The sequence below is a fragment of the Telmatherina bonti genome, assembly GCF_933228915.1.
Source record: "Telmatherina bonti genome assembly, chromosome: 13".
Lineage (NCBI taxonomy): Eukaryota > Metazoa > Chordata > Actinopteri > Atheriniformes > Telmatherinidae > Telmatherina > Telmatherina bonti.
Window position 1 is genome coordinate 20,800,281 of NC_136611.1, and position 288,358 is coordinate 21,088,638.

Sequence of the window (288,358 nt, forward strand, 5' to 3'; positions counted from 1 at the left end):
TAGCATTACCCTGAAGCTAAGATGTTACATATCTTCTATAAGTCTGCTGTGTACAGTGCAATCAGCTTTTCAGCAATCTTTTGGGGTGGCAGCATCATAGTCAGACACTAAAAGAGACCAATCAAACTGATCAAGATTGCAGGTTCTTTGCTGGGAATATCTCTGGAGCCACTGGAGCTCCATGAAAGAGTGCTGCATGAGATGATGAAGATAATGTATGGTTCTGTCATCCTCAACAGTGTTCAGTGTGAGGCTTCATCAAGTCCAATACAAGACAGAAGGTCTGGAAACCTTTCTAGCCTCTGGAACAAGACATTATCCTTCTCTTAATTATTATTGTTTTTCTTATTGTTTTTATTTAAAAAAAAAAAAAAAAAAAACTACTGCAAAATGATTATTTCCTTCTGGGATTAATAAATGATTTTTCATTTATTTGTATTTCAGTTATTGTATGATCATATGGTGTCACTGACTCGCCACAACTCTGTACCCTGGACATAAAACTTACCTCGTCAATAAAATCTTATCTTAATAAAAGTCTTATCTCAATAAAATCCTAGCTTGAGATGTAAAGTTACCTTCAGACAGAAACTACTTCCCCCACCGTACAAAACACAGCATGTCGTGTTCACAGTGGAGTACAGTGAGGAGTACTAAGAATCCATCTGAATCAGAGACAATGTAGCTTGAATGTCCCTTAACATGTGAACATATCTTTTACACCCAAAAGCTAGCCAAAAACTCTACTTTTTATTAGAATTGAAAAGCTTTACAGTAAGAGGTGTAACATCTTAAGTTAAAGGGGTTTAGTCGCCTTTATCCAAACTCTTATACTTCCTAATAGGGCTTCATATGGCTGATCCCTGTTGGCACTCCATGAAGTCACCTTCTAGTTAGTATTATAACATTTGTTGTGGAATCATGTCTGCAAATGTTATCTATTAAATAAAAAAGACTCGGCAGATTTTGTTTTTTTTCTGAAAAAAAAAAAAAGACTGTTTTTCCCCTTTATTCAAATTATTGATCTTTCAGTGTCTGTGAAATCCAGTCAAAAGATTCCAAGTTATATGGGAAAAGAGTAAGTTTGTTATTATGCACATTTCTGTGTTGAAATAGGACAGCAATGTTCACAACTGATAGCTGTAAAATGATTTTCTCTGATACTTAAACGGTCCATGGACCATTTAAATGACCATGGACCAAAAAAAAAAAAAAAAAGGTCCATTGACCGAGCTTCCACAAGTTCTTCTACTGTAAATCCTTTCAAGCTAATCTAGGCTCCTATTCATGCAGCTTAAGCTTCTGCGTCTTTGAGCCTCATGGATTATCGCTTGACAGAATCATCTCAAACAATTTACAGTGTGTAGAACACACCCACAATATAAAGAGACCATCATGTAATGACACTTAATCTTTCAGACTGTAACTGCGAGTGACTGTATTCATTCCTCATGGTATTTATACTCTCCGCAGGAGACAAGGCAAATCCCAAGATGTGGCATAGTGAATTAACATTGCACAAGTTGACTCTTCACTTTCACAGCCATATGAGCAGTTATCATAATCACACAAGAGAGTCTTATTATGCATGGTAGTAAATGACTAATCTTTAATGAGACCTACATTTAACCTTCTAATGGCTCTTTATTAGACTAACGAGCTATGCCCCAGTGTGATGTGCATGTGCGAAAAAGAGAAAATGTGTGCGTGTGCAGATTGTATGTGAGTGCAGCAGTGAAACACTAATTAAGCTGTCGGATGGTGGAGCAGATCAGGCAGGCCCCCTGCAGAGTGTTCGGCCTCAGTAGGCAAACTGGCTTCATCTCTCAGCCAGCCAACCCAAATATATCTGAGCACAAACTTCACCAGAGCAGATTTTTGATACTTGACCCAAAAATTTTGAGCCTAGGGAAGCCAGATTAGATTCTCAACCAAAGGCCCAGACTACTGGGTGACTCAGTTGGAAGATGGACAGAGATTTTACCATTGTTCAAGGTGGTGCTTACCAGCAAAGTTTACAGTAAAATGCAATATTCTTGTTCTCTTTGAGCATATAACTATGCATGCTAAATGAAGTCAAAGATAAAGATCGCTGAACAGAAAAAACTATTTCCTCTCGAGCTGAAGAAACCACAAGGTTTCAAACCTCTTCTTTAAAGTGCATAAGAGTGCTTGAAGATACAGCGTCTATTCCAGAAATGGAATCAAATAGTAATTTTGGTTTCAAACTAACAACTGAAGCGAATTAGGCATGACTTGGTGTAGATTTAGAAAACTAGATAATAGTTCTGTGGCCCTGCAATGGACTGGTACCCTGCCTTTCGCCCGAAGACTACTGGCTAAGAAAAAGAAAAAGAACAGGCAATTCAAATTAAACATAAATGGAGCCATTAAAAGGCACATCACCCTAAATGATAGCTGAGACACAAAATATAACACAAAGAATGAAAAAGTCCACCCAAAAACAGTTTAACACAAATGAGAAATTAACAAGGAGTTTGTTTACAGGGCAGAATATTTTAAATAATTTAGTCCAGAAAATCTCCACAGGTTTCTTTTCTCTGATGTTTAATGCAGCTGAAGAGTTTTATTTGTGTGTTTTCACAACTGAAAATGTTCCAGTGTAGCAAGGAGCTAGAGCACACAGGAAAAATATCACACTGTGAGGATCACTGTTTGATTTACAGCTCATTGAGGAAAGTGAATGTGACTATACCTTTATCCAAAATCGCGACAGTGTAGGCTGCAATGTCTTGTTTACATTTTTATTCATGTGTAATACTGACAAAGAGGAGGGTGGCAATAAATATTTATGCATAAAAGTATGTAGTATGGCAACAAGTAGGATCACTTAGACTTATTTAATTAGAATTAAACCGAGAATTGCATGCTCTGTGCATACTTGGGCTTTATATGAACATATTTTGAACTTGATACTGACAAAGTCTGGTCAATCTGATGCAGACTTTTATGCAGCCAGGAAGGGCTGTAGATTATCTCTCAAAATGGTTTGAAGAAGCAAAAGGGTACATAATGGTGTTAAGTTTTTACAAGATGTGCAGTTGAAGATGCAAAACAAAAATATTATACTTTGTGCTGCTTTGTTGTTTTAATCATCCATTTCTTTAACCTGTATCGAGGCCCAGCTTTTGGGGCCAGCAGTTTGAAAAAAGATCTCCAGATCTCATCACTTCCTCCAGATCTTCCACACACAGAGGGGATCCACAAAGAGGTGAAGGGATACAATCTTTTCAACAAGTCCATAGCTTGCCCCAAGACCTCTGTCTGCTGGGACATGCTCAAAACATCTCCTATAGAGGACATCCAGAAGGTATCCTGATCAGATAACAGACGCCCACATCATTGGAAAAAAGCTCTTTTCAGTGCAGAAGAGCAAGAACTCTTTTCCGAGGCTCTAACAGATGGCTGAAGTCCTCAACCCATCACAAAGGGTGAGCCAAGCCACCGTCTGGAAAAAAATCATTTTGCCAGCTTTCAGCTGCACGACTCCCAGTTCATAAGCATAGGTGAGGGCTGGAACAAAGTTTGACTGGTAAATCCCTGGCCTTGTCTTTGAACTCAGCTCTCCCTTCCTGATGGCAGCATGGCACAGTGTTTGCATCACTGCTGCTGCTCCAATTACACTGTCGATCTAAAGTGGTGGTTTGTCTTGTGCTAATTCACTGTACCCTAGTCCTTGGTAAAATCTGTTGGGGATTGTTTTTTTTTTACACATCTGTGGCCAGAGGTTTGTTGTTTCATAATCCTTTCATGGCAGCACATCCTGATTTGGATTTAAATAAATCACTGAAAAAAATTGTGCATATTTCTCACCATATGAATCAGATATGTGTCTCAGTGGAGTTGATGTGTTGTTCACACTGAGTGGCCACAAATTCTCATATGTTTTGTTGCTTTAGTTTTTCATACAACATCTTGTTTAAAGCTTCCAGAGTCATTCAAAAACAAAAAAAAAAATGTCACATCCACCTTTCTGCTTTCTAACATAAAAATATAAACATACTTTTATGTTCGATTGTAATAATTTAAGTTTAAAGTGCTGGGCTACAATGTGACAAACAGCCTGCCTATGACTACCATTCATCCTGGAGGATGCAAAGCTGCTCTCCCAGACTGTTAAAATGGCTGCTTGGAAGCACAGGGATCCTTTTATTGATGCTACACCTTTGATTAATATCCTCAAATCTGTTCCCCATCCAATGGCTGACAGCTTTGGGTCCAAGGCAGGGACACCATTACATCCACAGAAACATACACACACAGAAACACACATACACACAAGCACTGTCAGAGAGTGTTGACACAGTCCAGATGTTGGCAGCCCAGTTCCAAATGAAAGCAGGGCAGGCAGCCAACAACCTGAACCAGTCGCCCCATCAAATAATATGTTTACAATAATACTGTTCTGAGACTCAGGAGACACATGCACATGTGCACATATACATACACAACAGACACCGTTGCACACAAGGAGCATGCAAGCACATCCTGAGTGGAAGGGAAATTAACTAATAGTAAGCCAGTGTACTACATTTGGTGAAGAGCAAGCTTGTTCTGGAACAGAAGAAGGAAAGAATAGAAAAAGAAGGCAGAAAGATGGCAGAGAATAGTGTGCCATGGTGGGACAAATGATCTAATTGAAATGGAAGAAAAAGTCCTAATCATTCTCTTGTTTGGATCTGCATTTTCCTTGCTTATGTCAGTTAGAAAGATTCAGGGGATGGAAAAATTATAGCATACTTGCATAATGTGCCCCGGAGTTGTGGAAGTGACAAAGACAGACAGAAAAGAAAAAGAAAGGACGCCTCTGTCTACATGGAAGGGGCAGCACAGGTCAGATTGCACCTACTGTTTTTCTATTTCAAAAAAAAAAAAAAAAAGTTTTCAAGAATTATCTTCTTTTGGGCTCCAAAAACTTTGTAGACTATGTTTGAAAGTTATATAACCAAACACTGACTCCAGATGCTAAATTCTAAACTTTCCTGTTGCTTTTCTTTTATTTACAAGTAATACGAAGAATTAATCCATCACAAGTTTTATTTTTATTTTCAAGCTGCATATTCTGGATGCCAGCACCATGCTGAGAGTTGATTCTATCTTTTCTCACTCTTTCTATATCACACTCACACTTCTGTTGACACACTGAAAGTGTCTGTACAGGTGTTTTCATCTAATGATTCCTGCATGTAGATACACAACCAAACGTTGTCATGCGGTGTATTTAATGAGCAGCCTCACAGTTCCAGTCCAGCGACTTCAATCAGTTGTTCTTCTCAGCATGTAACTCCTGACTGCCGTGCAACTTTCCGTGCATTTGACATCTTGCAGCTTCACTATCCTTATTATGTACTTCCATGTAAGATCATGTAAGATTTATAAATATTTTTGGTAAAAAAAAAAAAAAAAAAGACTTGTCAGTGGGATGCTATGATATATTGCTAGAATAGGTTGCCTTTTTCCTGAACAATCAAATATATTTTCTTATCTTTAGATTCTTTGGATCAATAAAGATAAGCCGCAACAGTTATTAATGCAAATAATGGACGAATACAATAGTCTGATCTGAACTGAGTCTGTTAATCTAATCCAACAAAACCATGCAAGTGCAGGACTTTTTATCCGGACTTGTTAGAAGGCAGATATTTAGACTGTACAGATGATAATGATGTTCTCAGAGGCAGGTGTCTAAGCCATATCTCCTAATATATTTGAAGCACTGAAATTTTGCTTGGTGACATTTGAGTGGAATTTGAGTATTCCTCTTTCATTTTTGGAGAACAGAGAAACCCCCAAAGTTGGCCAAAAGTGTGTGTGTGAGAAATTAAAATTTTTAGCATCAAAGAATAACTATCAATAGTTAAATTAATATCAACCAATGCAATCTTGCAAAATTCAAACCTACAGGTAACACATGCATGCTTACTGTATTACTGTCATTTGCTTTGTCTCTGCAACAGCATTACCAGGCCTGTAGGGATGGCATCATCTGTCTGTCTGTCTGTCCAGCTTGAGTTATTGCAGGTTAATGGAGGGATTATCGTGCAACTGTGCCATCCCAAGAGAATGAATCCTAATTAGTTTGATGATCCTCGGACTTCTTCTCTTTTGATGCCATGAAGCTTTTGCGTTTGTAGCTTTGACTTGGATATCTTAACAACAGTTTGATAGGTTTCCATGAACGCTGGTACATTCATGTCTCCACAGCATGAAAACCAATAAATCATTATCATGCCAAAAAATTTCATTTCACCATACTGTGGTGTATGACTTTCAGCTTGAATTAATGTCACTCAGATATCCTCTGTATGCACCGTTGGCTCTAAATCTTGTTGCTTTGAAAGATTGCCTATACATAAATGCCACAAAGAAAATTACATTCATAACATTTCCTATGACTGGAAATATGTGAAAACAATACAAAATTTGTAGGGAAATATATCACTGAAGCAAAATACTATTTGAGAAAATTAGTTTTGGAAGAGCTAACTTCACCACAGTTGCATGAAATGCCTGGCACTGTTGAAACATATGGTATGAATTATCTGCACAGCCCTGCAGAGGAGAGAGGCACGAAGAAAGAAAGAGACACAAAGAACATTTCCACGAAATGTTAAACTATAATTGAACGCTTGCTTCTATTTAGATGTTTTTGGTCTTTTGAAGCTGCACTTTTCCACGGGATCACAGAGCTGATGGAAGCATAATGAAGTGTGGAGGAACGGTGCCAACTTCAGCAGAAATGCCTGTGGTTCAGCCCTCCAGCCCCACTGCTAACAATGCTGCAGACGAATGATGCAGATGAGAACCAACCTAGGAGATGAAATAATTTTTAACACGGAAACACGCTCCCTATGCGTCACATAATGTCATTCACTAAGGCCTGTGTGTGCGTTCACCTTGGGGGTCCATTAATAAAATATGACTGCATCATATAATAGACTCATCTGCCAAATTACAGGAGACAGAGAGGCAGCTTATTAGGAGGACTGAGAGGGAGGTGTGTGTGTGTGTGTGTGTTAGACAGTGTGTGTGAGAGAGATGGAGCCTAAATAGAGAGATTAAGTGGCCTACTCTCATCAAAAAGGCACATTACCTAAGTATTGGCATCATTAATAAGACAGAGACAGAGCCAATCCAATGACAAAGTTACCTGCTTCTGTTTATTGTTACCACCAGCACACACAGAAATATAAGAAAATATTTGTAGGCAGGTACATGCTTACACACACACACACACACACACACAAAAAAAAACATCTCGCACACTAAACCCAAATCAAACTGCTATGAGTCACACTGTCACCGTGGCAACAGTGGCCGGCTCCATGCAGAACACATTCTGTCATATCTCTGGATTTTCTTTTTTTTTTTTTTTTTCCCTTTTTCCCCTTCCATGCTCTTCACACAGTTGTAACCATTGTTCAGCTACAATAATTTCTGCACTGATCCCTCAAGTGGATCAATGAATAAAGCACTGTAGGTGTGCACATTTGACTCCTGGAGGTCACGGTGTAGATTTTTATCCCTGAAATCTGTAAGAGGCATTTCATCTTCTTTTTTCTTAAACTGCATGTGAGTTGCTGTCATCTTTCCATCTTTAACCACAGTCAGATAGGTGATACTGTGTGTCCTGTTGATGTGACATGAAGGTTTTCTGTGGGATGAAGTCGCACTGTAACATTTCACCACCAGATGGTGTCTCCCATCAGAGAAGAATGAGCAAGGAGGAGGAAAGGAGGAGGCGCTGTAGTTGTTGCCTGCTCGATCCATCTTCATAAACACAAGCAATAGTGATCCTCTGAAAACACCAACAGAGATAAATTGAGGGGATGCTTTGTTACGGCAGGCTTCCTGGTTAGTTGGCCAAGACTGCAGGAGTATCTATTGTGAATTTATGGCTCTGTTTGGATCTGCATGAAACAATCTCTGGTATCCATTGGCATTCACTCATGGTTCTTTACTCAGAATATTATTATTGATGGCAAAGAGGTTAGCTGAAACACTGCAGGTGCATTTTTAAAGTAGAATTGCAACAAGGCTATATTGTATCATGCATTTTTGCCGCAGTGCATTGGACATTTAGGTATGTGGAGAAAAATACAATCAATGTTTGGGAAATTCTTGTACTACATTGCAGAAAATTAGTTGGATAGGATTAAAAATATTCTCATCATTTTCTGGTAAACATGAAGCTGAATCCAAAAAGTATTTAGTGTAGTTTAGTATAATGACTAAATTAGTTATGTAAAATAATTGGGAAATATCTAAAATGTCTTTTTTGTGTATTGTGTTTTTTTCAATATTTAGATGAAATGAACTGACATCGATTTTGCACTTCAATTTCAAATTTTTTTTTTTTTACTGTGAATAGTTAAGTAAATGGAAAGTAAAATGAACTCCAAAAACCATTAAGGCAGAGTTAAAACATCCTTGTTTATATAAAAGTGGTGTAAAACTTGACTTGCAATACAACAGAGATGGTCAGCAAACTGTAAACAAAAGCAAAAGAAGATAATGTGCAAAACTTTGTAAAATCAAGGTTTTATCAATAGAAAAAAAAGAGAGTATATATATATATATATATATATATATATATATATATATATATATATATATATATATATATATATATATATATATATATATACACACTGTTCAAAAAAATAAAGGGGACACTTAAGTAACACGTTGTAGATCTGAATGATTGAAATATCTTTATTAAATACTTTATTCTTTCCATAGTTGAATGTGCTGACAACAAATTCACACAATAATTATCAATGAAAATCAAATGTATCAACCCATGGAGGTCTGGATTTGGAGTTATACTCCAAATGAAAGTGTAAAAACACACTACAGGCTGATCCAACTTTGATGTAATGTCCTTTAAACAAGTCAAAATGAGACTCAGTAGTGTGTGTGGCCTCCGAGTGCCCGTACGACCACCCTACAACGCCTGGGCATGCTACTGATGAGGCAGCGGATGTTGTCCTGAGGGATCTCCTCCCAGACCTGGACTACAGCATCTGCCAAAACCTGGACAGTCTGTGATACAACTTGGCGTTGGTGGATGGAGCGAGACATGACATCTCAGATGTGCTCAATTGGATTCAGGTCTGGGGAACGGGCGGGCCAGTCCATAACATCAATGCCTTTGTGTTGCAGGAACTGCTGACACACTCCAGTCACATGAGGTCTAGCATTGTCTTGCATTAGGAGGAACCCAGAGCTAACCGCTCCAGCATACGGTCCCACAAGGGGTCTGAGGATCTCATCTCGGTACCTAATGGCAGTCAGGCTACCTCTGGTGAGCACATGGAGGGCTGTGCTGCCCTCCAAAGAAATGCCACCCCACACCATTACTGACCCACTGCCAAACTAGTCATGCTGGAAGATGTTGCAGGCAGCAGAACGTTCTCCACGGCGTCTCCAAACTCTGTCATGTCTATCACATGTGCTCAGTGTGAACCTGCTTTCATCTGTGAAGAGCACAGGGCACCAGTGGCAAATTTGCCAATCTTGGCGTTCTCTGGCAAATGCCAAATGTCCTGCACGGTGTTGGGCTATAAGCACAACGTCGGGCCCTCACACCACCCTCATGGAGTCTGTTTCTGACTGTTTGAGCAGACACATGCACATTTGTGGCCTTCTGGAGCTCGTTTTGCAGGGCTCTGGCAGTGCTCCCCTGTTCCTCTTTGCACAGAGAAGGAGGTAGCAGTCCTGCTGCTGGGTTGTTGCCCTCCACAGCCTCCTCCACATCTCCTGATGTACTGGCCTGTCTCCTGGTAGTGCCTCCATACTGTGGACACGACGCTGACAGACACAGCAAACCTTCTTGCCACAGCTCGCATTGATGTGCCATCCTGGATGAGCTGCACTACCTGAGCCACTTTTGTAGGTGGTAGACTTTGTCTCATGCTACCACTAGAGTGAAAACACCGCCAGCATTCAAAAGTGACCAAAACATCAGCCAGAAAGCATCGGAACTGAGAAGTGGTCTGTGGTCACCACCTGCAGAACCACTCCATTATTAGGTGTGTCTTGCCAATTGCCTATAATTTACACCAGTTTATTGTTAAAGAATATTGAAAATCGAATTGGATTGGGCTTGAAGTCAGGTCCCTGTGTGACAGACTGCAGTTTAATGTGATCTTCTACTCCCTGCTATCTCCATTTGGGGTGTGTAATATCGTTGGGTAATATTACCTTCATAATAGCGTCTTTAATGCAAAATGCAAGCATGCAATATTTATCAGAGGAAACTAGGTATGCTTTTAGAATGTCTAGTTTTGATCAAACAGAGACATTCAACCATTTTAAAACCCAGGAAGTTTAGTAAGTTTACATTTTTAAGGATTTCATTCTGAAATGCCTGTTTTTATGCTGCAGACCACAATTACACTTTTGGGAGTGAGAACTGGTCTCATATCCACATTTATCTGTAGACTGGTTTATGCCAGTGTTTTTGTAGTTTCACATCTAATCTACACAAACATTGTCCCAGCATCTGGCAGACATGGACTCCTCCAAGCAGCTGCAGAACTGTCTGACAATAAAAATAAATCATACCCACAAGACAGGAGAAGGCTAAAAACAATAGTTAACTCTTTTTAGCTAACTTGCTGTTTTCATCGTTCATAATAAAGTTGATTATCAGCCGTAAACTGGAATCATGGAGGTCATAGTGAGGTGTGAACGGCTGTGTGATCTCAAAACTTCCTGGATTATAAGAAAAGGCAACACAAAAAAAAAAGATACAGTTCATGAAAGTGATGGTTTTGGCTCTAACTGCCCCCTACATGAACATTTTTAAAAATCCTATGGATAGATTAATAGATAGTTGTGAACATAGTGGTTACAATGTGTCTCATTAAAATGAGAAAAAGTCACCAAACATAAGCTGGATGATTATTAGCTCATTACAGTTTTTAAAAGTATTGGTGACGTTGGTGCATGCATCTTCAACTTTTTTCAAACTCATTTTGGCATGTCATGCTGCACTATCTTTGCAAGGCATGTAGACTCATGTGTTCACCACCTCACAGTGTAAGACACTTAAAATAGATCTTTACTAACCACAGAACTGCGATGCAGATGCTGTTGTGTTTGTAAAGACATTGTTATTTAAATTCCAGACTTACATTTCCAACCCTTTTTCATTTAGAATTTAATACCCAATCTTCAAACATTATTGTTCTAATTTCTCTTAGGGTGCAGTCTAAAAAAAAAAAGCTAAACGCCTTTGTCTTCTGTACTCCACATGTGAAATAAGCTTCAAATTACCTTAATCGGTTCACAAACATTTTTCCCTTTACATACTTATTTTGTGGTTGGATTTCACTTTTTCCTTGTATTTGCTGTGTTTGCTCTTTGAGGACGCTTCCATCATCTGTCTATAAAATGACTAGGATACATGAAAAACATGTCAGTGTGACAACTATCAGTCCAGAATATGATTGATGATGGACAACAACATACCAATGACTGAGTCTACACATAGACAAAGCAGACCAACCAACACAAGCAATGGTGGGTTAGAGACTTAGAATTTGTTAAAAACATCAGAGCTCTGTTACGGTTTGTATCTAATGCATGTGAACACAGTAAGGAAAGGATAGATGCAAACATCACCATAATCCTGTGGCATCTGCAAGGATCTTTTTGGCCTCGAAGAAAAGACAAGAGCTTATCCTGAAAAAAAAACAATTAACCTTAAAGGGCCCATATGTGGAAAATTAGTCATTTCTGGACTGGAGGAATTAAATCGCTATGTGAATCCTGGAGAAGTGTAATGCCATCTGCAGTATAGCTCGATGTCAAACACCTTCTCTGTGTTGATCTCCAGCCTTGTGTTATACAGCGGATTCAGACATGTTCATGGACGCCATTGTTTCCCAATCCTGGTTTCTCCAGTACCACTGTCCTGCTTTAACACACCTTAGTTAAATTAATCGGTCGTTAACTAGCTTGCGGAGATCTTCTTGAGGAAGTTCATTAATCTGAATCAGGTGTGTTTGAGCAGGAACACGAGTGAAACGTGCAAAACAGTGGTACTTGAGGACCAGGAGTTAGAAACATAGATGCACATCTATCACCGCCTCCTCTTGTAGCCCTCAGACCTCGGGCCTCCCTCCCTATAAAAGCTCACAATGGCAACATGGCAAGAGGCTGCAGTGAGACTCGGATCTAGCTCCTCTTCAACTACATCCATAAAGTGCTGACATTGTTTTGCTCAGTGTTTTTGCCCTTTGCACATTTGTTTGCAGATAAAGTGAGTGGGTGTGGGTATGGGTGTGTGTGTGTGTGTGTGTGTGGGGATGGACTACAGGAAGTGCGTAACGTTTCACGTACAGCGTAGTTGGAGCTTTATATAGCATGATCAGCCATGTCTGATCCATGATCAAACCAAGGTGAGTGAAAGAATAATATGAAAAGAAGTTAAAGGCTTGTTTTGTTATTTTTGTTTCCAACAACTGTATTTAAATGTGCAGCAGATAAAGCACTCTGTCAGAAACTTGTATAAAATCTATAAATGGGGACTCTCTTTCTACTACAACCTATCATTTTGTCTTCAAGGAAATACAACTTTGACGTGTTGAGAAATTATTCATTCTTGTTAAACAGTCCATAACCTTGAGGCTGGCTGGTTTATTAGGGATGTAGGTGACCAATTTTGGGGCATTGTTGGGTCATGAAATTATAATGAATTAAATTTTGATGTAAATATGTTGTCACCTTTGACACTAAATCCTACACAGATCTCCACAGAAGGGAAGGTCTACAAAGGGCTGGGAGGAAGATCCTTCCAGATTTTGTTCTCATTTTTTTAAAGTTTGAGAGCAAACTTACAGGCCGCAGCTATAACAGCTACAATAAATAAACCATGTTTTCCTCCTACATTTTCTGAGAGCAAGCAATGTTCAAATAAAACAGTACTGATCTTATTCTGCAAATATTTGCTTTTGTCCAAATGTGATGATTTTATTGTTCTGAAATATTTCTACCATGTACAGACGTCATAAAAGAAACATTTAAAAACCTAAAGAAAACTGGCTGAGCTAAAGGGTCTGGGAAATTATTTACACACCAGTGAGGGGAAAAAAAAGTATAAGCGTTTTGGAGGGCCTAACGAATGGTGGGCAACATGCTGGACAGGTTGCCAGTCAATTAAAGGGTCTGTGACAAAGTTATTTTGCAAAAATAAAATCCTAGTTTTATAGACTATTCATAAGTCATAAAACTCAACTGCATGCAGGGGTGAGCTTGAGAACGCTGTGGCTCCAGAAAGTTCTTTGAGTCACAATATCCTATATATCAAGACTCATGTTATAATGTAATGTCATGTTATGTAATCTTTGTAACTGGGGTTTCACAGTTGACAACATATTGGATGTAACCATATCAGGAATTTAACTTCTTGGGAATCAAAATCCACATATTGACCATCAGATTGATTATTCTATTTTTCTCTCTAGATGAAGAGGACATCAATCATGCAGGAAGCATTTTCAAGTGCTTTTTCACTGTCATTTATCCGTCCTCTCCCATGTGTAGAGGGTGGAGAGATGTTATGTGGGCTCATTTGCAGGAATCAGTTTAGAGTGATTTGGGTACAGCCTCACTGCAGCTCTGACTTCTATTATAGGGCTTTTTATTTTTTTTGGGTCTTTTTTTGTAGCACAACACCAGTGGTGCAAACAGTTCCATCAGCACCACTAGACACACTGAGATACATTTGGGCAGCTCACCCTGCAACCATGGTAACAGAAGAATTTTACTAGTTGGCATCAGCCAATAGGGGCACTTCCCACTGAGCATAGGCCAATAACTGAACAGCCTGCAGCACAACCCACCTAGAACTGACACTGACGGGTTCGTGCAAGGAGGTTTAACAGATATAAACTTGGCTAATGAAGTAGAAGAGTAAGTGTGTTTGTATATTTGTATGTGTGTGACTGACTGAGGCTGTGGTGAAACCTGATGAGAGGATTCCCTCTCATCAGGTTTTACTGCAACCCAGGGACACATCATGAAGTAGCACTCAGTCAATAAGACTATCTAAAATTCAACACCTAGTGCAGCGAGCCCCTGCCTATCGTCTTACTCCATTATACCTTTACACAAATGATACACACACTCACAAACACAGGCAAATCTCAGCAATCAGATGTTTAACCTTAAACTGAAAGAAAAAAACACATGTCACTGTCAGCTGTCAATAAAGTAATTTATTATTTCACACAATGGATAACATGAACAACTTCAACTGTAGTTCTTCTTAATAAGTGCTCAACACTGCCAGCCAACATAAGTGTAGCGAGAGAATGAGCCTTTCTTCTTGAGGAAAGAGGAATAAAAAAAAAAAGAACCTACAAGATCATGAAAGATAAACATGACCAAAAGCATGCCAGCAGACATGGATATACATATATATTACATGTATATATGTGCTTAAGACATATATCTGTATGCCGGCAAATGCAAATACAAAATATATGTGTACATTTACACATATATACCGTGGAGAATATATGCATATGCATGCGCATCTAGTATTTACTCTATATGTCAAATATTTGCAGTTTTTAATATTCATACAATGTACAAAAATGCCTCATGAATTAAAAAATTCATTACAAAAAGAAACATATCAAACAATGTACAAGTCTTGCTTTAAATTCAATTGAAATTTAACTTTCAGCTTGTCTAAAATATTTATGCATACAATCAAATTGAGCATGCAAATAAAGGAAACCCACTCTAGAAAAAGGTTGAAATACACTATGTATACAAACTAAAATATACCCACACTGTTAGAAGAGCTCATTTTGTGCTCTACAGAAGTACATTTATTGGTTTTTTCAATACTTTATCTGCACTTTTAGCTTTGAACATTATAGCTTAGAATGGTAACATATGCTGTGGGGATGACTACATGTACATTTATGAGGCTCTGCTTCACATGACCCCTTCCCTCCATGTGTAACACTCATCACTTCATGCTACATAAGGATTGGAGGGTAATCAAAATTTAGATGCTGGAATCTTTCATAGTTGCTGTGTTTAAGTGGTGGATACGGCGTAATTGCACAGTAAATACACCACTACCACTAGTGTACGATCAAACACTGCTGTACCGCCTTTAGTGCTAGAACCAAAGACAAGGTCAAGGATCCTTACATCAGTGTTAAGTGGGACCCACTGGTCCAGAATAGCTGCTTAATACATCACAACAGCAGTGACTATGAACCCTATTCACAACCACATCCCCTCTGAAGTTTCTCCATGCAGAGTGAAAGCTCTGGATTAGGACAATACTTGTCAGTATTAGAAGGCACCGGAGCGTTGGCTGGTTGGAGAGACAGACAGGACATACATCACCTGGGGCTGTTAACTCTAACATCAGATACTGCGGCCTGACCACAGGAGTAAGTGGCCCACATGTCTAGATCTCATCTTCACCACAACAGACTGCAGACCCACCAAAAGTAATCTAGTAAAGAGAGGTTAAGCACATAACATTAGGATGAGAGTATTTTTGGCTATTTCTTCTGAGAACTCCCTCTACACACAACCCTCTTGCTCACTCCTCACACTACTGCACCGCCCCAACTGGCTGCAGGCAAAGGAGCTACTAGTCAGCTGGGATTCCTATTTTTGGTCAAGTACACTAAAATGGCACTCTTCGAAATTTTTAAAGTGTTGTCAGGCTGGTTGTTTCTTAATTTTTTTTGTAATTCAATAGACTGATAACGATGACTGTCAATGTGTCATAGATCGAAAACAAAACAAATCAGAAAAGGATGGAACGGTGAGGAAAATACCTTTTTTTTAATGCACTAATACCTATTTCATTACAGACATAAACCCCAAAATCTTTCATGATTCTCTTTGTCAATGCTTTTTACTTTATATGTAAATGTGTTTTGTAATTTAGACATATAGCAGGTTAAATAAAAAATTGGACAACATCAATATAGAGCTTGTAATTATGTAAATGATCAAAAAAATAAAATAAAATAAACCAAGTGTGGAAATAAGTTGATTTGGTCACAAAACAATTCCCAAAATTTTAAGGAGCATAGATGGTAGAAACTCCTGAGTTTGACAACAAATGGGGAAAAAAAAATCAACAAACCATTCATTATACCCACTTACTCTTATCCAGGGTCACCGGCGAGATAATCATTACAATGTTCCTCAAAAAAAATTGGAAGAGATTTACGGAGTTCTAATATAATATTGCCAAACTGTGTATCTAGAAAGATTTCAATGCAGAAAGGATCATTTAAAACTTTACACTGTAAAAAAGAAGCTTTATGTTAAACTTGTCCAGTCGTGGCAGGAATTTCTCTGGGCTTGGAGGCATCTGGAATAGACCATTACATTATGTTACATGACATTACATCACGGTCATGCTAAGCAGTACCAATTATCTTTTTTGAGAGAAATTGATGTCACTGTTATTAGCAACAGGTGCAAATGCTGGACAAAGCTCATCTTCCATTTGGTGATGGCAGCATCAATACAGAAAAATACACTGACCTTTTGTAATGCTAAATATGCTGACATCTTAAGACTTTTCTAGGGACGTACATACATTTTTTTAAACTTGACAAGGCATAATTGTTTGTATGTATCTATGGAAGAGTAACCGTCCTGGACTTGTCCACCTGCAATGCTGATCTGTCCAAACAGAATGTGTGGAGAATTTTGAAACAGAAAAAGCAATGATTATAATCCCATCCTTTTGTACACCTCAAGACATGTTTACCAGTTTAATGGGACAAAATAACACCTGAGGTGCTTCAGCACTATTTGATATTTCCATGACTTCTGTTAAGTGTATTAATAAATATCAATATTTAGATAAGTTTTATAGCTCCAATTTTTTTACACCATGGGCCTGAATGTAAATATGTATATTTTAAAAAATGAAAAAAGCTGACAACAGAAAACATGAAATGTTTTGGTCACTCTTTGCAGTGAAATAGGGTTTTTTTTTTTTTTTTTTTTTTTTTATTTGTCCATAATGTTCCAATTTGTCTCTTGTTTGGGGGTTGCACATTATTTCTTGGGTCTTGAGCAGTCTGGATGGACTTAGATGGTCTTGCTGTGGTCTTAGGAAAAAACCCCAGCACAGCTGAGCCCCACCAGTATCTATTCAGAATGAATACAATACTATTTACAACAAATACATCAGTACTGTAGTTTTTACATCTGTTTAAGGCTGTACTGCATAGAGCGGCAGTAACTATAGTTTTCATGAAATGATAGTCACTTTCTGCACAATTTATTACAAGTAATCACTGGTATTATTCACAATTCTTGTTACATGAATTAATTTTATTCAGTAAATAAGACCACTTATTTCTCTTTGTCGAAGGGTGTACCCAGAAAAGATATTCCTTTTCAGGTCATTGCCAGGTATGGCCTGATGCATAGCAATATAGAAGAATGTGGTTTCCATTACAGCCGCCTCTGTTCCTCCTTTACTATGTGTGTAATCAGTTATAAATTAAAAATAGCTTGCTAAGTATGCAGGAGAGTTGGTGATCTTCAATTGTATAGCTAAGATGGTGAGTACAATCAGTATAACCGGATAGATGCACATCTGGTACAGTGGGCCTTTTCTTTTTGCACTGCTGCTGTCCAGTGGTATCTAGGTCAATACATGATGTGTATTTAATACAGTAAGGCCAGCCCATCTAACTCTGTCATGACAATGTGGGTCAAAAAACTAGGAGGAAGCTGGGAAACAAACAGACTTAGTGTCTGGTAACGGAGGATACCGACAGCGGAAGCAATGACGGGACACAGGCAGTGTCGGGGCTCAAAAGACTAACACAGGCGTCATATGCACAATCATGAACCTTTTGGGTCACTCCCTGGGGCAACTTTCTAATTCTCAGGTCAAATGTAATCGGTGAGAGAAAGAAACATAAGGCACAAGTTAAACTGCTGCAACTGAGAATGCCACCCCACCCAAAGAAAACAGAATCTCCTGAACCAAGAAGTTGCTAGAGAAACACTGATCCATTGCTTATACTCTGAAACACTCATCTGAGAAAATTCCAACTACCCAAAGTCACAGATACCGTAGATAGAGTTTAACAAGGCTTGACATATTGACACAAAATCCAAAATGGCTACATTCTATAGTGCACGTAGGAATGCTTTACATTGTTGCCAACATGGTGGAGAGTTTGTCAAACTCTGATTTAGATCATTTATAAGTAATACATCCTTACACTGAATACTGAGACTTTGGTTTCTAAATCTAAATACTGGATTCACTTTCCAAAAATATTTTTCAAGGATATGAATTGAAAAATCACTTTAGCAGAAAGATAGGGGTTAACTTTTTAAAAACACTGAATGTGAGCCCTCTGTTTCTGAACTGTCCAATCATCATTCAGACTCAGGCTTCGGTTTTACGCTTTTGGCTGCGTGGCCTGCATATATGAATTGATTAAAACAATGCATGCTTTCTGGAATGGATACTCCAAACCAGCAAATGCCAAAACATAAGGCTAGAACAAGCATGTAAGTGCTGCATTTGATTGATGCAAGTGACTGAATTTTCATAGTGCATTAAACCAACTCTAAGGTATACCAAAAACACACCTGACATCCTTACTGAAAGAAGTGCCCTCCCCCGTATATAAACACAATAATGAGAGTATGAATGGATATATGTGTTTTGTGTTGTTTTGTTGTTTTTTTTTTGTCTGAAAACAAACTTGTCTTGAGTCACACCCATGTCTGTTTTTGGTTATAACACACTTTCATTGTCTATGGTACAACTTTTTTTTTTTAATATACTGTATGCCAGTACACATCAATGAGCTGGTTTCCCGTTGTACAAGGCAGGCAACAGTGGACTTTATATCTATGTACAGTCTTGGACAGTCTTACCCACAATATTGCCCTTATGTCACTGCCCTGGAGAGGCCTGAGCAGGGATGGAGAAATACATGACACAGGGGGTAAATCAAGAAATCTCAAGAAATTGGAGATGCAAAACATCAGATGAGGGTGACAAACGGGAACAGGAGTTGAGGGTGTAAAACTGGGAGGAGGAGCTGCCTGATAGTATAATTTTTCTTTTCAGAGAGGGAGAATATAGGGGAAGGTCCTACAGGGGTAACAACACAGAAATAGTAAGGTGGCTTAATTGCTGATGTATTATCCCACATATCTTTGACAAGCTTCCTCTGAAAGGCAAAAATAAGCACAGCTGCACAGTTTTATATTAACCATATCCCCTCCCCTTGCTGGTAAATGTATGGCTAAAGCCACATTCAGATACAGTATCATAAAGAACCATACACATCACTGTATCAGATACATAAAGAATCACATAAAATCCTACACTATCATAAGTACCACACAATTTTTATAGCATCAGATTCAGTATCAAATAGTACCATATAGTGCCATTGTAAATGAAGGTCCAATGAATCTTTGAAAGGCCCATGTCTGGTTGGGTTTAGCAAGCTGGGGGAAGTGTTCGCTCCTCCTGCTCCACCACTAACCCAGTGAGTTCCTCACAACAATTAGAGAGGAGAAGCAAGTCAAAGTGCACCAAAAAGTCCCAAAAATTAAGGGCACTGCATTTGACGGGCTTGAAACAGCAGTGACTACGTTAACTGCTCTCTGCTCAGTTCTAGAGTTGCATTACTCTGCAGCTCTATTGACTGGTTGGAGCCCATAACGTATCCCTGCTGTGCGCCCTGCCTCTGCGTTTCCCCCCTTTCGCTGGTGGAGGTACAGACCGCGCTTGATGAACCACGGTCTCAATGGTTGCTGAGATGGAATCGTGATTGGAGAACTCTAGCGGCTCGGGGGTCAAGCTTGGCCTGTTGCTCTGCCTACCAGGCAAGTTATCACACCTTTCCAGGACAGGCATCCCCACAGTCCTCCCATCACCTCTTCTACTGGCCAAAATGTCCAAACCCCGAGCATCAGCCCAATCTTCCTTCCTAACATTGATGGGCTCTGATTCCTCTAAGGGTTGTTTTCGGGGCCGTCCAGGCCGCCTTTTGATGACATTATTTCCTGTTTTGGCTTGTCGCTGCAGGCGCTTGGCACGGAGTATCTTCTGCACATGATCAAAGTTCAAAGAGTGCATCCTCCTAACATCTTTCTGGATCTGTTCCACCTCACGTCGTTTATATCTCCGCTTACTGGAAACACCTGGGAGGAGAAGAGAAAATGAGTGAGGTAAGATGTCTCAAGGTAACTAAATAGCAAAGCAATACCCATTAAGAGACAGGGATTTCATGATAGAAGAAAGAGTATAAAAGACATCATGCAATTTAGCTCATGAGCAGAATGTGTCTTTTTCTTTCCTTAAAGAGCTTCCTGCTAATTTTGAGATATTCATGTAAGCTTTTCAAAGCCCAGCTGAGCCAGGAGAGCAGATCCTATCCTGTAATTGTTTACTAGAGAGCAGAGAAGAGAGGGGGAGATCCTATTCTGCTAGCAGGAAACCCACAGAAATGTCTCCTTCAACCATTTAATATGTAGCCACACAATAAAAGCCCAGTGCATCTGGAGCACAGGCTGCCAAAAAGCCAAACACATTTACACATAGCAGTGCAAACACGCATCTGCAGTCTTATCCACAAACTGACACAGACACCAACACACATATGCATACACACACATGCCCAACATGCAGAAATAATGAATTCAGCAGTTCAGAATGGCTGAGCAGAGGAAACTGGAGCCATATTGTTTCCTTCACACTGATGAACTGGGCAGTATGCCCTTTACACGCTGTTCTATTCTTTCTCTTCTACTCCTTTCCCCATCACTCTTGTTCTCTCTTCCTCTCTGCTCTTCATGGGCACCACTATGCCACTCTCATTTACAATTAAAATGGTAACACTGTACCATTTCATTTCCGTTTTTATTTCAGAAACAGCTTCCTGATATTGGTCTGTCTCTGTCATTCTTTTTGTCAGTGCACCCCCCCCCCCCCCCCCCCCCCACCCCCACCACCCCAACCCCCTTCCCCCTTTTTGGGCACAATTCCCAAGGCTCAGAGTGAGCAACAACCAAAATGGAGGAAAAGCACAATCATCCACTGGTCCACAGACTGTGCAAGTGAGGAATACTTAATCTAATTTTTTTTCTAGGGGGTTAACTCTTATTCCTGGATCTCTATGCACATAAATCCTGCTTTCACAGTGTAACAGATTTGTGTGTTGCGCTATTACCTGATGACCGCTGTAATCCTCTCTCAGGATTGCAATATAATAAGCTCAAAGTGATGCACATGGCAGTCAAAATCAGCCTTTTTTAGTTGTACAACAGGGCATACAATGCCTCACAATTTCACATATAATTGTTGCAAAGGCTTAATTGAATAAACTCATGGAGAAGGCTACATCTTCACCAACACCAACATGTAGCCTGACCTTCATGCATTTATACTATTCAATAGGAATGAAACTCAAATCATTGTATGACCTGGATTACTACTTGTAAGTTCACTACATCATAAACAAAGTACCTACAGAGACCATTTATTCCAGCTGCTCCTTGCTGGAGGCTCTACTTTTCTTTTCAAAATACACCACATGTTCAGATGGATTCGAGACAGGTGACACGCTTGGTCACAGTATTTTAGAGGAACTTTTTTTTTTGTTAGAAGTTATATGTAGTTTTGTCAGTGTGCTTTGGAGCATTATTGTGCTGACATATGCTCATTCCAGGTTTTCTACAAACTGGAAATCTTTTTTTAGATTGACTACAATCTAAAACAAAACAAATATAACCACTGATATTAATCAAGGCAATTTGGACACACGCACCCCTAATATCATTCCACTCTGATCGATGTTCTTTCCTGTCAGAATTACGTACTTGCTCCGTTAGTCCTACTGATAGTCCTGATTGTCCTGAACAAGTTCGTGCTAACCAAGCTCGACCTTACCTGAACAAAATAAACAAATCTCAATAATGTCTAAACAAAGAAAGAAAAAAAACCCCAAACAACTAATGTCGCAACATTTTGGCTGATGTTATGCAGGGTTACTATTTTTAACACACTCTACATGACAATTTTCAAAACTTGATGCAATAATTGATTCTACTACCTTTTACCGCAATTACTCCTTTTACTCGATTCAAGCAGATTTATAGTTGGTTCTTTGTATTGCGCAATCTTTTTTTTTGTTATTATGTTTTTTTGGCCACCCTACCATCTGTAGAGCCATGTTTCAGATCCAAATATGAGAAAGTTCTGAAGTTCACCATGTCCATGCAGTTAGACAGATTAGAAATCAGAGATATGCTCATTTCTCTTTAGTGATCATAAAGTTAAAACATTGAGTATTTTTTCAGCATTTGATCCATGCAAGAAATGCTCTTTTAGTCAACTAAGACATGCAAGGACATGGAGAAGAAGAACATCATTTGATTTTCAATTGATATCAAACAAGCTGAGCTCACATTTGTTGAGTTGTCAAAAGACATCACTCTATTGTTGTCTAAGAATTCAGAGCAGGCAGTGAAATTAGTTAATGCAGAAAGCACTAAGTAGCAGAAGTTTATGAGTTGCCCAGAAGTGAGCACACAGACAGACACACACACACACACATGCTACAAAGTAGCAGAAATTTATGAGCACCATACACGGAACATAAAGCCGGTGACCTTGAGCCGTGTGAGGGGCCATATAGCACTGAGGACCTGTTTCTCAGTGGAATAGGAGGTCACATATGTACTGAGATTTGCGTGCACTTATACAAAGCATGTGTCATTGCTGACACGGTGTTTCTGATTCGATACATTCATCTTTAAGCACACTGTTTGATGAATCTTTATGCCTGTATTTCAGTAAGCCATGTGATTTGTCCTCTTTACAGCACACTGGCTGTCGCTGCACCGTTCCAGATGTTTCAGATCTTGATAATTTTCATCTAGATTTCTGCTTTCAGCACCTTGTCTCTCTGTTTAATGAATGCATGTTGTTTATATCTTCCTGTATTCCTGCATTATTCTTTCATTTTTTCCTATTTATGTCCTATGTGCTCTTCTTGCTCTTGCTCCATGTTTTCCTCATCAAATATTTTTTATATGATCTGAGCATCCGAGTCCAGTTTCTTCAAATTGTAAAACCTCTAGATATTGTATTATCTAAGAAATATGTACCTGACTTGAAATAATGAATGATAGGCAGTGACTGAATTGATAATGACATGCTTATATGCAAATATCCATGTAAAAATGTATAGAGAGACTTGATTAGAGACAGAAGACACACATAAAGACATGCTTGCCTAGTTAATAAAAAAAAAATTGATTTGCAAACTCGTACTTTAAATAATATAAATTTTGCATCTTCGTCAGGTTGTGTAAGTGGACATTTCTATCATGCCTGCATGTGCAAGAGTGCAAAACAAGCTTTCGTATGCACACGCCTGTGTTTTAATTGGACTAAAGCTGTGAAGCGAAGCAGTAAGTCATGCTAGAGGAGGGGCACGGAGATTGGGGAATAGCGAAGGTAATCAGGAAGCGAGGGGGTGGAGAAAGCAAAAAAGGGAAGTGGGAGAGAGAGCGAGAGAAACTAGGGTAAATTTAGTGTGGATGCGAGAGCTGTGTAAGACAGGTAAAGGAGGTATGCAAGGGCAAGAGCTGCAGAAGCAGCACAAGGGGAAAAGGATGGATACGCAAAGTAAAAGAAGAGCTATAACAATAATATGGATGTTTTGTGATTGAAGAGGGTGAGGATGGGGGTAGTAGTGGGGGGCATATATGAGTCATCCGTCCCTGGGGGGGTGGTGGTGGTGGTGGTGGTGGTGGGGGGGGTTATATTCCAACTGAGCCCCTAGCTCCTCCTCCCCAGCACTGGACTAGGCCCCAGTCATTAAACCCCTGGCTTCCAGCCAGCTCTTTTAACACAGGCAAGGGCCTTTTACGGCATGTCTGTAGAAAATAAATCACACTGTGTGAATAATATATCTCCGGCGAAGGCATTGGCAGTGGAGTAGGAAAGGAGGGAGTGTGGGGAGGAAGGGAGGGAGTGTGGGGAAAAAGGAGAGATTGGTGAATTATAGTCGTCTCCATCCATGCATTACGTTCTCTTTATCCCAAGCCAGATGTGCTCGAAGACAGCAGAATACAGAATGTTCCAAATTACACATTGCTGTGGTAGTGAGAATTTGGAATTAACCTGCCTCTTTGTCTGCCTTAAGTCTGGATAAGGTTGTGCATAGCATAATCATAAATAGGGATCACTATACAACTGCATTTAAAATTGGCGGTCCCGATTAACTCTGACTAAACACTATACAGTCAGCAGACAACAGAAGTCCATTTTCATTAAGTTAGAGTAATGTCATATTTTATAACAAATCATTGATGCACACATTTTCCCAGTCTGGCTATATTAACAGCAAATCAGATCAAGCACAACTTCCCCCATATGGATGACCCCAACAGCTCACATAATGGGTAGGTGGGTCAGTTAGTGCAGTGACATGCACAGCCGAATCAGGGCAGGATTAAAGTTTGACCTTGCCATTTAATTGTTTAATTGGACAACTGTCTTTTTCCCAGTCCACAGACGCACACACGTGTTATGGAAAATTTGACTGAGACTTTAAGGCTGTAGACTGTGTGAGAATATGGTCAAAAATTTTGCTGCTTCTAATTTTCTTTAAGGGACATCATAGCAGAAATAAGTGTAACTGAATCTTAGAACTTTACATTACAAGAAAAAGGATTTTTTTTCATAATGCATCCATAATCATAATGGGCTAGTTTTCTTCAGTAGCAATATCATATACATTAAAATACCTGACAAAAACAGAAAAACATGTAAATAAGGGCAGATTTCTTCGAAACTAAGATGTATTAACTTATCCATGCAAACAGATACGAAAAAAAAATCTAGAAGAAATCTGACAGGTCTCGATAATGTGCAGGGTAAAGCTAAATGTACACATGCAGGAGTGATTTGATCTCAAGTTGCAATATCTGGATGTGCCTCTTCACATTTAAGAACTTTAATGTTGTTGATTTTGGTCAGATTAACATATTTGCATGCATTTTAAAGTATAGTTATGGTAACACAAACAAATTAGCTTGGTTCTTTTCAGTGCCATATAAACAACCTGAATGCATATTGTACTGAGAATTATTTTTCCCTAGGTTAGTTTACCTACAGGCATCCATGACTGTAACTGGTTGAATGTGTGGGGATTCAGGTATAAACAAGAATATAATAAAAATTATCTATGCTGTGTATGAGAGGAAATTACCATGTAAATTTTGTTTCACAAATGGACTCTGAGTGCTTTATGTAAGGCGTGATGTAATATAATGAGAACACTTTCTGCTTATGATCCATATCAGAAGCTTACTACAACTGAGTTTATCAGGAGGCATCAAAAGCATGTTTAACTGAGTTAACTGGTTCCATAAAGAAAAGGAAGCACAATGATCGATGTTAATTTAAAAACAATTCTTGTTTGTAATTTTAAAATCACGACTTCCCTTAGAAATAAACAGTATAATTCAAAAAAGTATCTTCCTTACCAGTGAGGGATGGACTGGAACAATTGTTCATCTCCTCTGGTTCCTGCCCGGCCGTTTGGAATGACATTAAGCCCTGATCTCCAAACACAGCGAGCCTCGTCCTCCTGCTCCTCCCAATACACTCATCCTCTCGTGACCCTAAAAAGAGGTCAGCAGTTGACTCTGACTGCTGTGATTGGTTGCTGTAGCTGCTCGTGAAGCTCTTTACGGGCTGTGCAGTCTGACAGGAGAGAAACTGACTGTCAGCAAGAGAGTGTGCAGACAGCTGGTCCGACTCAAAAATCCCATGGCTGAATCCCAGGTTCGAGCCTCTACTATTGCCCCTCTGCTTGTCCAGATGCTTTGAAGAGCCCTGATTGGCCAAGTCCCTTCTCTCACTCAGCATGCTGAGGCGCACATTGGTCTTAGCGCCACTGAAAAGTCCACCCAACTCCTGTCGGTCACGGGGTGAGAGGAGGGGCTCGTCCTTGTGCTTATGCTTGTGCTTGTGCTTCCTCTTATGGAGACGGACCCCAGCTAGACCACCTGCATTGCCACTGTTCAAGGATCCCAGACCCTCTCCTCTTACAGCGGGCCCTTGAAGTGAACCACTTGCTGAGCGAATCTTGGCTGCCGCCTGCAATTTTGAGTGTCCACTAGAGTGGAAAGCCTTCGGAGGTGGGACAGCAGGTCTCATAAAGGGAGATGGAGGTGCAGGTCCAAGTGAGTGGTGGGGCAAGAAAAATGGGGGAGTAGGGGGAAAATAGCCCAAACTCAGAGGAGGAGCATAAGGCATTGCATATGGTGCTGCATAGAAATTACCCCCTCCCAGCTGATAACCATAGCCTTGAACGAAAGGCAGTTTTGACGTGATTGGCTCGCTGGCTTTGGCAGGACGACCACGTCTCCTCTTGGCCTTCAGATCAGCACTCCTACGGAGGTATGAGCTGGAGTCACAGGGGTAGGAGTCGTAGCTAACCGGATAGTAATGATGGAAGTTGAGTCGGAAAATGGAAGGATATGGATGTTGGGGGTAGCAGGTGTATCGTCTGTGAGACACTCGTAGTTGCTGGAGCTTTACCACAACCTAGAGATAATTTGAAACAAGGACATATTTAGATAAACACCCCACTAACAGGGCTCGATAAAATGATTAATCCAAAATTAAAGACATGATGTGTCATAACATATCTTACCTCCTCCAGTTCAGAGAGAAACTGAAGATGATCACGACTCTGTAGGCACTTCCTCTTCCGTCGATGATGCTTTTGCTTCTTTTCCTGCTGTGACAGAAAGTTATCCACAGCGGTAACTTGCCGTTCACAGCGTGTTCTGCTGCCTCTGTTGGATGTTTCCACTGCTGCAGCCTCCGCAGACTCAAACCCACACAGATCAAATGAGTACCTGCAGAAACACAACATATCATCAGGTTGAAATCACAAAATTTCATGAGTATATGTCAAGCTATAACCAATAAAAGTTCAACTGAGGATAAGTATTTGTTACAGTAAAGTACTGCACCTGCGACGAGAGGCGTGCCCCTTTTCTGTTTGATCTGAAGTGCTGTTGTTGTCTGTCCCAATCCCACTGTCACTAGGGATAGTCTCCTCGCTGTGGGACTCGCTGATAGGAGACAGGGTGACCTCCTTCACTGATGCTCCCTCTGACAGGTGGGAGGGTGAATTAGCCAGAAGGCGAGGAGGAGAAAGTTTCCAACCCCCTGAGAGAAAGCCCCTGCTCAGTGCTTTAGAGGGGAGGGCTGAGATGGGCTGCAGATTGGGCATAGAGGCATCTGAGTGGCTGGCTCTTAGAGATGGAGCACTAGAACTGGGAGATGAGACAATGGAAGGCACTACAGGGTTCTCATAGAGACTGGACATGGAGACAGATAACGTTGGCTTATCCCTAGTGGCTTTAGGAGGAATGGAGCCTTGGGTTTCTGTTCTAGGTTTCCGCCCCCTCTTCTTACCGATGTAGATGGTTCCTCTTTTGCTGACATTTATCTGTTTTCCCAGTCGAGCCTCAATGGTGGATGCCATGGCACTCATAGCTGTTGTAACAGGAGCAGAAGATGACTTCAGTCCCAGAGTGCCGTTTTGATTTGATCCTAAGAGGATCTCATTCAGGATGCTCTGCATTTTCCCAAACTTCACCTTACTCACTGGCCTGGAGTAGCCCCTGCCATGCTTTAGTTTCAGACTGTTAGAACTGTAGCTCGACGTTTGCACTAACGTGTTTAGTGAGTGCATTTTACTTCTACGGTTGAGCCCTGCATTGTTTTCCTGTGCTAGTGGGCTTGGAGGTGAAGTGGAGGTGCCTTCATGAATAGTCTCAACTGTTAGGAGTGGCTGTTTTTTGGGGCGTCCTCGTTTTCTCTTAATGGGAGTGTGGACTGTTAGACTGTCAGTGTTGGTGTAGAGTGGACTAGATGGGGTGATTGGGAAAGCAGAGGGTGGGTCTGCTAAGATGGAGGGGCTACCCAGGTTGTCTCTTTGTGGTGAAGTGAGACTGGCATGACTTTTCGCTTTCAGGTAGGACCATCTGTCATTAGCCTTGATTTGTCTGGAACTGGCTGCAGAGCTGGTGCTGTGACTAGGGCTAGGACTCAGGTCTATCCTGGGTCTAGGGCTTGGGCTTGGACTAATGTTAGCCCTAAATTTAGGACTGGGGTTAGGACTGATGCTACTTCTAGAGCTGGGGCTGGGGTTGGGGCTAGGGAGTCTGGAGTTAGTGCTAAGACTGGGTTTGTTGATGTGATTGTAAACAGGCTCTCTGAGTTTAAGGGTATCTGTGCCACTCTTAGGACGACCCACGGGGTTCTTTTTCACTCTGCTTGCACTCACATCGGACTCATGGTCATGCCCATTTATAACTGTCTCTCCTCTTTCTGCCCTCTCTCCTTTTTCTCTCTTTTCACCTCTCTCTGTTTTTTCCAGCCTTTCTCCAATGCCATCAGCCTGACTGGTGAGATGAGAATCTTTTTTGTGACTCTCTATCTTATGTGCTACTTTGGGTTCTGGAGGCCCATTCTGGACTTTCTCTGTAGTATCTAGAATCTGTTGCTGTGATTGGTCCTCCACAGAAAACGGCTCATCAAAAGAAGGCCTCCTTCGCCTCTTTCTTCCTTTCCCTTCCTCTGTCAGCATGGGCATCCCTCTCTCCTCTTCATCTTCTCTCCTCCCAGCAATAGTTTGCTGTTTTTCCTCCTTTCTTCTTTCCTCTCTCTCTTCATGGAACCACTCAGCCATCTCCTCTTGCCTGTACTTCTGCCTCTCCTCTGTACCACTCGGACTCTCCGATCCTTCCTCTGGCTGCCTTCCCCAATGTGCATCGGCACTGTGGGGATTACTGAGCATCCTCTGGGAGTCCTTCCTGCCGTACTTCCTCTTGATGTTTCCAAAAAGCTGCTCACTGACCTCTTGCAAACCCTTTCCCCTGGAGAGATGTACATAGAGAGATTACTACCATGAAAACGTTTTTTTTTTTTTTTTTTTCATAGCAATACACACAACCAGCACTACAACAAACAACTAGTATTTGTATAATATAGCATCAACAGTAGACTATACCTGCTCAGGGAGGTGAGGTTGAGAATACTGGCATCTGTAACCACTGGCAGCTGCAGGTCTGGAGTCAGGGATCTCTGGGGTGAGGGACTTTGTGTTGTTGTTCGTGAGAAAGGTTGAGTTGGGTTGAGCAAAGTACCTCTGCTGGCTCCTGCCAAGTCTCTGATTGGCTCAGAGTCTGCAGGCTGGGCTGGGGATGAAGAGGCTTCTGTAGATTCGATCCAATCTGGACTGATTTGGTGTTGATGTGCATGAGTGTGTTGAAATTTCTGTGTGAGGGTGTGGTGTGTTTGCTGTGTGTGTGAGAGCGAGTGTGTGGGTTGAAGGGAGCTACGGAGCTGGTGTTTGGGCAGCGTGTGATCTCCCAGTAGTTGCAGAAGGCCTCCCTCTCTCTGCTCTGGCATCCTGAACTGGCGCTCGTAAGTCTGGGGACAACAGACAAGACAATCATAAACTGGTTCCTACACATAGACGTTCATCGTGCGGTGACTTTAAATAGCTACAGGGACAGACAAATGATATGATAATGACAGTGTGATCAGAAAAAACTTTGACAACTCTGTTTCCTGTTTCCAGTGCATTAGAAAGATTTCACAGATATAAAACAAATGTAGGAGAACAGCCGGTTTAGCAAACATTTTCATTTTGTCAGCATTTATTGAATCGGTTGAATTGTTGTGCTCCATTATGACATTCATCTCTTTTCACTGCAGAGCTGAAGGCTTTAATACATCTTTTGAGCAAACAGTGTGCAACAAAACAAAAGGCTTGTTTACAGAGCAATTAAATTCCTGTGGCAAGGATGCAGCATGCTGTGAGAGCTGGAGTGGAGGGTGGGTAGTGGGGGGTGGGGGGGGGGGGGGTGGGATAGGATTGAATGCACACAGTATTATTCACAGTAGCTTACATGTCTCTGCCCTAGATGCAGAATTATTTGCTTCACATTGTCTTTATGCTGTTGACTTAAAACCCAACTCCGTTAAAATAAATGAACTTTTTTTCCAGTGAAGAGCGTAAATGTTAAGTCAGCCTTTACGGAGGACTCAGTTTATAGTTGTTGTGCATAACTGCATATACAAGAGTTTTATATACTGTATTAGGCTAGATAACCCTGATTAATGGATCATTGCTGCATATTCAGTGTACTGCTGGAAGATGAGAAATAGAGCAGCGGATGGCCTTTGTGGTTTAGCCTGTTATTAACAGACCCAGTGTGACGCAACAAGACACTGTTCTGCCGCGCTGCAGGGAGATGTAACCTAACCACAGGCCTGCGTCTCAGCATATACACTCTGGCGTACATGAGCACACAGACTCACTCACATTTCTATACAGTTGAAGTACATATTTCAAAAAGCTTCACAAAGTCCTGGCATCATGCACAGAAGCACAAAAGACCAATGCTTGAGCATCCCAGGGTCTTTGTGGGCTGTATATGAGTAGCATATTCTACACATATACTGTCTCATTTAAACAGATACACAATACATAATGTTCTCTTGGGACAGTGTACATGGTTGCAAACCATCTATCTTTTACTTTATAAATGTGTCATTCTGGCTTTGACTCCTCAAACCCTTCTCCATCACTTATTCAACCAGTAGCTCTTGGTAGTCAGGAACACAGTTGTTTCCATAGTTGCTGCAGAATTTGTTGGTCAAATGCAAACTGCTCAAACTCACAAATGCAGATACCCACATGAACTTCGAGAAGTACAACACTCAGAACACAACAGAAAAGACAAAGTGCACGCACAAGCAAACACTGAGGAGTATAAATGATTAACAAAGCCTGCAAATGCATGCACCTTTTTGTGTCCAAAACAGACTGCTATGGTTTGTGAAGTGTGTGACACCAGTGACACCAGAGCAGGGACACCATGAGTCTACAGAGGGATAAGATGACAGTCACTTGATACACCCTTGCTTTCTCATTTAACCCGCCATAGAATACCTGCTGTTTCAGGTTAAAGGAGGCCACAGAAGACGAAGACACAGGAAGATTGGGGATGCTTAGTGAGACAGACAGGCATGCACGCACATACACACACACACACACACACACACACAGGAATAAAATGCATCCTCCCCTTTGACCACAAAGAAACCACCGACAGATAATAAATGAGAGAGGCACGGACATTTTACCCACTAGACACAGTGAAGAAAAAGGGAAGAAAAAGAAAAAGAAACATGAAAAAATAGTCCCCCCCCCCCCCCTCCGATTTCCAGCTGAGGCTGAGTTACACTGGCACCAGTTCAGCTTTTTGTTCTTAGTTTCCTCTCTACTACCTCCCTATCTCCCCAATCATCCCTCCTCTATGCCTCTATGAGGCAATTCCAGGGAAAATGTACACACTGTCTGATACTCACACAAGAAAACGTAAAAAGTGGTGATAAAGACTGAACAACTAATGTCTGAGTTTCAGACAACATAGTGCTGAAATTAACCACTGCTGTCCCAGCCTTTTCCTGACTTTCAACCTTGACTGCTCGTTCAAGCTCAAAAGCTTTTCATGTGATAATCACCCGTACATTTCAAAACTCTGTATTGATAATTTTTCACAGTTACATCAGAGCAACAGAAAATATAATGCAGCAGAAGCTAAATTGGTTCTGATACACCTCTTATGTAGTTGTTGTGAATAAGCCATCATTTCCACGTGTTACTGCAGGAATACAGCAGGGGGCAGTGGTCAGAGAATAAGCGCAAGCATGGACTCTGACCTTTATACAGCACACTAGCACAAGACCTGTAAGACTTCACCCTTTTCCACAAATTCCCTCATCTACAACCCCTAGCCAACCAACAAAGAAGGAAAAGGTAAAAATCACTAACTCGTGTTTAGATCCCTCAACTAATCTCACACACTAGCTGGAGTTGTGGCTTCACAGCTAGAAAAACAACCATACAAGATTTCTTCCCCTGGGTCAGCAACACAGAAGCAAACTTGGATTCAGGCAAACAAATGTCCAACATGTGACCGCAGGCTAATACAGCTATACATTCCTTTCCAGTGGTGATGTAACCATCAGATAAGGTTGGAGCACAACAGCAGAGGAGATCATGGATAATATGTGACTAAAAGCTGCAGTCACCCAACTGAAAGGCACTTTGCAAATGAGTCAGCATATATTTATTAACAAAATATGTGTGTGTGTTTAACAGCCTTACACTCAGCAGGCAGCTGGAAATCAAGGTATGGATATAAAACAATGCACTTATTTTCCTGTTTGATGTGAGGGGAGTTGACGAGCTGAACCTCTTCCTTATGCACACATGCAGACCGAGCATCCTGGCTGCACCATGACTCTGGGAAAAGTACACACTAGCCAGGCACACCCAATTCAAGCAACCCACCACACACATATACCCGAGCAAGCATATACACAACCTCCATGCCCAGACGCACACAAACATGCTGCCCTTCAAATAGTTTTTCGCAGCCTTTTATTTGGCAGCACGCCCAGTGGTTAGAGTGTTTCATTTTTCCCTGTGTATGGAACTGGGCAGCTGTCCAGACAGACACACAAAGAGAAACAGAGGGAGAAAGGGGAGGGGGGTACTAAAAGAATGAGAACTGCAGAAAGGGAGGGAAAAGAGGAACAGCAGAAAAACAAGGAGAGGTGCCTGGACTCGTTTACTGCTAGCTCTCTCTGAGACCTTATGATTGATATGATCCTGTCTTTTTCCCTTGCTCTCACCTTGTCTCACACATACACACATACACACACACACACACACACACACACACTCCTGGTCTTGACACCATGTGACCCCCCCAACCCCACCTCACTGCCCCAACACTTCGTCCTTTTCTTCTTCTTTTCTGGAACTAACCATTCTCCTCCTGTGGGAACTACCACCCTCAACCCCCCACACCACCCCTCCATGCCCGCTCGTCTCCAGCTCCATTCAGAGCACTGCTTCCCTGTGATCTGTGCTTCTGACAGCTCTGTGAACACACACACACACACACAAACGGCTACTCTGCAAACAAACACCATGAATACTAACTGGGCTTTGTATCCACAGCACTTAAAACGGGGGAAAAGGGGCGGGTGGGGTGAGGATTTGGGGTGGGGGGGCATATAGAGGAGAAAAGAGGAGCCGTGGCACTGTGTTGATCTTGTGGCCACTCTCATAGACCCCCCCCCCCCCCCCCCCCCCCCCCCCCCCCCCCCCACACACACACACACACACACACACACACACACACATACACACACACCCCTCATCCCTGTTTCTCGTTCCCTCGTTCTTCCCACCAGTTCTCCCGGGAATAAAGACTTCCATTCATGCGCCTGAGGAGACCCACAGCGGGAGAGAGAAAAGAGGGAGGAGAAAGGGGTGGAAAAAGGAGGGGTTGTTCAAGGTGGGACAGTTTGTGGATAACTTGGATCAGACCCAGTCCCTGAAATTGTGTGTGTGTGTGTGTGTATGTGTGTGCTGTACTGTAAGTCTGTTTTCACTCAGCATGTTCTCCCTCAGCTGCATTACTATCTCAAATCTGGTGGCATCCGTGCCAGACAAAGCAGCTTCTGGGAAAGTTGGGTGGGAAAGTTTACAAACTGGGCATCGTTCAACTTACACTAATTCTGCAATTCACACCAACTTTAACCTAGAGCTACTGGAGTAAGAGAAGAGGTGATTAACCCTTCTACATGTTATATTGGGCACTGTAGAATAAGCATTTGATCTAAACTACATTAAATCTTTAGATTGCTATAACACACAAGCCAGATTCAAAGTGCAGCAGTAGGTCTTAAGTAAAATGCCCCCTCAATACATTCACAGCAGTAATCCTTCAGACAGGAGAGCTCCTAAAAATAGCAGCTAAACACCAAAGAGACTCCTTGCTACACTCTTTTTAAACATGCTCAGAAGTTGATGACTCAATTTGAACAAAAGGCTCTGATTGGCTGAACTAAAGCATATCATTACGGTGCAATGGGAGGTTTTCACCCACTCAGTCATGGCAGATATATTTACATACCACACAAAGTATACATCTAATCCCTACCATTAGCATTAATGTGTGCACAGGCATATGTGAGACCTGCCAGTGAATAATGCAATGAGCTGCATCAGATGTTTCACAGTGATTATAAGAGCAATTGTGTAGCAACTGCTGCTTTTATGAACTTCCACAAATAGTGTTACACAGATCAGCTTACTGGCTAAACACATAGAACAAGTTCCATGATGAGTGAAATGCATCTATTGGTGCGACTAAACTGCACACCAACACATGCATCACAATAAGAATGAAAACCTGTAGAACTTGTTGTTTACATAATCTGTGCACCACATGACCCAATCGCTGCACATCTGTACAACAGGAAACAATTAACAGCAAATGAGCTACTCTAAGGGATGACTTCCTGTGTGGAATGATGGGTAATTCAAGACAGAAGCTGTGCTACGATTAAATGCTTCCTCTTTGTGGTTGGAAAAGCCCTGCTTACTTAAAGAGCGTAATATCTATCTATCTATCTATCTATCTATCTATCTATCTATCTATCTATCTATCTATCTATCTATCTATCTATCTGTTTGTCTTTATGACTTCCTAGATAGATCATATTTACATATATGTATTTATGTTGCAACCTGCCCAAAATAAACAGGTCTACACATGTGAATGTAGAAGTCTTGGAATCATGATTGGTTGAAATGTTTTTGGACTGTGCAGTTAGGAAAAAGGAAATTTGGGCATTTGGATATTGTGACATTTTGTGGGTTTGTGGAATAAAACAACATTGTAAATAACCATTATTCAACATTGTTGAAGAGCAAAACTGTTTTCCAACAAGTGATGCCTGAATATAATGACACTAGTCTCTGCACTCCCATTTTAAAACTTGGGAAGTGACAGTTTCATTGCTTTGGTCTCCAAGTTTCTATGAATAACTCAAGTCCTCAAATGATCTCAGGCTTGGAAGAGATGGGAGGAGAGACAGAGTTAGAGAGCCACTGTAATGACATCCTGAGTAACAGGGACAATGGACAAAGTGAGACACAATAGTCTTAACCAATCAGACTGCTGCCTCCCCTCAGGCCCCTTTTTTTCCAACAATAATTCCTTTGTATGAGGCTGCACTCCACTCGTGTGTTCAGAGACATACACAGACCTAAGCTCAGCATCCTACACTTTCTGAGACCATCACAAAGAAAACTGGGTGAAGGAGAGCTGCACATTCAGAGCTGCATCAAGGGATTCAAAACTCAGCAAGAACCACAGTGTGTGTTTTAACTAACAACCTGGCTTTGTGTGCATGTGTGTGAGTTTCTTTGCAGGCCTGGGCACATGACTTCAGCTGCCCCCTCACTCCCTCATCTAAACTAGCACCCCCCTCTTGCTGTGGGTGAGAGGTCACACGGAGTGGCATTCCTCTTGGTCTGAGAGCGAACGAGCTTTCCACATAGCAGAGGGGCGAAAGGGAGAGACTGAGTGGGGCAGAAACACAAGGGGTCAATAATGCTACATAGCAGGACAGGTAGAAGATAAAAAGTGCAGGACATTCATAAGTATGTGTTGCTGTGTGGATGTGTATGTGTCTATGTGTGGTGAAATGAGGCAGTAAACAGAAAACCCTTGTGGCTTCTTCCTTGCTTCATAAACAGAACTGTTTGTTTAGTCTGAGCTGCCCCGAGGGACAGACAGACAGACAGAAGGACAGCCAGACTCATTTGTATCATTTATTCATGTTGGTATCCATACTTAAGAGACAGCAAGTGTAAATAAACAGCAAACTACAGAGATTATTTTACAGCGCCTGGAGCAGGGACACGAAGAGCAGCAAAGAACAGAGCTGGATGACAAGAAAAATCCCTTTCTGAATGAACTTGTTAGTTATTTTAAATTATTTTCATGGTCATGTTTTTTGGTTTTAAAACAATGGTTTTAAACAACAGTCATGATTATTTACCTGTTCAATAACATCAAGGAAAAAAAGCCTAAAAATTCCTATGGAGACGTAAACACTGAAGAAAGTCCCATATCTTTTTTTTTTTTCCTGTTTTCTGGCTCATCTCCAGTCTTAAAGTAATGCATGATGTCAATTAAAGCTAAAAGCGCACATGCAGATTTAATAAATTTAATGTACAAAGGAACTTGATTTATCAAGCAGCACAAAGCTGTGTACGGCTGGGCCGGTGCAGCTGGCGCTTGTAAAATGTGCTCCAGTACTTCTGCATGGGGTTACAGAGACATGTCACAGTTTCTCCTCCATGGTTACCACTGAAATTCAGTGAGAAACTCCATAAACCCGGAAAAACGCAATCACAATCCGACCAGTCACAAGGGAGTACTTCCACATAGACGCGCTGCAAGAAGGGGTGTACGTTGGGTTCTGGTAGAGGTGCGCCTCAAGCCTCTGTGGACCTACGGAGCCTATGGCGATGACACCGTAAGTAACCTTTAGCAGATGCTACAAGAGTTTAAATCCAGTTTAACACTGGATATGAGACTTTTTTTTTTTTTTAGAGACGACTCCAAGAACATGTGCTTTTGGTTGCAAAGGCAAGTTTACCCCCTTTCAGTTTCCTCATAGATCAAGTGATGTTAGATCAGAGAGGCCTTTTGGTTTACCTGGTAAGGAAAAAGTTAATAAAAATACTTTGTTCGCGACACTTCATGTTTGATATTTTTGTTTATGAATGAGACCCATACAGTGTTGGTTTTAAGGGGCGGGTGAAACTAACAGGATTTCCCAGCACTAAATGGACACAAAGTGGCATGTGAAACTGTTTCAGATGATATGAATAACCTTAGGTTAAAAAAAAATCCCAGGTACACTAAATGAAAACATAGCTAAGGTGTCTAAAAGATGCTTGTAATAATCTGCCTGTTCACTGGGTAAATGGAAATATTAACTTGCTTCTACAACTGATCGGAAACATGGAGTTACTTGTACAACAACCATGGTTTGCTTTTACTTCTTGAACTGTCTCTATCAAACCTAAATAAATGTCAAACAGGGCTTTTTGGTGCATCATTTCTGGTGTGAACTGATTAAATGAATAAATGACTTTTCCAGGTAGGGGTGGGAAAATCGAATTAAAAAATCGAATATCGAGATTTTTTGCTTCACAATTTTAAAATCGATTTTTAAAAAAAAAATTAATACAAATAATCCATTATAAAATTTTTGTCCTTTTTATTGTTTTTATTGATCTTTTTACTTGTCTTCTTGGGCTTTAAAGAAGCAGAATGATGGTTTGGCTACTGTGTTGTTTCTTCCTCTTTGAAATGAAGAAAAATTGACAAGCAAAATAAAGTTTTGTACTTTTTTTGTTTTTAATCTACAAAAATCAGAGAGATATGAGAATTGCAATTTAAATCGAATCGGGACGCAAAAAATCGGAATTGAATTGAATCGGGACAAAAGCGTATCGTCACAGCCCCAGTTCCCAGAGTCTCTTTTCTTTTGCAACTGGCAACAAGAGATGTACAAAAAAGCATCTGAAATGCTTTTGTCATAAAACATAATTCCAAAGGCTACAAGACAACCATTAAAGATCTGTTGTTGTTTTTTTTACTATCTGTAAGGTTATCATGAAACTCTTCATACATAGTGGTTCGAAGAAATTCTGTGACAGAAGTCAAAGCTTGGGATGGAATGTGAAAACAGACACTCACAGACACACACCCTGGAAGACATCTAAAGCACTTCAGGCTGACCTGGAGCAATCTGGAGTGCTGGTTTCACCCTGTACCATACACTGCGTTGAACCTGGTAAGGCTCCATGGCTGAATAAAAAGACAGAGCCAGCATTTTTTGTAAAGAAAAAAGCACAAAAGAGCAAGACCAATGTTTGTGAAAGTATTCGTAGCTTAGATGCGGTCTTAATGGTGTTTTTTTTTTAATTCTATGTGGAAACCAATGTAGAAGTCTTTGGGAATGCAGGACATTAAATTGTTTAAAGAATACAACACTAAAAGCCATAAGAACCTTTTTTGCTGTCTCTCATACTGGACATCTTGGCGGTATCAAAAGGAATAATTTAATATAGATATTGTTCAGACATTCAAAGTAAAATATGTAATTCAATGTCAGATAAGATCTGAGGTAAAGTTTTTGAGTATTTCAGCAGGACAAAGTGAAGCAAAGATTAAACAGCACATAAGAATAGTTGAAAGACACAGAGTTTTAGACGGGCAAGTGATCAGTCTAAAGCTAAATCCCATTAAAAACAGTTGGAGAGAGAGCAGCAATAGATGGGCTCCAGAATCTACCAGTAGGGAGGTGAAAGAAGCTTTTAGTTTTAAAAACAAGAGCACCTTAAAAAAAAACCAGTGTTGATTTACTTAGCTGGTATAAATTAGATGCTAAACTTCTTATCACTTGGTCCAGTACCACATTTTTTATTACTGGACAATGTCTTCTTTCGTTCTTTTTCTTTCAAACACAGAAAAATACACACACACACACACACACACACACACACACACACACACACACACACACACACACACACACACACACACACACAGCGTGTTCCAGACAGCTGATGGGGCCATCAGATTTCACTGACAAACGCACTTAGTAAGACATAGTGAAAGTCAATACTCTGCTCTTGCGTCTCCTTTTCTTTGACTCCTCAACCCTCTTCCTGCTCTCTCTGCACCAAACGCTGTCCTCTGTTCCAGCTGAACCTCCTCTTTAAACCACAGAATACATTGCTCCTCATACACACACACACACACAAGCACACTGACTAACCACATGAGCATGATGGAGATAAAGCAGTCACCAGAGGCATGATGATAACGATACTGTGACTCAACATCATCCATGACTCCACTGGACTTCAAATATGGCTGCCCTCCAGATCATCCCACCATGAAGTGAGTCAAGTCGACTGCTGTCCTAAAATTTCAGCTCATGATATACATTAATGTTCTCATATCTTCCATTCATTATATTTCTTTGATCAAATTTTGTACACATTTTTATATTAAACATTTATTAAGATGAAAATTATAATCATCTGTAAGCCAGCTTGAAATTTTTTGACTACACTGCATGAAACTGATTCACCAAAAGTATGGCATGTTCATTGCATACTGGTTCCTAATTGAGCCATTGGCATTTATTTATATGCAAGTGCCTCAGGTCTTTACTAAAATGCACCTTAAACCAGACTGGCTATTGTGGTCACCTTACATCTGCCTGGAGAGGAACAGCAACCCACTGGGACTGGACACAATAGTCAATGAATAGGGTTTGACCTTTGGGATGGATTGAGAAGATGGTATGTGTGTGTCTGATTGAGAAATTAGCTACAGTTCCAACCAAATGGTCAACTCAAGCACACACACTCACATGCACGCAGACACCAAATCCAGCCCTGAGGGTAAGAAAGCAAAGGCCAGACTCCAGTTGTCTCAACCCTGACCCACTCGCACAAACAAACAATACCCTAAACTTGCACATGCAGACACTGTGGCTTGCACAACTGCATTTCAGCTATCACCTCAGCTTTTGAATGTCCAGCGGGGTCAAAGTTCACCTCTTCTTCTGCTGCTGCTCTCCAGCTTTCCTTTGTGTGGCTGTGTGTGTCTGTGTGTGTGTGCATGTACATGTGCTCACCAGGAGTGACCTTGCAGAGACATTTATTGTGGGTACGCTGCAGCAAAAAGCACTACTGCATGGGTGATGAGTGAGGTCTTGCAAAAATGTGTTAATATTATTAACTCTCTAGAGACATGAATAGTTTTACAGGTACACACCTCACCTTTGGGGCGACAATAGCATGTCATTATTTTCTAAAACAAAACAGTTCAGTCAAAAGACTTAGTTTAATATTAGATTATGGTTTGGTTTCGGCATCACATCTTCATCCAGATGGGCATGTAACTGCTGCGTGTCAGTGTGTGTGTGTGTGTGTGTGTGTGTGTGTGTGTGTGTGTGTGTGTGTGTGTGTGTGTTTGGCAGGTGAAAGACATGTGAACAGATTGTGTTTTGACTGGACTTTCTTAAGATTTGTGAGATAGCACAAAGCAGATCAGAGGCTAGATGCTAAGAGGCACGTATGTGTGTGTGTGTCGGTGTGTGTTTCAAGTGTGCATGGGGGTCAGACACAGATGGACAGCTGGTGTTTCCGTGGTGCTAAATCACTCACCCCTCCCCAGCTTGCATGCACACAAACACATTCACATGTCCCATCCCCCATCTACGAGTGGGAAACGCCCCTTAAAGCATTTCAGTTCATACTCTCAAAGGCTACACACTGAGGGCACACCAGCAGACACCAAAATGAAAGTCTGGTTATTGTAACCACAATGACACCCACCAGAAAATGTCTAATAAGACAGTTTGGTCAGGCCATATCACAGGTGATCGTTTCATATTCATACATATTCATAAATCAGTCAAGGATTGCTCTATGTGGATAAGCATGATGCATCACACACAAGCTGACACACACGCTCCTATTTTATGAGCTCATCAAGTCCCTTAGGTCACCAACCGCCATCTCAGACAGGGATAAAAAAGCTTACATCAAAAGGCCTACCATTTCACACACACACATGTGCACGTATTGCATGCACAAACACTTGGCGTGGTGACTGTGGCAGCATTAATTTCCCTGTGAATGCACTTGACTAACACATAATAATCCCAAACACTGCTGGGAGACCACCAAGCAACAACACACACACAAATAGACAGGAGGACCACCAGGCAGAAGGGCTGTCAAGACAAGATAAGTGTGTATCCAGCGTCAGGCATTTGGATGCACCCGCTAATACACACACATGAAAGCACACACACACACACACACACACATGCAGCACAACAACACGCAGTCTGGCCTGGACTCCTGGAAAAGCTCTGGCTTATCTCTCCCCACAGATAGTGAAATGGATTAAGAGCCATATTTGGCACGTCCAGGGAACTGGACAGATAACCAGGAAAACGCACTCTCTAACTGCAATCACTGTTCGACGTGATTTGTGTGTGTTTTTGTATGTGTGTGAGTGGCAGAGATAGGGAGCACTTTTAGTTAGCTCATGCTCCCCCATGTGAAAGCATTGGACCAATAACCGCAGGTCTATCTGTTTGTGTGCACGCAGACACGAATGTCTGGAGGAGTGATGCAGCATTTGACCTGGGATCCAATCCATTAAAACACTCACATTCATCTTCCAAACACACACAGTATGCCGAGACAAAGAGCTGTGTGTGAGAAGACGTTCAGCATGTGTGTGATGTCAGCTGGAGACAGAAAAGGGGAGCCCATCATATCCTGTTAATGTGTGCATGTGGGTTTGTCCCCTGACACAACGCACTTGCTCAATGACTTCCCTGGTTATAAATGCCTTCTATGAAGATGATAAAAGACTGAAATTCCTTTAAAAAAAAAAGGAGATCACACCTTTTATTCCTCTCAATGCTGCTCTTCTTTCTCAATCATTGACAACTGTCTACATTATAAATACTCAGGAATTTCCCTCATGCTGGTAGTAAATAAAAAAGCATTTTAGTGTCAGTACTGACTGGTGCAGAATCAAAAGTCTTACTTCTGAATTTATTAAACGCAGTGCATTGCACTACGGGATACTCCACTGCTGCCAGAACTATGTGGCGCATCAGTTTTACACAGATTCAGATAACAGTGCATGAGGTAAATAGAGTGAACTGTACTAGCAAACACAGTGGGATTTTATGTTTACATTCAGTTCTTAGACAACGCGGACACCTACTGTAGTCTACTTCCACCAATGAATCAGTAAATTGCAAGCAATTATAAGCCCTCCATTTACATTTTCTCACATTCTGCAACTATGCAATACTGGAGCAGAGGATGAAAGGAGATTCACAAGACAGAATGACAAAAAAAAACCAAAACACTTTCACATCTTTGTACACGTTTGCCTTCTTATCGTCTGTCTGTCTCTCCCCTTCTCTGTCTATTAGAGTCAAATCTCTGTCCTAATGGGTTTCTATTGTATCCTGCCTCTCCCCCTCCTCCTATTCACCACACTACCACACGCACGTACACACTCCCTCAGAGGGGGCCCCTTAACCAGGCTCTCCATATGCCTGACCCCCACCTCCTTTCTCCTCCTCCTCTACCTCTCTCCACAACCCCCTTCTCCTTTCCCCTTCTCTTGCTCATACTCTGGCTTCTACTCTGCCACTGCTGCCCCATGCTGCCATCTGCTACAAGACAAGAGAAGCTGAAAGAGGAAGAAAAGAGTGATGAAGAAGAGTGACTGAAAAGAGGAAGACTTGAGGGGAGAAAAGATGGCAAGGACAAGTGTGGAAAGACAGAACAGATAAAAAGATAAAGAGGGAGAGCGGGAAAGAGTAGATGTGGACACAATAAAGCAGCGAGTGGAGAGGCTGTCCATCTGCTCCCCCCCCTCACATCCCCTCCCCTCCTGATACACAGCCTCACATCCACCACAAAGAGAGTATTTAACCTCAACACACACACAGGAACGCAGAAAGAGAGGGAGGCAGAGAGGCAGGCAGCCCGGCCTCTCTGTTTAACCCGTTCCTCTCCAGTGAGCCCGGGAGCCCGCCTGTATTACACCCTAGGGGTGGCAGGTGATGGGTGGATGGAGGAAGAGTTTGGGGGAGGGTGGCTGGGGGTGATTGAGGAATAGAGCTGAAGGGATGGGGGGCTGAAAGTGATCTGAAACAACATCAACACATTCTCCACTCCAGTTCCCTCCCTTCCATCAACCTCAAGTCTCAACAGACACCAGCTTTCCATCCTGTCACTATGACAACCTCTGTCAATCATCATCAAGCAGTGGGCTTCCCAATTAGGGGCTGATGGCACCAGATTAGGAATGGCTTCCCAAACATAAGAGTAAGCCTGAGCCCACTCAGCTAACTAATGGATATAAACACTGAACATTTTCTGTAGTAAACACACATTTCTATGCTTTATTTAGGAATACAGGCAGTTCAGACATTCTGCTTTGTCGTTAGAGTGCACATCCTGCAGACAACTAGCTGGAATTCTGGCTGGAGATGAAGCTAAACTCTGCCAGCTACATAACAGCACCGTGTTTTCTTTCCAAGCAAATTTTCCTACTGTTTGAAGGATGCTATAAACATAAACACAAAGACAAAACAAACAAAAAAAACAAATGGTTTTAACATGATTGGTTATGGATCTCCACTCTGTCATCAATTTAACATCTACAGTCAGCATCAATTATTCAGTAAATGAGAGGCAAAAATCTAGAAATAATTAGTAACAGTTTGTCAAAAAAAAAAAAAAAAAAAAGAAATGGCAAAAAATGTACGTGTGTGTATGTGTGTCTATATGTTCTTCTCAGTATTTCTTACTTCTACCACTGTTATCTTAACTGACTGTGTGGTCAGCCTGCAACCTCTGATTGGCTGAACATCGTATCATAACATATTACAAAAGGGATGGATTCATGTTTTAAATCTACCTCACACAATAATATCGACCAACATCCCACAATTGTTATCAGACCTCTGGGTCACACTGACCCAAATCAAACAGTGAGTAGAGATTAAGCTGATGACTGGTAAAAGCAAAAATCAAGAGACAATTACCGATAGGGCCCCTTGAAGTTGAGTATAAACCACTAGACTATAGAACGACACAGCAAAACACGACTCAGCGCCATGTTGACAACATGACGCCTTTGGTCCTGCTGAGCCTGTCGAGCTCAGTGCCATTGAAATGACTGTCAGGTTTGGACACACACACCGCTGTGTAGGTCAACACACCCGCAAACACTAGATTCCCCCAAGGACCTGTACATACACAGTGTCACACACTCCAAAAACCAGTATAGTGAGTGACGGGTGATGGAGGAGGGTGAAGGCTGTAGCCAACAATGACAGATTTCATTAAAAGAGAGGAGAGAAGAGGAGAGGAAACGAGAGATGAGGAGCGGGGAAAGGAAAGGTCTCTGTGTGTATGACCACAAATGGAGAGGGCAGACACCAGCTGTCACTTGCTTGTGTCAGCCCTATTCTCAGCTGCTATGTGTGGGTGTTGTGCATGTCTGTGTGAATCGGTGTGTGATCTCAGATTAAGAGGTTTCAATTACAGAGCAAACTTTGACTCTTTGTAACCAAACCGAAGAATGAAGAAGAGATGGATAGAAGCAGGTTTTCACACAAACTTACAAAAATTACTTTACATTTCATCTGATTACACTCATTCTAAACACAAGCGGCCGCAAGAATTGTGTCTTACCCTTTTTCTAGGGGGTCCTCGTTCCTCGTCCTTTGGGCCCCGCCCTGTTCCTGCTCCGCCTCCTGTTCTCCCTTGCCGCCCCCCTTTGCCCTCTCCAATTGGGGGTCTTATTGTCATTCTGATCTCTGGTGGGCAAATATAGTTCTCAAGACTCTTGGGGGGCTTTTTGGTGCGCTTGGTGGTCTGTATCTTCAACTTTAGACTTCCTTCCTGGAAACTTGCTTCCTTGATGGAAAACTCCTGCTCCTCCATAAGCCCCTCCCCTTGCTCCTCTAAGCCCTCCCCCTCACTGACGCCACCATTAATCACATCATCACCACGCACCAACCCAATGCCACCTGCTCCTAGCTGGTCCTCTTCATTTGGCCCTACCCTACCTCCCTGAAGGTCCGCCTCCTTGGGTTGGGCTGAGCCAACCAGATCCCTTGGCTCCATCCACGCTCCCACCAGAACCAATCAGAACCGGGGAAGCTGTGTCAGCCAGCCAATAGGAAAACAGAGAGCAGTAGTCCGGTGGACTAGCTGGGTGTTGTCAGTCAGCTACTGGGGTTGTGTTTGTTGTCCCACAGGAACACAGTAAAGCCAGGGACAGTCTGTGGAGAGAGGTGATTGACATGATTAGAGAATAACATGGGAAAGCATCATGTCATTTCTACATTTTCCAGTTAGTCACAACCTGCCAGCACAAGCATGCTCACTGTCAATATCATTGTCTGTCAGCTAAAAGTTAAGACAACCACATAGGATGCTTAGAGAGTTGCAAAGACATACTTTCTGACTCCTATTTGTATTTTCTACATCATATAAATTTACTTTTGACTCTTATTATCACTTGCCGTTTCTCTCAGTCCCCACAGTGATCAACAAAATAAGACATTCCTCTGCTCTGCTCTAAAGCCAGGTTGAAGTTAGCCTCAGGACACAAAGCTGGAGAAAAGAAAACTAACGAAGCTGAATTCTCTTTTTTTTTTCTTTCACCACAGCAGGGAAAGAGGGAGAGAATCACATCGGGGAGAGAAGGGGGGAGGGGGGGTGGCAGCAAAGAAAGATGGAGGGAAGGAATCTAAATTCTTTCCCCAGATGTGGTTTACGAGCTGGTCTGGAAAAAACAGTGTCTGAACTGTTTTACACGCGCATGCAACAGCATCGCTACACACATGCATAAAAAAACTCTTATGCCCATAAATACACATCCAAATGACAACGTTGCTGTCACGGAGAAGGCTACACGTCTGCAAGCCCTCTGCTATTTAAAGAAGAAATTGTGTAGCCATTCCTCACAGGATTCAAGTTTTCTGTTTTCGGATAATTGCACATGTTTATACCCCACTTTTACATATTTGCACATGTGAACTTACACAAGCCAGCTCACACACAGCAGTATAAACAGAAGCAACCAAAACAAACACTGTACTACACTTCTCACTACAACTCCAGGGAATTCCATCAGTCAATATGACATGAGGCATGACTGAGCTAGAAGTGGGGAATGCTGTCTCACATGCTGAGCTTAGTTTGACACCATTTACACCAATGTGAACCCAGACTGAATCACTGTCTGTGAACATGACTCAAGTAAGAGCTAATAGCTTTCCTGCAGACATATGAAGACTTCGGTATGTACAGCAAACAAAAACAACTGAATGTGATCTTAATTCAACCTTATAAACCCTCTGACAGGGTTACTTTCGGCATTTTTCTATTACCTGAATGTGTGTTCTCAACTTTGTCCTCCTGTACCAGCCACTGCTACTGTACAAACAGCTGATCCTCCTCAAAATACCCAAAAGGCCTCAGAGCACATGCTTTCAGTGTGATTGAACAATTATAATCCACAGTGGTATTTCCACACACTTGCTAGTATAAGCCTACACACAACAGCATCCAACCTTAAGATCTAAGCCAGTGGCTGGTCTTTTTTTCTGCACAGACCTGTTTTAATAAGAAAGAAAGACTTGTTATTTCAGTCTCTCACTTTAACTGTAGTATTTCCATTCTTAAACTATTTCTTGGATTTGTTGATAGTGCTGAATTGTTGATGAAGACAAGCATGGTTTTTAAGAGTATCAGAAGTGATAAAAACATGATAACTGGAAACACCACCGGGCAATTACACACAGATTATGAAATAACTGTTTCAACAGCTCATAATCTTATCAAGAAGCTGGTTCCCAGGACGTGATAGGCCACCTTGAGATGAAATGACATGCATCTTAGAAGGTATGCTCTAACTGAGAAAAAAACAGAGGTATCTAAAGAGGTTTTTTCTGATCTGGAATTATCTGGAGGGGTGATTTCAGACTATATGCTTCAAAATTAACCAAGCACGACTCCCGGTGAAAGAACATTTCTGCTGACAGGGTAAGATTTAAAGGTCCCATGTTGTGCAAAATTTACTTTCTAAATGTTTTCCAACAGTCATTTGTGTCCCCATGGCCTGTGTAGGAAAAATAATACCCCCTCAACCCAGTTGAGCAAGCCTTCTGGTGCCAGCCAAAGCCTCATCCTCTCCCCTAGAGGGGCGTGGAGTGGGTGTGGACAGGCACAGCTTATAAACATTTAAAGGTTAAGACACAAAAACAGCTCGTTCTTTGTAGAGCTGACATTTTTTGAATGGCTGAAATTAAAAACCCAGGCTGAATTTGGGGTAATACACTTTGAAAGCAATGTTGTTGGACCTCTAACGTTGATATGAAATTGTTGAAAAAAATGATAATATAGGACCTTTAGGTTAGCGAAAAGTTTGAAACATTTCTCCGATTACAGGTGCAAAATTAAACCCACTGGAAAAAAAAAACTAAAACAACATAATGTTGGTACTATGCCATGGTGTTGCTTTTTCTGCCTTTGACACTGGAGGCCTTTAATGCACCAAATAAATTACAAAATCCAAGCATTTTTCAAGGTATCATTCTGCAGAAAAGTAGATTTGAAGAGTGTTTAAAATCTTCTAAGACTTTAAGTGAAAACCTTTTGGCAGTTTGAAATCTCAGATGTCTCCTTTATTTCTGTCTTTCCACTAAAGAGTCATCAGAGCAGACTCTGTACACTGTGTAACCACACAATGGCAAGAGGTAAATCAATCAATAACACTTTTAGATAAATAAAGCTGGTAAGTGTTCAGTTTGATAGATTACTGATCTCAGGACTGATTTTCATAGCCTGCTAAAACAAACAGAAACCACCAGCTTCTAGGAAGTTTGGAAAAGATCAAAACGCACACACCGATGTGGTTGTTGATCATTTTTACAGAAAAAAATAGTTAAGGCTAGACCTAGTTAAGATCTGTTCTCACACAGAACCCACATGACCCCCCTTGGTCCTTCAGGAGTCTCCCAGTCTAAAGTCAGTGTGGTGACTCGCCTGAATGGCATGTGTGAAAGCCACCATTGCTTTCGTACATACCACACATAACATGTGACTGCGGACAATGACAGGAAAAAGAGACAGCTGCCAAACACAACGTGACACACAGGATCAAAAAGAAACTAAAATCTTTAGAGAAAACACCCCATTGTGTGATGCTCTTAATATTTTATCACTATCATGCAGTATGAGAGCAGAATGGCGTTCTGCATAAGTTCAGTCCTCATCCTGGGCTGTTACTGCTTAAACTGCTTCGCTGGGTTATGATTATTCCTCCTCCCTCCCTTCTTGATGCCCTAAGTGGTGTTAGAACTGTTACTGGCAGGCCGAGAGTTTATGTAAGACTGACCCCTCCTTGGGCCTCCCTCACTTACTTACCCTGAGCCTCACTGTCTCCTCTTTCCTCTCCCTCTCTCTCTCTTACACACGCAAACACACACATACACACCTCAACTAGCCTCAGACAGCAGGCTGATTGTGAGAGTCAAGACCCACTGCATAAATAGCTTTATTATGTTCTCAAAACTTCCAGCACTAACCAGCTTCTCTCTCAAATAGCATAAGCTTAGTCCCTGTGCTGGATGTGAAAGGCTGTGAATGAGACAGACATGCAACATTTTGTATTACCAATAATTGTTATAAAGCATCGGTAATGGAATACAGATGAACTGCAGAGAGATGGTGAATGATGCAGATACACAGGCAAAACTGAGTGGGAAACAAGTGTGAATGAGGAACACAGAAAGAAAGGGGGGAGAGAGGGATGGCAGCAGAAACACAACCTTTTAAGGCTGCATACCCAGCAGCTCAGGGCCTGAGGTGGACTCACAAATAGCTCATGCACACATGCAGGCAGATGCATGCACACGCACATTTTCAGAATCAAAAACACATCAATAATTTTGCCTCCTTTTTTGTAACGTTGGGATACTAGAGGCACCAGTCTGTGACTGTATGAGCATCTAAATTTCTTATTTTATCTATATATCTTTAGTTGTCTTTTATTCGGGCTTCTAGCAAAAGTCTGTCTCATAAAACAATGTTTCTAAAAGGATCTTTGGTGTGGAGACCAATCAAAAGGCACCGGCCCAGGACTCCTGGTACTCACAAGTCTTGCAAGCTCTGGATGAATTTCAGAAAAAAAGCTGTTTCTCTCTTCTGTCCTACATGGATCGCACAAGCATGCGTTCAGCTATAGGGTACCAAGAAGGACAATCATAAAACACCATGTGTTGGGCCACCATAATTGAAAATAATGGCCTTGAAGCTGCTTCATGCATGAGCCTGCGCACACATCCTCTGGATGAGCCATATGCTAGGTAGCACTAAAAACCATCCTTACCTAACTACCCCGCAACAAGCAGATGAATGTTAAAGCAGTTTAACTGCAGCAGAAGCCACAAAATGGCTGTCAGCAAAAACACCTCCCCTACTCCCCAACTGTCTTCCTCCTTCCCCTCATACCCCCCCAACCTCTGTTTTCTTTCTCTCTCTCCTCTCTCTGCTACCACTTTCCTTCATCTCGTAGCCCCCTCTCCCTCTTTCTGTGTGTGCTGCTAAAAGGTGCCCCAGCGCTGATATTCTGTTAAGAGAGCTTGCCAACAGTTAGATTTGTCCTTGGATCTTGTTCATACACCCCCCAAAACACACACACACACCACACACACACACACACACAATCACCCCCATGCCATCCACCCCGCCTCTCTGTGATCCTATTTCGACCTGAGGTATCCAGCTCAGAAGGGGACACACCAAATCGATTTCCCGTGCTTTAATTTAAAAGTGGCATGGGCATCTTGTTACCTAACAGGGAGCATAACAGCCTGCTTTCTACTTTTACACCACAAAACTGTTTCCAGGTTTGAGGGAAGCTGAAACTGTTAACAAGACAAGATCAATGAACCACATCTATTATCCATCTCTCAACCTCATCTCTTTTCCACCTGGTTTCATAACACCTCTCTCACAGCTGCCTCTCCTCCTTTGCCCTTTATCACCACGTGCTCATTTCCACATCGCTCCCACATATGCGAGAGATCTGACCATGTTTCCACACTTTTCTTAACTAACTCAGGTTTTTCTGTTTATCTTGACGTTCTTTGGTGGCAACTGAGGTTTCTGGGAGCTGCAGATAACAGCTGCACACTGCCACTTGCTTTCAGTCCTCACGTTCTTCAGCAAGACCACACATTTGACCACACTTTATCTGACCCCTAATGTGAAACTTATCAACTATTGATAAGTGCAGGTAACGATGAACACAACCTGAGTGGAATGGCACTGAATTTGCCCACCACAACATGCAAAGTGGAAGCCACATGTGTACACTCTGGCATTACTACACTAATGCTATGAGGGGATTTGTGGAGAGTAAGCCTATGTAAAGTTAAAAAATAACAAATAAACAGAGAAATCTTGACTTTAGCTGTGCTACTTGTCCCTCCGTGGTCTCTTTAACTACATCAGAACAAGAGGAAAATACAATTAAAGCAAAAGCATCCATAAATTACAGCTTGATGTAACATGGACAGCATGAAGATGTGACAACCATCTGCTTGCCTGCATGTCATAGGTTGTGGCGCACTCTCAAAAATGTAAAGATGGAGGTATTACCCCCCACCCACTCTCTTTTGACATGTGACTACCAAAAAAAAAGAAGAAGAAAAAAAAAAGAAAGACAAAAAGGGGGAAAGCAGTGATTGAGTTGGTCCTTGATTAGTGGTGGACGTCCTGTTGTCTTAATCGGCTGTTTAAGCTTAGAAACGGGTATTACATAGTAATAATGAAAGGTGAGTTCTGCTCGAGATACACAGCTATGTATGAGATATGTCTACGTGCCTGAATTTGCGCGTTGTGGCGCTGTGATAACGCGTGGTACTGCTTAGTCGAACCCCCACCCCCCTTTTGGCATGTGACTACAAGCTATTTCACATAGTTGATTTATGGAACATACAACAATCGCAGAGAAAAACAGGGTAGCCTGCATGACTGTTTGGTAAAGGTGGTATGTCATGTAAACAGCCCACATGAAAAGCAGACAGCAGCTTCTAACCTCAAGGCAAACGTGAATAGGTTTCCAGCAGAGGTGTGTTCAGGTGTGGAAAGAGGCCAGCCAGCCGGGTCTACTTACCCATGTCTAATGTTGTCACACACTCGTCTCTAACGTGTGAATTTTTCATCAAGATCATTTACAATCCATTTAGCCTAAACACGTTTTACACAGCGTCGGGGGGGGAAGACAGCCTCCTGGGGAGCTGTCAAACGATGCTGTAAAATATTTTTTTTTTCTCTTTCTTTTTTGTAGTTGTTGACAGAAAACCCCGGGGAAAATGGCGTCAGCAGTGCTTTGGGGGGGGGAAATAGGATTTGCTGTCGATCTGATGACAGAATCAAGGTAGCCACACAGGCGCAAAAAAAAAAAAAAAAAAAAAAAAAAAAAATCCAGGCGGAAACTTGCCGGTCGTGTCCAATTCCTCTCAGAAATAAGAGCTTCAGAGGCTCCAGCGGGTGGAATCGCCGCGGCGGTGCAGAGTGCGTGTCCGATGCCTTGCAGGATCGTTTGTTACTCGGGGAGCTGCAAAGCGCTGAGATCCCTCGCAAATCCGCTACTCGGCTGTAGGGGAGGAGGAGGGGGGAGCAGGACTAATACTGCAGTCAAAACAAGCAGCCCGCATCCGACTACAAGCTCAAATCCAGCGAAGAAATTTCAGCGGCAGGACCGCAGCTTTCAGCCGTCTGTGCAGAAGATCCAGGAGCCGAAGCAGGAGACTGTGGTCTGGGTCGCTTTTGGTCACAAGCTGCACGGGATCAGGGGTTTTCTTCTCTCTGTGCGTGTATGCCACTCTCCTTCTCTATGCTTTTCCGATCGGTGAATGTCAGGTCCCGGAGCCTGGTGTCTGGTAATGATCTCACCCAGCAGACTGGAAGCTCTGGCCAAGCTGAGCAGACCAGCGGAGAGGAGGAGCGACATCGCCTCCATCTGGCAGCAACAAGCTCGTCACGTCCCTTTTTCTTGCCTCCCCCTGTTTTCCCTACGCTGTTTTCTCCAGGGGACACCTTATACAGGCACGATGTTATTGTAAAGAAATGCTTAAAGGAAAATCAACATCTGGCAAAAGCTTGTTCTGTTAACTGAGACATTGCTGATAGCTTCTCCCTCGAGACACTTTTGCCCGTTTTTCTCAACCTGTTGTTTCGTTTCTTTTTTTGTTCTTTTTACTCGATCATTTTCATGCTGATAGTGGCGTGCATTTTTAAGACAAGTCTTCTGTTTTCATTTTAAGATATAGCCAGTGTCTTTTCCTATCAAGTCTTTTATAATGTGTTAATGAATTTAATACCATCTGATGACCTTTGAGGACAATTGCGTCAAAAACTGCTGTAAAATCGTTATATATCAATATTTTGCGTTTTTCATAAATCATTTAAACATCTTCTGTCCTCCTCAAAGATACCAAATGCACATTTATATCTGCAACACACAGCTATGCAGATACCAAAATAAATATTTGAATTTCCACCTCATTGCTTTAAAAAAAAAAAAAAAATTAAAAAAAAAAAAAAAAAATATATATATATATATATATATAACAAATACATTTTAAAAGGAAAGGTCTTTGATTGTGATTAGACAATTGCATATGTCAAATATCAGCAACAGATAAAGATTTGATTCCGTTTGTTTTTTGATGTCATGTCAGAAACTCCTGGTGATTGTCATTGCATACATATACATACGCACAATTGCCATGAAATCATCATACAACAGTTTTTTTCAGCTCCTTTTCACAAAAATCACTCAAACACTTTTAGAGTCACTCAAAACTCCCAAATATTTAGCTATTTTAAGACTTTTAGGACTTTAAATACTAATTTAATTATTATAGTGATAAATTATTCATTGAAAAAGGAAAATGAGAAATATTTTTTTCTGTGAAATAGATATTGGAAAGATGGGAGTTTAGTGATTAGAGTCGTTGATATGTTAAAGGAACAAAATTGATTCTACGTCATGAGTATTTTTATGTAGTTACCCTACTCCTATGCAAAGAAAAGGAACTATTGCAGTTTCCTTTTCACACTGAGCGTGAGGTTGAAGATGTTTTATCCACTTGCTTCCACTTGACTCAACTTTCACCTGCACAAAGCCAAAGACCCCCCCAAGCCATTTGGATTTATGCCTACCTAACAAACACACCACAGTTTGTGAGATTGACAGTTTGTGTGTCTGAGCACAGAAGGTGGTTGGTGGTCAGTAGCACAGGAGCACCACAAGGAACTATAGCCTTACTATTTCTTTTTACTTCTGTACACCTTTAGATTGCCAATACAATTCTAAGTCCCACCATCTGCAGAAATACTCTGAAGACTGCAGTTGTAAGGTGTATCAGTGATAGACAATAAGCTGAGTGCAGAGAACTGCTCAGTCAATTTGTTACATGGTAACAATCGTGTCATCTTGACGACCAGCAGAGCAACAGAGATGCTTTTTTACTTCAGGAGGAAAAACAACAAAAAACTCAAAAAACAAAAAAAACAACCCTTCCATAGCCGGGTTCTGCTAGAGGTTTTTTTTCCTGTTAAAAGGGAGTTTTTTCCTTCCCACTGCCGCCTCATGCGCTCAAGATGGGGGATTGGATCGAAGTCATGATTCAATGCAATCAGTTGGTTTCTATTATAGGCTATGTATGAATTGGCTTGAAATGATGTGTATGTAAAGTGCCCTGAGACAACATTGTGAAGTGGCGCTATACAAATAAAGCTGAATTGAATTCATTTCATGCTGGAAGGAGAGATGGAAGTTGTGGAGGAATATAAAGCCAAGAGATCAACTGTCACTTTATGTATTTATTTTTCTTAATTTAAGGAAAAAATAGCATTACCGTTTATCGCTAGGATAAATAAATTCTTTTTCATTTCATTTAAAAGAAATTTGCAGTTGTGGAAAAGTGGCTTCCTGCTCTAGCCTGACTTTATCTAATGAAGCAAACTGAAATTCCTACATTTTGTGTACTGCTTAGTTCAATTAAAGGTCACTGGGAAGCTGGAGCCTATCTCAGGATTCATCAGGCAAGTGGCAGTATACACCCTGGACAGGTTGCCAGTCCCTTACAAACTAAAAATCTTCTATTAAAAACTTGATTTCTTAAGGATAAAAAGAAGAGAAATCTTCTGGTTTGTTATCAGGGCATATGGGCATTTATAATGGTATGTGGGAGCATTAGTCCACATGGCATGTGTGACTCACACATCCATGAGGACACCTTTAATAATAAATGATGTAGACATGTTGTGGAGCAACATGTTCTGCATTTCTACCAGCATATTTTTCACTAAGGGACATTGGTTGTTTCAACGTTACAAAAACATATATTTTACAGCTACTGAAGCCAACTGAAATTTCCATAGTGGTATATGTCCTGCAGCATACATCCCAGACTAGATCATCACAGAATTCCTCAACAAATAGACTAAGAGAACCAAACAAAACGTTAATATATAAAGAAGATGCACAGTGGTTAAGCATCTTTATAGAGGATCATCACAGAGGAGTTTTACAAGTTAAAAAATCATTTAGATCATTTTTGTAAAATAGAAATTCACTGTTAACACTACTGAGTCATGACAAATGCTACTGATGTTTTAATGCATACACTTCGGGGTATTTTGTTATTAAATATTTTGCAAACTTCTGCGGTAACCTATACATAAAGCTTATCATTTTTTTCTCAAGTAGAAACGGCTTACACATAGCTTTACTCCTGAAATGACATGTGATGATGAGATCTGACAAGCAGGGCTTATTTTTCCTGTTCAGCTTGTATGCCCAGTATGTCAGAAGCTGACATACCACGCGTCACTGACACATTTTATTCAGGGTAAAACAACGTGGGTGTATGAGTGGGAGAATGAAGGCAGATTAAAGTGGCTCTGTTAATATGTGGGTGTGTACATGTGTGCTTGAGAGCCGGTGCTTTCCCCTTAATATGCCAAATTACAGGATGGAAAACTCACATCAACCAGCCTGTTGTGATCCTGTTCCCTGGTGGGCGTGTCTGGCATCCTGGCACCTGGATCAGCACCTGATCGGCATCTTGGCAATCAGCAGCAGCACTATTTAAGATCTGCCCAGCCTGCTGTTCATCGCCAGATAGTTGAACGCCTTTGGTACAACTCTCGGCCTGAAGGATTCTTCCCAGTGTGATTTTCTGATCGTTAACCTGTGTGTTTTTTCCCCGTCAGAGATCCTGCCTGCATGCCCGATTGCTGCCCTACCGCTTGCCTGCCTGCAACCTGCCTGCCCGCCTCTCTGTCCGCCAGGTTTACCTCCCCGCTTGTCTGCCTGCCGACTAACCTATCTTCCGCATCCACCTGGGAAAGAAACCGAAATCAGAAGGAAGCAAATAAAGCATTGTTTGAAACTCCAAGCCGAGTCCGCATATGAATCCCCCGCACTTGACGTCAACCTAACACAGCCAGGAACAAGCCACAGTTGTTTCAGCCATTCACCGCTGTCAGAAGTTAGGAAGGTCATGCAAAACCTGACCTGGAAAAAGTTCTTCAACATTAATAAGCTATGCAAATGATGTCAGATGACCTTTCTGCTCTCTCTGTCTTGTGTCCTACTGCTGATGGTTGCTACCCAATCCTGCCTTGTGCATGTGTTGATCTATGTGTGTAGCACCCACAGGGAGATATTTCATGAGTGGGGTTGGTCACCTACCAGTCATTTCCCAACTTGTGGTTGAACATTTTCATGGGCATCAGCCATATGCTAGTACTTCTAACTTTACATGCCAAGGAGCATCAGATTTACAAATACGTCATTTTTGTTTATTTTGTTGAGTTTGTATGATTTCTAGGAGTGTTTCAGGGCAATTTCACTTTGCCTATTGCATTTCTGCTTTTCTCTATATCAACATGTATGTGTTATTGTGGCTTTACTACAGTTTAATTTTTGATTCCAGGTAATATGTTTAATTTGAGATCTGCTAAAAAAAAAAAAGCCAAATAGCATTATGGATTTCAGCACATAATTCTGTTTTATTTCAGAACCTTGTGTGATAAACTGATTAGCTTTTTCAAATATAGTTATTAAATTAGGCTTAGGGGTGTTAAACCACTTTAATAAGATGCTTAATGTGACTTAAAAAGTATTTTTCTGGAAGAAAAATAGAAACTGACCTAAAACAAATTTAGAATAGCTATTCTGTGTGTGTATTTTTACATTCATTGATCTGGGATGTGTGCAAGAGCACAAAGAGACCCCTGAGATTGAGGGGTCAACAGCTGCTCCCTAACAACCAATCAATTCCAGTGTATCAGCAGAGATTACACTCAGACACACACATACTCACCAGCACATAAAGACAGCACTCTGTTCTCAAATCTGTTGCCATGGCTACCAGATGCAGGAGGCCAAGAGGGAGCAGTTTCCCAGCTTAAACTGTAAATATTGAATTATTGGGAGAAAAAAGACAGCAGTGCAGGGCAACGTTCCTGCCTGAATGATCTAAATATCTGGATAATCCTTTCATCTCTATTCTGCACTACAGGATATCATTCATTGTTCACCAGGTACAGCATTAAAATACCAATCGCTCTCAGTTATTCAACCATTTATCTCTATTACAGACTGAGAGCTGTCCCTTTCTTCCATCTCTCCTTTCTTGTGTGAAGGATCTTCATTTCCTCAAGTGGGATTTAAAGTAAACGCTTCCTTTTTCTTGATGTGCAATACATGTGAGTCATCTCAAACATTCAAGCCACTTTACCAAATGCTGAAGCTTTTATGTGGAAACATTTCCTCTGCCTTTTAGTTACTGGAGAGAAAGGAGAGTGGAAGACTGTGAGGAAAAAGTGAAGAAGAAATTAGTTAACAATTAATAAATGCTTTAAGTGGAGCCACTAATGCTGAGAGGAAAATCAAAGATGACTCTGAAGGTGAATGTCAATAATTGCTTTGCTGCCTTTATGAATTATATAAGAAGTGGAGTCAGCAGAGATGAAATAATACTAACACGCTGATATTAATAACAAAACTGCAGCACTTGACTGCGCTGAGGGAAGAGAGTCAACATGCCAACCTTGAGTTGACATTGCAAGTGGCAGAGACTCCCGTTCAATCAATGAGGGGGCTTTTCTCAGGGAGTCCACTAATCTCACAGGGCAGCTGAGGGTTCATCAGAGCTGAGAGACCCCTGGGACTGACAGAGGTAATGGGGTTAGCGGAGACAGACGGAGACGGAGTGTGTATATGTGCGTGTGCAGGACGAAAGGTCTTTGCTGTAAGCAAGACAATGAATTCTTACAAGGGAACACAGACATAGTTGTGTGTTGCAGATATAAATGTGCATAATAAAATTAGGTGTGTGTGTGTGTATAGATGTGTGTGTGTGTGTGTGTGTGTGTGTGTTCATCGGAAGGTGCAAGGGCCATACTGATAGAGTGGGAAGTTAATGGGACGTGTGACGAGGCTGATTACTGAGACCTCAGTGATCTGGCAGGGTTAATGAAGTAAATGGCTTCTTGGATAACACACCACTGGGCCCATCTCCAGTTCCTGATACACACAGACGAATCAGAATGGACTTCCTATATTACATATGCATTCCTAAAATGACTGTCTTGAACACCTAGCTTCCCTTAGTTGCATAAGAAAAAAATCGCTGTTCTCATGGCAACATGGTTTTCATATCAATCCTGAGGCACTCACATTTCCTCTGTCATTTCACATTACTGTGGCACCCTTCAGCTGGGATGTACCATACTCATAAGCCTACATAAGAAATAGGGCAACCAACAAGCTGCTTCCTGCTGTTCATTAAAACAGAGTTCCTCAGCACAGTTTATTAACTCTGAAGGACTCGGGTGTAGTTTTGCATGCAGTCAAATGGCCAGAAAAATACACAAACAAATTGGAGAAAAAAGGTATTGTACAAGTTTGGTTTCTGTTAGGGGCTGAGATGGAGATTCCTCTACTGAGAGTGGTAATGATGTCTGAGAGGAGATGTAGACAAGAACAAAACAACAATGAGAATTGAACAAAAACAACAACAAAGCCACCCTAAATGCAGTTGCCTATGGACTCCCTGCTGGCTCTGCCTATGTGAAGAGATGACACTGCACCCATCCTCCTGCTACCTATAAAAACATTATCATAATGTTGGCACTGTATGAGTCGAGCTATAGGATGGGCTCATCTTGAAGTCCCCCACAAACTCTGGTGTGTACTGATGCATCAAATGCTGGAGGAAGACAGTGGAGAGAAAAAAAACTTCCCTAATATGTATTCAGACTGACAGCTCTGGTATCTAACAATGCAATGCTGGACTGACAGTGACTTAATGAAGCTCTCCATTGGTCGTAAACACACTGCAGCACGGAAGATAATGCTTGCCCTTCTGTTGTCCCTCTGCTTTCTTATTGTCTCATCACTACAGACATCTGCAATGAAAGAAAAAAGCAAAGTGTTTTTACACTGCTGTGGACGATGCTGGGTAGATGTCTAGAAATAAATCAGGAGTCAGATTTCATCAATGTGGGCTTCAACCCTGGATTATTTGATATGCTGAAGCTGGAGACAAAGAGCCCATGAGCAACAGATTTAGAGTGTCAGCACTTATTAAACCCCTGAATGATGAATAATTAGTTCTGAGAATCAGATGTTTGTCACAGCTTGTGTGAACCTTCACACCTCAAACATCCACCCTACAACATCCTGTTGTCTTACAATCGAGCATGTGGTCAGATAGAGCTGCATCTGTGTGTGTATGTGTGTGTACGTCTATGTGAAATAGTCAGAAAGAGAAACAAAGAGGAAAACTCCCCAGATGAGAGAACACTGCCACTTCCCCTGAGACTATGTGAGTAAAATGAAAACAGAAATGTAAAGCAGGTGCATGAAACAGCACTGACTTCGATAGCGCTGAATCATTTCTGGCTTAAACACTTAATGAGAAGAATACTTTTTCAAACTTTAAAATGTAAATGAGTGAGTGTAAAAAAAAAGTGTATTTTTAAATAAAGCAAAGAAACAAATAAACAGAAAATTGTACAAAAAACAGTTGTCATCACTTTGCGACATGTTTGAAGTACACTTGACCTTTCGAACAGGTTTCTAAAAGAAAATTCATTTCCACTTAAGATTTCAGCATTTTGAGGCAATATGCTTGGTTTGTGGGTGGCAGTGGCTTAAAAGAGTGTCATTTATGAGCCTGCATTTCAGCACTCAAGAGTAATAGTAATGGTTTTGTGAAGCAGCAACATACAGAGGAAATTCTACAAAGCGGTGATTCATTTTTTTGAAAATCCTTTGTGGGGTTCCACTAGACAGCCTCCCTTTTAGTTTTTCATACCTTTGTACAGTATTTAAAGCAGTCATATGCCTAATCTATCCTTAAGCACACACACACACACACACACACAAAACACCTGGCCTGCATTTGTTGTTTACTGTACATTGTGTGAATACTGTCCCATCTAAAGCTGCTTCCCAGCAGCAGGATGTGGTGGTGCGGCATGTCCTCGCTCAACGACACCCACTTCCTATGAGTTTGATAAACAGCTTTGTGGTTTCACTCGCCTTCTGCCTGTCAAACAAGGGTGTATAGACACACACACAGATATACACATAGCTCAACAGCATCACCATCTGCTAATGTGACATATAACCAGAGTGAGTTACTGTATGTAGTGTTACTCGGCATGAGATTTACTGTGACAAACTATGAGCACTACCAGAATAATTTGTGTCTCTCATCATCTTCTGCCTCCCTGAGACACTGAGGGGAACAAGGATACCCTTAAATCATTTGCAAATTAAACAACATCAAAATGTCACAGTTGTTTTAGAGCTATGATGTAGGAGGATCTGAATTATTTCCACTGCCGGACAGTAATGTTCCACATTAAAACCCACCTTTCTAACCATAAAGGTAGATAACACATTTGCTGTTAAGGCTGGAGAGCTTCCCTTCGCTCATGGAGGGGGAATAGGTTGCCATTATGCATTGTACTTTAATTTGTTTGCAGTTGTGTGTTTTAATTAAAAGTAGATTTTTGAATTATTGAAGCACTATTTAAAAGTCTTCTCTTCTCTTCTCTTCTCTTCTCTTCTCTTCTCTTCTCCTCTCCTCTCCTCTCTTTTCTTCTCTCCTCTGTTAGTCTGTTAGTTTTTCCATTCCTCTCCTCTGCATGGTTGCATTGGCACATACTGTCAGTCACATCTGTGAGCTGTCAGACTGTAAATGTGCATACATGTGAGGGGGAATGAGGGGTGTATTATGCCTGCTGATCCTTCACACTGCTCTTGTCAAACTTAACATTAAAATGAAAGTCAGTGGTGAGTGTGCAGTATCCATGTGTATGTGTGTTTGTGTGTGTTTGTGTCATTTGGTGGGTGTGAATGTGGGCATGTGGTGCAGGAGACAAGGAGGGTCAAAGGAGAGGAGCCATGCCTAATCCTGTGGGATGTGAGGGTATCTTACTGTGAATGGAGATGGGATGTAGAGATGTGCTCAGTGGTGCATGGATCACAAAACCTTTCTAACTGACAGCAGAGACTCTCAGGGGACCAATGTCAAAACTGGTAGGAACGAAAATAAAGGAGAAAAGGCAAACTGTGAGGAAAATAATATGGGATATTGCCTCATTAAAGCAATGTGTTAGATAAGTCAGAGAAAGATAGAAATTTCAATCTATATTTCCTTCATTGATTAGAATATCTGCCTTGAAGGAACTTTTAAGATAAAAACTATGAAGTAATTCTTTGCAGAAACACATTCAGTCTTTTGAGCCATTAGTAGCAGTTTAACAGATTAAGTGCAATAATTGTTAATTAAAAATAACAATGTTGAATTTTGAACAAAAAATGCAGTGCATTAGTTACACCCTATAGTTATAGTGTAAAACAATTACTTGATTACATTTATGAAATGCAAGTATTTTAAAAACGCAAAATGCAAGTATTTTAAAACATGTTATAGTCCCTCATTAAAAGCTCCAGGTTTCAGGATTGCATGTGCTGCTATCAATTTGTGTATGTTTGGTCATATATCATATCCAAACTAAAAAACCTGACAAAAGTGCAAAATTGTATTATATTATTTATCTATTTTTTTTATCGATTAATTAATTAATGTATTTGTTTGTTTGTTTGCTTATTAGTTTATTTTTTATGTGAATGCTACTTCTGCTTTTGTTGCTGAAAAATTTAGTTCCCTGAGGGAGTCCTCCCAAAGGGATGAATAAAATTAAGTTTAAGTCTAAGTCAGTCTAATGTCAGCTAAGATTAGAACAAATAAACAATAATTTTTTTTTTTTTAAAACTATTAAAAGTATTATTTAAGATTAAGCTATAGCATCTCACAAGTTATAATTTTATTTTATTTTATTATATTTGATTTCATTTTATTAAAAGCACTTTGTGTGGTGTTTGTGCTTGAAAAAACACAGTAAATATAGCTGGGTGGATAACATCAGCACACATAAAAAAAAATAAAATTAAATTTTTTTTTTTTAAATCCATGTAATTATTTACATAATTTATGTCATAGTAATTTGATCCAAAGTGCACAAATATATATATATATATTTTAATTTAAATACAGTCTATTCCTATCTCCTTAACCTTTTGCTGTGCTTTCAGTACTGGTCAAATTACATCGATAGGTGGTGGTGTTGGTCAATTCAAAACCTGTTTTATAACCCGGAGACAGTTCCTGGGGGACCGGGGACCTTTAACAAAGCAGGAAGAGTGAAGCTGGCTGTTAGCAAACATGGCGCTGGATGTAAAAGCTAGAGCCAAACGATACGAGAAACTGGACTTCCTCGGAGAGGGTCAGGTAGGCTGAAGGATATTTAATTAATTTAAACTATGGCTTCGCTTTCGTGCAGGATTTTTCCTCAGTTTTTTGCATTGAATTATAGCTTGCTAAGCTTTTAGCTGGTTGCTAATGTCAACAAAGCGTCGCTACCGCTGCACGCGTTTTGTGTTCACAGCAGAAGTCATGAAGAAAAACATATACATTTCTGTCACACCGTATATAGACTTAATTATACACTTATTCCTTCTCTTACTCTGCTTTTTCAGTTTGCTACAGTGTACAAAGCCAGGGATAAAGTGACTGACACGATAGTTGCCATTAAAAAGGTACTAGTTTGTATACTTTTTTTCTTACTGTGAATTGAATATTATGACATAAAGCCTGAATCTTTTTATTTCTATCAGATTAAGGTTGGTCACAGAACTGAGGCTAAAGATGGTAAGTGCCTCTCGACTCTGCGGTACACATTTCCATCACATGTTACAGATTGTGTTTATGTTATTATTTATCTGTAGGTATAAATCGGACTGCTCTTAGAGAAATCAAACTGCTACAGGAGCTGCATCATCCAAACATCATTGGGGTACTTTTAATTTATATCAATATATTTTAGTACAATGGCTATATTTTTATATAACTGGTAATGTTTTTCATTGAACCACACTTCTTCGTGTTATGTGTTAAAGCTGTTGGATGCATTTGGACATAAATCAAACATCAGCCTGGTGTTTGATTTCATGGAAACAGACCTGGAGGTGAGGACTGACCCGTTGTATGATAATCGACTGATTTTATTTATTTATTTATTTTACCTCTTTTGCTCTGTTATCTGTTCACATTACACACCAAATTGACTTTTTAATGAATTTATATAATTCAACTGCAGTGTATGCACATGTCGGATATCTTTGTTTTGTTTTAGTTTGATGCTCTTATGGTTAAAAACAAAAAACAAAACAACAATTTAGAGAATTTTTCCCATTTGAACAACATTTAAACAGATCTTTGAATATTTAAGTAGCTCACTGTGTTTTTCAAGAATAAAGACACAGGTGTCCTTGACAGTCATCTTCATAATATCATTATTAACTTCTAATTATTACATGGTGTTGTACAGATTACTGTTTTATTTGGAAATTTTAACTGGATTAGAAACTGAAAATTTATGCCACATTAAATTTGTGGTATATTACTAGAAGTATTTGTGGCAGCTGTGGCTTTTAATTTATTTGCTGCGGTGTTCGGCTGCTGGGGCTGTGAATGGCTTTGCAGGAAAAAGAGTGAACCAAAAGGATGGACAACTGTGATTGTAAGATTAGAAGACGTATAAAAGAAGGAAATAAGAGTTCACTGAGTCATTTTATTTTTGTCCATCCTGTTTTGTCGTTATTGTCTATAGTACAAACCAGTCTCGAGATGGGCACCCTTCTAAAAATAAATTTAATATGAGCAGAACAATTGAAAATAAGATAAACATGCTTTTAAAAAAAATCAATATCACTGCTCTTTAGCTCTCAGAATGAATTTATACCATTAGCAGCTGAGAGACAACAGACATGCAAAAGTCATGAGGGAATACAGAGGTTCATGTTATTCACTTGTGCTGAAAGCCTATTTTAGACCCACATCATTACTTATGGTTGCATGGTATTATCAGCTACAGATGTTGGATGTTTGTTCTGCCTTTAACGTGACATTGCATAAGAGTGTAGCTGGTGTTTTCAGAGTTGGTGCAAATGTTTTAACTTCTCCACCTGCCTCTGTTCTGGCAGTTTCCACTCTCTCGAATATGCCCTTTCATTTAAGTCGTATTATTTGCTCAGATAAGTGCAAGTTATTTGTGAATGATTGGCTTGCACCTCTGTGATAGTATGAGGCAATAGATGATTATTATTTTTTACCAGATATCCCTTTTTCCTTAAGACTCTTGGTTTTTCTTTTCTTTTTGTAAAGGTCATAATCAAAGACACCAGCCTGGTTTTGACTCCAGCCAACATCAAAGCCTATATTCTCATGACCTTACAGGGATTAGAGTATATGCACAAACACTGGGTTCTACACAGGGTAAGAACACTATTACACCACATACACACTCTTCATATGTATACACATGCTTTAGAGTGCATATTTTGCTTTTCTTAATGTTCAGGATCTGAAACCCAATAATCTGCTGTTAGATGGAAATGGAGTGTTGAAGTTGGCTGACTTTGGTTTAGCCAAAGCTTTTGGCAGCCCCAACAGAGTCTACACACATCAAGTTGTTACCAGGTCTGAACTTTTGCAGTGATACACACTCAAACTAATGAAGAAAAACAATGGACATTAAAAGTTTCTTCACACTTTACATTTATCACTTTATGTAACTGAATGTGGGACAATGGAGAAGCAAGCTGTAAAAAGATGTTGATCCAGTGTTTTACATAAATACTTTTTTTTAGTAGAAGATAACCAAATTTATGACTCCAAAGCTTTCTATTTGTGGTTACAAAGTATTGATCTCTTTCCCAGGTGGTATCGCTCTCCTGAGCTCCTGTTTGGTGCCAGGATGTACGGTGTGGGCATTGACATGTGGGCAGTGGGATGTATCTTGGCAGAGTTGCTGCTCCGGGTAAATATTTCTCACCTAATCAGATATCCATGCTGTAACCACATTCTGGTGTTTTAATTTCAACAGGCTAATGTTTCCTTTGCTGCAGATACCTTTCCTTGCTGGAGACTCAGATCTCGACCAGCTGACAAAAATCTTTGAGGCTCTTGGAACACCTACAGAGGAGACATGGCCTGTAGGTATCTGCAGTATTTTCACCAATTAAGATTGTCTTTATTTAGATCGGATGTGAACAATGTTGTAAACATTTAAACGTCAAATGTCTTTACAGGGAATGACTAGTCTACCAGACTATGTGTCCTTCAAAATATTTCCGGGCACACCGCTGGAACACATCTTCAGTGCAGCTGGTGACGATTTACTCGAGCTACTGCAGGGCCTCTTTACCTTTAATCCCTTAACAAGGACCACAGCTACTCAGGTAATGAACATGTTGAAGCACAGGAGCTGCTCATACTTGCCTATTAGTGGGCTAATTCTTTTAAAGTTATTTTTAAAGGCAAGAAAGAAAAATATAATGTGAAATCTAGTTTCTCTTTTAACAATAAGGCTTTTTTTTTTATATACATATTTTGGTATCACATTTGATCTGTAGTCAACTGTAGATATCTATAAGCTAACTATACTTTTTATTATCATCAACATTCTTGTTATTTTATTAAAGAAAAAAAAACACAAGCAAACAACAGCAGCAAAACAAACCTAGCTGTATGCTCTTGTAAATTAGCAGCTTCAATATGTTGCAGCACATGGGTGTCTTTTTCTTTCTGCTGGTGCCATTTTAATTGTGTGTCCTTTTGTTCTCCAGGCTTTAAAGATGAAGTACTTCAGTAATCGGCCGGGTCCAACTCCAGGTCCGCAGCTTCCTCAGCCTAACTGCTCGACTGAGGCTTTGAAGGAAAAAGAAACCGTTGGGCTCAAGCGAAAAATAGAGCGCTTGGACACAAGTAATGAAAACTTACTGGCTCATATTCACATTATAAGTCCATAAGAGCTAAGCTTATCATTGATCACATTGATCTCAGTTTACTTTTGTGCCCTTAATTGAATAAAGCAAATCTGTAATATTTCTATATTAATTTGTTCATACCAAGAGTGTCAAACTCATTTTAGTTCAGCGACAACATGTAGCACAATTTCATTTCAAATGGGTTAGATAAGTAAAAGAATGACATAACCTATTAAACAAAAAAAACAACAAAACAAAACTTTCAAAACACTTTTTTTTTTTTTTTTTAAGTTAAAATTACAAAAATAAAGTCAAAATGTTAACAATTATTGAACTATTCGTGTAGACTGCAAATGACAAACATCCTGAATATTTTCAAGAAAATTATTGCAGTTTCAACATTTTTTTTGTCTTGGTTTATTGTTCACACATACAACGCACTTAACAAATCGTAATGAATCTATAAATCACAAAACATTTATTTACAAATATACAAATTAAAAGATACAATATTTCACATGATGATTAGAGTAACTTTTGAAGATCTGGGACTTATTTTGAAAATAAATGAAAACTTTCAGTCCACTTGAACTGAAATTCATCCTGAAACAAACCAAAGTGAGAGCATGATATAAAATGTATTAGTTACGTTATTCTTTATCCTCTTGCTTTTAAAAGTACTTAAAAGCAATCACACAAGGACAAATGGTGCATTTCAGTTAAAATAAATTGCAATTCACGTCTTCTATGTAATTTTCACATTTACCAAATTCATCCTCTTAGAGGATGGGTCAATTTTGGCACAATTTGGCCACATTTTTAGATTTTTAAAGGATGTGGAAATTTTAGGACATCCCAAATAGACCCAAAATTTCATTAAGCATTTTGTGAATTTTTGTTTAATAAACTGTTCCAGTTTTCACACACTCTAAGATTATAAATCTAATATACCGCTGAGTGAACCTAGCACTTCATCGGGTGTTGGCTATAACTAAAATAGAAACTCTGAATATAGTAAAGCAGAAACTGCACGCACAGTTTATGGTGGGAAGGTATGTTTTAGTAAAGTAGAGCCTTGGTGTTTCTGGGAGGTTCAAAGCCATCATAGCTTCTCCTGTGGTTTGGAAAATATCTGGGTTTGAGAGTTTGCTGTGTTCTGTGCTGCACTATGTTAAAGACACTTTCATTACACTTACATTAGATTAGGAAAATTTCTACAGAATGCCAATTTATAGACTTGTTTCATATTTATTACAGAAACCCCATGTGGATGCAGTATTCAGAACATTGAGGATGTAGTCTTTTTAAGCCTTTTTAAGAAACTTAAGCTAATTTTGTTTCTATGTTTACAGCTGTGACGAAGAAGAAACTCATTTTCTGACCAGATGGTACCCGATCAGAGCGCTGCATGGCTCAGCTTCTGCGTTTCTCAGGATTATCGACTGGAATAAAATAAAGCCAGAAACTTTCTGAGGTTGGCTCGGATTACTTTGAGACTTTTTAGAAGTTGTACCCATGGGGATTGTACCTAAAGGTTAGCTAGGAACATCCACAATGCTGCTTATGTCCAGCAACGGAGATCGTTTATGGTCAGTAGTGTTGACTCTGGTTCTTCACTGATGCCTCAACGATGGGAACCTGTTGGAATATTTCTATTTATGACACATAAGAAAAAAACAATAAGATACCAAGGCAGTTTTATTTTAAGTAGATGTATTTTTATTTTTTTGTATGTAAGACCAATAAATTGCAGAAGTGCACATGTGTTTTTGTGGTGATTTTTGTTTTCAGCTCTTCAACCTTTTTAAGATGAAACTGGTCATGTTTGTGAATGTCTGTGACAACTTGTCTCCCTGCCAGTTAAATTAATCCATACAGTAGCAGCCAGTCAGTCCACAGAATACAGATTTGTGTTTTTAGAACTTAGTAAAAGGTGACTTGGTTCCTGCTCAAGTAGACATGGTGACCCTACAGACACAGATGGTGACACACAACTCTGTCCCAATAGATACGTTTCCCTTCATGTCTTTTCTCTTCAACTTCACTGTGATCTGACACCATCTGACATATCAGAGTCTGGGTGCTGCAGCAGGCACTTTGCTGCCCTTTTGGTTATCTGTCAAACAGAATCAGATTGGAGATGGAAGGAAAGGGAAGAGATAGGCAAGTCTTTCACTAGAGAGAAAGTCTTTATGTTGAATCATGTCTTTTCTTATTCCAGTGCAGATTTATATTTTCTGAAAGGCATCTGCTTCAGCCTTTGCAGTGATGCATAAATAATTAGGTATGCTGCTAAAATAAAAATAAAGTAACACTAAATATCACAACTTAGATCTCGATTAGTGGAATAATCCAGTTGAAACTTTTTATTCATTACACTTGTGTTGAGAACATAATATAAGAATGATCAATGGCAATCAAAATGACTTAACTCATGGCGATGTGGATTCAGAGTAAAACTCCAAATAAAAGCGGAGAAATCAGTCAACAGGCTGACCCAGCTTCTATGGAAATTCCTTTAAAATAATCCAAAATGAAGTTCAGTAGTTTGTGGCCCCCACATGCCCTAAAATGTCTGGGCATGCTCTGTAGGAGATGACAGACGTGCTCCTCAGGGGATCTCCTTCAAGACCTGGATCAGAGCATCTGCGGTGTGATGTGCTGGTGCTGGATGGAACGAGACATGATGTCCCAGAGGTGCTCCATGGGATTCAACTCTGGTGAAACAGGGTGAAACAGGTAGACCAGTGCATAGCATCAGTGCCTTCATCATGTGGAAACAGCTGACACACTCCAGCCACATGACGACAAGCATCATCATGCATCAGAAGGAACCCAGGTCCCACCATAGCAGTAATGGGACCTTTACTATCATGGCAGGAGTCCACTGTAATTTGAAGTTCTTTTCCACTAATAGGGATCATAACATTAGCGCTATAGAGTGCTCCATGGTCACAGGGCTCTTGTGGATTTGCATTGCAATCCAAGACCCCTCTGAAATGAGAGGAGCTGCACAACAAATGGAAACCTTGGATGAATAGAAGGAATCATATAAGGTGGAATTATCTAGAATGTTTCTTGCTATGTCCAAACATTCAGCTAAAACTGATCTGAATCAAGTTGATCGTTTTCAGTAAATCATGATGGCCTTTAACTCCATCTGCGCTAAGATATTGATCAGCTGAAGAAAATAATGGAGGTAGTTGGGACTCCAACGGCAGACCTGTTAAAGAAAATCTGCTCTGAACATGTGAGCAACAATAGATTAGATCTGCGAAGGTGATTATAAATGCTTAATGCAAATCTTTTAGTGTTTCTGTCACCCACTGATTCCACTAATGTGTCTTTTGATTGAAAAGTCAGTTTGTGTGATTGATCAAAACTGTTTGGCATCATGTGATCTTCACTGTTGCATCCAAGCTGAATGTTGGTTAATATTTGCAGGCGCAGAAGTATATCCAGTCTCTTCCCTTCATCCCCCAACAAGACTTGGAAAAGATCTTCAGAGGAGCAAATCCCTGTAGATGCATCGTTTTTTCAGTTATCACATCTGAAAACCTGCAAAGAGTCAATCTAACCTGATTTCAGAAGTTAATTTACAGAAGCAACTTTTCAAGTTTGTATCCATCTTCCAATCACATCCAAGCGACTTCCTCTACCTGTTTGTGTCTTTTTGTTAGCTGTTGATCTACTAAAGCGCATGCTGGTTCTGGACTGTGATGGGAGGATCTCTGCCAGTGAGGCTCTGTCCCACCCATATTTCTCGCAGTACCACAGTCCAGATGATGAAACAGAGGCTCCACCTTCCAACCAAACCTGGAGAGTGAACACCGAACTCTAGAAGAATGGAAAGGTAGCAGCTAACGGCAGATATCCTTACATGCAAATCATCCTTGTAAGACCATTTGCTGTTCTATTATGACACTGTGCTCATGAACTAAACAAGATTATAATTGATCAAACATTAGCTTGTTATAGAGTGTGTGAAGTGTTGCACAATATAGCCTTTTACAGTTCCACCCCATGTCTGCTTGGGTCCGTACCTCGGCTTGTTGAAGGAAAAAGTGACACAGCACTTTTGTCTGTTTGGTTTGCCTCAAACTGCTACAAAAACAAGCAAGAAAGTGCTTCAGAAGGACAATGTTACTATGATCTTATATAAACTCACAAAATCACAGAAACAAAATGACATTTTTTTATTGTTAAAAGTAAAACAGAAAACAAATTAGATGTATTCATAACATCTTGTAAATTAATCAAATATAATCAAATAAATAAATAAATCAAATAAATAAATCAAATATAAACACACACATCCTTCAATTTGTGCTGTTTTTTAACTGCATGGACAAAAGAAACCTCCATTCAACTAAATTATAAAACAAAATTAAGGCCCGATCTTAAATGCATCGTGGAGAACCACTGCAGTTAGACACACATCTTGTAATTTACCACAAAAAAGCTTCATCTAATTAATACAAATATAGAGTATCTCAAAAACTATTTACAAAAACAGTCACGCGTAAACATAAGATATCAAAACATAATGAAAACAAGTGGTACTGAGTTGCATTGGTGCATCACTGTGGTGGTTGGTATTCAAAGGCAGTGTGGTAAGAGTCATGTTCAGAGGCAGTGTGGTAAGAGTCAGACCCGGTGCTGGTGGCGTGCATCTGGATCTCCTCCAGGCAAACCACCACGTCATTTTCAAACAGGCTTATTGAAAAAAAGAGAACAGCATAGTTAGGATGATCCAAGACAAGCTGTTAAAAAAGAAGCATGTTTAATTTCTCAATTACAAATGAACATGTACGTATAAGTATCCTTATTCTGGCTGTCAGAACATTGATATCAGATTAACATTACCTTAAGCTGACTATAAATCTTATATTTGAAAGCTAAAAATGCCACAAATATAATTAGTTTAGCATTTCCTCTTAGTACATTTTAGTAGCTCAGAGAGAATGTAATTGTTTGAGAAAATACAAAATGGCTAAAATGTTCCTCAAAAAACAAACAAATAAATAAATAATCCAGCAGCAGCCATTCATAGGTTCGGATTCTGCAACTCCCTTTCTGACAAGTGGTGAATGAGCGACACACCGATGCAGTCTCCTTGGACATTAATAACCGTGTTGCAGCGGTCTCTGATGGAGAACAAACTATATTAATATAATTTCCAGTGAATCTAAACAGATAAATACTGATGAGTATTATTTGTTTTCAAGAAATGTTTGATCCATCTTTTTATATTGCAATTTCCACTTCCAATTTCCTATTTCTGAGCAGCAGTGCAACTGTTGTAAAGCAGCAATTGATGTTGCAAAATGCTGCAAAAACCCCAGTAAGATCTTGAGCAATTCAGGCACATACATGTTGATACAATGCAACTAAGTGATTTTCAAACAAAACTTCATAAATTGTTGCTCCAACTGAAGAATATGATCCTTTTTAGGTGAAGGTGAATTGGAAAATGTTTACAAGGAAGTTCTCTATTCAGATTAATTCTCAAAAATCTAGGGATAACTTACAGGATCCACTCCACAACCACCAGAAGAGAGGCATCCTTCGCTGGAAGACCGGCCGCTGACAAAACAAGGAGGGTAGTCACAGGTCCAGTAGCGGGGACTCCTGCAGCTCCCAAGCTGGAGATGGCTGACATTAAACTACAAATCAAGCACACACACACACTCTATAAATGATTTGTTCCCATTTGTAAATACTTCTGGGATAACATTTTTTTCTTTAAGCTAGCCTTTTGTAGACTCTTGGCCATCCAAGGTTTCCCCTTATATTTTTCCTCAGTCTGACTTTATCTAACAGGGCAATGCTTCTTCTATGGCTTGGTGAATGTGAACAAAAATGCATCAAAAGCCAAATTCACATCCTCCACCAACCCATCTTCCCAAGTACAGTTTGCAAGATCCACTTTTAAAACATCTTTTTTTTTTTCGAGTTCCTATTCTCACTAGTTTGTAAGTTGGCTCCCTTTTCCCAGCTGAAAAATTAATATTCCAAATACAGGAAGATGATCCGTAATATCATTTAAGAAATCATTCATTCATTTTAGAGAAGGCTTCTTCATGCCCTTTGGTGGAGGTTGCCTCACAGTGAAGCTGTGCAGCAAAAATGTTCCCATAACAACAATCAAAAATGGAGATGATATAAGTGGAGAAGCTAATTACAACGAACAAAAATTTAGCTGACAACAAAACAATAAGGCAATAAAGACTCTTTCTCCTGATAAATTATGTTACTTGGAGAAATAAGTTTCATTGAGGAAGCAAATTCTCTGGAATAACATAAGCAGGGTGGTTTTTTCATCCTTAATGCTGTGTGAACAGCAAGAGTCATAGTAACTAATATTAGCTAATATTAGCTAATGTAAAAACCTTTCTGCAGATTTTTTGTTAAAATGATACTAAATCAGTCTGCTAACGATGTAACTCTGCTATATTCGTGTAACTTATGCAACAAGTTGGCTGTAAGCATCATTCTGTGAACAGGACCACAGCGACACAGCTTTGGAGCTCTTACACACATTGTGATGAGAAGACTTACAAGTAGAAAAACTGGGATCAGGTAAACGAAACACTGGTTTAAACCTCACAAAATTTTGTTTTTATAACATTGATAATTTAATGAAACAACGTGAGAAGTACCTGTGATCACACTTGTCACAACAAGAGGAATGTAAATCATTTGCAGCATGTTCATCAACAGATCGGCCAGAAAGTTGATGTACTGAAGTTGGCTTTCGGACAAAAGCAGGTAGTACTTGAGAATAAGACCCAGACCAAAACCTGCAGGACAGAACAGACACGTTATAAACTGATCCGAAATATGTTGAGTTAACTAAACTTTCAGTCAACCTGAGGTGAGTGTGAAGCCATAACCTGACCGTAAGTTTTTAGTTGGTTTTTTTTTCATAGCCAAAACTATGTATTTTATTTATTTAAAATTTAAAAAGAGATGAGAACAAGACTTGTGTGGAAACATGGTGATAACTAGGATTTAAAAACAATTTATACCAGCCGTGTAGTATCAGTCTTTGAAAAATTACAACTCTGTGTAGAGACAAAAAGTAAGTTCTGGAATAACTTAAATAATGCTTTTCGTTCTGGATGTCTAAAATTTCCTTGTTTAACCTGTGCAGAACTCCATTATGACACTCATAGCTGTATTTTTTTATTTTTTTATTTTTTTTTTTTACAACGTACAACACAGAAACCAAAACATTTCAGAGTTTTATTGCAACCTTTTTCATAATCTCGGCTCTGATCGTTTCCAAAATGCAAACAGAATGAAAACACTTACATTAAAGAGTATTTTCATCTGCAAGGTGCAGATTTACACACATTAACATCAAATGTTATCCTCATTTTAACACCTTGAAAATCCTTGTCAGTTATGCTTGTTAACAGAAACTATTCATGTTTTTAACGGTTAAGTCTTTGCATTAGTCTAATGTTTTGGTACCAACATCATTAGCAGATTTATATACAGTTTGTAAATTGAGTATAAAGTTATATCTCACCTAGGACGACAGCTAACAGGCTGAAAGCCTGAAATTTGTTCCTCACAAGTACTCCCCAGCACCGGTTCCTGCTGACTGGACAGCAACCGCCAGCGGTGGCGGCCTCGTTATTCTCTATGTCCGACGTTGCTGGCTGATATAGAGAAATTCCTGATTATCCGTCGTCAGTAATAGTTTGATTAAACAACCGAGGAAACTGTCAATAAACCAATCCTTGATCAATGGATCAAAATAAGTTGTTGCTTTAGCGGTCTTGTCACTTCAACTGTACGCATTCTGATTCAAATCTCTATTTATATCATGCGACCTCTTAAAGATAAACACGAGTCTCCTTAGCAACGTCCGCATCATACAAACACCATGGTCAGCGAGAGTTCTAATGACAACTGGCATGCATTATTTACTACATTAAATCACTAATATCACTCCGCCACGGGCGTCACCATGGCAGTGTAATTACACAGCTGGGCGACTGGCTACAATGTCGACTTTGCAGAGATTTGTTTTATAAATGAAGTCTGAGTTATGGTCTGCTAGGGCTCTGAGGATTTCATACAGGTACCTATTGGCAGTCTGTGTGACCCTCCAAGGATGTCTTTCATTATGATGAAAGCAGTCATTCTGGAGGATTTTGCAGGCTCACTCTCATGCTTGTTACATGTGCGAAGTGTGAACCTGCTCTCATTCATGAGGAGCACAGGCTGATCACTTCATGTTACTTATCGTGGTGATGGCACTGGCAAAATGTAAATGTGACCTAAAATCAACCAGAAAGGATGAAGACCTGGAATAGCAGGGCCATTCTTTTAGTCTGGACTTACTTATTGCCTGTAGTCTGTTGCAATTGTACAACAGTAGGTGAAACTTTTCACAATCACTTTTCACAATCTGTCCAATACTTTCTGATTGGACAGATTGATATCCCAGAAGTGTTACTGGCTTTCAGTTACATGTTAATGAAAATGTGTTCCCTTTACTATTATCATTTCTTAGCAAAAAAAAAAAAAAAAAAATCACAAACAAAACCTCATAAGCCACTTGTTTCACTGTTTTTGTTTAATTTTAGCAGAGTGAATCGAAGATTGTATTCTTAATGAATGGCCACAAAACAGGGCTGGGAAGACATACAGTGACTGGCTTCTAACTGGAATCAGTGGTGAGTCATGTGACAGCTTTGGTAAACAGATACAACCGCTACTGACAGAGAAAGAAGTGGCTATCTTATCAGGGCAGGCCTTGTCAAGGCCACTAAATTCATAGTTACCATCACACTGTTGCCAAGTGTGAGCTTTTGGGTAAAATGAAACTCATGTATGATTCAGCCAAATGCCCATGTGTATGGAAACCAAAATTGTCTGCAGCATTTAGGCAGAGTTTCCCTTTTTGTACAGAGGAAGTTTCAGGAAAATTTTTCATAATTTATTATTCATCTTATAATGATGGTCAAATACGATGGTAAAAATAAAAATCACTCAAATTATGAGTGACTGACATACATACTGATAAATATTCTTTTTAATATTTTTCGGATACCCAAGGATGAATCACTGAATGGGCTTCTTGGCACAGGCCCAACTGAATAGTCAGATGTTTCCTTTGAACAATGTCACTGTCAGAGCTATTGAAAAATGACAAAACAACAAAGAAAAAGCAACCCCAGAAAGAAGGATCAAACTAACATAAAGGGAAAGATTATTAACTCTTCACATGCAGTCTGTTTATTCTGTTTCTGGTGTGGTTTGGATTGGTGCCGAATATTTCTTTCTCTTCTGAATCAAGTTGACATGTTAAGCAAAAAGTGAACAATGTTTTTGTAAATATATCATGCTGGGACTTAAATAAAGCTGTATCTACATCCTGAAACGGACTTGCACAGTCTTGATGTCTCAACTAGCTTTTGATGGTCTGTGGGGAGTGCATGGCGCGACGTGCTGTGGGAGGAGGGACGGAAAGGGAGGAGGTACAGCCGCGGCGCGGACAGGCAACGCCGTCAGCAGGCGGGTGGACGACGGAGCTGTGGAAAGGGAGGAGCGCGTTGTTCACTGTGTGGTGGTGATCTTATGAAGAAGAGGAGAACATTTACACACAAAAAAAACCGAGTTAGTCTCCCTCCGAAGCGGATTGGACTCAGTTAATCCCAGCAGAATGTGTACTCCGTGCTGTATCTCGCAGGTGAGGAACAATAGCCGCTCACACTTTCAGCTTGTGTTCATTGTTGTCCAACAAACGTGAAGCGTCCGCTGCGTCCAGACGCTGACGGTTATGACAGTATTTGTTTTAACGGTTCACATCTATATTTGTCTCCGTTTTTTACATTCAATGTCGGTCTACAGTTATCCGTATCGAAATAATTTCCCTCCTCGGTTACCGTCATTAACTCTCAGCATGAAAAAAGACGATTCCTCCACTGAACCAGATAAATAACTTCAATGTAAGTAACGTCAAACGTAAGAGGACAAAGCGAGACGAGAGCACGGTCAGCAGAATACTGCGAGCAAACATCAGAAGTAACCTGACAAGCTTGATTAAAAAACCTTGTGGGTGGACTGCTTTATTGTGTGAGGATGAGAGATAAAAATGTATCCATCATAGTTGCTATTTCTGCCACGTCTTTCTACCTTTTAAAAGCATCTTCTAGTCTCTCCACGCTTCTTTCAACAACCATGTGTATACATATGAATAACTATGCGTCCTCCTACATTAATGATATATAATAATAATATGTGGTCATATGTTGTCGTTTCTCTCAGAATAATTATGGCCACAGTTTTTGTGGTTTAAGAAGGTTTATTTTAATTAATTAAAAAAACAAAACATGGATGGTGTATACTTGTTAAAGTTTGGGTAGTTTTGTTTGTTTGTTTGTTTTTTTTGTTTTTTGCAACTAACAGCTTATTTTCGACCTCAGGGTCGCCACTGCTGAGCTGGTCAAAGCAGGAATTTAATTACACATGCACATCCCTCATCAAAGGAGGGGATCACTTCCATTTCCTGTTCTTTTCAAGGCATGAGAATGATGAAAAAGGGGCAGGATTAAGGGGAAAAGAACTGCAAACAATGAGATCATTTGTGTGTTGCTTTGCTTGTGGTGTGTTAATCCCACTCACAGACACCATATTTAAATGGTCATAGTCTCTTAATTATTTGTATGCTTCTAATTAACTTTTTGCATGTGGATTTAAGGGGCACACTTGAGGTTTAGAGGCCCAAGCTGGTGTGTGGGCTGTTAATTTCCTCCTTGGCGTGAAGGTAGAAATTAGAAGAGGGTGGGCATTGTTTGGGTAGTTTAAGGCGAGGAGTGGGGGTGGTGTTGGAGCAGCTTGCTTGTAATTTCTTAGTAAAATCAGTGACGCATACAATGTTGACTTATTTAAAGCTGAATGTTGCCCAAAGTGTGTTAAGTGTTGACTAAGTGCTGGAAGGGGCTAGAACCATGTGGGCGCCTGAAAGAAGCTCAAATATGGTCTGACACTAATTGAGTCAGAGGGATGGTAGAAAGTATGGATCTCCAGACATCCTTCTTCATAAGGTGTCATTAAGCATTTCAGACTTTGAAAAACTTAGTTCTTGTGGATAATTGACATTGTTCTGTTTGTTTTGCACCTCCTTTTCAGAATGTATTTATCACCCATGTTTTGCCTTCTCTCTATCATTACCATCTCCTTAAATAACTAAAGCAGTCTGATGAAAAAAGGAATGGATTGGTCATATGTTATTGTTAATGTTGTCATGTAGTTATTCATTTCCATTCCATATTGAGTTTATTGGTGTAATGTGTTTAAAAAAGGAAGTGCCACCCAAAAAAAGAAGACTATCAAATGGCAGCTTGCAGACATTTAGCAAGGTCTGTAATATAACCGAATTGTCTTTATACAGTTGCTGATAATCTATTAGGCTATAGCCGATACTACTACACATTAGTGGAAGTCCATTTATAAAACAGAGAACACAAAAAGAAAAAAATGTCTGGGTTGGTCACATGATTAGAATTGCTTCCCAACATTATGGCATGTCGGCTATTTTCAACTCCCCTTTAGGAATTCTGCTTTGATCAGCAGGAGTTTGTTTTGTCATGGAGATATGGCTGGCCGTCCTTCATTCCTCTTGTCTCCCTCTGAACTATCATACAGCACTGATAATAGTTTTCTTGACCGTCGGCGGGGTGTGTAAGAGTTGAAGTGCTGATTTAACTGTGTGAAATTGCATCAATATATTATTTTAGTTTCATTTTGTGTTGCTGAAGCCTCATTCTCATAAAAAAAATCCACTTTGGGCAAGAGAAAAAGGCCTCCTACCCTGCGTGAAAGCTACATGATGATGGATTAGTTTGTATCTGTTGATCTGAAACAGTCTTGTATTCCGATGCTCTTTGTGTGTTTGTGCAGTCTGTTTCTTTTGTCTGCTGAAATTGTTAGATCACTGCCCACATTATGTCCTTGTAGTTCTCCCTTTTTTTTTGTTTTCTTTTCACTCCACTGAACTAAAGTTTTTAGCTGTTGGTTGTAGCCAGAGACTATATTTGCCCAGAGAGAAGCAAAGAACTTTTTTTGTTTAGGAAATAGAGCATTGATACATTTTTGCTGTGTGTGTGTGTGCGCGCGTGTCTAGCTGCCTAGCTATATACGCAGTTGTGCATCTGTCAGGTACAGTCTAAAGATGAATGGAGAATGCCTAACTTGAATTAAAAAAAGGGTGATTTTCTTTTTGTTCTGTTGTCAGTAATAAAAAACTTTGTTTTACTGGGCTCATGTTTTTTATTCCTTGTCTTTCATTTCCTCTTGTGCAGCTTCCTGTGACCGCCTCCAACACAGAGCATTGTTGTAATTTGAGATGAGGTGTGTCTGTAGTTTCATCTTAGATCTTGGTCTGCCATGATTCACTGAAGCCAATTCAATGTTGTGGTTGCTGGCTTTGTGTAAAAAGCCTAATTATCCTACGGGATGGAGGACAAGGAGTAATTAGATGTATTAATCTGTAGGCAGATCATGTTGTTTTTACAGATACTGAGTCTGCTCAGAGTTATGTTTTGTCTCATTTACTTTAGAGAAAAGGGTTAATTGTTGGGTGTGTCACCTGTGTAACCTACCATTAATAAAACCTTTTCAGCTAAGTAGTTTTCTCCTCCTGCTGTTGAAATTTCTCTTAGATTCTCATAATGTACTCACTCCCCAGCATGTATGTTTGTCGGTAGATTGACTTGCTGAAGGAGATAGTCTCTAATTACAGTAGCTATGTATGTGACCTCCTGATTATATGTGCGGAGCGTAATGTCATAGAGTGACCTATTTTTTGCAACAAGCCTGTTTGCATCGCCTAGACAGTTGTCTGTATGGCTGCATGGTGCTGCACAGTTTACCTCTGTGGCTTTGACTGAAACCTCCGTCTCCTGTCCACCTAATGTTTAAAATCCTTTTCATCACTACTGAGATGTTTTTGTGAGGGAATGGGGGGAGTAATAAGGGGTTGGAGATTTAAGTAGAGTTAAAACACGATCATTATCAGCAGTGCTCATGCAAAGCTCAAAGATATAGTTTTGAATTTACAAAGTGTAGGACTGTGCAGCAGTGTGGTTTTCTATTTCTTTGTGCTCTTAGTGCTGATTCTGAGTTCTGTATGTGCATGCTTTTCATAAGGAAGTGATGACATTGTATTTGTTACACCCCTCAAACCGCTGAAAGGTAACCAAGCATCGAAGAGTAAGTGGCAAAAGGGGTAAAGGGCAAGTAAAGAGAACAAAGAAGAGTGTGAAAGAGAAAAGAAGAGGAAAAAGGACAAAGAATGAAGACAATAAACCCCAAAGTAACAGGATGGGGGAGAATATGAGATGAAGAGTGAAACATAGCTTCAAGTTTTTGTCCTGTGAGAGTTTCTCTATCACTGTGTTGTGAGAATCCAGACTTTACGTAAGTCATGCACATAAAGGACTTGTCTGTGGATGGTGGTGAGAAAAGTATGACAAGCCGCCGGGGAGGCTGCGGTTGATATTTAGGTCGAGGTGTAAACTGCAGACTCGCCAACCACCTGTCGCTATGCTGGTGGGGCTCACAGGGCAGTGGTTGGCCTATCAAGTGGGTAGGTTTAGCGTAGGTTACTATGGATACCCTCTCTGTATCCATCTGCGTGCAGTGGAATTCCTAAAGGCATTCCCTTCTCCTAGATCCCCCCTCCCTCTGTTAGCTTCAGTCTGTGGCCACTCTCCCTGTGTGCGATCTGCTGGTGAAACACCCCTAACTAATGAAATCTAAACACACTCACAACTTAAATTGTTCTGTGTCTTTCCTACTTTCTTGCAGTCTGTTGTGGTTAATTAATCGGCCATTGGTTGAGACATGTGAGCACAGCAGAGACAAAGGGAACGGCTTATCCTGTTAAGTTGTATGGAGTCAGATGGAGACTACAAGGCACATGCATAAAATCAAGGTTACACGTTTAGGAAAGCATCAAATTAGATCTTGTACATTTTAGCCATTGGCCTCATAATGCACTTATGTAGTCTGAGGAGGAATTAGTGTCTTTGGAGAAACACTTATATGCTCTGATAGTGAACTGGTTAGAAACAGTGGTGCAGGTTTTACATGAGAATCTCTTGTAGAGTTGTTGAAAATATATCAGTCAGCTTTTAGCCCCAATGGGCAAGGCTACAAGTCTGCAGGCTTCAACCTGAGGGCAAAAAACTCACAGAAAAAGTTTATTTTCCAGGCAAGATACACACAGAAATGTTTGAACAGAGTCATTTATGAAGCAGTCATGTGAAAAGAGAAACATAATGATCCTAACCATGTGCTTGTGTGCCTAAATGATACGCTTTGTGGCATGTTGAGCACAACCAGGTTACAGTGGACATTGCTGTACTCTGAACAACGCACCCACACCAATTGGGCTAATAGAAAAGTATTGCCACTGAACTCAAAGTTAGTTGAATCCCCAACTTTACTATCAAATGTAAGTGTTCTTGGGAAATATGCTGAACCCTAAAGTCACCATATCAGTGTTTATGATTAAGATAAAAAAAAAAAAAAGACATGCTGTTAGAATGTGACATCCATTGATAAACATGGAAAAAGTACACATCCAAGGTGTCATGTATGAGATCAGCACATGGTAAAAAGATCTGGTCGTTACAGGAGTTAAGATTAGGTAATCACAACCATGCATTATATCCTGTCATTATTTATGAAACAAAAACTTAGCAAAAATGTGTGTGAAAATATGTATATGTATAATAATTAATTATTACACTAATTATTACCATTATTATATTAATAATTAATTATTATACTCCATAATATAATGTAGAACAACTGTTAACAGGAGTAACTGCATCCAGAAAACACTTTTTTTTAGTCTGATATGCACAGAAGTGGTTGGTCTACATTCCATTGCACTGGTACCAGTGTTCCCACAATTCAGTAACAGTTTTACCTCTTGCCACAGTAGTGTGTGTCTGCAGTATGTGGAGAAGGAGGGTTACACAAACAGGGTGGGGCGCCTACAGAAAGGCATTGTGAATAATTATAGAGCCTCTTCTTTCCTAAATGGAACACTGGGTATGCCTTTATGTATTATGTTCCTCCTATGTGACACCCTGGCGGAAGAAACAGTGTGGGCCTCTATGTTAAATGTGTGTGTGTGTTTAGACAATTGACTTCATTGTCTGCAAGGACCAAAAGTTGCTGCTGTGAAAGAGAGAGGTTTAGTGTTAATAAAACTTCACTTTAATAAAAGGCAGATTATAACTCATGAGGCTTTTTCCAGGGACTTTTGACTCGCAAAGGACAGAACATATATGCATGTGATTTCATTTTGACAACGTTTCTCTAATTATGTAATTTATGATTTTTTTTTTTACCTGTGTAATTTCATTTTTGTCTGAAACTTTCCTCCTGCTTGTTCACTAACCTTTCCTAAACTGTTGGAATTTTGATGCCCCTAAATTTTTGTTCAGTGCCTTCTCCTTCAGGAGAAATTCTCTAACTAGCTGTGTATGTGACCTCCTGATTATATGTGCGGAGCGTACTGTCACAGAATGACCTATTTTTTTTTTTTTTTTTTTTTTTTTGCAATGCATACATTGTCTGTATGGCTGCAGGGTGCACAGTTTACCCCTGTAGCTTTGTTTGAGGTAATCTCTGTTTCCTCTCCACCAAATGTTTAAAATCCTTTTTATCATTTCTCTGATAAGGGTGTGTGTGGGTTTGTGAGGGGGAATAATAAGGGTTTGCAGATTTAAGTAGGGTGAAAACATGGTCATTGTCAACAGCTTTTAACGGCCCTACATTTTTTTTCAAGGGATTTTTTCCCCCTTTCTGCACTTTTTTCTGTTCTATTAAAAAAATGCTTTTATTGTCTGATGTCCGTATCAGATGGTGTGGAAAGTTTTGTAACAGGAATGATAAAGTTTCTGATCTCTTTCTTCTTTTTTTTTTTTTTTGTCTATTTTTCTTTCCACTGTCTTCTGTGTAGCTGGCCTGCTGCTGTGGCTCAGAGGCCTGCTCATGCTGCTGCAACTGCTGCCCAAAGATCAAACAGTCAACTGGGACCAGAATTATGTACGCATTACATTTCCTGTTGGTCACCATCATCTGTGCCATTATGATGTCCCCTACTGTGGAGCAGAAAATGAGAGACAATGTGAGTATATAAATCACACACCATAACATACCAATGATGTTTAATTCCTTCAAACTACCTACAAGCATAAGTGTGCCAAAAAAATAAATAAATAAAGAAACAACTGAAATATTAAGAAGCAAAATGATATGCAGCACAAACTAATTTAGAGTGTATATGTGTGTGTGTGGGGGGGGCTGTCATCAGTCAGAGTCTGACCATTAAAGCTCTTAACTGTGCACTGAAGCTTCGGTATAAGTAGAAATTACATGGTTTGGTCGGGGGGCTTCAAAGATTCAACTCTAAAAGTATCTTATCATTTTTGCCACAGCTCAGTGATCATAGTATCTGATCAGATAAAATCAACTAAATAAAGTCTGAGGTCACTGTTATGTGCACGAGTGTAGGCTGCAGTCTGTCATGTGACCAGCGTTGGGTTACTGTAATGCCATTACTTAGGTCCATAACAAATACTGTAATGTATTACTCTTTAAATAAAGTAACTCGGTGGTCGTTACTCTATGGTGCATTTGTCCATGACTGGTAAAATTAATCATTTTTTGTCCAGTGGCTGTGTTCGTCTTACAGCAGTAATGCAGTACGAAAAGTGCTAGGGAGGCTGCTTGGTGGACATATTTTTCGGTGAAGTTCGTTGTAAATATTATCCGCTATGGATTTTTGGCTTGTTTTCTGAAGTGTAGATGCCTATTTGGGCTTCTTCTGCTCCCTTTGCGAAGCTGTCGTGACTCCCACAGCTAAGGCCATTCCCTGAACGGAGCACTTTTTACAGTGTCCTTTCTCTGTTCAAGAGTTGGGAGTCTGTTGGAAAAGATGAAGCGAGGCTATTCACAGAGAGAAAGCAGAGTAGAAAGAGACAACAATCTAATCTGTGTGGTCAGCATATGCGGTAAACAGCATAAGCGTTGGGAAAAACAAGCATCCCGCAATTATCTATGTGTAACAGCTTAACATGAGGAGTGTAGTGTGGATTTTGCGGAATGGCTGAATTTTATGCTGAATGTTTATATTCACCACAGCAACTGTGAGTAAGTTTGTTTTTGTTTTGCGAAACAGCGCCCATCTGGTAAGCACCATGAAATGGCCTTTTGTGTAATCTGTGGCTAATATGTCTCAATAAATAAAAACACAGAAGTTACCCAGCTGTAACTCCAGAATAATCACATCCAGTTGTTGGAATCAACTGGTCACTGATACGAAGTCAGTATGGCTATCAACAGATATTTTTACTGTGTATTCTGCAGAGCACAGATTCCATGACGCTTACCTCCTGTGGTAAAAGTTAGCACTTAGCCGAATATCTAGAAAGCAGCTGCAAGTACACACCGTCAACACCCAACGATGGACAAAGTTTAGAAAGTTATCCAAGTAACCTTGGTTAAGTAACCCTAATTACCTGTTTATATTGGGAGAAAATTTTATTACACTGAAAGTTTAAGACCACTTCTTCTTTATGTATGGTTTTGTTATTAATATCATTGACACATTCTTACCAAAAAAAAAAGGGGCAGATCACTGGGGCAGAAAAACTGAAATTGAGTTTTATCAAATTCTTTTCATTTTTTTGTGTTAAAAGGCACATGACGAGATGATGTGATACACACCTTCTATTCTTTTTGTAAATTTTTATGATGGCTGATTATCTTCAAATACAGAATGGTTTTCTTTCAAGTAACTCTGGTATATTAAACATACTCAACTCTGGAGTATATGTGGGAAGAGCATTTCCTTCCCACTATGTTGCTATAGCAATGGCCAAGCTTGCTGGGGGTGATATTTGTCCACCAGTCTTCCTCCTCTCTTAGTGTCCAGTATTTGGTCTACACTATTCAAACGATTCCCTACTGTATGTCTCCTTATGAGATGAGAACCTAGTAAAGGACCTATCCAGGCACAAAATGACCTCTGATGGCCTCTTACAAAGCCTACAGAGTTACACACATACACATTCATACAGACAAGCACACAGTGTCACATACACACTGAGCACAGTGGGAAGTCCCTGCTAAGAGAGCAGCCTTTGTGGACATGTGAGTGCTGGTCCTTTCTCAAGAGATTTACAGCAGTCTGAAACAGCCTGCCCCTTTTCCCCTTAATCACAACACTATGGACATGCTAATATGCTCTTCAGTATGAGAGAAAAGCTCCAACTAGGCTTTTGGCTTTATGTTGTGATCTGGCTCTGAACTATGCAGCTCAGCTCAAGTAATGACAACTCAATCAGTTGGTGTCTCACCTTTGGACAACTATAAGAAGTTATTCTGCCAGCAATTATATGAGCTAAGTTAAACCATAGAAAAACTTGAAGTTCTGATTTATAGATCTTATCAAGAGAAAGTGTTTTTATTTCTTTTTTTTCTTTTTTCAACGAAACTTTCCTTTTTGACTGACTCATATCTCCACCATTAGGGTGATGTGAATAAAGGCACCTGATGTTTTCATCGTCATTATTTGGTTAGAAAATTGAAACGCCATCTGCTCTTTTGGCTGTCAGCCACAAAAACACAGTTTTCGGTTGAAGGCCACAACAAATTCCTTGTCTCTGTTAATCAGTCCAAGTTTGCATCTCTTCCTTTTTAATGTAGCTCACTCTTTTCCTTGACAGTGTTTTTTTTTTTTGCAGAACTTAATGTTTAAAAAGAAACTCCAAATCTTTCTCCAGTATTGTTGTGGTGTATTTTCTCTCTTTGACTTGCTACAAAAGGCAATTAATTTATTCATCTGCATCCTTTGTTGTGTACACTGGCAGTCAGTTGTAAGGCCTCTCTAACAGGCTATAGAGAATGAAGGATTAAAGAGGGCTCCACGGACAGAAAGAGCATTTGTTGTTGCTGCCTGCTCTCTCTTTCTGCTCTTTTAAAAGCGTGACGTTGAGAATAGATACCATTAGAGCACTTTCATTGTGGCCACAATGAAATACATGGAATGAGGTGGGTTTCATAACACCACAATGATCTTATTATGGTATTTTTGGTTTTTGGTTTTGCTCACCAGATCCCCTTCTACAGCGAACTGTGTGAGAAGATCAATGCAGGGGAAAACTGCAAAACTCTAGTTGGATACTCCGCTGTTTACAAGATGTGCTTTGGAATGGCCTGCTTCTTCTTATTCTTCTCGATCATCACCATAGGAATCAAGAACAGCACAGGCTGCAGGGCAGCCATACATAACGGGTACGAGGAAGTTAATTTGTGTTCTGTTTTGCTCTGTCAGTCATCTAGATTTGGCAAAAACCCTGAATTTCAGGTATTTGCTCTGCAAAACAAGATGCTAATCTTAATTCAGTTAACTAAGGAAGACTAACATAAACACATACACATTATATATATATATATATATATGTGTATATATATATATATATGTATATATATATATGTATATATATATATATATATATATATATATATATATATATATATATATATATATATATATATATATATAAATATACATATACATATATATATAAATAAATATACATATATATATAAATAAATATACATATAAATATTTGCTTTTCTATTTGCCTCAAATGTCAGATTCTGGTTGCTGAAGTTTATAATGCTGGCGGCATGCTGTGCTGGGGCCTTCTTTCTTCCACAAGAGGAAACTTTTCTAGAGGGTAAGAAATGGACGTACACCTTCTTCAACACATCTAATATTATAGAATGTCTGCATCACTCTGCCACGAATGAAAAAGTATAAAAACATTACTGTAGTAACATTTCCCTGTAATATGTGACATACTTGGCTTGTGATTGAGTTTTTAAGGGCTTGTAAAACTGGGCGATGTATCAAATATAATAATGCATTCTGAGAAATTTTGCACAAGATATATAAAATGAACATATCATGAACATCAAGTTCAAACTGTTACACCAGGGTTTTAAGCTTCTACAAGTGATTTTGTCCATAGTATGACTTCTGTCCCTCACAGTAAACAAACAGCTCACGTTCCCGCCCATCCAGAAATCCCCAGCGCAAACACGAGTCGTTGTTTCAGGAGAGACAGGGAAGAGGCATGGAGACATAAGAATATGCACCTAGCTGGTTTGCAAGCTAGTTTAAGAGTGTTAAAAGATGGAAACTGAAAGTGAGACATCTATTTAAAGTAGAAATAATGGCAATAATGAGGTGACAGAAGTTTTCACTGCGTGTTTCCCAATGCAGTTTTAATATACCAAAGCAGGAAAACTCCACCTGCATCTCCTCCTCCAGCTGCTCTTACTCTTAAAAAAAACTACTCATCTGAAACCGTAAGATTTTCCTGTTTGACAGGTCGTTGAAATGACAATTTCCAATTACCATAAGGCAATTTTCTTTGTTTGATGGTGGGAATGTAGCTCACTTGTGTGTGCACATGGCATTGTATGTATGGACATGACATGACATATTTAGATAAAAGCATGAGAATAAGATAATAAGATCAGGCTGTTTAGTTAAATTAAAACATATGAACTTCTTCTAGAGGAAAGGAAATCTTAGATTATTTCTGTTGTGATCTGGTGCAAACAGAAATTATATAGATAATAAAATGATAAAATATTTGAATATAAAATAATTAAATGGAAAAAAAAATATAGAGTAGTGATAGAAAATGAAATAAAAAACCTGATCTTTTACTGGTAGCCAGAGTTGCTGTTGAGAGTTGGGATGCCTCCCTAAAATAAAGGTCAGGAAAGACTTTTATGAAAGGTTTTTTGAAAGAGAAAAATCACAATGAAGTTAAATTGATCAGTTTACTTAAATCTTACTAATGTCTTTTTGTTCATGGGACTGTTTAATTTAACATTTACAACGTTGTTTGGAGATTTCAACAGTTTCATTTGCTTCGGGGCTAATATTCAAAAGTGGTCCTTAAGGGCTATCCACTTTTAGACTGAAGTAAGAGGTATACACTGCATGCTCTGCACAGTTGCTGGTTTTGCTGCAAATGTCTCAAGCTTATCATCAAGTTTGATGTAAACTAAATCATGATCCAATAAGATTATTGTATCACCCAGCTCACAATAATACAATTACTGCTGATGTTTTAAGCTGTCATTTAATTGTTGAAGAAAGAGTCTCTCTCTCTCTCTCTCTCTCTCTGTCTCGAGCTCAATTACTATCTCTTCCTACCAACTTTTCCAAAATATCTCATATGCTTGGTATTTCTTTGAAGTCTGCAAGCCGGCACAACCTTCACAAATCACATGAATGAAGCATTCACATTTAACTTTTGGTAACTCCCAAACAAAAACCAGTTTAGCTCAGGTATGGTTCATTTCTCTGCTACATAGAATTTGTCCTGGATAGTATAAATCTGACTTTTGCAATCCTTTTTAAACCCCTGGCCTCAAAGTCAGTGTTGCAGGAAATGTAAGTTCATGTGCAGCTTTTGCCATCATTTCAACGTATGCACTGTCTCTTCCTCTGTTCATCACCAGTGTGGCGCTACATAGGCGCTGGGGGTGGATTCATTTTCCTATTGATCCAACTCATGCTGCTCGTTGAGTTTGCACACAGATGGAACACAAACTGGTGAGAACTAAATCTCTTATCTTTTTTCTTTCCTCTTACTGGCTTGTTTCAGTTTGATCATCACAGGGACGTCTTTGTTGTTCTAGACTCTGAGAGACTCAGATGGTGGGATGTATTCTTCAGTGGGATTATTTAGTTGTAAAAAAAAAACAAAACATGGAAAGAGAAAGTTGTCCAGTTTTTTGTTTATTTCTTTGTGTGGGGGTCAGGCTTCGCAGCAGAACTGTTCTTGACAGATTCACAAGATACATGTGGTTTAGGAGTTTCCCTTTTGTTAAAGGTTCAGTCACTGTGGGATTTAAAACATTTTTCTACACACTTCTCTGTGTGTATTGGTTTTGCACACAGTACCACTGTATTGAAGCTGAAACTTCCATTTCCAGCCAAAGTGAAATGAATGTGAAAGCACTTAAGCTGTAAACCTGTCTTCTTCTCCCCTCATGGGGAAACTATAACTTACCAAGCATGACTCTTTTTTTTATCTCTTCTTCTTTTGTATTTTTCTTTAGGACAATCTCTCTTCAGTCAGTGTTTTTTCCCCTGTTGACTGTATTTTGCCTGTCAAATTTGATTTTCCCTTGTTCACATTGTGTTCTTTTTTTCCCTTTCTCCCACCTGTTTTCTCTTTTCCCTTCCTGCTTTCTATCTGCAGGAGTTCAGGAGCGGAGTATAATCGTCTGTGGTACGCAGCCTTGGCCTTTGTGATTCTGTTTCTGTTCAGTGTTGCTCTGGGAGCTGTGGTCTTTATGGGTGTGTACTACACTCACCCTGAGGCCTGTTTACTGAACAAGATTTTCCTCGGCATCAATGGCAGCCTCTGCTTTATTATCTCCCTGCTGGCCATCTCCCCGTACATACAGAAACGTAAGGGACCCTTAACTACAAGCGCTTTATTTAATTTGACTGTATAATCACAAAGTTTTAAGAAGTAGTCTTCATAGTGATGTTGTGAATGAGATAAGTTAGCCAATGGCAACATGTGTGGTGTAATGTTGTCTATATATAAAATCTTGCTAAAGCAGGCAGTTTGATTGTAAAATTCTGTTTTGACTTTTGTGTCTGTGCAGTTCAACCCAAATCAGGTCTGTTACAACCAGGAGTCATCAGTGTGTATGTCATGTACCTCACCTTCTCAGCCTTCTCCAGCAAACCAAAAGAAAGTAAGAGCTGATTTGCATCTTCAGCCACAGCGTTCAAGTTGGTTTTAACTAACATTTGTAAAGCTTAACTTTGACCTTTTCTGACAGTCTGATGTTTAGAAATAATGATGATATTCGGCTAAAATACATATATCACAAATAAGTTTCTAGTTTATTAGTTCGTGTTTGGCAACACTTCGCCTTGGCAAAATAAGCTGTACGTTCGTCCACCATGCAAACAGTTGTTTTCAAGCCTACAAAAAAATGTGTAACAGTTAAGGAATAATAATGTCTAAAGACAGGTAAATGTTAATTCTATGCATTTAGACCATGTTTTAAATCAAGTTAAGCATTTCTAAGTCTTTAGTCTGTGTGTGTTCTGACATCTTAAAATGACTAGTAAAGCACTCGGAGAGCGCAAACCTCCGCCAAGCATAATCTTAAAGAATTCTTTAAAAAATTCTTGATCCAAACAGTGATCCGGATCCCCACCAAATTTATATTAGTTCTTCTCATATTTCCAACAGCTCCTGAAAAATTAATGAAAATCCATTCATAATGTTTGGAGTTATCTTGAACTTAAACAAACAGACTAACAAACGAACAGATAAACGCAGGTAAAAACATAACCTCCTTGACGGAGGTAAATATACAACTGGACAAACAGAGCTTAGTTCATTTGAACATAATCCAGCAGTTTTGATGGAAAATCGCTATTTCATACAGTAGATACAGAATACATACATACAGGCTTACAGTATCCACCGTTTTAACTACTTATAATGTATCTAATGCTCTTTATTTTCTTATTCCTCTCTACATTAATCAAGCCACTCAACTTGTTCTGCAAACATTGGTACAAAGGGAGGATGTACTTCTTTAATTATATTTATAACTGAAATATGAGAAAGTTGGTCAATTCAAGGTTAATACACTCTAGTAATTAGATTGTAATTAAGATGGCAGTGCCATCTTAATTACATACTCCACTTCATCATGTGGCAGTGTGGTTTTCTAACACACCCCATTTATAGTCAACATAAAGATGATCAGAAAGAGTTCATTATAACATGTAATTTCTTCCCAAATAAGCCTCTAAATTTGTTGTGCTCAGATTATAACTCAAAGCATTATGTATCAAAATGAATGAAATAGAGATTGGGGAAAAAAAAACATGACGGTGCTCTGTGCTAAAATAAAGTATGTTAAATTGTGTTTGTAAAATAAAAATTAATGCCAGCACATTACTTGACATAATACTCACCGTTGCAAAATCTGTTGCGTCAGGATTTATAGCATGTTGTACTAGCTGTATTTTCTCTTCTTCTTTCCTCACTGCAGAACTCCATGCCAAAATACACATACCAATATGCTGCATCTTTTTCAGTCCCTTCATATGTGCCTCACTTTGTATTCCATCTTTTTCATCCGTGTTTGCACATTCTTTCTGTCTAGTGGTGATGATAGATGGTGAGAACAAAACTGTCTGCGTGTTCCCCTTCAACTCTGGGACAGAAAGTGACAAGAAGATAGTCACCACTTTGGGAGCCATCATCTTGTTTGGCTGCATCCTTTACTCCTGGTAAGATTCACATGCTCGAACTGTGTTAAATTGGACTCCTCAGTATTTCATATGAACATAAACTTTAGAAAAGGTGCCCAGCTCTGGTCCTCAATGGTTTCCCACTTGTCCCAGTTCTAACACACCTGACTCAAACTAATCACTCATTGTGCAGAATTTCATTGACTGTTGGATCCATTTGTTGGAAGCCAGCTGTTTTAGAACAGGCATACATCGAAAACCTGCAGGACAGTGACCCTCGAGGACCGACTTTGGGCACCTCTGAACTATAGTAACTAAATGTATAACGACAGTCTTAGTTGTTATCAGTTATAAAACTTGAAACCACAACCTAACATTGAATCAGTCATTTGATATTGTGAGAACAGCAGCTGTTTTTAACAAAGATTTGACAACACAAATTAAAAATACCCGTGCTGATGAGGACATCCTTAAACCAGGTGCTTTCTGAATCCTCTCAGCCTATCTGCGGCCACCATGACTAAATGCTTGAAAGTTAAATATAAAAGTATAAAGTACCTTTAAAGTGGTAGAAAATAATTATTTGATGCATACATATATTTTTTTTTTCTATCAAACTGTCTTGTTGTGTTTTATATTATTGATATCATTAATCTGTTTAAATGATAACCTGAAATACTACCAGTTCACATTAATACTTTTAATGTTGAATGACTTCTAAGATACATATCTATCTGGGCAACTTGATGCTAAAACTTTCAAATAAGTCTTTAAGAATGAAGTGAAATGAAATGAAACATACTTTATTGATCCCCAAAAAGAACATTTAAAAGTTAAGTAATAATTAAGTATGAACAATATGAGATGGGCCATTTTGAGAATGAATACAGAACAATATAGCACAATAATTAATTGTCATATGAGGTCATAAGTTTGACACTCGAACCTTGTGTACATGTTAGTGAATGTAGATGCCTGCTTAAGTCAGAAGTGTTTTTGTTTTCTGACAGGCAGAACTACAACCTGCTTGAATGCCTCCAAGTTAGGTTTCACTTTTGGTTCACTTTTTACCTGAGATTCTGATACGCTTTTCATTACCCAATAACTTTCTAAAATCGCATATGAGACCATTTAAATATGGCCAAAAACCTAAATGCTAACATGAACATAGAGTTGGGACAGCATCAAAATGTGTCAACATGTCATCTCTCTGCCATGTACAGTTGTTCATGCACACATTTAGAAACATTGCTTCCCTTTTTTATTTTAAATTTAATTTCTGTAGCTATGTAAGCCGTAGTTCTCTACAGCTAATTTCTCTGAGTGTTATTTCACTGAGTCCATGAAGCGTAGAAGTATAACTACCATCCATACCCATTGGCAATAAAGGCAACCTGGAATAACATAGCGACACAGACAACTTAGTCTGGATTGGCTGTGACTCTGAGAAAGCAGTATTTGATTGGCTGTGGTTGCGCAAAAACTGTAAGAGACAAGAACTGTGGCTTTTTGCTTTTGCTCACATGTGTTTCCCATCAAATGGAGGCATCCTGTCTCCTGTGGTTGTTCCTTGAATAGAAGGAAATTAGACTCTGCAGCAGTCTAAAACTGCTAATTTTTTGTAGGAGGGTGGGGAGGGGTGGGTGACAGAATAACAACCTTTATCCTCTGTCTTCATTTATCTTATTTCTTCTTCTTTTTTTGCCCCCCTCCTGCAGTTGGACATCTACCAGTAGGCGAAGCTCTGCTGCACTCAGAGTATATAGAAACAGTGAGCCAGAGATTGAGGTAAACACACAAATATTCAGACCTCACAGTGTGTATTTGGGTTAGTGACATTTTCAGACTTGCTAAACACATTAACAGAAAGCCCCACTACTCTTGCTCTCCTGATTAGTTGTCGCAATCTGTTTGAAAAGAGACCAGAGAGAAATGAATTGAACATCTTTGTATTTTTTACAGTTCCAAGGTAACATTTATCTTTTCTTTACCTTGCAGAGAGCTCGCTGTTGCTTCTGCTTTGGCGATGACACAGGTGATTACAATGTATAATTTTCCCTCCCCAACGGCCTCATCTTACCTTTCTTCCAGATAGTATGTATCTGGAGGAAGGGTAATGCACTCAGGGACATTACTTATTGCTATTCCTCAGGCAGACTGAGGATGGTGAGAACACATTGGTCAGCAAACACAGCTGATGTCACTGTTACTAGGTGGTTGGCAACACACAGTAACAGGATCAGAGCCAAACAGAAATGTGTGTTGTAGCACACTGCCCCCTACTGGATAACAAAGATGGTTACATGTTGTTTTAGAAAACATATCTGGAAATTAAACATTATGTCTCATTTATTTTGGCACTGGCTCACACCCTTCTTTTTATGATGTATTTTGTGCTTTTCAGAGGATTATGATGAGAAGACTGGCTCGGGCCAGAATGTGGTATATGATGAGAGAGAAGGGACCATCTATAGTTATTCCTTCTTCCACTTTGTCTTCTTCCTGGGCTCTCTTTATGTCATGATGACCATCACCAACTGGTTTCAGTAAGTAATACTTTGAGGAAAAAACATGCGTATGTGATACAAGAAAAGTATTTTGAAATGCAGATTAATCATAATGGTATGACTGACTTAGTCGTAGCATTTCAATAGCTGTAAATACAAAATACACTGCATGGAAAATGAAAACGCTCTGCAAGGGTGAAACATCACTAATGAGCACATGTGTATAAAAAATTAGATCAAAAACAAATAAAAGCAACAAATTGAACACATTATTTGATTCCGAGTTTTCTCATATTTTTTTTATTTTGATGTAATTGTTTGTTTAGGCATTCTGCAATTAGTTTTTATATACGCATGTTTTCTTTTTTTTTTTTTTTATAGCGGCTTTCAAACATTGAGCTTCTATGTGTTTTAAAACACATCAGTGGCATGTTGTCTAGTATCAGTATCCGCCTTGCACTGCATCTCTGCTTAGTTCTTTAGTTGTGCACCTCTCTTGCAGCTATGATGACCACAAGATTGAGAAGCTGTTGGAGGGGAGCTGGTCGGTGTTTTGGATCAAGATGGCCTCCTGCTGGGTCTGTCTCTTCCTCTACACGATGACCCTCATTGCTCCTATGATCTGCCCAAAGCGATTTGAGGCTTAGATCATATGTAAGACGTAGGCAGGATGAGCTCTTATTCAGGGCAAAGGGACCACTAGACACCCCCCCCCCCCCCCCCCCCCCCCACCCCCCTTTACCTTGAAACACAACCCTACACTATCCTCAACAGTTGAAATAGAGGAGTATCTGTTGCCTTTTGTTGTTATACCAGTGTCTTTATTTTACAATGTTAAGCTGTTAATACCTTGATGGTAATTTCTTTTGTTATTATTTTACTACCACTGATTCCTGGAGTTTTGTACAGGCAAAATTGGATGACGAATTATAGGAGTTGAATAACTCTGAGAAGCATTCAGCCCCTGTAGATCCTCTGAAAATTTAGGACTTGAAAGTGTTTGTACTTTGTAAATATTTTTTCTGTGATTTTTCTTGGATCCTTGTTTATACTCTCACCCAGGAATTTCAGTTATGTGCAGTCAAACCATAAAATTGTAGCAAAGTCTTGGGAGAAATTCATTTCCAGAGATGTTACAAGAAAAAAAAAGTATTTATTTAAGTGTGAATCAAAGAAGGAATGTGGTGTAAATTGAGTTAGATTTGGCCCGGCTCTGTTTGCAAACTAATTTCTCAGGCTCACAATTAATCTGTATATGTTGACGCTTTGTTATATTACACCGTTTTGTAGAAGTTTTCTATGCAACAGAACCAGTTTTTCTCTATATCGGACCCACAGTGTTATTATGTTTTCCTTTAAATCACGAGATTAAAGTTTTAATAATACCAGTGCTCTCTTTGAGCCAAATTTGATAGAAAAATCCATATCATTTCTGTATGTTTTATTGTTGTGCTGCATGCAAATCAATCTGCCTTATGAGTGAAGGGACGACCTTGTGAACTGGCTGCACTGACTCAGTTGAAGAGCATTTGCCAAAGGTAAACATAATAAAAACAAACTAATCAGATTCTTCAGTTACAGAAAAGCACTCGACTGAGACCATTATGTCTTTTCATTTGTACGTGTGCACACACAGAAACCAGCTGTACAGCTATAACTCTTGCCTCGTCTGTTACATGTGTCAGCACATTGTGGTGGTTTGAATAAGGTAGCAAGATAGCTTTTGTAAGCAAGTTATTCAACACTGGATGTTGAGTTTGATACTGACTTAAGACCTTGAGCTTTGTCTCTCATTCAATCATTTCTTTTGTCTAATTATATTCTTAACATGTTTTATAATAACTTATGTGCAAGATTTTGCTACAGTGCTGCACTCTGTGGACATTGTAATTTGATTTTATTTGCTTTAAATACCAGATAAATCTGTTACCAATTTGTGTTTTTGGAAACATTTGTTTTTCTGTTACAGCCATGATTGTAAAAAAAAAAAAAAGGTCTTTGCATCAAATGTAAAAGATAAATAAGAAGAAAATCCGATAGCAGAATTAGAAGCTGTAGTCTACCATTACCCACAAGGCACTGACCAAATTTTGTTTCAAATACAAAGATGAAGCTGACATGCAGCTCATGTTCATTCAATAAAACATCCATAATGCACCAAGTTGTCTTTGTCCATCCAGTCTTCTTTCATACAAATGACATACAAGGAAAAAAAAAAAAAAGAGATGAAATGTTTCTATTTAGAAAAGCTGCTCAGGATTTTATTGTACTTAAGTAGCAAAGCAAATGTATCTTTATCTACTGTATCCTGTATAGATATATGCAAAAATGTTCTAAAGCATGTGGCTTTACTTACACTAAAATCAAGTATATAATGCCCAATGTACTAGTTCACCTAAACAAACCCCTTCATATTTTTCCTCACTCTCAATGCCTTTCCCCAACGTTTGCCCTGTTCCCCTTAGTGATGCTTTATTTTTGGAATCGCTGCCCTTCTGCTGCTTAACTCTGTGCCCCTTGCTGGTCCTGGTAATCAGCGGGAATAGTGTCTGTGGATGAGGAAGAACAAATCTCACTAGCATATTCACAACTTTCATGACTAAATGTACAGCTTGCAGAAACTCACCATTGCAGCGATATTTCAGATTTGACCAAATGATATTTTCCTGAGAGAAGCAGAACACGCCCAGTCGTCCACCTCGCATACTGGTGTCTATTATCACCCCAGTGTCTGCCACTAGTTTTGAACCCTCATAAAAGCGAGCCCTATGTTGCACATGAGGGAGAATTAGTGAGTTCATGCAGTATTTGTGTGTATAGTGCATTTGGGATGTTGCATGTCTGTTTGTACCTGATGTAACCAGCCTGTGGTCTGTGCTGGAGGAACCAGCGGTAGGAAACTTTGTCTTTCCAGCCAACGTTTCTAGGGTCTTTCCACAGGAGATGCACCTGATCGGTTGTGTTTCCTGTGTGCCACAGGGAGTTCCTCATATACTCACCGGGACCTGTCTTTGACTTCACCACCTGTTGATAAACAGCCACATAAGATCAGATGGAGAAGAATACTCAACAGGTGATGACAGCAAGCACACTTTCCCTCACACCTTGAGTTGTATTCCTGGCTCAGCGACAGCTCTGAAAGGTGCAGCCTGCCAGTAGGTTTGTTCTGTCTGTTTCCACATCACTACATAGAAGGAAGACGAGTCCTGGTAGCCAAAAATGAAGCCAGCATAGTCGTCATCTGTCACTGTGTTTACGTGGAACGTTCCCTCAAAGTCGACACCGCTGAATGCTTTATAGCCTGCACAAGGAATGCAGAAAAATCGCAGAGTAGAGTACCCATGGATGAAAATGGGACATGAGTTATTTGATAAAAGATAGAGATGTGGCAACAGAACTTTGGTTGTTCTTACCTACTGCAAGGCCGGGGTCAGAGTTCATGGTCTGGACTATTTCCATGCCCTATCCAAAGCAAATCCAGGGAATTTAATGAACCTAAACTTACAAGTTAAGCAATATGCTGCTGATCAACACAAAGTAATTAGTGTGAAGCCATTTCTAGTTGATTTAAGACAGACTGATCACAAAGAAAGACTTCCCAAGGATGTTAACTTTTCTTTCTTATGCTATTTACCTGGTTCAGCACCACCCAGTTGGGGTCGATCTGTGAGTCTCCCTCTGGGTCCAGCACTACAGTCTGATAGGCTCTGAAGTCAGTCAGGGTAACCTCAGCATTTTCTGGGCAGTGGTCAATCATGTCGATCACATTGTCTTGATCAAAGTCTCCTTCACACGCGTCTCCAACTTTGTCCACTGAAAGGTAGCTTTATGTTAAACAGCTAATACACACAATGCAGGGTACACATACACAGCAAAGGTCAAATAAGATACAGACTATCAGAGTCCTTTTGGTCTGAGTTGGGAACCAGTCTGCAATTGTCATCCTCATCCAGTATGCCATCATTATCATCATCATCATCACATTCATCTCCCTGCCAAAAAGAAAGTGTTATGTTGTAAACAGCAGGAGACAGAACAAAGATATGTTACATGAGTGACTATGAAACAACAGATAAAACCATTCCATCCTTGTCTGTGTCCAGCTGAGAGGAGTTGATAACTGTGGGACAGTTGTCTTTTGTGTTTTGGTGTCCGTCACCATCACTGGCAGAAAAGAAATGAGGCATGTAAAGCAAATGGCACGGTGTGATGCGTGTCTCAAAACAGTCATACAAACTGTGGTGAAGGTTATACCTGTCAATATTGTCATCACAGGTGTCTCCCACAAGGTCGTCATCAGAGTCAGACTGTTGGCAGATAAAATAAACACTGTTGGACAGAGTTATGCCAGCAGAGATTTAGTTATCAGGCTGTAGTTTGGTTTGTTACCTGGTTAGGGTTGGCCATATCAGGACAGCTGTCACAAGCGTCTCCAACCCCATCATTGTCTCTGTCTCTCTGGTCTGGGTTGGGGACTCGTTGGCAGTTATCCAGAATATTTTTCAAGCCTGGGAACATAAAGTTCTTTCATTTCTGTCTCATGTGTAAAATGTTAACAGAAAGACTAAAACCAGAACAAAATGCAGCCTCCAGCACAGTCGCAACATTTCACCAGATGGCAGTGTTTGTTTAAAACGAAGGTAAAATAGTTTCCAGTGGCCTTCATCGCCTGGCCGAGGCTTACCGTGGAAAAATGCTTTAATAGAGGAGACAGACATGACCAAGTGCATAGCAATCTGACCTCAGAGTCAAAAACATAACCAACCGATCAAGAGGTGGGAGCCCTGCCAAACTGAACAAATACTGGCCACCACAACAGAGTCTAAACATGCAACACATGAGGGCACGTGCAAAGGCAAGAACTTTCCATTGGAGCAAGTAAAAGGTTGCCCAAAAAAGTCAGCTAAGTTAGGTTTGTGGGAAAAGATGAAGACATTTACAACTGTTCTTTTTTTCTCCAATGATGCTTGAGTTGTTTTTCCTAAACGGCAGTGATCTAACAGGTACAGGATGTGAACTGCAAACAGACGCCATAAAAATGAAAAGAAAAAATGGAGCAAGAGGATGTTCAGGAAAGATAAAGCACTGCCAGCCCAATGGAAGCAGTGAAAATGTTCCTGTCTGCATACTCCGAACAGGACGGTTCTTGTCTCGGCAGTCCAGTCCAGGCTGTGGTTTGGATAAGCTCACAAAGACAGACCTTAATGCTTTTATCAGACATTTGGTTTCACATTTTTACTCCACTTAATTCATGCAATAAATCTGAAAAGCCATTTACCATGTCTCCTACTCAAACAAATGTGGCCATGTATAATCTTTAATTGCTCTCCGGAGCGCTTAATAGGAGCACATCAACAATTTCTCCATTGTTGTAAAATTTATTAACACACAGCACACTTACCATCCCCATCCATATCATCGTCACATTCATCGCCCAGACCGTCTTGGTCTGTATCCCTCTGTGATGGGTTTTCAGTTGTCTTACAGTTGTCACAGGCATCGCCGTGGAGATCCTTATCACTGTTCCTTTGGTCAACATTAGGTACCAACCAGCAGTTATCCTGGGGGAAGACGAAAATTGTTTATAGTGCCTAAACTCAGTGACAGAGGTACATAGCTTTCATTTAAGTGAGCACACTTCTATATGTACTTAGTCACCTACATCTATGTTAGTAATGCCATCACTGTCTGCATCATCATCACAGGCATCACCAATCCCATCCCTGTCAGCGTCTTCTTGGCCAGAGTTTGGCACAAAAATGCAGTTGTCCTGAAGACAATATGGGATAACACAGAGAGGGTTGTTTTCTTTTATTTGTTTTTTAAATACAAAGGCAGATTAAATGTAGAAATAATTACCTTTGTACAGATGTTGTCTCGGCATTGGAGTTTACTGTCAGGATATGCATCAATATCTGTATCCTTCCCACACACAAAGCCATTACCAGCCCAACCAACACCACACTAAGGTTCAAACAAAAGAGGAAAAGAGAAGGCGTTACATTTCATGCACACAATATTATTTAGTACAGTAAAGTATCAGTCTAATTTGTTCATTCTTACCACACAGCTAATGCTGCCATCTCTTTCGATGATGCATTCGCCATTGATGTCACATGGGTTAGGCTGACCATTGGGGCATAGCCTGGTGCCATGGCAACCTCTTACCTGGTCGCCTGTAAAGCCAGCTTTACACTCACCACAGCGGAAGGAGCCCTGTTTGGACAGGAGACAGTCAGAAAGCCAATTCTTTGACTATAGAGACAAATAATAAGAACCATGTACCATCATCTGGGGTCTTACTATAGTGTTGTAGCAGTGTGAGTTGACAGTGCAGCCTCCGTTGTCTGGTGGGCCCAGACACTCATCTAAATCCTCACACACCTGAAAGATAAAATGTATAAAAACAAAGATAAAAGGATAGTATTATACCATCATATCCTGTCAAATCAAATGGGATTAACTAATTTATATTTCTTATTTGTTGTACCTGTTTGTGTGACCTTGCGTAGGACACTCCAACTCCATTTATCTCTGGTCCTGTGTATCCCAGAGGACATCTCTCACAGCGAAAACCAGGAGCAGTGTTGACACAGTGGACTCCAGGAAAACATGGATTAAACTGGCACTAAAACAAAAATAAAAGAAAACAACCTCTGACCAGTGCTTCTTTTACGCTTGGTAGTTCCAGCACACTTTGAAATCATTATTCATACCTCGTCTACATCATCACAGTGAACACCATCCCCTGTATATCCGTCAGGACATGGGGCACATTTGAAACCCCCTAACTCTGAGCGGATACACATGTTCTGTCTGAAACAGGTTCCAGGTGGGCACTGGGTGAGATGCTGAGGCTGCAAGACAGATGGCCCAGGACCCGGAACAGAACCTGGGTTGGTAGGACTGCCCCCAAGTCCTTTGAGCCCATGCTTACATTTAGGAAAGCTCAGATGTTTATTTACACTTTGCAGTTTTAATACTATGATAACAATGCTTACCACAGGCCAGACACTCTGCAATGGTGTTCCTTAGAAAATTTGTCTCTTTAATCTGAATCAGAAATGGAGCACAGAAAACTAAGTCAGTGCTTTGCAATTAAATAAAGGCAGAACATGATTTTATCTTTCAATAAAGACAGAAAATTTGATTCAGGAGTTAAAAAGCTATCAAATTCTTGCACGAGAAATTTTGAGCTGTGTTTTCTTACATTACAGAGACTCAGTGAATCTTTAACACAGAACCTCTATTTCCACATAATCAACAGCTCGAAAGAAGTCATTTAATATTTTCAAAGTATGTTCTGTCACTTTTTGTGAACTTAGTTACAAATGCAAAAGTCCTCACCCAGGGGTGTTATTCCTTCCCACATCTAAAAAGATCAAAATATGCAGCATGTAGATGTAATCTAGTACATCCTCAGAGTTTTCTCTGACATCACATGTAGCACAGGCTTACATTCTCCAACAACTGCCCCATATTACCAGTTTCTTTTTATCTCATCATCAGTCTACATATATCACCACTGTGCCAATTCATCTTTTATTGTTTTTCTCCTTTTTCATACATTTGTGAGCAACATCCTGCATGTGAGACTACAACACTGAATATGTAACCTGCTGGTTAAGCAGCTCTCTCATCTCAGTCAACATGGTCTTCAGCTCCAGTGTGGTGGTCTGATCTTGCACCACTCTGCCTCCCTGAATACCTGAACACATTTCATTAATCAGGATTAAACAATTCATTCAATTACACAACACGCCTATCTGACAGATCAGAGTAAAATGACCTTGTGTTTGTGATGTGCTGCCAGGCAGTCAGTTGCAGCTGTTCTTACCCAGCACATGCAGAGATTCAGTCGGTTCAACACTGCAGTCCTGTAGAGTGGCCACATTATCGATAGAGTCTTCTATAACCAGCTTCAAGTCTGTCAGTTCATCCTTATAAAGAAATAAAATGCAAACAAAATGCTGGATTAAAGCGCGATGTTGGTGATGGTGCGTTCCTGTAAATATATTCATATTATCAGTATGATATTGAGAATGTTTTTATTTCTTTACATCATTGAACATCTTGCTTACCTGTCCACTTGACTGCAGGGTCCTCAATGCCACTTTGTTGGGACCAGATGGGAGTGATCCAAATGCAGCTGGCAGATCATTCACAGTGTGAGCCAGTCTGCAGTCTACATAGATGTTGAGGCGTGGTGGGCCACGCTGCAGACCACTGGCATGAAGCATGACATGGTGCTCTCGTCCATCTGCCAGGGATGCGTGGTTAAAACTGGTGGTCCCAAACCTACCATCAGTCTTCTGGTAACGAAAAATGACTAGAAATGGAGAGAGGCATGGAAAAAAATAAATAAATAATGGAGTCTGTGTAGCACATTAGTTTGTGTTGATATGACAACATACCTTTGCTCAGTTTGGCTTGTATAACGAGCTCCATATATTTGGTGTTGTCTTTGGGGTTGATAACACTGAACAGAGAAGTGGGGGCCTTATTCTGAAGCCTGAAGGACAAGAGCAGGAATGCTTCATCTCGCCCTTTGTTCTTCAGGCTTCCTTGGAGCAAGTCTGGGAGGCAGTCCGGGGAAACCAGCAAGTCGTAGACTAAAACAGTAGAGGATTGTTAGAAAACTGTAATTGTGCTGCTGATTTTATTTATCAGAGAAAATTATCTCCCACAGAGAGTAAGTGAAACATAGTACAGATGTAAGTCAACAGCAATGATGATAGGTCAGCATACATATTAAAAGGAATCCATCTGGTGGACTGTAAATGGTTCTTTCTGTCTTTCTTTCTTTCAGAAAGTTGCTGCTGAGTCACTGCACTTTGGCAATTTATTTTGTAAGACAGTTTATATTTGAGCCCATATGTATTTGTGTGTAAATGAATGTTCATGTTAGCATCCTGCTGTGTTTTATAGAGCAGTTGGTGGAGCAGCAGTAAACTTTCCACTGGAACAAACCTGCTACTTCACAGTTTCATGCACGGACACACGCAAAAAGTCATTCTGCCAAAAGCTGAATTTGTGACCAGACATTTTATGGAAAATTCTGCAGCATACACAATTGTATACACTTCTCAAATGGCAGTGTTGTCTTATTTTGCTCATCTTGTTGCTATAACTCAAACTTTAAACTATACAAACTATACATGTGTCATAAATGTAGATTGCTACAAATTAAATGAAAATAATTACCATTTTTTACAGCTTGCATGCACATAACGGATTATTAGAAACACGTTAGTGAGAAAAAAGTTTAACATCTGCAGGAAGACAGAGATTCCTCATAAACTGTCCAAAAGGGCATGGATAGAGAAGACCCAGTACTCACCAATACCCTGAGCTGTGACAGTGAGCACCAGCTGCTGCAGCACCAGAGACAGAGCTGCTGCTCTGACCCACATAGTCATCATCAGGACTTCAGAGAAAGAGACCCTTCTAAAAAAGCCCTATTTTTAATTAAATAGTTCTCCTCGTGGATATTAGAGTGTCAGTCTAATTTCCGACAGAGCGATGATGAAGCAAAATCACAGAAGAGGTGAGATGGCTTTGTGTCCACAGGCACAGCTTTTAAAGCAAAGGGGAGTGTCCTCATTCACTAGTGGCACACAGTGAGTGAGTAGTTTCTTAATATTTTGGGGGGGTTACAACTTTGTACTGTTATATGGTTTAACTATAAAAATATATCATTGCCTAAAATCTATTTATAAATTATATATCATATGCCAATATCTAAAACTAGTTTGAGTATTCACAAAAAAAAATGTTACACATTTTTGCTTCATATTATATAAATGTAAATATCTATGTAGAGTTATAAAATGAAAATATAATTTCTTGAGTCTAGTCCGTCTGCTATGTTTTCAATATTTGGGATAAACAGAACAAAAAGACTAAATCAATCCCAGCCAGCACTGAAAAATGCCTAAAATGCTCAGGGGAAGACAGCTGGTCAGTGTTTCCTCGCAGACATCATGAACCAGTGTCATAAATGTGGATTTGATCCCCCTAGCTAATCGTTAACAAGCCAGTTGACCTTCATAAATCTGTGGCATATGTTTTTAATCTCAATATGATTTAATTTAACTTGTTCTACACCATACTGCAACCCCCCCCCCCCCCCCCCCCCCCCCCCCCTACCCCTTTTATTTTTTTGTTAAATCCAATGCAGATTGTAGACAGGGTAGTACTAATAGGGCAAGACTTCAGGCAATTTTCAGTCTTGGAAAAGTTTAATGATCTACGTCTGGTACTTGTCTTAAACTTTTCTTAACTAACCTCAAGTACATTTCAACAGCTGCAGGTCCAAGCCAAAAAGAGACATTTACCATCCCTTGGTGTGTTTCCATTGTATATCCTCCTGTGTCTGGCGATCTGACATTTATAGAGACAGCTGGCACTCGTCAAGGGCCTATCAGTACTGATATAATTATAAAAAGCAAAAATATAATATGAAACAAAGAAACAAAACAATGACAGATGTTACATTATCATATTAAACCAAAACCTGTCATTACTGAGTAAATGTGAATAAGATTTGTTTTACCAGAAAACACTAAAGCATGTGACTTTTTGATCCTGTTATTTTTTTTGTTGTTCCTGTCATCATAATTATAGTATAAGTATAGCTTTGTTAGTTGGTTACTTTAGCTTATCTGTAGGAGTGAGTGTGAGCATGAGTGATTGTTTTTCTCTCTGTGTTAGCCCTGCGATGGACTGGTGCCCTGTCCAGTATGTACCCTGCTTGTAGCCTAGGAACTGCCTGGGTAGGCTCCTGCCCTTCTGCAACTCTACAATTAAATAAGTAGGTACATGAAATGAATGGATATAAGCATGTGAAACATCAGCTAGATAGTTTGGTTATTTTTTATATCTCTTTAACTTTTTCACAATTAGAGCAAACATTCCTAATAGTACCAGTATTGGTACTACTGCCTGGTACTAATAGGCAGCAGTGCCTGGTACTACTTCCTAGTAGTACCAGGCAGCAATAAAGAAAGTAATCACATCCTTGAGGGAAAAAAAAACAAACAACTTTATAATACTGCATGAAAAATCCACTGCCATAAAACAGTATTCAAAGAATTAAAACTTACTGCACTAATTTCATTAATAATTTTCCTTGTTGTCATAAAAACATGAAAAAAAAAGTGTTCGTAAGCACTGAAGAAGGACTGCTATTACCAGTCAAAGTGGTGCTTATTTTTAAGTACTTTTTAAGTACTACTATTTTTTATTTTTTTATTTTTTAAATTTATTTATTTTTTTAACACTCAGGAATTAATGTGAGTATGAGTTATTGATAGTCTTTCTGTGAAGGCCCAATAAAGAACTAATGCCTTGCCCCAGCATGTACCCTACCTCTTGCCTATTAGCAGCTGGGATGGTCTTATTATTAGGGTCCGAGCCATACGAAGTATGGCAGGGCCCTATTGTTATTGTAATGTTTATTATTATTCTCCTCGTTCTGAGCACAACTCGGCTATTTTTCACCCCCTTAGGCCCCGTGAAAAGTTGCGAAACTTGGCACACACCTCAGTCCCGGCGAAAATAGCGATATTCTGGGGTCCGCGTGCACGCCAATGCAAAAATGCCTCGACGGCGCCCCCTAGAAACGCCAAAAATGGCCTCTAGAATGGGGTCAAAAAAATTTAGTTTGACGTAGGACGACAAAATTCGGTACACATGTCTATCACATCAAGACAAGTAAAAAAGTCATTGAAACGCCTGTTGTCATGGCAACGGGCTTTCCGCCATCTTGGCGTTTGCGGCCATTTTTTGGCCCGTTTTTGTCAATTTGGGCGCATCGCATTTGAACGAACTAGTCTGAGGCGATTCATGCTATTGGCTCCACATTCGCCATGGAGCTTCGTGACAAGATGGGTACCAAAAGTTATTCAAATCTTTTTGATAGGAGAAAGCGTGTTACCGTGGCAACCCATGGAAAAAAGCGTTCTCGCCATGAAACACGGTTCACTCATATCTTCGCAGAAATACATCCGATCGGAACCAAAATTAAAATAATTCATGTTTGGTAGGTCCTTCACGCATTGTAATATGTATTGTGGGTGGGGCGCATTTTGGGGGGGGGGCCCTAGGGGCCCGATAGTCTACTTTGACCTATGGCTATGAAATTCGGTACACATGTATAAGTAACCAAGACGAGCAAAAAACTCTATTGAGAACCTGTTACCATGGCAACGGGGTGTCCGCCATCTTGGCGTTTATGCCCTTTTTATCACTTTAAGCGCATCGCATTTGAACGAACTAGTCTGAGGGGATTCAGGCTATTGGCTCCACATTCGCGATGGAGCTTCGTGACAAGATGGGGACCAAAAGCTATTCAAATCTTTCTGATAGGAGAAAGCGTGTTACCGTGGCAACCCATGGAAAAAAGCGTTCTCGCCATGAAACACGGTTCACTCATATCTTCGCAGAAATACATCCGATCGGAACCAAAATTCAGATAATTCATATTTGGTAGGTCCTTAACGCATTGTAATATGTATTGTGGGGGGGGGCACATTTTCGGGGGGGCCCCTAGGGGCCCGATTGTCTACTTTGACCTATGGCTACGAAATTCGGTACACATGTATAAGTAACCAAGACGAGCAAAAAAACTCTATTGAGAACCTGTTACCATGGCAACGGGGTGTCCGCCATCTTGGCGTTTATGCCCTTTTTATCACTTTAAGCGCATCGTATTTGAACGAACTAGTCTGAGGCGATTCATGCTATTGGCTCCACATTCGCCATGGAGCTTCGTGACAAGATGGGGACCAAAAGTTATTCAAATCTTTCTGATAGGAGAAAGCTTGTTACCGTGGCAACCCATGGAAAAAAGCGTTCTCGCCATGAAACACGGTTTGCTTATATCTCTGCAGAAATGCATCCGATCGGAACCAAAATTCCAATCATTCATATTTGGTAGGTCCTTAACGCATTGTAATATGTATTGTGGAGGGGGCACATTTTGGGGGCGGCCCCTAGGGGCCCGATCGTCTACTTTGACCTAGGGCTACGAAATTCGGTACACATGTATAAGTAACCAAGACGAGCAAAAAACTCTATTGAGAACCTGTTACCATGGCAACGGGGTGTCCGCCATCTTGAAAAAAATACTCCTCGCCATGAAACACGGTTCACTCATATCTTCGCAGAAATACATCCGATCGGAACCAAAATTCCAATACTTCATATTTGGTAGGTCCTTAACGCATTGTAATATGTATTGTAGGGGGGGGGGGCACATTTTGGGGGGGCCCCTAGGGGCCCGATCGTCTACTTTGAGCTAGGGCTACGAAATCCGGCACACATGTGTATCAACCCTAGACAAGCAAAAAACTCAATTAAGCACCTGTTACCATGGCAATGGAGTGTCCGCCATCTTGGAAAAAAACCTTCTCGCCATGAAACACGGTTTGCTTATATCTTTGCACAAATTCATGCGATGTGCACCAAAACTTTAACTATTCATATTTGGTAGGTCCTTAACACATTATAGAATGTATTGTGGGGGGGACACTTTTTGGGGGGGCCCCTAGGGGCCCGACCGTCTACTTTCATCTCGGCCTACGAAATTCGGCACACATGTGTATCATCCCAAGACAAGCTAAAAAGTCAATGAAACACATGTTGCCATGGTAACGGGCTGTCCGCCATCTTGGCCTTTACACACATTCTTTTCTCAATATGTGAATTGTATTTCTCTATTAAAATGAACTGGCTGTGTGGGTCCTTCACATGTAGCATTAGGAGAACCAGGACTCGGGTGGAGGGTTCGGCATGAGGCGAGGACCCGATGGATGCCGCTTGCGGCTTTAATTATTATTATTCTCGTTCTCGTTCTAAGCACAACTCGCTCAATTTTGACCCCCTTAGACCCCGTGAAAAGTTGCGAAACTTGGCACACACCTCAGTCCCGGCGAAAATAGCGATATTCTGGGGTCCGCGTGCACGCCAATGCAAAAATGCCTCAACAGCGCCCCTTAGAAACGCCAAAAATGGCCTCTAGAATGGGGAAAAAAAAATTTAGTTTGACGTAGGACGACGAAATTCGGTACACATGTCTATCACATCAAGACAAGTAAAAAAGTCATTGAAACGCCTGTTGTCATGGCAACGGGCTTTCCGCCATCTTGGCGTTTGCGGCCATTTTTTTGCCCGTTTTTGTCAATTTGGGCGCATCGCATTTGAACGAACTAGTCTGAGGGGATTCATGCTATTGGCTCCACATTCGCCATGGAGCTTCGTGACAAGATGGGGACCAAAAGTTATTCAAATCTTTTTGATAGGCGAAAGCGTGTTACCGTGGCAACCCATGGAAAAAAGCGATCTCGCCATGAAACACGGTTCACTCATATCTTCGCAGAAATACATCCGATCGGAACCAAAATTAAAATAATTCATGTTTGGTAGGTCCTTCACGCATTGTAATATGTATTGTGGGGGGGGCGCATTTTGGGGGGGGCCCCTAGGGGCCCGATAGTCTACTATGACCTAGGGCTACGAAATTCGGTACACATGTATAAGTAACCAAGACGAGCAAAAAACTCTATTGAGAACCTGTTACCATGGCAACGGGTTGGCCGCCATCTTGGCGTTTATGCTCTTTTTATCAATTTGGGCGCATCGCATTTGAACGAACTAGTCTGAGGGGATTCATGCTATTGGCTCCACGTTCGCCATGGAGCTTCGTGACAAGATGGGGACCAAAAGTTATTCAAATCTTTCCGATAGGAGAAAGCGTGTTACCGTGGCAACCCATGGAAAAAAGCGTTCTCGCCATGAAACACGGTTTGCTTATATCTCTGCAGAAATGCATCCGATCGGAACCAAAATTCCACTAATTCATATTTCGAGGGTCCTTAACGCATTGTAATATGTATTGTGGGGGGGACAAATTTTGGGGGGGGCCCCTAGGGGCCTGATCGTCTACTTTGAGCTAGGGCTACGAAATTCGGCACATATGTGTATCAACCCTAGACAAGCAAAAAACTCAATTTAGCACCTGTTACCGTGGCACTGGGGAGTCCGCCATCTTGGAAAAATACCTTCTCGCCATGAAACACGGTTTGCTTATATCTTTGCACAAATTCATACGATGTGCACCAAAACTGTAACTATTCATATTTGGTAGGTCCTTAACACATTATAGAATGTATTGTGGGGGGGACACTTTTTGGGGGGGCCCCTAGGGGCCTGATCGTCTACTTTCATCTCGGGCTACGAAATTCGGCACACATGTGTATCATCCCAAGACAAGCTAACAAGTCAATGAAACACATGTTGCCATGGTAACGGGCTGTCCGCCATCTTGGCCTTTACACACATTCTTTTCTCAATATGTGAATTGTATTTCTCTATTAAAATGAACTGGCTGTGCGGGTCCTTCACATGTAGCATTAGGAGAACCAGGACTCGGGTGGAGGGTTCGGTATGAGGCGAGGACCCGATGGATGCCGCTTGCGGCTTTAATTATTATTATTATTATTATTATTATTATTATTATTATTATTATTATTATCATTATTATTATTATTATTATTATTAATAATAATAATAATAATAATAATATTATTATTATCAAGGCAAAATGAGTTTTCATAGGAAGATGGAGGGCTCAAATGTCAGAGTTTTAAACCATTCGGAAGAAGAGCTCTTTTACAATAATATGAATGACATTACGAAATAATCAGGCTTTATTGAGTTTGTGTTTGTACCCCTTTCTCTGTCTTTCTTAAATGATTTAGTATTTTGACAGAATATGTGCTTGTAGGTGAGGGATTACCAGAGTTTAAAAGCAGAAAAGCATCTTTTTCTTCCTCCAAAGTCTCTGATATGAGAGCTATGACGTGACGTCACTGCGTCTCTGTATGAATCAAAATATGGCCGCCGCCATGGAGTTAAGATGCTGGGGAGGAGACTGGGGTTTACCTTCTGTACAAACCGAGTCCCTCATAGTTCTGGTAAGCTTGTCATCTGTTTAGAAAAACAACCAGTCAATGCCTCGTATGCGTATTGTAAGATACCGGGCTGTTGTCCGGTTATCTCTCCGTTTCTCCCCCTTTCCTCCTCCTCTTTAGCCTCTATGCTAAGTCTGCTGCAGCTCAGTTTGCTTGGTGAGTCAGCTGAGGTCCATGTGCAGCTCAGAAAATATCATCAGGAGTTAAATATCGTGTAGCTGCTGAATACACACTATGCAGACGGAAAGGGTTTGCCTTTTGTGTGTGTCTGCTTTTTCAAAGTCATCTCCCTTCCCCTTGAAAAAATATGGTCTGTCAAGGTCAGCTTGTCCAGGCTCTTCTTAAAAACTTTGTTTTGCATCTTTTGTGGCTCATTCTTTCTTAGCTGGCTTTGGATGGTGACCGATCTCTTAAACCTGCAGGAAAATGAACGCAAGGTGTTTTCTTACAGCTAAAAATCTCATCTATCAGCGAACACATGTAGTAATAACACGAGCCACAAGGTGTCATATATAACATCTTACAACAGTTTGTTGACAGCTTTGTGATGCGGTTACACAGATATAGATTATTTCCTTATGCTGATTATATAAAAGGTCAGTTCAGTATTCACTAAATGTATTTGAAGCTATACAACTAAAATCTTACGCATTTAAAAAAATATTTACTTCTCAAGAAACATTTATGATAGTATTTATTTTATAGAGGAGGTCTTTTTTTTTTTTTTTTTTTAAATAATCCCTTTATTCAGTTGTTATTTTGTCACTTGTGTATTATTTGTATTATTATGATTTACTCAATATCATGGTTTTATTTAACTGGATATGTCAAATGCTGGTCCTTGCGGGCCAGTGTCCTGCAGGCTTTTGATGTTTCCTTTCTTCAGCAGGCGTTTGCAGGACTTGACAAACTCTTAGACATTCATTTAATTGGAATCAGATGTGTTGGACCCGAGAAACACCTAGAACCTGCAGGATATTGGCCTTTGGGGATCAGTATTTTACAGAATTACTGTAAATGGACCACAGTGTGTTTGTAGACAAAATCGGAAATGAGTAAAATGTTGCTATTAAGTGGTATAATGAAAATAATCAGCTACAGTCCTGAAAATTTTAGTCACAGAATGACTTGTTTTTTTTTTATATGGCTGCATTTCAAGTCTCATTTTCTCTTGTTTTTTTTTTCTGTAAGAACATTTATGCCAAATCTGCATTTTGTAGCAGTGCCACATCTCTGCTTACTTTGATTCACTTTGATTTGCATCAAACCTTTAGCTACACTTTAAAGTTACAGAAACCTTGCCTTTGTGTGCTTACTAAAGTCTTTAGTTGGGACTTTGAACAGTTCTACGTATTTTCAATAAAAACTATTTGCCTCTGAGCTTTTGTTCTAACTTAGATTAGTGGTTGTGATGCATCAGTCTTTATGCTCAAGTTGTGTTCTGTTGTTACCATCTGTCCTGAGAACTATGTGGGTTTTCTTCCAGGCTTATACCAAGTTTTCTGGAGCAAAACTTACAATCTCTCCTGTAGACTGGACATGGAAAACTTTAACAGGTGGGCTGCAGTTTCTCATAAACTAGAGTTTAATAACATTTTTGTCAGGATACCCCAAAAGGAGAATTCTCTGATCCATGTAGAAACATGATTTGAATATATATACAGTGCACAGAGCTGTAAAGAACTGGGATATATTGACTTACCACAGTGTTGTAGGTTGTGTTGTTTTCACCTTGTGAGTCTCTCTGTTTGTTTCATTATGACAAACTGTTTCACTGGAGACAAAGATTGTATTTATATGTAAGTATTTATATGTCTGTCTGGTAGACATTTAGTAGCATCCCACCAATACAAGAAACAGACATGTAGTTGAGATTAAATGAAAAGCTCAGAAATGGCTGTGATGTGATCACAGACAGTGATGATATTGATGATCATCACAGCTATTTGATGCCATCACAAAATAGTCTGTAGTCCTATATATCTTTGTAGGTTTCAAAATGTTGTTGTTTATGAGAAGATTTTATTTGTTGAAACAGTCCCCCTCCTCCTCTGCATTATTTTCTTCCCCTTCTTGCTGCAGTACGTAACTTCTTTCTGTTGTCCACAGCAAATGTCCCAGAGTTGCTTTGTGGAGATTCTGTGGTTCAAGAACCCACACAGATTCTCAACTTTATGAGGAAACAGGTGAGAGTTGTCTGCTTTTTCATTATGTGCTCCAAACCACATAGCCAATTAATTTTCAGTAATCTGGTTTTTTTTTTTTCCTTTTTGTTTTTTTTTTTTTTTTTTTTTTTTCATTTCTCCAGAGTTATAATGCAGACTATGAGCTGACAGCCAGACAAGGAGCGGACACAATGGCTTTTATTGCTCTGCTAGAAGAAAAACTCCGACCAGCTCTGGTAACTGTGTTTAACTTCTGCTCTTTTTATAGCAAATAGTCATTTGGGTTTGTTATTAATATTTAGAGTGATGATTTATATCCCACAGCTGCACACATTCTGGGTCGATGCAGAAAATTATGCCAATCTGACTCGACCGTGGTTTGCTTCACACTCGCCATTCCCGCTCAACTTTCTCGTTCCATGTCGCCATGCCAATATCGCGCTTTCCCGCATCCTTCTGACCAAAGGAGAGGCACCGTTACACAGAATCTCTGAAGTTGAGGGAAGGGTAAATGCTGCTCTGTGTGAATAATCAGCTTGCAAACATCTTCAACGTGTTAACTGTAAGTGTTTTATGGTGCAATGTTATCTATTTGAATGCTGATAAGTTTTTCCACTCTCCTTCAGATCTACAATGATGCGAAAGAGTGCCTGAATCTCCTGTCGTACAGACTGGGAACTGACAACCACTTTTTTGGCAACTCGTGAGTTTCTAGTGTATGCTTATTCAATAAATAAAATAGAAAAGCTTTTTTTTAAATGATTCATTGTAATTCAGGGTTTAAGGTGGTGGCGTGTCACAGCCTTTCATTGCTTCATTTAATGTGTTTTTCTGAATTTAATTTTGGATTTTTGGTCATAGGCCAACCAGCCTGGATGCTTTTGTGTTTGGTTTTTTGGCTCCACTTTACAAAGCCAGCCTTCCCAGCAGCTCTTTGCAGAACCACCTCAGACTGCTGGATAACCTCACACACTTCTGTGACAACATCCTAACAGTCTACTTCAACCAGGACCGCTCCAGTAAGATCTCTGGCACAGATTAGAAATACTCACCTTTTGGGGCTTTAGACTGGCATGCATTTGGGGGATGTTTAATGTTTGCAATGACAGAAAAATAACATCATCAGCACAACACTTCTTCTCATACAGCAACTTTACAATAGCTCTTTACATCTGCATCTGCTTTAGTTTTGGGTGTTGTATCACCTAACACACACTGCTTCTGCTCCACTACCATTTTCTTTCTTCTCTCGGGGCATCTTTCGTTCATCTCTTTCCAGGTTCTCCCCCTCCTGTTCAGGAAACCATGGATGCCAACCTCCAGAAACTAACTCAGCTTGTAAACAAAGAGTCCAACTTGATAGAAAAGGTGCTCCTGCTTTCCTTTTCTCTTCTTTTGCATGGGTTCATGGTTGCTTTCAGCAAGTACCATCACAGTTGTACACTTAGTAGTCTGTCGTTTTTCTTACTTATTGTTTGTAAATAACATTTCTTCTCTTTGCAAATGGGAGCAAGCTAAATTTAACATCTTTTACTGTAGATGGATGACAACCTTCGCAGCAGCCCACAGCACAAACCACACAAGCTGGACCCCAAATCCAGTCTGTCCAGTTCGAAGAACTCTACCCCGGCGTAACACTTGACCTATAACCTCCGATCCCGCCTTATAAATCGCTAAGGAACACAAATCTGACTCAGCATCTTAAAAGAAAAAGAAGTGAAGCTGGACTATGATTCAAATGGAAAATAACTTAATAATTAATGGAGCATGACAATATATACATATACGAGAGTCTATTTTATAGTAATGATGATATATTTCTAAGATGTTGGTCTGAAAGAGAAGAAAAGTGCATGTGTAATGTATTTCTTTGGAAAAAAGAAGCATGATTGTGGTTGAGGATGGAATGCTGTGAAGTGGCACTCGATGAGAGAGAGAGAAAGTTCAAAGGGACAATAAAGGAAATGAGGAGTCCAGCAGAGAAAATAAGTGGTGCAGTTTAAACTCTAAATGGGCTACTTGGATTTTGGCTTTAACCTTTTACCGTTTTTGTTTAAGGGATACATACTTTCTGTTTTAGCTCTCACAGGATTGCAGGAAACATACAGTTGCTCCACCATTGTGAGTTAAACTGACCTTGTTCACTATAGCTGAGGCTGATTGAGCTATGATGCCATACGGCAAAATGTATCTAGAAACAATTTCATTATATTTCTGTATTTAACAATGGAAGCATCTCTTTTTCACTGTAAATGATAAGTTTTTTCCATTTATGTGATATAACGTGTGTATTATGCATTTAGGGCCAGAGTAATGTCCCGTTAAACTTGTTATTCTTTTTGGATTAACATCCACTGCTACGTAAATTGTATAGTTGTAACAAGTTTAATTATGATTACAGTAAGTTTACTTCACTAAGGGAACAACCATGCACTTTGTTTTAAATTGTTCATGTCCAATATTTGGGACTAGATTGTGTGTGTTTGCTCGTTTGTGCGTGTGGGTGGGTTTTCTCGTAAGGACTATCAGAAGCCAGTGCTTATTTTGATTATTATTTTGTTGTTGGAGACATTTTGACAATAACTATCTTGATTTCACACAATCATTTTTGCATTTTTTTTTTCATATAATGTATTTTCTGCAGTACCCATTTATAACTTCATGTAAAGTGTTTTAAGTTTAATTTGTGAATTTGTCTCATTACCTGGTATTCATTTTTCTGTATTTTATTGGTTAAAAAAATATTTATACCCGTGGAAACACTTTTGACACTTGAAACTTTGAAAAACTTTATTTAATTGAAACATTCCCTCAAAGCAGGGGTGGGAACTCCGCCGTCCTGTGAGTGTTTGGAGTTTCCCTGCTGCAACACATCCGATACGCATCAGACTTAGCAGACTGGTGCAGAACTTGACATTAAACTCAAATCTGCTAATTCACTATTGATTTGAGTCAGGTGTGTTGCAGCAGGGAAACGCAGACCACTTGCAGGACTGCCGCCCTCGAGAACCGAAGTTGCCCACCCCTGCCTATTGTATTGTTCACTGTGTTCATTTGGAGGGTCCTTATTGAAAGATGTTGAATTATAAATATGTGCCCTGTGCCTTCATGACTGCTGATATCTTTTTACAGGTGTCATAATTCTAACAGTCTCCTTCATATTTTTGATACATGTGTCACAAGTTCTCATGTGTTTTGCTTTTGTTCATAATCAGTTGATGGTTGGTAACAGCTATCTTTACATTATTCAAATGCAAATACTATACAATAACTATTGTAGTTTTTCTCTGTTATTTTTTCAAATCACACTTCTGATGACATTACCACACATCTGCAAGCTCCTGCTTACTGTTGAGCTTCCAAGTCCCTGCATCCAGGCATATTTTTAAGCGACTTGTGTTTCCCATAAAAATTGCAGAAGATTTCACTGTTATCCATTAAACTCCTGAGGTAGTTGAATCATTTGTTTGGATCTTGCAAAAATAAAAGACTCTTTGTCTGGTTCTGGCTTCAGACATGGAAAAAATTAAAGTAATGTGAGAGGAAATTGCGCATACTTGACATTAGAGTCATCCAAGTCGTTTAGACTTGAAATAGAGACTCCTGCTGAGATGTCTCTTGACTGGTTATTAAGTAATTGCAGTAATGAGCAATTTGGGTCTGTTTTCAATATTCTGATTACTAGATTTAAGTTACTTTTATGCCAGATGTGTCAATCCTTACATCCTTGTCTATTGTAAAGGTGTTGTGAAAAGATGGCTCTACAGTACCGTGTGAAGGTAGAAAATGTGGCCTGCAGTACCACAGTGGTATTCTTTAGTGTTTCCCAATAGGTCCTCAGGGGCCCCTGCTCTGCACGTTTTAGACATGTTCCTCCTTCAAAACACCTGTCAGATTCCTTAACTTTCCCATCAAGTTCTTTGCAGCCTGTTAATGAGACCTTTATTTCATTCAGATGTGTTATAGTAGGGTTACCTGTACAACACACAGGCTGGGGGGGGGTCCTGAGGACCTGGACTGGGAAACACTGCTTTAGTAAACTTTCACCCGTTCCCAGCAATCCAGCTGCAACAAAAGTCGGTTTTCACCACCCACTGAAATGCAGAAGAGTCGTTCCCAGAAAAATTAGGCTGCTACTTTTCAAAGAGCTTTTCTTCAGGCTGCAGCTGAGTGGAGCAACACGTCACATGGAGTCCAGCAACTGCTCCCTGATGGGTTGCATGTGTGTGCCCTGTCTCACACTCCCTCCCCTGTTGTTTTTCCCTAGAAATAAGAAAGTGTGTTGGATATGAGTGAGGAAAAGTACAAGTGCCCCGAAAACAATTCTGCCTGTAAATGGCACATTTTCTGGGAAGGTTTGTCGCTTGGATGATGACAGTGGATGGGTTACACAGCCAAGTTCACATTAAAAGGCTTAACCCATAACAGTGCTGTTATGACTATAGAAAAACCATGTTTGGTTATTTTATTTTATTCTAACATGTAAACTTGGGTATTTTTCCATTTGTTGAGAAATCATAAGATTTGAAATAATGTACATTGTTACATATTCCACAAAGTTTATTGGGTGATTTAAAAAAAAAAAAAAAAAAAAAAAGCAGTGAGCACTTCTAAGGTAAACAAAAACAACAAAGCCTCTCTGGAAATGTGTGTGAGCTCTGGTTTACTGGTTTGGAATAAATTCAGGTCTGGTTAGAATATTTATTTCTGTGCAGGTGATTTCCAATAAAAGCTGATCATTTTAAGAAAATATTGTTATGGCTGTCATAACCAATGGACTGCTGAGGCCCTCTGGTGGAAAATTGATGAACAAACTTGAGTCAAATCAGTCTATGTAAGGAAAAAGAATAGTAATGATATTCTTTCAGTACATATGATAAAATTTGTAAACTAGACAAGAACAAACTAACAGGCAGTAGAACATAAGAAAGACCGCATTAGTTTAAAAAAGGCTTTTTACACAAAAACAGGCCTTTTCACAATATGAACCAGCTCAAAAGGTGCTACAGTGTGTGTTTGGAGATATATACATAATGTTTAAACTTGAAAAGACGAGACTTATGGTGTTTAGCAGGTAATAACACAGTTTGTGTTGACTTAGATATATTCTCAGAGCATGTGCTAACATTTATCAGTCAAATCACAGCTGGAAATATGTAAATAATAAAACATTACAAAACAGTAAAAAACAAACAAAACAAAAAAAACCATCTCACATCAACATACCTTATGGTCACAATTGGAAAATGATCCACAAAAATCTCACCACTGGAACAACAAATAGAAAACTCACCTTTAGAATTCAAGGTATCAATTTTCACTTTTTCTAATTTTGCTATTTACAATTTAACTTTCGTTTCTATATCCAAAAATTAAAACACATCAAAAGTACTTTCTTTCATTTTAAAACAATCTAAATGTCTGTAGCTGTGCCTGTTCATGTCTTCTGCCTTATTAGTGGTCACTTTAATTCGTGTAAAGATCTAACAATTAAATCAACAAATGTCCAACTTAATCTGTAAACTTTCAGAGTGAGGTATGAGGCAGAGCTAGCTTTCCTTGGTAAACTCCGGCACCTCCTGCACCAGGCAGAGCTGCAGGCTGCCAGGTTTGTCCAGGGCCAGAACAGGGTGGCAGGGCCGGGTGAAGTGATGCCTGAAGGTACCTAATAACTGACCGCTTTGGGTGTTATAAAAACATAAAAGGCCAAGCTGGTAATCCAGGAGAGTGCCCACTTGCTCAGGTATCTCAGTCACACACAGACAGGACTGAATGCCATTGTGCAGCAACTGATACCTGCAACTGGACAGACAAGGAGAGAGAGGTTTGGGGTAAAAAGTGCTGTTAGGAAGTACTTATAAAAAGTGGGGGATTTTTTTTCTTATGCATACCCAAATTCTGTGGGAATGCACTGCAAACACCATGAAGAGCTGTTTTCTCCAAGTGAGCTGTTTTTATTGGCTGTGCTGTACACCACTCCGAGTCTATAAGCTGTACTTCCCGACACAATGGTCTCCCAGTAGTAAAGTCCTCGTGCTGGTAACAAGTCAGCCATGACAGAAGGACACCTAGAAAACACAAATACTGGCTTAAATCTGCTCAGAGGTTTTAATACAAGCTCCGAAGGAAGAGTTTCTGGATGAAATTTACACTTTATCTGTAGGTGCAATGTTATTGTGAGCATCTACAGAACGGTGCACAGTGGTCAGGTCCTCTGATAGCTCCAGAGCAGGATGAGCTGAGTCTTTCAGCAGGTGGAATCTCGTACCTCAAAGCAAAAGTAAGTGAAAAAAAAACATGAAAAAAAAGTGTTGTTAAGTCATTCAGAACTGAAAAGACTTGAGTTAGCCTGTAGTTTTTACCTTTTGTAGAAATGAGTGCAGCCTCGCTTTGTTCGCTGGCACCAGCCTCGTTCACACCTTTGATGTAGAACAGGTAATTCTCATTGGGCTGCAGGAGAACCCTCCATTCACAGACTTTGATTCCTGAGATGGATCTAGGAGCATGTCATAAATGAATGTAAACGGCAACAAACTGGTTTAAATTCAGTTAGATTTGACATCATTGTCAGTAAAATGTTCTTTTAAAAAGTTTTTATATTTGTTTTAATAACAATGATCGGCATCACAAGTGAATAACTTTCCATCATTTCCGCACTGCTGTCCAGGCAAATACTTACCTTAGTCCTTCTCCCTCTAGTTCATACTGGCGGCAGTACTCCAAAGTGTAAGTCTGTCCTGGACTCTGTTTTGTTGAGCTCCACGTCAGTGTAGCCGAGTCCCACATAACAGTGCAGCGCTTCGTGTCGATCACTGGTACTGATGGAGCTGCGACACAATGACGAGATGGCTTTTATGGGAAAATGTTTTGAGAAGTAAACAACACTAAGAAGGAGCAGTTATATACTGTGTATATGTATGTAATACTTTGACTCTGAACACTGACTGTTCATATCTGAACTCATTCCAGTATGCAACAGTATTTTGCATACTGAAGAAATTTGCTCTATTGTTGACACATAAACTTTTATTAGTCAACTAACCGGTTCTGAAGACACGTCTCTCGCTGGGTAGAGAGCAGCCAGTGTAGTTGACTGCCATCACCCACACCTTGTACATCTTGTCAGGCTCCAGTTCCTCCAAGATACAGTAACTCTCTTTCACTGTCACACGGTACTCTTCTGTCACTGCTGTGGGCCAAATCAATACAAGTATGTAATAGATTTTATAATAAAAATAATATTTATTTGATATCAACAGGAACCAATCTTATTAGAGGATGACACACATCTAAAAGGCTAATTCAAATATCTTATTTTCTCAAGAATAATTTAGGATATTTCTATTTCATCAATGCCTGCACCTTTAAGCCTGGTGTAAAAAGAAAAAGACACATGATGATGATGATGATGAAGAACTCATTTTGGGTTCAAGCAACATCCTGGAAATAGTTACCTCCTTGTGGATCCTCCATGCAGTAGACCTGAAAGCAGTCTATAATATCTCCAGGGTTGACTTTCCAGTAAACAGTAACACTGGTGCTGGTGGCTGAGCCTGACTCCTGGGGCTGCAGTGTGGGCCTCTGTGGCACTGAAACACAAACCAGCAGCAAGATTTATAGCTGCCACAAATGCAAACAAGAGGAGGAAATTCACTGAATGTTGACAGAAGTCTTACCAGGAATTCCTTTGCGCTGTGTGAGGTTTGAGCTTGAAGTGTTGGCCTTGGCATAGTCCTCGAACACCAGCAGTCCTTTGGGACCCAGTTCCAGAGATAACACCGAATCTAGAGCTCCTTTGAGTCTGACCACACAAATACAATATTAAGCTTCCTGCCACAAGTCAATGCCAGTAATTCAAAAGAATACAATTGGTCCATACTAGATATTAAAATTTGTTCATCCATCCTCAGATTTACAACATATGACACATAGCCTTTACTCTAAAGCTTAGGTTTGCAAAGTCACAACTGAATAAACCATGTGACTTCTGTGACAGGTGGGACTTTAGTGGCCATAATGCACTGCACCATGTCAATGAAAAACCAAACAGCACAACAACACAGACTCTTCAAACTAACTAAAAACTGTGGTGGAAGGCTGATAAGTTGGACAAGTTGCACTCACTGAGTCTGCCATGAATTCTCTGCATACAAAAGTCATTTAGCATCAACTGTGAAGCAACTGCCAACAGCTAAGTTTGGCCAAAAGGAGCTCATTGAACAGTACAATGGTCCAAAGCAGAGATACGAGAGAGAGAGCCGTGTGTAAATGAATCTCAACAAACCTAATTAAAGTAGGGCAATGCTGTGTGAAGTGCAAAAACAACTTCAGCTCAAGCAGCAAAAAATTCAAATTAAAGTACTGCTTCTGCACTTTAGCTTTGATTTTATTTGTCATGTGTCTGTCATTTGACCAGCATATGTTGTTACTGTTGTTAAATTATTTGGTGTATTTCAAGAGCAAAAAAAGATTTTTTGAGGGAATTTTTCATTTGTACAACTGTTCTTACAGTAAAATGTAAGATTCAGACATACTCTGTTGGTTACATTTCTGCAGGCCAAGCATCGTGCAGTTCTTGTTAATGCAATCATGTCATGATGCAGCTGTTTAGAAATCATACTAGCTCACACACTTGTTACTGACAGTAAATTACCTTGTGTGAATATCTGCAGGCGACTAGTGGAAAAGCAGATTGAAGATCATTTAATCAAATATTTGATGCATATCCTAATGACCAGATGCTGGTATAAAATAATAGTATATATCAACAACTCTTCATTACTTACTCGTGCATCAGTCTCAGCCTCTCTGACTGTGGTTTCCAGAGTGGTTTTTGCAGAGTCTATGTTCTCCTGGAAGGAGACGATCTTGTCATAGAGCTGCTCTAGCTTGACCTTCTTCTCTTCCTCCATGCTCATGGACATGGTATTGTATTGCTCCATGACCAGTGCCATCATCTCATCATTCTGCGCCTGCATGGCAGCTTCACTCTCCATGAACTGATCCTGAACAAAAGGACAAAGCAACCAAGAGAAGCACAGAACATCACCGAACATCAATGAACTGATTTCATGTCCATGCATTGCTCTACTTTGTACAGACAGTGTGTACCTCTACAGAATTGTAGGCCAACTCCAGCTCAGAAACCAAGTCCTCAATATTTTCTGATCGTTCTTGTAGTTCTGAGATCCAGCTGCTGAGCACATCCTATTGCATAAACAGATGAAGGGAAAATTTAACTTGATGATCTTGTCATTAAAATGTATAGCTACAATAATCAAAATACCACAATAAAGCAGACTTTAAATCTGCTGAACACAAAAGATGCTACAGTTTTAAATCAGCACAGCACTTTTGTACAGTGGTTGTCTGTTGTATTACATTTATTTCTTTACACACCAACACAGCATCAAAGACTCTCTTCATCTTAATTAACCAATATTATAGAGAAAAATATTTATTCACACAAATGAATCTAAATCCTTAACCTCCTCTCTACTCTGAGCTAACTACTTACTCTGAAGAGTCATTTCATATCTCCCACGAGACCTGCTGCAGCATCAAGGTAACATTTTAGTGCAGATAATCCAGGAAGAGGAGCAGCGGTGATCCCCTGTGACCACCCAAACACCAGCTGCTCACATTTAATAATGTCAAAACACTGGTTGTTGGTCACTCCCAGACCAGGTCTCGCTGCAGTAAGAGTCATACCTGGTGTGTTCATGTGGTGTGAGCATATTTGCACACACAACCAATTCAGAAATGCAGGGGGTGCATTTCCAGTTTGTGTTTAGAGTTGAACTGGATACCGTTTCGCTGAGCTGTTTTAGTGAACTTGTAAGGATCAATGTTGTACTCCATGAAGCATCTGAATAGACGGCACCTCTGTGTGCTGAAGTCAGACCTGCATCAGAGCTTGATCTTTGTCTTATTTACAGTCCAGCTGTCAGTGTTCACATAAACACAGCGTTACCCAGCCGCCAGACCTGGTTTTAATATCATCTGAATCTTTGGAAGTTTGTTGCTTTTTTTTTTACTAAATAGTTTCGATGGCAGACACATCATGGAGATAGTCTGCAATGCATGATTGAATATATCTCTATGCTCATGTTCCATCTACAAAAGCTGAAAAAATATCCACTGAAATCTGTGTATAATGTTTTTATAGCAGTAGAAAGGTCCTTATCAAGACAGTTTTGTGAATGAACTTGAAGGGTCATTCAATTTTTTAAGCAGAGGCCTGACCCTGAGCTGACAATGTTGAAAATGAAGGGAAATGTGTGTGTGAGCCTCTGCTTGGCTGAAGTCAGGCTGAACCTTTCCACTGATCAAAGCAGAACTTTGCATCATAGCAAGTCAATGTGTTGGCTGCAGCCTGCCAGCTGCATGAGGGCTGTGTGATGAATGGAAAAGTTATAGCTGACTAAATTAAGACTATTTGATAACCCCAAACTAATGGCAGTAAACACATCTAATGATCCCACTGTGGAGTGCATGAAAATGAGCTGCTATTAGATTTCCACATTTTCTGTCTTTTGTTTCAGCAACGTGCTGCTGAAAGCAAACATCTGGCAGACAGACAAAACATGTCTGATTCAATTCATCATATCACCCCAGTGAGTTCACACTGCACTCACATCACACTGGAGGACTTGCAAGAGATCATTTGTGATCTGAATACTTCCTGCCTGTTTCATGCCCTCATTTTTTCAACCTCCAGACCTCCTGTATTAAACTCAGCAGGCTTTCTGCTAAAAACATTAAACCCAAGCATAATTTCAAATGCACAAGTGTTTGTCCACAATCATTACCTTGATCTCCTCATAGGCTTTGTCCACAGACTTTACTTCATGATCATGATGTTCTGCAGACTTGTACTCCTCTAACAACAGACATCCACAGGTGACACAGAACCAGTTCATCCCTTCCAGCTCAGCAGCCAGCTGGGCTTGGTTTTCCTCCTCTGCATCAATTATTTCATAATCTTCCTCATTGAGCTCTTCTTCTATAAGAACATCTGCCTTCTGGTCTATTTCTACTTCTATTTCCATTTTTCCTTTCTGATTCTGATCAGATTCCTCTGCATCGCGCTGGGTTTCACATTCTGGCATATCTTTTGCATCCTGCTTAGAAATAATTTCATATCCGAGCTCATCATCAGGTACCTCTGGAGTTACCAAAACTTCCTCATCTTGCTTTTTCTTTTGCCCCACATCTTCACTGTCCAGATCAGTAAATGGAACTGTGTCCTCTGTGAAAATGCTAATCTCTGGTGCATCCTTTAGTTCATGCATTTCTGCCTTTGGTTCTGCATGTGTCTCCTCTGACTTGACATCGTCTCTGTGCAGCCCAGTTAAATCTTCCAGAGGAGTAAAGCTCCTGAGAGGAGACAAGGTGATTTTGTCTTCTTCCATCTTCTGCTCCTCAGTGCTGGCCTCCTCCACAGGTACAGGCGGTGGACACTCCCTGTCAAGACTATTTCTGGGAAGTTCTTCCTCTTTTACTGTAATTTCTGGTTCAACTTCAGTTTCAGGTTTAGATGCCTGAAAATAACACGAGTTATCAGGTTCAGCAACAGTGTCTTCTTCATTATTCTCCGACCACTTACTAATCTCTATGTCCATCTCAACTGCTTGTCCTTTAGGAACTAGAAGGATCAACTCATCACCTACAGTGACTATGTCCTGAACACTGGCCTTTGTGTCATCTGAATGCTTTTCTGAGTTGGATTCAGGGATCAGCTTTGCTCTGTTTGATTCAGACAGGGGTTTGTTGGTCAGCTCTTGTTGCTGTTGCTCAGGTTCAAGGACTTCTTGGTGTTTATTGATTGATTTGATCTCTTCTTGCATCACTGATTTGATAACTTCAGTTGAAATGTCTGTTTTAGCCTCTGACTCTTGATTGGCAGCCTCAGCTTTAGTTGGATATTTCAGGAGCATGGTCTCAGTTGCAGTTTCCTCTGTGTGGGACTTGGTCTCTCTTTCATCTGCAGGAACTTCTGTTTGGGCATCTGTTGCCTCCACACTTGTTACCTCCTGAAGATCAATCTTAATTTGGGTTTGAATCTCTTTTTCATTCACAGCTTTTTCAGTTACTTCCACCACAGTTTGCACAGCACAATCACAGTCAGTGAAAACCTCAACAGGTGCAACATCTTCAGGTGCTGCTTCTTTTACTTCACTCAGAGGTGCTTCAGCTGGTTTCTCCATTTCAGTGACAGGTTCAGGTACAGTCTCGGGTGCTTTCACTTGAGCTGATGCCTCTGTTATGGTTACTAGTTTCTCATCAGCAGCCATCGCCTTTGAGTCGGCAGCATCCTCTTTAGACAAAATCCTGCCAATGATTTTTGTTTCAGTACTTTCCAGAAGCCTTTCTGTACTCACAGGTACTGTCAAAGTCGTTGGGTCTGTAGTTACTACAGGCACCTCAGACATTTTTTCAGCCACTATTTGTGGCTCAGACGGCAGCCCTGTTTTAACACCGCTTTCCTCTCTAATGATTTTATCTCCTCTCTGGTGATCCATACTTTCATGTGCTTCCTCTACTTTAATGTCCATCTGTTGGGTTTCAGGTGGCTTTTCTGGGCTCGGCTCAACAGACTCCCTCTGGTCTGTTTCAACCTCATGTTTTACTTGTTGAACATCCGTCTGTTCCTCCTCCAACTTAGTCTTTTGGGTCAAATTTTTGGAAGCTTCTCTTGCAGCCTTTTCATCAGACAAGATTGAAAGCTGTATTTCTTTCTTCTCTTCTTCTGCTTCCGTTACAGTTTCCTTTTCCTTTTCAGGTTTTGCAGCGTGACAACCTTCTTCTACACCAGCCTCCTTCATCTTAGGTTTCTCTGTCTTTGTTTTTGCCATTTCTAGGTTTGGTTCAAAGGATTCCAACTGATTTGTTTTGACCTTGTGTTTAACTTTTTCAACTTTCATCAACTTCTTCACTGATTTAGGCTCCTGTGCCAAATCTTGTGAGGCTTCTCTTGCAGCCTTCTCATGAGATACCGGTGAGGGTTGTGTTTCTTCCTTCTTTTCTTCCTTTTTCGCCTCAGTTGTTGCAGAACAACAGTCTTCTTCAGAGTCATCCTTTTGCATCTTTGGTTCCTCTGTCTTTGTCTTTTCCTGCTCTTCCTCTGCAACTCTTATTAGACAACCTGTCATTTCAAACTTGTTCTGCGGCCACAACATTCTCCCTTCACTCTTATCCTTTACTGACTCATCTTGAACATCCACTGTAGGTGTTTCATCTTTTAAAATAAACTTTTCCAGGTACCCGTCTGCCTCCTCAGAATCTGACAAACGCCTCTTGTAAGACTTTTCAGAGACCACACTTTCTGCCTCTGAATATTCCTCGTCGCTCTTCCTCCTCTCACCTAGAGCATCCTCATAGAGGTCTGAGTACATGAAGGACATGGCTGTGGGCTCCTCCAGCAGAATTGGGTCTATGATCTTAGGAGGTCCAGGGGAGATAAAGATTGGGGTGAGAGTGGTCTCCTCACACTCAAACAACACTGAGCCACTTTCCTTAGCTGATCTCTGGCTCTCATGTCTTCCTCTCATCCTGGCTTCAGCCTCCTCCCTGTCCTCTCCTCTTTGCTGCAGTGCATCAGCCGGAGGTCCTTCTCCGTAGAAGACCTCATCCAAGTGTTCCCCTACTATCTCCACATCTGTGACAAACACAAAAGAATCTTCGGATACAGAAGGACTCCCTGTGGCTACTTCCTTTGCAGGCTTTGGCTCCTCCATTTGGGGTTTTGCTATCAGCTTTTCTGCCTCCTCCTGCAGCTCTGACGTTTGTTCTGCAGGAACCACCACATCCAAAAGTGTAAACTTCTCAAAGTAATCGATGTCAGTAGTATCCTCTTTCTGAGTGGGTGTGTCTGCAAGCTGTGCTTCTGCAGATGGCTGTGAATAATCTTTTTTCGAGGCCTGTGGAGATATTAAGGTCAGAAAGTCAAATCTTTTGGATATTTAATCAAATTAAATTAGTTAAATTTAAGATAAAACATCTCAGCTAAATACCTCTGTGTGGTCCAGTAGTTCCTCTTCCTCTGGCAGGTTACGGCTTTGTTGTACCCAATTCTGGGAGAGTCGGGACCTAATCTTGGGAGTCTGGTCCAGATATGACAAATTGTCCTGCAGCTCTGTGCTTTCTTCCTCGTCCACAGTGGGAAGCTTGGAGGGGACTCTGATGTTGAGAATCTCATAACCTTCTGATATTAAACTAAACAGCTGCTGATCCTTGTTTTTTATTTCCTCCAAGTCTGCCTCTGGTTTGATTTTCTCTTGTTGGACATTAGGAAGAGAAACTTCTGCCATCTCTGGTCTCTCTGTTCCCAAAGCTGAAGCTGATCTGGAACTACCAGGTCGGCTAAGCCTGTCCCCCAGCCTGCTGCTTCTTCCTCCCGACCTCGTCCTCCTGCGAACTACTTTCTCCTCATCGAAAACAATTGTGATCTTTCCTGCACCTCCAGAGCCCTCCATGCTGTAAGCCTCAGAAGTGGAGCTGGTCTCAGAGGCCCAAGGAGTAGAGCAGCGACTAGAGGCCGTCTCCCAAACAATACCGCTGTCCTCACTCTGGACTGTTACCATAGAAAACGATGGATCCACCATCAAGCACTGAAGTTTGGGCTTCACTGATGGGTCCTGGACTACTTCTCGCAGGCTGGAGGAAAGAGTAACAGACAAAGTTAAAAGAAGGAAAACAGGCTGTTTGTGTCACTCCCAAGAAGAAGAAGAAGGACATAGCTAAACAGTCTGACTGCAAGAGGAGATCCTTTTGGCGCAGTTCATGGAAATGTAAGCAGAGAACAAACCAATGAATCAAATCAAAACACGTCGGAGCAACATCTACCTACATTCATGTTTTGCAACTTAACAAATCTGAGCTGCAAACAAGCTAACACATAGCTTCATTTATCAAGAGGATTACTTGACCAGTGTAAACCTCCAGTATTGGACCAGGTGTCTGGTGCCGGCCTGCCAAATCTGAACGATGATCTGAAAAAATGATGATCAAATGCACTCTAAGCTGTCTCACAGGCTATGAATACATCTCAGCTCCTTCTGGGTTACAACAAGGTGACGTCCCAAAGCGTCATTCGTGTAATATTAGAGAAGAAATGTTTGGCCTGCTCCGATACAGCCAACATATCCATGTCTTCCATGTCTTCTACTATTTATGATATTGTAAGTAATAGTAGAACACTCAGTTAAAAGAATGATAAATGAGATGTAAAATATGGGATGATGAAAAATATGAAATATTGTTCAAGGGCTGTCTGCAGTGCCACATGCACTAACTTCACTGATCCAGCTTCTAAAATGTAAAAACAGACCAGCAAACTGGCTTCTTTGATAATCGCAGACTCTTCTCCATTCACTCTTTTACCCTTTTTAAAACTGCATGTATTTGCATTAGGAAGCCCAAAACAACTCGCACTATCAGCAACTTCCTAACTGGTTGATCCCAGAACAGAAAATACATCTTTATAGACACAAAGGAAACCAAGGTTGACTTTTCTCCACAAGTAAGATCTTATTTATGAACTACCTGTTTTGTAGCTCTTCTACTTCGTCTTCATCATCTTGGCTCATGACATCAGAGGCTTCATACTGAAACTCCTGCTGCTCAGTCATCTCAGAGTCCAGGCTGTCACATTCCTCCATCTTGTTGATTTTCTTTCAAATTTTCTCTTTTTTAAGTGTTTTAGAGTACAGTCACTCTGAATTGGGAGTTGGTCTGCCTGTTTGTGTCATTCTAAGTTGGTAGCTGTCCATCTGACTCAGCGAGGGACAGAAATAGAGAGGGGAATGAAAAGAGGGGAGTGTAGACAGAGAGGGACAAAGCAGAGCAAAGGTTAGTTTTACCAACTATTGAGATAATACCAGCAGTTAACTTCAGACATTTTTATTTTCGATTTCTGTAAAAATACTTTTTCAAATCACGTTGTGCCTTTGTTCCAACGGTCAGTGACTGATTGAGGTGATGTTGCTTTAAGTGCAAAATCCCCCATACCCAGTTAAATATAGACTTAGTGCTGAAACAGTACCCCTGGTTCTTCTGCTGCTGGTGGCAACACTAATCAAAGCCAGACACACTTCTTGTAACACCCCCCCCCAATGAGCAAACTTTGTGCAAGAAGAGGCTGCAGGTATACGTGAGGTTATTACATTCATGCTTAGTTTATTGAGTTTGTTCCAGTAAGTGTGAAGAAAACGTTTGATAATTAAGACTCCAGATGACAACTGACAGACACTAACAAAATAAATTGCATCTGATTTAGATTCTCAATTGCAAGGTGATGAAATATGTGAGGACTGTGTGCCATACAATTAAAAAAAAACTTGATTAGTTGAAAATAGTACAAAAACTTTTTCTTTATTTGGAAAATATGATATTTCACTTTAGTTGTGATGGGGACAAAACAGCTGGTAAAAGATGTGCAATACTTAAAACAGAAAGCTATTGTAGCATTTCACACAGGTTAAGTGGCAGCAGATCAATAAATTCAAAGAATATAAGAGTTTTTGTTTTTCTGAAAGGTTAATAGAGATTACTTTATAAATGACTGCTAAGAATAAAACATTTAAGATTGTGTTATTTAAGCACTTAAATGGTATAATCTATCCATTTGTTTTTATTTACCTGCTTGTTCCAATGCAGATACCAGGTGAGAGGTAGAGTCCAGCCTGGACAGGTTGTCAGTCTGTCGCAGGGCCAACAGAGATGACCCACACCTGCATTGCCTTGCCAATCTTTGGATGGTGGCAGCAAGCTGAAGTACCTGGATATGAACTTGTAAATTCCACACAAAAAGGCTGCTGTTCCAACTGCCAGTTTTTATTAAAAAAATGCATTTAAAGTTGCCTGAGTCCTAAAATCATGGACTAATTTCCCAAAAACTTCTTTTTTGGAAAGAGGCTTACACAAATGCATGTAAATAACTCTGATCTAACAAAAAAACTAAATGAAAGCATATACAAAACACTGAGACAATTGTATAGTTTACTTTTTGGCACTTCTATTAGCATAGCCTGGACTTTGGTTGACTTACAGCTCAAAAGACAGTGAAAATGCTTACACATTTGTTGGTTTATTTTTTAAATAAACATCAAAATTCAGTTATGCACAAAATATACAAAAGCCGGAAACAGATCAAAATGGAAAAAAAAAATATATATATATTTTACAAAATAATGCATTAACTAAAAATTAGCTTAAGCCCAAAATAAAGCCAGGAATTGTATCTCTTTAACACCAGTCAAGAAGAAATAATGCTGAAAGTGAGGAGCATTAACTTGAAGCAATGATTTTACCCAGAGTTGCAGCCCTTCAGTGGTCACCTCAGTCACCAAATGACTCATGCCAACTTAAAAATTACAAGCCCAGAAAGGCTTAGAAACTTAAAAGATAGTTAACAGCAGAGGGTCTTCGATGCAGCTGCAATTAAAAAAATAAGGTGTTGGGGGAGCTAGTGTACATGTACTGTATGTGGTGGAAAGGAGGGTTTTTTTTGTTAAGCATGACAGATAAAAATAGAAAAAAAGCTTTACTGTTATAAGTCTTATACCAAACAGTCAATATAAATACAATGTACATGCGTGCAGGAGAAGAACTGGCATCTTTAGATACAATACAGAGAAGTATAACTGCAACAAGGATGTAAGTAAAACTCAGATAGAAGGAGAGAAGCAAGGTGGAAGCTATTTTTTTCCTCCAAAATCTAAATCCATTTAAACCTGTTTTTTGTGTGAAAAGATGATATTTTCTACGTGGATTGGGAAAGATGGACATGTAGCTGCAATAAAAGTTATTAACAAAAAAACTTCAAACAAATCAATTATCCTGCTTCAGAGCAGCATCTCTCCATTTTCAGTGACAGGATATTGCTTTCAAAGCCCTCTGGTTTTTATTCCACAAATACTTTTCATTCCATTTTATTGAATGAAAGAAAAAAAAAAAAGACAGGGAAAAAAAACAAAACAATTGCACATATATCCCAGAGGCAGGGAAGCAATTGATGAATGCAACACTTAATAAATCTGTCAGAGGAAAGGCAGACTGTGCCTCAGATAACTCCATCCCAGATCTCGTTTGGCTGTAAAATGCCTCTCCTGACATCTTAAATGTCTTGCATCATTTGCATCACATCTTGCATCAGGACGGGGCTCCATTTGAGGTAGAAGATGTAAGTCAGCTCATCTAAGCCGAGGAACCGCTAATCTCCTAGATGACTCCTTATTAATGATGGCTCTGATGGGGAGAATAGAGTTCAGGTCCATGCTCCCCTTAAGTATCCGCCATGACTGTGCAGACAGAAACAAGAAGCAGCGGGATTACGATTAGACAATGCCAGACCTGCATAGTTTCAAGACGGAGAGAAATACGGAGTGTGTGTTGTAAAGACTAGTGTACCTCAGCAAACTGAGCTTTGATCGCATCAAACTTGATCTTCTCATGGACTGCCCTGGCAACATTGTTTCTTTCAAATGGCTCTGAAACACAAAGAATCATGTTAACAGTGTTGCAGACGACTCAAACAAACAGAGCAGTTGTTACGGTAAGTGTTGGTGGCTGGAGTCCTGTGATGCTTATCAATATCTAAATTACTATATTTGGGGGAAAAATTTGCTTAAACTATCCAGTTGATTATTTATGTGTTCTAAAATGAAAACTTTGATATTTTAAATGATATAATGGACACAACCAATGGTTGTCTTAGTTGGCCTGCCTATAGAGACTCAGTAAGCATCTCGCACAATCTTTGGAATTTCTCTTTAAAAGAGTTTAATTGCTAAATAAACAATGATAATAAACATAAGAATTACATTTCTTTTGCTGAACTGATTTTGCGAAGATTTGGAAGTAACGTCTCTCAGGAATCTGACTCAGTGTCTTATTTAATCATTTATTTTTTGTCAGACTGTTGAAACTTTTTTTTCTTCTGTTCCCTAAATGTTACCAGTGAAAGCACAGCAGAAACCAGTTTTAAAATCCCAAATCTAAAATCAAACTCTGGACATTTGAGCTCAGTTTTCCCAAATGTTCATTTTTCATCTTAACGAAAGAAGAGGGAAAAAAAGTGAAAACAAAAATAAAGGATGAGTAATTTACAAAATATTTCATGTTATGCCACCTTAAAGGTTTACCTTCTACACATATGAATTTGTTTCTCCACTCCTGAGTATTGGTCTTGGGCAAAGCTTTGGCCTCTCGCACAGAAATCACCTGCTTGTCCCACCTTCAAGACACACAAAAGAATAAACATGACAGGTTTTTAGGGCTTCTGAGTTCACACATTTCAGCTGGCTGAGCACGAATCTAACAAAATTTACAGTCAACACGCTTTTCAGAGTTGATTCCTTCCAGGTTTTATTTAGTTTAACTCTGTATCACTTAGACACCTTTAGGACAGAGCTATCGTAGGATTTCCCCTGAGCAGGTATGTAAACTTACTGTAAAAAGACATATCGCTGTGAAAACCATGAGCAAAATTTCCATAAATGGGTATCCTGGGTGGCATGTGTGTTTTGGCTGTATTAAGCAGAAATCTTTGCATGTCCATGTTACATGTAAACCTGGCATGATCTGCATTACATACACTGCAAACACAGGGATCATGGCATGTCATGTTAGTGCTGTGTAAGGCCAAAGGTCCCACCTGCTCCTGCCCCTCTGCCAGAAACATGAAACCAAAGAAGGATACAGGACAGAGGAAGGTGAGGACAGATGGAGGACTGAAAGGGCAGAAGAAATTGGCAGCAAGAGACAGAGTTGAGGAAAATATCAAAATAAGAAGGTAAAAGAACCAAGAACAGAACTGCCATGACAAGTTTTTGGGCGATACCTGAACTCTGTGGCATAGTACTTGAGGAAGCCCAGCAGCAGCTGTCCTAGAGAGGACTGGTTTCTTGAAATGTAGGGAGGAATGTTTTTAGGTCCCTCTGGAACCATGTCTATCTCCATGAAGGGGTTAAAGCACTCCTTAAAAAATAATCAAGATATGAGACAAAGGTATAAATATTTAAAGGGAGTAACATTAGCATCTCTATACATTTGAAATAATTTACAATAACTTTAAAGGTGAATAAGACAGTAATTTCCTTTTACGACTATGTTGTAACATATCATGTAACATGAACGGGAAAAAGCCAAACAGATTCTGAAGCTGAAGTAACTGTAAAAAAGCAACAAGACACTTACTGGGTAATCCCTTTGTAGAGACGGAAGGACAGGTTCTTTACGAGCTAATGAGAAAGAAATACATATCACAGATCAACTTAAACTGCCTGCGAGTTGGTAGAGAGAGATATGAATTTGTTTTTGTAGTGTTTTTTTGCATTTTTGATTATACTGACTCTGGAGGTAGTGAAGAACCATAAGCACCAGCGTGTAGCTGCTTAAAGTTCCTTTGCTGGCATCATTGATCTGATGGTGCCGTGCCCATTTTTTCACAACAAGAATCAAGGGTCTTATCCTGAGATCGGCTGAGAGAGGCAACACAAACACAGCAGGTCTAAATGAATGACGACGTACAGCTGAATTTAAATAAAGAGCAAAGAGTCAAGCTGATATAAGATCTGGCAGAAAACATTTGGCATGATGCCAGATTTAAATAAAAGATTTTATTTACTTTACTCACCATAGGCGTAACTCCTCAGAAGGAATGTGTTTCTGATGCCCACTGTGTTGTTGATATTCAGATCAAACTCCAGTTCACTGCAAAAACAAAAAAAAAAAAAAATCAAAACAGACATAGAAATATTACACTTGTATGACTTGATTATGCTGTGCAAACAGATTCTAACAGCTGTTTGGCTCCTACCTGCCTTTCTCTCTGAATCTTAGGATTGGTACTTTGGCTCTTATCAGCTGAATCCGTTCTACATATGCTGCAAATAACAGTTATACATTATGACACTTATTTATGGTTAATTTTGTGTAAAACTGTACTTATTTTGGCCTGAGTAAACAGCTCCACCTAGTGGAGGCTAACAAAAGTTTAAAACAAAAAGGGACAAAAAGGAGCCCATAAATGTTCTCAGTGCTTTTTTAAAATTTTTATTTTATTTTAATCAAACACATTAATTCACTCAACCGCAACATTAAATTAGTAATTAGATAGGAGCTTATTTAGCTCCCATCTAATTACTAATTTAATGTAGTTGATCATTTTAGTGGCAAGAAGGGAGCAGGTTACATAAAATGAAGAATTCTGTCTATGAACACGCTAAGTGAAAGGTATTATTGGGCAACATTACTTACAGAGAGATCTGAAAACATTTTTGAGTCGAGAGAGGACAGAAATAGGATCAGGTCTTTTCTGAAATGAAAAACATACACCAGAGCAGCCGTTTAGGAGGGAGTGAATGTGTGTGGTGGCACATTTTAATGACATGCAGCACATAGCTATACGCACTTACAGTTCCCTTGATGACAAGACACAGGTCGGCATCACTGGTCCGACAACCCAATCCATTAATAGAGGATCCAGTCAAATAAAGCCGCCCCACTGTGAGAAGAGAAACACGCTTGTTGAAAGAATAAGCACAACATGAAACTATGAACAGTGACTGCACACTTACCACGTACCTGCATAAACACTTTGTATGTCTTGTTGCAGCCGAGCTCGACACACCTCCTTCCTGTCTAGATCTACAGGCTGCTGCTGGCATGCTTCAAACAGCTCCACCATCTGACTACTCAGCTGAGAGGACAAACATATGCAACATCCACTGAACCAATCATATCTGCATGTAAACACAATGCTACATACACATCAGCTGCAGGTTAATGTAATCGGGACGATACCCTGTCGTTGGCGAAGGCCTGAAGAGTGCTGGGGCTTTCTGGGACAACCAGCACCTGTGAGTGATGATGTAAGTGTGGACTGGGAAAAGAGTGATCAAAATCAACAAGCGCTGATCTGGAAGACTCTGCCACTGCTTTGTTGGGATGATGAGGATGAGGAGGGGTCCAGCTTAAAGGGGAAACTACTTGTGGGTGGGAATAGGCGTCGAGGCGTTGCCTCTTCACTGCATGAGTGTTGTATTCGTTATTTTGCCTCCTGAAGAAATAAGAGTGATAAAGCCAGTATGAGGACATGTTAAATGTAAATGATTATTAAATTAAGATAAGTTTAGAAAATGAATAAATGCTAAAACTACTTACTTGCGTCCACTGGTCATATGTGGTCTGGGAGGAGGGGCAGGTGTGGAAGTAAACGGTGGAGGGCTCCATTTGTATTGAGACAACCTTTCAAGTTCAAGAGGCTGAAAACTTACAAAACAGACATGTACATATTACTGCTCTTAACACAACTGAGCCCAACATGTCTAAGTATATAAATGTTAAATACATTTTAACTTTCCTGTCTGCACTGTCTAATAAAATGTTGTCTCTCATTCTGGGGCCAGAAAGCAAAGTGATGCATAAAGAATCATAAGATCCTTAGTTATCAATAGTAAGTCTTTGTTTTATACCCAAATAGATCAAATCCCCCACCATACACATTCCTGCCTTGTGTTCAAGCCTGAAGGAAACTGCTGCTGCTATTAAACATGGAGGTGGGAATACCGTTGGATTGAAAACATTAAATAACATCAGCTGCAATATGATCAGGCAAGGGCAGCAAGCGTGTCAAAGTAAAATTATTTGTCTTTGCTACTGATTAACTGGTTAGTAAACAAAAGGACAACTCAAGGTTTCCAAAGCATGCTGTCTTTCAGGATGGTGCGGTTTTCTCTCCACTTCAGCCCTTGTGACTGCTTGTATGGATGATGCTCTTATTGGAAACTAAGTCCTCAGGCTTTAATGCCACATAATGATTTTGATGATGATGAATATGGTTCATGTCTACATATACACCCAATTTTTATAATAGGAAAAAAAGAAAAGGGGGGAAAAAAAATCACTGACGGTGAACTTGCATAATTAATTCCTGTTTTAAAGATGTTGATGTTTTTCACTGAACATGTCTGGTCGGCAAGTTGTCTGGTAAGAATCTAACTAATCCATCAGGTTCTTGTCTTGGTTCAAAGTGTGCATAAAAATTTTAAGTCTTGCAAGGTGGCCTGGAGTTATTTCTTCCACATTGTGTCAAATCTATCATTTCTTCATGCTTATACATTCATCTGCTGCATATATAAAGTCAAAGATATCTTGTTTTCAGCACAGATCAAATGTAGCTCGATATTTACAATTCATACAAACCAATGAATATATTAAATTAACATACAAGGGTTTACCACAGTTATGAAGGGAAGTGATTTTGTTTGTGCTTGACTGAGTGATTGCAGAGTGTATCCTTGTTATAACTATGCTATGTAAAATATTTTTATGTGAACTTTTTTTCCAAGTCTGCTTTCAGTTGGGTCAAATTTGCTGAGATTTTTTCTTATTCAAGTGTATGAATGAGGTTCTTCAGAGGAAAGCTTTTGACAGTGTGCTTATTTGCCTTTGCATGAGGAACTGAGTTAATAAAGCCAACTGTGTTTAGTGCTCCAGATTTCTGCATTTTGCAAAGTTCTCAATGCAACACACTTCATCTACCAGAAAAATGCAAGTTAGAAAAAATAAGTTTGTATTATCCAATAACTTTCTCTCTTTCAATTTACAACTGAACAAACTAAGGATGTGGTTTTCAATATGCTGATGTTTTGAAGAGCATTTGTCTCTAAAATGTGGGTGGGAAAAAACCACCAACCATTTAGCTGCAAAAGAGACTATCATTCTGTATTATTATTGTGTATTACCATAAAAATTGTGTAACAATAAAAAGAACAGAGACTATATTCAATTGTGTTACTAAACTACAACTGGAATTTACAACTGTTGATGATACTTTACTGAAAATACCATTGTAAAACTTTTTTTTTTGTGGCAAGTGCATTCTCTTTGAGCATGTTGTCCAACATGACTGCTGTATGACGACACTGAATTTTTCAACAACAAATAAAATTCTGGTTAACAGTTCATCTGAGAAATTGCTCACGCAGTAGCCTACCTGCTAAATCGTGCAAAAAATAAAAAAAATTAAAAAAATAATAAAATGACAGTTTCTTTAGATCTTTGTATTCAATCCCCTTTTATACCAGAGTAATCCTACTGTATGAATAAAGAGTTACTACGGCCAGCTTAATGCACTAAATAGTTGCTAAACGCTGAATAACTGAACAGCATTTAAACTCATTTAACCGTTTAAATCCACGATGGCGGTTGTGATGTTATCGTGATTTGCAGACTTGCAGACTATCATGATTTGCAGGCTGTATACAATACACATTTACAGCTGCGTGTGACTCATATAAAGTTCCTATGAGAACTAAAGCGCTTTTGCTTAGAAGTGTTTTGACTTTAAACACAGACATGCTGAACTGAATGAGAGCCACGGCCTGATGAAGATAAAGCTTTTCTTCCGTCCGGCTCACCTGTTGGCTCGTTCCAGGCTTTTATGGTTGTAATCATAAAATCGTGATCCTTGTGGTGGCGGGCAGAGGCCGTCTCTGAGGGCTGGCCATCCTCTTTGAACAGCGTTGTGATGAAACATGATGAACACGAAGCTTCACCATCAGCTTTACTGGTGTTGCAAGAGAGAACGGAACATTACAGACGTTAGAATGTATAACGGAATGGGAACACTGGGAACGTTGGTCCAGTCATCAACGTCCCCAGGATCAATGGCAGCTGTCGGAGTTACAGTGGAAATCGAAACTCAGTGCTGTTTACGAAACTTCTCATCACCATGCTAACCAGTTTTAGCTGTCTACTAGCAGCGCTTGGCTAATTAACGTCTATACCGCTCATTCCATTTTTAAATAAAATAATTTCTATCTGTTTTTATATAAAGCAGGGAACGTCCATTGTAACGCACAATTAAATGTTGACGATGTTAACTACCAAAATGAACTCGCAGAATACTTACCGAATTGGATGTCACATGTAAACAAAACTGGGGTCTGACTTCCTGGATACGAACTTCCGCTTTGAGGCAATGGCGTCATTGACCGCGTTTTAAAGGGGACGCAGACTTACGCGCTTTACAAAACATAAAGCTATAAATATTTTAAGTGGCTGAAGGTTTTATTTGGAAATACTGGTAATCAGTAAAATAAATACAAACCCACACGAGTAGCTGTACACACTTTGTTTTACTAATGTGTTTGTCAGATAATAAACTGGTGTGCTGCATATCCAAATCAGTTTATTTGAATGCAGGCTATAAATCAGATAAGTTCAGTAAAATTTCCATGGCCGTTGTCGTCTTATCTTTAATGTTTTGTGTCGCTGAGAAGCTTCTGATTTTTGCTTTAAATAGCATGATAAATACCCTAATCGTTTTGTAATAATATCCACATGTTTCTCCTTTTCACATGGTGCATTCAGTTTCCATTTCCCCACAGTAATTAACTGGTCGTGGATGGCTAGGATACAATAAAACTGACTATGATATCTTCGCCCAGACACTAAATTTATAGAGGCAATAAATAGGGAACTGTTATAGAGGACTGCATAGATTTTAAATTAACTATTTTCATTAGCTTGCATCATGTTGCATCACTAAGATAATAATAAATCAGTTCTCTACATACTGATATTTGTATGAGATGGCTATCGTTTGGGAATGAAATTGGGTTAAGTCACCTTTTCCTCTCACCCATAAGCTGTATGAAGCTACTATTAGTGCATGTTACTGACAAGGTAGTAAAAAAGAAAGAAAAAACCGCTTAGTCTGACCCCATACAAGAGCAGAGAATACGAAATAAATCTGATATTGGTTTGAAAAATAATCATATAGTTCTTAGAAAAGAAAAAAAAAAGCTTATTCTCTGACAGACAAATGAATAACTAGGTTATTGACCTATGTGTCTTTAATAATATATGTATATATGTATATATATATATATATATATATATATATATATATATATATATATATATATATATATATATATATATATATATATATATATATATATATATATATATATCTTTGATTGTCTTGTTCTTTTTTTTAGATAATTTGCGATAAAAGAAAAAAGGGTTGTGTTGTTCGTCACCTTTTTGCAGTCTGCTTGGCGGACTTCGTGAGTGTGTTACTTCTCAACAAACTTCAACAAAAGCATTCAGCGATGATCGGGCCCCCGGGGCCCGATGCCAAGTGACGTCACTGCGGAGGATGGTGTGTGACGTTAGCAGTTCAATACTGACATGAGCTGAGTAGGAGGGAAGCGGATGCAGCATCCAGATGTGGTTGGGGGGCGGGGTGCAAATAGGGGTCTGTACATAGAATTAGATCAATAAGGCACACACGGCTGGATAACGTGTGCGAGTGTGTCAACATAAAAGTAGCAGGACATTGTCACGTGATTATTTGAAGGAGAAAAAAATAGCGTGGAAAATATGTTGCAGAAGCACAATAGATTACTTTATTAGGAAATGCACAGCTAATAAAGAGAGTGTGGAAAAGCTGGAGACTGGATGAGAGAGTGGGGGTGTAGCCTGTGAGCCTATGGTAATAGGCTATGAAGCAGAGAGGGAGAGACGTGGACAGTGATGCTGCGCGTTATCTGCTCACTAAATGAGGGTTGTCTTTCCCAGTTCAGGCAACAGGGCTTCTCCACCCTTCTAGCGAGGATCTGTAATTTACACGACAACAGCAGGGCGCCTGTCGGATCTCCATCATCTGCACTGGATCTAACACAGAGCTTTTACCGCTGGTCCATCACCAAACGCTCAGCGCCAGAGGAGAAGGGCGCATTATCCTGCCATGTGCAGAACGACATGTATGTGTGATTTCAAGCGGTGACAGAGGTGGGAGGAATGGAGCAAGTGTCAACAAATTGCTACAAACCCACATACGGTGATACAACGGAGGCTGTGGTGTAGAGAGAAGACCTTCATATACGCAGCAGCTAATTCTCCAGATTCATTTTTATTGCAAGAGGAAAAGGATCTGTGGCCAGGTGCCGCTTTTATTTCAACCTCAACAATGGGGTAAGTGTGATTAATATTACTCCCCAGGCTAAAGGAATTCATTCCCCCTCTTTTCTTCATACATAGCTGCCTCTCATGGTAAAGTTCCCTGCTCCAGAAACACCACTAGGTATAATGACCTGGCTTAAAAGTATATGTATCCATTTTATATAAATCGTTTGGTCAATCCATGTTAAAAATGGTTGTATGAAGTGTTTTTTCACGCCAAAGCAGTGATGTACTCCACTATAAAATTAAGACATTTATAATGGAACAATCAACTGATTTTCATCTCTAAATGTGGATGATTTAGTTTATCTGGGAAAAGGGCCTGCATTTTTGGCTCAGATTGCTTGACAGTGAACACATATGTTGATGCAAAAGTTCATTATCAAACTTTCTGAATCAAAGGATTCAATTAATGCACTTTGTGTCCCAAGATGATACTGTAACTACCCATTAGTTTTGGATGTGTGCATCAAAATGAAGCCAATTTTAAACTCTCTGTAGCTCCTTGTCTTGATTTATGCAATAGAAAAAGACACAAATGCAGGTTTTTCAAGGTGCACCACAAATACTTCTTATGTAATACTGACAAAGCACATGTGCAACAACAGCAACATTTCATCTGAAATATTGTCAGTCCAGATAGCAGTTTGATGAACTGTACACTCTGTTCTTCATCCTGCGCTACAGGGTTAAGAACAGTACAACACTTAGAGGAATGTCAGGGAAGCTGCACCAGGCTCTAGTGACAGAAAGCAGCTTTCTGTCGCTATGGCAGCGGATCTTACACATCCCCAACCACAGGCACCCATAAGTGAATCACCCATAAGCCAAGTGTGCACGCAGCACTCCTCATTTGCATGTCCCCTAACCATGAGCTCAGCGGTCTGTTTCCCTCACCAAGCCTGCCGTTCATTAACTGCTGTCTCCTGCGGTTCATTGTGATTAATTACTCGGCAGGATGTTAACAGTATGGCACAGGCATGGCGTGATTTCAAGGCCTCAGCCAAAACTCCTGCATTAACTATTTACAATCCTCCGGAGGCCTCCCAGTCGCCCACTCTACCTTCCTACACTGTGGGCATCACATCATTCAGCCATGTCCCACTCAGCTCCAGCTATTTACTGGGCTCCACCACACTGGTGACTAAGTTACTGTTATGCAACAGGCTCAATGACTCAATTGATCTAAATGGGAACATTTTGTTAACTGTGATTCAATTTACTTTGCTGCTTATAGTGTTTGTAACTAAGTCTGAATATGTGCAGCTGCAGATAAAATAAAAAAGAAGATATATCTGCATAGATCTATTGTCTGGCTGCCTGTTTAGCAGTAATGGCACAGACAGTCACATTTCACTTCCGGCTTTTGGCTCAGTATCAAGTCTATTGTGGTTTTAATGGCAATGGCACAACAGTGGACAAAAACCTGGAGATGCTTATCAATACTCTCAGCCTTATCTCTTCCTCTTGCAAATACAATCAAAGTACAGACAGACACCTTCTCTCTTTTTGTCTCTGTTTGATTGAGTATGTAAGAGTGTGCGCATGAACACATCTTAGGTCATCTAACCACTCACAGCAGATGGAGCAAATGGGAGCTTTCTTACTCTACCTTAAAGACGACATGCTTCAAGATCTACTCAGATGTGTTCATGAAAGTGTCTTGAAATGAGGGCAGAGAGATACGGTGGAAGAGGTGAAAGGAAAAGTGAGATCTCAGGAGACTGACTCAGTGTTTCATTACACTTCTGTTTCATTGTCGACATTTGCAAAGAGAGAGGCAGCTGCACTGTTTAAGGGGGACACATTAAAGTAGAAAATAGAATACACTTTTATGAATTCTAAAATGAGGAACATGGGCAAGCTGTTTGGTTATACTGCGACTCTCTAGTGTGTTCACGTCTGTGTGTCAAACCCCAGAAGTAAAAGAGTCACTGAATGCAACACCTGTTGCCATTCCTGGAGTTGCAGAGCTGTGTGTGCCTGTATGTGAACATGTTTGTGGTGTGTATGTGTGTAATAGTTAGTTCAAACAGTTGTGGCTGTATCCACAAATTTTGCACAATTCTTTGTTGAAATAATGAACCATAAAGGACGGGGACTATAACTTTGGTAGCCTGGTAACGCTTTGTTGGCCAGGAACTTATTCTTTGACTTTGCATATGAAAACTTGCCTGAGGTTTTCCCTGTGGTACCATCGTCAGCAAGGACAAGCTCCTTACAGAAACCACCTTTGTTTAAATTAAACCTATAGTCCACGTATGTGCAGGGTGTTGGAGACAAAAGACTGTTCATAAAAATACGTCCCAATGAAAATATAAAAAAAGGTCTAAATCTTTTCGAGGGTCATCGTACATTCTCCCTTCTTTTTTTCTAATAATGTTCACAACCGCTTGCCGTGAAGATGTAGATGCACAGCGACTTCACAAGCTAAAAGTACTGATTTTCCTAATTATATTTCACACTGCAAACAGAGTCTCTGAATGTTTTCACCCTTGAAGCAAACACATTATTAGCAGGTCAATGACAGCCCAAAACACAGTAGCTACCCATAGGTTTAGGATTTAATCATCACAATTTCTGATAGTTGCTTCCACACACTATCAATGGCTTCACACTCGCCTCAATTTTAAAACCACCACATTAGAAACAAAAATGAAAGATTACATCAGTATTTCATTTTTACCCTGATTTTACTGATCCTTTAAGTTATAATCCCCCCGCCTGATGGAAGCCAATATGTCCTTTTTAGACCACCTTCCACAGACAGCTTTATTCAAATTTGCTTAAATGAAATCACTGTGATTGTATGCACATTAAATCCAGTTTTGACGAGCTGTTTCAGTCCATGTCCTCATCACATAAGTAAAAAACCCATTCAGGGCATCAGTAGAAGTGAAGGAGTATCTTGGAATCACAAATCAAAATAGTAACTAAAGCAATATTCAAATTTTCTTGAATCTAAAATACCATTTTAAATTAATCATCTCAAGTTTACATATCACTTAAGCAGCCATTTGTCCACCACCGCCACCACCCTCATCATCCTCCCACAGAAGTCAGTAATATATCCAACATCCCACTCATGTAGCTTCATGTGATCTCCCCTAACTTTCCCTCTTGTTGTGCTCCTCAACGTGCAGATTGCAGCAGCACACAGCATAGCTCACAGAATTTCTTGCACCACACTGTGATGCAGTTTGGAGCTCCCCACTCCCTTCGTCTTCGTCTTCTTCTCCCAGAAGATGGGTGAATACCTCAGTGCTCAGGCTTCTTCTACATTCATCACCTCCTCCACATTTTCCTCATCCCTTCTTTTTCCTCACTTTTCTGTCACTCTTTCTCTTATTCTGCCTCTCTCTGTTTTAACATTCACGTTCCATCAGCTGCCCTTGTGTCACGCCGTGTACTCTGCATGCCAAACACCTCCTGCTCCTCTTCCTCCTCCACTCCCTCCTCCTCCGCTCTGTTTTCTCCTTTACTTGACACCCTTTTTATTCCATTTCTTGCGCAATCTTTCTTACAGTTCATACAGATTTCTTTGATAAAACCTTTACCACCAGAGGGTTAACACATGTTGAGCTGACCTTTAAGCAGTCCTATAACTGCAAACTATATGATGCTCTGGTATGATGGCTCTGATACATGTTTTTAATGTGTCTCTTCTTTTATGAAGCAAAATTAAAGAGCAAATGAAGAGCAGCATTGAATTTTAATTGCATCAGCTCATCATTTATTTTATTGGCTTTTTTAAAAGTTCAGTTGTAGGAGTAAGCGCTGCTTTTTTTTTGACAACTGGTGGGTGTCGTTTTGGATGAAAACTGGTTGGCACAGGCGTCCATGTAAAAATGAAAGCTCAAGAACACTCTGTTTGATACAAACACAATCAAGCAACAAGAACAGCACTATTTTCCGCAGTTCCATGAAAATTATGCAATGAAAAACGCTGCCAGTTGCCAAGCGGCTATTCCACAGATCATACAGACAGGCTGTGCTTGTATGATGTGTACTGGAAGAGAGTCGAAATGACTCACAGCACCGCCACTTACACTGCTGTCGATGATTATGATAATTCGCACGCAGCACTCCACAAGCAGCTTTGTGGAGCAAAAAAAATCATCCTAGATTCACTCTCTGACTTGCTATTCTCCCATTTCCCTATCATTTCTTTCTCTTTCTGTCTAACATCTTTCCCTGTCTCCTTGTCTTCATGTTTTTTCTTTCTTTCCCAGTCTTGGCTAATCACACACAGGAGGGGTGCTGCTGTTGAATTTTAATATTCATTTATACAGCAAGCCTTTGATGTCCCCCATCACCCCCACAGTGCAGTGTAAGCACTTCTCTATCTCGTGTTCTGCCAGCACTGCCAGCCCAGAATATCTCCCTCAGCACCCTGCTTTTTGAGAGAGTGTGTGTGTGTTTGTATGTGTGTATGTACTGACTGTAGATATTACCCAAGAAACCCCAACAATGCTGCAATATATGAGGGCATTGGAAGAGCAAACTGAGGAATCCGAAGGATAAATGAGAAACAGCTGAAGGTGGGGCATCGGTGAAGGGTGAATGGGCATCAAAAAACACAAGGACTTGTTTTTAATGAAAACAAATGGCAACGAATCTTAACACCAGTTTGTGCCACACAAAGGTCAATAAGGACTTAATCCAATTCAACTGGATCTGCTGTGAACTCCCATTATCCACAGACATAAGCTACACAGCTACAAATCTACATAAACAGACATCAATACAGCTTTATTTACAGCATTTTCAACAGATTCATGTTTCGTGTTTATGCATGACGTGTGTCGGTGTATGAAAACTGCAGCTCTGCGGGGTGTGTCTACAGTAGTTAACCATGGCCTACTGTCTATATTTAGCCTGAAACCCTCTCCTTCCCTGTGTTCCCCTGTGTGACCCTCATTCGGAGCTGTAGGCATTCCCATATCTGAGCAGAGAGAGAGACGGTGCTGCCTTACACAGACACACGGACACGGAGAGTTTCTGTTGATAGCCGCATGCATTTAGTGTGCTGGTTTCAAGTAAATAGTAAATATATGAAAATAAGCTGAAGATGTCATTTTAAAGTTAAGTTAGCTTGTTATCCATGCATACAAGACAATTAGTTTATTTAGCAAATCGCAGTGACCTGTATCTGTGGTTTAACCATGGAGGATGGCAAATTAGTAATTAGGTTGCCAGGGCGATCTGACTCTCCTGTAGGCAACAGGGATTTCTGTGCAGGTGGCGGCTTTGGCGAGACACTGGTGCTACGGCACAAAGAAGTTCACAACTTCTTCTTTGTTCCCTTTAGGGAGCAGCCCATCTACAGCACTCGGGCCCATGTCTTCCAGATCGACCCCAACACTAAGAAGAACTGGCTGCCCACCAGCAAGCATGCTGTCACGGTTTCCTACTTCTACGACAGCACACGCAACGTCTACCGCATCATCAGCCTGGATGGCACCAAGGTGAGTGTTATTGTACACCTTGCACTATCAATTTTAACTTCGACCGTTAGGGGTGGTTTTATTAGGGTATGTTTCAGTGTAATTATCACGTTTCATCACCGCCCTCCAGGAGATTTTAGTGTCACTATGATTCACTGTGTGTTAATGCAGTTAATAAGCTCTGCAGTGGCAACTAAAGCACAGACACATCATATAAGATCTCAGATTTGCAGGATGTCTGAAGACTCGGTGGCTCATGTTTCAGTTTGTGAATGCAACTGCTCCATTTGTGTGCCTGTCTGTATTGAGAGTCTACACATATGTGGGGAGATCCAGGAGTGCATTTCTGCTAGATTATGGTGGTAATCAAGCCAGCTTGGCATGACTAAAGGCACGTTAAAGACCCACTGCTTCCACTCATGCATGTTGCATCTGTTACCTTTGGAAAAAGTAGAGTTAAAGCTCAATTATAAAACAGATAACAGAGAGAAGAATGTGAGGCTGAAGAAGATACAAGCTGCAGAACTGTGGAGTTAGTAAACAACAGGGTCATAAAATAGTTGTTTGTGTAATTAGTGATTACATAATATGTGTGGATCATTGGTACAATATTAAAAAACACTACAAAATTTCAGAAGACATGACAACATCTCGAAAAACCTCAACTATGCTTTTAAAATGTAGAAACTGTAGAAACTGTGACAGCATTGTGTTGTGTCTCCTGAGTTGTATTTTATCTCTAAACGAGATAACCTATTATCACTGTGTTGTGTAACATTTCCGCTTGTCTAAAATGTTCTTTTCTGTTTTGTTGTTATGCTTTCCATTTTCTATGTAAAATTTAGTTGCGTAATCTATTTGCCCTTTGTTTTCTGCGTTGTTATTGCAGAATTGTTGCTGTCTTTGTGTTAGGTTCAATGTTGTTGAGCTTTGACAGTCAGCAGAGTTAACGTTTCATATCATGCAGCACACAACCGATAGTTGATCAGTGTGTTGTGCAACAACCACACTGATTGTTTCCCTCTTCAAACACATGTACAGATGCCAAGAGAAATATCACCCATTACACAACACTGTTAATTGATCAGCATGATGTTGTTCTGCATTAGTATTATTAGCAAAGCTGCATTATGTAAAGTATTAATTATAAGAATGATGTCAAATGAATTATTTCTTTAGTTATTTTGTTTGAATAAATGTGTGGAGCAAATAAAACAAAAAGATTGCCACTTCCTCTCAGCACCCTCTGATTGCACAAAGTCACATGTTCACTAATATTCTAAAGCAATTGAACACATTACAAGTGTTACTCAAACAGACTATAAATAGTTTGTTGAAAGCCAGTCAATTGGCAGTGTTGATGCAGTAGTGAATATTTACAGGAAGGCGCCTGATGGACTGAATAAATAAACTAACTGTGTTCAGGAATGGGAAAAAAGTGCCATTCCATGGAAGTGTGTAGCTTACTGATCTGTTTTTAACTGGGAGGGTTTTGCTAATATCTAATTGGAAATTATTGGATTTTAGATATCAAAATTGGTTTTCCCACCCTTAACTTGTTAAACATGTTAAACAAGGTTAAATAGTTATTATTATATACAACTTCTTCAATCATTTATGTTATTCTATCTATCTATCTATCTATCTATCTATCTATCTATCTATCTATCTATCTATCTATCTATCTATCTATCTATCTATCTATCTATCTATCTATCTATCTATCTATCTATCTATCTATCTATCTATCTATCTATCTATCTATCTATCTATCTATCTATCTGTCTGTGTGTGTGTGTGTGTGTGTGTGTGTGTGTGTGCCTGCCTGTCTGTCTGTCTAAAGCTGGTGCCAGTGATATGATACTGATGTAATTACAACATTGAAGAAGTCATATCAGCTGACCCCTTTCAGAACTTAATTTATTCAAGCAAACATCCACAACTGTTTTCTACTTTATCTGATGAAGCAGGAAGCTCTTACATTTGAAGAGCTGCCATGCTTCACAGTTTCAATTAATAAATGCTTGAAGTAGCCCATTGGTTGTCACACTGGTTATAGGAAAGAACTGCATAAACAATAGCTATTGTGTTAATTGGTTGTACACACATACATACATATAACTCTCTCAGTTTGATTACACATGCACACCTGATTAAGGTGGTATAACACAAAAATAAATGGCTTGGCTCTCTTTCAGGCAATAATCAACAGCACCATCAGTCCCAACATGACATTCACAAAGACATCTCAGAAGTTTGGCCAGTGGGCAGACAGTCGAGCAAACACCGTCTACGGACTTGGATTCTCCACTGAACATCATCTGGCTAAGGTACAAACCCCATTTACCTTTCCAATAACTTACACTCCAAACACAAACCATATTTACTGTACTTTCCACATCAATCTCAGGGAAGTTTCTGGTTTCCTCCTCTGCTCCTGAATCCCTGACAGAGTCTTTCATTTCAGCTCTCTTCTCTCTCCAGCTGCTTTCCCCCAAACTGCATTGGCTTGCTTGACGGCTCCTCTGATGGGGAATTTTTCAGTGTGTTGATAAAAGTTATGTACACAAGTGTGCTCACTTGTGACGTAGTGATTTCTCACCTCTGCAGTGTGATTAAGCTACATTGTTAACAAGAAAGGCTCACAGCACCCCAATTGTCAGAACAGCACACACTCACACAATAAAACCAACCCAACATCACAGATTCAGCCTCTATGTCAAAAAGGGGGAAAAAACAAGGATGTTTACATTTCTTTATATTAAAAACCAATTGAACATATTTCGTGCTAGACTTTAACAAATCTTTTTTGTTCTTTTTGGATGAGGACTTCTTTTGTCTTAATGTCTGAAAATCTGAAAAAGTCATTATTTGCTGTGGCAGTTATTTGCAAAGGAAGTATACGTCTGGATGTCACGAAATCTGATTGGGTTCTTGTATAAATGTCATCTTTTCTTTTGTCCTTTTAAAATTTTGATTAGATGTACATAATAGAAAACAAAAATTGGGTTTTACATAAATAGTAATGTAAGGAATCCAATTAAAGTTAAGTTTATCATAAGTTTACATTTTTGCCACAAAATAAGCATCAAATGGAGCAAAATTATATACTATGTACTAACTTTAAAATGTAGAAGGTTGGGTTTTTAATTTGCTTATTTAGGTCAGTAATAATGATAACATGAACTGTTAGAAGGATCAATATGCAGGTTAGCCAACAGTATTTTCTCTGTCTGAAAGTTTTAATAATCTAATTCACTTCTCAGATAACGACTGGGCCACACTCTTGCAGCACTTAAATTCAGAGTTCCTGCATTTAGATCACTGTTGCTAAACTATTTTATTCCATGGAAGTGAAATGATATTGAGTTACTTTTTGCAACTCCACTAATGGCAGTCACAAGACCGGCTCCAGCGGAGTCTTCAATTAGATTTCCTCTCCTCTCAGCCCTCTGCAGTACTGTAGACTGAATTACTCTGTAAAAGTGTGGGAGCAGTGTGAGTGATGAACCCCACCCTAAAGGGACACAGCAACGTGTTCTTCTGACTTTTTGAGAGCCTGTGATTGCCCCTTCGTCCCCCCCTCTAGCTAAGGGGGCTGAGCTCCAAGCTAGGATGTATCGATGCACTGGACTAAAATAACTCTGAAGATCAACTGCATGCACTGACAACTTCTGATTATAGGAGAGCACAATTATACACTACAGTTTGCTATGTGTGTGTGTGTGTGTGTGTGTGTGTGTGTGTGTGTGTGTGTGTGTGTGTGTATGTGCATGTGTTTGTTTGTGTGAAGAGGGAGGTAGATATTTGCAATGTAAAGTTTACAATTGAAACCCTTGTTGTGAAGAATTATGAGTAATACTTCCAAGTTCAACTGCAGGTGGTCAGGTGACAACAGTATCTTTTTATCCTTGAAAGCTGACCTATTATATTTTGATCTATACTTATATCCCACACATGGCTTTACTGAGCAGATTAATCCCCACACCGTGTGATTTACACACCACACTGATCATTCTTCTGTGTCCAGTTTGCAGAGAAGTTTGCAGAGTACAAAGAGGCAGCACGGCTTGCTAAGGAGAAGAGTCAAGAGAAGATGGAGATGGCCACATCTCCTTCTCAGGTATTTTACACTTCTCACTCTAGTATCATCATTCCTGTTTGTGAATTGTGTGACAGATGGTTAACAAACTGAACGGGCACATTCAGTAAGGAGGAAACAAAAGATAGGGAAAAAAACAAAAAAAACACAGATTTTATAGGTATTCAAATAACAACTGTTTTTTCATAAAAAAAATAAGCTACTTAGTGTAAAATGTCAGTTTTATAATTATCATTGCACTTTATTTCTGTTAATGCAACTATATGTCAGTATGCAATTCACTGTTGAAGCTTTAGTCTGTAAAGAGTTTTAGTCACATGTTTAGTAATAACACGGTCACTTCCAACCTTTGTGTCTGGCTTTTCCAGCTTGTTAAAGGGCAAATCTGACTTCATTTTTTAAGTTAAAAACTAATAATAATCATTACGTTACTTAAAAGGTTCATTGTGCAGAAATAGCTATCATGGGTAATGAATGTACAGATTAATGTTCAAAACTACCGGTTAAAGATGTAAAAATAATCTTACCATCAACATACCATATCACATCAACATATAAAATTGAAAATACTAGTGCCTCGAGTTTCTTTTTTTTTCTTTGTTTTTTTAGTTATTTGCAGTAAGTAAATGTAAATTGTTGACTGTTACAGCAATGTGGCATAAATAATGAAAGAACAGAAGAACCCATTATTTTCTTTTAATTTTCAGAAGTAAAAAAAAGGGTTTTGTGGGAAAAGAAATGCCCTAAATTTGTAGAATAATACAGCAGTCGTTGCACCATGGACTGAGTCTGAAAGATGAGCTAACCTGCTTTATGTACAGATCTGCATTATTGCATGACTTAAAGGACTTAGGACTGCATTATTGCATGACTTAAAGGACTTAAGTCACATTTTAGTTTAGAACTTAGGACTTAAGTCACATTTTAGTTTAGAAAACTTAGTCAATAAACTATTTTGGTTAATTTTCTTCTTATATAACCACTACAAGTATTAGAAAATTAAAACTGCTGCTGAGTTACCATAAATCCCAATCCTGTACTGCTATGCTGCAGCCCGCATGGACTGATATCCTACAGGCCTACAAGAGGTTATCTTTCAGTGAAGCCAAAAGGACAGCTTCATTCTCACCAGGAGCTGAGAGAGGGGTGGGGGTGGGGGGAGCTGGGGACTTGCACACTGGCCACAACAGTGTGATATGGCAAAAACAGAGACAGGCTGTAACTGTGAAGGCTACAGCCTTGCTGACACAAGCCTGCAGTGAACTGTAGAAGCTGTCTGCTCTGTTCAATCGCTGATACTCAGGGTTTCACCCACATGCCAGCTGGCTTTCTTCTAACCTCCAGATTTCTCTTTTCTCTCCTCTAAATGAGCAGAAAAATATTTGTGGTAAAGTATTTCATTAAAACAAGATGAGAAGACACAGAACTAAACACTATATGATGGTCCCAACAGGCCAGGTCCCAGTAGAAATGCATCATGAATAGATATTAAATGATATACTAATGGATGTGGAACACAGAATGTAAAAGCGGCTATAATCTCCCTCTTATCTTTCGCTTCCTTCTTACCCATTAGAGGCATCCAGGCAGTGTCATTGTGCGACTGTATTGTGCTCAAATCCAGAGTCTTAATAGCTTTGTTTTATGTGAGTGCAGCAGCTAAATGATTTGTCTGTTGAATGATTCTGTGGTTGTATGGGATATAAAGATAAGAATTAATCTGTACTTCTGTAATTTTGCAAGCTATTTTAATGGCCTATGGGAATGGGGAATTACTTACGACCATGTACAAATCTGCAGCAGCACAACAACATGAGTTTTGTCATTGTTAGACATTCTGCAACATCACCAAATACACAACGTCTTTGTACAACTTCTTATGTTAGTAAAAAGTTATAAATACTGATAATTGGCTAAACAATCAATTGATATTATTTATTTAACAATTTTATGGAAAACCAAAGTCAGAGATAAAATTTGTGCTGTATAAACAAGCCCTTTTGAATTGAAAGGTCTGACATTAACTCTAAAAATGTGTTCCTATGCAGGAGTCTCCAGCAGGTGAGCTCGCTTCACCTTTGACCCCCGTGACTCCGCCCATGGAAAATATAAACGGCACAGATGAGATCTGTGACACGACTCCCAACTCGGACTCCCGTACAGAGCCTGCTCAGAATGCCCTGGCCTTCGCACACAGGTACATCCTTACTGTGCTGTGTTCACTGTCTTCCCAATTTTGATCTTAATACAATGATACAATTTACTTTTTCACACAAGCAATGCTATAATAAATTGCTAAACACTGATTCTTGTCTGTTGTTCATCTGTGGTACGGATCTACTGGCTACTCTTCTCCTCTGTTTTTCTTTTTGTCTGCGTCCACCTTTATAAACGTTGCATGTTGGCATGTTGGTAACGGCTGTCTATTCACCGCTGCTCTCTCGTGCTTTTTCCCCTTCTAGGGAGCAGCTTAAGACTTGTCGAGTCTGCTCTTTCTGATAGGAATGTCAGTGCAAGTCCAGAGTACCGCAACACCATGACTACAAACATAAAACATTTTCAGGCCCAAAGTTTTCCAAAAATACGTGCCTGGTTGCAGATCAGCAACAGGAAGGGTGCTTAATGTTCTGTCTGATTAGAAACTAATCAAAAAGTTAAAACAAGAACAAAAGTAAAGAAAGCACAGTAAAACTCCAGTGAGTAGGACTTTTTTTCTGAGATTATTTATGGTATTCTCAAACTGTCGCTTCATGTGGACCAGGAAGAGATGTAACTTGGAGTGTCTCTAAGAACTAATGATCTATTCAAGTCATTTTGTTCAATCTGAGCATGTTCTGTGAGGAGCTCCCACATTTCTAGTTATATGTATGCCAACTGCAATGCAATAATATAAATGCAAATTTAAATCTCTTGTCTGAGAAGGTGCTAGTGTCACCTCTGTGCATGAACCACTACTGTTGTATACATTTCTCTTTGTGTCTAGTTAGCAGACTCAGTATTAAATGGATCATTTGTGTCCCTTGTGATTTCTAAATCTGATTTATATACAGCAGTCTGTGTAGGTTAAAGAAGTCAAAGTGCCATAAAAATATTTTGATGTGTACAATGGCTTACTGAAAAGGTGCGGTTGTGAGGTTCATTGCCAAAAAGGTGTCGACGAAGCGTTTATATAAGACTTATGTAACTCAATGTGGGTAGTGGGAGGCACGAAAAGAGCAAGACAGACACAGAGTGTGTGTGTCAGAGAAGGACGTGCATTGTATAAAGTATACATGAGTCACTGATACCTAAACATTCACCAACAGCACACGCTATCACTGCAGTAAATGAACTGAAAAGATGGGAAGGGATCAGTTTGGGCTGTTTAAATGAGTGGTCTCTAGTAGTAGATTCTACACTCGTTTTTTGTTTGTTTGTTTGTAAAATATCTGTAACTTGTGCCTATTTAATTATTTTTCATGGCTGAGATTAATTTTAATTAAAGATATGAATCTGGCTGAACGTATGATCATTCTTTTATTGGTGTCTGAGTGAAGTAGCTTCATCTTTTTATATTTTTTCCTCTTCTTTTATACTTATGAATCATTATGTGGAGCTCTTCAGAGACATTTTGCGGTATTCTAGAAAGATCTTCAGAGTATATGCTTAGAAATCCTTGCAACATGATGAACTTTGTAGGGCTGCACAGATTTGTACAGTGAGAGCGATATATAGACACCCACTGCCTGCTGCAGCCCTGCTGCTGATGTGTCTATTAATGCTGCATGCGTGGGAGACGGGGTCGACTCTTGGCATTCAAATGGCAAGTGTGGACATAATGAGCAGAACCTGACACATTTTTTCAGAGGCATGTGCGATTAGAGTAGAAGCAGGGATCATCCTCATATTATCCCACAAAACTCTCTTTTTGTTTTCTCCTGCTCTATGACTCGCACATCCTCTCACATTTATCAGCTTTTTTTTTTTTTTTAACCAGCCTTGTATGTTTAAGTATTTGTTAAATTATATACACCAAAGGGACAGAATGAAATGTTTGGAGAGTGTGTGTGTATTTTAAGAGGATTCACACTTAATAAGACTGCAAACACCTGCTCAGACAGGTGTTTACTGTTTTTTATAAGCAGACCTTCCCTGTGATTTTGGCATGTCTTTCGGACATTTGTTTTGAATTAAATGATTCGTGTCCATAGGGTATATAGCACACTGCTGCTTAGCAGGTTTATGTAGGCAGGCATGTGTGGGTGCAGAGGACAGATGAGAAGAGAGGAGGATGAAAGATAACATGGCTGTGTGTGAATTTCTCACATCATTTGTAGGCGTGTTTGGCAGGTCTTCAACTGATCTATTTTGAATGGTTTTCTGAATATTGTGAGACCTTTCATTGGAACAGGTATGGTTGTGTGTGAATGGTCTTTTAGTGTTGGAGGATGTAGGCACCAAGTCTGTGGGTTTGTGGTAGGCTTGTGTGATTGGAGACGGTGGCAAAGTCTCCTCCTTTTCTCCAGTGCTGCCATGGCAACTGCTTTGCCTCCCTAGTTCTTGAAGGATTGTGTGAGGAGGAAGAACCTACCTGACAGTGAACAGCGGTCAGGACACAAGAAGCACCCAGGAGAGCTGTAGAGAAACCTTTGTGTGTCACGCATGTTTACACAATGTGCTTGATGGTTTTATTGAGTATGGAAAGAAAATTTGACCTGCCATTTAGAAGTAGTAAAACACAAAACACACGATTGATATTTTATTCAAGACTTACGATGCATATGTACAAGTTATGTTTCAACAACACCAACAGCAAGAACCCCCCCCCCCCCCCCCCCCCCCCCCCCCCCCCCAAAAAAAAAAAACCAAACAAAAAAATAAAAACAAGGCAAAGACTTAAAAAACTAAAGACAAGATTTTGTTTCTGCACTGGCTTGACAGTTATATTGTGGACTGAAAAACATTTTTAAAAAATACTGTATATATTTAAATATGAATAAAATGCAGAAGCTATTTTTTCTAATTCACTATCCCACTATTTGATTTTGTCCTTATAAAATTCTCACACTTACACACGCTGTTTTAATAATGACATATTTTCCACTATAAGTAGTTCAGTAATACCACGGCAGCTAACTTACCCTCTATGTGTCTTTGTCTTTGCTTTGCTGTCCTCGGTGAGAATTGTGCTCAGGTGTCCCCCTGAAACCTCGCAGTCAGACTTATTTAATGAAGACAAACACCAGTGTCAAACCAGCTTGACTCTTCTCTTTCTTCTCATTCTCCCTTTGTCGCTCTCCCTTGCTCTCTCCTCTTGTCTCCATCTTCACATCTTGACGTCTTGCTTGCACTCTGGCTCTCTGAGCTGGTGTGTGGGGTTTATACATTGGCGAGGCGGCAATGCATGCCTTGGTGGCAACGCTCCTCTGTCTGTATGACTACGCCTGTGTGTAGTTGTGTGTCAGTTGATATGTGCATGTGTAGGATGAAGTGTCGTCTTCCTCCTATGCGTCACACATGCAGACACTCTTGCACTCACAAAAGGGGTGGCTGTTGTATAAGAACCAAAGGCGCTGTGGGAGTCCAGCATGAAATTTATCTGGGCTTTCTCTCTTTCACACTTCACAGAGTGGGTGTTATAGCATAGTGGAGTGATGCTGCAATGTGTGAGGATTTGCAGTGGGTTACAATACGTGTGTGTGTGTGTGTGTGTGTGTGTGTGTGTGTGAGTGTGATAGTGAGTGGGTGGAACACAACTTTATGACTGTAACAGGTCAGAGAGACCCTTAGCACCTCTTGAGTGAGCTAAGCTTCCTTTTGTGATTTTCTGTGTTTGCACCACTGTCAAGAGCTACCATGCAGTATGTGGGAGTTGGAACTCCTTTTCAAAGATATTCGATTCAGCGCTGGTACTCTAAAAAGATTAGGTTTCATGCAGTCCCCTGCCAAACTTAAGACATTATCTGCAAGGCATGGATTGGGCATTACATAAATTTGAAATGACTCCACGTTGTGCATATATCTGACAGAGGAGGTGCACAATGCAAACACTTCCATCCAAAAAGTTGTATTTACTTATGGTGTAGCAGTATTTGCATTTATGTATACAATATGTAGTAATAAAGAAACCACAAAATGTCAAAACATTCTTCTGTTATTTATATCACTTTTTAAATCTAATTTATATTTATAATTTACATAACTGGGTATGCACGTGGTTCATGCTTGTCGCATGGTCACACTTGCAGGTTGTTTGTGTGTGTATAGGTTTCAGACACTTGGAACAAACAGAATCTAATCCAATCAAACCAAACTGAACCATGCAGAATTAAACTAAATCTAATTAATAATGTAATGGATTTCAAGTGTCACACCAAACTGAAAACACTCAGAAATCCCATGTCCTACACCAGTGGTCACCAACTACGCTCCTGCAAATTTAACACCTTGCAAATTTCAGTGTTTTCCTGACAACATACCTGACTCAAATCAGTAGCTCATTAACCAGCTGATACAGAAGTTGACAACAAGTTGCTGAGCAACCTTTTCATTTGAGTCAGGTGTGCTTTAACAGAGAAACTTCAAAAGCAACAAGATGGTAGATCTCTGTGACTGGAGTTGGTGACCACTGCCCTACACCAACAATGATGAGTCTACCCTCCAGTAACGCCGGCATCCCAGCCAGCTTGGACCTTTACCAGCTTGCATGCCGAACCATGAGATCCAAAGAGGTCCTCTACTGCCCTCCACTCAAATTAATAACTCCTGCAACGGGATGCTGTGTGTTGATTGCTACTCAGTGCTTAGCACAATCAACTGTATGAAGCTAAATTAAAGTGGCATGGGATTTGCACAGCACAAAGCAGGTTTGATTACCACCCAGTTGCCTGTCTACCAGGTAAATGTGACATTAGAGCATGTGAACCACAGCCTCTTCTTTTTTTCACCAGACTTTAGTTTCTTTCTTCTGGCTGTGAGACTGCAGCGATGTCCACTGTACATTTCTATTCTAACCCAGTCTGTTTTATACTAAATATATTTACACTTGTTTAGTTGCATCCAAGTTTAGAAGATTTACACCAGAACTCCTGCAGTTGCTGATTTGATGTTGTTAATTCCCTGTTTACAACTAACATCCCTAAAAATTAGTATTTCATTTTGGGAAACTGACAGCATGTACTGTAAATTATGTACAATATATTTTTTTTATTCTGCAGCCCGGCCATGACTAAACACTGGGAAGCTGAGCTGGAGGCTCTAAAGGGGAACAATGCCAAGCTAACGGCAGCTCTGCTGGAATCCACAGCCAACGTCAAACAGTGGAAACAGCAACTGGCTGCCTACCAGGAGGAGGCAGAGAGATTACACAAAAGGGTGAGCAAAGCGAGCACAGGAGTGCTTGTTTGTTTTCATGTGTGATTAAATCACTCTGATCAAACAGGAGCACTCATTTGGAAGGGACAATGTGAAGTCAGGATGAAAGGATGGGAGAAAAAAACAGGAGAGAGTTAAGGGAGATTAAAGACATGGCAGGTTGGGAACTAAACTGAGGTCCATGATTCTGTTATGCAAATCTGAATAAAAATGGCCATGTTGTTTTGCAGGTGACGGAACTTGAGTGTCAGAGTAACCAAACCCCGGTGATCAAATCCCAGAAGACTGAACTCAACCAAACCATTGAGGAGTTAGAGAATACGCTACGAGATAAAGAAGAGGTGTGTTGCATGTGCATAAGAAGGAATGAAAATCAGTCTGGAGTTTTTTTTTTTACACTCTTCTTTTATGCTCTCCAGGAAATGGAAAAGTTGAAAGAAGAACTAGAAAATATGAATGACCTGATGGAGCAGAAAGACACTCTTACTCAGAAGCTTGAGGTGAGCCACATATCCCTGAAAAGACCAGTGACGTTCCCCCTTTTGGCATTAACACACTGTCTCACTGTCTACAGGAGACAGAGCTGCGCAGTCGGGTGCTTGAGGAGCAGCTAGCAGGAGCTGAGCAGCGGCTGGAGGAGAACCAAGAGGAGCAGGAGAATTTTAGGAAGAGCCTGCGGACACTATTGGAGCTGCTTGACGGCAAGATCTTTGAGCTGACAGAGCTCAGAGACACCTTGGCTCGGCTCATAGAGGAGGCCAGCTAGGGACAGAGGTTTTTAATCTTCATATGAGCCATAATTTACTTACACCCCCTGATGATCCACACTGATCCTTCTCATCATGCCTCCCTTCCTCATACACCCACACACATTCAAATTGAGACATTGCACTGCCCACATTCATACCTTGCTCACGAAGGGCAGCTGATTCCCCGTTTTTACCTTGCAGGCATCGAGTTCCTATCAACTGCAAACACTCCTGTGGTTCAAGATGACGCAGGGACTACCTCAGCATGAGCTTTTATTGGCTGGTATAGGCATAACCTTGGTTGAACCAGTTACTCCCGTTGTAGAGACGCTACAACTGCACCCCCCCAAACACACAAACATATATACACGCACGCACACACACACACACACACACACACACACACACACACACACACGCACACACACACACACACACACACTCACATTCTCTTGAGAACTGTGCCTCGGTGCCATCTACTGTTTAACCAGGAGTGCTGCACTCGGCTTGCAACATCACTGTCACACACACATACACACACACACATACATGATCACACACTTTTTCTGTCCCTTGCTGAACTACCCCTCCAGGGAAAATGTTGAAAGTCATGTGGAAATAACTGCTATTAAGACTCAGAGAACTGCGCCAAAGCTGCCAAATCCCCCGAAAAATATTGTCCTCTAACTAACAGATGCTTTGATCCAAAGTGACTTACTGTACAGAGAAGATTTGAACAGAAGAACACATGTTGAAGCTTGGGCTGCCAGAAGAATGTAACTAGGAACAGAGCATTACAGGATGGCTCCCAAAAACCAGTCAGTCTTAGCTTTTTTGGTCTGCTGTGGCATCACTGTTCTCCAGCGTGGATTCCCATGGCTGCTGGTGAATGGCATCTGGAATACTTCTTAAGTGAAAACGAAGGACAACCATCCACTAAAAATCCTACATGATAAATGAGTATTGATTTCTTCCACAGGCAGGAAATTTTATTACAATATTTAAGATAAGAATTCCTGTACTCCGACTGCTTCCTCCATCACAGACAACGGACCTGTCTTCCTGCCATTCTCAGTGTGGCATGTGTCTGAATAAGGTCTGGGATACCTATGTGGCTTTAAAGCACACATAAGTGGGCATGCTTGTATTTGATACATGATTATGCTGTAAGACTGAAGAGACCTTGTTTTTGGACAACAAGGGCCACACGTACACATTGAGTGTTACCAGACAGGCTTTATACAAAACCTCTATCCAACTCTATCAGGTACTCAACTCAGTGGACTCATGAAGATAGGTGAAACACAATTAATTTACCCCCCTCCCAAAAGAAAGTGTACTGCTGTTGACCGCAATACTGTGTGGCAGCCCTGTGTGGTCAAAGTAGTGCATCCTGAAGGGCTTAATGAGTGTCATCTTCATGTCTGTAAATCTCCACCCTCAGTGAAACTGGCCACAGATTGTCACTCCTCACAGGTGAATACAGAACTGTCATCAGTTTCTATTATTTTTTACACAGGATATATAATAGTGACAATATAATTACTGAACTGTATGAAACAACTTTCTACTCATGCCGGCATTGTAAATGAATGGATGGATGGATAAATCAAATGCAGTAACACCCTGCCGTGGCTTATTGTTGTGTATTAACCCACGAGTACCTGAGTCTGTAGGTAAACACTGAAAGCCTCATCTGTATATTTACAAAGCTTAACGACAAAATGTAAACACAAGCAGTAGTCTTATTCATTTTGTACCAAAATATATTCTTGCTGTATAAAGCAGCTCTTGCGCCACTGAAAACCTTCAATCTTCAAAATTTCTAAGAAGCTAAGATGCTATATCTTCACAAGGTGCTGCAATCTTATATTTCAACAGAGCGCCCTGTTTGCACTGTTATTACACTGTTGTAACTCCATTTTATGTCAACAGATTTGCATTTAGTATTAGCACAGTATAATCATGTAGTTTAATTATTTTCGGTAGTTAGTTGCACAGGTTAATACACTGGAATAAGACTCATGTAAAAGGGAATGTTACCTATTTTTTCTGTCTGGTGTAACTTTAAACAGTCGCGTGACAGATGGAATACCTTAATATTAATGCTATTGTTAATGAATGCCTTTGTACAGTAGTGAATAAGAAGCTTTTCATTCTCCTGTTTTGTAACTTATGGTACTTCAATGTAGGTATTATTATTATTGTATTTAGAGGTATGAGAAGACTGGCAATATTTTTGACTATTCAAAGTAATTTTGAACTCATGATATTAAAGACGTACCTCAGGATAACAATGTTTGTAGTCTGGTGTGTGTTCGCAGGTGAGATAATTTGCCAAATGCTGATAAAAAATTAACAGCAGACACACCTGTTGTTGCTTCGGCTGACATAACTCCTTTGTTGAATTTATCAACAGCCCAGTTAGGCTGAAAATACAACTCTGTGAACTGAAAAACACTACAGAAAGAATACTACAGTGACTATGGTTCATTATGAACAAAATTATTCATAGACAACCACTGTTGCTTTACAAGGTTTTATTCAATCTTAAGGGTGAAGTTGTAAATTAAAAAATGAAAGAAAATGACAGGGAAAAAGGCAAAAGGGTATTCTTGGGACATTTTGTCACCACAGTATGGTGTGAAAACAATTGTAATGTTTAATACATCCACTGATTTCAGTAATCATAGTAAATGGTTTCATCCCTTTTTCTTTTATGTCTCTAATTTGATATTGCACATTGTCATAAAGGCTGACTGGTATTCACACATAAGATAACATAGTCAGTTTGCGCAGATAGCAGCAAATTTATCACAAGAAACGGGAAAAAAAAAAAGAAAGATTTGACTGGAAAGGCTTTGGAGAAATAAAACAGGAAATATGTAAAGCAATGAAATGCACTGGAACAGCCAGCTGACAAACACAATGCGTCAAGTTTACATATGGTTCAGGTAATTAACCATCTGTTAGTCTAGTGGGGAAAGGTGCCGCCCACTTCCCTATATATTTTGAGCAGCATAAATCCCAGACCCAAAGTCTTTTGGTTAAGGTTTTTCTAGTCAGTTACAGTGACATAAAGTCTGGTGAGGTCTGGTTTAAATTAGGAGTCAGGTCAGGGTTATATCAGCGTATCATGCTACATGATAAGTGTTCCATGGAAGAGAACTCTATCAAGCACTGAGCTTACTCAAGCTGTGTGGCATCATATTCCTGTGCCTAATCTTTCTAAAGATAAATGAAAATTAAAGGAAAAATCAAAAGGTCTCTTGGTTAGGTGAGTGGCGATCATGCGCTATCAGAATATCCTCCAAGTCCACTGGGCTGCACCGTTCTTCCAAAAAACATTTCCTTATTAGATGACGATGAGGAGAGATGCCTGTAAAGGCCAGAGTCTAAGAGGCACATTATTTTCATACTCAGCAAACCATGCAATGGTTAATGTGCTTTTCTTTTAGTTCATTCATCATCTATGTGTACATCCATCTCCAAATGTTTTCATGAATGACTTAAAACAAACAGGGAAAAAAAAATCCCAAAGTTTTGCATCCGAGCTGTTCCAACACAGGGAATCTATAACTTTTTTTTTTTTTTTTTTTTTTGCTTTAATTATGTTAGTGAACTCTTACGTTGCTCAGCTTTCCACTTCTCGTCACATTCATATTCTGGTCCAACTCCACAAGCTGTTCAGCGCTTTTAAAGATTGAACTATTTATATATTTCACCAGTGATTTTAACAGCAAACTTCTCACAGTACAGATAAACTAAGATTTCAGAAAGTGCTGAAGCATTCTTTAAAAGAAAGACGAGGAGGCTGTGTGAGGAGTCCTTTTTCCTCTGCTCATATTGGCTGTGAATTCCTTATGCAAGTTAGTGTGTGCATATGCACATTTACACTTAAAGCACTGTGAGCAAAAAACCTCCTTCTGTGTGCTTCTGCCCACTGAGTGCAGAGAGGAGATGCAATATCAGGGAGGAGGGAAAGGGAATAAGATGGCAGGAGGAACCGCATCAATCACGACTCCCTGCTCTGCAGCCCACAGTCACTCCCTTCGGCACTTAGAGAATCTCGCCTCCCACAAACCCGTCCCCCATTCGAAGAAGTGTGACTAGTTTTAACAGCTAGTTTCAACTTTCATATTTAAAGTTTTGGAATCACCAACCAACTCTTCCCACACTTGACTCAGACTACTAAAGCATCTCTGAGCTCTGGAGCTATGACCAGCTTTAAATATGAAGCAGATAATGATAGAACTACTGTATATTCTATATCTGCTACTAACCTCAATCAAAGTTGTGGGTGAACAGATGGGTCGATACAATTCCATTCACCCAGAGAGGGGGGTGAAAGCTGGGGATGGTACAAATCAGAGATAACAAGAGTGGGGGAGGGGCATAAATCTAGTGTCAGACTAAATGAAAGATATTTGTCTCATTAGACATGCAGCTGTCTATTTCAAGGTGACATGACCACAAGACGGGAGGAGAACAAGATGGGCACTAGAAGGAAGCATAGTTAAATGACTGCGTTATAAAAAGAAAAGAGGTTATGCTTAATGGTGTAATGGTTCACAATCTGGACGGTAAATCCAATGATCCCAGTTTGAATCTATGTGTAATCTTCTAATGATTTTTTTAATCTCCCATAAAGACCCAGTACTACCAGCCTTATTTGTTGCATACTTTTGCTGCAGTTTATTTGTAATTCTCTCAACTAAATGAAAAGATCTCACCCCTATCAGCTCTAATAACTTTCAGCATACAGCTTTTAGCCTCATTACGTGTCAGTGCTGGGTACTAAATATTAAGTGCGGAGTTTAAACAGTACAACTGATCATAAACAAAAGTAAACATGGCATCAATACAGTGTGATTATAGGAATAAAACCACAGTGATGTACAGTAGAAATAACAAGGACTATGTCCTTCATGATGGTGAATGTGACGTGAAAAACAAATGAACAGAGTAAGCAAAGCCCTCTGTAGTATTCAGTGACACTTGGTATGACCCTGGTCATGTCAAATAATCATCACATAAACGTGCGACTGGGCTGTGCGTGCTTGTATGAGTGAGTAATTGTGTGTTTACAGTACAGTGCAACACTCCACAGTGCAGTACAGTGTCAGAGGGTGCAGTAATATATATGTGTGTTATCTGATGAGCATGGAGCCCTAGCTTTCCCAGTCAGGGCCTGCCAGCCCATCATCATCTGAGTCAGACTCTGGTGAGGCCTCTTTGATGCGGCGCAGCGCCTCGTGGATGCTCCTGGTGAGAGGGTCAGTGGATGCAGGAAGCTCTCTCTGGTCTTTTCTGTCTTTACAGGGGACACGTCTAAGCTTGACCCCCTTGCGAATCTGTGCTAGAATGCTGTTGGGATCATCATCACCTTTATTAGGAGGCACAGAACGCTGGTCGACCTTCCTCAGATGGAAGCTACCTCTCTTTAGAGAGGCAAGTACCTCATCCATGGGGGAACTCACTTTGTGTGAGGAGGGGAGGAGGAAGAAAGAAAATAACTGGTTAACAAATACAAAGGTAATACAAAGAGCCATGAAAAAAAATATATAATGGGAATCAAGGGCTCTTGTACCTCTTCTGCTGTGGGCATCAAACTCTGGAGTCTTTCTCAGCTTCTGTCGTGCGCTCAGCAGCTGGCTGCTGTCAAAAAAGCGGGGAATGAACGGGCCAAGTGGGGAGACTGAAAACTCTTCTGCAATCTTCCCCTCAGTCTTTTGCCTGTGCTTGCCTGGGGTCCCAGAAGGTGAAGCCTCCTCTTTTGCTGGAGGGGGAGGTGGTGGCGGTGGTGGTGGAGGCGGTGAGATCGGGGACACCAGCAGTGAGAAGGAGCAGGGAGAGCAGGATGAGTCTGCAGGACTGGGAACAGGCAAAGGAGGAACTGACGTTCTGAGTGTTGCAACAGGCTGAGTGGTGAGTGTGGTGCTGGGATCTGTCTGCACACTGGTGCTGAGGCACAGTGGCTGGCCTTGTGTCTGCACACTGACAGAGTCCACGTACTCCTCCCTCTCACTTATCCCGCTCATTTCCATGCTTCTGCCCCGCTCTTTTCTTCTGGTGTGAGCGGAGCGTAGTCGAGTGGACTTTAGGATGACCTGACCTGGGTACCGCTAGACGGAGACACAAACATAAACAGGAAGCATTAAGGAAGAAAATGATGAAATCTGTTAAGTGACTTCCAGTACACAGGAGGGAACATACCTGTTTGAAACTACGTAGTCTGTCCAGCGTTCTCTGCCTCTCCTGACTTACTCTGCTGTTCCTCATTTCCTCATCTTCCTCCTTTTCATTTTTCAGCTGGAAAATGTTTATGTTTAGAACATGTTATTTCATTCATTATCCTAAATGCTTAATCCAATGAAGGGTCGTGGGGAAGCTGGAGCCTATCCCAGCACTCTTTGGGCAAAAGGAAGGGTACAACCTGGACAGCTCGCCAGTCCACCACAGGGCCACACAGAGACAAACAACCACTCACGCTCACACTCCTAGGGGCAGTTAAGAGCAACCAATTAACCTAACATGCATGTCTTTGGAGGGTGGTAGGAAGCCGGAGTACCTGGAAAGAACTCATGCATACACAGAGAGAACATGCAAACTCCACACAGAAAGGCCACTGTCCAAACCTTGCCCCAGCCAAGGATTGAACCAGCGACCGTCTTGTGAGGCCACAGTGCTAACAACCATGCCACCATGTTATTTAACAAGAATATTTTACATGCATACTGTCTGTTAGGTGCTTTTGGATCACAAATGCGCTTCCATTTTCCTTTGAGCGACTGAAGTAGCCCTTTCTCTTTGTGCTCCTACTGCAGGATGAACAGCTGATGTTAGGCTCATAAACTCTATTTTAAAAGGTTTTTTTTTTAACCTTCAGGAAGTGTTCTCGCGGTATGAAGGGAACCATCTGTGTTTCATCTATATAGTGACTTCATATAATTGTACAGTTTCAGATTGAAGGAAATACTGGCAAATGCCAATACAGAGGAAAAACACCTCAGAAACATCAATATAACAGTGTCCATTCATAGAATAGTTTTAAATGTTAGACTGGAGGTTTTATTAAGCATATGTGTAAATCATTAGATTGTGCCTTTGACTTGTTAAGCAATTGGCAACTTGCTGTAAGATTTGTTCAACTTCACAATGTGCTTTATGAATGCAACCAGGCAGAAAACCCTTGAAATTATGTCATCCAACCAGGAGTTGCTCAGTCTGGATTTCCTTCTGTGTGCACCTTGACCCAGTCTGAACACACCAAATCATTATAAAATATATGTACCTGTAAGGCATGATGGGGAGTCAAGTCCTTGAGGTTGTCTTGGTATCTTTGTTGTTTTTGAGTGTGGCTGTTTACACAGATCTCCTGCATAAAAATGAGAAAAAAGATAACATCAACAAATCAATCCACACAGAATCATCCCAAAGTAATCTGAGAATAAAACCCAAACATCAGTGTCATATTGCATAATTTATAAATGTAATGTAATTCTTGATTACATTTTATTGTTTGCAACACTGAAAATTATCAGAAACTGATAATTGACACTTCTATTTGTATCTGAGGCCCAAACAAAATGTAAATCTAAGAGGTCAAACTTTTTTTTTAGCATCTTTTAACTTTATCCAGGTTCTACAAACACTACAGTGATTTTCATTTCTAGGACCAGAGCAGCATCCATAAAGTATAGTAAAACACCTTTCAAAAAACAAACATATGAGTGCATACAGGACACACACCCTTTTGTTCCTCAGGTAGGATCGCTTGGCAGTGATGCGCCCTCTTCTTGCCTCCAGCTGTCGAGCACTGAGCTGAAGTCTGCGCAGCTCTTCTCTCTCTACAGTATCAACCTCTGTTATATCATCTGCAGTTTCAAATGTGTCATAGTACACCACCTCATCCTGCCGTTCTGAAAGCACAAATCCATAAACATTCAGTATTGTATGGATACAGTGTAGCTGTCATGGCCCATTCTTTATCTTTCAGACTCGTCTTAAAATTGATGTGGCTTTTTAGTCCATCAGTCATCACACATTCTCCACAGCAGCAAATCAGAAACAGAATTTGGAAATGGTTAGGTGTATTTATTCAAGATACACATGAAATATTTTATTTACATAAAGAGCTGACATTCCTCACTTGCAATTTGCTAAAAGTGCATGTTATGATGTAATTTTGTGCATGTGCAAAGCTCCATGTTTTGGGACAGAAAGCCTGTGTCACTGTTTCAGGCCAGAACGAATGAAGGAATATCTTTCTGTGGCTAAATTAGGATTGAGATACTTATTTTAGCAACAAAGACTAGATGTATAAAGACTATGGCCATTTGGGAGATTACAGAGACATTTCACAGCACTATATAAGTCAACAGGATTTTTATCCACTATAAACAAACTGATGGGGGAAGTCATTCATCAATTCTGCCTCAACCGCTCATATTAAAGAGTCATGGCTAAATAGTCATGTTGTCTTCTTTGCTCGTCCTTAACAGAGAAATCCATAATAAGATTCCTCTTTAGAGTATCATTGTCCATAATGGTGGCCTCAAAGAGTTTTGCAGATGATGTTTGTAAGATTTTCTGTTCTTCTTGTCAGAACAATTCAGTAACAAACAGGGTGGGTGGAAAATGTAAGATATGTCCAGAAATGTTCTCAGGTCCAGATTCTGGATTGGATTCCTTTATGACTTTCATTGCTATATCATTTCTGTAAATATTATTCAGTTATGTACAGTTGTGCTCATATTTATTCATACATTTTCATTAAAGAAGGAAAAATTACAGCTGCCTGTAAAATAAGACGAAATTGAATAAAGTAATAATAAATAAAAAATTTATGAAACTCATTACATGGTTCAATAGAAATATTCTTTTTTTTAAAAAAAAAAGCAAACAAATAAGATTATTTATTATATATTACATCACTCATAAACTGATATTTTGTTGAACAGTCCTTTAATGTTTCCGCTACAGTCAGGTGTTTTCTGTTCCTCTCAGTCAGACTTCTGCACCTGTTGACAGATATTTAGTCCCACTGTTTAACAGAAAAGTGCTCTAATTTGTCCGGGACCAATTTGTTTGTTTGTTTTTTTCTTCTTCAACTCAATTAAATGAAAAAACAGTGTCTTATATTCCTAAATTATTATTTGCAAATTTTTAGTTATTGTTCCTTATTTAAGTCTCCAGTTATTGACTAACTGTTGTAAATTCAGCCTTTTCTTTAATGAAAGGGTATGAATACATATGAGCACAACTGTATGTGTGTATTTATATATTCAGATTCAGGCACTTTTTGACTGCCAGGTGGGGAACTGCTTTTGTGTGGCCACTCTACCATTCAGGCCTGACAGGTGGAGTCCCCAAACTTTTGTTTTTTATCACATAAGATTTTCCGATCTCCACAAAAGAATTCTGGATTTCAGTCATGGTGACGATATGGTATGTTGATGAAAACTCATTGCCATTTGCTCAGTTTTTGGCTGCACAAGCAGATGAAGGAAGTCTGCAGGACTGTTGAACTGCCTCACAGGTCTTCGGACAATTATCTAAACATCATGGCCTGGTTTTTACTCCCACAAGACACACATTCAACTGTGAGATGTTTTTTTTTTTTTTTAGAAAGAAGTATATCATTTTATTTGTTTAAAATAATGAGGGCACAGGTGAATGCTATGAATCACTGATAGGAGAGTATTACATTAGAGTTCAAGTCCCAGTATGATTAATGCTACATTCCCATTATCCAGCTGAAGTATTACAAATCTGATTATTTTTTCATGGTTGCATGGAGACAGAAATCTTAATGTCAAATCCTATTTTTATCTGATTTGTGTCCCTTCACTATGTGTTCCCAAATCTAGTATGTTTCTGATATGTGGCTTTACAATGTAATTGACGATGCTCATATCAAATTTGTTCTAGTCTAACTTTTATGTATGCACTGGTGTATGCAATACTACAACACTGCAAGATGTATACTACAATATAAACTAAAATATATTTTTTTCTTTGTATTTTTCAATCTTTTTCTGCCTGAGATTTTTTTCTTTTTTTGCTTGTTTGGACAGCTACATGTCATTGACACAAATGTCTCATTCTAATCTCCTTCGTTTCAAGCAATTTTACACAAAGGACACATGGCATTGCACATGCAGCTTGTGTAATTGGGCAGTCAGATTAGCATGAAAGTCAAAGAGAAGACACTTGTAGTCATGACTAAGAAGCTTATAACAGATCTGTATTGAATCAGAATTATAGTGAATGTTACTTTGGTAATGTGAACAGAGTTTAAGAGGCAGGTTATTTGTGTAAGTTGGAAATTTCAGGCTTTCATTACTTAAAATACCTGTCTTTTGTCATTGTGGAGAACTGTGACTAAACCGAGAAGAAAATAAAATTATCAAAACTATTTTAAAATTAAAAGCAATTAAATGGTAAGAGTCAAAAGGATCAGAAACTTTCCATGTTCATATGAATATTTCCTAAGTGACTTGATGGAAAATACCTGTCATTTGTCGGCGAATGCTGTCAAGTTGTGCTGTGAGGAGCAGCTCCTCACACTGTAGTATATCAGCTTGTATGTCATACAGCTGGAGCTGGAGCTCATAGTATTGTGTTTCCATGTGGTCTAAGAGGACCATAGCATCCTTGCTGCTGCACAGACCCTGCATCTGAGGGGATCAATTTAAAGAAAGAAACAAAGAAAATGGTTAAAAACAAACTGTGGATGTGTGTTTCTCTGTGTGTAGTTTAAACATTTTTGTTACCTCTTCTCGAAGTGTGTGTTTCCTCTGCTCCAGACAGATCTCCCTGGCTCGCTGAAGCTGTAGGGTTTCCTTGGCCACACAGTAGCGTAAACGCTCCATACGCTCCACAGCTGTGGTCCAAGAAGATTTTCCAAACTTTCGCTGGTCCAATTTCATACGCTCATAGACTCCTATATAAACAAACAAAATGTGAGGCAATATGAGGAGTACAACTTCACACAACATGTTCAACACGATGTAATGAGTCACGGACTGTCAAGATGCGTGGGCATGTCATCTAACATTTCTTTACCCTTCGATGTAGCAGCTGAAGTCATCACAAGGAGCTGAGGCTTCTTACAACAACATACAGAGAGGCATCTACTGGCCACACTGGGATATTACAGCTACTTTCTTTCCAGTGTGCAGTTGAATTCAAAAGATTATATCATTTTCTATTTCAGAAGTTTTAAAATAAAACATGAATCAGTCTGTAGAGGAGGAAAAACTGTGATATAGATGGGCACACAGAGGAATGACCATGACAGAAAGAATATGCTGGCCGAACTGTCTGATCAATGCTTTGTCCTTGTTCCTCCTGTTTGTTCAAAGCGCGCCTGCCTACAAAGCCTCATTAATATAAAATCGTTTTAGCCCTGGGATTCAGAAACACACAGGTCAATCGCATGCTAATATTACTACTATGTATGTGTGTCTGTGTGTGTGTGAGAGCGAGAGAGACAGAGAGAGAGAGACAGCGAGAGAGAGAGAGCGAGATCTGCCAAAGTCATTCATTCCTTTGCTGCTTTATTGACCCAACATTGACATAAACAGTTATGGCATAAAGTACCTTTCTGGGCTCTGGCAGTGATCTCAAAATATTTTACAGTAAACTCCTGGATGCTCAGTACTGCCTCTTGAGCTTTCTTCTGCCAGTCAGAGTCCTCCTTTTTCAGCGCTTCAATCCGCCTGGAGCCCAAGTAGTCATTTTCCATAGAAATCTGATAGGAGAGAATGAACACTTTTTGTCCGAAATACACAAATAAATTCTTAGCTCCCTGAATGATTTAAAATATTTATTTAGAAAAAACTTCAGAAAAGGTTAGTGAGTATATATAGTTTTGATGTTTTATACAAGCACACAAAAATGACAGCAAAGACGCATCTTGCTGTAATGGAAAGATGTTATTTTGTTAAAAAAAAAAAGGGGGGGGGGGGGGGGGGGTTAAAATATTTGGTCTGCATTAATAAATTACCGTAAAGAACTAAGGAGACTGCTGAAACAACTACAGCTGTGTTAAGAACTGCCTGGTACATCATTAAAACCTGGGAGGAAAGTGGGAAACAATGTTTTTCAAGGAAAGAACGTTCGGAGAAAATCAACAGCAGAACTCCTATACCTAAAGGAAAAGAAAAAGGAATAACAAAGTGCAGAACTGAAAACCACCAATCAGATGGTAAGTGCCCTCACTGCACAATATTCAACTATGTTCTTATCATTTTCTTTGCAATTTTCCGATGTCAGGAAGAAAGTTTAATCTTAACATTTATCTTTGTTAGTGTTGTTCATCAATAACACTTTTTCCTTTTTAAAAAAAATGGTTTTATCTGCAGTAGCAGGTTAATAATGTATCGTTCTCTATGCAGAAATACTTATTTTATTGCCACTTAATTATTTTCTTTGGACTGAATTGCTTTCCTTTGTTTCACAGTTTTCTCTACTACAGTTCCTCATCAGGTCTAATCACATTGGATTTCATCTCTTAGGAAGAATCTTGATAGCTAATAATATTTTATATTCAGAACAAAATATAACACAGTGTTCAGAGTTTAAACCTAGGCTTAAATAAAATGTTTTATGACCAATGTAACATTCAGAAAGTGCAAACCTCAGTAATTCTTAGCCCATCCCATGAGCTTAGATGAGGAAAAATCAAACAATTTGTATTGAAGACTTACTGTCTTCTGACAGTCCTTAAATTATAGCTATGATTGCTTCTCTATTTAGTGAAGAAAACTAAACAATATTAGAGTTCTTAATATATGTTTAATAGAAATGTTCTTAAGCTACCTCACCCAAGTAGATTAATTCTTGTCTGAAAATAGTCACAACCCAAAAAAAAATCTCTGAAGAAGATATACAGAAACCTCCATGACTTGGCCAGAGATACTGCAGACCAGAAATAGACCCGATGGTATAGACTCTGCTACAAGGGGTCAAAGTGAGGTTCCATGGTGTAATGGTTGGCACTCTGGACTCTGAATCCAGTGATCCGAGTTCAAATCTTGGTGGAACCTGTGTGTTTTGCAACTCTACTGGTTTCCTGTTTCTCCCCTCTGCTGGCATCTCTGTTTGACCTTAATGCAATGCAGTGACATAATGGCCAAAGACATAACAGAGAGAAAGGTTCTCTGGTAGAATATCACCAAGTAACAAAGCAGAAGCTCCTCTTAGTAATTGCACCTCATTGTAAACTGTGACCTACTGCAAACCTCGTGGGTCAAATCTGGTAAGACTTGTCTGTAATGTTTAATTGGCCTCATTTAACTGATTGACTTTTTCTTTTTTTGTTTTTATAAAAATATAGTGTATGGGAAATTAACAGCCAGAGATACAAAAGGCAAAACAAAAATATTAAAGCCACTCATTCATGGGGAGGAGCAAAACTTGGCCATTTGTAGGGGCTAGGCATAAAGTCATTGAAATTTTCCAGTTGTAAACGAATGTTTGCAAATAATTTCAGAGTTTATATTTGTAAATTTTGTTTTATCAAAACAATCTATTCAAAAAGTTAAATTTCTAAATGTGCAGAAAAGACATTACATGGTTGTCGAAAAGATTTGCATTTGTCAAATAAAGTTATTTTGCCAACATCATGTCCACAAATGCCAAGCACAAAGCTGTGTGCAATATGCAAGGCTAAAGTTGCGGTTGTAAATTTAGCCAATTTTTATGCCTGTGTCTGATTGCATGGTGACTAAACAAACTGTCCAATCAGAGGGCAAGTAGCATACTGTCCTTCTGCACTGCTGCAGGCTCTTAAAGGAGAGTAGACATGTTCTAAAGATGGATAAAGTCGTGACTAAATCTCAAGGTAAATGTGATGAATCGAGTCTGAGACTCAAGCAGCAGGTGAAGCGGACTCTCCCTGTTCAAATCACCACTTTTGCTTCTACCCAGCCATCATTTGTGGTTGTTTGGCTTGTATCCCGCTAGCTGTCCTCCAATCGCAATAATTATCATTTCAACAGGGCTTTTATTCTGGGTTAGCCGCTGTTTCACCTCAGTCCCTGACAGCAGCTCCGCTGAGCCATAGGTTGAAGATTATACAGAGGAGAGGCAGATGTGACTGTTAAAAAACAGAATAATCTACTGTTCTCCGGTAGATCCCACCACCTATGTACCCGGGGGACCAACATCCACCTTGTTATTGGAGTACCTGGGGAGAAGCATGGAGAGCCTCCTTAATGCAGCAGTTGCTAACCTGGGATCTAAGCCGCTGCCACTCGAGTCCCGAACTGAGTAATATCCGTTTATCGTTTTCTCTTTGCAGCTTCAGGCTGTATTTCACAGAAGCACCGTCCTTACAAGTTGTTGTGAAGGTGACTCTTCTGGTTTTGTAACAACTGATACTCACTTAATTATATAGTTCTGATAATCTCTGATAATTTCTGATCATTTTACAAACTTGTAAAAACTCAAATAAATCTTGTCACAGAGGTTATTGGACCCAGTGTCTGGTTGCATCGGCATCCGGCTTTAAAATATACTCTCCATTATGAGCCCGCAGCGATGCAGAAAGGTAGGAAGCCATCTGTTTTCTGATTGGACAATTTGATTAGGCACCATCCAATCAGATAGAGGTATAAAAAACAGGCACAATTTACAACCGAAACCGCAAGATGGAGGCTAAAGACTGGGACAAAATTATAAAGCTTTGACTTCATACTTTTGTACACACCTTTTTGCTTTGGATCTGTGCACAGATTTTTGCAAAAGAACTGCTATTCTTTTGAACAGATGTTTTTTTTTTTTGTTTTGTTTTTTGTTTTTTGTTTTTTTTTACAGCCATGCAAATCTTTTTCTGCACATTTACAAACTTTTTTTTTTTTTTTTTTTTTTTTTTTTAGCAAATTCTTTTAACAGGATGACAAAACTGAATCTACAAACAGAAACTCAGAAATATGTGCAAACATTCATTAACAGCTGCAAAATGATTAAGACTTTGTGTTGAGCCCATATGAGTATGCAATTGACATTTTGATCTTTTTGGGTCAATCCACAAGCTATCCACCTAAACATATGCAGTTATACTTTGGATAAAAGAATTAATGAAAATTACTCACTGGGAGAAACAGAGGCAAGATCTCACATCTAAAGGACTCGTGAACACAAAAAAACACTCAAGAGGAGTAAGAAGAGGAGTAATGACAGTATTTGTAATTAACCTGCCTCTGGAATCCAAAATGTTAAATTTTGGATTCATGCACAATGAATGAGATAGGCCAAAGAGTAACAAGCAATTGTTTGGTATCTTGCCAGCAGCAAGCAAAAAGGCTCCATGAAAAAATGCCTTTCACAGGAGAACCTAACTGAACACGTAAATGAATATCACAATGGACATTTCCAGCATAGAGAGTAACAGCAAATGTGAATTACAAAAGGGACCTGTTTGTTTCTCGTAAGAAGAAATGGATGAACTACATACAACATCACAACCATAGAAAATACACAGTGTGTTTTGAAGCTATCATGTCTCACTTTCTAAGTATTACTGTTTTTTCCTGTTTTTTTTTTTTTTTTTTGTTTTGTTTTGTTTTGGTTTTTGGAGGTCTTATAGTTTTCTTTGTGTGTGATCTCTATTCTGGAAAAAAAAAAAAAAGACACTCATGACACTGTGGCTATGGCTGGGCACATTTTACATTTGTTGCTGAATTTCAAAACAAGCAAATGAAAAAAGAAAAAAACATAATCTTTCACTGCCTACACCGAAACTGGAGAGTTTAACTTCATATTGCATCTTTTTATTTCTCTAACACGCCCTCTGAAGTCTAAGGAAGTAACTTAAGTGTGTGTGCATATGTATGTATGTGTATATGTATATGTGTACATATGTATATATATGTGTATATATATACATTATGTGTGTATACGTGTGTGTATATGTATGTGTATGTAAGCGTGTGTATGTGTGTGTATATGTATGTGTGTGCCTGTATGTGTGTATGTATACATCTGTAGGTTGTTTTCTTTCTTTTTGTTTTTGGGTTTTTTTAGTTGTTGTTTTTTTCTCTCCCTTTTCTCTCCCTTTATCTCTTTCCCTTTTCTTATGAGGTGTTTTTTCTCCTTTCTCTTTCTGTCTTTTGTCTGTCCTCTCTGGTCCAGCAGTACAAACTCTACAATTCAAACAACAATACAAAATAAACATAGAAATAAAATAAAAATTCAGAAAGTCAAGGGGATCATTATATCTATAAAGCTTCCCTTGGCAGAGAAAATTTGCTCAGCAGAACACAGCACCCAGACCATCATTCTGCTTGCCTAAATGCTGGACAAGACAAAAAAAAAAAAAAAAAAAGGAAGTAACTTAAAAAAAAAAAAGTCAGTCATACAAAGTCATACAAAGATTTAAAGCCATAATTTTAAGACATGCAGTCAGTTAAGACATTTAAAGTTGTTATTATAAGATACAAAGTAATATAAATGTGTTATAATTATGCCATTTTATCTCATAATTATTCCTTTGAATCTCTCTCATACTTATTGTTAGTTTTTCTTTTCAAGTCTGGTGTAAGCGGACTTCCATATAGGTCAGTCTGTATGTCAGTGTCAAGCTGCACCCGCTGTAAATCTATAGCGCAGCATGATTTATTCATGTTTCTTTGAGACTATGGGAAACTGGAGATTCATTCCAGATGACAGCATGTCACTCAAACCCCACACTCAAAAACCAATTCAGTATTTCAAAAACTGGAAAACAAAACTGAGAAGAGGCTGGCCATTACAAAGGTAGTGTGTAGGTGTGTGTTTTAATTGTTGATGGATTTTAGATTGTAATGTGCACCTGAAGTCTTTTGACCAAAGCTATGCTGTGTGTGAATTAGGAGGCTAAATATAAATTTGTCAGTGTAAAACTGCTAAGACTGAACAAAGCTTACCACCATTCATCCACTTAATAACCTCCTTCTTCCCTTTGTAACTGGTTCAATCTCATCGTCCATCGTCAACCTATTGTCATGTGTCTTATCACAATATAAAAGAGACTTTGTCTGACATAATATAAAACACAAACATGCACTGACACACTTACTCAGAGTGAATCTGAGAACTATTTTAAGACACGAGAATTCCCTGTGTTGGTTGCAATTTATGACCTTTAAGGCCTGTGCTAATCAGAAAAATAGTGCAATATATACTTTCCATATTGTATACAAGTTTGTACCTGTGCTAAGTCCACATATGACAAGGTTCTGAACTTTTTAACAATATTACTCAGAGTTCTTAGCAGGGTAAAATGCCAAGAGATCACAGTGAATCACGAGTTCTAACTGGATTTTGGTCCAAATCCTGCTTATAAACACTTTCCTCAAAAGAAAATGTCAAAGATACCCTTTCGTTTTCTTGTTAACATCAATGGCAAGCTTAAGCTCCTTACCTTTATCTGCTGTCTGCGTAGCATTGCTAGCTCCCTCATGTCTCTGAAGGGCTGCAGCAGGTACTGATACAGCTGTGTGGAGGCCTCCAGCAGACCCCCATAAGCCCGGTCCTCCTCCTCATACAGCTCCAGCAGCTCCACCATACTGTCCATAGTTTTGTGCTTGTCCAGCAGCTGCATCACAGAGAAAAACTATATATTTCTCATCGGCCAATTCTTTAGTAGTGTGAAATCCAAAAACATTTTTATAATATCAGAACAAATAAATAACACCCTGCTTATAATATAGCCTATTTTCAAGAATACAGATCAAATGTGGAGGGAAATGGACCTTAAAATATGTTGAAAAACTACTAGCATCTTAATTAAACAATGTAGTTTTATCAAATTAAAAACTAAACATAACAGAAAACATACAGAAATATAATCTGTAGATGTGGCATGTTATTAAACATCCACTTAATGTACACAAGGAACATAATATATTTTAGTGTCTCTCAGCACTAATAGAAAACCTGCAGCTCACTGTCAGACTACAAGGATGCTTTATGTAACTGTATATAGTAAAAGTACAACCTGCAGTCTTTCGCTGCATTTTTACATTCCATTGCTAAATAAGAATCTCTGTCTGACACTGGGAATAAGATCAATATGCACACATTTTTTGCCAGGCTGGCTAACAGCAAACTCTAAAATAGACATTAATTTAGTTCTCAAATGGAGTGGGAAGATCAATAGTACCGGGCATGTGTGTGAAATCCAACCACACAATGATGAGCAACTGTCTCTGAATGAACTACAGAGCAGCAGCACTTCTGATAGAAGAACTCAGACTGACATAAACAGTAGAACATCCAAACTGGAAATCCTGACAAACATTTATATATATATATATATAAAAAAAATTAGACAAATTAGTTCAAGATAGGCAAGATAGAGTTATCTGGAGTTAGATGCTTTTTGCTCTGGAAAGGTATTAAAGAAAAACTTTCTGTCTGAAGTTTCTTGCTTTTTTTATTCTCTGCTTGTGTACTGTGCACATGGGAGCAGACGGGTATAGACTGGATGGGTGGAACGACATGGGGTGTTGTTTGCCTGGTAGAGTTTACGGACTCTTCTCACTGCCAAAAATGGAGGAGATATTAAAAGCCATGGCTTGAAAATTAAAACAAATAGACTTTTTCAAACACCTGTGTGAGAGTCCCTTAACTCTGTACTTCTGCAATGGTAATAAACATGAAGGCACCTTCACATCTTCATGTTGTCACACTTATGTTGGCGTTATAAACACATGTAACCTTGAGCCTTTTTAAAACTGTACAAATCAAGATAAAAACTGATCGTAAAACTAACATGCATCTTTAAATAATCCAGCACCTGCCATAAATACTTATTAAAGTATCACTGCATTTTGTGTGGAAGATATCTGAACTATATTACGTATAGTGAAGATCTCAGTCGGAGAATTGCTTTTCCATCAACATTAGGGCAGAGGGTAATGCTCTTATGCTCAACTGAGTAACTCTCACCTTATCTCTCGGGGGATCTCTTTCATTGTCTGCCTGCACGAGTTGAGGATGCATTAATCTGCTGCTATTGATTAGAAGGACAATGTGAGAGCCAATGAGCTTCAGTGTAAAGCCTGTTTATATTAAGAGCAGTAAATCAATCATTAACTGGTGCTGGGTTGTAACACAAGCAGGCCTGATGTCTGTGTTGTCTAGAGCACCGTTAGTCTCCACTGTAAGGGAGGTGAGTCAAACAAACCACTCCTGACTTTTTTAAGATGCTAAAATGACATTTCTTTAAAGTCTTAAGTTTGGACACTATAGCCTAGTGTCTGTAAACCTTATAAGATCAGTCATTGTGCACTCAGTGTATTGTAAAACCCCTTTAGTACTATGGTAAGTACATGTGATTCCTGCAGCTATCTTTGCTTGTTTTGCTGTGTTTCTTTTTTTTTATTCATTCATCCTGCAAAAACATCATTTCAGTTGTGTGGGGGTGTCTTGAGCCATGTTGCCTGTACTACTGTCCACAGATTGTCAGTAATGTTTACATTGAGAAGACTGCGAGAGCTATGAAAAAATAATCAACTGGCACCTCCTGAGCTAGCTTAGTACAGTTTTTAATGAAAAATATTATTGTGTCAAAACCTTTCTCGCTCATCTTCAGCAGTGATGTTTTCACATGACAAAAATGCAAGAAAACAAGTAGCTGAGTAAACTACAAAAATATGTATCCATTCGCTGTGATCATACCTGCAAGAGCCATACAGTATTTATGCTGGTACTGCTGTGTCACAGAACAGTGTACCCCCCCTCCTATAGCCTGCTTTTCCAGTTGTTCATCCTCCTAAGTTTTGTTGCAGCTAAAATGGGGGATTTGACTCACTGGTCTTCCAGAGCTGAACTGGACCTCCACCGTTCAAATGTAGAACAGCTTATATTGATCTTCTGGTAGGAATATAAAACAATTCCTACCATATGTATTCAAACAAGAATTTATATGTATATGTATGTATATATATATATATATATATATATATATATATATATATATATATATATATATACATATATATATATATATATATATATATATATATATATATATATATATATATATATATATATATATATATATATATATGTATATATATATATATATATATATATATATATATATATATATATATATATATATATATATATATATATATATATATATATATATATATATATATATCTTATAATGCTAAGTTGCAGATTGGATCGAATGCCTCCTCTTTTCACTTTGAAGGATTGACAAAGGTTGTTTTTTTGTGACAGTGTTTGATTTGACCTCTCTGTGTTACTGCAATGGAGAGAGCCACATGGATAACATAGTGATATGTATGTATATATATATACATACATATATATATATATATATATATATATATATATGTATATATATATATATATATATATATATGTATATATATATATATATATATATATGTATATATATATATATATATATATATATATATATATATATATATATATATATATATATATATATATATATATATATATATATATATATATATATATATAAATATCACTATGTTATCCATGTGGCTCTCTCCATTGCAGTAACACAGAGAGGTCAAATCAAACACTGTCACAAAAAAACAACCTTTGTCAATCCTTCAAAGTGAAAAGAGGAGGCATTCGATTAACTCCAAACCATAAGAAAGGCTTGAGCAGTGTGTGTGTGTGGGGGGGGGGACTTGAATCTCTCAGCTGTGTAAGCAGCAGGCAGCAGGCATGCTGAGTCTGTAACACCTCAAAGAGTAATTGCTTAGAGCCGCAACTCAGTTTCACAAAATCTTCTCTCACTGGCTAAACAGTGAAATTGTTGGCTTTACTGTACTGCAGATGTGAGCATTTCTCTGTTTCATACTCTGACTATTGGTGATGGTTCAGTTTGTCATATTTTAATCTCATTAATGCTTTTAAATTATACATGGATTTTTATTTTTAAAGTCTTCTTACATACTCATAGAGATGCTTAAAGATCATCAATGCTGTGTCATGATTAAAACATTATTTTCCACCTTTTTGTGCAAGCATAAAGCATTATTTTGTCCTATTTGGATTATGTCCTGCATTCTGCCTTTTAAATAATTATTTTTATTTGACAGGCTGGTGATAACGTTTCCCGCATTTTGACAAATGCACACATCCAGTAAGTGCAGTTCATGTGGTCTGGTTCTGCAGCAATGGGGTTAGGTAGGAGTGTGGGTGCAGTCTTAATATTTACAATTTCAAGATGTGTGAATTGTGCACAGAACATAGCAACAAAAAAACTACAGGCAGAAGCTGTGTGAACATCATCAAATGAATCACCTCTTGCAGATGTTTTGTAGCACGCTTCAGTGCCTCTTCATATCCAGACTGCCTCAGCTCACTCAGGCTCTCGTAGTACTCATCCGGATCATCGCTTTCTGTAAACAGAACCTGCGAAAGGATCTTCCATCCACAGGTATCGAGCGCGTGACCGAGGTAAACTTGTAAGCTGTAGCACAGCTCGTCCATTTCTGTCTCTGACACTTCTGTTGGGCCAAACAGAACTGTCCACATCCCGGCTGGCTCCTCTGGAAACACCGGTAGAAAAGGCTCCAAGGACGAGTTGACCGAGCAAAGCTGCTGGTGGACTGCACGGAGGTCCTGAAAGGAGAAGAGCCCAGCCCAGCTGCAGTCCTCTCTGCTGAGACTGTCCAGCTCCTCCAGGTCCAGGGAGTCCAGAGAGGGACACAGTTGGTCCTCCACTAATACCTTGGTATCTGTAGCAATGGGAAAAGGAGCTGGTTTCATGGTTGTCTGAATTGCCGGACTTGTTTTTGATGATAACACGGTACTGGGTTTAGGGCTGCATCCTTTCCCCGCAGCCTCGGAGGCTCCTTTGCCAGACACTTTATCCCTGACGGGACTTTCAGGCCATTTTGTTTTGCCCCCATCTAAGCCTGTCACCTCCAGTGGAGGATCCTTACCAAAGCTTCTTCTTTGAACAGTCCTGTTGTGACACGTAATGGCAAATTTACCCTCAACTTCATTCCAGGCGACTATAAAAACAAATTTGTGCTTTTCCTTTTCTTCAAACGCATTTGGTCGGACGGCTACCCATCCCGACTCCAAATTATCCTCCATTGTGAAGGACATTTCTGCAAAGTGATGTAACAAAAATAAACGGCGGACAGTAAAAAAGCAGACTTTTGGATGAAGCGGAGTTTCAAGGTGTTCCTTATGGTGTTATTACCCCGTTAACCAAACCCTTTTCTCTCTGAGGATACTGCGCCTGCGGGGCTATCCTTCGCTCGAGCGGATGAATGTGGAGCAGTGCGGTATCATTTTCCATCTCTGGCCCACCTGCCTCCAACTCGGACGTCTCCTCGTCTATCCCAGCCTCCTGCAGCCTTCAGCTTGGTTATTAGCTTCCGTACCACACAACACTTGTCCCTAACACACAACAGGCGACTGTGTGTTTACCAGTCGATCTGCCTGTCAGCTGCGCTCCGTTATTCTCTATCCCTCTGCTCCAAACCTCATTTCTAATCATAAAGTAACAGCGCGATCCTACAACAGTGTTCATCATTTAGTTAAAGCACAATCAGTCGAGCCACATATGAGAATAATACTTTTGTCCACGGTGTTGCTGTCAGAAAGATTAGCATTGTCTCCAGAATCACAACATTACCGTGTTTTTTTCTGATGGTTTGCCCGAACATGACCACATACGCAAAATTATGCTACATTCACGATTGTACGATTTATCATGGAAAAAGGAAAATCCAGACTAATAATATAAAATACTGAAACAAATATAAATGCAATTATGATGATTATTTATCAAAACATGAAACTAACGTAAATTTTTATATTAAAAGTTTCAAGAATATATATGTACATCTAGGCTACAATCAAGGATTCCAAAATAAAGGACAGGATCAGAGTTGAAAATGGTTTATTCCAAATGTATTTGAATGCAACACTGAAATTTCAACTTGAGCAGGGCACGTAAGGACGCGGTGACGTTTCTGGTCCAGTCTGCGGCGTTTTCATACAGTTAGTTTATTTATAAATGAAAGAAAATAAGAAAAGAAAAATATGCTTACATACCTATACATACATGTACATACACATACGTATATACATACATATACATACTAATTAAGTCTGTGGTTGTTTTCCAAGCATAACTTCAGATAAAAAAAAACCAATAAGCAAAGTGGAGGGAAATACAAATATGCTACAAAAAGCATTCATTTAAGGAAATAGAAGTGATTAAATTAAAAGTGTTAAAATAAATTATCTGACATTGTAATTTCACTTATTAGTTAAATCTAGGGTTATCTTGGCATTGTGTAATAGCTAAAATGGTGCTCACAGTTCATACAGTTGTATTAGAATGCTCTTGCAAGACTTCTCTATCCTCAGAGTGTTTTAATAGTCACATAGTGAATTAATCATCCATGAAAAATTGCCCAGAAGCAGTTGATAACAAATTATTAAAGGTTCTGAAAGAATATGCGGTTTTAAGCACCTGACGAAAGAAGCCTTCAGTCATCTGGTTGACTTATGAGCTAGAGTTAGTTTATTTTGACATTAGCCGGATAGGGAAATTACTCTTTAAAAATAATGAAGAGTTTTTAATAACTGGTGGAAGATCTGCAGATTCACAAGCAATTGAAAAAACAAAACAAAATCAGATTTGCTAAAGAAGCTCACCTTTTTAATACTTATAATGATTCCAATTTTAATTATAATTATTTTATGTCTTCTTTTTTCTTTCTTTCTTTCTTTCTTTCTTTCTTTCTTTCTTTCTTTCTTTCTTTCTTTCTTTCTTTCTTTCTTTCTTTCTTTCTTTCTTTCTTTCTTTCTTTCTTTCTTTCTTTCTGGGTGAGCGCACTTGTGCTTCATTATGTTGGCCCATAGAGGGCGCTGCGAGATTTACTGGAGACTATCACACAGACAAACAGTTAAGTCATTTCCTGGCGGGATCTAAAAATTTATGCTGCATTCAATAACACGGAGAGAATAGTTTTTCTGAGCTTTAAGTACAGCAACAACTTGAAGAGATAAGCGGAGATGTTTTGTTTTAAGAGCTACCGATGTGTAAAAAACTGTGAGACGTTTTTTTTTAACAGTGATTCGGCAAAACTGGCTCAAAATCTGGGCCAACCATGGTTTGGAGGTTGTGGTTGAAGTGTTTCCGCAGTTTATTTTCATACGTCCGAGGTACATGAAGGGATCATTATGTAAACAAATTCAGCGACCTATTTACCTCGGGATGAAATTGACAGGAGTGCTGTTTTTAACTTGTGACACGGAACAACATGTTGCCGCGAATAATAATTTGTTTTAGAGGGTTTGTGTGTTAATTAGTTGTAATATTGACAGAGTAATGTGTTTTTAGCGTTAACTCGATAGTTTATTATTACCGGCAAAGACACACATTGTTAACCTGCAACAAGCACCTAGAGATTTCCCCTCCCGAAAGCATTCATAAAAACAAGGTAGGATGTTTTAACCCATCCGCGTAAAGTTTAGGGTTGCCAACTCAAGTTAGCATTTTGGGTTAGGTTAACACACAGAGACCCGCTGTAATGTCAATGTAAATATAGCAACACGGCGGTTTACGTTGTGCACCGGCAATGGGGTTTATACAGTAAATCGGGGAGTTGCACTGAGATGATATAAACCCCCCATACTGAGGGTTCTTACATGCAAACACTTTCCAGCTAGTGCAGTATTATTGTTTATAGGACATTTGTTTTATGTCTTCAGATTATTGTCATTTAAAGGTTTGTGAAAAGTTTAAAAAGAAGTAATTCTGTTCTTTGGATCAAATACAGGTGGTACGGGTGTTTGTGTGTCCTTCACACATGGATCTGTCTGATAACATGGGGAGCCTAAATCACATGGTGGAGGCTGTGGCCCTGAATGATGGTCCTGCTCCGGAGAGCTCCTCTGGACGGAAGGATGCTTTGCCTGCAGACATGCTGAGGTTCTTCCCCCAAATCCATAAAATGCCCATGTCTTGATCAGTCACATCCTAAACTAGCATTTAAAGTAAGATTGAGCTCCACCGTGCTTATAGTTGAATGTCATTATTGTCCCCTCAGAATAAAACGGCAGATGTCCAACCAGTGCTTTGAAATGACAGTACACCTCAATACAGGTAAAGATGTTGATGTCCCTGAATCATAGTTTGTTTAAGTACACAATAATTCATGTTTAATAATTGGCATTTCAGTGAAAAATAAAAGGCCTTGCAGCACATCAGAAGCAGAGAGAGACTTGTGAGTATTGGAAATTCCTATGGCTTTTCTGTGAATAAATGTCCAAATCCAAATTCTACACACAAGTGTATCTTTAATGTTGCAGGCCTGACTACATAAATGAGCTTGAAAGGGTCAAGGGAGTCCATTTTAACAGCACACTGGCACTGCATAGGTAAATGACACTGTGCAAAGTATCATAATATCTAAAGAAGTGAAATTGAAGGTTGAGCAACTCTGAAAGTTTATTAATGTTACTGGTGTCTTAGAATGCAAATGTGGCAAGCAATGGGAGAGAAGATGAAACAGAGCGATCCAGAGGCGGTGTAAGTCAATTCACAACATACTAAAATAACAGCTGTTTGTTTACTTTTACTGATTGTGAGGATTGCACCAAATATTTGTTTGGTTTTGGGTTTTTCCTTTCTCTTAGTGCCCTAAAAGCTGTTAGTGATCGGTGTATGGCTCTGTGTTCACGTATAAAACAACTTCAGCAAGTAAGTAATAATGTAGTGTTTAACCATCACTCCATGTGTTCAGTCCGCTGTTTTATTGTATTAGATATATATTTTTTTTATCATTCGTCTGACATGAGGTTAATTGAGATGCTGTATTTTCCTTGGATGTTTACAGTCTTATCTGTGTTTGTCATTTTGGAAGGCAGAAATGTTAAAACAACAGAAAATGTAAATATGTTTAATTATGTGCAGTCTATGATGACATAGTTGGACTCTAATGTAATTAGCTAAAAAAATAATGAGAATAATTTTGGTAAATGCCAGCTATGACTAACAGTTGATGAACTCTCAAAACTAACTTAAAGCATAATTCTGTTATTTTATTCATGCGGGTCCTTGTATATGTGTTCATAAGAATAAAAATCTTTCCATTGTGACGCATACAGAGTCTTAACAGCCATGGCTGCATACCGCTAAATTATTGTTATATAAGAACATTTTGCAAGCATATATTTATGAAAGCCTGCGATGGACTGGCGAGCTGTCCAGGGTGTACCCTGCCTGTCGCCCAAAGCCAGCTGGGATAGGCTCCAGCTTCCCCGCGACCTTGAATTGGATTAAGCGATTTAGAAAATGAATGAATGAATGAATGATATTTATGAAAGGTTTAAGTTTAGCAAATTATAGAATTGAACAGTTTATGTGTTACTCTGTTTTGTAAAGACAATAACTAACCAATTTTATTTATATAGCTCTTTAAAAAAAAGAAAATGTAATATTTTTTTTTACATTGACAGATTTCACTCCAATAAATATCAGAGAGTTAAAAGACAATGAAAACAATAACATACACTGCAGTAGACATTTTTGCATTCTCCTGCAATGTAGCAAAAACAACAATAAGAATCAGAAAAAAACAGTGAAAGGAAGCGGGAATGGGGGCCATGTGTTCATACTGGGTTTTTTTGGGGGTTTTTTAAAAATAAGTCTTGCAGCAGCTTTTTGATTTTATGTTTGGTGGCAGGGGAGCCTTGACTACCACCGGTGTACAATGAACTACAGTAATCAAGGCGAGAATACACAAGAGCATGCATGACCTTTTGCATTTCAGCAGTTGAAAGGAAGGATCTGATTTTAGCTGGAATAAAACAGATTAAACTACATGTTCTATCTGAGCATTAAAACTAACGTTAGATTTAAAAAAAATACTCCAGGTTTTGAGCATTTTGGCTGATAAATGTTAAAAGATTGCTAAAACTAGAAAGAATGGCAGTGATGGAATTTAATTAATTTAGTCTGGATTAAACTCAGTTTTGTGTGAAACTTAATTACATTTGAGGAGAGACTTTCCTAGAGACTTGAATTGAAATTGGTGTTATGTTAAAATGACATGAATGAATGAAATAAAATTAAAAATACATTATAAATCACAGAGGAAAATTCATTATTTTAATGTAAGTCTGGACTTACTATGATTTTCTTCCACCATGCAGCGCATTCTGTGTTGAAACGAGAACGTTCCTTACCCAAGTCCTTGTTGATTTTTAACAGGAAACCAAATGTCTGCAGGATGAAATAACAGAAATACAGAAGAACAGACTTGGTATGTTTTAACATTTTCTTTGATTTTTGTTTTACCCTCTATAACTTTTTGTTGAACTGTGTTCATCTTGGCATTTATCGCGACCTGTTGTTTTGACATGTCAGTAAACCAATGCTAAACAACTTTTTGTGTGCAGAGATGAAGCGGCTTACACATGAGAAAATGAAAGAAATGGAAGATTTAATGTCCAAGAAGGAGCACCCAGAGGCAGAAAAGTATAAAGCTGCATTGGAGAAAGGACAAGCAAACTTGGAGAAGTATAAAAAGATGGCCATCATGGCTCAGAATGTCCTCAGGGTAAGTTAAGCAGAAACTGACATAAAATGTGTGGAAATATAAAATTGCCACATTATTTGATAACATGAAATATATAGCAACTCGTTTTTGTGTGTTTTCCTCATCAGGGCATCCTCTTGGCCTGCAAAGTCAATTGGATGGATGATCCCAAACTTCGAGACATTGCCATGACACTGGAAGAGCTTCCTATCTCTGACTAGAGAATTCATTCATTCATTTCTTTCATATATTTGCTATTGTCCCGTGTTGTTTAATAAAGGATCTGTTGAAAACTTCTTTTCTTTTAAACACCACAAGAGGGCGACACCGGGGTGAGGGAAAAGCTGTTGACATCTTGTCAGCGAAGAAGAAAAACAGCGACACGTGTTTACAGTCTAGCTTGAAAAACTTTGGAGTCTTGTTTTAGATCTAAATTTCTGGCCCCATAACCGGATTAAACGCAAGTAAACATGCCGAAGGTAAAGGCAGAGAAGAAAAGCAGACAGCACCAAGAAGTGAAGAACCAAGGTACGCTCCTACAAGGAGGGTTTAGCTTTAGCGTGTTAGCATTGATAACAGTCAGCTGGTGGGAGAGGAGAGAGACCTCATAATGAAGCCAATCATACTACAGTATATGTGTGTGTGAAAAAGAGATTATTTAGGTTGGTATAGGGTTAAGAAATTTCTAGCTCATGTTGAAACGTACCAGTCAAATAAGGACTCTTCTTGATAGATAAATAATACTGAAATGGTACATCTTGTTATTGATATGTACACAACCACGATCTCACTGAAGCATTATAAAGTCTCTTTAACAGAGTGATTCAATATGTAGCAGATAACAATTGTCCCGATAATAGATATAATTTTGGTTATAGTTACTCAAACAATCGTGCAAGAACCATTGCTTGGAAAAAAAAAATCAGAATGACTGATAGTCTGCTGGAATCAAGTAATTTCTGCCATTAATTTTTATTGTTATATGACACAAGTCCAGCATGAAGTGCTGTGTTTACTATCTGTTGCAGGGATCATGTTTAACACTGGCATTGGGCAACACATCCTGAAGAATCCTTTGGTTGTCAATGGGATAATCGAAAAGGTGGGATGCACTGGACTTACTCTGGTTCTCTGAATGGTGATAGTTAATATGCAAAGCAGTGTGACCAAAGTCATTTATTTATTTATTTTAGGGAGACTTTGTTTACAGACATCTCTTCAAGGAAGACATTAAAACAGGACACTACTCCCTAACTATTCAGTAAAGTTACCAATTAAAAACAAATATTAAACACCAAAATGAAGTACTCAAACTGTTTATTCATTAAAATGCTCAACATATTAAGCATAAAAGATTTTAAAACTCTGAATAAATGTTATTGTTCAATAAAGCCACCCACCCTTATAGAAAAAAGTAAATGAAATAGACCATACATAAAAAGAATTCAGTAAAGGTGGTGAGACATGGCCATTGGAGATTTCCCCTTTTTTTTCTTTTTTTTAAAGTAATCGAGAGTTAATTTTTTAAAATGAATTTATTTAGTATCAGGTTGGCTTTTGAAAGCTTAAATGTTGCTCTGAACTCATATGAGATTCACTAATAATAGGAATGGCATCAAGGGAATATTGGAAGTGAACAAAACAGTATGGTGGATTTTATCCATCACTCCCTGTGGGCCTGAAATTATCTAGAGAGAGGTCTACATTATTTTTTATGGACTCACAAAAAGTCCAAAAACCAATGGGTTTAGATGATATTTGAAGTTAACTGCTAATCATCTGGAGTATTCACTGAGTTTGTGTGTGTGCTGGTAAGAGTTTCTTCTTCAGCCCCTTTTCAAATGACCTGAGTATTGATTTCCACTGATTCATGTTGTAGTTCAACATAATATATTTTTCATTAATACCATCACAAATACAGTTATTAGGGTGCCCTCTCCACTGATTTGAACAAGTTTTAAGTGGTTTTCACATTGTCCTGACTATTTCCATAGTTCAGATGTGATAAGGACTTCAGTAAAAAAAAAAAAACATAGCATGCTTTTAAGCTTAGCAAAATGAAAAATGCCAGACAAGGATGAAGCCTTGTAAATAAAGGATACAAGTGTAATGTTAATACTGAAAGAGGGATTAGTCAGAAACCCTTAAAATTACATATGCCAAGATATGTCAGCATACACCCAATGTTGTACCACCTGATCCCAATCACCTTTCTTTTACAAAATATTTTATTGTGAAATAAATCTGAACCAGCAACTCTGGCTTGGCTTGTTTAAAAAATGACATGAAACTCGAACAATGCAGCTCTGCTGTCACAGATTGTTTAGGGAACATTAGGAAACCTCAAAGTTGTTTATCCGCATAGCTGTATCAAATAAAAAAAATAATGAAATAGCACAGTGGTATTAAAAGGGATGTAAAGAAGAGTGTAATTGACAATAAAAAGAGCATCTTTTAGAGGTTTACACAGAGTGAGCAGGCTGCACACTGTAAAAATTGTTATGGGGAAACAAGCGAGACCACAAGTGAAAAACAACAACTGTGGTTTTTCCTTCCCACACTGGATTTATTCTGATATAAATTAAACTGTGTGTGAGAAATGGTGAAAATACCCTTCTTATATACAATAACAGTTTAAACACAAGGCTCACAGTCCTTTATTATTTTTTTTATAAAGAAGAAAATCTTCATAAGAATGAGCCAGAAGCACAAAAATTCACCTGTAAAATATTGAGGCAGTGTGTGATGGATGGGGTGTACATGGTTTCTGGGTCCTTCCTGCTTGATGATTGCGACCAATAACAAAAGCAGAATGAAAGAGATATTTTAGATGGGAGTTCATTGGGCAGGAAAAAAAGGCAGAATTGCCCCCAAACAACAAAATGTTGATAGTAAAATCTTTGTAAAGTGACAAGAGACAAAACCTGATGATGTCCCAGAGTGTGAATCATGAGTCTCATTATTTATTTATTTATTTGCCTATTCATTAGGGGTGGGACTAATTAATCTCAATTCATCGCATTTTAATCGCATAATGAAATTTGCCCCAAAAAGCAAAAAAAAAAAAAAATCATTTAAATAGATTTTAAGAGGTTATTAAATCAAATGATAGTAAAAGATTTTAATATAATAAACTCAAACTCTATTAATAACTTGGTAAATTAATTTAACTTTGAAGCAGTGAAAAAGAAATCGAAAACATCCTTGGCTAAAACTGAACAAACTCAAAGTTAACGTGTATTTTCATTTACTTTTACTAACAACTGCAGCTTTCAGTTATTCTCTAATTAGCTGTCTAAAATATTTTACAGTAATTTGAACTTTATAAATGTTTCATCCACACTGTTCATTAATAGATATTCATATCCAATAATAAACCAGGACAAATTAACCAACATGAACTTCAGTCTGATCGTGCAGCAGAGGTGATCACCGCTGAGGGTGCCACCGCCAACATATTTCTGGATTGAGTGTGTGTACTCAGAACCACATATAGTGGTTGAAAAAAGTTTTCAGACACCCTTAAATTTTTACATAATCTCAAATACTTTTCTTAATATCAGAGGATTCTGAAAACTTATTTTCACCATTGTATTTTAAAGACCAATTTAAAGTCACAGTTTTTTAGTCTGACAGTGTTTGCAGTTCTTCTGTAATGTGTTGCATCTTGTTACCTTTGTCCTAGGCTGCCCTGAGGCCAACAGATGTGGTTCTGGAGGTTGGACCTGGTACTGGTAACATGACAGTAAAACTGCTGGAAAAAGCCAAGAAGGTGAGCTTTTTGTGTTGTTTTTTCTCAAGAACTTCAAGTCACTTCAAGTGGACTCTGTTAAAAGTTGTACAAATTATTTTGTAAACAAATGTAAACACCACCATTTTTTGGAAATCTCACGTCACTTATGTTTCACCTGTCAACCATGTGACATTGTTATTTACTCATATGGGTCATAGTAATACTCATTTCCTTCTAAAATGATGCTGCAGTCTGTCTTCAGTCTTCTCCATCTAAGACGTCTTTTATTTTTACCTAAAAGCAGAAAGTGAGAAATTATGTCATAAATCTGTTTATATTTCGGTTGTTTTTATTTTGTTTATTCTTCATTCAAGCTTCTCTGTTTTTTGCAGCTGTGCAAAGTTAAAGTATACAGAATGTACTTGCTTAAATCTTAACAATCCTTTCTATTTCGCAGGTGGTGGCCTGTGAATTGGACTGTAGATTGGTGGCTGAACTTCAGAAAAGAGTACAGTGCACGTGAGTAAAGATGGCAGTACCATGTTGATTTCAGCTTCACGCGTATAATAGTGATAAGAGAACAAAAGTCATTTTCACACATTAAAATGTCAGAGTTTAAGAAGCAGATCCTTATGCAGTTCATCTGAATTAAGTGTATCTGTACATATTTACAACAGATACAAGTATCTGGAAGCATGAATAACAGCATCCACATCAGTAGAGAGGACATGCTCACATGCACTGCGGCTGTAAATGAGTCAGAATATTTGTTTCCCACATGATCTCACCTGCTGACGATCCTGAAGTTTGATCCCCGATAAAATATCAGGAGGGGCCTGAAATGTTGTGGACATTTGATGTTACTGTGGAACACTTCTAAAACTATCTACGATCACAGTTTGTGTGTAAAAATGGTAAAAGAATGAACATGTGATCTAATTTGAACATTTTTTCCCACAACAGGCCTATGCAGACAAAACTCCAGATATTAGTAGGTGATGTATTAAAAACAGATCTCCCTTTCTTCGACGTCTGTGTGGCTAACTTACCTTACCAGGTAAAGACATTTTCCTTCATTTTGTACACAGCTGACTTCATTTTGATCTTTACTTCAGTCTCAAAGCAAATTTTTCCTACTTCTGCAGATTTCATCCCCATTTGTCTTCAAGCTCTTGTTGCACCGACCTTTCTTCAGGTTAGAAATGATTTGAGGCTCATTAATAATCTGCAGTTGTGTTCTCATGTCTACATGTAGGGTTAAGCATCTCTTTGTGTTTCACGTTTGTTCAGATGCGCAGTGCTGATGTTCCAGAGAGAATTTGCTATGCGACTGGTTGCCAAACCGGGGGACAAGCTGTACTGCAGGCTGTCCATCAACACGCAGCTACTGTCCCGTGTTGACCATCTAATGAAGGTGTCACATTACTTTCTATTACAAGAAACACCCTGTGGTGCAGTGGAGATCTCTGAAACTTTAACCACATCTGCTCACTGTCCTGTTTTCAGTCATTGATGCTCCTAAACACAAAAAAAAACCTCTACACATTTTTTAATCAGCTATGCGTGCTGCTTCATCCTGGCCTCCACTGCACAGCTGCTGTGTCAGCAGCGTTTTATAATATATGTCAAACATATCATAATGATGAAAATATGTTGCATGTTGGGTTAAGAAGTAACCAGAGCTATGCAGCCTACAATCATACCATAATGTCCATCAGAAACGCTGCTCATCAGGTATGTCACAGACACGTAAAACTGATGTATCAATGTGGCTGAAAACTTAAATAGCCAAATTGTTACTGTGTAATATGAAGAATTTAGGAAACAGGAAATGATTGTGTTTTATAAGTGAAGTTTGTTTAATCCTGCTAAGTGATAGAACTATACCATCTGCTGTTGTAATCTTGCAGCCTATCTGCATCTTTCCTTTACTTATTAGATTAAAAATGTATGAATATAACAGTAAATATGTCATAAAAAATTATGTACGATGACCGTCCAGCTATCATTGGTTGTTTTTAAGACATATCACTGACAAACTTTTCAGCATTTTAAAAACGTACATCTTATTAGGGGAGCTTCTTTCGACTGTTGTTTGTTTTCTGTTTGTGTGGTCTTATAAGAGCTGCCCTGTGACGCTTCCTGTATGTTTCCTGCACGTGCAAGAAGCAGTCACTGCCGGTGTGTTTTCACCTTATGGAACCAAGCTGATATTTTCCCATCAGACACGTCTCTGAAATCAGTCTTTAATTAAATTTGTTGTGTTCCGCTGACATTTTTTTCTTCACATCAGTGTGGTGTATAAAAGCTGCCAGTCTACAGGTGGTTAAAAATGTCTTCTATATTGCGGCATCTTTGTCTTTGTAATGATGTTTCTTCTACCCCTTACTAGGTTGGGAAGAATAATTTCCGGCCTCCTCCTAAAGTGGAGTCAAGTGTTGTGAGGATAGAACCAAAAAATCCTCCTCCACCAGTTAATTTCCAGGTGAGGTTGGACTGTTAGTGATCCATGCTTAAATATTTAGCCATAATTTTTACATTTTGTCCTTGCCATTGTTTTTAACAGGAGTGGGATGGCCTGGTCAGAATAGCCTTTGTTCGGAAGAACAAAACACTTAGTGCTGCTTTCAAGTAAGAAACTGCTTGTTATAAACACAGACCTCAAACTGTTTTGTCAAGGAAAAAAATTAAATCTGCTTCTCATTTCCAGGTCCACTGCAGTGGAGCAGCTGCTGGAAAAGAACTACAGAATTCACTGCTCTGTGCACAATGTGGTGAGTCTGCATCCCTTTGACCACTTCAATTTCTCATCCAATCAGAGGGGAAGGAACCCCCCCAAGATGTTGCTGCTTAATTCAGTTTTCACTCCATCTTGACAGGAAGTTCCAGCTGATTTCAGCATCAGCAAGAAAATTGAGACTGTTTTGCAAGAAGCTGAATTCAGTGAAAAGAGGGCCAGGTCCATGGACATTGATGACTTCATGGTGTAAGTTGAACATCTAGAACTGAACAGCCTGAATTCATCTTTAAGAATAACAAAATGCAAATTTACACCTTTAATTTTGGATATTTTCGTCACTCCCAGGCTGCTGCATGCATTCAACTCGGCAGGAATCCACTTTTCATAAATAAGAGGGCTCCAACAAGATTCGGTCATGACTCTTGTTTTCACGAGGTGTCAGATGTATACCTCCTCATATGGAGTTCACGTGGAACGATCTGCATTTCTACAAGTGAAGTGTTTGGATCCATGTTAAATGATTTTAATTAGCTCATATTGAGTGCTTTTTGACCCATGGACACTTACCAGCTACATATTGACTGCAAGAGTTTGACATTGAAAATAAGAGAAAAACAAGTGATTTCTTGAAATAAATAACAGATCTTTCAATGCACTCAAAATAATTGTACTTTTATGATTTGTTCTCAGCTACAACATTAAGTGTAATCTAAGCCTAGTGGGTCTGGGCATGCAAGTGTATGACACTTAAATAAACTTTATCAATCATCTATTTCAATGCAGTTTAAAGTGTCACTCTTTGGTTACCCAATAGAATATATCACATCTGCAATGTTTTAAGATGGGGAAACATTGGAAGTGATGTTTCCCCATCCACAAAATTATTTTACTGTTCCTGTCTTACTCATATCCTTGCTTAGTTGAAAGGTTTTTAACTAATTGTATGAAGACATCATAAAGACATCTTTTCCAAAAGTAAATTGCTAACATTGGATGACTAAGATTCACCAACATATTCAGTAGGCTGCATAAACTTAAGACCCACACTGAGAAGACCCCACTGTGGCCTGAGTGTAATGCAACAGTATTTAATTTAAATAACTGACATGTGTACATTGAATAAGCATTACAGTAGTTTAGAATAACTTATTTTTACTTTGTTCAAAACAGAAATTTGTTAACTACAAAGTTGTTCAGAATAGGTCAGATACAACAAGACTAAACCTGATGTGACGTACACAAAGAGCTCTGGGGCCTTTCTACTTGAAGCTGTGGTGGAGGTTAATCTATTAAGAAAAATAGTCAGAGGTCATTTTAATGAAACATCTTTTTTTAATTATGTCTTTCAACATTACATCCGGTGCAAACACTGAGAAACATAACCAACAGTAGGTCAGTTGTCTTCACTATACATTTATTAGTAGTATTTCTCTCTAGTTTCTGTTCATAAAGAGTTTAATGGGTGGAAACATGTTCTCATGAAGTAAAAGTTTTTTAGACGGTTGCCATTTAGTATCATGGCACAAATTGAAACAAACTACATGTAAAAACCTGTCGGGGGAACAAGGAAAGAAACGCAGAGGAAGAACAATGCAGTTGAAAATTTCCTCCAGACTGGTTAAAACTCAGAGGGAAAGGAAAAGAGTTCACTTACAATGAAAGATGCCTTCACAATCCCAACTGGGAACTCCTAGACAATGGTGTACATAAGCTATTAGAGTGCACATGCATGACGTCAGCCAGAGCAACCATAAATCAAAGTACTATAATACAATTTGAAACATGTTCAATTAATACATAAGTCTTGAACCAGGTCAAAAATATCCAGCTAAAAGAGGTATAAACAAGTATAAAAGAAAAAAATAATTTAACAGGAAAAGAAAACTAAACATTCCTTATAAAAAAAAAAAACACAAGCTTAAATGAAAGGAAAGACTATTAACCTTCCTGTTTTCTAATAAGATTATAGTGAATGAAGAGCCAGTTCTGTTAGGAGGGTGATCATAACAAATGCAATCCTTGAGCCTGTTGGTATGTTAGACCGTCCTTTTATTTGTGTTTTCACAGCTGCTAGTGACAGCTAGGTTTGTGCCAAACATCTAGTGGTTATGTTTATGCATGTCCCACTTAAACTTCATCAGCTTCTAAAGAGCATGTGGCCCCGTGGAAATGATTCGCTTACTGGCTTGTTCCTCCTCCTGAAGCGCAGAACGGAATGACTTCACTTTATCTGTTTGAGAGAGAGAGAGAAAAAAAAGGCAAGATGCCACCGATCAGTGTTAAAAGCTAACTAAAATCACAGCTATGACTAAATGAAGAGCAGAAAAATATATATTTGCTGCAGCTTTATCAATTGTGTTGATATATAGTACCAGTCAAAAGTTTGGACACACTTTCCGATTGGATTTAATAGGAAAGTGTGTGTGTGTGCGCGTGTGTGCTTCAGTCATACCCCGGAGCTCAGTAAGGATTTCTATTTTCTGGTCTAGGATCTGCTCCAGCTGAGTGGCATAAGACTCCACATCATAGTCCACCTCCTCCGTCATCTCTAGTAGCACCTTTTCATCTTCCAGCCACCGGATGGACTCCTGCTCAGAAATGCAGCATACATAACTGTTAAAGTAGCTTTCAAATCGTACAATCTGTCCATACCGAATGCTATACATTGGCATTTGTCAGTATGTACATGGACCAAAAAAAAATGGTAGGTGACCTGAAGTTGGAGTGCTTTTAAAAAAAGATTTGTGCGTCTTTTTTTTTTTTTAAGTTTTACCTGGAAAACAGCTCTGTGGTCTTCCAGGACCTGTTCCTCCATCTCCACTAACTGAGACACAGCCTCATGGAAGGTGAAGAGCTGTGGAGACACTTCCTCCTCCTGGGAAACATTCATACAGTAAGCAAGGAACACAAACAAACATGCAGCCTTTACTGATGTCATTGCTCATAACAGCAAATGTTGCACGTAATGCAAAAAGCAAATATTTTCAAGTAAAGTTTGGGTTGAAAGTAGCATAAAAACCTGTCCTTACATTTTGCTCACAGAGCAGTTTGAGGTCATCTCTCTGTGGGGAGATACTCAACCAATCTTCATCCAAAAGATCCAGCTGGTTGACAGCATGAATGTTGGGTCGCCCACCCTCTATTACCTGGTTGGGGTCCACCGTCAGCTCCTTCACCCTGCCGAGCGAAAGAACACTAAACTGGTGACAACCAATTCAGGCAGACTGAACAAGACTGCAGCTTTATCTGGCATATGGAGTCAAAAACACAGAATATTGTGGTCAATGAGGGGTATTTTTTTAAATGGACAGTTTCAAGAATAAGATCATGGCGAGAAGAGAATAAAATTTGAAATGTTGAGGATAAAGTTAAAATATTTCAGTAATATAGCTGAACATCCACAGGATGTGAAACTAAGTTTAGGAAATGATGCAACTGTCTGATGGACATGCAACTGGGGGCAACATACTACCAGTTCATTTTGTACTAATTTTACAGGTCCATGTGGTAATCTTGATTCGACTTATCTTGAAATTATATTTAATTTTTATCATCATCACTTTTTCTCCCTCAGTGACCTCAATATGCCCTTGTACAATTGCATACATAAGTTGTACATTATCAGAGCATCATGATAAAAAAGTGGCATCATGCAGGGAGATAAATGAAACCCTCTAAACTGTACAAGTTATCATTCTAGCTGAAGTCTGTATGGCCAGAGCTTGTGTTTAACAAGGCATCACAGAGCTGATGAGGGATTACTGCCATGTCCCAAACATCCAAGTACAGCGCTTATTAATTGAGACTTGGAGTGTAAGAGGGATTACCTGCTGTGAGTTGGCTCAAACAAGCGCTCATCCTTGATGCAAAACCAACAGCTAAAGTCATGTATTGAACCACCATGCATTTGAAAACACACAAACAAACAGATGGATGGAGTATATTTTCAGGACTTTGTTAAAAAGGAAAAGGATTTGACTAGCAGCTGAGCATGAGGAAAAACAGAAAATTAAGTAGGTGTGAAGACAAACTTTTCACAATGTACAAATGAATAAAGGAAAAAAGAAAATAGAACGGACTTCCACAGTGAATGATGTGACAGAAAATGAGCTTACAGATGGGTGTTTTTAATATCAGAAAGTACATGCAGTATTATGCTACAAGCAGTGCTTAACCTGCTGGGAGAGGTGGCAGCAAAGTCATCATACTCAAAGGTATTGGTTGGTGAGTGCTCAGGGCGACTTCCCTGACCGCCCTGGGAGAAGGGGATGTCTGATGGACTAATCCCAAACTCCTTCACTCTGTATGGCAGCACCAGCCACACCAGCGTACAGAAGGGCAAAGGATTCGAGAGAAGTAGGAAACACAGCAGGAAAGGAGAGGAAGGTAAAAAAGTCAGAGAGAACTAATGAGAGCAAGCAGAGAAACTGACAACAGTACTATTCTTATAGCTAATGTTCATCTAAAGTCACTGGGTATAATAATGGAAATAAAGAAGCTACTGTTTCATAGCGGATTCTAATTTCTTGTTAATTCTTTTATCACATCAACACTCTCAAAGTCACCACAGAAGGTCAATGTATTCCCACCTGTTGGCATAGCGTAGTGTGTTGAGTGTGTTCTCACAGGATGTCATGCCAGGAGAGATGGTTGCAATCTATAACAGGAAACGCAAAACCTTTTAGGTCATTATATATGGAAGAAATATAGTCATGTGAACAAAATGACAAATGCAATTAGAGATTAAAACAGACCATGCATGTGCGCGAGTTCTCCCCGATGAAGGAGTCTCTGAGGACCTGAGTCAGCTTACTGGCCCTGAATGGAGTGTGGGGTTTGTTCCGACCAAGAGCTCTGATACATTCCTGAAGCAAAGCGAGGAGAGAGATGTATATGTGGCAAACAAACAATGATATTTGGAATTGCATTATGTTTGTCTTTTAGCAAATAAAAGAATAAAAAAAGAATAAAATAACTTAAACACCAAAGACAGAGCCACCATATCCACAGACCTTGAGGGCTAACAGGCTTTTGTTAATCTCAGCTCCCTCCAGACGTGTCTGCCTGTCTGCGCTCGATGTGTCCGCCCCCCTCTCATTCCCCGCGAGGTCGATGAGGGAAAACTTGCCATGCATTTTCCCCTTTCTCCGAAGAATGATTTGGAACACAGCATGGCTGCGAGATGAGTGAGCGTTGGCCGACGTCTGCCCTGATGTTCTAGAAGAGACAAAGGTGATATGATGACACACATTAAACAAACCTGGTGAATAGAGTAAAAAAAAAAAAAACACTTTAATAAATGAAACGTTTTTCTACGTTTGATAAGAATAGAAACATACAGGGAATATTAGGTGGAAAGCATATCCTATCATAAGATATATCTACTTGGACTGAACAAATTTTTGAACCACAAACAACCTGAATGACGAAATCCTCTCTTACCTGCAGCTGTTTCCCACTTCAATAAGTTTCAGGACATCCTCTGTGCACTTCACCTCTTTCTCCTGAAGCCCCACGACCTGCACTTGCTGTTTCCCATCTTCCAGCACCCTCAGTTTAGCCTTGCGATTCAGCAGGTCAAACACCTATTAACAAAACACACAGTCCACAATGAGCAGTGCTGTATTTGAGTGCACAAATAATAAAACAACTGTATTAGTTATCACTTGCCTTTCCACTGTAGATTTCAAAGAAGGTTGCATACACTTGCAAATCTAACTTCTTGTAATTGGACTTTTTCAACATGACAAATACATCCCGGGCTGCAGAAAAACAAGATGAGAGATTTCAAGACTGAAAATCAGGTTTAATGAATCAGAAGAAGACATTAAAAGACAAGTGGAAATGATTTCTCAGTAACTTACCAGCTAATGCATAAATTCCTTTAGAGCAGTCTTGGTTCTTCCCGGAGAAGTCTCCACCCATAGTCTACAATACAGTGCAACATACAGAATAGATGACTATGACTACTTTATTTTCTAATCATATCCACATATAAAACAACTTTCAATAAAAACTATTAAAATACACTTGAAATACATAAAACTTGTTTGTTTGGCTTTTCTCAGTCACATTAAAAACTCACATGTGTTTTTCCACTGCCTGTCTGCCCATATGCAAAGCAGGTGGCCATGCCCTTCTCAAATATGGTCTCCACAAGAGGTCTGGCGGTGAACCTGCAGAACAAGAAATAATTAATTATCAAATGTAAAAAAATTTTTTAAAAAAAACCAAAAAAACTGGTTAGTATCTATGGCTCTGTATAGCTATACATTTAATCTTTTGTAATAATAATAAATAAATACAAGCTATGAGGAATAATGTCCAACAAATTTAAGCACAGCCTGCAATGGATGTTAACTATATTTTATCCATGTTTAATGTTTGCTTGTTATTGTTGTCAAAAAGTGAAAAAAAAAAGTTAAACTGAACTTCTGTGAGCTAAAGACATAGAAAACTCTGCTTTAGTGGTTAAGGTACTAACCTGTAAACCATTTCATTGGTTGTGCTCTCATCAAAGGCATAGTCAAAGCGGAAGGTCTGGTTTTCCAGGTAGCGGGTCAGGTCAACTTTCTGTTTAGGTTCATGAACCATCACTACATCTTTACTAGGTATGGTGATCACATCCAAATCCTTCATGGCCAACTCTGCAAGAAAGAAGAGCAAAGATTTCCAATTATAAAACAACTTTGGTGGAAAATGAGAAACATATCCCAAAACAAGGAGAGGTTCTCTTACCTTTTTTGTTAAGTGGACGCTTCCTCACACAAACGCATATTCTGTGCTCTTCAATCTTGTCAGTGCATTGAATGAAAACAGTTTCATATTGTTATTAAAAAACTGCATTAACAACAAAATGGTAGAAGGATGTTCTCTTTTACTCACCACATCTGAGGTAGTCAGTGGCCGGTAGTCAAGACTTGCTCTGAAATCACGGATCATGTACATGATCTCATAGTTGGGGATGGTGGTGTCTACCTCCTGACAATGAAATAAGAAGAAATATTAAAGAGTCATTTTAACACAAACTTCTTTGGAAATCAAAAGCTAATAACTGTATTGTTACAAAGAAAAAAATGAATATCATTGGTGGACCTGAGCTCTCTTCTCCCTGAGCTCCTGCTGCTGAAGACGGCGTCTCTCTCTTTTCTCCTGGAGTTTCTCCACCTCCTTCACGCAGTTCGACTTCCGTCTCGCTGCCATCAGGAAAAAAAACAGTAATTCCTCTACTTTTCAATAAACATCCCAACAGCCTCTCTATGTGAAACAGTATCTTCTGATCTCTCCTTTGTTAAACAATCTGTTTCTTCTGCTGCCCCAGTCTCCTCACTCTGGTTTCCTTATTGCCTCTGGTATTCATCCAAAACAGAAACAAACTTCTGAATACTTGTGACAAAGCAGAGCATTGAAAATGGAACCACAGACTAGGATGCAGTGGCTGGCACACCGAGTTTCCAGCATAACACTGGCGGCTTTCTCTTTATGAACAAAAAGGATTTTTCAGAGTGTTCACAACTTGGTCTTCTTATACATCCCTTTAATCTGCTTCATCGCTCACAAAATGACTGAAGAACATTGAAGCATGTCATTAACAATGTAGATGCCTTGTTTTTTTTTGTTTTTTTAATTGTTGTTCTTATTTAAGGGCTGCTTGGAATAAATAAAACAGTCTTAATTACCCAACAATCAATCAGTTATCCCAAAGCTTTTAGTACAGCAAACCCACTGATGAGTGTTGTTTCAAATCACACAATTGCACAATTAGTAATCCTAATAATCCACAAAATAGAAAAATCTATCTTGTTATCATATACTGGCAGATATGACAACAGTTTTAACAGATTAGCTCTGGTATGCTCCTGGAGCCTCAGCCTCCCTCTACAAAGTCTGCCCAAAACCATGTAATTCAGTCCCAGTTTCCTGCTGGCTCCAGTCCCAGAGAACCCAGACTATCAGAGCAGAGGGATTAATAATCTCCTCTAATCTGTGATCTGATGATGAGCTGGGTCAGCACCAGGAAAAGTAAGTATAAGAGGAATCCAGCACCATCACTATTTGTGGGTTTTTCCATCTCACAGGGACACAGTGGAGGATGGTGGACTACCAGAAGGGGTAGGATGGGAAACAGGGAGATTTCTGTCTTCCTATTAGACCATTAATGATTGTTGTTGTTGTCTGAGTAACACACAGTGCAGCACAGCAGGCTGTTCCATGTGGATACTTGTGCATGATTCAGCAGAAATCAGACCCAGAAAATGCAAAGCTGCCACAGAGCCGCACTTCTTTCCCCCACTTTAAAAAAAAAAAGAAAAAAAAAGAAAAAGTTCCCTAATACCCTGAAAACATGCCCATTGGATGGATTTTGTTAGCGCTGCTTCATTTTGGCAAACTGAACAGAGTCGATGTTTGGATTTACAACCTTCCTGTAAGACTAAGACAGGCACAGTCTATTGGGAAATCTATCAGAATCACCATAAAGCACTGAGGGCAGGGATAACATGCACATAATACATACAAAGATGTCCAAACTCCTTTCTGGTTATCAGGTGATGTGAGGATTCTGTGATGAATATGTGATCAACAAAACATGAAAAAGTAAGACAATTTGGTCATATTCTTGTCTACATATATAAAATGGTTTCAACCACAATGATGTTTAAATGTTAGTACTTTTCCAAACATTCATTTGACAACATGAGTACTGCATTTAATTGGTGCGCTTTTAGCTTTTATAAATTTGTTTGAATGGATGAAACTAACTCTCTGACAACAGCATTTTCTTGAAAGATTTCAAGCTAATCATAAAATAAAAAACACGATAGTTACCATTCTGTAGTTGCTGTTGTGTCTGGGCCTGAGTGGGCTGTGTGGGCTGCTGTACTGGAGGAGGTGGGGCAGGTTCTGGCTGCTGAGGCTGCGGTGGTCTGGCCCGGGTGGGAATTGCTGAGAACACAAAATATTAAGACAGAAATGTGTTTGCCCACCTGTCACTGGGAAACAATATCCGAGTGTGATAATAAATTAAATAGACTTTATTAAACCCCAGAAGGGAATCATATTAACATAAATAACTATATAAATAAAATTATTAATTAAATTAAATCAATTAAAACATTTCCAGCCAAAGTTTTGCCTAATATTTCGTTAAAATGAGTGATTCATAGCCAGTATTATTCCTCTGTCATTTTTATCCTATGCATCTCAGGTCAACTTAAAGCCAATACCTCTGAGCTAACAAGTTAATATGTATAAGCAAGATAAACAGACACTTAGAGATTAATAAACAAAGAAACAAACAAAAAACCCAACAAACTAATTATAGGCTAATTATAGGTCACTGATGTGTTTAAACCATAAAAAGTGCAAAATGAAGTTTGAAACAATTTAAAACAAACCTCTATTGTCTTTGGCTGAAGTATCAATTTTACTAGGTGCTATTGTCCGTCGATTCTAAAAAAAGATGAAGAAGAGAGAAAAAATGAGATATTGATTCACCTATGCATGCTAAATAATGTTTTTACACTTTATGGTGACCCCTGAGAAAGTTTACATCTTTCCATAGAGATACAGAAATAGATTATTCTCAACAGCCTGATAAGTAGGGTTTACAAAAGTCTCTTTTCCTATTATAAATTTCTTAGTTTGTGCTGTTTTTACACAAACACCACAAAGAATTTTAAAGAAATGTGAGCAGCTCCTCAATATACTTCACATACCAGAGTGTTAAATTACAGTATTATACTAAAGTCTCACATGCCAGCTTTCAAAACTGGAACACTGCCTTTTTATATAAGAAATACTTGTTTCAACAATAAACCTGAAGCAAAAAAAAAAAAAAGAAGCCTATTTTAAATTACATCACAGCTTATGTTTCAATTGTTTGGCTTTGAAAGAACAAAACAGAGAACTGTGCCAATTCATTACAATACAACAAATATCCAGTAAAATAATCCCAGTTAAGGCACCACTCCAGACCTTTATATCTGACCACTCCACCAAGTTGACTGATTCTTTGGGTACCTTTTATAGAAAACAACCATTTTTTTGTGAACACCATCCAATCAGATGTATAAAAACAGGGACAAAATCCACAACTTCAGGGTCAAGTTTTGTGCTTCTCATCTGAGGACAAGATGTTTGAAAAAGAAAAAAAAAACTTCTATTTTTTACCCACAAATACAAATCTATTTTGCAACCAAAGCATTTACAAACTTGAAGTTTTCAGGCAAATGTTTCTTGTGGGATATTAAAACTTGATTTACTAATACAAACTGAAAATATTAGCAAACATTCATTCATAGCTGCATAATCTTTGCATAATTATATTGAACCCTAAATTGTTTTATTTAACCATTAACTGGCAGGAACACACTGTTATTACCACAACATGATGTATCAAGCTCTTTGTCCAAAATAGAAGGGTTCTTGATCTCTGCCAGGCTTCGGCTGCAGCTGTGACACTCTGAGCTTAGATGCTAATAGCTCAAGACAAACACTTCTGTGTGTATGGAACTCACCACACAAATGAAAATGATGACCAGAAGTAATGTTCAGGTAGTCAACATGCTTAAAGTGTATTATGTCAATACAAAAACACTTGACAATAAATCACTTTTCTAATCTATGAAACAGACTGTGCTAAGTGTAATACTAATAATTGTGCAACATTGCAAAAGAATCTGACGATTCAGTAAAAAACAAAAAAGCATCGTAAAAAGGGTTGATGTGCTTTTTCTGTGTGTTAATGGTTGGGCAGCTTAGTCTCAAGTAACAAGCTGATGTACTCAATGAAAATGACAAAGCTGAATTTGAGATTTGACAGCTCTGGTATATCAGACAGTCCCAGCACTACTCCATTGGGCACTGCAGACAGTGAACTCAACAGGACTGATAAGCTGCTTACTAGGGGTGGGAAAGTCAAATTGAAAATCAGGATTTTTTGATTCACAATTTTAAGATTGATATTTTTTTGTGAAAAAAATTGATTTTTTTCAAATAAATAAAAATAATCCATTATGAAATTTTGTCATTTTTATTTTTTTTTAATTGATATTTTTACTTGTCTTTTTGGGCATTATAGCAGCAGAATGATGGTCTGGCTACTGTGTTGTTTTTTTCCTAATTAAAATCAAGAAAAGTGACAATAATACAGTTTTTTTTTTGTTGTTGTTGTTGTTTTCAAACCACCAAAACCAGCAATATCACAGAAATGTGAGAATTACAATTTAAACCAAATTGGCAACCAAAAAATTGGAATTGAATCAAATCAGGACAAAAGCATATCATCACAGTCTTACTCTTACTGGTTACCCAGAATTATCCAGACTCTACATTGAGTTCCAGGGACTGAGTCACAACTTCATGCTTTGCAGAAAACAGAGCATTAAAAATGTTGAGTCAGGATTTTACACAGCTTTTCTTTTCTATTAAGAAATCATACCATGTACACATACCAGACACATTAGCTTTCCTTATTCATTCAGTATTCCAACAGCTTAATCGCATTAAGCCCATCTTAATGGACCAGCAGTCTTTGGGCAAAAGGCAGGGTACACTCTGGATAGCTTGCCAGTCCATCGCAGGGCCACACAGAGAGACAGACAACCACTCACGCTCACACTCACTATGACAATTTAGCGTAACCAATTAATTAACCTGGACGGTGGGAGGAAACCGGAGTACCTGGTCAGAACCCCAGGATAACATACAAACTCAAAACAGAAAATCCACCATCCAAACCTTGCAAGGATCGAACCAGCGACCGTCTTGCTGTGAGGCCACAGTGCTAACCACTGTGCCACTGTGTAGCATTTGGATCACAATTGAACTGATTGAGCTTGAACTGATCATGTCTGTAATGTGCCTTGGGAGGACATTTTTGTGCATTAGCACAAATAAATAAAGATTAAATTACCTGAATCAACAAGGTACAAGAGCAGTACTTACCTTTGCAATTTTGTTGATCTTTACAGATGTAGGAGTAGGTGGGGGTGGGGTCTCTGGGCTAGGGGCAATCTCTTCATCTGGAGCTACATCTGGATTTAGTGCAAATATGCTCTCCAAATCAATCTGTCCAGATATAGAGTTGTGTTCATTCACAACTATCACAACCAATGCCCAGCATTAGACAGGTAGAAATAATATTTAAGTGTCAAATATAAACATTAATTCAATATTCAACTACTAAACAAACAATTTTTTTTAAAGTTGTTTTAGAAACAGTGAGTTTAAAGAGGACTATAAGACTGTTTCACAAAACCTAAATAGTGAATTAAGCTAAGATTTTCTGGTCAATTTCCATTTGCTTATCTAATTTAAAAAGACACCTAATCATAACCTCTCTCACTTGCAAGCACTCATCCATACTCACACACAACATGTATGCTCACCCCACTAACACCTCCAACACTATCTTATTTTGCATGAACATAAACTGCACATAAAGAAGCTGCTATGACCACAGAGGCTGCCACCAATAGGAGCTGCCCAGATAAGGGCAATGCCCACCATATCTACCCTGCAGACCAAACAGGTATAGCCTGCAACATTGGGGGAACCCCATGAGGAAAACACTGGAGTTAAAGATGTTACTTTTTATGATGATCCAGAATTAAAATACCATAACCATACTTAAACTTTAATCGAATTTTTTATATCAATTAGTGTCAAATTGATAATGAAAAAGCTAATTAATACAATAATTAGTAAGGTCAGAGCAATGTAAAGACTGTCTATATTGATGTTACATATGACCAAATACGCCTGGCATGAATCACTGCAGGTGTTAAAATGTCTGTTCACAATGATGTACCCATTTCTAGATGACTTGATGGATGACAAAGTATACATACTGAGAAAAACTCTGATTGTTCTAACTTCTGGCCTTTTCAGACAGCAAGTTGCATGAGTGGTACCAACTTTCAGGGTTTGGAATACGTTACCTATGCATGTTTTTGAATGTAGTACAAGATAGCAGTCATGGTAGTGTACACTTCTAGCTCAATTTCACAGCATAAAGTACAATTGTTTTTTGAGCAAATACAAGAAATTTGTTGTATTATATTATGTATAATTATTTTGCCGTTTGTACATATAAAGTGTTAAACATAAGTAACACTTAGTCCACATCTGTGCAGTCTGCCAAGCTTTGGTTAATCTTCCTTTGGTAAGCTTTAAAAATGTGAAACCAGTTCGACAGGGAAGCTATGACAATGCCCAGTCAAGCCCGGCTTTATCCTGGATTACTGAATTCTACTTGTTTTTTTGTTTGTTTGTTGTCTGCTTGTTTGTCATGAAACGCTCCCAGAAGAACAAATGGAACTTGTGATGACTTGTCCTGGTTTTAAAAGCTCTCTGTACTCTGGACTCAATGCTGATTTTAAAAACAAACTCAAAGGGGTGTTAACACTTTAAAATGTTGCATCAATTGATTTTTTTTAATAATTGTGCTTTTTTTTCTTTAAATAATAACAATACTGGTTTGCCTGTGCATGTATAAGCACCCTTGTCTGAACCTAATAGCATGATCGCACAAGGCTGATAGATTTCAATTAAAACACTGAAAAAATTACTTCTCATATACTTGAAATGTTTCTAATATTCCTCAAGATTTTTTAGAGTTGCGGCTGATGTAAGCACATGCACATTAGTATGGAGAAGATGATGTCGGGTGTGACTGTATGACGTCATGTAGGCTAGTTGCATAATCACAGCAGCTCGGGAAGTGTCGGGATGTATTACGCACTACAGTGTAAAATAAAAGCAACTGCAGCTCCTGGTTGAGGTGCTTTGAGAGGAAATAAAAGGTGATAAATAGTAATTTACCTCTTTCCCTTTTGTGTCTCCATTTTCAATCCACTCCACGGTGACACTCTCATTGTCGTCATTTAGTGAGGTCACCATTGCCTGATGTATGCGTCCTGTGAAAAGGACAGGGACAAGAAAAGTCAAATATCAGATCATCAAAGCAACAAGAAAATCCCTTTTTTTCTTTTACAAGAAGAACAAGTTGTTTTATTATACAGTAAAAATGCTTTTTTTATCTGATGAATAGCAACATGGTCCAGCGTGTCCATTTTTAAATTATAATTAGATAGCAGAAAAAATTAAATGCATTAAATACATTTTAATTGGTGCAAAGGTACAAAATTAAAAATGCACCTGTTCAGAATTAATTTGCACTTTTTTGTCTTTTTCTATGGCACAAGCACAACTGTGACATTTTATTTTAGTTCACAGGATTATTAAGATTTATGTAAAAAAATCTTGCAGACCACCTTTTAAAAAATAGAAATCTGTGACTCTTTGCTATTTGTGATGATGGGAATTTAAGTTTTTTGTACTAGCCCTTGTAAATTCTTACCACTAGGTCTAATAATGAGAAATGATCAACCATGGCTGATGATAGCCTACAGGGCTTTTTCTTCAGTGTTATTGCAACAGCTGTAAAAAAAAAAAGTCTGTTCAGTCCTCCTATTTTTGCTTGTGTGGATTTGACTCCACACTGAAAGTTCCCTTAACAGCTGCGGGAAGCACCATGTTCCAGTATTTATTATTTATTGAGACACTGGGTGCAAGCAAGTAAAGAAGCTTTCAGTGTTCTTAACTGCTGAACATATAACTGATTTGGTCTGCAATGGTTTTACACAAATATTTTACAGCACAGGAAATGTGGAAGTACTGTCTTTGAACAGTGGGGAAAAAACACTTCCCCTTTCGTGCACTCAGATTATCAGGAAAAGTCAAGGGGTATATAACTATCATGACTCACTATATTGATATGAGCCTCCCACCATTTGACTAATTTAGCTTGTGTATTAATATAAAATATATAATAATATCCCATAACGTAGCAAAGCAAATGAGTACCAGTCATTTCTTGATTATATCACATTTCTGAGGTGCAGTGTTTATGTCACTGGTTAAACTCGTGCACATATTCAGGCATTACGCTGAAAGTTTCATAAGAACAAGTTTGTATTTATTTACAGTGTAAAATACAGAGGTTTTTTGCTGTTCACAATAAATAACCGACTTCGAGCACTTACAAAACAAATTTACATGAGTAATGTTAACACAAGTATAAATTAACTACAAGCAGATAAGCAACATATTTAAAGTATAACTTTAATAGACCCAAAATATTATTTCTTTATGTCTCAAACTCCGAATAAAATAAATAAGGTAGATATTTTTTTTTTTTTTTGTGGGAAAGAGCACCAGTTCAAAATTTACTGCATGTGTTTATTAGAAAAATTTCTGGAGTACAATGTCTTGATCCATCCTCCACCAAATTATCAGTACTAAGCTTTCTGGGGGGGGCTAAGCTATTTGCAGGCTTTGATTGCAAATAAGAATTAGTTTTTAATGATTTTGCCTGGTTATATCAAGATTAAAAATACAATAATGTCATCAATCATTATCTGTTTCACATCCACAGAATTAGTCAGGTGTACAAAAACTTAGCATCTATGAATGAGAACCCATTTACATGTTAATTTTGAAATTTCATTTTTTTTAAATGATAAAATTTGATATTCCTGCAGAGTTATATTTGACATGTCAATTAAGCTCCTTTCTCTGGATGTAAGACACATTTTTGTGAAGTTATTGATGCACACAAACTCAATTTGTGATCAGAGACAGAAAACCCAGAGTACACAGCAAAGTGCAGGTATAAACCACAGTCTACAAAACCTAAATGATGAGAATTTAACAAGTACCACCCATTTAACTGCCACTAAATATCTATGCAGCAGCAAAATAGATTTTAGTTCATAGAGTAGCAAAGTGCAGGGCATGGTGCAGCACCTTTTAAGAAGATTCCCCTTTGTGTATTTTTGACAGAAAAATAATTTCATCTCCTCTTATGTTAACATAATATGAATTTAAATATATAAAATACAACAGTATAGCACAGACATGCTCAACAAGTCAGGCCAAACATTAAGGTAATAGTGGAACACTTCATAGCATTGATCGGCCAGAGAACCATTACCTGCAGGCTTAAAAACTTGACATCTTTCTTCCATGTGGTTGTTCAAAAGTTCAATACAAGATTTTTAACATAAATTACAGATATTTGTGTGCACCATAAAATATTGACAGCTGGTCTAATGGAAACATGACAACATTTATCAAGCTAGAAGCCAGAATCTGACCAGAACTCATCTCTGTGAAAGTACCTAAAATGGTCTGTTATCTTTTCTCTGTTCAGTTTTGGCCAGATTAATTTTAAAACTCTTTTTAATTGACTGAACTATCTGTCTCAACTTTAAAATAAACAGATAAATATGTCCATATAACACATATGTACTCAAGACAGATATTTGGTATTTGGATAGATCACCAATAACCAGTATGGTAGTTCAATTTGTTCATCTTTTGGTTAGCTCATCAATTCCTTAGTCTTTTCATTAATCCTTTGACCAAAACCAGAGCCTCAGGTTTCAAGTGGACAGCATATGTTCTACGGCTGACATAGTATACCTAAATGTTCCAGATAGACTGATGAGTAGCACTTCACTGTGAATTCAATGGATGGTTAGCCGCTTTTTCTTAAGCTTACATACAAAGTCACAGTCAGACACAGACTAGCTTGTCTTACAGTCACTGATAGCTGACTTTCTGTAACTGAATAACCATCTATAGTGTCCTACTTTACAAAAATCGAGCTGAGTGGGTATGCCCATACCTCCCAGTAGTTGAAGGGGCTTAAGATGTGGTCCTAAAAGCGTTACTAAGCATGTGAAACAAAGTCTTCAAGCACCAGTTTCTCTGCAAAGCCAAAATCACTAATTGAAAAGCATATGAAGATATCACAGATGGACAACTTTTATGCACTAGGCAGTCTCTGTATTAATATACTGTGAAAGCCAAAATCTTATGGAGCAATAATACTGCTTTCTATATGGAAAATAGTTACCTATAAAGACAAAATACCCTCCAAAATTAAATCAAGGAATATTCATAAGTACAAGTATAAACAAGCTATTTTATTAGAATTGACAACTAAATATAAGAAAATTATTTGTTAAATGGTTCAAAATTATTTCACGTATGATCCTGTTCTCAACAAGCATGGCTATGAAATTGGGGGGAAAGGGAGCAGTCAAAGCAAGTGAGAGTCCTGGCAAAATCCAGGGAGCTGGCTGCAACAGATGGGGTGGTGGCTAATAGCTTGAATCTGGACCAGCTTGTCACCAACCCCCAGAGACAGGAAAATCCCTGCTCTGGACACAATAGTAAGTAGCAGAAAACTGACATACAAAATAGCTTTCCTCTCGTGACCTGCTGTACATTTGATTCACATCTCATCCTTGATTTCAGGCTCATAACAAAGTCTGAGGTGATGGGAGATTTTAAGTTATTACGATCACTGCTAGTACAGTGGTGAAAACACCTCCAACAGTAGTTTTAAAGGTTTATTTTCAAGTATTCTGGTAGCAAATACGACCATTTATGGCTTTATAACTAAATATATTGGGACACTTAAGAAACTTTGGTGTGGCTTTGTCCTTGATGGACCAGCAGAAATTAAGCAAACCTGCCAGTTTAAGAGACTATGGAAGAAGTAGTCTCTTCATTTCGGTCAACTCATCTGTTGATCTTAAATAAATGAAGTTAAAGAGAGTGAACTGTAATCTAATTTTCTTTCCACCACAATATTTTGCTGATTTGGGGTTATAAGCACAAAGCTGGAAAAAGCAATGCTACACTCGCTTATCTTCATTCTGTCGTTATCTAAGCATTATTATATATTATGTATAACTTGTTCCATTTAAAAAGCAGGAAGATCTTATTCAGCATGGCCCTATCCTAACACATGATCCATGTCTACAAAGACCAGTGTGAGAAAGATCTTGGGACACGCCTGTCTTTGATTTTTATAAAAGCATAACATGACAAATCAACGTTTGAAAATAGTCAAGATATCTAATCAAACATAATCAATGGTTTCCATAAGGATGCATGTGTTGGCTCCTTGTATATATTATAACTCTTTTACTGTTAGGTCGTTCAGAAAAATGATGATGATGGTTAAGTTGCAGCCCGGCTAACTGCTGCTACAAAGCCGGGAAACAGTCATGTTAGCCGTTTAGCTAGATATAAGCTAACGCTAATGTCGGTCTTTTATACAGTCTGTGGCCTCTGATCACCAATATTAGTCGGCTAACTTGCTTAGCTAGCGTGCCAAGCAAATCTAAAAGATTAATTTCTTGTCATAAATATATAAATTGAGATAATGATATAGTACTGCAGTGGTGATATTACTGTGCTTTGTTAAACTCCTACTGACAGCATATGCTATCAGCAAAATTATATAAACCATATCAATTTACAGTAACATAAAAACGTTTTAATTCCCATATACGTTTGCTAACAAAGGTAAGCGCCCATTCAAACGCTAAGGCCACGGCGGACCTCTCTGCCCTGACGGTAAAGGCGTCTCGGTGCAGCTAACGCTAACACGACACTCTGCACCAGGAACAACGGTTGTTATATTCAACAGCACCGCAGCAACAAAGATCCCAAAACAACTTAGTGCGACGGGAAAACACAGAAGACAGGGGGAAACTTACCATCACTACGCTTTATCTCCACATAAGTACCCACGACTATCTTCCCAAACCCAGACGCCATTACTACATCACTTAAAAGAAAAATAAACACAGGACTAGGGACTTATTATAAGCCGGGTGAATAGAGCTTCTTCGTCAGTCTTTGGGTTGGGAGGAAGGTGCGGGAGACAGAATGCAGGCTGCTCAGCGTTACATCGCTACCACGAATAAGGAAATGTTTCCGCTCCAGTATTTTCAAAATAAAACATAATCGGACCCACATTATGTATCCACAACCAAATGTAACACAAACAAAAGTAAATATCATCTTTCCCAACCAGGAAAATAAATAATAAATAAAATCAGTCTATAAACACAATAAAATAGTTTAAAACATGTTAATTTCACAGTAAAAACACACTGAACAAGCATTCCTTGGTGAGATAATGTGCAGAGGTGGCATGAGGTCAACATTAAGAACTCTGACTGTCCTGCATCAATAGATAGATTAAAAGTGCAGAGACCCCCTGGGCCCAGAGTGTTCCAGGGGCCCCCTTCCCCTCTCCAACATTGTGAAAATTCTGAACGATACACTGTGAAATGACATTTCTAACATCTCTCAGTCAGTGGTACCAGTAGTAACACACTGGAGGCTTTTATGTACATTTTGTTTTATGTCCAAACTGCTGGTCTTTTCCTTACCTGGGCCCCAAGTGGGCATGGGCCCCTGGGCCTGTGTCCATAATGCCCATTGGATAATCCGGCCTTGCAGACAACTACGTTTTTTTTTTCTCAGTTCCTCATATTGCCCTTTACAGAGTCTTGTTTTCTGCAATGCTGCACCAGGAGTACTGAGCTGAAATGTAATATATGAGCATGTTCTCAACTACACATCTATAGAGTACTTTACGGATGTTGTTGGAGAGTGACATTTGTTTCAGTGTCCTCATTATGTGCAGCCTTTGCTGAGTCCTTTTCATCAACTACAAACATGTTCTTCAACCATGTAAGTCATCAGTGATCTAAGAACTTGATGTTCATTTTGCTGAGGGCCCTGTGCTCAGGTTGTGGCTTCCTAAAGTTGATTATCTCCTTTGTTATGTCCACGTTGAGCACCAGGTTGCTGGCTCTACACCAGTCTACGTGCTGTTTGGCAAACTTCCTATACATTCTGTTATTGTTTTTCACATCAGTCCCACCAATGTAGTGTTGTCAGCAAACTTGATGAACAGGTTTTCTTCATGTCTGGAAGTACTGTCACATGGAATGAGCGCATGACCCTGAGGGGATGCTGTATTCAGTATGATGGAATACAGCAACAGCTGGTCAAACGGGTCATGTCATATCATTCAATCACATCATGGATACTACTTGAAATCTGAAGTAAAACATCCCAAGTTTTCTTTTTCAAATTGAAAAATTCAAAAGCTATAATTTGCTGCTTATTCCCTTCCACCTCATTCAACCTGAATTTAACTAAGAAAATAGGCCTCTTAAGAATAATAATTTTATTTGTGTGAATGTCCTCCTCAAGACCAGCAGTTGCTCAGCATCGGTTGTCAAACCATACACCAAAGGTATTGTAGGGAGCTAAAAGTATATTAAAAAAAGTTCCAATTTCCCTCTGTAGATTTTTATACCTGAACACAAATAAAACCCTGTTGATTATTTCAGACATAAACTACTCAGCTGCCACATATAAAGAATAGGGCTTCACAGTTGTGTGGTGGTTAGCACTGTGGCCTCACAGAAAGAAAGTCATCAATTTATGGTTAGTGTGAGTGCACATGGTAGTAGTGGCAGGAGAGGTTGCACTTACACTACTGTTGTCAAGAAAAAGGTTGGGAACCACTGCCATGACGGATTCTTGGTTGGCATAAACTCCATCATTTTACTGCCTTGACCAGAGCACAGGTGTAGAGAACTTATTGACAAGTTTTTTATCAGAAGTCTTCCAGTTCACTTTACTTCAGTTTACTAATACAGAGTGAGTTCAGTTCCTATTACACTCAGATTAATCTAATTCAGTCTGCCAACCTCAAAACATTTCAGTTCAGAAAAATTACATATCAAATTAGTGCAGCTACGCAATTCAATAGATAAGTGTTAGATTTTTACTTCAGAGAGCATACGGTGACTACAGCGAGGAAAAACACCCTTTTTAAGGATGAAGCTTACAGAATAACCAGACTTGGAATATGAACCCAAAAAATATTCAACAATGTTCAGATGAGAACATATTTATATTTGTATTATTCATATAGATGAATAAAAGTTAAACACAAAGAAAAAACATTAAAAGCAGCAGCATTATAACAAGCATTGGCGAAACTCGTTTACCTTTGCAGTTACAACCTTTTATCTCTAGAGGGAGACTTAAACCACGGTAAGGAATTGAAAATCAAATCAGGTCATTAAAATCACTGAAACAGGGCTACACGGTGGCCTGGTGGTTAGCACTGTGGCCTCACAGGAGAAGGTCACTGGTTCAATCCATGGGTGGGTCATGGTTTGGTCAGTGGACTTTCTGTGTGGAGTTTGTGTGTTCTCTCCAGGTACTCCAGCTTCCTCACACCATCCAAATACATGCATGAGGCTAATTGGGTACTCTAAATTGCCCCTAGGAGTGAGCATGAGTGGTTATTTGTCTCTGCATAGCCCTGCAATGGACTGGTAAGCTGTCCAGGGTGTACCCTGCCTTCACCCAAAAGACAGCTGAGATGGCTCCAGCTTCCCTGCAACCCTGAGTTGGATTAAGCAGTTTGGAAAATGAATGAAAATCACTTTAACAGATGATCACTAATAGAAACAATTAAATATATTCACAAGCATTATAACTTTATTCATATGCCATTAGTCATTAACAGTCATTTTAACGGATTAATGACTGAGCAAATAATAAGACTGGACATCTCTTTTTAAAAGATTCTATTGAGTTTGGGAAACAGAACAGAAAGGGGGAAAGGTCATGCTGAAATGGTAACACGACCCCTACAGTAAAAGAAGCTAAATGCTCTCTCTTCTTTCCAAATTTTTCTCCTTGCTTGTCATTTTCTTCCACTCCAAAAAGCCACAGCTGTCTTTTTCAAGACATCCATTTTCTCTGGCTTTTCCACATACAGTAAGTGTTATTGTTTAGCCATTTTAGCCCCAGAAATTCCCCTCTGAGCCTAAAAGAGCTAGAGCTGAGGGAAGTCTAACTTTTTAAGTCTTTAGTAATAAAAACTGAATTATTTTGATATAACAGTTCTTAGACATGAACATGTCTAAATGAAATAATAGGACAAAGTGTATCATCAAGGTGGCATTTCATCACTGAGTGAACATTTAAATGTCTCTCCACAGTTTTGTATTTTTTTTTTTTACAGCATACACTGTATGTGGAGTCTCTGCATAAGTAATCCATTATTGAATCACCGTCTCTTTTCCTAATGCTTAAATAAATAAACGACACCAGCTCATGAGGAGTGAGATCAGATTCTTTCCAGAAGCTACCAGTTTCTAGTGGTCCCACACTTGTCAGCACCACCAGCATGCCCACACACCCAACCCCTAACCCCCCTTCTCTGAACATCACGCATTTGCTGGTGAGTTCTCAGCTGTCATTGCCCTAAATAGACCTTATCAGGACCAGACCATCTCTGAGGGGTCACTTATATTAAACATACCTCATTTAAATAGCAATGTTTCATTAATAAAGAATTGAATAATTTTCCAAAGCTAAAATGACATAGTCTGCAGGCTTAAATGTCATTATTTTTAATAATCTTTATTGCACTGTTATTCTTTGGGGATTTTATGTTTTTTAGAAGGACCTCCTTAATGCCATGGATGATCCACCTTAGCTACGCCCCACCTCATTGAAATCCACTATAAATATAATCTGAAACATTAGTGGGGGGAGGTTACAAAAGACACAAAAAGTCTGTTGAAAGCACAAGTGAGACTGAAGGTCCAGATTATCCACGCAAGACGAAAACTTGACACAAAGAAAGAAGAAAACAATACAAGACAAAGAACATAAAGGTACAGTGCAGCTTCCATTACCATCTTTGTTAACAGGTATGTTTAGGGCACTTAGGGTAGGGAAACAGACAACTACCTTTTAGAGAAGCAGGAGCTCATCTGTTATTTGGGAAAGTGGCATTTGTTGTGAGGCTCAGACTGAGTATAAGACCATGCCCAAATAAGGTTTGAGAGGAGGCCATTTAAAGTTAGAGATAACACGTGGAAGGCCATTTGCTCCAAGAGATTTGGAACAGCAGGACAGTGCTTTGCAAGGGTGAGAATTTAAACAGGAATTTAATTTTATATAATTTAATTCTGGAGTATAGTTTTCATTGATATTTCTCTGGTCACAGATAGTAATCACTAAGTCTATAAAAGTTGAATGCAGTTTAAAGTTTTATGCTTCTGTTGTGACACTCAGCTTTTTTTAAATGACAAAAATGTAACCGTGCTGCGCTGACTAACCTTTAGCTTTTTGAAACATTGTTCTATGTTGAATATTTTGCTACATCGATTAAAGCTGTGTCTTTAATTAAGATAATATATTTACATTAGATACATTAAACATACATTCGACTGATGAGAGGATGTGGTCAAACACATTAGTAATGAAGCAAAAGGCATACTGTTAACAAACATCATTTGACTCGTGAACTCCATGTGTCCTAATGCAGAATCTTATTTTTTTTGCAAGATGGGAGACCCAATCCAGTTAAAAGATGAGGGAAACAAACACTTTCAGGCAGGAGATATTGACAAAGCCATTGAATGCTACACCGGTGCCATTAAGGTGTGCAAGGACAAAAAGGTGCTGGCTGTGATTTACAGGAATAGATCTGCATGCTACCTAAAAAAGGTAAGTTCCTCAATAACTTACCTAAAAAAGAAAGAAAAAAAAACTGAACAGATTCTTTTCAACTTATTTAACAAACATAAACTTGGTTTTATTCAATGTTATTTTCAGGAAAGCTATGCTAATGCAGTGTCCGATGCATCCAAAGGTAAGGTGATACATTAAGCATTCAAACACCTGGTAATAATAAGTATCAGGGTTCATATATGCTACACAATGAACAAAAATTTGAGCATAAACCAACAACCTAATAATTCATTCATTCTTTTCTTTATTATTTCATAGCAATCGATGTGGATGCAGCAGATATTAAAGCCTTGTATCGTCGCTGCCAAGCTCTGGAGAAGTTGGGAAAACTGGATATGGCCTTTAAAGATGTGCAGAGATGTGCCACGATTGAACCAAAGAACAAAACCTTTCTTGAGACTCTCCGCAGACTGGGCGCTGAAATCCAGGCCAAGGTCAGCATTGAGTGGATAAATACAGTATAGTAACACACTTAATTAGATTTATGTGACATTAGCAACCCTTGATGTGGTCAACCAAAACTAAGCTTACTAACAGATACATGTTAATATTTTAATTATTTTGTCTTCTCAGCTCAAGACAACATTCTCCACTGATTCAAGAGTACAAAATATGTTTGACATTCTTCTCGATGAAGAAATGGACAAGGACAATAAGGAAAAAGTGGGTATAATTAACCATATGTAGCAGGAAAGGACTTGAACTACTTCCTTCTTTTTAACATTTGTGCCGCTTGGATGAAAAGTTAACATTTGCAGTTTTGATACAGCTAAACATCCTCTTTAATCTCTAGGCAGCCAACAACTTGATTGTTCTGTCAAGAGAGGATGCAGGATCAGAGAGAATCTTCCAAAATAATGGTGTTCCTCTGTTACTCAACATGATAGAGACAGGCAAGCCAGAAATGATCCTGGCTGCTGTCCGTACTCTGTCAGGAATGTGCACAGGGCATAAAGCTCGGGTAAGTCAAAGTGAAAAGAAAAATCATAAAATCTGAGGAGTTTAGTTTTTAAAATACAGCCTACTTCTAATTATTAGAAGTTTGTTTAATATCTTCCGTATAATTCTTAAGATCTTTTTTTCACTTCTTCTTAACAGGCCATGGCCATTGTTAACATGGTTGGTGTTGATAAGATTTGCAGCATCATGGCAATTGACAATGAAGAAATTGCCCTGGCAACCTGCAATCTGTTTCAGTGTATCAATGACTCCCTGACTGGTGCAGATACAAGGCAATATGGGAAAGAAGCATCCCTGGTTTTGGGTGAGAGAGAATAATCATTTTTGAATTCAAAACAAAACAAACAAACAAAAAAAATAATTCATGGATAATTTTAGCATCAGTGTTAGTTTTTTCAACCCTTGAACGCACACATATTTTGAAATAAATTAAAACTATGCCACTGTTGATGATCTTTTAACACAACCATAGACTGACTTTTCTTGATTTGATGATTCTCTACAGATGCATCTAAAGACCTGAAAACTATTCTTATTGCTCTGCTGGAGATGATTGCCAATGCAAAGGTTTCTGGTCATGGCAGAGACCAGGCACTGAACCTCCTAACCAAGAACGTGCCCTGCAAAGACAAAAAGGAAAAAGATCACTCAAGGACTCTCTTTACTATTGATCATGGTCAGCCAGAGAGCTCCACTGAGTAACTTTTACAGTCTGCTGCTACAATTCAGAATCAATCTACTATATGTTTGTTTTTCAGGTCTGAAGAAGATCCTAAAAGTATGCGGTCAGGTTTCTGAACTGCCAGATCAGCTCCCCATGACAGAGAACACACAGCTGATTGCCAGCGTGCTCCTCAATAAGCTCTATGATGACCTCAAATGTGACCCAGAGAGGACCAACTTTAAGGATATTTGTGATGAATATATCAAGTATGACACATGCTGGAATACAGGCATTGTAAATGGGTGTCCTGTCAAACAAACTTGTGACTGAATGGCATATTTTCTTCTCCACAGATCCAAAATCGACCCGAACAATATGGACAAGACTCTTCATGCGATCAACACCATCTCAGGTCTCTTACAGGGTCCCTTTGATGTTGGTAATGCCCTGGTGGGACAGCAAGGCATCATGGAGATGATGGTAGCATTGTGCGGTTCCGAACGCGAGGTGGACCAGATGGTTGCCGTGGAGGCACTGATCCATTCCTCCACAAAGATGAGCCGAGCCAGCTTTATTATTACCAACGGTGTATCACTGCTCAAAGACATCTACAAGAAGACAAAGAATGAGAAGATTAAAATCCGTGCACTGGTGGTGAGTGAGCAAAGAAGGGAGCCAAGTAAACCTTCGATGTTCAACACTTTTTACCACACATGATAAACCACACAAACCGTGACCAAAACATTACATTTGAGGGTGATCTGCATGCAAACTGGTCTCCTCTTCAGGGTCTGTGTAAACTGGGTTCAGCTGGAGGTGATGATTACAGTTTAAGGCAGTTTGCTGAGGGCTCCACAGAGAAGCTGGCCAAGCAGTGCAGAAAGTGAGTACTCACACAATGGCTACTGATACAAGAAGCTTGCTATTATTATAAACACTGTTAAACATCATCTTTCCTACCTTTTAGATGGCTTTGCAATCCCCAGATTGATACTAAAACAAGAAAATGGGCTATTGAGGGCCTTGCATATCTGACCAACGATGCTGATGTGAAAGATGACTTTGTGGAGGACGAGCCTGCAATGAAAGCCATGTTTGAACTGGCTAAGGTACAAACAGGAACAAGCTTGCACTGAGCTGTGAGGAGTCATCCACATAGGCCTCACCAAAGGATGTTCAGAGCTAACCCCAAACGTATCTGGCTGCAGTCATTTCTCTAATGTAGATTTTGCAACACACCAACACACATATTACCATTAAATTGCATCAAGCATTGTTGAACTTTACATTATCTATTAGATAATCAACATTAATTTTTTGTTCTCTGTGCTTTTAGTCGAGGGATAAGACCATTTTGTATGCAGTTGCCTGCACCCTGGTTAATTGCACCAACAGCTATGAAAAGAAAGAAATCCTCCCAGAGTTGGTGCAACTCGCCAAGTTCTCAAAACAACATGTCCCTGAGCAACACCCTAAGGTAAAGAGGAAACCCTAACCAGTTTTATGGCATGAATAATGTAAGATGTTGCAAGTGTACAAGTACACACACACACACGCACACACATATATGTATATATATATATATATATACACATATATGTATACATATATATATATATATATATATATATATATATATATATATATACATATATATATATATATATATATATATATATATATATATATATACATATATATATATATATATATATATACATATATATATATATATATATATATACATATATATATATATATATATATATACATATATATATATACATATATATATACATATATATATATACATATATATATATATATATATATACATATATATATATGTATATATATATATATATATATATATATATATGTATATATATATATATATATATATATATATATATATATATATGTATATATATATATATATATATATATATATATATATATATATATATATATATACATATATATATATATATAATACATTTTAAATGAGAGCTATATATATATATATATATATATATATATATATATATATATATATATATATATATATATATATATAATATTCTATTTTTTCTTTTTAGGACAAGAAGGACTTCATTGACAAGAGGGTAAAAAGACTGCTGAAAGCAGGAGTTATATCAGCACTTGCTGTCATGGTGAAAGCAGATAACTCCATCTTGACAGACCAAACCAAGGAGATGCTGGCAAGGTAGGACAGCAAGCGTGGGAGGAGAAGGAAGGAATTTCACTGTTACAAATGACATATTATGCAAATACTCCCTAAATAAAGATGAAAAGGAAAAAAAAACTTTCCATTTTGTAATGTGTCATGTTCTGTGGTGGAATTCTATCTTAGATAGAATTGAACTTGAACTTGAACTTGTTGATCTATTGTTTATTTCTAAATATTTACAACATTTAGGAGGGGACTAAAACACTAAATAATACATATACTGCTTTCATCTTTAGGGTTTTTCTGGCTTTGTCAGAAGATCCAAGAGATCGTGGTATTATTGTCGCACAAGGTGGTGGAAAGGTGAGAGCTAGTTTTGGAAATCGATATAGGTATCGGTCAGTAACATTTTAAAAAGTAAGATGAGATAGTGTTAGATATTATCACACATATTGCACAACCTAGTCTTCTCACAAAAAAAAAAAATCCAAACAGCAAAATGAAGAACAGAGAGCAGATTGTTGTGACCAAGTTTTTGCTTGCTACAGTTCATTTGAAGTATTTTCCTTTGTCTTGTCTCGTGCCCTCAGGCTCTGATACCTCTTGCTCTGGAAGGCACAGATGCCGGTAAAGTGAAAGCCAGCCACACTCTTGCAAAAATAGCAGCTGTATCCAACCCAGAAATCGCCTTCCCTGGTGAGAGGGTAAGAAATGTATCTGTTGCTGCCATATGTACCTTAGTGTCAGTCTTCTCCATCTTGAATGAGAATTTACAGAACCTTTGTATTCTTGCTGTTCCCAACTATTCCCTAAGGTGTATACAGCAAGAATGCGGTGCTTGATTCTCACTCAAGAAGCACTGCATTCTTGTTGTTCACCCTGCAAATTAGTTGGGAAAACAAACTTTTGGAAATCCAGCTCTCATTTAAAATATCTTTTTGTTGACAGATGTACGAGGTGGTACGGCCTTTAGTCAGCCTGCTTCACACAGACAAAGATGGAGCACAGAACTATGAAGCCTTGCGAAGCCTCACCAACTTAGCTGCTTTTAGTGAGAAACTAAGGTGACGTTTTGAACTGTGGCATTGTACAGAATGATGATTAATACGGATAAACTCTGCAAAGTAACTTCACTTGTGGTTGTGGTTTGTTATCTTCACATCCTGCAGGACAAAGATTGTGAAAGAAAAAGCTTTGCCGGAGATTGAAAACCACATGTTTGAAGAGAACGAAAAGATCAGACTGGCTGCCACTGAATGCATGTGCAACCTCGTGACATGCAAAGAGGTGAGAACATTTAAGTATAATTACAGTCGTATATTTTTCAAACTTCTGTTTATTAAGATTTAAACTATATCAGACGGATTCAATGTGTTTTAGGTCCAAGATCGTTACCTGGAAGATGGTAATGATAAGCTAAAGCTATTGGTGTTGCTATGCGGAGAGGATGACGAAGGTCTTCAGATAGCAGCAGCTGGAGCTCTGGCCATGATCACTGCTGCTCAGAAGAAGCTGTGCACCAAAATGACCCTTGTGGTATGTGGCAACTGTGATGCCTATTTTGCTATAACAGATAATAAACTTTAGTATAATCTAAATTACAGCTATGATTTCTCAAACCAGTGTTACTGACTGACTGATTTGTCCCAACAGACGGTTCAGTGGCTCGAGATCCTGCAGAGGTTGTGTCTTCACACTAATCCTAGAATCCAGCATCGTGGTCTTGTGATTGCTTATAACATGCTCAACTCAGACAACAACGAGCTGGCCAAGAAACTGATCGAGAGTGAAATGCTGGAGATCCTCACAGTGATCGGAAAGGCAGAGGACAATCCCAAGAGGCAGGATGCCATCGATGCAGCACGCACATGCCTCATCAAAGCCATGGATCTCGGTCTCATCAAACCCTTCTCCAGCACTTCCTAAAATGCTGGAAACAAACCAAACAGCAGGAAAAGGACAGCGTTTGACACTCCCTCTATTAAATAGAGGTTTATTTTTCAATTGCTTTTTATAAGGACTCATCAATCAGGCTGCATATTTAGAATTCCTTCACAATATAAATGTGTATTTTGTTTTTTCTTTTTTTAAATTTGAACTTTGCTAGGTTTAGGCAGTGGGGACCTTCCACCATGAATCCTCTTTTCTCTGCTGGAGTAGGAGAAATTTATGCTTTCTGTTGGTGCTGAGCTGTAACTGTGATTTAATATTTTAAGAATGGTTTCAATCCATGGTTTGTACTAAGTCCTAATGTTTGAGATAAAATGTGATTCAGTGTCTATCTATCTATCTATCTATCTATCTATCTATCTATCTATCTATCTATCTATCTATCTATCGCATCTAAATTAGTTTAATCTAGTCATTACTTTGTAAACACTTTTTTCTGACTAACAACTGCAAAATGCAAACATGACGTGGATTATAAACAATACTGTATCATGTTAGTAAGCACTGATGTTTGTAATTCAAATGTTAAAATTAGGACTTCAGTCAATGTGTTTTATGCAAAACCTCATATCAATGATCAAAAATGTTTCTTTTCATTTTTTAAAAAAAAAGGTGTTGCCAGTCGTAATAAAACAATTCTGTCTGAACTGCCAATTGTCTGTGGTGATTAAAAGAGGCCTTCAACACTCAACAGCCCGCTACAGGTTACACTGATCTGACAACTTTCCCATAGACATCTAAACCAAACTTAACTTTAGATAAGGTCGTTGTCTGCTAATGCCATAACATGTGCCTATTCCACCACATACAGTTCATTAATTTATTAATGTATGTTTGGTACAATATTGCCACAGCATGATGGCTTGTTACATCAGATGTTGTGATGTGGTGTGGCAGTGTTGCCAGATTTCCACCCAGTTGGGCTTTTTCTTTTTTTGTTTTTAACTTGTTAGGCTAGAGTTAATTTATTTTCAAATGGAGAGCATCTTCTGAACTGGACATCATCAATCACTGATAGTTAATGGTTTACTAAGTTTCACTGTAAAATGGTATTGGTCACTTGTGAATGGCACAAATACATTTAGGAGTTCAATCTAAACCTCTCTGGCAATTGTTGGGGTAATCTGATTCCTCCATCTCTTGGCTTGCTTACCTGAGTGTACATAGTTGTATATAGTTGTATGTGTTCATCATTCCATAGCTGAAGAGAAAACAATTTATAAACTACACATAAGTTCCCTTTGAACAATGAGTGTGACTGACTGAACTGTAGCTGATTCTGATCAAACTCTGTCTGTTACCCTCTTTATTTGTTTAATTAGTGCTGGTGTGTGCCCATGATGTGTTCTTTATAACACATACTATAATATAGCATGTTGCACAAGACTGTGGTAAAGTTAGTTTGATATTTCACAGATATTCGGACACCCAGTCTTCCAACCCAATTCTGCTTTGCCGTGGGGTTGAGAGGCACAATGCAACAACAGTCTTCACAATGTTTTTCTTCAACCAGTATCTGGACATCCAAGTCTCCTTGTCATATTTTGTTGAACCTATGGCGCTTTGTCATGGCGTTGTGACAGCCAATGTCACTCTTCACTACTAGTAAATGAAGGTGAAGTAAATAGGTGAAGGACCGTCAACAAATTACAGAAAGCTCTATACAAAAAACAATATCTCCTCAACCACAAGAGATATGAATGTCAAGGATCCACAACAAATACCTGGCTGGTTGCTGCGTGCAGACACAGTAAAAAAATGTTTAGCTTAATACAAAAATTTGTGTCGAATGCTTGGATTAATTATTTGTGCTATTTATGTAAAAACACTAACCAGAAACTTCCAGTGGTTGTTGCTGATGTTCAGAAAGCTAATAACTGAAGTGTATTCCTCGAAGTTGACCTACAGCCTATAAACAATACATCAAGGTAAACAATTTCTTATGCATCATCAAAATGTAATTTAAACATACCTTTGGAAGGCTCTATTGGCTTATCTCATTTGTACCCCTCATTATCACTCTTGTGCTATTGTAGTTTAATACATGTATACTCTGTCCAGGTCCTCGTCTTTTCACTTCCACTTGAAAGCAGCACTCAATAGTCTAAATAGAAAAAATATCAAAAACTTGAATTTAAAGAGTGACACGTTTTAAGAAAGTTGTAATAAGCACGTCTTCGGCTACGGCTGACTAAAGGCCGTACCACCTCATACATCTGTCAACAAAAAGACATTTCATATGAGAGCTGGAATTCCAAAAGCTTGTTTTCCCAACTATTTTGTATTAATCAGTTTCTCTTTAAATGTGTGTGATATGTGTTTGGGAACTAAATACAAGTCTCTCCTCACAATGAATGGTGGAAATTCCTGAGGAGTGTAAACTGAGATATGTCTGGCTCGAAATGTTCTGTTAATTAAATGGATTCTAAAAACTTTTTCAGCTAAACCTGTTCCACTCCCTTCTATCTAAAAATTCGGAAATTCCTGCAATTCACAGTGGCCTTCACTCTACTGCTCATCTCTGTCAGTACTACCGTTCACCTCCTTCTACTCTTTGCTCTTCCGTAAACCAGCTGCAGGGACATGTTGTCAGGGCTCAGACTTCAGACTGCCTGAGCTGACCAACTTCTGTCTGCAACAGGGAGAGGAAATCTGAAACTGGATTGCTATTGTATATTTCTCAACTTGTAAATACATATTTAAACTTAATACATGAGCGTGCAATTACTCATTTCCAATGCAAAAGATCTTGCTGAGAATTGACCAGAAGAAGGGAATTTCTCCACAAAAGTAGCCTGTGAATAGAGAATACCCACATCCTGTTTTTTGCATTTCTGTTTGTTTCACCTTCAGGATGATCATTGCCTTCTTCCACATACCCTTCTTCAATGTCTTTGACATGGGCTATGCACGTCTCAAATATTTGTTGGCATGTTTAACTACATCACTTTTCTCTGCTGTACACACATATCAGTTCACACATCAGTTCAACCTCAAAGCAGTGTGTGGTATACTGGAGCACTCATTTGTCTACTGTCTTTTTTCCTAATTCATAGGAGGATGCTTTATGAATGTGGGTAGAGAATGTTGCCATATCAGGATTGATGATTGCAATACATAACAATAATAATAACATAATAATAAAAAATATTCAGATGATCAAGGGCAGCTGTAACGCATATATCCCCGTACCATAGCTTAGGCACCTTAAAAACAAACTCTTGACGTTGGGTAACTCAATCTCTATCTATAAAAATCAAAATCGATACAATGTTCAGACCCAAGCCAGTCAGTTTTTTTAATGGAGCTACAAAGAATTCAATTATGCCTTACTATCAGAACTAGGTTTCGAAAGGAGATTGGTATTAGCTGCTCCACAAAGAGCTTTGAACTTCCAGTCTACAATGAACACCTCACTCAATTTAGACAACAACATTTATTTAAATAAAAAACAACAAAAGGAATCTTCCATTTGAGAATAAAAAAAATTGTCCTTGATCCCTTTTTTCATTTTTCCCCAAAACAAAAAATATCTGAGCTCAGGAAAAATAAAAGTGCAATGTTGGGGCCCTTAAGTTTTTCCTACCACTCCCTTGGAACAGTGCGATGCTTTAGAGCAACAACATCCAGCGAGCTGTAGAATCCACTTGTGGCGATTACTTCACGCAGAGCAGAATGGCTCAGTGGCGGTATCTGATGAGGACTGTCTTGTAGAAATTCTTCTCACGGAACCGGGTACTCAAGAGCAAAAGGGGGAAAGGAAAAACCAACCAGAGGAGTCTGTGTAATGGCGACAACCTGTCGGACTCCACACAGCTTCACGAGCACACAGCTACGTGGCTTCTTACTCTAACAACACATTAAACATTTACTTTGATTATAACAACATTTAAGTTTCTTATCACTTGTCTACAGTAATGCATCTCAACATACCAAGTTCCAAAATGTTTTAGAGCTCGGGAGCTATGCGTTTCTCATCCGCTTTGCAGGAGGGAAAGGAAAGTTCTGGCGCAGCACCTCGCTGAACACGCTGCATCTCTGTGGTGCATTCACTGACCACCGGAAAAATCTGAATTTTTATCACTTCACGAGTAACCTGGGTTACACAGCCATATAAAAGACATGTCTCCTTCGGTAGAGTAAATCTGTCTGGCTAAATATGGCACACAGACTCCCATTCTGTATGCTACGACGATGCTACGATGTACTCAACGATGCTGAACAGCAGGGCAAAGCGAAAAAAAAGTGGGCCGAGCAGCAAGTTTCTACAAGTCAAAAACAAAACACACCGGCAATTCACCGCCCCCGTGACGCAATGCACGTGGATACGAGAGAACTGATTGGTCAGGTGGTTTAGGAAGTTGGACTCATTGGAACACTCTGGTTGGCTGTTGCACTCGTGGCTTCTCAGAGCAGCATTACAACAGGATATTGGATTTTGACTGTCTCCAAGTGTCAAGATCGTAAAGAAAGCAACTGGAGTCTTCAGGTGGTGGTAAGTGTGCATCAGTGAGTAATTTATTCCTGTGCTTTAAGTGGACAGGAGGACCGGTACTTTTACGTGTTTGTTACACGGGACTAATTTTACAGCGTATAGTGCATAACGGGACTTTTACCGGCTTTCGTCAGCAATCAGTAAACCCTCCTACGACTTCACCACATATTACAACTTACATTTGTTGATTTTAATAATAATAATAAAAAAGTCGCCTTTAAAGAAATGTATTGCTAAGACCGGTGTAGACGCACAACGCTTGCTGTACGTCAACATTGAAGTGGACGTACTTGTCGTGCTTGTCGGTGCTTGTCATGAGAGGAAAGGCGGAGAAAAAAAAACAACAAAAAACAAACAAACAAAAAAAAAACTATCGTGGTCGGCGGCTGTGATGTTACAAACTGCAGCAGAGTTTGAATGATGACAGTAGTAATACTTGAATGAAGGCCAGCTACTGCAAACTAAGCGTATGGCTGGTCAGTATTTTGAGTTTTTGAAGATTATTTCTAGATTAAAGATACGATAATATTGCTAAGTTGCATGGACCAGGCCTAATGTTGGGAAAAAACCTATTTCACAGATAAAAAGTGTGATAGTAATGCACTGTTAAATTAGTCTGGTACTAAGCTAAATAAATCTAAAAGTAGAACTTTTTTGTTTTTAACCCCTTTCATGCATAGTAGTCCTGTAGTGGACACCTATTTACAAGCTTTTTTTCTTGCATATTCATGAATGAGGAGTGTATTTTTGTAAATGAACCACTTCAGTGTTGTTGTTGTTTTTTTTTAAATTTTTTATTTTTTACAAAAATGTGAAAAATGTTGCATTGTTTTTATTATTTATTCATGCATGAAAGGGTTAATTAACTTTCAGTCTATGTATTTACTTTTCAGTGTTATTTTTAATGTCCATGCAATGAGCCTTGAAGTTCATAAAAGTGTCTCCATGGCACTTTGAATTTATTTGGCAAGTGTGGATTTGATTTAGAACTTGCTGTGTTTTTTTTTTTTTGTTTTTTTTTTGTCATTTCTGTGCTATAAAACTATTAATCTATAGATCAATTTATAGATCTACATGTAAGTATCAGCCATGTTTTTGTCCCATATTTGCATGACAAACTGACAGCAAGTCATGAAAGGAGTACTACCACTTATTTTCTTCCACTTAAAGCACTGGTAATGAGTATGCCCACACGCATGCTTATCGGCTCTCACTGGGCGCAATTTCAGAGTGAAAGAAGGTCCAGCCCTTTCCTAGAAGACTGGTTTCAGAGCCCAAGCCATGCTTTGAGTTGAGTCCAACTATATCTAGCTGGCACCGCTCATGTCGCCTACCAACTACTTCCCCACCACAGAGGTGAAGTTCCAGGGCCCTACAGCCAGGGGTGCCGCCTGGAATTTCAGGCCCTATGAAAGACCTAATCACTTGATTGCAAATTTTAGATTTTTGTTTTTGCTCCAGCTGCTTCAAGCTAATCAAATACATAGCTTTTCATGAGAATAATAAAGATCTGTATTAACTGTTGTATTTAAATCACAATGTACACATCAAACTAGGCTATTTTAATATTGACAGTCATCTTAATACAGACAGCTGTAGGATACTCAGTGTTTCAGTCAACTGTCCGGTATCCAGTAAACAATTACAGGCTGTTTGTTATTTCATATTGATTGTTATGTGATTAAAAATAATGTTTTTCAATTTCTTTAAAAATGTGTTTTATTGTGTATGATATGGTTTTGAATGATAAAAATATTCCCATAGACTATCTGTAATGATGCTAACTGGCATGCCCCTGCCTGAACACAATGCTACTCACAATCTTCAGAAAGACAGAAAAATGGATGACCAACAAATGGAAAATCTAAATTAATTAAAAAAAAAAATTAGTGAAAGACTAAACTCTCATGTGGATGAATAATTCCAGGATCAAAATCAGAATAATTGCTATAAGTTTAGTTAAAATTAATGTAAAAGTAATTTTTTATGTGTTTCTTATCCTGTCACTCTTACAGCTGGACTGAGGAAGTTATTTTCTCTCAAAAATAATTGTGGAGGAAGAAGGACTGTGTTTTGTCACTCAGGAACCATCAGAAGCAGTTATGCCTAACCTGGACAGTAAGTACCCCCCATTTGTTTTAAAACAACTAACAACCATTTGTTGTTTTAGTTTCCAGACCAACTTAATCTTTCAAGGCACAAACAACAGGAAACTAAAACAACAATAGAAAAAAAACCCACTACGAACAGCAAAGAGAAGTAACATATGCAAAAGAACACATTGGAGCAAGACAAAACAGTTTAAAATAGCAGAGAATGGTATATTATTATTACATTTGAGCTTTCTTGTTTGTGAATGACAGCTTGTAGAGATTAAAAATAACAGGTTAAGTTATGGAGGAAAGAATGAAATGAAGGAAAATGATGTTTAATTTGCAGGATTAAATAGGACCAGATGGTTTAGTTTAGTAACATTTAACTTAATTATTTTTGATTAATAAATTTTCTCTTGACAGAATTGATCGTCCTTTTGCTGCAGATTGTTGGATATGCTCGCAGCTTTCCAGACCCAACAGGTCATAACTGTTTTTCTCTAGTTTTGACTGCTCTGATTTATATAAGAAAAAGTCTTAATGAGATTTTTTTATTCATATTCTGTATGATCTTACAGGTGGAACCTTACAGCTCTTTTATTGCAAGGTCCCTGGGTGTGCTGCCAGTGTTACACGTGTCTTTTGCAACGAAAAGGCCCTCTTTGATAATAGTATCATCATGAACTGCACAGGCAATCCTCTGCCAAATACTGTCTGTCAGCGTGGTGGTCATGCATACGTTTCCTCTACAACGGGTGACTGCCAGTTTGAGGAGCAACTTCCCATTGATACAGAAAAATGTGCAGGCATGTAAAACTACTGTATTTCTTCTAAATGCCAAATTGTTGTAACCATTTATGTTTTTTCTAAAAGACTTATGATGAAATTTTATGGAAACCCACAAATAACAGTTTACTCATGTTATTTGCTGACTTGGTAGCTAGAAGCCAGTGTTTTCTAATAATTTCCAGTCATAGGAGAATTCATCACTGTATGCAGCAACGAAAGCTGGGAAATTCTGAAATTATTTTGCTTGTTACAAAAAGCAGCAAAACACCTGATTTAAAAATTCAATTATGTTTACTTCTACTGAAATGAATCACTTAAATATGTTTTGTGGGCTGATGGCAAATAAGTGTGTTTTTTATATAAATATGCACTTTGTATTTTAGTTGTTACATTTCTGTCTAAAAATCCTTTGTAACATTTTCTTATTTTCTCAAAAAGACTTGAACCCCATCTGCGATTTTACTACTGGTAAGCTATTTCATCTTGATACGCTCCAAGAACTTCCTCATCACTGTTTTCACTGACAAATCACTGGATATTTCTTCTTTCTATCAAGCTACCACACAGTCACCAGCGACTTCCACGGGTGTGACACATAGTAGGAGCCATCTAATACCTGAAGTAATTGTCCCGATAACATTTGGTAAGTTTTGTTCACTCTCTGGAAGGAGACTTTATTTGCTCTGTTTTTCCTTCATATGAATGAACACCTAAAGAAACGTTGCAGTTTTGAGTCTAACACCTCTTGCTTTCCGCTACTTAACCTTGATTATTTGTTTATGCTGCTATCCCCAAAAATATGCTTTCAAAGGCTTTGACAGTCAGGTGAGATCTAAATATCTGGTGTTCAGTTTGTAATCATTTTCCTGCTTTTAAGCGTGAATCTCTTGATTTTTCAGCAGTATTTGCATTGCTGGGAATCGGATATCTGTTCATACGTAACAAGAAACAGAACAGAGACCAAAGCCAGAATCCCACCAGGTTATTTGCCTATATCATTATTTGTCTTAATATTTTTATCTAACTGAACATACATATCTTTCATATTATTGTCAACTTTTTTTGCAGCTCTGAGGAAGCTATTCCTCTACCATGTGTCCAAACGTCTGGAGTCAGTGAGAGGTCAGTGAACACTAGATGTGGTACATTAACATACTGTGCTGTACATATATGACAGTACTAATTTAAAGATAACTTTTCATATCTTTAGAGGGACTCACACTGTTAACGAACTGGAAAATGGCACCCTGACTGAATGCGACCGCAACCCTGCGCATGCTTAGGAAGAGGACTGAATCAAAGAGAAGATCGGATGGATTCCATTGATCTGACTGATTGACATTTGTTTATTTTTAGCAAAAAATAACGAACTAATCACATGTTACAAGAAAAGTTACCATAAGTCCCAAAAGTAGCAGGTTGAAGCCAAACTTATTCATTCCTGCCCCTCTTATAATCATAAAATTGTTGTCCTTACACTTGTTTCATTAATCCTTCAATTGTCAGTTTTACAAAAAAGAAGGAAAACTAAATAGATAGAATCAGCTGAATGACTTCTTAAATGAAAGTGAATATCTTGATAAATTCCAGTCCGGCTTTCGACCTCATCACACCACTGAAACAGCTCTGGTCAAAGTATTAAATGAAATTACACTGAGCATGGATTCTGGTCAAGTGTCAGTTCTGGTTCGGCAACTTGTATATGCTTCCTTTGGGTCAAATAATACAGAACTTTAACATCAATTATCACAGTTATGCAGATTACATGCAGCTTTATGTGTCTTTGTCACCAGATGACCACAGTCCAATAGACTTACTGTGTCAGTGTTTGGAGCAAGTAAACTCCTGGATGAGAGAGAATTTTCTTCAATTAAATGAAGACAAAACTGAGAGTATTCTGTTCGATTAGAAAGAGAAGAGCGTTAGTGTTGGTAAACACCTGGAGACTCTGACCTCTTAAAACTACCAATCAAGTCTGTAACCTTGGAGTGTTGATAGACTCAGATCTGACTTTCAGCAGCCACATCAAAGCTGTCACTAAGACAGCTTTTTACCAACTGAGAAACATCAACAGAGCTTTAACTAGAACTAAGAGGTCTCAACACATCACACCCGTTTTAAAATCTTTACACTGGTTTCCAGTCAATCACAGGACACATTTCAAAACCCTGCTGATTGTTTACAAATCCCAGAATGGAATACATCGGTGAAATGTTCATATAAACCAAGCAGACTCAGGTCAACGAGTCCAGACCAGAGACCATTTATTTGTACGGCTGCAAACAAGTGGAGTAATCAGCCAGTGGAGATTAAACTCTGACCAAATGTAGAAACTTTTTAAATCCAGGTTAAAAACATGTATTTTCTCACGCGCCTATGCATGACATCTGCACAGTAACTTTTAAATAATTCTGCTTTTAATTGTTTTAATATAATTTATGATTTTATTGTGTTTTTGCTATTTGTGTTTTCTTTTATGCTTTTTTTGTTTGTTTTTACACCATCTGTAATGCTTTTCTCTGTCTCTCCGGACTGCGTCATCTAGTGGCGCGGCCCGGAGTTACATGACCTTTTTTTTTCCCCTCAACCCCCTATGATCTTAATGTATCTCTGTTCTTACCTGTTATAAGGCAGCACTGGTAAACCTGGCTGCAGGGCCTAATCTTCAGTTTCGTTCTGTATTCTTCTTTTTGTCATTGTTACATGTCTGTACGTCAAACTTTGGACAAGCTAGCTTAAACCCTGAATTTCCTCTCAGGGATGAATAAAGTATCTTTGATTTGATTTGAATGTTTCGAGTAAAACACTTAGAATTATCTTGTACATGAAAGGTGCCATACAAATAAACTTGCTTAGCCTAGAAATATAGACATGTATGCATACATACTCATGTACACATTTGCATATATATGAACACTCCTACACACACATATATATACATGGATACACATACATACACATGCATACCCACATACTGTATACTCAGGGACTAAGCAATTACATACATATCTCTATAAATAGTCATACACCAATATGTTTATACTCATTAACATACCTGGAAATTCACATATAGTTTTGGCTCATATACACACATGCATGTACTCATAGACATACACCTGCATATATATTTGCATTTCTGTATTCTCATACACATGTGCATATACTCACATATACCTATACATTCATATTTATACAATACTGACATGTGGGGGACTCTCCAAACAATGGCCAAATTGAAGTTGTGTTCAGTTATTATCACATACATTTGCTTTTCTGTGAAATAGCTCTGTATCCATTTCAGCATCACACCTCTTACCCCATAACACTCCAATTTATTAATCCAAATATCATAATAAAAAGTGTAAAAAGCTTTATTTAGATCAGTAAATACTCCAAAGTAGTTTCTGGTCGATACAGTTTTTGATTTTATGTATTAAATGCATTATTGCCAAATATGTTGATCTGTTACTTCTATATCTGGTAAAAGATTATGTTTGTCAAAGTTATTCAATCATTTTATAAATAACTTTTCCAGGATTTGGGAAAACTGAAAATAATGAAACTGGCCTGTAATTTGTAAATTGGTGTTTGTTTCCTGGTTTGAACAAAGAGACAACTTTAGTATTTTTTTTTAAACTTGGAAATGTACCTGTTTGAAATGGTGAATTGCAGATCTGTGTTAAAGAAATTCCCTGAATAACCCTTTTAAGTATTGCCATGCCACTTTCATTGCATTTTCTTAGGATATTTACTCTCATTTTCTTCAACTTTACATAGAAACATTGAGCTAACATTTCTTGTTACTGCTTCATTATTATCTCCTGCATTTGGATCTGTTTCTGTAGCCGGCGACCAGCCATAACAGCTCCCCTACATGAGGAACAAACACCCAGCAGGTCAGCTGAAACTCTAAGCTGTTTTAAATCCAGGCTAAAAATGAATATTTTCTACCTTTTATCAAAACTATTGTAAAGTCTTCAACTGTAACTTTTATTTCATGCATTTTACTTACTTTATAGATTTTTGTCATTTATTTTTTTAGCTGTGATATTGTAGCAGTTTTTTTTTTCCTGCACGGGACTTGAAGAAGCCTTTTAATGAACATGCCCTGTTATTTCCTCACTGTGTTTTGTAGAGGATGCGAGGAAATGTCCATTATTTTCTGCAGCTTCTACAGAATTATTTTCTTGACAATCAGCTCCAGAGTTATTCCCTGTTCAGAACCAGCATTCTTGATCAGTTTCTTCAGTCTTTTTGAGTGTGTGCCTCTGATGTGTCTGCTTGCATTTTTCACAGCAGACTTTTAAAAGAAGTGCAACATCTGCAGACCCTGAATGATCTTTAGCTTCCAGTAGAGTCTGCTCTATCTTTCTTCGAGATGGCTTCTGTGTTGCATTTCCAGTCCAGTCTGTCGTCTAGCTGGACTTTAAGGCACTACCTCCAACTCCTCTCCAATAATGTAAAGTGTGTTTTGTTTACTCTTGTTCCTCTTGAAGACAAGAATCATCTCTTTTATTAGGTTTATGTTCAAAATGAGGTGATTTTTACCATCTTACAAACTGACTGGCCAGTTCACTCTGCTTCTCATTCATCAGTGGAATACCCACAACCACAACGCCATCCGAGTATTTCTTCAGATGACAGAATTCAGAGTTGTGAGAGCTGGGGGGCAGCAGAGAGCAAGTGTTCTGGCAGGTGGTTACAGGAAAAGCTCAAACCAGTACCAAATATGCTCCATCAAGGGGGATCATGTTCATTTTTTTAAGGTTAGATATTTTATTTTGACTCATGAGTTTCATATAGCTCTTTGCATTTTTTTTAATTGTTAAACTAAAAGATTGGCTTAGGGTCTTTTGTTAGTTGTTACATGTCCCACTTTGTGTGTTTGACAGCCCAGTATTTATGCTCCTTATTGTCTCCCATGTGTTAGGTTAATTTGGAGAGTTTGTGTTATAAGTTATGTTGTAATTTACTTCCTTTGTTTGAACTGTTAGTTTGAAATTACTTTGTTACCATTATGACGTCAGTCTTGTATTGCTTGGAAGTTTATGTGCAATGTTTTGCTTTTTTTATGTGCATAAAACCCACTTTTTTCATTTTTGGGAACTATGTGGTTCATCTTAATTTGAGCAGTTTTATGGTTACCAGTATAGATAAAGTAGTCTGTACCATACAGATAGCTCTCAAATCAGTTATCAACTGGACCAGAGGTTCCCATTAAATGTTCTGAAAGCACTGTGATTTAGCTGAACTGAAACCAAATCTGTGGTTAGATGGATGTCATGTCACTCAAATTTCAGGGCAGTTCCATTATAGTGCTGTGCATAGCAAAATCTTTACTAATAGATATCTAAATAATTAACTACAAAGAAGCTATTGAAACACCCCACATTTACTTTACATAAATGTGGGAGGTTTTATATGTGCCTGTAGCTAATTATTCTGGAGGCCTTATCCTTAGAGGACTTTCCTGTTTGTTCCTGAGACCAAGACAAAAGCTGCAGACTGTAAGCCAGTGTTTTGCCATTACCTGACTGGGTGAATTGGCCCATATTTTATACTGGATCCCCTTCCTGATGCAACCTTCGGCATTTATCCATGTTCCTCTCTGGGCAGCAGCAGCAGCAGTGTAGAGAAGAAGGAATCGAACCGCAGACCTTCAGGTCACAAGACAAGCGGCTTTCCAGTCTGAGCCACTGCCAACCATATTTGTCTGGATGTTACAGGAAACTTTTGGTGACCAGCAGAGGGCGCCGTCGAGTCAGTTTTTTTTGCACCCTTCTATTATTATCCCCCCCCCCAGTGGTTTATTGGTAGGTGAGGCTGTGGAGAGGCAGGGCAAGAACACAGCAGTCTCACACTGGCTCTTCAACAAACACAGTCAGCCTGCGGTGGAGAGAAGTACAGGCTATCAGACTGAAGCGCGTCCATTTATCTATTAGCTGGAGGAAAAGTCTTTCTGTGGGGACTGCAGCAAACACTCAGGAAAATATTTCCACCAGACGACAGAGAGGAACACGATCACTGTGAGTTTCATTCATTCTGCTAAATGTTTTAGATATTTTGTCAGGTATGCTTATCCTAAAAAAGGACTTCAACTTATGTAAATGACAATAATAAAACGTCACACGCAACGATTCAGTGTCAACTCAAATGTCGCCACCGACATGACTGAGTCAAGTCATCCTGCTTTTCAGCTTTTAATCAAATACAAGATGTTATTTTATTTTCACCCTTAAAATTCTTGTTTGTCTTTGTATTCAGCTGGGGTCATTGTGTTAACTACAGAGCGTAGGAGCTGGACAGTCAGACAGATGTTCTGCTTTTTGCATGCCACATAGTCCACTTTTTATTGCTGCTTTCTATTTATGAGGAAGTGGTTTTTGTTTATTTGTCTTTCTTGCAAATTTCGCGAGAAACAGTCTGGTGTGAAATGGTGCAAGCCTGGGCTTGTGCAAATGTGGGAAACAGTCTTCAAATGCTGATTAATTCTATGAAGAAGTGTCAACACCTGACAATATGTCTCAGACTTCCCTGCATGTGTGGATGCTGCAGCTGAATCTCTTTGTGCTTACTGGACTTTCTGTGCTCCAAACTGACTGAGTGTGTTATTAGTGCAGAACTGGCCTTAGCCTCAGTATCTATCACATTATCACTTCTCTTTACAGTAAAGTGCTACATTTCTCTGCTGGTAAATACCTGCCAGTTTCCCCACACCTCCCTCCACACTGATCCATTCCACCCCCAAAATATTCAGTGACAACTATGAAACAGCAATCCCAGAACTAAAGAGAAAAATTGGACAACAGTTTATGTGGTTTGTTATTGCAGGGGAGACTGGGAGCTTATTTGTGTGCAAGGAAACTATTTCTTTTAGCAAGTTGGGCAACAATGCCAGTGAATGATCTGTGCTACTTTCAGCGGTACATATACTTGAAAAAATGGTCAGATCATTTGTTATGGCAGTCCAGCTGCTTGATGTGGGATTATTTGGGTTTACAGAACACCAAATACACCATTATATGTTAGTTATTGTGTGTTATAAAACACGCAGAGACACAACCAGTCATTGTTTAGATAAACATGTGAAACACTGTAGGGACTGAATAATTTTGCAAATCTGTAATGGAATAAATCCTGGTTTTTTTTGGACAAAGACAGCACATTACACTAGGTTATGGGTGCATATTTGCCTTATTGAACCCTTCTGCATTTCCCTCATTTGACTGAGAGGCAGTGAATTTGGTCGGGATTGGTCAGCTTGCTGCACAGGATTTTTGAAAGGGAAAACAACCTATGCAAATCTTAGCTTTCTCCTCAGGAGTAACACCTGAGCTTTCGTGGTCTGCTGCCTTATGCCCTTCCACCAATATGCTTCTGGTCACGGTGAGAAGCATCTGTGCATTATGTAATGTTTTGCACCTGAGTAGCAGGCGAAGTGCGACATTTATTTCCTCTCAGATCTTCTTCCTACCTTGGGGTTTTGCTACGGTGTGTGATATTCCCTCTGAGTTAATGATTAGATGCTAAAGCAGAGTGGAACTGCAGACATTCACCTGGAACACAAAGGAGAGAGCTGACTTTTCAGACCAACGATTGGCATCTCTTCTTCCTCCTGCACAAGCTTCCGTGAGGAGGTAGCACAACGATTAGCCGCCACAAGGCTTTTAGTGCAGTCTTGTGACTTTGGGTCAAAGAGCACTCTATGTACTGTGCTTGTTCTGTACCATGGGATCCAAGTAGTGATAGGACCAAAATAACAGGCATATGAGCCTCATTAAGACAGTTACATAAGTCAGCCACTCTCCCACTCTCATGCCTGATAATGGCTTGACCGATGAGCCTTGTGTCCACACAGGGGTGTGTCCCAAGTTGGGCCTGGTTACATTCATTATATTCTGATGAAAAATTGCCTCCCAGAGTAGTGACAGTGTAAAATGGTGCTCTGAGATGTTTTTATGTGTCTGTAGTGAAGTCTCTTTCTACCATAAGGTCTGCCAGAGGATCCTTGTCCTCGGTTATAGGTTGAGATAAGACAGATGATGATCTGCAGACTAGCTACAATAACCTGAAAGTATGACATCAACCACCTCCTGGTATCTTTTTTTTAATCAGTGCCATGAAATGTGTACCATTAAATTAGATTACAGAATTTGTGCTATAGTTTCTATATTGACCAAAATTGTCGTATTCAAATATGTAATAATACTAAATACTTTTACCCAAACTGTAGCTGTTATGAGTCGCATTAAGACATCTCATTCAGCCATGTCGTTTCTTTGTAAGTCAGCACTCATCTTTAACGGTCATGGCCGATGTTTTCTTATTTATTGGTTAAAGTACTGTTGTTCGGTTTAATCTGTAACTAGATTTACCATTTATAATAAAACGGTAAAAGAGCAAAAAAATTTTTGTTACAGTCTGCCCTTCATTTTTTTTTTAGCCATTTCTGAGATAATTTGTCACCTGTTCTCAAGATTTTAGATTTAAAATGCTATATACAGTATAACAGCTGGTATGGATCAGATCACTGCTCTAGAAGGTCATACTGAGATCAGTTTGATCCGTTTCCTGTATTGATCTGATGACTCACCTGCTAGCAGTTGTCAAAAGCTGTTGCTCTAAGTAAGCTCAGTAAAAGGCTGTTTTCTCTTTCTGTATCTGTTTTATTGCCCTCTTGTCGGCCAGGCTCCACTCATGTCAGCACAAACCACATACGCCTTTGACTGCCATCAACACCAGTCAGGAGTCAGGAATGCAATTAATGTATTTTTTCTTCATTTTCTGTTAGATAAAGAAAAAAAAAAAAAGAACTATATGAAAGTTGTAGGTTGGTATATTTATTTAAAAGATTGGCTTTTCCCTACAAAGACACTAATAAAGTCTTTGAAATGTGGCTAATTCAAATTCCCATCCCGACCACAGTCTCCACCATCATCCATACAAACATGTTTTGGAAGCAGCGATCCATCCGTGTTTTCAGGTCTGATAAACTTAAACGTTGAGAAGACAATTAAAGGGAGCATTTTACCAATTTACCGACGATGAAAGATCATCTGTATTTTTATAAAGCTTTTAATGGCAAGCTATAATTATTATTTTTTTTATTTCAGGCTTGTGTTACCCGCTCAGCATCTGTTTGTATGCGAGGTCCCACTTTGATCCATGTGATGAAAATTCTCTCACTGGAGATTTCACTCAAGACTGCATGGTGGTCTACGGACCCTTAAATTTTCTCTACCTGTATTCTACACATCCACTCTGCCCCTAGGACCTGTTGATACCCATGTTTGTATAATCCACCATGAAAAGAGTCTAAATACAATTAAAAGTGATATTTATTAGTGGTTCAGGGAAATTACTAAGACTTTATGTTCCTGGAGGGTTAATCTATAGTATGCATCACTCAGTCACATTTGATTTATAAATTATATTTTCATATAAAGCAACACAAAGTGCTTTACATAAAAAAAAAAAACTTAACCCGTCAAGTTCTTCAAACCACAAAACAGCAAGCCACACTTCCCTACACATACATGACATCTTTCAAGTGGAATAAGTTGTATAATCAGCTGTTCAAGACTGGCATCTGAAGAGAGTTGGCTCGTTTGACAAAAATCCAGCATATCTCAGCCTCACCTGTTACCACCTATGAAGATAAGAATGATCACTTGCCCACTTTCACCACACATTTTATCAACCATATTACTTAACATTGTCACCTACATCATATTCTTCAGTATTTTATTATTTGGAAAACTTCACAAACAGCACTGTCAGGATCTGTTTAAAGTCTTCTTCATTTACTGCGTTGCAGCAAAGGCACTGATGCAGAACTTCCCAGTATTATCGGTACAATCTTAATGACCTCCAGAGTACATTAAGCCAGTGTTTTACTCCCCGCCCCGTTCATGCAGCACGTCAGCACTAGTTTTTGAGAGGGTGAAGGAATATTCTCGAAGGACACAAGCAGAGATGATTGGCTCCTAATTGTTCTGCACTGCATAACGGTTGGTTGGAGGCTGCTGGCAGAGCAGTAGCTTGGCAGCCTCGCAGGAATTCAGATTATTCAGAGGTTGTGATGTTTGTTGTTGTCGTTGTTGTTTTGGCCCTCTCCCACTCTCCTAAAAACGATGAAGACTGCAGAGGCCCGCTCAGGGAACCCCTTGAGTCAGACAGTGAGAAGAAGGAATGAAAAATAAGAGATCAGACAGAGTAGCGATAAACAAGCCAGTGAAATAATTAACAAATATAGAAACTGAAAGAAACAAAATTCCTCCTCTTTATCTGAAGCAACCTGTGGCACTCCCGTTACCAATATGATTTACTTCTAAGAATCAAGCAACCCCTTCTGATTACAGTCATATTTCTATCCAATAAACCTCCCTATCTCCCATGTAGGTGGGTGATCAAGTAAACCTTTGGACTATGAGATCCTGAAGATATAGTGAAGATGGTGCTTGCTGAGATGGGAAACTATGTCTCTCATTGTATTTGTGCCAACATTCAGAGCTGAGGCTAGCTTGCACAGATATGACCGGTGTGTGTGAACATAAAAACACATACTGTGATAAGTCCTTGTCTCAGAGTGTGTCATGCTGCCATGCATTGCTGCATTCGGAGCAACTTCTGTCTGCTTCTGTTGTCTTGGGAGAACATTCAGTGTTTTCTATGTATCACTGTACCCTCCCTGCTCCCCCCTCACACACACACACACACACACACACACACACACACACACACACACACTTCTCTATTCCCTCATCACGTGACTCTCTGGACACAGAGGGTGACCTCCTCCTCACTGCTTCCCATGCAGAGTGGAACTTGAGTAAAACGCTCTCTGAATTATAACCACACAGACTAGATTCCCTCCCTGGCTTTCTGTTTAGTCATCTTACAAAATGAAATGCATCAAGTCTTTTGCTGGAGGCCTTGTAGTTATGAGCTGCTGAAAATGCCACAGCTTCTCTTCTGTTCTCATCTGTAAGTATCGTGACTTCACATTAAATAAAAGTTGGTTGGTGTTTTTATATTAATCTGCAGGATTTGAATGTTTATAGCTAATGAGACATTTGCATCATAGTCTGGGTGTCATTGTCCTCTTTGACCTTTTCATTCCTTCCCTTGGTGTGGTCAGTGTGTTTTTATTTATTTATTTTTGGACATGTCACATCAGAAACAGATATGATTTAATCAAAAGGTGGAAGACACGATATTACACAACAGAATATGTTAAGAAGTAACTAAATTATCTGGGTTCCTGTTTTTTTTTTTTTTAAATAAAAAATTATTTGTTTGCAGGTAAAAGATGCAAGTAAGAATAGTTTGCTGGAAAGATATTGAGAAAAAAAGCTCCACTTTTCTAAGCTAAATTATAATAATATATTAATAAAGCTTAGCATATAAATATAGGCAAGGTTTTAAATGACCACATTCACCAGCAGTTTAAGCATGAAACAATAAATTGATTTTATAAATCTGGTGTGTTTTCCCAGAGGATGGACCTCTGTGAACTGCTCATGTAGCGCCACTTGCAACCAGAACAGTTATTAATTGTTTTGCTTTCCATGAGTATTTATTCTCACACAGTTAGCTATGGTTACCTAATTACGTTTTCACCATGTACTCTATCGCAACTACTATCAACAGATATTGTCTCGCTTGTTAATCTGTTTGATCAATCGTCCTGACAGGTTTCTTGACCCTCAAACTTGGAGCCTTAGTTACACATGCAGCCTCTGCGCACACACACACACAAACACACACTGTGTTGCGAAGTCTGCAGTGCAGCATAGTGCCTGGTGTTAGTGAGAAGATGATGTTTTGAAGTTCTTATCGCAGTCTGGCTGACAGATGCTGATAGTAAACACATCTCCAGGTGATGTAGTGAAATATGGAGTAAAATGCAGCTAAAACCATCCAAAATAATGAACCTAAGAGGATGCATGTGTCAAGGATGAGTGACTTTTTGTTCCTGTATATCTGCAGGAGAAATGCTTAAAGCAATCATGGATCAGACAGTATGATTTTATGTTGGCACTACTACTTACTATTTGCCTACAGCCACCATTATTTGGATATATTTTCACTTGAGTGGTGCAGGGAACCCACCATTTAACATTGATAGTCCAAACTAATTATACGTAACAGGTCATAATTAATTTATCAGAAGCAACTATTTGACATGTTTTGCCAAACTAAGCCAAATATGTAGACACACTTCTGGAATAAACCCCAAATGTGTTTATTCCAGAAATCAAATGAATCTTTCCTCATTTAAAATACAAGAAGTCATTTTTTAGAAAGTTCGTGTTTTGTTCATTCATTAGTGCACTTTGGTCAGTACGTGTGTAGTGTGGTCTGGGGACAAGAGTAAATTTTAATATGTTCTCAGAGTTTTCAAGGGCTTGGACAGGGACGGGAACGGTTAAGTTGATGAAGTCGATCCCCTTTAGGCCAAGCTAAGCTTACTGCACATGCATCTTCTTGATTGTATCCCTCCAAATCCAGATCTCAGTGATTATCTAACATCACAGTCAGGGATTGTGGGGGTCATGGCAGACCAGCAGAGCAGTCCTGAGTGCTCTGCATTGCTGTTCTGTTATTGATTCTTCATTATGTCTTCAGTCTTTACTGCAGTAATCTAATAGTATCTGGGGAGGGGAACCAAACAGGAAACAAAATTAACCATTCATGTGCTGTCTGTCTTGGTTGCAGAAACATTGGAGCCTTCTTGCCCACCTCTCAGTTACTCATGTTGGACTGTTTGAAAATGTTTTCACATCTCGGTGGGGATATGCTTTTTTTTTTTCTTTTACATAGTTTAAAGAATCTGGAGATACTTTCTGAAAATTCTTCACTTCAACCATTTAGACTCACTGCTCAGACTGATTTGATGTCCATCGTTATCGTACCAGATGGCCCTTCTCTGCTCTTAGCCACATACATTCCTTGCCAGGACTGCTTGACAGATAGAGCAGCTATTTGACTTCCAGACAGACTGAGTAGCAATAACCCTGAAACCATGGAGGAGATACGGCTTTCGACCCACTGTTTGATCTGTGATCCAGTGTGTTAGCTTGAAGTGTGAAAGTCTTTCTTACAAGGACGGTGTGGGGAGGGCAACTGAGAATAGAGTTGTTTCTGAACAGATGCATCTGGGGTAAGGTAAATTAGCAAAGTTTCTTCACACAACTCCACCTAAGAGCCAAGCTCAGTATTTCACAAGTACTACCGATAAGTGCACATAAAGGACAGTGTTGACCAAGTCTTGGTTTACACAGTCAAAGTCACAGTAAGGGCTGAAGGGTTTTTGCTGGGACTGTCTGCAACAGTTTTCTGGACTGGACAGTTTCTTAGCATTGCTGCAGTTCATTTGTTTGTTACAATCTGGACGCAGTGTGTAGTTTTCATCATTCTTCTGAAATTTTCCTCACTGATCAGATATGGACAAAATACTTTTAAGTCCATGACCTTAAACAAGTACACAGAGACAAAACGTAACACAACTCAAGACCTTTTACACATGTGCATTTTATTCACATGTTGACTTTTCGACTGCGGAGTTTACATTTCATTGATCGCTTGGATCATCTTACCCTATTCGGTTCTTCTTCAAACCACAAACATCCACTACATGGCCCCATCTGCCGGAGGCATTGATTTGACACAGATGGATTTATTTCTAGGACACGTTAGTACCGTTGTCACTTGAAAGGTGTTGTTTTACCTTTTGTGTAACAGTGTTCTAGTGTTCCCTTGTTCTCCTCCTCGTATTCCTGGTGACATCGGTGTTTGCTAAGGGAGTGCATGTCAGCAGTAAGACACAGCTGATGAGGATCATCCCTCCATGCGTCCACCCATCTGTCTGCCTCCCTTTTGTTGAAAGGTGAACAAGAGACCTGCTGTTGTTCACTGCAGCTGCGGGCCTCTCATGGATTGTTCTGGAAAGAGCACAAGCATGGGTTGTGTGGGGTCAGGTGAGAGGGGGGAGAGCGATCCACACAATTCATTTTGACAGTGACACTCTGGCCAGGGCAGAGCTGAGAGCCAGACGGGTGGGCCAAAAGGCTTGTTAACATTCCTCAGCTTCAGAGCATGCAGCCAGTCACGCAAAGTAATGCCCCAGGTGGATCAACACCTCATTACCTACATTTGCCTCTATTGACACATTACATGATCAATAACAGGATTTTAAATGGCCTGTTTTGACTGAAGCTGAGACACAAGTTTTGTGTGACTGTGGATCAGCTCATACGTCTTCAGGAGGAACAGCATATCCTTTTAAAGCAATAGAAATGATATATGATGCACAGTCACAAACAGATGCAAATTGCTCTGTGCCGCCAGCCAAAATATGTGTTGTGGTATTTGTAGTAGAGAAGCTGGTGTACAGATAAGGCCTCTTGTCTGGAGATTATGATTCTTTTAATAGTGCATGTGAGCTTGCATTCACATTAAAGCAAATATCTTGTTGAAAATGGTTTTTTAATGTAGTCTGACCTGATGGAGAAGGGGACTGCTTAAGGGTGGACACGGCTGGTGAGGCAGAAAGACACTGTGTTTTATTTCAACTTTTGGCACCTTCAGGTGCATTTATATGCAGGTGAGATGGTCACTGCAGGCTTGCAAAGAGCTTCTTTGACATCTGAATTTTGCAAGTGTTTCTGCTTGGCTCTTTCTTCCCCTGCCTTTGTCCTGTTTTTGCCTGCTTTGTCAGACATACACTGAAGCACTGTCTCATTTACTGATGTCACCGTCTTATATTCTACGAAGAGCAAAAAAGAAGCAGAGACACAATAGGGGAAGGGAGATTGATTGACAAGGAGTGGTACAGTAAATTACATGGAGAGCATATGCAGAAAGAAGACACACAGGAGGGTTGTCACTTCATAAGGGCTCGCTTGTGCTATAAGCTGGGCAGCGGCTCACGCTTCCAGGGTTTTCGCTCATTGACACACACACTCTGCAGCTCTGCTGCTCTGTGACGCACAAGCACTGTTTTAAGTGTTGTATGAACACTATTATTTGTGAGGCGTTACAGTGACTAGCAGAAAAGTAATACTGCGCCAAAACAAGACTCTTACAAGAAGACCTTCAACAGTTATCGGACACAAGCATTTCATGTGTCACGAGTGTCAAAGCAAAATTGCCTCTCTTGTCAAGCAGTGATTAACAAGAGAGTGATGCCATTGAAATGGCCTTTAACTGAAAGGCATGCAAGTCTTTCACAGTTAATTAAGTTCCCTTTCGTGGTGGATGCATCCCCTCTTGTTTTCATTTTGTCATTGTCTAAACTTTGAAGCTGCTCAGCGTACTATAATGAAGTCTATAAGCGTGTCTTTGCCTTGAGTTTTATTACATAATGGCAACTTCCTATGCACCCAATCTCTTCCAGAGTCCCCTGATGACTGCTCAGCCTGACAATAAAAAGCTGTTGCCCTGATTGCTGTTTGTCAGGCACAGCTTATCGTCAAGCAAGGTATGTTTATGACCTTTCTGCAAATTAGATTTTATATAAGGTTATCAGATAAGTAATACCAATCATTTAACCACATTATGGTTTGTTTGTCTCTGTTTCTGTTGTGTCCTTTTTAGATGTCAACCACAACTGAAAATGGGCTAGGAGGGCCTCGGAGTACAGGCCGAGAGAAAACGTACAAGAAGGTAAAGCAGACAAGGTCCTCACTGTATTTGGTTTTTAGTTCCATGTTGTAGTGAATATGAAACTGGTCCCATAACATTTACTTTGGATTGCGGCTGATCAGAGTCCACAAATCCGAAAAGACCTTTTCTTCTAAGTCACTTGAGTGCTTTAAATGGACTTTTACTGGAGCACATAATGTCCTGACCTCTGCTGGGGCTGGCTGCCAGAGATCAGTCAAGTACTGGTCACACGCATTCTTTTCTTTTTTTTCTTTTCCGACTGTAGACGTCACTGTGTATGACAGCTTTTTTAAAAGATGTGACCATAAGGGACTCTGCAGTAGAGTTCAGGACTAAATAATGAGAACGTTTCTGTCCTAGCTGCTCAACAGCCATACAAGCACATTTTTCCAGCTTGTTAAAGCTGTAGTACCGGTAAGTTTGATGGTTCTGTGTGGAAATTATTCTGCATAGTTATAAATGTACTGCACAGACTGAATGAATGGACTTTGTGTTTAGGTTTAGTGTGTTTTTACTCTGTCACATATAAAATTGAGTATATTAAGTATGAATTTTAAGTCTGCAAATACCTCATTTCAGATGTTGCAGTGTTGTGGCTAAAGTAGCAGGGTTACCCTTTTTTCTCCATTAACTTGGGATAGCAGAGACTGTGTACTGCAGCCAAGCTAATGCAATGTTTTTTCTTCTATTTTCCCCTGAAGACCACGTCATCGGCCTTGAAAGGAGCTATTCAGCTCGGCATCGGTTATACAGTGGGAAACCTCACCTCCAAACCAGACAGAGACGTGCTTATGCAAGATTTCTATATGGTGGAGAGCGTCTTTCTACCCAGGTTGGTGCTAAAGACACTCAGGCTTACAGTCATACATCCTACATGAACAGCAACTTTTGTAATGTGCGCATTCAGAAAGACCTTGTCAACATATGAATTATTTGCCTAGTGGATGCTTGTACACCGTCATCAGAATAGCAGCCAAACTTTTGCATAAGCTCAATGTCATTTAACTGCAGGAGCTCATGAATCAGAAAGCTGCTTCATGAAAACAGACTATGTGTAGGAGGTAATTGGCTGGCAGTTTGATCAAAGACTCGACACTAAAGACCAAATTCTGCATTTTTTTTTCTTCTCAAATATTTTATGTCTGTGTCTTGAGGTAAAAAAAACCCAAAACAAATCTATTATTTATCGTACTCAGTAGATCCTGCAGCTGCTGGGTAGTCAAACTAAAGAAATTACTCCCCAACACCACACTGCCTCCGTCGTCATTCATCAGAAAAATGAATTTTGCAAGTCCACGTCATGGTGCATAACTATTCCAGTGGATTATCACAGCCAAGAAGTGTGAAATCAGCTTACTGTGTACCTCATACGGCCCCAGCGCACAGAATCGATCAGCATGCACAGGATGTCTTCACAGTAATAACACTTAAAGAAACATTTGAAATCATCTAGAGCAACCCCAGGAAGTCAATAAAAATGTAACTCATGCATCTTCACAAACAAACACTAATATGGTGCAGTGTTACATGTAATGCAGGTATAAACAATTAATTTGGAGCAGTAAATTCCCAGCTTTTGTTTTGGAAGGACTAACACTGACCTGTCAGATGAACTTGTTTTAGTTATGTTTTGCTCAGTGTGGCAAATGTTTCTATTGATCCACTTAACTCAAATGTTTCTATAGTTTATGAAGGAAAAATCTATGATCAGTACTAGTATTGATTTCTCCTGTCATGTTTACTCATTACCTGTTGTTATCAGAACATATTTCTGTTTCTGGAGTATTTGGCATGACAACAGCCTTTACAATAGGCTGTTTTAGATTATTTTGCTTTTTCACTACTCATTATCCATCACTCTGAAAATACATTTCAATTTTTATATATATTCTGATCACTATTTTTAATGTTTTAGATCATTTAAGGTGTTCTTTTCATATACACCTTTTATCTTCAGAGGAACCAAACGTACTGTCTTGTCGAGGGTGTTAACCATCGTAATGCAATGGGTTTTATTGTTTGACATTTGTTGTATGTCCAGACTGTTGATATTTGATATTCGTCTCTGCTAACAAATGTGTAACTTGGAAAAACTTGCAAAAGTCATATAAATGGATTAGTGGCCATCAACTGAAAGAGGTATCCATTATTCTGGGCCTGTTTGAACTCTGCAGCTTAGGGAGAGAATAAAGCCTGTTACATACTCCACGAGACGCAAGAACTGAGTTCTTGTTCTTGAGGCTGCAAGAACAAGAAAAAACGTCTTGTTCGGCAGTCCATACATACTCCACAAGAAGCACGTCTGCAGTGGGGAGGGATCACTGCGGGGGGCGATATCTGCTTTTACGCGCGATTAACCCGGTTGTTACCTCCGCCGAGGAGGTTGTTTTCCCCGGCGTCTTTTTGCTCAAGATAACTTAAAAGGTTTCGGATGGATTTTTATAAATATTTCAAGAGTTGTTGCAAATGTAAAAATGAAGAACTGATTAAATTCTGGGCTGCACGGTGGCGCAGTGGTTAGCACTGTGGCCTCACAGCAAGAAGGTCACTGGTTCAATCCTTGGCTGGTTTGGTCAGTGGCCTTTCTGTGTGGAGTTTGCATGTTCTCCCCGTGTATGCGTGGGTTCTCTCCGGGTACTCCGGCTTCCTCCCACCATCCAAACACATGCATGATAGGTTAATTGGTCACTCTAAATTGCCCCTAGGAATGGGTGTGAGCGTGAGTGGTTGTTCGTCTCTCTGTGTGGCCCTGCGATGGACTGGCGAGCTGTCCAGGGTGTACCCTGCCTGTCGCCCAAAGCCAGCTGGGATAGGCTCCAGCTTCCCCGCGACCCTGAATTGGAATAAGCGGTTCGGAAAATGAATGAATGAATGGGTAATGAATGTACAGATTAATGTTCAAAACTACCAGTTAAAGATGTAAAAATAATCTTACCATCAACATACCATATCATATCAACATATAAAATTGAAAATACTAGTGCCTCGAGTTTCTTTTTTTTTCTTTGTTTTTTTAGTTATTTGCAGTAAGTCGCCCAAAGCCAGCTGGGATAGGCTCCGGCTTCCCCGCGACCCTGAATTGGAATAAGCGGTTCGGAAAATGAATGAATGAATGAATGATTAAATTCTGGTGGTGATCAGGATCGCCGTTTGGATCCAGGAATGTTTTAAAAGGATTCTTAAACATTGTGCTTGGCGGAGGTTTCCGCTCTCCGAGTTTCTAGTTTCATATTTAACGAGCAGCTTCGTCCGCGGCAGGGCGGGTTGTGTACGCGGCTGGGTCCGAGTGTTTTAATGCCACATGTAAAAATGTTGGTACTTTCTCACCACCTCAATCATATTTTTTATCAAAACAATCCGTTTTGCCGGCAACAGCAAACACGTGGAAGCAGCAATTCCGCTTCATGCTTTCTCCATGTTAACCACGCCCACCTCCAATGTCCGACCAATCACACGATACTTCTCACAGCCCCGCAAGAAAAAAGTTCTGCCAGCCCGGTGTGTCAAGAACTGTCCTCAAACACGTCCGCGAGAACAAAATGACGTCATTTTCTTCTCGGAGCCTCGAGAACAAGAAAAAAGTTCTCGCTTCTCGTGGAGGATGTAACAGGCTTAAGAGTCCTATCAGGAAGTACTTTGTGGTTTACCTTTGAGATGCAGCACCAGGATATGCAAACTCAGTATGGTATATGCAAACCTGGGCTTGGCAAACACACTGACCTTCATTGCCCTGCTCAACAGTCAGACATTATTTTTGGTTGTGTAACAGCTTCACTGTTACGTACATTAAAATAAATTCACTATTGCCTGTTGTGGCTCTAAAGCACAAAATCTAAGAAGTTCAGAGGAAATTTGTTACATTACCTCCAACCTGATGCTGAATTTGACTAAAAAAAATCATTGCTCCAAAGCTGAGAAGGATAATAAAATAAAATTACACAATAAAAGACACAATGCATACAACATAATCTAGATAATAACTTCTTCATTGTGTTTCTGTTCTGATGTATAAAAACACATCCTCGCTGTTTCTGCTGAAGGACTAGCAGCTGATGCATGGCAACAGCTCTCTCCTCTTCTTCTTCTTGTCATTCTCCATTGGCTTTTCTGCGGCTTCTTATCCATTTAGTTTGGTTTTGGATTGCTGGACATGCCTCGTATCACACACACACACATACACACACACACACACACACACACACACACACACACACACACACACACATACACATGCTTGGCTTTTGTTTTTTTTTTTCTTTTTGTTGTGTATAACTATAGTAACCAGCACACCTTGCACAAGCATGTGGTTCCCTGATTACCCTGAATAAAACATTTCCATGTACCATACTGTTTGTTGTTAAATATTTTCCATGACAGAAAAGTGTTGCCCTCACACAACAAACAAAGCAGTCAAACTTCATTGTAGAGTAATCACATGTATCGAGTTACACAGCCAGCCTGACTGTTGCCTCCAGCCCATTATTGTATCCGCAGAAAACAACAACACAAGAGCCTTGTTACTCAGAACGCCGTCAGAGTAACCAGATTTAGAGATCTCCTGGAAAACAAATCTTTATTAACCTACTTCCACTCTTGGCACCAGCAAAACTGATTCTTTTGAGTTAATTCAATGAAAGACCGAGTGGCAGACTCCCTCTGACCCCATCGACAAGCTAAATCTAGTGTTGTGGTTTTCCTCTGGAACAGCAGCTAGGTCAGTCTTTGTCAAAGCCTGTCTAAGAACGTCTCACAGTCCAGTAAGGACTACAAAATATAGGTCATTGTGTTTTTCTTTTTATAAGCCTTTTCCAGGTTCTTTTTCCCTCTCTGAGAACGGGCTTATGAGCTGTGAGGTATTGTTTAGCTCCAGTAACCAGAGCCATCTCCAGTCTCCAGGCAAAGAACTCTACACTGTCCTGTTTGTCATCTCAGTGCTGGTGAATCCTGGTTTCCCACAGATGACTTTAGTAAAACTTGTTCATGCATGAATAGAGAAAGAGGGTCAATAGCCTCAGATTCCCTGCAGCAAAGATCAAGTGTTGGGGTTTGAGTTGCCTTTGCCTGTATTGCCCCTGTCTGCCTGATTGACCTTGCTAGGTTTTTTTTTTTTTTTTTTTTACTGATATGTTTTAATTTATTCTTTTATTTTAATTTGTGTAAGAATAATTTGTCTAACATATTGATTCTTTGTTTTTGTTTCTTCTGGGTTTGATTTTTCCATCACATTTACCAGTGAGGGAAGCAACTTGACCCCAGCTCATCACTATCCAGACTTCCGATTTAAGACCTATGCCCCTCTGGCTTTCCGCTACTTCAGAGATCTGTTTGGCATCAAACCAGACGACTACCTGGTAAGACCAAAGTCTTTCTGAGACCAAACAGATTGCCATTTGCTCCACTTTTATCTGTGTTCAAAGGGAGGAGGGCTGCAGTATAATGGTATACTGATATATAATGCGGGTCGAAAGGCACACTTTCCCTTTTGCGGTTCGGTTATAAACCTCTTCGATGGGATATAAATGCCTGGAAAACTTCTGTGGATGACCCAGAAGTTTAACATTTGATCGCAATTTACCCCACAGACTTTCATATGACCGTTACTGAGAAGATGTTGACAGTATAAGTGATAGTTCTGGGAGGCACCAGTGATCTGGTGGAGTTTTAAGGGCTGATGATACTAATAATACTGCAACAAACCTGACTCAGATCGATGGTAATTAGCCGACTCTTGTAGAGTTTGATGTCGAGCTCTGCAGGAGTATGCAAATGAAGTCAGATGTGAGTCAGCTGTGTTGCAGCAGGGAAACTCCCAACACTAGTTGCCCACTTATACTTTAGTAAACATTAGAAATACAGAATTTATTGCCTGTTTCCATATTCCATGCTAAGTTCAGCTAATTACTGTGTAGCTGCTGTTTGTCATTGGTCAGCTGTGATATTATGTTGCTGTCATTGTCTTATTCATTTTATTCTTTAACTCCCAGTAACAACTGAAGTTAGTGTAGTTCTCAAAATCTCATTAGCATCAGTCTCAGACAGGGCATGTTGTGTCTTTTTAAATGTCTCTTTGAACACTTTCATTTGTCTGATTTTGTTCTGCTGTTTCTGTATATGTAGCTATTAGAAACATAGAAATAGTTACAGTTCTTATGAAGATGACATGAGGGCCTGTTTATTGTTTTTTTTTCTGGTCTCCTTCCTACATGATGCTTATCTTTTCTCTCACTGAAGGCTTAATTGTAACATAATCTAGCATGTTTTTATTGAATAGTGGGTGGGTAATTCCAAACAGAAGGATGAAGTCAAAGCAGAACATTGGGTAGGTGGAGATATTGCAGCTAATGAGTGTGTGGCTTCATTATGTGAAAGGCAATCAGCACAGTGAAATGAAATCCACAGATTATTCTGTAGCTTTTTAAGGAATTGTGACTTTTCAAATGAAAACTTGCAAACGTGTTTTCGTTGGTGAAAATGTTCTCTGATAGAAACTTTGATTGCTCATCATCACCTTTATTGCTACTCCTCATACAGTGAGTATTGTTAATGAAAGCTGATGGACCAGTCTTCATTGTTACCACACCCATTACTGCTTTACATGAACAGTTGTGTTTAGACTTTGTCAGCCTGTTGTTGATTTACAATGTTGTATATCTATAAGTGGTAAAAGTATACAACTCTGATGTGACCTCATGAATCAAAAACTGCGTTTGAAAGCTAACTCAGTACACGTGCAAGAAAACATGCCCAGACTATAATACTACTACCACTATGTTTTAGTGATGAGACATAGTTTTGTAATAGTTATGATGAGAAAAAAAATCACAACAACCTTCATTTAGATTCATACTCATTAGAGTCATATATCCAACAGCCTGGTGGTATCTGATAATGGACAATAAGGGTCTCTTTCTCCTATTTCAGGACTTGTATGAATATTAGATAATATGCAGAAAATCTGAAGCATTCCAGATTTTTTTACACCACTGTACACTTTGTTCTTGGAGCAAAATTAGATTTTTGGGTGATGTTATTATGACTTTATCCTGTTATGACGCCGTCTTCCTATTTCCCTGTATGTCTAAGCCTTTTTATAAACTCGACCAGCTGCATTCTTGTTTTTGAATGCTAGATTTGTTTCTCTACATGTGACAATAGACAAAAGACTTGAAACTTCAAGGTAAAAAAAAAACAGGGGGGACTCCAACAGGCACTCAGTTTTGAGAGTCTGCCACCGATTGATTTGCTGGAGTTGATGATGAATTAATTCAGACAGAGGCCAAATAACAAAGTCTAATTAATAAAGGTGAAAGCAAACCCATACAAATGCAATAAACTGCAGATGTCTGTTGTGCCAGTAACTCAACGTGACTACAGTCATTCATCGGTAGAAGAGTCTCTTGGGGAGTGGGGGGGCAGATGCCTCCAGTGTTTTTCTTCTGAACATGTTGCTGTCATAACGCACTGATTAACATTTAACACTTTTCAACAGTCTGCTGATTCCACAGTCTGTCCTTCACCTTCTGATGCCACTTTTGGATGAATGCTCTCAATCTGTTATGTGAAATCTTTTATGTAATCCCCCCCCCCCCCTCTACCCTTATTGTCCCCTCCTGAGAAGATAATGTCACTGTTAATGTTGGCTGTCTTTTTGGGCTGTCACTTAGCCACAGAAGTGTGCATTACTTTAACTGATTGTACAAATACATGAATAAATATCTAGATGAAGTCGTGTCTACATTATGCTATCAAGTGTGTTTGGTGTGTTTTAATGGTTTTAGTGCTGAAATGTGCTAAAATGACTATTCAACTAATCACATTTATACACTGGCATGCACAGATCCTCAACTCAATCCTTTGGGGTAAATTTTAAACAAAACTCATTGTGAGATGTAATTTATGCTCTTATATGGGTGACTTGGAGGTTGTCTCACAACAACGGCCCTGTATAGACTTTTGTGTTTCCTGTGCTCATATTTCTTTGGCCCTGAGCCTAATGTCGGAAACATTTACCACAATTTATTTCTTCTAGTTCTGAATACACAGAAGATAAATCCGGAGTAGGATTTATTTAGTTATCTTTCCATATAAACTTTTATAATGTTTGTATAGTGTGTGTTTTAGTTTCCATGTTTAAAGCTGTTTTTGTTTGATTACATGATACACGAGACTGTTCTCTATAAACTTGACTAGTGTTTCATGTGAAAGAAACACATGAAACATTAAATTGCTTTGTTTATGTTTCTTTTTCGTCAGTACTCCCTTGTAAACGAGCCGCTGATTGAGCTGACCAACCCGGGGGCCAGCGGTTCTCTCTTCTACCTAACCAGTGATGATGAGTTTATCATCAAAACTGTCCAGCACAAAGAGGCCAAGTTTCTGCAAAGACTACTTCCTGGATACTACATGGTTAGTAACATATGTTTTATTGTAGTCTCCCATGTAATGTCCTGCTACCGTTTCACGTTTTCTGTCTGCGTGGGTCAGAAGTTTAAATGGATTTTCAGAAAATTGGCTAAATAAAATCAAAAGCTATGAGATAGTCTTATGGTGTTCAATTAAACTCTAATAAAGGGTTGTTTTGTGATCTAGTTAAACATGATTTATTAAGTTATCAGAGTAATAAGTCATAAGAGTAATAAGAGAACCTGGTCACAGAGAGTTAAAAAAAAAAGGGAAGATGAAACTTTGAAATACTATTATACAGTATTGTGATTTTTTTTTTTTTTTTAAGTTCCCAGCTATGCTCTAGCCCCCCCCCCCCCCCCCCCCCCCCCCCCCCCCCCCAACACCGTGACCCTGCAGTGGAAGGAGTGGGAATGAAAGTTTGGGCACATTCTCCCATTAAATCCAAAAGGAACATGTGTCCAAAGTTTTGACTGGTAGTGTAACTTATATGAAGTTTCAATTAAGGTATTTTTATAAAATGTACATGTTTAAGCATTTCTGCTCAGAAACTTGACTTATTAATTTATTGGCATCAGCTGCAGCCAGGCAAGCAGTGCAAATATGGGCAGGATTAATTTGCTTGTTAAGTGTAGCATATGTGTAAAGCCATATCTAGGCAATTTAAAGGGATTAATCTAATGGAAAACACACACACACACACACACACACAGACGCACACACACGCACACACACACACACACAGACTCTGATGTCAAACTGTTAGTTTTGCTTCATTAGCATCTTAACATAAATTGTGCCAAGAATATGAAATGGTGCATGTTGAGTGTAATTCTGACCACATGCTCTCTTTAAACCTACAGAACTTGAACCAGAATCCACGCACACTGCTGCCCAAGTTTTATGGCTTATACTGCATCCAGTCTGGTGGCATTAACATCCGGCTGGTGGTGATGAACAACGTGCTGCCTCGCTCTGTCAAAATGCACTACAAATATGACCTGAAGGGATCTACCTATAAGAGACGAGCGTCCAGGAAAGAGCGGGAGAAGGCCTGTCCGACCTACAAAGATCTGGACTTTCAGGACATGCATGAGGACGGGCTTTACTTTGACACAGAGACATACAACAACCTAATGAAGACTCTGCAGAGAGACTGCCTGGTAGGTGGTTTTGTCAGCATGTAGAGCTACAGTAAATGTGCTGGTGTACTGACTGACTGACTGACTGACTTTCTCGTAACTGCTTGTTCACTGCAGTTGAAGTGATAGAGCAAGCTTAGTATTTCCTTGAAGGAAGTGTTTAAGTGTTTCCTAAACTGTAATTTCTGCTGCATTTCTTTACTTTGCTAAAACGCTTTGACCTGTGTGCAGCAAAGCCTCACATGGAAATCACGTCATACAGTATTTGAGCTTAAAGGAATTTCTTTTGACCTGGTATTTCAGTGGAGTGAGGGGACATTGTTGTTGAAAAGAAACGTGGCCTCTTATTATAGAAACCAGTTAAAGAAGCTTAAAGTTGCAGCCCTGTAACAACATGTACTCAATCAGTACAGCGGTTTTAAACTTTGGATGGGATAAAAAAAGTTTTGAAATTAGGATTTTCCATAGGTTTACCAGTGGGAAAGCACTGTAATTTCACTCTACACACTAATTGTATTCATTTAAAGTCATTTGCCCAAAGTGTACACAAATATGTTTCAGTCAATGCCCGCTATAAAAACACTGAACACACTCAGAGATCAGTTCAAGGACAGTCTTCCAAAGAAAAGGCTTATGCATCTCTCTGTTTCAATGCAATGAAATAAGATTTTAATAGGAAAAAAACAGCATGTATAATGAGGTGCTGTTGAAAGGGAGCCTGGATAGTGGTGGTAGTAGAGTTTAGGGATGGTTTTGATGTTTGAGACGGAGAAGCGCTGCGTGTTAGGTGTTATGAGAGAGAATGAGGGCAGATTGGCTCAGAGATGTCAGGCAAAAGATTTATCAGCTCAAATCAATGATGCAGAAATTCAGGATGATATTATTTTGACAATATATGTCAAAATAATTCATAGTTGCCATTTGTTTTGGTGTTTGTCAGTTGCATTTCACAGACCTCACCAGGCTGGATTTCATGGTACACTGTATTGTTGAGGTTGATGGTGAAAGGAGAAACCATTTTAGGTTCAATATAGATTACCTTATTTTAAACTGCAAAATAGATTATTGGCCTTGCCGATAGTTTACTTCTTAGGTTTCCCTCTGGTTTGAGTTTTGAGAGAGATGTGCTGCATATTTAGACCACAAACATGCTCCTTAAATAAGGAAACAGGTTCATTTAATTGTAAAACTTTCACAGCGATACAGTAATTGTGAAACTGTACTTTGCAAACCTATCTGGGTCTACTGGGTAGGGCTATGATATTCCCACACTGAAGTAAAGAGCCCTTTGGACAAATTTATCGCTGCTGACGATTAGACTTGCAGATAACATTATAAGGTGTTTTATTCTCCTGTGTCTGGCTACTAATTTGAGAAAATGTTCAATATTTTGTCACACCATTTTCAGAACATTGAAGCGTCAGCAATCCGTTGTTTAAACTGGAGTATAATCAGGACGTTTCTGAAATTGTGGACCTTTCTGAGGAGAAAAACTTCCTGGCACAATTCCAGCCAGGCTGGTTCAACCTGTGTAACCTGAAAGTGCTGCATGGGATTTCCATTATGCTTGATTTAATGTTTCAGTTTATAATGAGTTTATAAAGTTTATAAAGGAAAGGAATTCCTGATTGATACTGCATGGACAAGAATTAGAGGTAATGAGCGGTGTGATGTCGTGGGTATATTTAGTTGGGCCTGTTAGGCTTCAGGACACTTTTTTCTCTCATCTTATCTTTAAGCTGCACAAAAAAGTGACTAAATTAGATGAAATTATTCAGTAACAATTCGATATTGCCCTTTTGGTAATGCAAAGTGCGCTTCAAGGAAAGATGTGCAAACATGTGTGAACAACTGTTGCTTTCCCACCTTTTAAATCCAACACTATCCCACTCACAAGCTTTCATGGTCTTGCAATGTTGAGTTGCATTGAGACTTCCATAAAGTTTATGTTTTCTCCTCTGGTTATAACCCTTCATGTCATCACTTACCAATATGTTGACTTTTTCAATGCTGCCTGTTTTCTTGTTAATATTTGTTAAAGCAAACTGTGGCCAAAATCATGTCTTCACCTTGTGCAAAGTCACCTCTTCCTTAATATTTAACCTGGCAGCACACAGAGCATGCAGGTTGTGTCACGATATGCCTCCAGCATGTCTACCCTCCTGCAGTAAATATGTGTTATATTTTGTGTTTATAAGGTTTGTGGTGTTGTTTGTGTGTTTGTGCCTGTTACGCAGCAGCTGTTACAGCCTCTGGGCTGTATAGTTTGTTATTGTCAGGGCTTCCTGTGCTCGCCTCCTAAGCGGGAAGCAAAGTGCCCTCTAAGCAGAATCTCTGTCTATTTCCATGAGTAAGCAGCTAACCCCGTCACCCTAGGAGGGGACCTATACACAGAGGAAAGGGCAGCAGAAGCCAAGCAACAGGGGTGAGGCTGTGAAGTGAATGAAGAAGTGAAAAAAAATGTCATTTTTTCTAAAACCGAACCAAGTTATTATAGATTTATGGAGCTTGGAAAGCTCTGGTTCTTATTTGAGGGATGTAGGAGATCAGGGTTGAGCTAGATGCAGACCATGCATGTGTTTCTGCTGCATGGGACCCTCATTGGAAAATACAGGCCATGCCGTCTTTCTTTTAAGTATCTTCTCTCCATTACTCTGCAGCTCTCTGGATATTCCCCAAATGCTAAAACAGCATGAGGCATTAATAATTCATGTTGAACTTACAGGGAGAGTGGAACAGAGAGGGTTTATTCTGGCTTGAGTGTGTGTTGGCAATACTGGTGTGCGATTTGTAACTGAGAAGAGAATCCCTGTTGCATTACAGAGATGGCAGCGGCCGACAGCGAGACAAACATTACGGTGACGGTGATGTGGACGACGACGTCAAGCTGTTCGCAGAGATTTGCTCACGGCACATGTTTGACAGAGGAGGCTTGGACAGCCTGGGGAAAGCTCAGGCCAAATGGCATCAACATATTTTCTAGTTTGTGTTTTACAAGACAGTCCTTACATTTAAAGCACATACAATCGAGGAAATGGAAGGATCCTGTCAATGCAGGATTGAAAGAATAATAATGGCTGAGTCGGCAATTAGTGTCAGCGATTTACTCTCTTATTTTGAGATGTGAGTATGGTGATTTCTTAGGAGTAAATGTGAATTTGTTTTTCTCTTTACATGAAGAAATAACTTTTTTAATCAAAGCTGTTCCGTCTTATTTCTCTGATAATTTAGTAACAGATTCTTCAAACAAACTTGGTATATGAAATAAATTGTGTCTTAGAATGACAAGGATTTTATTTCATTCACCGATTTATATAATCTAAGACTGAACTCCATTTTTGTGTAGTTTATTTATGAATAAGTGCTGTACAGTTCAACATCTGAAACATTTAAAGTAATCAACGACCAGAAATTTTAGTTTAGAAATTTCTTTCAGGAATAAAAGACAAAAAAACTCAAAAAACAGCGTCAACATGGCAAAGTTTGCAAGAGCTGTGCTTCGTTCACCGTAAAAATGGTGAATAATTAAGTCTGCGTACCTTAATCATCCTGCACAACTGACTAAATTTGTGTAATAAAAAGATTGTGTGTCTAAATTCTTTATATTATGACTTTGGAGAAGGGGAAACACATGAATTATGAATGGATACTTAAGCAGGAGGATCACAAAATTTATCATTACTAGCACAGAGGTAGGCTGGTGGATTGCTACAGGGTGAGATACTCGGAGATGCAGCTGAGGATTAAGGCTTTGCCATTCATTGTAGAAAAACTAAATTGTCTATTTTTTGAGAGTAGAGGTAAGTTGTCCGGGGGAGATGCCCAAGAAGCTGACTGGTAATATTTCTCAAGGTCAGTGACAGTGTTGCTGAAATTCAGAATTTTCAAAAATAACATAGAAACTTAGCAGTTTTCTGTTTTCCGTGATGGTTTGATTGTTTTCTGAGGAAAGCTGGGGCCCAGACACATAGTAATGTCTTTCTGTAGGCAGCATGGTGTGTGGCTCTATTCAAAATGGATGCAGCTTGAATAGACTGAGGGAGTTTGAGTGAGGGATGCAAATTGTTGATATGGCAGAGGCAAAGCACAGACAAAAGCCTCAGTGTTTTGTTTCAGGCGTTTGTGTGTTTTCAGGCATTTGTATGAATCTATTTGCTGTAATCTTTATACCATCCATTTTTCTGTTACAGATGAAACCTAATTAACTCTTCTAATATTAATACTGATGATGATGATGATGTCATTTTTTTAACACATGGATCATAAAACCAGAAATTGCTTCTGACTTATGCTGATTTCAGGTCACAGAGCTGTCTCAGACTTATTTTACTGCTTTCAGTTTTATACAGCAGGAAATTATTTAAGTACTATTTGTGTGTCAAAGACCAAGATCATTACATATTATGTATAGTTGCACTTCAGTTTATCTGAATTTTCTTTATTTTATTTAAAGGGAGGATGGGAACCACTACAGTTATAGTTGCTGAGGTTATTGCTCCTCCATTAACTCCTGATTGTTCCCATTTTTTAAAAACTCTATCATATTAATTCTTTATCATTTAAATAAAAAAGAAAAGCAGCCTATAGGTAATAAAATAAGACAGCTAATCAGAATTCACAGATATTTCCAAACACAAGAGTGATCACAAGTTTTGCTGCAGTTACCTTGATTTTTATTGGGAGGAGACCATATTGAGCCATTTGGCATTTAAACTGTATTGAAGAATGGTGTTCTCAGTATAATGCACTCTATTACTATAATTAGTCAAGAGGAATTAATCATTATAACCCCCCCCCCCCCCAGTCTGGGTCATAAGATAAGCCTAGCTACAAGGTAGTGATCCTTTTCATTTCTCTCTCTCTGCTCTGTCTCGCCATACTGTAAGACTGCTTTTCTTGAGAACTAGGGAACATGCAGTAAAAGTCTCTGGGAAACTGGGCTAAAGGCGCTCAGACAGGTCAATATGTAACACTTGGCTTAGTGTGGAGAAGCACCTTGTTTATTTAGCTCAGAACTGGTTTAAACAGAGATTTTCTTTTGCTCTCTCTCGTCTTTCTTGGCATGCAAATGTGTTTGGAGGGTGAAAGTGTTTTGGAGGTAAAAAGGAAAAAAATAAACTTATTGATGTCTTTATATTTACTGTTGGGGAGCTGATGGTAAAGCAGCTCTTCTTGTGGTGGGGGAGCAATCAGTGCAGCAGGAGGCTCTGGTGCAATCATGCATTTGCTCTAATAATGATTTTTTATGTTGCAATAGGTGCTGGAAAGTTTTAAAATCATGGACTACAGTCTGCTGCTGGGAGTACACGTTTTGGACCAGAGTCACAGGGATGGGGGCGAGGCAGGCGGGGACGGCAGGAGGCCCGTGGGTCAGAGGGTGCTTTACTCCACTGCCATGGAGTCCATCCAAGGAGACGGCAAAGCAGCTGAAGCCCTCACCACGGACGACACGTGAGTTGACTCAGCTGGGGGGGAAATACACAAACACACAATATATTATAGTCTCATATTAAGGCTGTCTGCCTCTTTATTCCCTACTTTTTCTCTCTCACACACACACACAGTTATACAAGCGTGTTCATACCTCAGCCAGGCATGCTGTCAGCCTCTCATATAACCATAGCTACACAAATACAAACACAGTCGCTGTTTTGCGTATCTACAGCAATACACACAGATGTAAATAGCACAAGTACCTCTTTTACAAACACTTGTAAAAGTCAGGGATCACACTGGATTCATTTGAACAATGTTTCAAGCATCACAGAGGAGCAGTAGCTGTTGTCTGACTTCTGCTGTGCTTTTGCTCCGTTTTAGGATGGGCGGCATCCCTGCCAAAACACACAAAGAAAAGCTGTTCATCTTTCTGGGTATCATTGACATCCTACAGTCTTACAGGTACTGATCCTAATGAAATGAAATAAAATGAATATGTTGTATGTACTGCATATTTCCACCACTGGCGCTGTCTTCACTGATGACTGTAAGATCCTCAGAACCGCAGCTATTTTGTTTCTCCAACAATATGGCATCCACAGTACCAGTCAAGAGTTTGGACACATTTTTTTCATTAAATCCAATGGGAAAATGTGTCCAAACTTTAGACCAGTGGTATGTGTATATATAGTAATTACTTACAGCATGTTATAATGAATTATTAGAAATATAAAGCATTTTACAATCATCCTAAAACAAGTCAAACCTCTCCTATCGAATGGGATTTAATTGTCCACAAGCTAATGCATCGGATGCACACAACATGGGCGAAGAATGAAGAACAGGCATAATTTTGATAACTTTTTATTTATTTATTTTTTTTTTTACAGTATTTCAGGTAGATTGCCTCTTTTGGAGGAAAATGTAAATGGTTGGGTTTCTAAAACTTTTTTTTTTACTTAACTTCCTAATATTACTCTGGGTTTAAGCCTCATTATTGGGAAAGGATGAAACACCTGTTTTTGATCATATCTGACGTTTTTTTTGTTTTTTTTTTTAAGTTTAACTGAAGTCAAAGGGAAATTACACCAATGCATGTGATGGTTAAAAGACATCTTTTTGCTTTGTTTCTCTGCAGGTTCATTAAAAAGTTGGAGCACTCGTGGAAAGCTCTGGTGTACGATGGTGTAAGTTGATAGCTCTCCCATATCTGACACTGCGGCTTTTATGAATGTGCCTTTCATGTGGCTACAGCCTTCTCATGTCTGAAACACAGCACTTTCTGTTCCTTGTTTGCAGGACTCCATCTCAGTCCACCGACCTGGGTTTTACGCAAGCCGTTTCCTCAAGTTCATGAGCACGCGGGTCTTCAGGAAGTCACATCGTAAGTCGCTCATGCCTTAACAGTAAGAGAAAGGGCAAATGGAAAAAAGCAGGAAATCCCTACCTGATAAGTAGGCTGAATCTCTGAACAGATTTCATGATGATGACATTTAAAGGACAAATTAACCTTCCCTTCTCCTGTCTGAGGTTGCATTACACTAACTGTTCTTTTTAGTTGATTATTTTATATATGAACAGTCATGATTAAACTTTTAAAAAAGTAAAAGAAACATGTGAGATGTGTAAAAAATCAAGTTCATGCTACCCCTTTCAATCCAATCATTACCCTTTTTTTAGCAGCAGTCAGACTGTTGAGAAGTGGCCATGCAGAACTGATGGATCTTTGAAAAGCTACAGCATTGACTGTAGACATGTTCTATGAGTTTGTCCATGGTATCATGTGAGTGCCGGGGGGTGAAGCCAGGAAGCTGGTTTGGAATTTCATATCAAAATCAAATATAGTAACAATTGTTATGCAAATATGCAGGACCCCCTGTGGAAATTAGCAAGGCTGAGTCACTGATTTGAGGATTTAGCCACGCTGTTAAACACTGCCAAGTCCTGCCAGAGGGAGATGACAGGAAAGGATTTTATTTCATGCCCTGCCTGGGGGGGCACAGTAAAGGCGGTTTTGAGGACACTTGTACATTTTAACAGCTAATTATGGAGATTTGAGTTTCATTGTGTGAGCCTTGCACCCAATTATCTGCTTTTAAAAAAAAAATAAAAAATTTAGTCACATAATTAAATCACATAATATACAACAAATGCATTTAGTACAAACATAACATTATATAGTGGCTAAAAGGTACAGGCTGAAGTGCAATGCTTATATTTAAGCTTGTCCTATTTAAAAACTTAAACTACCCATCAATGTACTGTAGTATTACAAAAAAATTTCAATAAAACCAAAACAAACAAGAAGAAAATCAATAATCAGTAAAGAATCAAATGAAAATCAAATGCTTCTGGATCTACCTCCCTAAATCTCACATTTCTTTCCTTTTCTTGACTTCTGTGCTTCTGTTTTTGTTTTCTTGCTCCACAGCTATTCGATTCTCCCCTTCAAAGAGGACTCGCACTTCCATCCCTGCTCTGAAGTCGTCCTCACAGGAGATCCTTTCATCAGATGAGAGGAATGAGGAGGACAGGAGGGACAGGCTGGGAGGGGCTCGCAGCCTGGCTAGTCTGGATGGACAAGGTAAACAAAACGGCTTAAAAAACAGATAAATAACACCTCACTTTGAAGCCATTTTCGCCTCATATGTTGAGTCAGAACAGCCTCCACCTGATGTTTGATAACATTGAGGCATGCTCATAGAACTACCTTGTTAATGGAATTTGCACTAACAAATGAAACATTATTATCATGTCCCACTTTAGGCTGCCTCCCCAACCCCATTGGACCCTCCATTCAGAAACAACAAAGGTCCATTAGCAGCCACTTTTATTCAGCCAGAAAACCAGTGTCCGTTTAGCTCTGCCCCACAGCAAAGCTGCACCTGGTTGATAGTGTTCTGTCATGTTAGAAAAAGACAGAATCCCCCTTGTTCCATTTTTTTTCTCGCTTCCCTGCATTCCCTGTGCACATATGCATATGTTAAAATCAAATTACTTCTAGTTTTCGTTATGTCTTTCTTCATTTTCCTTGTGACCACAATGTGACCTGAGTCCAAGAAAGAGTATAAAAAATGATGAAATGCAGCAGCTGCATCTGACCTTTGTTTGGGGATATGATTAAAGAGTATTAGCCAACGCCACTGCGATAGAGACAAGGGTGTGGACGTAAAGAGGAATCGTACCATCGCACGTCTACTTTGCTTTCCTAACTGAGGACTCTCCCACCAGCATCTCCAGCTGTGACACTGCATACTGTACTACAAAGCAAATTGGATTGTCACACTTCCTGATTTGCTTTCTATGGTTACTAAATTAGTCTAAAATGGGACAGAGGAAATTTCGTTTACTCTGAAGGGAGAGGCTGCTTCAGAGAAATGTCAATTTCACTGGAACTTTCTGATGAGTTAAATTAATTTCTTGTTCCTTTACCTTGTCTCCGTCATTAGGGTTTTGTTTTAAATGTTGACGCCCACAATGGAAAGTGCAGCAGCAACACGGGGTAAACTGGGGGTCCACAACCATGTTCTCATTTTCAGTGTGTCCACATTAGTGGATAAAGTTTTGGACAGCTGTGATAAAAAGTTCTGAAAAGCTGCAAATTCTTGTTGCAGACTGCAATTCTGTTGTTTTGTTTCGACATTTTCAGTGTTTTCATCCACCAGAAGGCTTCTGGTTCAGTGATTATTGGGCTATCTTGAATGAACTGCTCATTTTTTAGTGAGGCATACATTTGGGGATTGTGAGGGCTTTAACAAAGGTTTTGTTTTTTTTTTGGTTTTTTTAAAAAAAAAAAGTTCTTTTATTTATTTATTTTTTATAGACACTGATGCTTGCTTCCAGATTTGCTTGTACATGATAACATTAACTCACCATCCTACTTCCTAAGAAATGTGATGCAAGTTAAACAGAAAATTGAACCATAAAATTCTGCATTTTTCTTTCTTTCTTTCTTTCTTAAACAAAAAAAAACACACACACCTTTTCACCTCATTTCTTATCAAGAATCTATTTTAGATATTTGCAACTCTCCTTCTCTGAATTGTTTAGTATAGACTCGGGGGGGATTTTCATGCAGGTGTCACTGCACAACAAAACCATGAATCTTGCTGTAAAAGATCTGGCTTTTGGTTTGTCTATAAAACTAAACCAACATGCATTTCTCAGAAAACTTTTCATCTGTCTTGAACCCTGATGTTCCATCCCTTAATTACATTACAAACTAAATTTGTATGAGCCAAGAATAACAATCAGACCTTTTAGGAAGCCAAAACCTCTGATTGTTTGGACAAAGTGTGACTGGTCAGAGTAATTACAAAAGATTGAAGTTTGTACCACCACGTAAAAAAAAAAAAAAACAAAGAAAGAAAAGAAGAATTTCCCATTTCTTGTGGTTCCTAAAATTTCAAATGATTTTTAAAAGGCATTTTTCAGGTATTCATCATATATTTTGTCAGATCTGATTAAATTGGACATTCAATAAAAAAAATAAAAAGATGAATAAAAAAAGAAGCCTTGTGGTGTGCAGTGTGTGTGTGTGTGTGTGTGACTGGATGCAATATGGTTTCATAAAAGGGGATAGCAAAGAAAATAAACTGACACTGTACATTTTCTTCTCAGCTGTGTTCGGTTCATATCATCGTCCAGATTTGGTTCCTGCCAACCCTTTTTCCTACGAGGGCTCCTCCATGGGAACCATCTCCACCTCCTCCATCTTTGTTAATGTGGACAACCAAACAGAAGAGAGGTACAGCCCCCGTTTTGTTTACCTGTTCATCTTTCTCTTATATTATTCTAAATTGTGTCATCCTTAAAGTATGTTGCACGGTTACTTTAAATGATATGGAAGGCACGCCCAACACACACACTTGCGTGCTCAAACACTCCCATATTATTGCCACTTGTACTCTGACATCACATGGCCTTATTAGTGACGTGCGTCATGGAACTGGTGATTCAGTGGCCTTGCCAGCATTCATCAAATAAACTTACACACATTCTACACAAATATATTTCATGGACAGAGCCATCGAAGAAAGAATGAGGCCTTTTTAATTTACAGAGAAGAAAACATACCCCAGATAGCAAATCCTCTATTAAAAGCAATATTTGCTTTTGCCTTAAGAAACCTGCCTTTGGCCTTAATAGTTTAACCAGACGGTTTTTCAAATTGGAGATTGTTAAAATGCTACAGCACTGACTAAACATTGCAGACCTTTCTGAGTTAGATATTATCTCACTCTGTCTTGGGAAGTTGGGTAAAAATTACAAATGAGTTTTCCATTAACAGGATTTATTATACCTCCAACCCCTATTTGTCACACCTCTCTTTGCCAACAGACAATGTCATTTTTCTTTCTCTCTTCTTTGTCTTCTTTCTTTCAGCTTCTTTGTTCTCTGCCCTCTACTTCTTTTGCAAGGCTGTGACTTGCCCCGTATCGTCCCTCTCGTCAGTCACCTGCTGCTGCCCTGACATTGTACTCACAACTGTTTTCATAAATATTTAAACAGCAGCTTTGACAAGGTCTTACTTGGTGCTATTATAAAGGACAAATACTGTGACAAGAGGACAGGCAGTGCAGGAGACTATATATCGGCCAGCAATATTTCCGCTCTGACAGCTGGTTGGCCTGTGTCAGTAGTAGCTTTGTCAAGTGTCAAGGTACATCAAGTTGCTTATCTTCATTTGTCAGAATCTACAACTACAAAGATCTCTTCATGCATTTCTTACTGACTTAAAAAAAAATCTTATGCCATAAAAGAGATACTACTCATTCCTGACTTTCTCATTCCTTTTATGAAAACCGTGTTCTTGACGCCCCCTAGTGGCTGCAGTAGAGCTCTACATGGAACTACATGATGAAGACTGCACTTTGCTGAATTGAAGAGACATATTTCTACTTTCTATTTTTTTTGCTTTTTATTATTCAGAAATTTTTTTTTTTTTATCTATATACACAGCATATAAATATGTGTTAAAGATTATTTTTTGTTTGGACATTATTGGGCCTCATAAACCAGAATTCTCTTCACTTTCTCATAGCATAACATAACAGGATCCTCTGTTCATCAATGGCTTTGCTAAAAACAAAAAAAAATGGTGCCATGCTTTGTTTCATACCAAATAATGAAAAATAATTGAAAATGATAAAGTAGTCATTTTTTTGTATTATTTTTTTCATATTTCTGAGGCCAAAAGGGGCCGTTGGCATCATACATCTTCTAAACTCCCAAGTAAATCATTCCAAGCAAATCTTCCTTGTCATCGGGAGATTTACTTCACTTCCTTTGAGACATTTCAGTGTCTGAGTGTTTCATGTGAGGCCTGATCCCAGACAGGTTCCCTGTCCTGCTCTCAGTCAGATCACCTCGTTTTGCTCTTTGATGTCCAAGTCTGCAATAGTGTGTGATTTGTTCCTGGAGTACGTGTTTTTCTCTGTTTATACAGCTGCTTTACTTTAGCCGCAGACAGTAAACTCTCTGGGCCGTCTACAAGTTCACATGTTGATGTGTTGTGTTTCAGAGACAATGTTGCATCCAGCTCCACATTCACTCTAGAGGACAGCGCTATCTGCCTCACTTCCGAGCAGAGCACCATGGATGTGGACATTGATCGTGATGATGGATCTGTTCTTGATGTGTACTTGGTGAGGCATTGAGAACCAGTAATTCATGTCATGCTTATTGGTGTTCTTTAACCATAACTCCATTTCCCCCTCTCTGTTACTTCACAGTGAAAATAGCAGCTTCAAATCCTCCATTTCCTCCTGCCACCTATAAGACAATCACTGCACTCCATTCGACATGCCAGGCAGATATCGGACTCCATTTTCAGTGCTGCTAGATCCATGTTGCCACTTGTACTTGCCAACACATACAGCTCCTACAATAATTCCCACTGGTTGATGGACTTAAAGAACCTGAAAAGTCACAGCAATGGAGCTGCGACAGGAACCATGTGACACTATAATGTGCTGAACACCAGGCTGAATTGAGTGTTGCTTTTAGAGCACGCAATAAGGTGGTGCCATTTTTTATATATGTATACTGTTCAAAGATTTGAACTTTTCCTATATACGTGTGTGTTTGTGTATGTGTGTGTATATATATATATATATATATATATATACACACTCATATACTTACACACATCAGAAGGAAAGGCTTGATACACATATATTTCTTTAAATGTTTTTTTCTGATGATCAGAAAGATTCTTAAAATGTTCAGCTGCATTAGCCGCTGATGAGAAATGTTTACAGTAATGTTAAGGTGGCATCTTTGTCGTCCCCCCTATGAAGAGGGACATGGCACGGCTACACAAAGGACACAAGCCAGCTTGTAGCCTCAGCCAACACTGATGAAGACCCACAAACAGACTTGACTCTGAAGCTACCAAGGCCAAACACAGACTGCAAAGTGGTCAACTTTTCCTAACTGGGCATTTGTGCTGCCTCAGAGGAACCAGATGCTCTGGCAAAGAACTGCTGTAAAGCGATGTGAGGAAAGACAGTTACTGGATCTTTGACGATTCACAGAGCAGAGGGACAATGCACTTGCTCATGATGAAAAAAAGCACTTTTGACATTAGTTATGATTACTGTAAAATATCTTTTTTCTGAGGACATTGCTCAGGTGGGTGGGCTACCTGACAAGCACAGATGTGGATGTGTGAACATGCACTTTCCGCCCCCCTTTTTACTTTACAAATACACATTTTTTTCATTGATACATATAAAGACAATGAAGGAACACTAATAATTTTTGATGTGAAACTTCTAGTTTTGAGGTTTGCGTCACAACTGAAGATGCTTTTACTCAGGATATGCTTTGATACTGAATAAGTATGTCCTTGAAGAATTTACGAGATATGCATCCTACACTTACAGCTGTCTGATACCTCTTCATCAAGATCATATCCAGCTATAAATGTTCAATTCTACATCACACATTAGTTCAGACCATAATTTATTCTGTAAATCTCAATATTTTACTATTTGCTGAAAAATACTTTAATCACTGAATGTAAAGACAATGCATATTTATATATAGAACAGCATCCTATAAATAAACTCCTAAAATTTGTTGTCTGTCATTAATTACTGAACTTTGTTAATCTGGAAGCAGCGATGTTATATCTGTGGCTGTGTTATGTGAAATGCACAGTACACTTACTCCACTTTAATGTGTAATCATTTTAATTTACAGAACATTGTCAAATTGCATTACAATTAGTGCAAATAACATTTCTGATGTACAACTTAGAAATATACAAAGTGTGTAGATTACTGACAAAATATAATTAAAAACACCCACTGCATTCTTTGCCTGACATTACGCGTAGATCTAGCTTTGTGTTGTCAGCAAAACGATCAGAAAACCTCCAAAACTCAGAGCTATGAAAGTGATGGTGAATCTTTTCCACTATCCAGATCAACTGATTGCAGAAATCCCAGTTTTTGATGGCTTTAAACGCAGTCTGAAGGAAGTTTAAATCATGAGGTAAAGATTATGTGAAATGCTGACCCACCCCTCCCCCCATGCTTCATTTCAGTGTTGATAAATGCACATCTGGTGGCTGTAAAGTAGAGAAATCCAGGACTTTTTAAGGTTCATCCTGGCATCTAAGGCATTCTGGGGGTAGTTTATCAGTCAAAGGGCAGGAGACCACCGCACTGTAGTGTGGCGTGTGAAATGTAAATAATGCGCAACTTAGAGCTTCAGGTGTTTATGATACGATTCTCAACTTTTTACACTTCATATGAACAAATCTGGCACTCATGAAAGGACAGTATTTCTCCTGCTGCATCAGAGGCCGAAGATCATTAAGAACAGAACGGATGTATTAAATGAATCTACTCATCTCTCAATGAAAGAGAGGAATCCAAATATCAGACACCACAGCTGGCCACTTGCAAAATCTGAAGACAGATGCTGCTGACCACGACGTAGCATTCACAGACCACATCTATAGCTGTGTCAAACATGTGGTCCAAAAAGAGATAATTCGCTAATTCTCTTAATCTCCCATTTATTCAGCCCACTGCTGTCATCAAATTCAAGCGTTTAACAGTCAATTCACATTTCTCACATTGGTAAACTAACTGAAAACTTTATCTGTTTTCTCTGTACAATACATTGTGTCCACGGTGCTCTAATATAACAATCTAGAAATATAAAGATTTCAAAGCTTTAGGCTCTGACCCCCCATCAAACCGAGATGAGTCATCACAAGAAGGACAGGAGAAGGCAAGAAAGGAGGATAGTTTACCTCACCTCATCAGTGTTGTCCAGGAATATCTACTCTCCTCTCTTATGGTAGTCACTTTAGCAGCAGCAATACAAGTAGCTGTAACACTAGTGATTAAAGCCCCCCCCCACCCCTTTCCACACACACACACACCCCAAAACTCAAGAAGTATGTAATCATATGAAATGTACAAAACAATTTACAAAAAAAAAAAAAAAAAAAAAAAAGGAAAAAAATGACTAACATCTCAAAAACTGCTTATGAAATTCTTGAATTTACACAAAAATGTACTTTCATAACAAACAAATGGTGCCAGGTCATTAAAATGGTTGTATTGATGACCACTGATGCATTAAAGCTGTAGACTCAGTTTCATCTTCAGAACGGTGGTATGTGGGATGACGTCCTGCTTGTGTTGCAGATGTTTAAAGCATACTCTGTATGGCAGATGTCATGCGGTCATCGGGAGTCTGCTCAATGCTGAACTACGTCCCTCCTGAAAAAGGCAAGGCGGAAACAAAGTTTTAAAGGAAATATAAAAAACTGAAAAGAAAACAATTGTACGAATGCTACTTTCTCACTTCAAAGTAATGTGTGTTGGTCCCTGGTTACCTCGTAGCTTTCAGAAGAGAATTGGTTTCCCGGCGGTTTTTTCTTGAACATAGGAGGTGAAGCGTTTGAGGAACTTGGGATACTCTCTCTTGGCCACGGCTCTGAGGACAGAGGCTGGAGCCCATCCTCCAGGGTTTACTGCAGTCCCATAGAGAGTAATTATCAGGAAACTGTGCTCGATGATTATTAACTAGCAATCATAAACCACATTGCATCAGTCCTGGGAGATGTGTGTGTGTGTGTGTGTGCGTGCGGGGGGGGGGGGGTCCCACCCCAGCCAAATATATTCCAATAATCTGCCAAGTTTGTAGTTGCCCTTCAGCTCCGCAGCTGTATGTCAGAAATCTCCCTGTCTACAGGAAGTGAGAGGGAAGCGGTACAAGTCTAAACTGGCACCTAAGAGGCACAAATACATGATCTTGGTGTCATTCTGGTGTCAGCAAACCATTTGCCATCTACAGTCTTGATTATTTTCCTGCATATTAACATGAAACCTGGATATTTCACTTTAAGTTGAAGATCAATACAAAGGTAGACTAACTACTCAAGTACTGATAAAGTCAGAGAGGCTCCCCCCCCCCCTTCCGGCTGCTGACCCTGCCTGGGGCATAAATCCTGAGATCAAAACCAGATGAAGCAGAAAGGCACTTACCATTGGCAACATATGTGATCTTACAAAGGATGTTGTCCCTGCTTATCTCTTTATCACCCTCTGGTGGGCTGACCAGTGTCTGGCAGATCATGGCAACATTGATTTTGGCACGAACACATCGGTTTGTGGGCTGAAAATAAAACAAAGACATCAATGCATAAAAATCCTCAAGATAACAAGAGTTATTTTATAGCAGACTTGGCATGGTGGATCAAGTCAGTAGGTAAAAACTGTTCTTCCATTTACCCACACAGACCTTACAAAATATACATTTACACTCTGTGACACATCAAATAGATTTCAACAGCTCTTAGATACTCAATGCAACATGAAAATATCACAAACAATAGAAAAATAACAAACAAAAGAAAATGTAACAACCTGTGTTGTTACCTTGTGTGCTCCCTCTCTCAGTGTTGTGAAATAGACAACTATTATAAAGCAGACTAAGAAAAATATGTTAACAATTATAATTTTAATTAGTTCACTGATCCGAGTCGTGCAGTATAGGAACCATGAGGGAAAAAAGGGCTTTTTCAGTAGAAACAGGGAAACAAGTATCTTAGAGCATCCCTTAGCCTTTGGAAGTCACTGTTGTACTTAAGGTGTTATGAATTCTTTTTTTTTTTTTTTTTTTAAATCACACACAGATTATGCTTGATAGTATGGAGCAGGTGGAGAAAAACTTGGCCGATCAAGTCTATTTGAGTGCATCAAACTCAAACTGCATGACCCAGATGTTACTTCAGCTCGAGGAGCTTTTATTTGGATCATTTTGGTTGGTTAACATGTTGACATGCATTTCAGAAGTCTTTTTATGGCCTGATCAACACCATAAAGTAATTTATTCTTAGTGTCATGTAAACACGCTAAATGTTGTGCAAGCTGAGGTAGGAACACATTTATAAAATTTCCACATCAGTCGAACAATTTCTGCTACCATATTATAGCTGCTGCTACTGGAACAAAGACTTAAAGAGACAAATTAACATCTTATTTTGAATTGCTTATGTTCTTAAGCACAGAAATACAACAAAATAAACTCCACACAACCACAGATTGCATCATTTTATGTCAAAATCCTCATTCTGCTGACAGCCTGAGTGTGTAAGGGACCAACCAACAGAGCACAGCAGGAAGAGGAGACGGGGGTGTAAAAGCCCACACACCAATGTGCTGCCAGTGGCTTCTATCTACACAAACACTGCTAACCAAAACCATCACTGTCAAAATAAAGTAAAAAAACAAAAACAAAAAAACACAAAGTCCAAATACTAAGACAAGAGGGTCTCTTTGCTGAGAAATATATCATCAAGTACATGTAATGGTTAAAAACAGGATTTGGTATGTTGTTTCTTAAGAAACATCCAGCTTAATTCACCTTTAAAAACATACACAGATGTACGTCACAACTCCCAATAATGTTCCATTTCTTTCCTAATCAACAATGGTGTGCATTCAAAAATGGATAATGTGTTTATTTTCAGCAGCTGGTGTATGATGTGATGCTGTAAAGCAAAATGCAGCTGTGATGTGAGTCCTGAGCTGGGAAAATAAATCTGCAAAGTGCATTTTTCAGCCTCGGGACGCTGCAGGAAAACAACAGGTTCAGGAAGTTAGGTAATGAATGTCATTGTGCCATCAAAATGAGTCAGTAACACTGAGGTTTTAAGGTTGGAAACTTGAGAAATGTTACTTTTAAACTGTCAATTTTTTTTTAGCAGAACATTAATGATGGGGATCTATAGTGCATGCGCGTCCAACATGGATTGTGTTAGTTCTTTTTTTTGTAAACTGAATTTTTTTCCTAAACATTTTGTTCAAATAATGCAGTCTTACAAATTTTGTTCCCTTGCATTTTATTCTAATTTTAAATTCTGTCAGAAATATATCAAAAATCCAACCAGCTCCGTTTAGTTGAACATAAATAGTTTAATGTCCAAGTCAATCATGTTATGCGAGCTAATATCTTATCTCCATGGGATCAATGGACGCTGGGCTTTGAAATGTATATCTGTAGAGAGCCAGACAGTTGCTCCGTTCAGTAGCCCAAAAAATATCACACACTGATGAATTACAAAAACAATTTGATAGTTTGATTCTGCACAAAACATACATGTCCTTCTCCTGGTATCAGACAAAACTTCCAGCTTCTTCCACTCATGATTTTAGTAGAAGACTTTCTCATCCCAACCAGTCATTGGAGAGGAAAACATTCATCAGTTTAAGTTGACATATGTGTAGCAATGTCAGTAAACCTGTTTTCACAGTATAAGGATGTAGTTCTACTAAGTTCTAAGTTTTACTAAAAGTAATTGTGCCTAGGAGCAAAAACAGAGCTTGGTCATCACAGGACATGAACTTAATAACTTGATGAGATGCTAGCTGGGATGAATGTTTGGTTTTTAACTCAGATACTGTATTTTAAATAATGGACAAATAAGCTAAACTCAAATGAGTGGACTTAAATGAAGACCTGGTCAGAGGCAGTACTTTCCACTTAACCTCAGTCCATTTAAAATAAACTAGTCTACTCCCAGTTTAAAGCATATTTTAACTGCACCATGACTCTCAGTTCACTGGTACTGGTCCTAAGAAGTGAGGCAGGTTTAAGGTAATAACATTAGATGTACTGGTGTGTAAAACTTACAGGAGCATTGTCGTGGTCCACAGAGAAATTACAGACCAGCCATGTGTCAGGATCATTTTCATTCATAGCCAAGATCTTCCGGATGGCTGACATATAAAGTACATCTCTCTGAGAGGCAGGCCACACTCTCTGAAACACAACCGCACATATTCACCTGGGGTCAAAGAGGCTCCAAAACATTTCTGATCAAATGTGCAACATGTTTAAGAAATATCTAGTTCTACCTTATGTGTCTGGTAAACAATGATGGCATTATCAGAAAGTGTTTCCACAACGTTGAAATTTTCAATAGTGGCTGTGGGAGCGAGAGTTCATATCAGTCGGGTCATGACACTAAAACTAAGGTCAAACATTGTGGATATTATGATGTCTCCTGAAACTATAAACTTACTCTCCCAGTCCATTCGGACATTTGTGTCCCAGAAGTAGTGGCAGAGCTCATGTCCTGTTACCCCTTTTACAGCATGAGTGGCTTTAAGAGGATCCAGCACAATACCGTTTTCCTCCACTTCTCTCCTGTAAACCTAAATAAAATGAACAGTGGATCAAATGACAACAGTATCTTTAAATAGTCTAAGTAGCTGAAAAAACTAAACAAAACAACAACTGTCATATTATGCCGTAAAATAATGGGTTATAAGACGACTTTACCACTCCTCTCTTTAGGGCCATTAAGAAAAGGTTAAATGACAGCGAAAGTAACTTTAAAAAAAAAAAAGTAATTTAAATATTCACAGCTAAGAAGCTCGGGGAAATGATTCACCAGCAGCCCGTCTCCCCAGAACTCACCTTCATCTCTCCTTCTTCTATTACCAGCTGCCAGTTAGCATCTCCACCCACGTCCTGAAGAGAATAAGTCATATGATTCTGCACCATCTCTTCCACCTGAGAAATGGAGAGATATTGATTAAAGTCATGTTACACAATCTATAAGTCCCCCTGTCTGTGGAAGGACAAGCTTTAGAAAAAGGTAGAGTTCAGGGGGAGAAGAAGCACATTATATTTAGCAACTTTACGGTCAATATTAATGATCCACACTCTTGAGCAATCCTTATATTTTTCACCTGTACTTGTTTTGTATACTTATCATTTCTTAGAAAGCATAGGAAAATAATTATTTCTCTCTCTGAACTTTAAGAATTCCTAAAACAAACACAAACCTGGCAGTAATCCGATTTATACAAAATATCTGAACCTGCTTGAGGGTTATATTTAATATCCTAAGAACACAGTACATAGCCTGTCTAAATGCATGCCTGCTCATGCTGTGAAAGTTAAGTGATGTAGGAACAGGAGGAGGTGGAAAAATAAGAGGTTTCAGTCATGCAGTATGAAAAATAGCTCCTATATACATAATGAGATTTGTTGTGTAATGAGGAAAACTTGTTCACTTTGGAAATATTTTTTAAAGTTAAGAACAAAAAAAATTGACCAGTTGTATAAAAAAAAAACCGATTGTGATGTACTCCTCAAAGAAAAAAATGTTTGCGAAATGCTGGAGAAAGTGGTTACTGTACATTCTCATGCTATGTGCTCATGCTGTATTGATCTACAGTAAAAACCAGCAGGCACTTGCATCACCCTAAACATGCTCGCTCAACAGACCAAACACAGTACCTGGACACTGAATCTGTGAATGTCATCTGAAGCGCTGACTAGCTCAATGGAAGACTGGGAGGAAGAATAGGTATGGGGCTGTACAGCAGAGATAAAGTTGAAAGAGAAGAGAATAAAGAACAAAACAGAAAGAAACCCGACGACAACAGATCAAAGGATGCCATCACAAGCTGGCAATGAAACAGCTCATGTACAGATGGTATACAGTACCAGTCAAACATTTGGTCACACTTTCCCATTGGATTAAGTGGGAAAGTCTCTAAAATTTTACTGGTACTGTGTCCTCTGGTTGGAAGTTAACCATACAGTAAAAAGAAAAAACAAAACAACATGCTGCTTACCTTGTTTGCAAATCGGTGTGTACCAATGGTGGAAAAGGCATCACCAGCAGGAACCGGAGTGAGGCGAGGTATCCTGACCTTCTCTGACTGGCACTGAGGAAGGCAGCATATACATTCAGTAAGAGACCGCCGGTCACAGATGTGAACAAAAAAGTTTACATCTTTGCATCTTTTTCATTTTAACAAAGAAACTGCAGTAGAAGATTAGAGGTGGTTAAAAAAATGTTTTATAGACCCCTACTGGAAAAGTTATTTTAATTGTGGAAAAAAACAGTGCTTGTTTAAATATTGATCAGACCTGCTCTTCTATCTTGTCTTGTCTGTCCAGCGCAGCTTCCACCGCATCAAAGAATTCATCTTCATTGATCAGACTGTTGGGCCCCTCCTGTAAAGCACAAACAAGTGTTGTCAGGGTTGTAGACAACATATGATAACAATCTTGACAACGACACATGATGGTACAAAGTCACGAAATCCATGTTTTCTTATCCTTATTTTTCTAATTCTGTCTCCTTCTAATTCTATTAATTAATCAGGCCATGCCTCATAGTCTGGGCCTCCATAGTGGGACTTCTTCTTCAGTTCATTCATTGCAGATTTGTAGGCATCTTCTACTCTCCTCCTCTTCTCCAGCTCCTGCATAGACACACACAGTGTGATTAGTGTAGTTGTGTCAGTTTTTATCAAGCTTCAAATCATCGCTCATCACCCCTCACCCCTCTGGTACAGTTTCAGTTCCTCAGATCACAGATTATAAGTACAGGACAAAAGCAATGAAAACAAAGGCCTGCATGTTTCAAATTCATGTAAACCCAACTATGAATCAGCTGTGTTCACAGTTAAACCGATTTCACAACAGAGCTCACAACAGACTGATACTTCACAGATAGTTACTTTCAGTACTGCAGCTTGTTCTCAAGTTAACTTTTAATTTTGTTAAAACAGAAATAAAAGTATTTTTTTTATCTTTATGGGAGTAAAAGTAAAACTAAGTGTGCTGTTGGCTTAGCTAAGTACTTAAAAAGCAAAACTATTTTAGGTAAAGTCATCTAAGAATGCAAGAAAGCGAGCGTGGCTAAAAGGATAACTTCAAATGAATCAAATATGTTTTCCAAAGAACAATAAATTAGGAGGAATCCAGACAATGAAACCAAACAGTACCAGAAAAAGAAGCAACAACTACACAAACAAACGACGACCTACTGTACTGTGGAAACTGTGGCTCTGTAAGGGTATCCATTTTTGTGTCTGGTGTTTGAGCAGCTCTGTGCTCCGCTGTATTGAAGGCTTCCACAAATTGCGCCATGAAGTCCGACTGTTCATTTTTAATGCTCTCTGTACAATTCTAAGGCTTGCAAATCCTTTAAGCTGTGTTCTGTCCTATTTCTATTTCCCTGCTTCGCATCAGCAACTAAACTTCAACACTCATAGCCAAACACAGACATGTCTGAGGTAGATTCACTTAAGTCTAACTGACGGCACTTCTGCGCTTGGCTTCCTTGAGTTTTACAGGTTTGGTGGCACGCCCTTATACACGGGGGGGAAAAAAACAGAAGAGAGAAACTGGTTTGACAACATTAATGACAAGGCAAAGTACTCCTTTAAAGACGCAGATTACTCAAGTTACTAATGAACTGAAGACACCGGATCAGAAAAGGGTTAAAGCTCGTTATGGGTAACATTTGTGTCATTTTTGCTGTTACATCACATTTAATGATTCAATCGTCTATTTATTTGGCTGCCTGGGCTATAATTTTAAGCAACTCTGAAGAGTTTTTTTTTCTGTTTTTACTGCTGCCAGAGAGCTGCATTTATTGGCCCTTTTTGGATCACACTGTTTGCATTTGCAACAGGCTGTTTAACCTGCAGCTAAACTGCAGAACATTTTGCTGAAGGCATTTGTCATCGAAGAACCAGAACCTTTGCATTTCCTGAAATATACGGATGGAGTAGAATAACCAAAACACCAGCTTATGAACAATTGAACATAAAGAACTGACAATGTCAAGGCACACTCAAAGAAATCTTTCAACAGTAAAGGACTGAGAAGCATAAAAAAGCAACAACATTTTTAATTAACTCTTAAGGAATTGTGTTGTATCCATTGTTTCATATTCTGGACAACATTTTTGTTTTTATCCACCCAAAACTGCTGCCTACACACCAAAGTAAAAAGTAATTATTTGAGGACTCTGCAGTCAGGTACACTTTCACACAGCAGTGGCAGGAAACAAACCCACACATAAAACTGCCCACTCTGCTCATCTGACAAATTATGTCACGTATTCTACCAGGGGTGTGTCAAGTGCTTTACCTTGTCCAGTCTCTTCTGCCAGCTGTCTTCTCGTTTGACCATCAGCTCAATGCAGTGGGACAAAGTAGAGAGGATGCCTGCTGTGGTGGCCTTAAAGGTGATGGCTTCACCCTTAAAGTCAATCCCATTAATACCTTTGGAATTGGCAGGAGAAAACACTGGCACAGACAGAAGCAAAGAAATAAGTGACTTTTAGGCCATTTCTGGACTTGACTGTAACATGAATATTTATAAGTCTTACGTTTAATAAAAAAAAAAAAAAAAAAAGAAAAAAAAAGCTACTAAACCTTCCAAATAAATTCTTAAATAAAACAATGAAGGTTTGAAAGTCAATGCAGATAGACTCACATTTTTCTTTGCTGCCATTGTTGTTGTGATTGTGTTCGCCATCTGATCTTGTAGTGGATGGAAATTCATCTTCATCCTCCTCAACTACCGGAAAAAAAGCAACAGATTCCTTAGCAATATTTCTGTTTTGTGCATCACAACATTGAGGGGAAAAAAAGAAACTTTAATTTTATATATGTACGACTAGTCGAGGCAAAAGGTGTGGTTATACACTAAGAGAAGTTAGTAATTTGACAATTAAAGGTGGAGTATGTAAGATTTTCAATATTTTTTAAAATAAATTAACTAAAAAACAACTACAATCATAATTAGTTTTTTCAAACGTGTAGGTTCCAGTCTGTCCATATTTGATGTGTTATTAAATTACAAGTTTAATTAATGACAAACACCCTTCTTAAATGTTTGCCTACCAGTAAATCATTGTCATTTGTCGTTAAATAAACTTGTAATTTAATAACGCATCAAATATGGACAGACTGGAACCTACATGTTCAAAAAACTTTCTAATTATGATTGTAGTTATTTTATTAGTTTATTTTTTTTTTTAAATATTGAAAATCTTACATAGTCCACCTTTAAGGGCAAAAGATGAATGAAACCTAATTTCCATAAAGTTATAATTTGTAAATTAATCAAATTTTATATTTAATAAAATAGCTGTAATCCTCTTTGTTTCAAATAACAGAAAAATAGACAGCTTTTTACACTACTCACAAAAAGATAAGGATATTCAGCTATGGAGCGTAATATACAGGAAATGTAATAAGTTGATGCAACACTGATGCAGCATGAATACAAGACTATTAAAGACAATTATGAAACTGTAATTCTTTCAATTTAGAAAATTCACTGAAACAAAAACTAACAACTCCAGTGGGTATACCACAACATAAAAATGCCAACATCGCAATAACTTGCCTGTGTTAGTGTCTTCTAGGACTGATTATGTCAACATGTGAACAGGATGATAAAGAGAACTGTTTAGATACAAGGTGACATTAAATCAGAACATTTTGTGGTCGATTCATAGTTCAGACACTTCTTAGGGTTTTTTTTGTGGTTAATCACCTTGTTAGAGAACAGCATGCTGTGTACTTAAGCAGTGGACGCTTCTACAATTGCATTCAAAATTTTAGAGAAAGTCAAATTAAGTTCACAGGACATTACTGGACATTTTAGTTTATTCTGGCATTTACATGACAATTACCCCAAAATTTTTGTGAGTAGTCTAAATGCATAGCTTGTATTAAAAACCAAAGCAAGTGTCACAAAAATTACGGACAGGCTGAACTAACTAACAAACAAACAATAATAATCCTGATGGAATATTTACAACTACTTTGGGTAACTTGCCCCGGTTAAGTAAAATGGGGATACAAATCACAAATTTCATTATGATACAATATACTGATTCAATATATAAAAATTTGCTTGCTGATACCATATATTTTACCATAATATGACTTAAGAGTCCATTCAGGATTCAGAGACTCTAATGAGAGTGTGTAAAAAACAGAATCCTTTGCATCCATATCAAATCACAACAAGCAACCCAAAATCCCATTTTTTTCCTGAGATAATAAATTACAAACATTTAAATGACAATTTGTTCTTTTAATAAGAAAATGCTGTGTCAGATTGTGCAGACTGAGCTTTAAAATGATCCCAAAAGGTACAGGAAAACTAAAAGACTAAAGAGAAATGGATATAATGCATCCCTCCAATCCAGAATTATTTTGAGTGGTAGCTGCAATCAACTGTAAAATGAGGATATATTTCTGGAATAATTACAGTTTCATAATTTCAACATTTGGTAAATTATCTTTCCAAGGACCTAATTAAATATTGGGCTGAACTGATGTGCAAATCATTGCACATAAACTTTCCTTGTTCTCTTTGGGAGCAATGTTGCATACTGTTAAAAATGTATTCTTTAAATGAATGTTTACGTAATATTCATTTAAAAGAAAAAATGTACATTTAATATGAAAGAAGGAAAGGTTCTGCCTTTCATATTCAAGTTACACAACCCACAAAATGCCCTTCAAGCAGATACATGCAAGTTAAACAAGTAAATCAGCTAACATTTATAAAGACTTTGCTTTGGAAGTAAATATGACTGATAGTTTTGAGCAAGATCAACTAAAAACCAATTTATGATTTAATTTAAGTATTTGAAAAATATGCAAAACTGTGTTGGAGTATCAAAGCCTCTGATTACCTCTGTCTCTCTGAAATTCATCTTTAGAAACAGCATCGGCACAGGAGTCGAAATACTTCTGAAGGGTGTCCACTTGTCTGCAAAGAATGTCCCGGAAGGTTTCCATTTCTGCTAGCTTCTCACGCAACCTGTGCCCCTTCTGAACAGAAGGAAACAGAGGTGTAAGACATGCAAACAAACAAAAACAATCTACACAAATGTTTTCAGGAGGTGATTTTGTTGTTTTAGCCAAAGATAATCACGAAATACAAGTTCTTAACACTAGACATCTTACTGCAGATAAGCTGAAATGTAATCTGGGCTAAAAAGCTTCAACCCTGACACCACAATTAAACAATTTAACTGGCTAAATGTTTTCAGTCAGCCATTTCCACAGCCTGTTAAATCACTTAAGAGACACAACTTCTCTCAGTCACAGGCTTTATTCATTACCTTAAAGGAGGACGTTGATGTGGAAGACAAGGCACTAGCTGCTGAGGTGAGAGATAACATGGAACCATGGCGCCTCAGACTTGTTTCTGAACCATAGCCAGACTCAGCCTGAAATCCAGTTGAAGTGGAGGGAGGAAAAAGCAGAAGAGAACAGAAAATCAAAATGGATGCATATGAAACTGTTTAATCTGCCAAATAATAATGAGTCTGATGAAAGCTAGATAGGAGAACTTCTAGTGCCACCATCACTGAGATATGTTGAACAAGAACAGATCACTTAAGCAGGCAAAACTCAAAACCATACATAAGGGCATGTCCAGCCCCTAACCTGGCTGAACTGCAACTTTCTGAAATGAAAACAACTTTTATAACATGAAATAAAACTATTATAACTACACTGATGCCGCTTGCCAGTATGTACACTGTGCTTGGATTTTAAAATCATCATTAATAGTCAAAATCTAGGAAGGAAGGATTTGGTTTCTGCCATCATAACTATGTGTTCAAGACCATTTTGCACATATAGTACGACAAATCTGCCTGTTTGCAGGCTGCTTGGCCCTTTGGTAAAAAAACAAACAAACAGTATTTTCTTTCCCAAAACTCACATAAATGACATATCTCCACACTCCAGGTCAGGAATTTGCAGCGTACTGCATTGACAGACAGCATTTACTGCATATCAATAATCTCTGATCTCTGTTTTATTTTAAATTTTATTTTAATGACTCAAACAAACAGACATAAAAAAAACAAACAAACAGCTGTGATAATATGAAACTTGACAGAGGCAACGGCATGATAGAAGTTGAGCAGCTGGGATGTCATAAGAAATGAGATCATGTGAATCTTACAAGAGGGTGAGAGGTCATGGCCATTACAGAGAATCACAGAAGTGATACATCCTACTTTATCGGTTTATTGTTGTGTTTCATGTTGTTGCTATTTGTGCAGCTAAATTTTCACTCAGAACAAGTATAGCCATTAGTAGAAAAGTTCATTTGGACTCTGAACCATGCAGGATACTGCCTGGAATTACATTGCAACAAAGAGGCTTGACCATGCATTTGGGAGTGGCTGTGAGCACATTTGTTCTATTAGGCAGCTGCCAGCTAAGCAAAGTGCCAGGATTTTATGACACATGATGTAAGCACAACCACACACTGACATCAAAGCAAAATATTCTTGTTTGTCCCACATGGAGCTGTTAACACTTATCTATAAAAGGACAAAAAAATCTCAATGATATAACATATGCACACCTATCCTCTGGATTACAGCAATGTTAAAATATTTTACATGTAAAGCAGGAGACCAACATGCTAGTAGTTTTATGACTCAAGTTATTTGCTTGGGTTTAGTCACGGCTTTGTGTGCAATTCTCCTCTTGATTACAAAATTACCAGAAGTCTGCGAGCCATTTCTGCAGGGCAGCTGGAATGCAGAGGAATTTCTTACAAACAGTGAACAAACTGAAGAGGGAATCAGGTGACAATCTCGAGAGACACCGCATACACATTCCTCTGCCACAGGCTCTCAAATCATAACATAGTGATCGACTGAGAGGACCAATTAGTGAACAAGGAATCAGTTGAGTGTTGAGCTTTAGTTAAAGGATGAATTAACATTTATGCAATCTTGCAACTATTGTGACAAAAACTTTATGAGATGAATTTTTTATTAGATAATGTTTGGCCTGCTTTAAATGGACTATGGACCACTTCCAGGGGCAGTATGAGTTGTTTGACACAGTGTGAACATCAACCGGACTCTGACGCAGACCAAAGTAGCCAATTCTGGTCTTCTGAAAGTCAGGGGTCTTGGTTTGCTTGCTAATGGACAATCCAGCAATTTCAATGAAAGAAAATGACCTTGCCAATGGTCCTTCTTATTGATGCAATAAAGCATCAAGAAGAAAGCAGAAAAATATCTGACTGGCTGCCCAGGATGCACAATGGCAAGAAATTTCCTTGCAATAAGAGCAAACTTTGGAAATACTCTTCCAAGGCTTCACAATAAAAGCGAACACAAAAAGAAAAAACGCAACACAGCAACACTGTTTTTGCCTCGTAGCAAACAGTTACAACTATGTGACATTGTCCAGGTGGTCTGGTCCACCTGAGTGAAGTGCAGTTTGAACACAAACAAAAGTAAAGGAAGGTGTGAAATCTTTCTTTAAACTCCGCCCAATCCAACCAAGTTCCCCAGACTATGTTGGTGTAAATGCGCACTTAAGGCTGGTTTATATACTGTAGATTTATATACTTGCTGATGCAAATGGAGTGTTTCTTTAAACTGGAGTTTAGGGTAAAAGTGTCATGACTTTTCCAGACCTGCAGGTCGCAGCAGGGCTTTTATTGGTAAACTTCACAAGGCGGAGATTTTCTGATGGTTCGCTTCACTTCCGGCAAGTATTTCATGTTTTAGAACAAAAAAGACGGCCAATGGCATTCAGGAAGTGACAAGACCCAAACACCTGGAAAGACGTAATCACACTCTGGCCAGTCACAATAGAGTCCTTCCACATGGCTGCATTTACATAGCCAGGATACACATCAGGTCTGAAAAGGTGCATGTTGAGACTGTGGACCTACGCAGAGCCTGCAGCGTTACCAACCTGATGCAGGCGCCACGTGACTAAACCAGCCTTTCGAGTAACATGACTTTCCCCCCCCCCAAATTTGTAGGAAGCGCATGACTAGAAAAATGTACACAAACTGAGGAAATAAAAGGGAAGAAATGTGCTCTTTATAACAACCAAAGTAATTCAATGCAACGCAAGAGAAGTTTCTGACCCATAGAACAGTGTTTCTCTTGGTGAAGTACTATATGTGCTAGTTTCCAGCACAGCAAAAATGTTTGCTATGATTAATAATTGTAACTTCATGAATAAACATTAGCAGGAGAAATTACACATAAAGTCTAAAGTCAAAGCAACTGTTGAAAACAATGAGCCGTTTGTACCATTATATAATTTAAAAGAGACACTCTCCATTTTGTAGCACTGTAAACAGTAAATCTAAGTGTTAAAGCACTGCACAACTTTACATACAAGCCAGTGGATATTAGAACTTTGCTCTGTGGTTAGAAAATCACTTCAGCTGTGCACCGTACCTGGTGTCTTCAGAGATATTAATAAATAACCCGTAAATCAGATTTGTTTAGCAGCAAGGAAGAATTCCTCAATAAACTTTGTTAAACTTTTATTTCCCAAAGTTGGCTTTGGCTCATTTTTTAATGCACTAGTAATTCAGATTTTAACTATATTGTCCTCATTTACATTCTTATAAAAATAAATACACAAGGAGTGTGTTTATGTAGAGTTACTGCTCACTAGGTGTTAGCTTTTTTCAACGGTTAGCTAGTTACACTGCTAAATTAATGTTTGCCCAAGGTTAATATGAAATTCTTACTACTAGTTAGTTCTAAAAGATGCCACCTATTGTTATACAACATATATATGAGATACATTTACAGAAACTAAACTTTTATTATTAACAACATTATGAAAAATATTTAAAACCAAAAACATTATCTTCTGCTTGCTTTGAATCACACAACATTAAACAATAAAACCTTGTTTTGGATTCACAGAAGAATCTTTTGTTTTTTTAACATCTCTATACAGACAATTTGCATTTGTAAGGACTACTGGTGGCTGCATCAGCAGGACCCACACACAAAACAAATTATTATGAATCATTTTTGTCCACTCTGACATTACAGATTTTCCATCCTTAACTCAACTTGTGTCATACTAAAGTGATGCAGACCAATCTGTCACCACCCCAGAGACTGCCACCTTCACACACCTGGCATGACAACCATGCAAAACTGAATACCCACGCGTACATGACAAATGAAACAGGCTTTTGTTGCTTTAAGAGCGTACACTAACTGATCGTGGCACCCTACAAAAACCACTCATCTGACCACAATCTTTCAATGGAACTAATCTTTGAGCATGCAACCATGCAGCATCAGTTACAGTATAGTTACTAACATGAAATGCTTATTAGTAATGCTAATAAACTATCGCATGCAAATAAAAATGTAATTTTTAGCTAGTAAATGGTCAGGAAAAATATGTCAGCAATAGAGATCAATCACTCCACAACATGAGCATCTGATGATAAAATTTTAGGGGTGAGTGAAAGTAAACAGGCAGCATGCCAACATGCTATAAGCCCACCATTCGGCCATTCCAACAGCCAAAGCAGAGCAGGGCACTGCTGCAGTCCTGGCGGTTTGCTGGCCCCAACATGGCCAGGTGCTCCCCCAACACTCTGATCTGATAATGCAGAAGCTTTAATCCAGTTTTCCCCGTTTCCCTGGACACAGTTCACTAGAGAACAAGAGGGAAGAGGAGGATGTGAAGAAGAGAAGCCGCACAGGCTTAGTTTAGCTCATCATGTGAAGGAACACAGCGGCACGAGAAGCACAGAAGAGGGGAAAATAATAGCCATTTGCCTCACAGCAGCTGGAGGAGAGGCAGACACTAGATGCTCCTTGAAGCAGAAAACTAGACTGAGTCGAAAGAGGGAGTCTTGTAAATCCTTGGCAAGCAAAGCAGGACCTGCTTACAATCTGGTTTGCACGCTTTCACAGACTGGCTCGAAAATACACACACTGACATGCACTCCACTTTCGCTACAAACATACACCAAGAGACTACACACCCCGATACGTGAAACCTTTTCTTCTCGTCCGACTTTTTGTCTGGCATCCATCACTGCTGTGAGAGCTTGCGGCGAAGACAGTAAGAGTGGAGTAAGGATGATGGGTGCATGCATGTATAAATTAGCGAAAGAGAGAGAGGAGAGTGCTGTCTGGAGCCGTTTTTGAGATAAACCAATAAAGAACTGAAAAGGTGGGCGACTGAAGCAGTCTACTGTATATTATGACACAGCAGAAGAAAGAGACAGAGAGACAGAGTAGGAGGAAGGGGGCATCATTTGTCTGGATCCTATACTTTATTTCTGTCTACCTAACTCTTTTCACCCCTTGGTGCTGGTCCTTTACTCTGGACCACCAATGTTTAAACTGCTCCCTTGAATGATATAAAGAAGTGGTGAAAAATCTCACAAATGAACACAAGGTGTTTCCCTCTTTCCCTCAGATACATGTATATCCCTAAACCAACCTTAATTAGTGGAAGATCACATCAGTTTTCTCAGAAATCAAGTTTGTTTTTGCATTTGCTATGATTTTTGTTACTATGAAAACATGCAAATAATGAAAAAAAAAGAGAAAAAAAATGAATCCATCAGGAGCTGCACTTAACGTCACCACATTTAGCACTTTTCTCACCGCCAACAAAAACACACCCACACACAAAAACACAAATGGACTTTGACAAAAGAGTTTTTCCCCCTCAACAAACTGACGCCTGTTGAATTAGGAAAAGATGGTCGTTTTCTCTAAAAAGTGACACCTAATGTGCTTTTTAAAGCCATATTCACTATTCATCCAACACATATTAAAGCACACTAATAGCAGTTACTGCCAATAACCTGACAGCAAATAAGAAGGCATGATGTATACCTGGTGTGCAAAAACTGTGAATAAAGATTACTATGCAGTACATCAACAAGCAATAAAATAAGGATTAATATATTAATTAAATTTTATGCAAAAACATAATTTAGAACTTGGAGGCAACAGAGTAAGTATAGTGTATACTTTCACTAATTAAAAACAGAAGTTACAATCTTCAGATTAATGTTTTAATAAAATAATATGAAGGGGGAAAAAAAAAGAAATTTGATGTGAGAAATGCCTGGTGCAAGTCCGTCTTTGTCCAACTGGGAGCAGCACGGATACACTGCCTACAACGATGCTGCAGGTGGTGCTGTATTAACCTCACTGGAGGTTACTGTGGGTTTCAGTCCAGGCATAACCCTGAAATATTCTCACTCTCTTGTTAATGGGCCAGAAACCTGCAGCTACTCACACCCACACTTGAAACACAGCAGCAGTAACAAAATCAGAGAAGATCGCATAAGCACAGAAGCAGGTTAGTGATTAATTTCCAGTGTGTGTGCATTTTCCCTTTGTGTTGCAAGGATGCTGCTCTTCACGTGGCAAATTAAACATGACATAACAGATCATTGAAAACAAGATCCCATTAACTGCATGGTGAACTAGTTTAATATTGTGGGGAGACAGTTGTAAATTGTAATATATTTATAATTTGATCCATGTTTTCACACAGGATACTAATGTACGACAAAAGTGTATCATTTAAGGATTAAACAACAACAAAAAAAAAGAATTATAAAAGAATTGGTTGGGAAGATTTTCCTGCATCCACTATGTTCAGGAAAAGGATATGATAATGTTTATACGAGGAAAATCTTCTGTTTTTTTGTTGTTGTTTTTTTTTTTTTTTTTTAAACACGGTGGCACTGACAATTGTTAGCATCTGCTGTGAATGTGAGAGGCAATAAGATGCTAAATAGTTTACATGTGAATGTAACCTGCTGAGATAAATTTATTATTATTTCAGTGAGAGAAGCTGATTTTGGATTAAAGCAACACAAGAAACCTTTCAGTTGTGTATATATTCAATTTGAACAGAATAAATGAATTCATTAATGTTTTTAAACCTAGTTTTATTCTCCAATATCAAAAATAAAATTGTCATTATTGGTTATCAAAGTTTAATATTGCAGCCATGTCTATTGTCTAATCTTAATATAATTTGGGTTTTTTTGGTGCTGCCAATTTCTGTCATTGCTGTGGAAGAATCAGCAATTCTACGAATAAAATAAAATTTCACAATCATATTAGCTGTCTTTAAACTCTTTACAAACCTCTTTTCCAACAAGCAGCATAACAAGCGGACTTTTTACTTAATTTTGAAATCAGGTAAAAAAAAAAAAAAAAAGCCTTTCTACATTGCTGGAATCTGTTACAATGTTGATTCTTTGCACACCAAATCAAATCACCACAGCAAGTTAGATAACAACGAGGAATAAACATCAAATATTGCAAACTTGTTAAAGAATAATTTCAAAGAATTTCTCGCAAAAAGCCATTCAGAACATTATAAATTTTAGCACATTAACATCAGACTTCACAAATGAATATTTCTTATTTCAGTATGGTCGTGAAGCTGAACTGAAATAAAACCCCCTCATTTTTAGTAATATTTTTTTGTTTTGTATCATGTTTTCCTAGACAGATTTTATAAACAAGAAATACTCATTTTGATTATATTAAAAGGCAGATATACGGTTCATTAGTACATTGTACTTGCATAAATCAACATAGCAACAGTGTCTTTTTTAATGTAAAGGATCTATAATAATTAGCCAAATGCCAATTATATATATTTTTTGAGCATCACTATAGAAGTAAGACTTATCAGACACTTACCCAACTGGCAAAAAAGCTTAATAACCTGCTTATCTAATCTGATCTGCATACTTTATCTCTGAAACTACACATTGCAAACTACATTTTTGGCAGAGAGAACAGCAGCTTACTATCCGATAGCAAAGGATGACACCTCACTCCTCGGATTTCTTGCATTCCGAGACTGAAGAAGTATTTCTGTGTGTGTGTAAAAATTGTGTGCTCTGCCACACCCAGCGCACAGAACAAAAAGCACATAACTTCCTATCTGTCCTGGGAAAACAAAAACCAGAAAAACTGACCTCAAATTCAACTTGAATCCTGCAAGTCTGTGAATATTGTAGTAATGCAATGTGGTTTTAACTGCATAAGAAAAAAATATCTGTTTAACTCAAGTCAACCACACAAAAGAAATTCCCAATCATAACAGGGAATGATTCAAGTTTCTATGAATGAACTTGATGCTAGCAAAATTACAAAAGAAATATCAGAATAAGCCAAATGGGAATATGCCAAAAATAAATAAACAGCTAAAGAAAAAGGGAAAACCAACCCACCTTGTGCAGCTCTATCGACTCTATCCACTGGAGTCTGTGCTCAGGATCTTCAGCTCTGAGGTACCAAACGCTGTCATTCACACTGATGTCAAAACGACACTCGTCAAACTCGTGAGGCTGCGCAGAAAAAGAGAGGAGGTCATGAATACTTAGTAGAAAACCAAAGGTAATCCTCTACCTCAGCGAAATGACTGGAAAACAGGAGCAAGATGCTGCTCTGACACATCTTTGTTGAAAGCACTGGCTGACTAGTAACGACACACTTGAAAAAACACATGGACTCAATCAGACTGAATTAGTCACAGAAAACCATGCCACACAATAAACAAATTTTAATTGAAAGCTGATGTCTTGTGTCTGCTGTTCCAGCCCTAAATGACCGCAGCAGAGCTGTGCGAGGAAAAACAAAACATGGTCTGTTCCAACACGAACCTGGGTCTTCATAACCTTTCCTTCGACTTTTAGGAGGAATCTTTCAACTATTACACTCCCCCACCCAGCTCCAACCGTTGACCGCCTTAGGCACCCAAACACGTGCTGCAAAGAATTCACTTGTTTCCTTTGAGAGTGGAATTTGACCATTTGCACTCAGCTGAGAGGAGATCTACTATGCAAAGGTTCACAAGGAGAAATGACTTGAATCTTCTAATTTTATTCACCATTAAGGTGACTGCTGCTCTGCTAACTTACATAAACGTACTCTGCCAAACTTTAATTTCATTTACTGATTTGCTGCCACTGAAAACATCAACATACACCTAAATTCTGAACGCAAAGTCTCATGCTGGATAGAGGCATTGTTGTCACTCAAGATTGTTGCGACATTTTAATGTTAATATAAATATTAAAAGAGGATTTTTAGACATGCAAACAAGGATGAACTCTTAAAAGCAAAAACTGTCTTTAAGAGGCTGGCATGACTTCCAATAGTCCCTCTCCCTTCAGGTATCATTGTAAATACAGCAATGGATTTACCAAGGGCATTCAGTCCTGACTGTTACTAGTAAGAGAAATCTATCTTCCAGCTTACTGTGCTGTATCAGACACGGACCATAAACCTCTGTTTTACAGTCAAGTTTATAACTCTTTCAGTCTGATTGGAACATTCTCTTTCCCCTTGTGTAAGCACTGCTGTAAAACAATCCTGCACATGCTTCTTTTCTGGACACAGGACTGAGAAATCTTCACTTTAAACACAGGCAGAGTTTTAAACAATTTTTTGTGCACACTTTTGTTAATATTTGCCAAAATAAATATAAACTTACTTTGAGATTGCTTTGTATAAATGCATGCAAATGTCTGGACAACACAAATGCTTAGATAAGGGTTTGAATTGATGTGAGAAATGATAGCTGAACAGTTCCTGTACCACAGTATTTTTGACCGACATTTCCTGCATGCTGTCCTTTGGTATGAGGAAGGTCTGATCTATCTCCAAAGCTACACTGTGGCTTACACACTGATATTGGGTAGGAAAAAAAGGGCTTTTTTTTCCCTGCATTCCTCAGTCTCAAGAGACTGAGGTTTTGGAAAGAGAGCAGTCAGCTGTGCAAGTCATACTACTCTAATCATAAAGGGGCATTTGTAATAATAATAAAAACATACATGTGTTGATTTGATTACAACAACTAATTCACAAAATATATCTTGCATGCAGCTCCAAGAACTAATGCAATATCAACACAAATAAATATTTTTACAAGAGAGGGGGAAAACTAAGCTTTCATGTTGAGATTTTAATCCGGCTCTAAATCAAATAATCCTATTGCACAAATTTGAACAAATCATAGCAAACCCATTTGTTAGCCTATGCACTTGGTGGCACTGTGCTGAGAGCAGTGAATATTTAACCAGACTATGAGATTTCAGCATATCTTACAAACACCAGAGGCATGCAAGTTCAGTCTCTACACTATATAGTCACAGCTTACAGGTTACAATAAAGGAAAAGGCCAAAGTGTGTGCTCAAATAGCCTTTAAGGACGTATTCGCGCTGTGCTAGCTAAAATGCTAATGTCTAATATCCCTGTGATCTTAATGCCAGCTTCATTTAAAAAAAATGCAACTTTTTCCCTGAGGGACGTGGATTAAAGAAGCTCTCAGTGTAAAGACAGGAGCAAAACTGAGAACTTCAGCAGCAGATCTCTGATGAAACAGCGGAATTGTTGAACAGGTGCAAAGTTTCTTTCTGCTTTGTGTTTGTGCTTTAGATGGCAGAAAAAACAACGTTCCCTCCCAATGTTAGGACTAATACTTACTGTGATGACAGCCTTGCTAAGGCACAGAGATCCCCTGCAGCCGTACTCCCGTTCATCCTCTGACTTGTAGTAACTCAAAGTGTTGTTTTTCAACACGACCCATCGGTCCTGCCACCCGTGTATGTAATTTGTCCACTGTAAAACACACAACACACAGTTAGCTGAACCATGCAGCCAACACACATTCTTCATCATGACCACGAAGCCACGAACTTCACTAAAACCAACACCGTTAGCATCCAAACTAAATCTGCTACACTTGCCTTGCTTAACACGCCTCCGAGCTCCACAGGCTGTCCAGATTCCGGGTCCACGTCTTCATCCGAACCGGACGATGAACTCTTTTCGGACATTGAAATCCAAGTTTTGAGATAATCTGAATCTGGTGTTATCGACGGGAAACCCAATCTCTGACGTCCGTTTAGGTTACTGGTATAACGGCGTCACCGCCAAACCCGTTGACAGCTTCTCCAACTTAACCTGAACGTCGACGAAATACTGTTAACGATGAATTCATTAAGAGTCCTAGATAGTAGATCAATATAGCAGTTTTCGTGGGTCTGTTGACGAAGCTAGCTTGTCTGTTAACGAGCTACAGTGGAAGTGACAGCTGGCTCTCTATTTCTTGATTGTGCGGGCTTTGTTTTGAAACTGACGTCGAATACCAATAAGCCTAGCTCAGTTAGTTAGCTCCCAGACGACGCAACTAGCTAACACTAACTTTAACTGGAAACTTGGCACCACTCTTCTCAGTTATCCAAGCTGAAAACGATGATCCAGTCCAAAGGCCTCCGCGTTGAAGCAACACCTCAACTTCAACCTACAAACAACCAGCAAGGGATTGTGTCGCTGCTGTGGTTCCGCAGTTGAGTTAGCATTAGCGTAGTGCTGACTAGTTTGTGGGGGAGGAGCTGCAGCCACGCTTCACTGTGTACCTACAAGGTAAATACACTCACACCGGAAGATAGACTTGCATAGAAATAAAAGCAGTTTATTTAACACCTTTTTTCCCACATAAACTTATGTTTAGATTATTCTTTTCGCATAAACTCATTTTTTGTTTTGCATCTAAAATGGTTTTTGGGTCTGAAGCACATAACATCTGTATCCCAAAGGTTGTACTGATGTGCACTTTACAGGGAAAAGACCGGAAATGTGAGTTTTAGTCATTTCCAGCCATGACAGTTGCATCTATTAGTGCTTTAATTCTGTTAAAACTGGTCCTCTTATATGTTGCAATTTTCTTATTTGAGTTTTGAGCACGTTGCCAAGTTCTATGCCCTTAAGTTTTCTGATTCTGTTTTGAGTTCACATTTTTATTTAGCTTTTTCTGTGTTGATCTTAAGTTATGTTCATTCATTCATTAATTCATTCAAAACGACAACATGCACGTAAACAGAAAACTAAGGGGAAAAGGATTTTTAAAAAAAAAACCCAGATCATTAAATTAATGTTTGTTCTTTAATGTCTTTTTTATCTGGTTTTTTTTCTTTATGCCACAGTATTCTGTGAACTTTAGCCACACTGATAACGCTCCAGTTCAGAAAGTCCATTTAGTATATCAGAGGATAAGGATAAAACCTATCCCATAAAAGTGTTTTATGCCATAAAGGTTTAATTTTCAACAGGAAAAGTTACATAATATCTAGTGATTTGAATTAAACTATTTTAAAGTCCCATATATTAACCTTAATTGAGTAATTACTCTGGAAGTTTGTCATAAAATCAATTCAC

General features: G+C 39.0%; 15 protein-coding genes and 1 long non-coding RNA gene across 24 annotated transcripts; 8 read left to right on the plus strand and 8 right to left on the minus strand.

The window, feature by feature from the left end:
* Window positions 1-14,229: 14,229 nt before the first annotated feature.
* On the minus strand, window positions 14,230-44,762 carry setbp1 (SET binding protein 1; the record flags this gene model as incomplete). Its single annotated transcript, XM_079251459.1, has 6 exons — window positions 14,230-20,220; window positions 25,576-26,641; window positions 26,751-26,958; window positions 27,076-28,989; window positions 29,124-29,545; window positions 44,328-44,762. 6 exons carry the CDS (start codon window positions 44,760-44,762, stop codon window positions 19,715-19,717), a joined length of 4,551 nt encoding a protein of 1,516 aa, XP_079107585.1. The 3' UTR covers window positions 14,230-19,714.
* Window positions 44,763-61,448: 16,686 nt separating this feature from the next.
* Window positions 61,449-66,770, plus strand: cdk7 (cyclin-dependent kinase 7). The gene is made up of 12 exons (XM_079251126.1): window positions 61,449-61,540; window positions 61,789-61,848; window positions 61,927-61,960; window positions 62,038-62,105; window positions 62,209-62,277; window positions 63,476-63,586; window positions 63,672-63,790; window positions 64,031-64,130; window positions 64,219-64,305; window positions 64,402-64,551; window positions 64,939-65,077; window positions 66,432-66,770. Exons 1-12 carry the CDS (start codon window positions 61,475-61,477, stop codon window positions 66,458-66,460), a joined length of 1,032 nt encoding a protein of 343 aa, XP_079107252.1. The 5' UTR covers window positions 61,449-61,474; the 3' UTR covers window positions 66,461-66,770.
* Window positions 66,771-70,618: 3,848 nt separating this feature from the next.
* Window positions 70,619-72,685, minus strand: LOC306763897. The gene is made up of 3 exons (XR_013771536.1): window positions 72,617-72,685; window positions 71,742-71,882; window positions 70,619-70,745 (listed from the first exon to the last, which is right to left on the minus strand). It is a non-coding gene; the product is annotated as an uncharacterized lncRNA (long non-coding RNA).
* A 1,946-nt stretch (window positions 72,686-74,631) lies between these two features.
* Window positions 74,632-94,046, plus strand: serinc5 (serine incorporator 5). The gene is made up of 12 exons (XM_079251263.1): window positions 74,632-74,788; window positions 81,080-81,247; window positions 84,239-84,417; window positions 84,784-84,866; window positions 86,671-86,764; window positions 87,417-87,628; window positions 87,832-87,924; window positions 89,359-89,485; window positions 91,165-91,234; window positions 91,445-91,481; window positions 91,851-91,992; window positions 92,456-94,046. Exons 1-12 carry the CDS (start codon window positions 74,762-74,764, stop codon window positions 92,598-92,600), a joined length of 1,377 nt encoding a protein of 458 aa, XP_079107389.1. The 5' UTR covers window positions 74,632-74,761; the 3' UTR covers window positions 92,601-94,046.
* Window positions 94,047-94,235: 189 nt separating this feature from the next.
* On the minus strand, window positions 94,236-101,504 carry thbs4a (thrombospondin 4a). Its single transcript, XM_079251262.1, has 23 exons — window positions 101,294-101,504; window positions 100,368-100,565; window positions 100,035-100,282; window positions 99,791-99,893; window positions 99,570-99,661; window positions 98,955-99,006; window positions 98,670-98,872; window positions 98,444-98,581; window positions 98,257-98,337; window positions 98,017-98,169; window positions 97,813-97,917; window positions 97,616-97,723; window positions 97,355-97,514; window positions 96,343-96,461; window positions 96,208-96,260; window positions 96,033-96,117; window positions 95,849-95,945; window positions 95,588-95,766; window positions 95,367-95,415; window positions 95,058-95,254; window positions 94,805-94,977; window positions 94,580-94,719; window positions 94,236-94,502 (listed from the first exon to the last, which is right to left on the minus strand). Exons 1-23 carry the CDS (start codon window positions 101,373-101,375, stop codon window positions 94,456-94,458), a joined length of 2,862 nt encoding a protein of 953 aa, XP_079107388.1. The 5' UTR covers window positions 101,376-101,504; the 3' UTR covers window positions 94,236-94,455.
* Window positions 101,505-107,837: 6,333 nt separating this feature from the next.
* Window positions 107,838-113,262, plus strand: mtx3 (metaxin 3; the record flags this gene model as incomplete). Of its 2 annotated transcripts, XM_079251506.1 has the most annotated exons (9): window positions 107,838-107,930; window positions 109,414-109,483; window positions 110,037-110,113; window positions 110,236-110,328; window positions 110,417-110,599; window positions 110,719-110,795; window positions 110,954-111,111; window positions 111,372-111,460; window positions 111,632-113,262. In XM_079251506.1, 9 exons carry the CDS (start codon window positions 107,838-107,840, stop codon window positions 111,725-111,727), a joined length of 936 nt encoding a protein of 311 aa, XP_079107632.1. In that variant the 3' UTR covers window positions 111,728-113,262. The 2 variants fall into 2 exon arrangements, with proteins under 2 accessions (XP_079107632.1, XP_079107633.1); XM_079251507.1 differs by lacking the exon at window positions 111,372-111,460.
* A 1,346-nt stretch (window positions 113,263-114,608) lies between these two features.
* cmya5 (cardiomyopathy associated 5) lies at window positions 114,609-126,128 on the minus strand. Its single transcript, XM_079251341.1, has 15 exons — window positions 126,021-126,128; window positions 125,639-125,865; window positions 124,108-124,750; window positions 120,904-124,014; window positions 119,204-119,299; window positions 118,879-119,097; window positions 118,746-118,768; window positions 117,769-117,893; window positions 117,547-117,681; window positions 117,135-117,281; window positions 116,772-116,919; window positions 116,455-116,588; window positions 116,243-116,360; window positions 115,984-116,160; window positions 114,609-115,894 (listed from the first exon to the last, which is right to left on the minus strand). Exons 2-15 carry the CDS (start codon window positions 125,752-125,754, stop codon window positions 115,642-115,644), a joined length of 5,445 nt encoding a protein of 1,814 aa, XP_079107467.1. The 5' UTR covers window positions 125,755-125,865; window positions 126,021-126,128; the 3' UTR covers window positions 114,609-115,641.
* Window positions 126,129-127,808: 1,680 nt separating this feature from the next.
* On the minus strand, window positions 127,809-132,328 carry tent2 (terminal nucleotidyltransferase 2; the record flags this gene model as incomplete). The annotated part of the gene is made up of 13 exons (XM_079251673.1): window positions 127,809-128,394; window positions 128,504-128,583; window positions 129,238-129,329; window positions 129,936-130,072; window positions 130,292-130,335; window positions 130,447-130,575; window positions 130,731-130,807; window positions 130,914-130,980; window positions 131,354-131,411; window positions 131,512-131,600; window positions 131,681-131,795; window positions 131,900-132,155; window positions 132,264-132,328. 13 exons carry the CDS (start codon window positions 132,326-132,328, stop codon window positions 128,287-128,289), a joined length of 1,317 nt encoding a protein of 438 aa, XP_079107799.1. The 3' UTR covers window positions 127,809-128,286.
* Window positions 132,329-136,997: 4,669 nt separating this feature from the next.
* On the plus strand, window positions 136,998-157,019 carry homer1b (homer scaffold protein 1b). Of its 5 annotated transcripts, none has more exons than XM_079250934.1 (9): window positions 136,998-137,083; window positions 142,383-142,539; window positions 144,717-144,848; window positions 146,549-146,641; window positions 148,669-148,817; window positions 153,817-153,973; window positions 154,204-154,314; window positions 154,393-154,473; window positions 154,548-157,019. In XM_079250934.1, the coding sequence occupies exons 1-9, from the start codon at window positions 137,079-137,081 to the stop codon at window positions 154,737-154,739; spliced, it is 1,077 nt and encodes a 358-aa protein (XP_079107060.1). In that variant the 5' UTR covers window positions 136,998-137,078; the 3' UTR covers window positions 154,740-157,019. The 5 variants fall into 5 exon arrangements, with proteins under 5 accessions (XP_079107060.1, XP_079107062.1, XP_079107061.1 ...); XM_079250936.1 differs by lacking the exon at window positions 136,998-137,083 and adding an exon at window positions 142,027-142,110; XM_079250935.1 differs by lacking the exon at window positions 136,998-137,083 and adding an exon at window positions 142,032-142,287.
* A 2,874-nt stretch (window positions 157,020-159,893) lies between these two features.
* On the minus strand, window positions 159,894-176,844 carry LOC306763866 (junction-mediating and -regulatory protein-like; the record flags this gene model as incomplete). Its single annotated transcript, XM_079250815.1, has 10 exons — window positions 159,894-160,201; window positions 160,313-160,847; window positions 160,939-161,034; window positions 162,017-162,100; window positions 162,475-162,644; window positions 165,239-165,404; window positions 165,501-165,670; window positions 166,330-166,480; window positions 172,136-172,309; window positions 176,032-176,844. The coding sequence occupies 10 exons, from the start codon at window positions 176,842-176,844 to the stop codon at window positions 159,894-159,896; spliced, it is 2,667 nt and encodes an 888-aa protein (XP_079106941.1).
* Window positions 176,845-178,972: 2,128 nt separating this feature from the next.
* cenph (centromere protein H) lies at window positions 178,973-182,587 on the plus strand. Its single transcript, XM_079251595.1, has 10 exons — window positions 178,973-179,198; window positions 179,538-179,689; window positions 179,808-179,863; window positions 179,939-179,984; window positions 180,070-180,138; window positions 180,233-180,289; window positions 180,397-180,460; window positions 181,973-182,024; window positions 182,161-182,321; window positions 182,429-182,587. Exons 2-10 carry the CDS (start codon window positions 179,568-179,570, stop codon window positions 182,519-182,521), a joined length of 720 nt encoding a protein of 239 aa, XP_079107721.1. The 5' UTR covers window positions 178,973-179,198; window positions 179,538-179,567; the 3' UTR covers window positions 182,522-182,587.
* Window positions 182,588-182,674: 87 nt separating this feature from the next.
* Window positions 182,675-189,486, plus strand: dimt1l (DIM1 dimethyladenosine transferase 1-like). The gene is made up of 12 exons (XM_079250954.1): window positions 182,675-182,828; window positions 183,329-183,402; window positions 185,986-186,072; window positions 186,491-186,552; window positions 186,997-187,090; window positions 187,179-187,228; window positions 187,324-187,447; window positions 188,426-188,518; window positions 188,600-188,664; window positions 188,744-188,807; window positions 188,913-189,019; window positions 189,119-189,486. The coding sequence occupies exons 1-12, from the start codon at window positions 182,771-182,773 to the stop codon at window positions 189,159-189,161; spliced, it is 921 nt and encodes a 306-aa protein (XP_079107080.1). The 5' UTR covers window positions 182,675-182,770; the 3' UTR covers window positions 189,162-189,486.
* Window positions 189,487-190,136: 650 nt separating this feature from the next.
* kif2a (kinesin family member 2a) lies at window positions 190,137-207,492 on the minus strand. Of its 3 annotated transcripts, none has more exons than XM_079251812.1 (21): window positions 207,355-207,492; window positions 202,598-202,692; window positions 200,720-200,842; window positions 198,169-198,223; window positions 197,600-197,716; window positions 195,869-195,969; window positions 195,659-195,754; window positions 195,512-195,566; window positions 195,258-195,420; window positions 194,859-194,949; window positions 194,638-194,701; window positions 194,444-194,535; window positions 194,216-194,358; window positions 193,786-193,990; window positions 193,528-193,638; window positions 193,363-193,430; window positions 192,949-193,074; window positions 191,803-191,950; window positions 191,547-191,648; window positions 191,226-191,361; window positions 190,137-191,003 (listed from the first exon to the last, which is right to left on the minus strand). In XM_079251812.1, exons 1-21 carry the CDS (start codon window positions 207,413-207,415, stop codon window positions 190,918-190,920), a joined length of 2,238 nt encoding a protein of 745 aa, XP_079107938.1. In that variant the 5' UTR covers window positions 207,416-207,492; the 3' UTR covers window positions 190,137-190,917. The 3 variants fall into 3 exon arrangements, with proteins under 3 accessions (XP_079107938.1, XP_079107940.1, XP_079107939.1); XM_079251814.1 differs by lacking the exon at window positions 192,949-193,074 and adding an exon at window positions 197,289-197,333; XM_079251813.1 differs by lacking the exon at window positions 192,949-193,074.
* Window positions 207,493-211,234: 3,742 nt separating this feature from the next.
* Window positions 211,235-218,627, plus strand: unc45b (unc-45 myosin chaperone B). The gene is made up of 20 exons (XM_079251479.1): window positions 211,235-211,359; window positions 212,036-212,197; window positions 212,306-212,342; window positions 212,480-212,655; window positions 212,795-212,884; window positions 213,015-213,182; window positions 213,320-213,485; window positions 213,687-213,857; window positions 213,940-214,111; window positions 214,199-214,499; window positions 214,634-214,728; window positions 214,813-214,954; window positions 215,182-215,322; window positions 215,945-216,072; window positions 216,333-216,399; window positions 216,627-216,740; window positions 216,985-217,100; window positions 217,206-217,323; window positions 217,417-217,572; window positions 217,690-218,627. Exons 2-20 carry the CDS (start codon window positions 212,036-212,038, stop codon window positions 217,960-217,962), a joined length of 2,793 nt encoding a protein of 930 aa, XP_079107605.1. The 5' UTR covers window positions 211,235-211,359; the 3' UTR covers window positions 217,963-218,627.
* A 12,626-nt stretch (window positions 218,628-231,253) lies between these two features.
* Window positions 231,254-262,907, plus strand: pip5k1bb (phosphatidylinositol-4-phosphate 5-kinase, type I, beta b). Its single transcript, XM_079251985.1, has 15 exons — window positions 231,254-231,389; window positions 240,764-240,847; window positions 240,964-241,032; window positions 241,734-241,864; window positions 246,266-246,383; window positions 249,286-249,438; window positions 250,299-250,598; window positions 255,835-256,028; window positions 256,395-256,475; window positions 257,152-257,200; window positions 257,313-257,397; window positions 258,445-258,597; window positions 260,634-260,760; window positions 262,537-262,660; window positions 262,748-262,907. The coding sequence occupies exons 3-15, from the start codon at window positions 240,964-240,966 to the stop codon at window positions 262,748-262,750; spliced, it is 1,587 nt and encodes a 528-aa protein (XP_079108111.1). The 5' UTR covers window positions 231,254-231,389; window positions 240,764-240,847; the 3' UTR covers window positions 262,751-262,907.
* Window positions 262,908-265,530: 2,623 nt separating this feature from the next.
* On the minus strand, window positions 265,531-287,464 carry LOC306764757 (ceramide transfer protein-like). 2 transcript variants are annotated; one of them, XM_079251992.1, is made up of 18 exons: window positions 286,888-287,464; window positions 286,625-286,759; window positions 284,367-284,483; window positions 276,451-276,558; window positions 276,019-276,157; window positions 273,798-273,881; window positions 273,450-273,607; window positions 271,679-271,771; window positions 271,434-271,520; window positions 271,136-271,228; window positions 270,795-270,872; window positions 269,967-270,062; window positions 269,569-269,701; window positions 269,402-269,472; window positions 269,178-269,306; window positions 266,528-266,657; window positions 265,876-266,013; window positions 265,531-265,759 (listed from the first exon to the last, which is right to left on the minus strand). In XM_079251992.1, the coding sequence occupies exons 1-17, from the start codon at window positions 286,975-286,977 to the stop codon at window positions 265,886-265,888; spliced, it is 1,869 nt and encodes a 622-aa protein (XP_079108118.1). In that variant the 5' UTR covers window positions 286,978-287,464; the 3' UTR covers window positions 265,531-265,759; window positions 265,876-265,885. The 2 variants fall into 2 exon arrangements, with proteins under 2 accessions (XP_079108118.1, XP_079108119.1); XM_079251993.1 differs by having other exon boundaries at window positions 265,845-266,013.
* Between the last annotated feature and the right edge of the window lie 894 nt (window positions 287,465-288,358).

What these genes read in the sequence shown, in the direction of transcription:
- LOC306764757 (XM_079251992.1), bottom strand. Translation starts at nt 286,977, where the DNA reads ATGTCCGAAAAGAGTTCATCGTCCGGTTCGGATGAAGACGTGGACCCG. An exon ending in CATCAACGTCCTCCTTTAAG is followed by an intron (nt 276,158 to 276,450) that starts GTAATGAATAAA and finishes CCTTCTGTTCAG; the next exon opens with AAGGGGCACAGGTTGCGTGA. An exon ending in TGGACCACGACAATGCTCCT is followed by an intron (nt 266,658 to 269,177) that starts GTAAGTTTTACA and finishes TTTTATTTTCAG; the next exon opens with CCCACAAACCGATGTGTTCG.
- thbs4a (XM_079251262.1), bottom strand. Translation starts at nt 101,375, where the DNA reads ATGATGACTATGTGGGTCAGAGCAGCAGCTCTGTCTCTGGTGCTGCAG. An exon ending in GAGAGCTGCTTAACCAGCAG is followed by an intron (nt 99,007 to 99,569) that starts GTTACATATTCA and finishes TTTCTGATTCAG; the next exon opens with ATTAAAGAGACAAATTTTCT. An exon ending in CCACAGGCTGGTTACATCAG is followed by an intron (nt 94,720 to 94,804) that starts GTACAAACAGAC and finishes TGTGCAACATAG; the next exon opens with GGCTCGCTTTTATGAGGGTT.
- cenph (XM_079251595.1), top strand. Translation starts at nt 179,568, where the DNA reads ATGGATCTGTCTGATAACATGGGGAGCCTAAATCACATGGTGGAGGCT. An exon ending in GACAGTACACCTCAATACAG is followed by an intron (nt 179,864 to 179,938) that starts GTAAAGATGTTG and finishes TTGGCATTTCAG; the next exon opens with TGAAAAATAAAAGGCCTTGC. An exon ending in TCAGAAGCAGAGAGAGACTT is followed by an intron (nt 179,985 to 180,069) that starts GTGAGTATTGGA and finishes TTAATGTTGCAG; the next exon opens with GCCTGACTACATAAATGAGC.
- cdk7 (XM_079251126.1), top strand. Translation starts at nt 61,475, where the DNA reads ATGGCGCTGGATGTAAAAGCTAGAGCCAAACGATACGAGAAACTGGAC. An exon ending in ATCATCCAAACATCATTGGG is followed by an intron (nt 62,106 to 62,208) that starts GTACTTTTAATT and finishes TATGTGTTAAAG; the next exon opens with CTGTTGGATGCATTTGGACA. An exon ending in TCATGGAAACAGACCTGGAG is followed by an intron (nt 62,278 to 63,475) that starts GTGAGGACTGAC and finishes CTTTTTGTAAAG; the next exon opens with GTCATAATCAAAGACACCAG.
- unc45b (XM_079251479.1), top strand. Translation starts at nt 212,036, where the DNA reads ATGGGAGACCCAATCCAGTTAAAAGATGAGGGAAACAAACACTTTCAG. An exon ending in GCGCTGAAATCCAGGCCAAG is followed by an intron (nt 212,656 to 212,794) that starts GTCAGCATTGAG and finishes TTGTCTTCTCAG; the next exon opens with CTCAAGACAACATTCTCCAC. An exon ending in CTGGCCAAGCAGTGCAGAAA is followed by an intron (nt 214,729 to 214,812) that starts GTGAGTACTCAC and finishes CCTACCTTTTAG; the next exon opens with ATGGCTTTGCAATCCCCAGA.
- kif2a (XM_079251812.1), bottom strand. Translation starts at nt 207,415, where the DNA reads ATGGCGTCTGGGTTTGGGAAGATAGTCGTGGGTACTTATGTGGAGATA. An exon ending in GCGTCCACTTAACAAAAAAG is followed by an intron (nt 195,421 to 195,511) that starts GTAAGAGAACCT and finishes TCTTTCTTGCAG; the next exon opens with AGTTGGCCATGAAGGATTTG. An exon ending in GCTGCCACCTCTCCCAGCAG is followed by an intron (nt 191,951 to 192,948) that starts GTTAAGCACTGC and finishes TTCGCTCGGCAG; the next exon opens with GGTGAAGGAGCTGACGGTGG.
- dimt1l (XM_079250954.1), top strand. Translation starts at nt 182,771, where the DNA reads ATGCCGAAGGTAAAGGCAGAGAAGAAAAGCAGACAGCACCAAGAAGTG. An exon ending in CAGAAAAGAGTACAGTGCAC is followed by an intron (nt 186,553 to 186,996) that starts GTGAGTAAAGAT and finishes TTCCCACAACAG; the next exon opens with GCCTATGCAGACAAAACTCC. An exon ending in ACTGCTCTGTGCACAATGTG is followed by an intron (nt 188,808 to 188,912) that starts GTGAGTCTGCAT and finishes CCATCTTGACAG; the next exon opens with GAAGTTCCAGCTGATTTCAG.
- homer1b (XM_079250933.1), top strand. Translation starts at nt 142,237, where the DNA reads ATGGAGGATGGCAAATTAGTAATTAGGTTGCCAGGGCGATCTGACTCT. An exon ending in GCCCTGGCCTTCGCACACAG is followed by an intron (nt 148,818 to 153,816) that starts GTACATCCTTAC and finishes TTTATTCTGCAG; the next exon opens with CCCGGCCATGACTAAACACT. An exon ending in CGCTACGAGATAAAGAAGAG is followed by an intron (nt 154,315 to 154,392) that starts GTGTGTTGCATG and finishes TATGCTCTCCAG; the next exon opens with GAAATGGAAAAGTTGAAAGA.
- serinc5 (XM_079251263.1), top strand. Translation starts at nt 74,762, where the DNA reads ATGTGTACTCCGTGCTGTATCTCGCAG. An exon ending in AGGGCAGCCATACATAACGG is followed by an intron (nt 84,418 to 84,783) that starts GTACGAGGAAGT and finishes CTCAAATGTCAG; the next exon opens with ATTCTGGTTGCTGAAGTTTA. An exon ending in ACCATCACCAACTGGTTTCA is followed by an intron (nt 91,993 to 92,455) that starts GTAAGTAATACT and finishes CCTCTCTTGCAG; the next exon opens with CTATGATGACCACAAGATTG.
- pip5k1bb (XM_079251985.1), top strand. Translation starts at nt 240,964, where the DNA reads ATGTCAACCACAACTGAAAATGGGCTAGGAGGGCCTCGGAGTACAGGC. An exon ending in GACATCCTACAGTCTTACAG is followed by an intron (nt 256,476 to 257,151) that starts GTACTGATCCTA and finishes GTTTCTCTGCAG; the next exon opens with GTTCATTAAAAAGTTGGAGC. An exon ending in GGTCTTCAGGAAGTCACATC is followed by an intron (nt 257,398 to 258,444) that starts GTAAGTCGCTCA and finishes CTTGCTCCACAG; the next exon opens with CTATTCGATTCTCCCCTTCA.
- cmya5 (XM_079251341.1), bottom strand. Translation starts at nt 125,754, where the DNA reads ATGGAGGAATGTGACAGCCTGGACTCTGAGATGACTGAGCAGCAGGAG. An exon ending in AGGCTGAGACTGATGCACGA is followed by an intron (nt 118,769 to 118,878) that starts GTAAGTAATGAA and finishes CTTTTCCACTAG; the next exon opens with TCGCCTGCAGATATTCACAC. An exon ending in CTAGAGGGAGAAGGACTAAG is followed by an intron (nt 116,589 to 116,771) that starts GTAAGTATTTGC and finishes ACATGCTCCTAG; the next exon opens with ATCCATCTCAGGAATCAAAG.